This window comes from Polyergus mexicanus, unplaced genomic scaffold (genome assembly GCF_030449975.1).
Source record: "Polyergus mexicanus isolate NDT 795.1 unplaced genomic scaffold, iyPolMexi1.0 SCAF_17, whole genome shotgun sequence".
NCBI lineage: Eukaryota > Metazoa > Arthropoda > Insecta > Hymenoptera > Formicidae > Polyergus > Polyergus mexicanus.
Window position 1 is genome coordinate 2,529,712 of NW_027223337.1, and position 250,709 is coordinate 2,780,420.

At 35.8% G+C, this 250,709-nt stretch overlaps 2 protein-coding genes, 1 long non-coding RNA gene and 2 pseudogenes across 9 annotated transcripts in view; 3 read left to right on the plus strand and 2 right to left on the minus strand.

The window, feature by feature from the left end:
- LOC138940601 (uncharacterized) overlaps positions 1-290 on the plus strand; it is a 1,441-nt gene extending 1,151 nt beyond the window's left edge. Inside the window, exon 1 of the mRNA XM_070309633.1 lies at positions 1-290. This exon is cut by the window's left edge and continues 1,151 nt beyond it. Coding sequence (XP_070165734.1) covers positions 1-147 — 147 coding nt within the window. The 3' untranslated portion in view covers positions 148-290.
- Positions 291-18,748: 18,458 nt separating this feature from the next.
- LOC138940761 (2-oxoadipate dehydrogenase complex component E1) lies at positions 18,749-235,375 on the plus strand. 7 transcript variants are annotated; one of them, XM_070309952.1, is made up of 13 exons: positions 18,751-19,557; positions 20,069-20,358; positions 39,917-40,136; positions 57,349-57,698; positions 92,940-93,161; positions 93,242-93,399; positions 111,339-111,615; positions 156,579-156,786; positions 156,845-157,257; positions 157,360-157,480; positions 213,111-213,302; positions 216,424-216,509; positions 235,097-235,375. In XM_070309952.1, the coding sequence occupies exons 1-13, from the start codon at positions 19,413-19,415 to the stop codon at positions 235,112-235,114; spliced, it is 2,700 nt and encodes an 899-aa protein (XP_070166053.1). In that variant the 5' UTR covers positions 18,751-19,412; the 3' UTR covers positions 235,115-235,375. The 7 variants fall into 7 exon arrangements, 6 of the variants coding, with proteins under 6 accessions (XP_070166053.1, XP_070166052.1, XP_070166050.1 ...); XM_070309951.1 differs by lacking the exon at positions 235,097-235,375 and adding an exon at positions 226,159-229,105; XM_070309949.1 differs by lacking the exon at positions 235,097-235,375 and adding an exon at positions 229,217-229,777 and having other exon boundaries at positions 18,754-19,557.
- On the minus strand, positions 71,332-72,107 carry LOC138940763 (uncharacterized). The gene is made up of 3 exons (XR_011448048.1): positions 71,894-72,107; positions 71,652-71,761; positions 71,332-71,546 (listed from the first exon to the last, which is right to left on the minus strand). It is a non-coding gene; the product is annotated as an uncharacterized lncRNA (long non-coding RNA).
- On the plus strand, positions 72,224-73,253 carry LOC138940790 (uncharacterized; annotated as a pseudogene).
- LOC138940791 (uncharacterized) lies at positions 129,272-130,572 on the minus strand (annotated as a pseudogene).
- Positions 235,376-250,709: the final 15,334 nt, after the last annotated feature.

Sequence of the window (250,709 nt, forward strand, 5' to 3'; positions counted from 1 at the left end):
GACTACGTGCACTGGGACGATCCCAACGAGCTGGTGGATCGTCTACGATTGCTGGATGCTTCGCACCAAGCGGGTCACAACGGTCACGACAACGAGATTTTGTCGATCATCGAGGAACTTCGCGAAGCCGGCATTATTATAAATTAAACGGTGTCTCGACAAAACTAATCAATCGATCGACCGACATCGCTCGCATCGATGATGCATATCAACAAATTTGGGATATCCGAGCAGAGTAACGACGTGACGAACGTCATTTCGTACCGTCGATGGAGTGGATTCATGAAAAGTTTCGTGCGCGATAACGCTCTGTGTCGCACCGTTACGGACTTTGACGCGAGGTCGCGCAAGATTCGTCGTGTAGCGCAACCTGTGGCTGATACCGACGTCGTCAACAAACTGTACGTGGATCATTGCGTTAAAACGTTGAGAAATCAACTGAAAGAGTCAGACGAGAAGCTTGCTGCGTTCGAGAAAAACGTGCGTGCGTTACAGACTCTGATAAACGAGCTTCGGCATGCGAATATCGCTAGATTAGAAACGCCAACGAACGACGACGAAACGTCAACGAACGCTAACGAAACGTCAACGAAACGACGACGAAACGTCAACGAACGCTAACGAAACGTCAACGAAACGACGACGAAACATCAACGAACGACGACGAAACGTCAACGAACGCTAACGAAACGTCAACGAAACGACGACGAAACGTCAACGAACGCTAACGAAACGACGACGAAACATCAACAAACATCAACGAAACGACGACGAAACGCCAACGAAACGCTAACAAACGACAACGAAACGTCAACGAACAACAATGGACAGCAACAAACGGATCAAGAACGACTACGAACGGCTGACGAATGACAGCGGACGACAACGAACGGTTATTGGACGGTTATCTAACAGTTCAGGAACGGGTCAGGAACGGCTACGAACGAATCAGGAACGACTACCAGACGGGTCAGGAACGGCTACGAACGGCTATCGAACGGCAACGAATGGTAGCGGATGATAAAGAACGACTATTGAATGACAATAAACGGAAATAAACGACTATTATATGGTTAAAAAAAAAAAGGTTAAAGATATAAATCATAATGTAATTTCTTTGCACATATTATTACGCGCCGACTAGCCGTACCACTAAAAACATGACATCGTTAAAATCCAACGGACGTAAAAATATCGAGAAGCTACGACTCGTCGAGGAACTGCATGCTTCGGCGAGAAGAAATTTTCCCCGAAGACGCGTCATAGTGCGGGGTTACGATGACCTGTGGCAAGCTGACATCGTCGAGATGCGTCCGTACTCTCGTTTCAACAAAGGTTACCACTACATACTCACCGTCATCGATGTGCTGAGCAAGTGGGCTGTACCGCTCAAGAGTAAAGGTGGAAGTGAGACGGCTGATGCTATCGCTGAGATAATTCGAGATAGTAAGAGATGCCCGAAAAACATGCAAACCGATATGGGAAAAGAATTTTATAACATCGACGTACAACGTCTCATAAGAAAACACGACATCAATCATTATTCCACGTATTCGGTGTTGAAGGCATCGGTTGTCGAACGATTTAATCGCACGTTAAAGAATGACATGTGGAAAATGTTTACGCTGAACGGAACTTACAAGTGGGTTGACGCGTTGCCGCGACTCGTGTCGGATTACAACGCGCGCAAGCATCGCACTATCGGTATGAGACCTATCGATGTTACCCCCGCGATAGCCGATAAACTTTTAAATACAGTATACAGCAATGTAAAGATTGCGGCACCAGCAAGATTTAAAGTAGGTAACCCGGTACGCGTTAGCAAGTATAAGACGATCTTCGAGAAGGGTTACACACCAAATTGGACCACCGAGGTGTTTAAGATTATTAAAGTGCAGCGTACTAATCCCGTAACCTATCTACTCGAGGACTATCGCGGAAAATCTATTGCTGGAGCATTCTACGAATACGAGTTGCATCGCGCGACTTATCCGGACGTGTATCTCGTGGAGAAAGTACTGCGCAGAAAAGGTGACGAGGTTTACGTGAAATGGTTGGGATTCGAGTGTAAGGAGAACGTGCCGCCGAATACCACAGCGTACTGCCTCATCATACACGATCGCGTGATTCAGTACAACCCGTTGACCAATGTTGTGCGCAAAATCACCTAAGTGTGGGGGGAGGGGAGAATGAGACGATATAAAATCTATAATACATCAGGATCAATCGCAGTCTTCTTCTTTTCGACGTGCTGATATAAAAAAAACGTCATGTCCGTACCAACGTTCGTGGACCTACAAGGATTCTTCATCGGGATGAAATTTGTCGTAAAGGAGGTGGCGGTGCTGAGAAAGGGGACCGTTCTGGCGCATTACATTTTTACATACCCCCTACCATGGAATCTCCTCACAAAATCCGACAAATCGTGTGCTTCCTGGCTGATCGCGAATCACCATGGATTACGATGGGAAGACGGAAACGTACCGTACAGCATGGCTAAACGCTTGATTACATCAGCCGTGCTTGGAACAGAAGAGAATGGCGATACGTCGACTCTCGTGTACGTCAAGGGATGCCAGAAACGAGAATGGCTGGTGGATTTACTTGAGAATTATGCGAGAGAAAACCTAATCATCGAGACTTTGGATGCTGATTACGAAGATATTGAATCTTTAAATAATCTAGATGTTACTAATACTATACGATGTGGAAAACATGTTAAGAATTGTGCATTACAGAATGTATTAAAAATATTTAACTGGTGGTTGCAACGTTAAAAAAAAATATTTTTATAAATAAAATGTGTAAACGTATTTAATGTTTTTTATTTCTTATTCTCCCCACTCCTTTCCTCAGAAGTTGTTTCTAAGAATTCTTTTAACATTGATCGTTGCCCCTTCTCCTAAATTTTCTGAGCATTAATCTCCCACCACATCATATTTTTGAAAATAAGCGTATTATCGGTTAGTTTTTACACGATCAGTGTCGCGTCAACCGTTCTACTTCTCATAACTTAGAGAAATGTACTCCGCCGAAGGAAACAGCAACGGTGGCAGACGCATGAATTATTACGTTCCTCGAGATGAAATTAGGCCGTACAAGAAACCGCTTGATTTGTAAGTATCACAAATTTTCATATATATATATATATATATTTTTTTTTTTTTTCCATGCTATTTCATATTTAATCGTATTTTTCAGACACGGTAAACCTCGTTGTATACCACGTATTTTGGTACGCAGATTCGCTTTGACGCGCACTGCGTATAAATACTTGGATATTGGAATCAGCGTTGAATCACAGCGTGGAATCACATCTTACGTGGAATTACATCTGCGATAACCGAGGCAATCAAATCGTATTATCTATTGACACATAGGAATCGCTAATGCTGAAACGAGCGGACGTTGAACGACTTGTGCAAACGCCCGATCATACACCAATATGGATTAACGATTTAACAATCGAGATTGTTAAAATACACGATACGAGTGTTGTAAAACTTACGTTACGCGATTCTTGCTTGTACATGAAACCGTCAACTATATTTTTCTTATTCGAACTCGAACACTGTGTTAATCATGAATATTTGAAGCTGTGTGAGAATTTAGAAGCTGTAAATGAGAGTTTCGATCGATTTGTCGTTAATTTGCAAGGTAATATGTTTGGCGCCGAGAAAGATAACGCTGTTAAAATCTTGCGCGATGTTTTGATAAAACATCTATCATAGATTGCGAACTATTAGCTTATGCTGTGGATGAAATTTTGTCTGAAACCTTGAGACGAGGTGATGTATTTTAACATAAATAAATGTGCTAAAAAAAAATGAAAAGAAAAATATGTTTATTTCTTTCGCTTCCCTTCCCTTCCCCACTTATAAGATAGATATGTAATTGTGGCGCGACCGGATGGGAGAAGGATAGCGCGAGGCGTTCGCGAGTAGGAAAAGGAAAGCATTCTATGGGTGTGGGAGAAGGATAGCGCGAGACATGCACGAGTAGGAAAAGGAAAGAAGGAAGCACAGAAATAATCGACATTTTTAAAATCTAGTAATAATAATAATAATAATAATAATAATAATAATAATAATAATATGGGTATTTCGTTAGAAGAATTTTATTATCTAGTCGGTATCTTTTAGTTTTCTACCAAAAAATTCCACTTTCTCTTCCAAAGGGACTCGGGCGCTTTGGCGTTCGTATCACGCGATAGTTTTAATATCTATTGATATGTACATATGTTGATCGATTGAGAATCGGAAAGAAATATAGAAGAGAGTATAGAAAGTGTTAAAAAAGTAATGAATTTCATGTATATATCAAATATATTTTTATGTTTAACATATTCAAATCTTATTTGATTTTTATTATTGTGCTATACATGAAAGCAACATTATATCTTGCGAGACGCTATTTGTTCATAATATAATATAATATAAATATAATAACCCGCTTTTGTAATACACCGCGCCGATTCGGCCGCACGTGCAATCTTGCGAGACACTATTTGTTTGTAATATAATATAAATATAATATAATAATATATGTATACTGTCATATTTTTTAAATAATCAAACATTAATACTGATAAATAATATTTATCAAATAGCATAGAAAAATGTGATAAATATAGATACAAGCATTTATCACAAATCAATAGAAATGCTATATTTATTAAGTAAAGGAAAAGGAGGACTTTGGACGAATGATTGTTCCTTATCGGCTTTCACCCGCGTGATATCATTCCCCCGCGGCACCAAAATCCCCCTCCGCCCGCGTGACGTCATGCCCCCTCGCCCGCAAGGTTTCCCCTCGACCCGCATTCCCCTCGGAGGACCTGCGTTAGAACTCTCCTAGTTCTACTACTAATACATTTATTGCAATTTTACATTTATTAAGCGCATTTTATTGTCTAAATGCGTTTAATAGTTTATTATTCTTTTAATTAAAATATATTTACGTATTTAATTTAAATACTTAAATATTTGAACTAGAAAAATGATCGTATATTATAATAAAAATCGCGCACGTATTACGATAAGAGAATATAAGTGTTTGAATAAGTCAATAGAATTAAAAATTAAGTATTTAAAAAAGCTCAAATAATGGATGAGAATCAATAATAAATAAAAATCTAGATCAATTGAAGCCCGGACGCTGTACTTAGAGCATGAACAATAATTATTATCTATCTTTCTTTAGGAATACATTAACTATGTGTTACAAATAGTTCAAACATTTTGACTCACTTCGAGTCCTTTTAAACGAAACTCGGATAAAAGGATTAAGAATTAAGAAGATGCAAGCGGTAAATCTATTTAAAGCATAGCGACGTAATGATAAATATAATTTGATAATACAGCACAATAAAATTATACATTATAGCTTAACGCGCTTACATTATGTGTACACATCATTCGATGGAACAATAAGAAATAATATCGAACCTATTAATAATTAGACTTATCACGCGAATAATAGGTTCGATATTATTTCTTATTGTTCCATCGAATGATGTGTACACATAATGTAAGCGCGTTAAGCTATAATGTATAATTTTATTGTGCTGTATTATCAAATTATATTTATCATTACGTCGCTATGCTTTAAATAGATTTACCGCTTGCATCTTCTTAATTCTTAATCCTTTTATCCGAGTTTCGTTTAAAAGGACTCGAAGTGAGTCAAAATGTTTGAACTATTTGTAACACATAGTTAATGTATTCCTAAAGAAAGATAGATAATAATTATTGTTCATGCTCTAAGTACAGCGTCCGGGCTTCAATTGATCTAGATTTTTATTTATTATTGATTCTCATCCATTATTTGAGCTTTTTTAAATACTTAATTTTTTAATTCTATTGACTTATTCAAACACTTATATTCTCTTATCGTAATACGTGCGCGATTTTTATTATAATATACGATCATTTTTCTAGTTCAAATATTTAAGTATTTAAATTAAATACGTAAATATATTTTAATTAAAAGAATAATAAACTATTAAACGCATTTAGACAACAAAATGCGCTTAATAAATGTAAAATTGCAATAAATGTATTGTATATTATCTAATACGTGTGCTCACATCACTAATGGAACAATAATTTAACAGTAATTACCGAATGTAAAAAATTTTCTGTCAAGAATAAAGCAAGAATCAAATATTTATAAAATATTATCGTAACCGATTTGGCAAGTAACAATCATGATCAGCTGAATACGCAAGAAGATTGCAAATTATAAACATAATGTCATTATGTGGCGGTGTTATTCAAGGTCATACTAATATTATTATATAATACGCCACTTAGAGCTCTACAACTTTTGTATGAAACATTTTTCGCGAAAATGCGTTGTTTCCTCAAAAAACGGCTGATACGGCGCTCTGTTACACCCTGTATATTATTACTTATTGTTAGATATACTATGTATATGCAAACAATTATTGTTTTTATCTCGTTTACATCTCGTACCTCATTGTTATCAAAGGGTAGTTCACACAATCGTATAGAAATATTTCAAATGTTTGCGAGGAGAAATCATATAAAATAAGTGATACGGTTCCGTTGTGTGTATTGCATTGCATATTATATATTGCTGGTTCGAGTCGCGCAAAATGAGAATTAAAAATAAAAATAAGATAGGATAAAATAATAAAGATTAAGACTTGAATAATAAAGATTAAGTTGCAACATTTCGTGATCGAATCTTATGTCGAGAAGAAGTAAAAACAATTATATAATATTCTGCTTAAAAAAAAGTTATTCTAAAACATCTTTTTTAAAGCATCTATTCTTCTCCTCTCTCTTTTTCTCGGTTATTTTATTATATTTAGTTATACTATATTTATATATAAAGCACGATAAATTATGATTTATAATTAGTAGTAAAGCGCAGCGATATTTGCTAAAAGTGACAAATATTTTGGCAAAGCATTATTGTTTGCTCCAACGTAACAAACAGTAAGTACCGAAATCTTGCATTTTTTCAGTATCATTTAGATAAAATTCGTGGTTTTGCTTTTTATTTTTTTCAAGACACAAAGTAATTCGTGCAAAGTTAAAATGTAATAATTTAATAATGAAACTCATGAAACAAAATACGGGCGGATACTTAATTTTGCAAATTATAATTCTTTGAAACTCGGTTATATACTGTACATATATTTCAATTAAACAGTAATGATGGAGCGCTTATGCTCAAATGTACGTTTAATCAAAAATTTGAAATTCAATATTGCTTTAATATTTTGTGAACACGTATATATATCATATCTTAAAATTATTGTTAAACAAACTGAAAATCATGCAAATTAGAAACTTACGCATTACTTCCTCATTATTTTATTTTATCTCACAAAACTTAAGTTCCTTAAAGTAAGCGGGTTTTTTTTTCAATTTTTACTTCCCTATAGAGGAAACTTTGTGAGCGAAATAAAAAGATATAGAAGATAAAGAAGCAATATGCTATTTTCTAATTTACATACTTTTTAATTTTATATAATTATAAATTATACATTTACATTGTAGATTATAGATTTTCAGAAATATAAAAACTCATTTAAGAAAAACTTAATTAATTTTATTATAAGAAAAGATAACACACAAGAAACATTGATAAACAGTTTAAAAGACAGAGCTGTCAGTAATGCATTTTAATGCCTTGATAGCTGTTTCAATACTAATATTTCGTTGTTGACCAAAACATTTTTGCACGTGCTGGAAATTATCTTCACTTTCAGCGTTTTTGATGATACTCTATTTATGTAAAAAATTTAACCCGATATCTCAGAATTTGCGAAAATTATTTCCGAGTATAATTCGTATACATACATTTTTCAAAAAATTCAAAATTTTATAGAAAATGGACTCTTTCACTGATGCTGACTCTATCACCAAATTCATAACCAACCATCCTTTTATAATAATCTATTCATATAAAAAAATTTGATCAGATATCTCAAAAATTGCGGAAGTTAGAGTTGTACAAACATTCCGTACATACATACATACATACACAGATACATACATTTTCTAGGAATATAATTTTTTGACGTTTTGGAACATTTTGAACACATTGGCATAAAAAATTCGAAAAAATATTTTGTCACAAAAACAAAGCTTCCTCTATGAGGAAGCAAAAAAGAATAATTATACGTTTTAAACCGCAAAACTTTTTCAAGAACTCAATGAAATACGGTAGAAAAATAAAATATAAATAATTTATTGCATGAATATAAATAATTTATCTCGTGAATCTTTCGATTAATGAACACAGATTCCAAATTTGGACGAGTTACATAGAAATAATCGAGAAATGTTTTACCGACGAAATATTCTCAACCATTAATTTTATACTCAATTTTCATCGATGATATATATTTATATACATATTATATTCCATCTTCTTTAATAAAGTATCTTTATATAATTTTCTGAATTAATAAAGATAATAATGATATAAACATCGCGTCAATAAAATATTTGTCAATGTGTGAGTGTAAAATTCAATCTTACAAAGTATTTATAATAATTTATGCATTACATATTTGGTAACTTGGGCTGTTTAATATATTTACAGGCTACAAAAATGGACTTAATCTTTTTGATATTGTGCGCCTTGTTCGTAGTTTTAATAATTCCCGCAATTATATCGATAGTACATCATCAATACGTTCTTCGACAAAAGCTCAAAAATATTTCTCAGATCGGTAGATTTCCTTTTAGCATGGCATTTAAATTAATGAAGCAAACGGACTATGGTAAAAATCTTATACATAAGATATTGTTATTATATGCTTTTACAAATATTGTTTATATATTTTTAGTAAAAAGTTTAAAGGAATTAATAAATGAAAAAAAAAATTGTCATTTACTGTAAATCAGTATAATAATTAGTAAATTTTGTCACAAAAACAAAGTAATACTAAATATCTAATTATGTACTTATCGTAGAACGCAAACAATGGCTTGAGCAATATATGTTTCATTCTAAAGAAGGTATTTTTATAATTAGGGTTGGCATGAAACCGTTCATTCATATCTATAAACCCGAATTTTTAGAGGTAAGAATGAAAAGAATCTTACTAATAGTATAACAAAATCTTATAGTAAAGTATCGGTTATATTTTTTGCGATGTAAATGTGTGTGTATAAATAGTAATTTAATATCGTAAGAAAACAAAACTTTTTTTCAATAGTTAAATAGAGTAAACTTTCATAAACATATCATTATCAATTATTAAAATGTTTTTGATCTAATAGAGAAAAAGAATTTTAATCAGTAATACAATTGTTGTTATTGCATATATGAAAAATATGTCCATATTTTGCTATTATAATGAATTATTTAATATTATAACAAAATAAAGAAACAAATTTAATATTAAAAATTAAATATGACAAATTTAACAAATAAAAATTTTATTAAATTAAAAATTTGTTAAATTTAGCGAATTTAACAAGTTTAATGTTACAACAAAACTTCTTTTTTCGGTGAAATAGAACAATTTTTGCTGATTCAATTTAATTATTTAAAAATACAAATTTATTGTTAAAGTAAAATAATTTATAATTATTAATAAGTGCTTTTAGCTGTTCATTGTTTTGGTGATTGTAAAATAAACAATAATTTATTATTTTAGAAAACAATATTATTTGTGTGTGTGTTGTATCGTATCGAATTTGTACGTGCGCAGATAGTGTCGGTACATCTTACTGTTTATTTGAAAAGACTCTCTTGTTTGATGATTATTTGAATATGTTTATTTGAAAAGATAATTCGCTTGATGATCTTTGCATCTTATATAGGAAGAAAAATATGCAGACTTAGCGGATGATATTTCACATCTCGGAAGTAAATTTAGATCTATAATATTGACAATGAAAAAAAGATTTGGTTGAACAATTAATTTTTTGTTAAAAATAATTTTGATAAATTATGACGCGATAATCACGAAATGCGCGAATATCTCGAAAATCATCCGATGGTGAAAACATCTCCGCTCGATCCTCGCGATGCATTTTTCGGCAGCCGCACGGGAAATATCGTGACTCGTTATGAGGTTACGGGTACGGAGAAAATACGATACGTGGACGTGTGCTCTTTGTACCCTCTTTGTTCCCAATCGACCATCCGGATATTTACGTCGGCGAGGAATGTTCCGCAATAATCGGAAGGGCACCGAATTATAATTTCGATACGATTGAAGGGCTCATACGTTGCAGAGTACTCCCACCACGCGACCTATTTCATCCGGTACTCCCATATCGTGTGCAGGGAAAATTGCTTTTTGCTTTATGCCGCAGTTGTTGCGAAACATTTTCGCAGGTGCCCTGTACACATGACGATGCTCGTGAACACGAATTCGAGGGTACGTGGGTGACCTGTGAATTACGCAAGGCTAACGGAAAGGGTTATCTCGTGACAGCTGTAAGCGAGATTTGGCAATATAAAGTTAGCCAATTCGATCATACGACACGTCAAGGCGGATTGTTCACCGAATATATAAATACATTCTTGCAGCTTAAACAAGAAGCCAGTGGATGGCCGTGTGAATGCGGGGAAAACGACGACGATGCTAAAGAACGATATCTGAGGGAGTACGAGAAAACCGAAGATATCGTTCTTGATAAACGTAACGTTACTCGGAATCCCGGTTTACGTTCTGTCGCGAAGCTGTGCTTAAATTCTTTTTGGGGAAAATTCGGTCAGCGATCCAATTTACCAAATACCGAAGTCGTGAGAACGCCTCAGCGTTTTGCGACATTGATGATGAGTGCTGAGCACGAGATAACCGGCATATTACCCGTAAACGACGAAGTACTCTGCGTTGATACCACTGCTTGACAAGACGCTGTCATTCCCTCACCGATAACGAATGTTGTAATAGTTGCATATACGACGGCGCAGACGCGTTTAAAATTATATTCTTATTTAGAGCGATTAGATCGTCGCGTTTTGTATTATGATACGGATTCATGTATTTACGTGAGTAGCGGTGACCCGAACGTATGAACCACGTACGGGAAATTTTCTAGGCGATATGACGGACGAACTTGAAAGTTACGGCCGCGGTAGCTATATCGAGACGTTCGTATCTGGTGCCCTAAATTTTATACGTACATTGTTCGTGCACCGGACGGACGAACACACGAATGCTGCAAAGTGAAGGGCATAACCTTAAATTTTGAAAACTCTCAACTAATCAATTTTCTTAGTATTAGAAATTTGATGTTAGCTAAAGAAAGGGTAGGGGAAAATGAAGAAAATGAGGAAGAATCGGCTGGAACTTCGATAAACTTACGGTTTAGAGCAATTTGGCGTACTGTGTTTCATGAGCTGGTAACACGCTATGAAACTGAAGTATGTGCTCCTGTATTGATGAAACGTAAATTTATCAATAGTCATTGTTCGTTACCATACGGCTATGTAGCAGAACGGTAATTTTTCTTCTGTGTTTTCTCAACTCTCGTTTTTAAAGTTGCAATATAACGAATTCGCGTATTTTCCCTCGTGCTAAGAGATAATCTTTTTTGCTACGCAATATAGTTATATTTAATTGTAAATAAGAATTTTTATTGTACAAATATTTTTATGTAAAATAATTTTTTATTGTACAAAGCATAATATTCTTATGTAAGAAATATAAATAAATATAAATAAAACTGTTTTTAAAATAATGCTACGTAAAAACATTTTCTCTTTTCCTATCCTTTCTTCCCCCGACGTCTCCGTGACGTCATAGTCTCCGTCCTAAGTCTCAGCGTCAAACAGCCTCAGGTACCCGTATATATTCCAAGACCCTTTCTAACGTCTCCAGCGATGTTGTTACCGTATGTCTATCTGTGCAGCGGGGCGCACCCCCCTCGGACAATTGTACCCGTACATGCACGCACGTGTTCGTTACCACGTCATAGCATCTAGTTTATTCTAGCGGTACCTTATCCAACTTTCTCTTTTCAACAGGAAGGGTGGAAGAGGGTGGGCGACATATAGCGTACATCTCCCCTGGCTTTCCTCTAAGGGGGGCGATAGGACGATGTTGTATACCGCACGATATCTTTCGGTTTTCCGTAAGGGGAGGGGAAGCTGGATGCCTTATGCTTATGTCTAGACGCGTCTCCAGTCTCGACAGTCGCCGTTTTGTCGGTTGTTGTCACGTCTGCTTTCCGGCAGACATCTTGCCCGCTTTCTCCCTCGCACTATTTTTTGGCTCGTTTTTCCAACCCACTTTTTTAAATCGACGGAACCGTCGGAACCTATCGGAGGACTGGGCACTATGGGGAGAACCAATCGGACCGCCAGGACCCCTATCTTAGCGCTGGACTACTCTCCATAAATACTACGTTTAACTTCTATTCTAATAAGTTTTCAGCTAGCTTAGCATACTAGGACCCTGTTTGGAGAGGCGGAGGACCCAGGTTCGAGCCCGAGCATGTTCACGCGACCGATAAAATAAAAAATAAAAAAAATAAAAAAATAAAAAATAAAAAAAATAAAGAACTACTCTCCATAAATACTACGTTTAACTTCTATTCTAATAAGTTTTCGGATAGCTCAGCATACTAGGACCCTGTTTGGAGAGGTGGAGGACCCAGGTTCGAACCCGAGCATGTTCACGCGACCGAAAAAAAAAAAATAAAAAATAAAAAAATAAAAAAAATAAAAAATTTAAATGGAAATTTGACACGTAGACGTCCACGAGGCCCCTCCACTTTTTTCCCACAGACACCCTTAGGGGGGAGGACCCCAGACAGGCACAGCAGGGGTCAGCGCCAGTGGCCGAGGAGTGGGGGTTTGTTTTGACGCCCCATAGTGCCCACTAACTACTGGTATGAAATATTTACAACCAGTTCACGAAAAGATCGCTTCTGCGATCAAATATTTCGGCAATATTTAGAGCGCACATGCAAACCGCATCTGGTATGAAATATTTACAACCAGTTCACGAAAAGATCGCTTCTGCGATCAAATATTTCGGCAATATTTAGAGCGCACATGCAAACCGCATCTGGTATGAAATATTTACAACCAGTTCACGAAAAGATCGCTTCTGGGATCAAATATTTCGGCAATATTTAGAGCGCACATGCAAACCGCATCTGGTATGAAATATTTACAACCAGTTCACGAAAAGATCGCTTCTGGGATCAAATATTTCGACAATATTTAGAGCGCACATGCAAACCGCATCTGGTATGAAATATTTACAACCAGTTCACGAAAAGATCGCTTCTGCGATCAAATATTTCGGCAATATTTAGAGCGCACATGCAAACCGCATCTGGTATGAAATATTTACAACCAGTTCACGAAAAGATCGCTTCTGGGATCAAATATTTCGGCAATATTTAGAGCGCACATGCAAACCGCATCTGGTATGAAATATTTACAACCAGTTCACGAAAAGATCGCTTCTGCGATCAAATATTTCGGCAATATTTAGAGCGCACATGCAAACCGCTTCTGGTATGAAATATTTACAACCAGTTCACGAAAAGATCGCTTCTGGGATCAAATATTTCGGCAATATTTAGAGCGCACATGCAAACCGCATCTGGTATGAAATATTTACAACCAGTTCACGAAAAGATCGCTTCTGGGATCAAATATTTCGACAATATTTAGAGCGCACATGCAAACCGCATCTGGTATGAAATATTTACAACCAGTTCACGAAAAGATCGCTTCTGCGATCAAATATTTCGGCAATATTTAGAGCGCACATGCAAACCGCATCTGGTATGAAATATTTACAACCAGTTCACGAAAAGATCGCTTCTGGGATCAAATATTTCGGCAATATTTAGAGCGCACATGCAAACCGCATCTGGTATGAAATATTTACAACCAGTTCACGAAAAGATCGCTTCTGGGATCAAATATTTCGACAATATTTAGAGCGCACATGCAAACCGCATCTGGTATGAAATATTTACAACCAGTTCACGAAAAGATCGCTTCTGCGATCAAATATTTCGGCAATATTTAGAGCGCACATGCAAACCGCATCTGGTATGAAATATTTACAACCAGTTCACGAAAAGATCGCTTCTGGGATCAAATATTTCGGCAATATTTAGAGCGTACATGCAAACCGCATCTGGTATGAAATATTTACAACCAGTTCACGAAAAGATCGCTTCTGGGATCAAATATTTCGGCAATTTTTAGAGCGCACATGCAAACCGCATCTGGTATGAAATATTTACAACCAGTTCACGAAAAGATCGCTTCTGGGATCAAATATTTCGGCAATATTTAGAGCGCACATGCAAACCGCATCTGGTATGAAATATTTACAACCAGTTCACGAAAAGATCGCATATAGATAATATATAACACACATAGTATGCTCGGATCAGAAAGAGACGGACAGAAAAGAATGGGCAAAGAGAAAGAGGATATAGTGTAAGTGAGCAAGTGTCCATACAAGTGCCAAAAGTAAGAAAAAAAAGGAAATAGTTGAATCTTTCTCCGTAGCAATACTTTATGCTCACTAATATTTAGCGACTGATGTGAATTATTAATCGATATATCGTTATACAGCCATTCTCTCGCTTACTCATTCCTATTCTCTCTCTCTCTCTCTCTCTCTCTCTTTCTTTTTTTTGCCCATGTCTGTCTATTTCTTTATAACAAAAATACTATATGAGTACTAAATACTATGTGCATCATATACATATAATGTGTATGTTCATGTATTGTAGTAATTCTAAATTCTATTTAAAGATTAATTTTATGTTTCAATTTTTTTATACAAAGGTCTTTATGTTGTTTTCTATTTAGGAATTGCTTTAAAGATATAATCAAAAAATAAAAAAAAAACTTGAAATATTACATTTTTATATAATATTACATTATCATACTTATATTTTTGTGTAAACTGCACGGAAAAAAAATTCAATTATATCTAGCGACATATTAGTATATACTATACATTAAAACAATTCCTTCTAGAATTATGGTATATAAATATACTAACCTTTTGACCCTTATTCTTTTTAAAGAAAGTCTGCGGGCAAAGCGAGGCAAGCGTTTCTCATTACATTTTCGCCCTATTATATGAACACACTATGACTACACAAACACAACACTCGTTTTTTAAATTCGACGCGTTATAACGCGTTATAACGGTTGAGCACACTTTTGCGGTTATCTCTCGTTACGCGTATGTACACAACACGCGCGACTGAGACTGAGACTGAGTACTGCCGCGCACTGATATTATCGCATGTGCCTAGCTGTGTTCGTGTGAATAGTACAGTCGCCTTATTCCCCGATACGTACATACATACTTAGATACATGCATGCTACAAATATCGCGTAATAATAAAAACAAATGCGCATCTTTATAAACGAATATTCTGTAACCGAATAAAAAGTTATTTTCATATTGATTAAAATTAATTCGATACATAAAAACATTATTTATTAATATTTTACGACGTGTCATTTTAATCACAATAATGTAATTAATGCATTTAAATTATTTTCGGATATATAAAATGCGAAATACAGACATTTGATTTTCTATAGTAACATGACATATATATACAGGGTGTCCGGCGTCAACCGCATCACCGGTCATGTGCAGGTAGAGCAGGTGAAACCGAGAAGAAAAGTCCTGTACCAATTTTTTATATAATACTTAATAAAAGAGTTATTATTGAGTAAAGTCTGGCCAATCAGCGCCGATCTTTAGCCGGGCGCATGTCGGTGAACCGCGCGCTTGATAGTGTACGCCGCTGCACACTTCACAGCGTGCGGCTCACTGACGTGCGCCCGGCTAAAGGTCGGCGCTGATTGGCCAGACTTTACTCAATAATAACTCTTTTATTAAGTGTTATAGAAAAAAAAGGTAAAGGACTTTTCTTCTCGATTTCATCTGCTCTACCTGCACACGACCGGTGATGCGATTGACGCCGGACACCCTGTATATATATATAAATTTTATAATAATTTATATATATTAATCTAACGTGAAAGATTATAGATAAAGGGAGCCTCACGAGCGAGACTTCGGAACTCTTCGATATTTGTCGTCTCGCTTGCTCCTTCATTCTTTCTCGCTATTGCTTTTGTCGACTCTCCAGCATCGCGCGGGGATCTTTCCTTATATAAACATCTTATAAAATAAAAACTGAAACTTTCATATTGTATTTTATTAGTATAAAAATAATTATAATGGATTAATGAGATTTTTGCGATTAAAATAACACCAAATATGACATAAATCGGATAATTTTAAATGAAATAAGTAATCATAATTTTAATAACATAATTGATTAAAAATAATCCGATTTATGTCATGTTTCGTGTCATTTTAATCGCAAGAATCTCATTAATCCATTATAATTATTTTTATACAGATGAAATGGAAAATACAAGTTTCACTTTTTATATAGAAGATGTTTATATTTTGTAGATAAGGAAAGATCCCCAGCGCTGAAGAGTCGACAAAAGCAAGAGCGAGAAAGAATGAAGGAGTAAGTGAGATGATAAACATGAAAGAGTTCCGAAGTCTCGCTCGCGTAACTCTTTTTATCTGTAATCTTTCACGTATATATGTCATCTTACTATAGAAAATAAAACTTTCGTATTTCGCATGTTATATATCTGAAAATAATTGTAATGGATTAATTACATTTTTGCGATTAAAATGACACCAAATACGATATAAATCCGATTATTTTAAATCAAATAAGTAATCATAATTTTAATAACATAACTGATTAAAAATTATCCGATTTATGTCATGTTTAGTATTATTTTAATCGCAAGAATCTCATTAATCTATTAAAATTATTTTGATATCGATAAAATACGAAAAACAGAAATTTTACGAACGATAGTAACCCGAGATATTATAGATAAACAGAGCCTCGCGAACGAGACTTCGGAACTGTTTGATGTTTGTCATCTCGCTTGCTCCTCGTTCTTTATTGTATTCTTTCATTCCCATTATTATAGTCTTTTATTTCTTCGACTTTTATTCTTTCTATATTCTCGTCTTCCTACATAATAATACATTAATTTATTCGTCTTTATTTTATACAACATAAATGAGATATTGTGTATGTCATAAATAGAAAAAGTATTTAATTATGTGCATTTTTGTATGTACATGTGTTGTATTTAACTATAATTAAATAGAAAAAGAAAATAACTTGTGTATCTCATTTATGATGTATCAAGTAAACATAAATAAATAAATTTATTTATTTTCATGTAGGGACACGAGAATAGAAAGAATAAAAATTAAGCAAATAAAAGAATATAATAATGGCAATAAAAGAATACAATATACAATAATGAACGAGCAGAAAGAAAGAGAGAGAGAGAGAGAGAGAGAGAGAGAGAGAGAGAGGCGCGAGAGAATGCGTAAGTGAATATGCGAGGAGCATGAAGCTAAGCGATACGTAGTACATAGCGAGCGAGCGATTAGAAAAAGACAGAGCGTATGATCGAGAGAAAACAGATACTGCAATAAAGTTAGTGCGTACATGTATATTACTCTCACACGCATGAAAGAGACAAAGGTAGTACGATTATGTCTGTCCTTGTCATATAAGATTGCAGCTCCGTCTATCGCGACATCACGCAACTAATCTACTGCTATGTTTTACTCTTGAGCCTCCATCTCGCACACACACATATGCACGAAAATTTTATTTTGCAAAATCTTTTTTATAAAGCTTCTAAACTCACTTCTCTAAGTTCACTTATACTCTTTGATGAAATGCCGAGTGCGGAGTTTACTGATTAGGCATGTGTAGATTACAAATTTGTTATATTAAGTAAATGTTGACGCAGAAGCCGATAACAAAACTGTAATTTTCTCATTTTTTTTAACTTTTCATATGAAATGTTAAACTCCGCACTCCGTTATTATGTGTACCTTAATTGTGGAAAAGGATTTGTTGATATCTATAATCAACAAAAAGATTTTGCAAAATAAAGAATATTCGCGTTCTGTCGGTAATCCGGCATCCTCTTAAGTCCTACTGCTTATGTTTTTCTATATACAGGGTGGCCCCGAACGTTCCAGCCAGACTTTGAAATCTTATAGGAAATTTAATTCTGAATAAAAAATTTCCTATAAACATGGGTCGAAAAATACTTCTTTAAGAAGTTATCGCGCAAAAACCTCTGATGCAAAGGAAGAGCAAAAAGTAAAAAGAAAATGAAACTTAATAAATTTCTTGAAAAAACAATAAAAACAAAAAATAAAAATCTTTTTCTTTTATGAAAATAAAATTAATTTTTTTGAAGTAAAATAGCATGTAATAGTAGAAAATGAATAAAGACGTGAAAAAACTAACTGTTTCAAAATGTCCCCTTCCCCTAGCTCCAATACACTTTCCGCATCAAGTATAATGACCGATCTAGTCGTTTCACGGATTTCCTCCTGATTCTCAACTTTAATCGATCTAACAATAAGTAACAAAAGCACCTTTTGTACGTTTGAAACTGGTTATATCAAAATCTATGGAACAACAATCATTTTGATCTCATTTGAAAAATAATTTAATTTTCTTCAACTTTTATTTCGGTACTTTTTGTTAAAAGACACATATTTTTTATGATATTTAGAAAAATGTGTAAAATAATCACGATTTCAGAGGTTTTTGAACTTCTTAAGAAAGCATTTATCGAACCAATTTTATAGGAAATTTTTTGTTCAGAATTAAATTTCCTATAAGATCTCAAAGTCTGGCTAGAACGTTCGAGGTCACCCTGTATGTGCCATGGTCTTTAGTGTCTGTCACAAATTTTGGTTAGTAAAAAGGACACAAATTTAGTACAGAGTCTGATTTCAATTATATCGATAAACTGTCAGCAGAACTATTATAAAACTTGCTGATAATTTGACAGTAGATTGGCGGTAAAAATCAAGCAGGATTTATAGCTCTTGCTCGGTTTCTATTGCCAATTTGTCATCAGATTGCGCGCACGTATAAATCTTGTTCGGTTTTTGACGTCAATTTGCTATCAAGTTCTGTAAGTTCCGGTGGAAAATCACAAGCTCCTCCCCCCCCCCCCTCCTAATACAGGCATAGTTGATGCTAATTTGCTAACAATTTTTGAGTAAATTTGTTGTCAATCTGCTAGCATATTGCGTATTTTGTTTATTGAGATGTTAATATTTACTTGCAACAAAACGAAGAAATAAAAAAGCTAAAAGATATAGGCAGCAATAAGTTCTACATATCTTCAAAAAAAAAAAAAAAAATCAGTAACTGAATAGATATAAAGCGTAAACAGATAAGAAACTAAGATAGTATGACACAGTAACAACAGTAAGAAGAAGGGGAATTCTAATCTTATGCGAGTCATTAAATCGGGCGTAAACCTTTCATGTTTGCAGTCTAACCAACGATTATTGTAGTGAAACTGTGTTAAAAATGTACGCGATCGAAAGATTTATGCTGAAAAAACAAAACTTGTGTTTTCAATTAAAAAGGCCAAGCTATTACATCAGTATTAAGTTATATCATAACGAAAACGATGTTTATGGATATAAACCGAGTCAACATAGGCATTTTAAAGGTATTCATCCTCTTATTAGAATATCAAGAATAACATGGGATCTGTCTTATTATTAAATATTTATGCTATATATATATATCTATTATCTGCCCAACTCAATCATAATAGAAAATAAACTAAAAATTAAACAAGAATATAAAAATAAGAAAGTCAAATTAAACTAATATTCATACATCCAACGGGTCATAAAATGGAATGTATACAAATTTTCGTGCATAGCTATTATGACATTCGCATTTTTAATTTTTCTTATTTTAGAAATGCATTCGTGGTGAATAAAACATAATGTTTTGTCGTTATATATTTATTTAGCGATATATTCATAAAATACATTTATACTGCGGTGTAATTAAAGATGTATTATTATATAAATACAGATTCGAAAAATCAATAGTAATACAAAAAGATTAATAGTGAGTAATATTTACATATGATAGAAATTTACAACTTTTTATTTGGCTATTTGTTTATATAAAATTCATAATATGATTGCCATTTGAATTTTTTTCAGTATCAAAGGCATATCTAGATAAACGAGCAAAACAGAGCAACTTTTATAGACTAGTCAACGCATATAGGATTCATGGACATAAACAAGCCGATATAAATCCAATTTCAATGAGCAAGTCATTATTATTGCCTGAATTGCAAACAGAAAATTTCAAATTGGATTTAATGGATAAGGTCTGTTTCCGAGGGATCTTATTTACACAACAAAACGAAGGATCAATAGAGGAAGCCATTCGATTTTTAAACGCCACTTATTGTGGTAGTGTTGGAACTGAATTTAGCTATCTTGAGGTAATTTTCAAATTCTAAAATTTTGCTGTCATGTGCAAAAATTTTGAAATATTGTTTTTTAAAAATTATGATGAAGTAAAATGTACTTAAAATCGATTAAAAAAATAATTGTTATCTGCTGTAATATATAGGATGTCCGGTAATAGATTGATCATCTTTCATATGCAACTGAATATCTCTTAAAATAAAAGAGATTGAGAAGAAAAAATGTTTCAGACAAAAGTTGCACGATTTCGAGGGGGCCACATGATAAAAATATGGACTTGACCTTGAGTGACCTTTCCGGAGTGAGGTCAATGTTTTCTTAAATGATCGATGTTTTCTTAAATGGAATCCCCCCCATTTTTTAATTACATATTCTTGTGGCTTATCTCGAGAGCTTTTCAAAACACATAACAAAGTATTTTTTCATTAAGTACTTTTTGAGTTATTTTATATCTTAATCTGAGATATTTTGATATAAAAAATAAAATAACTCATAAAATATTTAGTTTTCAATAATCTTACCGTAATATTTTTATGTACAGAATAATGAGACAAATCAATTAGTATAAAAAAATCATTGTTTTTAAGAAAAAGTATATAATTATTTATAATATATTTTTTACTTTAAGAGATATTCAGCTGCATCATTTAAAATGATACACCCTGTATATACAGGGTGTAACAGAGCGCCCGTATAAGCAATTTTTTGAGGAAACAACACATTTTCGCGAAAAATATTTCATGTAAAAGTTGTAGAGCTCTAAGTGCCGCATTATATAATAATATTAATATGACCTTGAATAGTACCGTCAAGGTCATATAAAAATTATTTTGAATTTTTTAAATGAAACCTCTTATTTTTCATTACATATTCTTGTAGCTTACCTTGAGAGCTTTCCAAAACGCTATAATAAAGTAATTTTTCATTAAGTACTTTTTGAGTTATTTTATATTTTAATCTGGCATATTTTGATATAAAAAATATAATATTCGTAAAATATTCAATTTTCGATAATCTTACCGTAATACTTTTATGTACAGAATAATGAGACAAATCAATTAGTGCCAAAAAAACAAATAATTATTTTAAAAAATACATTGTAAATAATTTTCTCAAAAACAATTTTTTTTTATACTAATTGGTTTGTCTCGTTATTCTGTACATAAAAGTATTACGGTAAGATTATCGAAAACTGAATATTTTACGAAATATTTTATTTTTTATATCAAAATATGTCAGATTAAAATATAAAATAACTCAAAAAGTACTTAAAGAAAAAATACTTTATTATAGTGTTTTGGAAAGCTCTCGAGATAAGCTACAAGAATATGTAATGAAAAATAGGGGATTCCATTTAAAAAATTTAAAGTGATTGTTATGACCTTGACAGTGCTATTCAAGATCATACTAATATTATTATATAATGCGCCACTTACTACTCTACAACTTTTGCATGAAGCATTTTTCACGAAAATGGGTTATTTCTTTAAAAAACTGCTTAAAAACGGGCGCTCTGTTACACCCTGTATATTAGAGATGCAACAAATAGTAAATTCGACCAAATACCGAATACCGAATATTAGGTAAGGTCATGTGTCAAATAACTGAATAATCGGCAAATATTAGGCACGGTTTAAACTCCAACGACTCAACAATCCTAACACTTATTTAAGTTTCTGAGAATGTTATGATGAAGTGGCAGCAAAATAAGAAAGTTTTGATTATACTGGTACTACAAGCTTAATTTCAACAGAATTCGATGCGTATTTGAAAATTGGATGTATATTATGACAATTCCTACACATGATAGGCAACAAATACAAATATATTTTCTCATTATTTAGCAAAGTTTGCTACGATTTATCTCTCTGTCCCCGGGAGCAGTGTTTATTAAAAACGATTTTTCTCAAAAGCAGGTAATATGTATGAAGAAAAAAAAATAGACTGCTTCCTTCCAATGCAGAAAAACTTTCTTTTTTCATCACGATTTGCCGCTCCTTAATTTTAATTACAATGATTTAATTTTAAAACTATTAGTGTATACTAAATAAATACATTATATAACAATAATGTACACCTCACTTTGAATCATAATGTTACTTAATATCTTTTTTATTATAACAAAAATTATTATGCATTACATATAAATACTCAAATTAATAATAAATAAAAATCAATAAAAATCTGCGATGTCCCTATGACTGTCATTAAAAAAAATGTCCATATGACTGACATTCGATAAGTGCCAGTCTGTTTGACTGTGACTAGATTACTGCCAGTCTCGCTGCGCCCGAAAAGAGATTAAAGTAGTCTGTAGATGAATGCTAGTTATGCGTATTTGTGACGTTGCTCATTGTTAATTGCCCCAAATACTGACGGCAATCCGACGGACAAACCAGAAAATATGTCTCTGTTGCTGTCAGTGTTAATTATAATAATTTAACATAAAATATCACTTATTTCATACATTATTTCATTTAAATGATTCTTGTATAGCTCAATAATTCATTTTACATAATTAATGTAGGTTATATAATAAAATTATTGCTCTTTCTTTAGTACGACTTTTGCATCACCTTTTATTTACATAGTCGTAATTTTGATACTCAAACTTAATGTTCAGTTTTTCATTTTAATTTTTAAATACTAAGTAAAAACAAATACGTGTCATTTTTTTGTTTTTATATAAATTAAAGTATTCATTTAATAATCCAATTTTTTTTTAACATGTTTGTTTATAAATTTATTTTTTATCAAATAAAATATATAAAACGGCAGTTATAAGGACATTGGCAGTAATTGGGACATCTATCCTATTTCTTTTTTCTTTATACATATTACCTGCTTCTGAGAAAAGTCAAGAAAAGTCGTTCTGAATAACAATAATAAGTAACATAAGAAAGGCCTGTAGCGAGCGTGGTATAATTATATAATTTTTATTAATAATGATATTTATTAATGATTTTTATTAATAATGATAATAAAAACAAACAATACGAGACGTTTCGGCACTTACTGAATAGTCTGTTATATTCAATTGCCAACTTTTACATAACATATTGATTAACAGCTTACCACGTGCTCGCAGCCATATAAAAAACAGTTTTCAACTGTCCATTATCATTTCAAATAAAAAATTAAATGATTCGTTTGTACTGACGGTTGTCCTTGGACGTAATATTATTATTCACAAATATTCCCATAGATTTGGCACTCCATGACATTCACAACAGATGGTCTTATATTAAAGAATCGACGAACTTACCGAAACATGCGTTTTTAAATCTTATTAGATTTGTCCTGATCAACTTATTTTATTTTTGATGACACTATTTACAGGCAAATTTGGTACCTCCATGGGTTCATCGTTATCCCCAATTATAGCCGACATTGTACTTCAAGATATAGAAAACAAAGCTTTATACTTTATATAAACTAGGTATAACACTCCCTTCTTATCGCAGATATGTAGACAATATTATATTAGTAGCGCCGATGAATTTGGTTCACAACATTATTACGATTTTTAATTCATACCATGAAAGAATACAGGGTAATTATTTACATTAACGGACACCTCGCCGATGACCTTGACCTTGACATATGTTGTCAAGGACATAATCCTGAGTAACTTTTCGTTATAACTTAATCGGCGGTCATTGTTTATTAAAAAGTTATTAACAAATAAAGTTTGAGAAATAAAACGTAATTACTACATGAGTTTGTAATTTCCACGCAAGAAGCGAGATTCATCCGCATCAAGACGTTGTATAACTCAAATCAAATTTCCAGAAACAGGTTTGGGTTAGGTTATATTTTCCGGAAGTGGAGCCCTCCCGTAGGGGAGGAGGGGCAAAGCCCACTGCGTTCACGCATACACTGTCCCATTCACACAACAATCGTGAGGTAACCTAACCCAAACCTATTTCTGATATAAAACTAAAATTTGATTCAAGTTACGTTATATAACACAAACCAAATTTTTGTTTCGAATCTAACTTCAATTTTAAATATCTCAAAAAGAGAGCGCCGATTAAGTTATAAAAAAAAGTTACTCAGGATCATGTCCTTGACAACATATGTCAAAGTCAAGGTCATCGGCGAAGTGTCCATTAATGTAAATAATTACTTCACAGACTTCTATATATTACTAGATTGCTAACTTCTTATGTATAAGGCGTCTCCATTTCTTATGTACGAAATAGGACAAGGTAACCTTTTTGAGCATGCTTTTTGATAATGCATGCGCTATATACACATATTCGTACATACATACACACATACACAACACATACACACATTTAATATACATACATATATGATCAAGCGGTATCCTGGTATCTCATCCGAAAAACAAAAATCAATTAAAGAAAAATAAATAAATATAAATTTGATATATTCATAGAAAATCTGAATTATTCAACAATAATTAATTTAATACTAAATATATTATAGAATGTTTTACCACAAAAAAATCTTAAAGATAAAAAAAAATACGCTAAGTATTGGGTGATTGCATAAGTTCGTGTCCGATTTAAATATAAACTTCAATAGATTATATTTTAGAGATAACACTTTTATTAATCAATTATATAGTCTCCATTCTTTTCTACAATGATTTTCCAACGATCTATAAGCTTGTCGATCCCATTTTTGAAGAAAGAACTTGGTTTTTCTTGAAAAAAGTTTGTAAGGTGGTTTTCGACAGCTTCCTCGGAATTGAGATTCTTGCCATTTAAACTATTCTGCAAAGACCGGAACAGATAAAAATCTGAAGGCGCAATATCTAGAGAATATGGCGGGTGCTGCAGAATTTCCCATTGCAACTCCTGCAGTTTTCGCAGCGTCTGTTGAGCGACGTGTGGCCTAGCATTGTCGTGGTGGAAGTTGACGCCTTTTCGATTGGCCAAAATCGGACGTTTTTCTCGAATAGCTGCAGCGAGTCTAGTTAGTTGCTTACAGTACTTGTCCGCTGTAATTGTTTCGCCGCGTCGGAGCAGCTCAAAGTAAATAATTCCCTTGCGATCCTACCAAACACACAGCAACACCTTCATCGGATGCAAGCCAGCCTTTGCTACGGGTTCTGCTCCTTCAGCTGCTGTTTTCCATGTCCTCTTTCGCTGTACGTTTTTGTAGAGAATCCACTTTTCATCGCATGTTACCATTCGATCTAAAAAAGGCTCTTTTTTGTTACGCTCGAGAAGAGAAAGAGCCACAGTCATGCGGTTTAGCTTATTCCTTTCAGTCAGGAGATGCAGCACCCACGTATCAAGCTTGGAAATGTATCCAAGCTTTTTTAAATGACGAAAAGCGGTTGAATTATCGATGTTCAGCCTCTCAGCAATATCCTTAGTTGTAATCCTTGAGTTTCTTTCCACTAAGGCATGCACAATGTCATCATCAAAGCCAGAAGGCCGTCCAGAGCGGGATTGATCCTCCATGTTGAAATCACCATTTCGAAATCTGCCACTTTTTGACTGTTCGGAGAGCAGGAGCGCGGTCCAAATAAACGCTTTGAATATTTTTTTGTGCAATCCCAACACTCACGCCTTTCCGAAATTCATATAGCATTACATGCCGCAAATGCACCTTTTCGTTCTCCATTTTTAATGATATCTTTTATGCACAAATGGACTTATCTGAACAATATCTGACGCTAAATTGACATAAGACAACGTCATCTATTCGGTGTAAGCAACAATTACCACACGAAAACAATAGAACTCCGCCATGCAGTAACTTAATGCCATCTATGAAAATCGGGCACGAACTTATGCAATCATCCAATATATAAAAAAATCACAAATTGTATGTAAAAGTTTAATATTTACTCTTAAAAAATAACTTTAAAAAAAATTCTTCTTTTATAAAAAATAAAAAACTAAAAAATGATTTTTCTCTAAAAAATAACTTTAAAAGATAAAAACCTTTAAAAAATCAAAAATCAAAACTAAATATGAAATCAAGTTAACTAGCCAAGTACATAGAAGTAGTTCAATTTGTAATTTAAAATAATATTTGTTTGATAAAATCAGTCTTGCATTTATAGAAATATTATAGATTTTTTCAAGAAAATTAAAATGTACTTTATTTTTATAGAATTATCCCAGATAGCCAAGAATGTTAAAATCACGTTTTGCCAAAGCTTTGCGACAAGATATGCTTTAATTTTGACAACAATTGTCTAGCAAACATTTGTCTTGTTTTGGTTTGTCAAAAAGTTTGAAGCAAATTGACGGCAAAATGTTTTGTCTCACGATGCTGTAAATAATAGAAAAAGGGTTGCTCGTAAATTTTACGCAAAGAAGAACACGTATGATGCTATTCACGGTGTAACACAAACATTACATCAATTAGTAGCAAATTTTGTTATACACGCTATAATAGCAAATTTAGGACAAGAATAGAGCAACTATTCTTGTCCTAAATTTGCTATTATAGCGTTTATAACAAAATTTGCTACTAATTGATGTAAAGATTTGCTATCTTATTGTACACAATATGATAACATATTTACAAAAAGAACAGAACAAAGTATACTCTGGCACAACGAGATGCAAAATTCACGCAAAATAACAGAGCCTTGCCATGCATGGCACGACAGCAAATTTACAACTTTACTTTATTACAAACTTTACAAAAATATAGTATTCAGCCGATAGTTCGCTTGTTCATCGTTATGCGACGCGCTATATGCATCTATCTCGTATTTGATTTTTAGTCATGAAAAATATATAAAGCTTGCAAAAAGCAACTGACAGAAGATTAAAAATATAATTATTTCTATCAATTCAATTACTGATACAATCCCAAACATAGGGAATTAAGATATTGGACTGATTGTCTCTTTTAGATCGGGCAGATAAATGTCTAAAAAAGTGTAAATCATCCGTTTATTGTTTACTTAAAATGTAAATATATATATATAAATATATATATATATATATATATATAAAATTCATATATTTATTTTCAATTATTCATATATTATCATTATCTCATAATTATAATAAATGCCACCTAAGACTCTTGTCTGCTCGGTCGCATATTCTTAAACAACGCATCAGAAAACATGATGGGTTGCTTCACAAAAAATATTCTTCTCTGCGAGATTTATCGTTCCTCAGAGTTTGTCGCAGAGTTTCTGAATCATCCTATACAGAGAATGATCACAAATTTGCTATCATGCCGTACACGGCAAGGTTTACCATATTCTTGTCACAAATTTGCTGTCATCCCGTGCACGGCAAGGTTTGCTCTATTCTTGCCATAAATATGTTATCATGCCGTACACGGCAAAGTTTGTCCCGTTCTTACCACAAATTTGCTGTCATCCCGTGCATAGCAAGGTTTGTCCTGTTCTTGCCACAAATTTGCTGTCATGCCGTGCATGGCAAGGTTTGCTCTATTGTTTGCGTAAAATGTGCATCACACTATTGCAACAAGTCTTGCCAGCAAAAGTTAAGCTTTTTCCGGACACACCTTGTTACAATTCTGCTGTAAAGGCATGCTCGAGTTTACTGCAAACTTTGCGCAAAGTTTGCATCATTTTGTTTGCTGGGACGTTGTTATGTCTCCCTCCCCCTCCCTCCCAAATAAATATTATATAATATATAAAATAGCACAATTATATTGCGGATTTTATTACAAATGGTACATCATAAAACTACTTAACTCTTAATGCAATAACATCGATCACATCAATCACCAATTTCGAATTTAAAAGTGCCCCGTGCCAAACTGATCGAGTTGTTTTGAAATTAATCATAAGCTTTACCAAATAGGCCTGTAAAGAAAAAGTTTAAAATTAAAGGGACATAAAAAAACTTGACGTCCCCGAGTCGCATTATAAGTCATTTATTTTTATTAATACATTGATAATGATTTCTGATAATTAACATATTGATAATGATTTCTGATAATCTTTAGGAAATTTTTATTTCAGATCAGGCACGCCAAGCATTTGTATGTCACTTTGATTAGGATTAAATATAACTAGTAAAAAAATGCTATATAAACATATATATATACAAATTATATATATATATATATATATATATATATATATATATATATATATATATATATATCAATCTATATGTATCAGTATATACATCAATATATATATCAATATTTTGAACAAATATTGTATGGTTTTGAGGGGAATATAAGATGGTATCATTGGTTTGACCTTGAATGGCATCGTTAAGGTCAAGTCAAGGACACCTTTAATTTCTTAAATGGAACTCCTTGTTTTTCATTACATATTCTTGTAGCTTATCTCAAAAGCTTTCCAAAACATTATAATAAAGTATTTTTTGATTAAGTACTTTTTGAGTTATTTTATATTTTATTCTGGCATATTTTGATATAAAAAATAAAATATTTCGTAAAATATTCAGTTTTCAATAATCTTACCGTAATACTTTTATGTACAGAATAATGAGACAAATCAATTAGTGCCAAAAAAAACAAATAATTATTTAAAAAAATACATTGTAAATAATTTTCTCAAAAACAATTTTTTTTTATATTAATTGGTTTGTCTCGTTATTCTGTACATAAAAGTATTACGGTAAGATTATCGAAAACTGAATATTTTACGAAATATTTTATTTTTTACATCAAAATATGTCAGATTAAAATATAAAATAACTCAAAAAGTACTTTATGAAAAAAATACTTTATTATAGTGTTTTGGAAAGCTCTCGAGGTAAGCTATAAGAACAATAGGGGGTTCCATTTAAGAAATTAAAGGTGTCCTTGACTTAACCTTAACGATGCCATCCAAGGTCAAACCAATAACACCATCTTATGTTTCCCTCAAAACCATACAATTTTTGTTCAAAATGTTTTTCTCTAAAATGCTTAGTTTTTGAAAGAAAAGGGGTGTACGGGTGATCTAGGACACCCTGTATATCAATACATAGAAGCCATCTCTGAAACAAAATACATACATTAATTAAGAAGAAATTAATGATATGTAACATGTGTAATACATATACAGGATGGGGCATTCATATGAGACACCTAAATATGTAAAAAATAAAGCAAGGTAGAAAGAAATGTTTCAGACAAAAGTTGTTCAGTTCTAAGAGGGTCATAAGATGATGCCATTAGTTTGACCTTGGGTGGAGGCGCTTCGGAGATTTCAATCTTATTTTTTTTAATGGAAACACCCCAATTTTATTATATAAATTAGTTTCCTTGCAATATTCTGCATAAAAAGTTATAGAGATATGATGACCAAAAATTTAATAGTTTACGAGATATTTTATACTTTATTTTATTATTTTACTTCGACATAATTGTACATAAACTATGAAATATCTCATAAAATTATTTATTTTGCAACAATGTTACCTTAATATTTTAGACAAAATAAATAATAATATGGCGACTGGCAATTAAGAGTGAGCGCGGGAGATAGTGCGCGTACAATATTTGTGATTTATTACAATAAAACACTAATCGATTTACAAATGTTTCGACCCTTTTTTGGATCTTCATCAGTATAATATTTAAGAAAAAACCAAGATCTAACCTATATCATATTGTTCGCAATTAAGCAGACTTAGCGCAATGGAAACCATGTATCATTGGGAAAAAACGCAATTGTTAAGTTAATCAGAAACTAATTACTACATGTTAATGATAATGATAATGATATTCAAATATCTGATATTTAAAACATGGATGACATATCTACGTGACCCTGGTATCGTTCCGCAGCGAGTCTATTATCGTTAACATGTAATAATAAAAAAAATACGCCAAGTATATAAAAAAATCTCAACTTGTACGTAAAAAAAGTTTAATATTTACCCTTAAAAAATAACTTTAAAAAAAATTTTTCCTTGAAAAATAATTTTCATAAAAAATAAAAAAATAAAAAATGATTTTCCTCTAAAAAATAATTCTAAAAGATAAAAACCTTTAAAAAAATCAAAAATCAAAACTAAATATGAAATCAAGTTAACTAGCCAAGTACATAGAAGTAGTTCAGTTGGTAATTTAAAATAATATTTGTTTGATAAAATCAGTTTTGCATTTATAGAAGTATTATAGATTTTCTCAAGAAAATTAAAATATACTTTATTTTTATAGAATTATGTTGTTATGTCTCCCTCCCCCTCCCACCCAAATAAATATTATATATAATATATAAAATAGCACAAGGGGGGAAGGAGAGGAGAGGGGGAACAGAGAGACGTGGGGGGGGGGCGGTAAGGAGGAAGAGATATGGAAGATGGCTTTCTGGAATGTAGCAGATTTAAAAAACAAAGATAGGGGTTTTTGGGATAGGATTGGAGTGGGATGTCATAGTACTCATGGAGACATGGGTGGACGAGAAAGGATGGAGGGGAGTAAAAAACAAGTTACAGAAGGGTTTTAAATGGGGGTACAATACGCGAGTAGAAAGAATAAAAAAGGAAGAGCAATGGGAGGAATGATAATGGCGATAAGAAGGAAAAGGGAAATGGAGATAGGAGAAATTGAAATGACGGAGGAAGGGATGATGACGGGGACATTGAAAAGAGGAGGGGAGGAGTGGAGAATAGTGGGAGTATATGTGAACGAGGACTTAGAGAGGAAGATAGAGGGTTTAAAGAAGTGGATGGAAGAGAGAGAGGAGGAAGGAAGGAGAATAATAATAAGAGGTGACTTTAATGCCAGAACTGGAGAAATGGGAGGAAGGATAAATTTGGGGGAGGAGGAGGAAATTGGAAAGAATAGGAACTCCAAAGATAAGAAGAGTAATAGGGAAGGGAGGAGATTGGTAGAGGTGCTAGAGGAAACTGGATGGAGTATAATAAATGGGAATATAAAAGGAGATGAAAAAGGAGAATACACGTATACCGGGGGGAGGGGAAACACGGTAATAGATTATGTATTAGGAAATGAAGGGATATGGGAAAAAATAGAAAGATTAGAGATAGGAGAGGACATAGACTCGGATCATCACCCGGTGATTCGCTGGATAAAAGGGGAAGACAGTTGGAAGAAGAAAAGGAAAGGGAGACAGAAAGGCAGGAGATGGGTTTGGAATGAGGAGGGGAGAGAGAAATTTAGGATGGAAATAGGAGAAATAAACAGGGTTGGGAAGTAACGCGTTACTTGTAACGCCGTTACCGTTACAATTACTTTTTTTCGGTAACTGTAACGGTAATGGCGTTACAAATTTTATTTGTAACGGAAAAAGTAACTTCGTTACATTTTTCGGTAACGAGTAACGAATTTACTTTTATCGTTACTTTTTTCAAATTTTTTGATTTATTTAAGATATTATTCTTGCTATTGTGCGTGATAAAATTTTTATCTTAACCGTAAAGCCGTAAGCAAATCGACCAATTAGCATTTTTATTATGTTGTAAAAATGCTTGAATGTGATTGATCAACTTATGGCTCTTGCAGACCAGTGCGATGACCCGACGCGCGATATCCAATGAGAGCTTTATCTTTTCGGAAAAGCAGAGCTCTCATTTACTACCAGTTCTAAGTACCTTGCAACGAAAATTAGAAAATCTCAATAAATCTGACCTTATAGATTGCTATTCATTAGTTGAAGCTATTCATCAAGGTTTAAATAAAAGGTAACTTATTAATTTGATTAATACATATGTTATTTAATTTTAAATAAGGATTTAATTGAAAAATATTATTTTATTTTAAACTATTGATTCAAAAGTATTAATTTCAATAAAACAAACAATGTCGCTTAATTTACTATATTTGATTTTAAATTTCTTACAATATTTGAAACAAAAGAATTAATAATAGCAGCATGTTTACATCCAAAATTTAAGTTAAACTGGTTAACCGGAGAAAAAAGAAAACGTGCTGAAAAGTACTTGGAGGATTTATTGGGAATCCGATCAACTGAAAATTCTTCAAAAGCTGGAAAATCTGATGAAAATCACGATAATTTTTTCATTTTTGAGCAAAAAACGGTGCAAAATGAATCTGAACAAGAAGAATTGCAACGGTTTTTAAAATCAAATAATTGTAATATAGAAATGTTAAACGACTATCCAAAACTTAAAAAACTTTTTATTAAATATAATACAGCTCTACCAAGCAGTGCATCTGTAGAAAGAATGTTTAGCATCAGTGGCTCTGTATTAACACCACAAAGAGGGCATTTAAATGATGATACTATGGAGCAACAAATTTTATTAAAAATTAATAAAGAATTTCGATAAAATTTAATCATTTATTTTGTAATAAACCTTGAATGAAATCTTGCTTACAATTTTTTAAAAGTTTTTCTTATGCAAAATAATTTATTAGTTTGTATTGTAAAAAAGTAACGGAAATTGTAACGACTCGTTACTTTTTAGTAACTGTAACGGTAACGAGTTACTTTTTAAAATTAGTAACGAGTAATGGTAACGAGTTACTTTTTAGAAAAAATAACGGTAACGGTAACGAGTTACTTTTATAAAGTAACTTTCCCAACCCTGGAAATAAATATAGGAGGGGAAGCAGGAGGGACGGAAGAGGAGATAGAGAAAATGAATGAAAGGATAAAGAAGGCCTTGGAAGAGAGCGAGAAGGGGGAAGGAAAGGAAGAGAAAAGAAAGGGGGGGTGGTGGGATAAGGAGTGTATAGAGAAAAAGAAGGAAGTAAGGCTGAAGTTGAGGAAATGGAGGAGAGGAGAAGAAAAGAGAGGAAAAGAGAGAATACAAGGAGATGTGTGAAAGGAAAAAGAAAGAGGAGGGAGAAAGATTAATAAGGGAAGCAGGAGAGGCGAGAACGGAAAGTAAAGTATGGGAGATAGTTAATAGGGAGAGGAGGAAAAAGAAAGGAATAGAGGAAGGGATACAGATGAAGGAATGGAAGGAGTATTTTATGGGGTTATTAGGAGGAGTAGAAGAAAGAGTTCGGAGAGGAAGAGGGGGAAGGAATAGAAGAGAGATGGAAAGGGAAATAGAGTGGGAAGAAATAAATAAGATTATGAGTAATTTAAGGTTAAACAAAGCTATGGGGTTGGATAATATACCAAATGAAGTATGGAGATACGGGGGAGAAGATATAAGAAAATGGGTATGGGAAACGTGTAACAAGGTATGGAGAGGAGAGGGATGGCCAGAGGGATGGAAGGAAGGGATAATAGCACCGATTATGAAAAAAGGAGAAGGAGATAAAGTCACGGATTATAGAGGAGTGACGCTTATGTCAACGCTGTATAAAATATACACATCGATCCTGGCAGAAAGGTTAAGAGAGGAAGTAGAAGAGAAAGGTATAATACCAGAGAATCAGACAGGATTTAGAAAGGGAAGAGGGGTGATGGACAATATATATGTATTGAATTATCTGGCGCAAAGACAGATTAGTAGGGAGAAAAAGAAATTAATAAGTGTGTTTATAGACTTGAAAGCGGCTTTTGACTCAGTAGACAGGGGAGTGCTGGTAAGAGCCTTAAGGGAAAGAGGGGTTAGAGAGGGACTGATAGAAAGGATAGAAGAGGTGATAGGGGAGACAAAGAGTAGAGTGAGGATAGGAGAGGAAATAAGTGAAGAATTCTGGATGGGTAGAGGAGTGAGACAGGGTTGCCCATTAAGTCCGATGTTATTTAACATAGTAATAGCAGATATGGAGGAGGAAATTGCCAGGGGAATTTGGGGTGGAGTTAAGTTGGGAGAGGGGAAGATATTCTCCATGGCATATGCAGACGATATAGTGCTGTTAGCGGAAGAGGAAGATGAGATGAGGGCAATGTTAGCAAGGACGGAAAGATATATGGACAATAAGAGACTGGAGGTGAACGTATCGAAAACAAAGGTCATGGTATTTAGAAAGGGAGGGGGTAGGAGAAAAAGAGTAAAGTGGATGTGGAAAGGGAAGAAGATAGAGGAGGTTAAAGAAATAAAGTATTTAGGATACGTGTTTCAGGCAAATGGTAGACAGGAAGGGCATGTAAAAGACAGGGTAAGGAAGGCGGTGGGAATTATGGGGCAAGTATGGAGTATAGGAAAGAGAAAATTTGGAAAAGATATAGGGAAGAGGATCTGACTTTTTGATGTATTAGTTTGGACGGTGTTAAGTTATGGAGCGGAGATATGGGGCTGGAAGGAGAGGGATAGAGTAGAGAAGGTAGAAGAAAGATTCTTAAAGTGGTTACTAGGAGTAGACAGGAGAACACCAGGATACATGGTAAGGGAGGAATTAAAAAGAGATAAACTTAGAAGTAGGGCGGCAAGAAGAGCATGGAATTTCGAAAAAAGACTAGAAGAAGAGAAAGGAGGGGGTTTAGCGAAGGAGTGTTTGGAAGAAATCAAGAAAAAATCAGAAAAGGAGAGAGGAGTGTCGGAATGGGAGAAGGAAAGAAAGAGATATTTCAGTGAAAAAGGGCTAGAGGAATTGGCATGGAATAGAGAGGGAGAGGGAGGGATGATAGAGTATGAGGAAGTGGAAAGAAAAGACAAGGAGTTACAGAGGGAGGAGAGAAAAGAAAGAATAGAGGAGTCGAGGTTTAATAGATGGTACAAGAGAATAAAGAGTGAGGGAATACCAATGTATTTGAAAAAGGGTTGGTCGGAGAGGAGGTAGGGAAGGGTGACAAGATTTAGGCTAGGTAATGAAATGAGGGAAAGTAGGTATTGGGAAAGTGAAGAGAAAAAAGTATGTAGGGTGTGTAATAGAGAGAGAGAGACATGGGAACATGTATGGGAGGGATGCGGGAGAGGAGAAGGAGAGCGGGAGGAAAGCTGGCAAGAGGCGGTGGAAAGAATATTAGGAGAGGAAGGGGAGGGGGAAGAATGGATGAAGTATTGAGGAGAAGGGAGGATAAGGCAGAGGGGAGGGAAGGGGAGGAAGAGAGGGAGTGAAAGAATGAGAGAGTGATTGAGAAAGGAAGGAAAGAGGAGAGAAGGTGAAGTAAAGGACTAAAAACCGGAAGCGGAGGTCCAAAATAGATTAAGAAGGGTTAGAAATTTAGCGTGTGTGTGTGTATAGGCAGGAAGGAAAGATAGAATAAGGATAGCATAAGTTAGTTTAAGTAGTTTAAGTAGTATAAGTTAGATTAAGGAAATGTATGTGATACGCTAAGGGATGTAAATATTTGTAACCCCTTTGGAGAACAATAAAGATATTCTAAATTCTATATAAAATAGCACAATTATATTGCGGATTTTATTAGAAATGGTACATCATAAAACTACTTAACTCTTAATGCAATAACGTCGATCACATCGATCACCAATTTCGAGTTTAAAAGTGTCCCGTGCCAAACTGATCGAGTTGTTTTGCAATTAATCATAAGCTTTACCAAATAGGCCTGTAACAAAAAAGTTTAAAATTAAAGTGACATACTTGGCATGCCCGATCTGAAATAAAAATTTCCTAAAGATTATCAGAAATCATTATCAATATGTTAATTATCAGAAATCGTTATCAATATATTAATAAAAATAAATGACTTATAATGCGACTCGGGCACGCCAAGTTTTTTTGTCACTTTAATTTTAAACTTTTTCGTTACAGGCCTGGAAAAGCTTATGATTAATTTCAAAATAACTCGATCAGTTTGGCACGGGGCACTTTTAAACTCGAAACTGGTGTTCGATGTGATCGACGTTATTGCATTAAGAGTTAAGTAGTTTTATGATATAGCATTTGTAATAAAATCCGCAATATAATTGTGCTATTTTATATATTATATATAATATTTATTTGGGAAAGGGGGGGAGAGACATAACAACGTAATTCTATAAAAATAAAGTCCATTTTAATTTTCTCGAGAAAATCTATAATATTTCTATAAATGCAAGACTGATTTTATCAAATAAATATTATTTTAAATTACAAACTGAACTACTTCTATGTACTTGGCTAGTTAACTTGATTTCATATTTAGTTTTGATTTTTGATTTTTTAAAGGTTTTTATCTTTTAAAGTTATTTTTTAGAGAAAAATCATTTTTTAGTTTTTTATATTTTATAAAAATTATTTTTCAAAGAAGAATTTTTTTTAAAGTTATTTTTTAAGAGTAAATATTAAACTTTTACGTACAATTTGTGATTTTTTTATATACTTGGCGTATTTTTTTTTACCTTTGTGATGTTTTTTGTGGGATCTCATTGCTTTTTGTAAACATTTAAAATTTGACATTTTTTCTGCAAAATATAAAATACTACATTGTGCAGTATTTATATGGATGCGATTTTTTTTACTTTATTTAATAGAAAGAAAATTTTTTTAAAAGGAATTATATAAACAGTATATATTTATAAAGCTTGTACCATATTGAATTGGTAAGTATTGAATACAAGATTATTTATAATCTTAAGTATCAAGCACTTATCTATCTTATTTTTATAGATAATTTTAATACAGAAATTAAACTGTATACAGACCGTATAATCCATAATAATAATATGATTAAATAAATATCAAAATATAGAAAGCAATAAGAAGGAAATTGTTTTTATTACGAAGATGGACTTGGTTCTTATTCATACATTTAATATGAATATGACAAAAGTCCATTCTATTGAATAAACGCATACATTTTAACAATATATAATTCCTCCTAAAATGTATTTTAATAAATGATATAACCAAAAAAGATCAAATATTTTTTGCATTTATTGTTTATTAAATATGTTTATATATTTATATATCGCGGAATAGTGCAACACAAGAAGAAAAGTAATAAAGTGGTTAATAAAGTCATTAAGAAAATCGCGGAATAGTGCAAGGAAGGGAAGTGATTTCTTCTAATCAATGTCATATTAAGCAAAGTTGATTATATTAGCAAAACTGAACGAATGTTTACATTTGAGTAAATCTGTGCATTGTCAATTAACATATTTGTCATAAATACATTGTTGAAAAATGATTATGGAAGATTTTCGCTGACCATGTTTTCAAAAACGATAAGTTAACAATTATACTTGCGAACGCGCATTCGTATATAATGTTTATTTAATTTTACATAAATGTAATTAATGCATAATTAATATTTTTAAGTTAACGTAAATATGGCTAAGCAACGAGTTTATGTTAATAGCAAAATAAATCTTGTGAGAATTCTACCAAAAATATCATAAAAACAACAGCATTAAATACACATTTTTAATTGGCATAAAGAATAATGAAATGATAAAATCATATCGAAGCACTTCTATAATCTACAAACATTTTGTGGATCTGGAATTATTCGTAACGTTTAGTTTTGGAAATGTATGAATCTTTATTTAGATTTTTTATATATAAATGTAATCAATGCGTAATTAATATTTTTAGGTCATTTACAAATAGCTAAGCAATGAGTTGCATGTTATATTAAATAAAAAAACAAATCTTGGAATTCTATCAAAAATATTACATAGACAGTTGAATTGAAAGCGTCAGAATTAGAGCCCGAAATAGAAATGTTGAGCATAGTCAAGGAAAAGAAATAAAGTAATAATTTTGTTTATGAATTATATAATAAAGATTATTTTCTTAGACTAAATTCTCTAAGGACAAGATTTATTGTTAATCTATTTAATTTTTTTTAACATAATGGTTGAATTTATTTTTTAAAACAATAAGAAACATGGAAATTGATGATTTATTTGGATAGAGCTGCCTTTTGCAATATGATGTTATCGGAGAGCATTAGAATATCTGTCATCAACAAAGTAGTTCAAATCTGAATCAAAATGAGGAGGAAGAATTGATTAATGACACTAAATTGCAAATTTTATTAGAGGATCGTATAAAAGTTTATAATAATTTGGCTGCGTTAGTTAAAAGCCTATGATGCAGCTTTAGAAAATTTGATACATGTTTCGAGGTGTCAATAACAAGATGTTAAAACACTACTTAGTACTAGGAAAAATATTGCAAAAATTCTAATATTTTTATTCACAATATTTAATCTTTTTTAAAATAAGTTTGATAAATTCTTGATTTATATTTTACATATAGAAAATTCAAATATGTATATATATACAGGATGTCCCATTTTAAAGGACCCATTCAAATATCTCAAAAACACTGCGTTAAATCGAAAAGTATTTCAAACAAAAGTTGTGTGGCTTCAAGGGGGCCATAAGATGGTGACAATGATTTGACCTTGGAAAATCATTTGAAGATCATGTGAAGGTCAACTTTAAAATCTTATATGGAAACCCCCATTTTTATTTAGTATTCTTGTAGCTGACATCGAGAGCTTTTCAAAACACTATAATAAAGTATTTTTTCATTAAGTACTTTTTGAATTATTTTATATTTTAATCTGACATATTTTGATATAAAAAATAAAATATTTCGTAAAATATTCAGTTTTCGGTAATTTTACCGTAATACTTCTATGTACAGAATAATAAGACAAATTAATTAGTGCTAAAAAAAACAAATAATTGTTTAAAAAAATACCTTGTAAATAATTTTCTTAAAAACAATTTTTTTTTTTAATACTAATTGATTTGTCTCATTATTCTGTACATAGAAGTATTACGGTAAGATTATCAAAAACTAAATATATACCGCTTGATTATAAAACTTTTTAAATGATCAGAAGATACATGACAGCCTCACAATATATATAATTTTATATTTTTACTTTATAATATTTACTTAAAGAGATTTCATTATTATTATTTTATTTCGTTAGTTATATGCTGCGGCGCTTTTGCACTTTACAACAGCATATTTAAAAGGGATTTTTATATTTCTTCTATTATTATTATTTGATAATTTTTCTATCCAATTCAGGTTAAAATAATTGTTAACTGTATTATGATTACAGAGACTATGGCTGCGGTCGGGAAAACGCTAGAAATGCTTCGAAGCGTTTGATTGACCAATCAGGACAAAAAGAGTGAAGATTTCTTTATTCTGATTGGTTAATGCAATGCTTCGAAGCATCTCTAGCGTCTTCTCGATCGCAGCCTATATCTATCAAATTGTTTCTGCGCGTGTGCAAAATGAGATACCTTAATACATACTTTTTTTAGCGAAATTTAGGATGTTAGTAATCTATTTATATATAGAAGTCTGTGTAACATTCCCAGAAACTTGAATGAGTGTCAGAATTGTTGAGCCATTAGGCGCTAAAACCGTGCCTAATATTCGTCAAATATTCGGTTATTCGGCACATGACCCAATATTCGGTATTCGGTATTCGATCGAATATACTATTTGTTGTATCTCTAATATATATATGTACAAGTTTTTTTTCTCTTGTAAAATTCTTGTCTGTACCTTGTTTGTCCTATGTACAGAAAAAATAATTGAAAGAATAATATTTATATCTTTTTTTTTAGAAAAAGTGAAATTTGAAGAAGAAAAAAATATTTGCCCGTACATAAATATATAAATTTAATAATATGATTATGTATAGATAATTTTTCTCATTTCTTCAAATTTTAGTTTTTCTAACAAAAAATAATACAATTATTTTTCACAATTATTCTTCTTATTATTTTTCCTGTACGTACAGACAGAGATTATACAAAAGAAAGAAAAAGAAATATATATATATGTATATATATTTTATATATAATTATTTATATTTAATTATATATGGACTTTTTCCCGGAGAATTAATAATAAAATCTTGTCTTGATTGAGTAGACGGAAGAAGAAAGAGAATGGTTTGCTGAAACTGTGGAAACAACTTTGAACGAGCCATTAGATGATGAAACATGTAAAACAATAGCCATAGAAATGCTTAAAAGTCAAGCATTTGATAACTTTTTGGCCAAAAAGTTTGTTAGTCTAAAGAGATATGGAGGAGAAGGAGCCGAAAGTATGATGGCCTTCTTTCATGAATTGTTCAAATTATGTGCTTATGGTAATTAAAAACGAAAGAATATTTAGATAAATCAAATATAATCGCATTCAATAATACAGTTAAAAAAAAAAAAAACACCGGAACGGGACTAGTCGTTTCTTATAAGTTTCTGGACGCTAAACACAAATCCGATTTCGAAATTGCTCCATCATGTCAGAATTTTGAGAAATTTCAATTAAAGTTGCAAGAAAGGACTATTTTCATGAACTTTGTTACATTATAGCTACAATTCGTGCTGGAGAAGTTTTATTGCAATCAACATAAAGTATGTTGTTAGGACTTTCAACTCTAAATTTTTGGTGTCGATTATGGTTAATAAGATATCCATGGTTAAATGTGGGGTTATTGCAGAAGAGAATTAGCTGTGACTTAGGTCATTGACGATTAATCAAATAGCTTTCAATTATATTTATTTAAACTTAAGAGTTTTTTAGATCGCTGAATACGAATGTAAAAATTGTAAAATTCAAAATTTGGTGAACTTAATATGGTGGATGTCAAAACTTAAAAAATGTTTAGATTGCAACATAAATATAGTATATCTAGACCGAGTGTTGAGGAGTGGGAGCCGAGATGCATGTAAAAAAGGACATACTCTGTTTCGTGCTCCTTGTGTTCTCTCTCGCTCGTAGCATGACGAAAGAGAGCGCTATGCTCTATGCGAGCGAGAGAGAACGCAAGGGGCACGAAACAGAATATGTCCTTTTCTACATGCATCTTTACCCTCACTCCTTAAATAAAGGCAAACGCTTGGTCTAGATATACTATGTTTATGGATTGCAATCTAAACATTTGAGTCCATCATTTTAAATTTGACAATTTTTAGTGTTGCTTATTCATTATGACTGCCTTACTATTCGACGTGATTGGTCAATTCGCTTATATCTTAAGGAGATCCAAAACCGACAAGCGAACTCCGACGGGTTAGTGCCCTCATTTAAACGTAACTAAAAGGATCGATAATACCGACATTTTTAGTTCCACCATTACCAATATAATTATTTCAAACATGCATAATAGAAAACGCAATCTTTTGCATTGTGTTCCATATATTTAAATGAGACAATATCACAATATATTTTTACTTCTTTATATACAATAATTAATTGATAAAGTACCAAACTTTAATTCATGCGTGAGAGAGTAATATACATGTACGCGCTAACATTATTGCAATTTCTAATATCTTCTTTCTTTCGATCATACGCTTACTCTGTTTCTCTCTGTATCTCTCTTTCTAATCGCTCGCTTACTACGTACTGCATATCGCTTAGCTTTATTCTTCTAGCATATTCGCTTAAGCGTTTACTTGAGCTTCTCTCTCTCTCTCTCTCTCTCCCCTTTTGTTCATTCATTATTTTTTCATTCTCATTATTATATTTTTGTATTTGTTCAACATTTATTCTTCTATTTTATTCTTATCTCTCTACACGTAAATAAATAAATTTATTTATTTTTATTTTATATAGCATAAATGAGATATACAATACAAGTTATTTTCTTTTTTTTATTTCACTATATATAGTTAATACAATACATAATTACGTTTCACTATAGTTAAATACAACACATGCACATACAAAAATACATACGCACACGCACACATACATATAATACTTTTTTTATTTATAAAATAAACAATATCTTATTTATGCTTTATAAAATTATCATGTAGGAAAACAAGAACAAAGAATAAAAGTCGAACAAATAAAAGATTATAATAATGGGAATGAAAGAATACAATAAAGAACAAGCAGAGAAAGTGAGGGAGAGAGAGAGAGAGAGAGAACGAATGAGAAGCAAGCGAGATAGCTAACATGAAAGACTTCCGAAGTCTTGCTCGCGAGTCTCGCTTTATCTACCAGGTATATAAATATGAAACCGGAATTTTTGTATAGAAAATACACGTTTATTGTATGAAAATGATAAAAAATATTTTATTCGAAGTATTGCCCATTGCTAGCTATACATTTTCCCATCTCTCTGACAATTTGTCGCTGCCACGTCAAAAAAACTGTTGCTCCTTTGAGGCAAACCAGTCATCGAGCCATTTTCGTACATTTTCGTAAGAAGTGAAGTGCTGCTCAGCAAGTGCGTGTTCCATCGATGCAAATAAGTAGTAATCGGATGGAGCCAAGTCTGGTGAGTAAGCCGCATGCGAAAGTATTTCCCAACTAAACACCTCAATCGTTTCCTTAACCGGTTTTGCTGTGTGTGATGGTGCATTATCATGAAGCAAAATCACTTTGTGTTGCCTTTTTTGATATTCTGGTCGTTTTTCACCCAAAGCTTGATTCAAATCGATCATTTGTTGTCGGTAGCGTTCAGTATTAACGGTTTCGCCAGGTTTTAACTGTCTTCAAACTTTTTCGGTGGTCTTCCACGTTCTTCGTTTCTCACGTCAAAATCGCCACTTTTGAATTTTTTAAACCACTCAAAGCACTGTGATTTACCAAGAGCATGCTCACCGTAAGCTTCGACAAGCATTCGATGCGATTCTGCAGCAGTTTTCTTCAAATGGTAACAGAAAATCAATGCTGTCCGCAAATCGTAGTTTCCAGGCACAAAATTCGACATGTTCAACGCTATTTAAAACTATGCTGTTGTATGAAACTTGTATTGTTGTGAGTTGAAAATCTTTATCAGATGTCAAAACAAGAAAATGGCACCAATGACGCGGTTTGACGGTAACTACATTGACAGCTAGGGCAATCTATGGGCAAATTCCGGTTTCATATTTATATATCTGGTATAATCTCTCGCGTTATATATCTTATCATTACTATAAAATTTTTGTTTTTCGCGCTTATTGATCCGAAAATAATTACAATCAATTAATGATATTTTACCGATTAAAATGATACCAAACACGATATAAATCGGATAATTTTTAATCAATTATGTAATTAAAATTATGATTACTTATTTCATTAAAAATAATCCGGTTTATGTCATATTTAGTGACATTTTAATCGCAAAAATGTAATTAATCCATTACAATTATTTTCAAGTATATAAAATGTGAAATACAGAGATTTTATTTTCTATAATAAGATAACATATATGGTATACGTCAAAGATTACAGATAAAGGGAGCCTGGCGAGCGAGATTTCGGAACTCTTTGATGTTCGTTGTCATCTCGCTTGCTTCTTCATTCTTTCTTGCTCTCGTTTTTGTCGATTCTTCATCATCGGGAATCTTTTCTTATGTACAAAATATAAACATTTTATAAAATAAAAACTGAAACTTACATTTTGGATTTTATTAGTATTATTAGTATGAATATAAATATAATGGATTAATGAGATTCTTGCCATTAAAGTGATACCAAACATGATATAAATTGGATTATTTTTAATCAATTATGTATTATATAATTCTGATTACTTATTTCATTAAAAATTAAACGATTTATGTCGTGTTTAGTATCATTTTTATCGCAAAAATCTTATTAATTTGTAACGATGCACCCCCCATCGTTACCCGGCACGTAGCCAGCCGGAAGTCTGCTGCCCGGCGAACACCAGCCGGGCAGTGGCAGAGGCGCCGAGCGCCCTTTTTAATACCTAAATTACCGCGATTGCGATAAACAACCGTACGGCCGTTATGCGGCCGCCGTTACGCCGAAGACCGAGCATAGCCGAACGCTGCCGGAAGATCCCGAGCGTCGCCCGCCGAAACGCCGCGTCGTTTCGCCCAGGGGAAGCGACGCGTTTACCGTAATTACCCGCCGAAAACAACGCGTCGTTATCCCCACCCGGGGGCGAACGACGCAATTACCGATAGACGCTCGGGTATAAAAAGACAGCGTTTCGGCATCTCGGGACCAAAACAATTCCTGAATCCGCTCGAGCAGTACGCTCCGAGATACAGTACCAGAACCGATCCTGAAATTCGCAGCAACGACGGAACGTGAGGTTGATGTGTTCGCAGCCTCCGCCGAGCATTCTCGGTTTCCGTGCAGTCTCCGAAATCCGGACACAAATCCGACTAGCTCGACGAGAGCGGAGTGTTCGCCGCTCTCCTAGATTACGGTCTATCATCCGACCGCTCCAGCCAGCCGGACCGTGGGTTTGCGAGTTTGCTGCCCCGTCGAGTTTTCTCGACTCCGCCGCGCTATCCTCAACTCCGCGAACGGAAGCAGAGACGGAGAGTTCTCCGCCCGGTCGAGGGTACTCGATCTCCAATCGCAATCCCCTATCACTGGGAATACGCGCTTAATCCCGCGACAACGATCAAAACCGTTGTGATACTTGCAAATTATAATCGCCGCGCCGAAATACCTGTCGCGTAATATTCCATTATATTCCGCGCGCCGTCAAAATAAACACGGCCTTGCCGTACACGCGCCGAACGACCGCGCCCGATTTCTTGCGCGTTTCGCGTGCCGTCAAAATAAACACGGTTTTACGAATATTATAAGCGGTTCGATATATCGAACATCGCGCACCGAATAACGAACGCGCATTGCATCTAGCGCGTTGCATCATCCGCCGCGCGCTCACTATTGTAAATCGACCATCGTCGAAAGAGGCAAATAAAGACAATACCTGTTAACTAAATCTTTCGTGTGTCTCACCTTTTCACGAGCTCTGATCCCGACCGAGCTCATCCACGCACTCGCGAAAAGTAACCCCGTTACAAATTCATTATAATTATATTCATACTCATAACATCCAAAATGTAAGTTTCAGTTTTTATTTTATAAAATGTTTATATTTTGTACATAAGGAAAGATCCCCGATGCTGAAGAATCGACAAAAGCGAGAGCAAGAAAGAATGAAGGAGCAACCGAGAGGACAAACATCAAAGAGTTCCGAAGTCTCGCTCGCCAGGCTCCCTTTATCTGTAATCTTTGGCATGTATATGTCACCTTACTATAGAGAATAAAAGTTATATATTTCGCATTTTATATATCTGAAAATAATTGCAATGGATTAATTACATTTTTGCGGTTAATTTAACACTGATGACATAAATTGCATTATTTTTAATGAAATAAGTAATAAGTAATCGTAATTTTAATTACATAATTGATTAAAAATTATCCGATTTCGTGTTTGGTATTATTTTAATCGGTAAAATATCATTAATTCATTGTAATTATTTTTGAATCAATAAGCGTAAAAAACAAAAATTTTACAGTAACGATATATAACGCGAGAGATTTATAGATAAAGCGAATCTCGCAAGCGAGACTTCGGAAGTCTTTCATGTTAGCTATCTCGCTTGCTCCTCATTCGTTCTCTCTCTGTCTGTCTGTCTGTCTCTCTCTGTCTCTGTCTCTCTCTCTCTCTCTCTCTCTCTCTCTCTCTCTCTCTCTCTTTCTCTGCTTGTTCTTTATTGTATTCTTTCATTCCCATTATTATAATCTTTTATTTGTTCGACTTTTATTCTTTCTGTTCTTGTTTTCCTATATGATAATAAATTAATTTATTCATTTTTATTTTATAAAGCATAAATAAGACATTGTATCCCATACAGCACCGAAAGATTACAAAAACGTTGCATAGATCTTACATTGAAACATTGTAATATTGCATAGAAGTTGCGAAATGTTTCTGCAATGTTACTGCAAGCCTGCTGCAACGTTGAAATGTCCGCCCTCAGAAATATTTCAATGTAAGACTACAGTAATGTTACAGTGCAATGTATTTGTAATATTTAAATACATTGCTATAAATATGCAGAACGCTTCAAATTTAATACATAAACTTTGAGAAGGTATAAAAACATTCAAGAGACATAAGAAAATAGATTGTGAATTTACGCAATTACAACGAGTTTTTTTTCTCGTCTCTCTTGGATGTCTTTATATATTCTCCAAATTTATCTATTAAATTTGAAACATTTTGCATATTAAAAAATTATCATCAAACTTTTGCTTTTATATAAAAATGGGAACTATTAAACAATTTTCTGTCATCTAATTAACATCGCTATTTTATAAATTATTTACAAGTTTAAGAAATTGATAATAATTAAATAATTTAATTCATAACAATTAAAATTTTATTTATATAAATATTAAACTCCATATCTTAAGTAGACAATAAACGGATAATTTTTCAATTTTTTTCGGATAATTATTTGTCCGATTTCTGAACATTCAATTCAATATCTGAATTTCCTGTGTTGGGATTGTATCAGAAAAATTAATCTGATAAAAATAGTTATTATACCTTTAATATTACTAATCGCTTTTTACAAGCTTTATATAACCATCGTGATTAAAACTTAAATACGGGATAGATAACGCAACGCGCGCCGCATAGTGGTAAACGAACGAAGTAGCGATTATCAAAAACTGTCTTTTGTAATGTTTTTGAAATGTTGCTGTAACATTCTCATAAAATATTACAATTCCATATTCCAATAATGTCTCAACAATATTTCATTGTAACTTGCAAGATTGTAACATTGCTGCAATGTAATTGCAATGTTCTGTGTATGGGATATTTTATAAATAAAAAAAGTATTTTTATATGTATGTGTGCGTGTGCGCGTGTATTTTTGTATATGCATGTGTTGTATTTAATTATAGTGAAACGTAATTATGTATTGTATTAACTATAATGAAATAAAAAAAGGAAATAACTTGTATTGTACATCTCATTTATGCTGTATAAAATAAAAATAAATAAATAAATTTATTTATTTTTATGTGTAGAGAGACGAGAATAGAAAATAAAAGTTGAGGAAATGAAAGAATATAATAATGGGAATAAAAGAATACAATAATGAACGAGCAAAGAGAGAGAGAGAGAGAGAGAGAGAGAGAGAGAGAGAGAGAGAGACGGGAGTAAACGCGTAAAAGAATATGCGAGGAGCATGAAGCTGAGCGGTACGTAGTACATAGCTAGTGAATAATTAAAAAGAGACAGAGCGTATAATCGAGAGAGAAAAGATACTGCAATAATGTTAGTGCGTACGTGTATATTACTCTCACACACATGAAAGAGACAAAAATAGTACGATTATGTCTGTCTTTGTCATGTAAGATTGCAGCTCTGCCTATCGCGACATCATGCAACTAATCTACTGCTCTGTTTTACTCTTGAGCCTCGATCTCGCACACACGCACATATGCACGAAACTTTGCAGACAGTAATCTTTTTTGCTAGGCTTCTAGACACGTTTCTAAACGTTCATCTATATTCTTTCATGCATTTCTAAGCGGAGACATCTTATTTTGCACATACACATTGCAAAACTTTTATATTACATAAGTATTGTTCCGACCTGATGCCAGAAGCCGATAAAAAAACTGTAATTTTTTAGTTTTTTTCTGTTTTTAACATAAACTCGTGAAGTCTCATCTTTGTTTCAATGTGTACTTAAATCGTGGAAGAGGATTTATTATTCTATTCAACTAAAAAAAAGATTTCGGTGTGCAAAATAATAATCGTTTTGGTCGGTAAAACGGACGAGCTTGTGCATCCTCTTAAGTCTTACCGTAGCGGGATTCGGTAACCTGCTATCGACAGTTTTCGGTATCATTAACTAGCGACAGCCAATGGCAAGGACAATCCTGGTGAAAAGTGCAACTCTCATAGGCTATTGCTCGCTAACGACAACGATAATCGTCGCTAAGACGTTAGAGAATACCGCTACTGCTTAAGTTCTTTATGTGCCCAGGCCCTTAAGTTTAAATAATAATGAAAGCTATTTGGTAAATCATCAATGACCTAAGTCACAACTAACTTCTGCAATACACCCCATATTTAACTATGAATATTTTATTAATCATAATCGACACCAAAAATTCCTTTTGAGAGTTGAAACTCTTAACAACATACTTTATTTTAATTGTAATAAAACTTCTCCAGCACGTCATGTATTGTAGCTATAATATGACAAAGATCATAAAAATAGTCCTTTTTTGCAACATTAATTGCAAAGAACCCCGCACATTTTTATGGAAAAGTGATTCCGGTCAAATTGCTCCATTCTGAAATATATTGTAGTTCATTTTATTTTTGTAAGTCAAATATCTCGATATGATGTAGTTTTAGAAGAAAATGTTCCAGACAGAAGCTGTATGGTTTCAAGGGTGACATAAGATGGTGGCAATGATTTGACCTTAGATAGTCATTTGAAGCTTACGTGTAGGTCACTATTAATTTCTTAAATGGAACCCCCCATTTTTATTACATATTCTTGTAGCTTCTCAAGAGCTTTTTAAAACATTATAATAAAGTATTTTTTCATTAAGCACTTTTTGAGTTATTTTATACTTTAATCTGACATATTTTGATATAAAAAATAAAATATCTCGTAAAATATTTAGTTTTCCATAATCTTATTGTAATACTTTTAGTACAAAATAATGAGTAAGTGAATCAATTAGTGTAAAAAAACAAATAATTGTTTAAAAAAATATATTATAAATAATTACATACTTTTTCTTGAAAATAATTATTTTTTTACATTAATGAAATTCTGAAACATTTTCTTCTAGAACTACGCGATATCGAGATATTTGACTGACAAAAATAAAATGGGATACCCTGTAAACTACCGTATTTTCTCTTAATGGCAGATTCCTTAGAACATTTCAAGACGCAAATCCTAATACAAAAATGTCGAGACTATAATAGTTTTTAAACGGGAAGCGATCATATTTAACGAATGACAGAGCTGATATTTCGCGCGCTCAGGCACGGCGAAATAACAAGTGAAAAAAGTGCTTTATGAATGGGGCGCTCGTTTTATGATATGATTATCGTATAAATTTACAATAGCATTGTTATTATGTGTTTTCCCGCTTCTCTATGCATTGCATTAGTACATTCTTTTTACGAATAATGAATGTAAGAACTAAAAGCATCTCAAGAATGATTCAAGTAAGAATGTACGATATGTTTCAACTTCAGCTATCAAAGTGGTCGATGTTACCATAAAAATGTTTATTATGCTATACTATGCGAGACAAATAAATTGCAATAAAATTAGGTTGTGACGGGTCACTTTCGCGAGATCGGATAAATCTGTCGTGATCAGGGCTCGAGAAAGTGGTGAGACACTACGATTTGATTAAGGTTGTTAATAAATCTCTTTTTTCGCCTCTTTCGGCAATAGTCAAGTACAATTAGTGAAAATCCCGTGAAGCGGGCGTACGCCGGTGTGCGGGCGCGAAACATTCGGGGCGCGGTCGTAATCAGACGCGCGGTTTAAAAAAATATGCGGAAGCTAATATAATTTAGCGCAAGTCGTATAATATTGGCTGCATTCGGGAAGCACGCTATTGGCGCAATTATCGTCGGAGACCATTCGAGGAAACGCTTTTTGGCGCTATGAAATCGATGATGACGCCATTCTAAAAGCAGCGTGACGTTATTATTCGAGCTATTTTTCGCTATTATTTTCGAGGTGAGGCACGAGATGCTATTAGCACTGATTGGCGCTTATTCTCTCCTTGAACATGCTCGAACACTTGATTGCGCAGGCATAACCTCCCAAAAAAACGAAAACAAGAACAAAAACATTTATTGCTTTATCGTTTATATTTGCAATGTCGGCCATGTTGCGAATTTTATTCGGTTGCGTTTGAGGAGCTTACTATCGCTATCCCGCCATTGGCTCCGCGAACAAAGATTGTAGCGTTTGTGCTTATAGCGTTAATAGCGTCTTCCCGAATGCAGCCATTGTATCGCGACAGGTGTTTGGCGCGTGGTCGTGTTTGTTATGACGGGCGCCATGTATATAAAAACGCGGTGTTGATAGTCTCGGCGCGACGGTTTCTTCCGCGTCTACGATAAACGCGACGGTGTTTACGGCGTGTATTCCCAGCTGTTCGGGATGCGATTGGATATCGAGAAATCTCGATCGGGTAGCAAACTCACTGTCCCTTATTCCGCAGAGTAAGGATGACTGTTCGGAGTCGAGAAAGCTCAACGGGATAGCGAACTCACTAGCCCACGGTCCGTCTGGTCGGAGCGGTTGGATGGTAGACCGTTTGCTCGAGAATCCTCGAGGAGAACGGCGAATACTCCGCTCTCTTTCTATTCGGTCAGAAGGGTCGAGAGGAGACGCAAACGAAGCGGATTCCGAGAATGCTCGGCGGAGGCTGCAAACTCGTCAACCCCACGTTCCGTTGTATTTGCGTGCGTCAGGATTGGTCTTGGAATATCTCGTGCGTACGGCTCGAGCTGGATCAGATACCGGTCTAGTGCCGAGATGTAATCCGGCGGCCTTTTTATACCGAGCGCATATCGGTAACTGCATCGCTTATTCTGATGGGGATAATGACGCGTTGTTTTCGGGATCGGTAATTAACGGTGCGCGCCTCTATTCCGCAGCGGGAAAACGATGCGGCATTTCGGTATCGGAGCACTCGGAGCAGCCGTATAACGGCTATACGGCATCTCCGATATCGTTCGGGTAATGTGGAAGTATTAAAAAAGGGCGCTAAGTGCCTCTGCCACTGCCCGGCCGATATTCGTCGGGTGGCAGACTTCTGGCGGATCAACTACCAGATAACAATGGAGGGTGCATTGTTAGATCGTTTGACATTTATTTATTTTGTATTTTGCAATATTTTGAAGTGTTTGCAATGAAATACAAATAAATGTCAAACACACACCTAATTCTATTAAGACGAAATATGGTAGTTTCAGGACATCCTATATATACATGGTGTTAGAAACACCCTGGAAACAGTCAAATATCTCGAAAACGAAACTTTTCTGAGAAAAATGTTTCCAACCAAAGTTGTAGGGTTTTAAAAGTTCTATTCAATGATCATATCCGTTTGACCTTGAGTGAGGGCGTCAAAGCGAGGTGAAGGCCAACATAATTTTTTTAAATGGAATACCCTATTTTTTATGACACAGTATTAAGGATGCCAGCGAGACGTTTCCAAAACACTACTTAATGACCTATTTTTGTTGAGAAATGTCTGAGTTATGAGCTTTAGAATTTACGGTACCGCCAGCATTAGTATTATCCAGGATGTACCGCGTGGAGGTTGCATGATCGGACCCCTGTGTGTGTGAGTGTGCGTGTGCGTGCGTGCGTGCGTGCGTGCGTGCGTGCGTGCGTGCGTGTGTGCGTGTGTGTGCGTGTGTGTGCGTGCGTGCGTGTGTGTGTGTGTGTGTGTGTGTGTGTGTGTGTGTGTGTGTGTGTGTGTGTGTGTGTGTGTGTGTGTGTCAGCAGAGATAAGGACCCCGCGATTCGTCACTCCCGCAGTATTTAATAACTTCAAACCCTCTCTGCTGCGTGTGTGTGTGTGTATGTGTAAACGAGTTTTTACTCAATTAAGTGTTCAAATTGTCTTCCGTCTGCTGCTTGACAATGATCTAATCGTAGGTAAAATTCATTTAAAACGTTTCGTCTCATTTCTGGTGAGATAAGGTTTACTTGGTGCAGTATGCGTTTCCTAAGGACTGCCAAGGTATCAGGTTTCATTGTGTACACATTGTTTTTAACATACTCCCATAAAAAGTAGTCCAATGGAGAAAGATTTGGTGATCTAGAGGGCTACTCTATTTCTCCACGTCTTTTTATCCATCGGTTTGGGAAAATATCAGTTAAAAATTGACGCACTACTACTACATAGTGTGGCGGTGCATCATCTTGTTGAAATCAAATATTTTGTATATTTCCGTCAAACAAATTGTCAATAGCAGGAATTATTTGATTTTGCAATAATTGTAGATGAGTGTTCGCATTTAAATTTCCTTCGATAAAGGGCCCGATAATACCACGTTCACAAAAACCTGCCCACACGTTCAGTTTTTAGGGATACCGTGTGTGGAGATCACGCATCCAATGAGGGTTCTCGTCACTCCAATTGCGGCAATTCTGACAATTTACCGTTCCATTTAATTCGAAAGAAGTTTCATCGAAAAAAATGATATTATCAAGAAAAGTGTTATCATTATCGCATCGACGCATCATTTCATCGCAAAATTCATTTCTTCTATCAAAATCACATTCCGCTAGCTCCTGAGTAAATTTTATTTTAAAAGGATACCATTTTTCTTTTATTATAATTTTATGAATAGGAAATGTACTAACTTCAGTCGCCTGTGCTACCTTTCTTATCGAAGAATGAGGATTTTCTACAAATGATTGCATCACATCCAAATTTTTACCGAAATGTGTCGCTGATTTTGATCTACCACTCCGCGGGCGGTCCTTGACAGATCCCGTTTCTTCGAACCGTCTGACATTTTTTTGAACTGTAGATTTTGAAATTGGTTCATGATCTAGCATAAGTATTGTTAAACAAAGTCGCTACTTGTTTGAAGGACCTAACACGGTCACCACATCCTCGCATCATCAATAATGTAATTCTTTCCCTTTCAATACCATGTTGGCGACTACCAAAGGTAATTTCTTACTTTGCAAAAGAAATTATTTTGACTTGATATACTACGAACAAGTAATTTGTTACTTGTATGACGAATACGATCTAGTATCAAGCATCTAATAAATTTTCTTCGATAAAGAAGGGTCCGATAACCAAAAACCCGTCGACATATTTTTTTGGGGACACTACATATGGAGATCATATGTGGTTATCGGACCTTTTTTTGCTACACATACACGCACACGCACGCGCACACAAACACACACGCGCGCGCACACACACACACACGCGCGCACACACACATACGGGGGTGTAAGGTTTGACCATGCAACCTCCACGTGGTACATTCTGGATAATACTAATGTTGGTGGCACCGTAAATTCTAAAGCTCATAACTCAAACAATTCTCAACAAAAATAGGTCATTAAGTAGTGTTTTGGAAACGTCTCGCTGTTATCTTTAATACTGTGTCATAAAAAATGGGGTGTTCCATTTAAAAAAATCATGTTGGCCTTCATCTTGCCTTGACGCCTCCACTCAAGGTCAAACGGATATGATCATTGAATAGAACTTTTAAAACCCTACAACTTTGATTCAAAACATTTTTCTCAGAAAAATTTCGCTTTTGAGATATTTGACCGTTTCCAGACTTTTCTAACATTCTGTATATACAGGGTGATCCGTAACAAACGTTTGTCCTTTAAACATTTGTCGTATTCCTAAATCAATTCTAAGACAATTTTTTCTTTACGAAAATTTTGTCTGAAGCTTAGTTTTTAAATTATAAAAAAGAAATAGTTAGTGAATTACGGGACGAGTACAGAAGGTAGGCAAGGACGGCGCAACTCATCGTCCGATACAAGCGCTTACGTAAGGCGCTCGCTACAGTTGATCGAGCGCTGTTTGCTACACGCGATGAGCGTGTGTGTGAGAACATGTACGCGTAATACACACACATACACGCTCACATACACAATTTCTCACTTTCATTCTCTCTTTCTCTCTCATTCACTGACTCACTCGCTCACTTATTCTTACTTTATAGAGATTCGATTTTTCATACTGTTCACAAATAATTGCTGCACGGCCGTGTATAGCAAGAAAAATGTTCCAATGTGACACACATAATAAGAAACACAAACAATAAGCGAAGTTTTTTTTATTCATGAATTGTATAGACAATTTTACACTTTTACTCACGCACTTAATCGATGAAATAAAAAATTTATTAACGATTATTACGGATAATCACAATTAATCACTACCGATTAATTATTCGCTTAATCACTTGAAGAAATGCACAGCGTACTCGACGCGGAGACCGCGCGATGACAACAATACAGGTAGCAAGATGTCGTCATTATAACATCGTTTTTTAGTCACTGATTATGTCAAATTCACCTTTGAAACGATATAAAAGTGACGTTAAAATGACGATCCTAAGTCACAGACCATTGACGTCATATTTATGACGATAAAATGATGACATTTCTTTAATAATATATGGTAAGATGACGTATAAAATTGTTGAATCTTTGGCTACTTTTCAAAATTTACCGTTCTTTCAATAGTACAAATCCATCGGATTTTTAACTCTTTATCAAATAAAATAATAAACATAGAATTATTATAAAATATATTAATGGAAATACAAATGTAATAAATATGATTTATATATATACATACATAGATTGTATATATACGAAGTGTGTTCAAAAAGTATCGAACCTTAACTTTTTCCGCGCCAACAAATAAGGCACGAGAGCCCTCTTTCGGGGCTGATTCGGAGAACGCGTGAATTTTTTCCCGCCCGCACAAAACGTTAGTCGCTGGCAGTCGGTGTATGAGTGAGGACCTGTCGGTGTGCAGTGAGCGCCTGTCGGATTGTGAATTGTTGCAAAATGATGGAACGAGTTGACCATTTTTCGCATCTGATTCAGACTTAGTTGGCCAAACACATTCCTGTGCTTTCTCAAGCTCCCTATTCGCCCGATATGTCTCCGTATGATTTTTGGCTATTCTCCAAGTTGAAAATTTTGCTGAAAGAGACCCGATTTGAACCAAGAGAGAATATTACGCAGAATACGACAGCCCAGCTGAATATCATTCTGACAGATACGTCCCAGAAGTGCTCTCAATAATGGTGGGACCGCTAGGAGAAATGTGTGCATTACCAAGGAAACTACTTTGAAGGAAATTTGAGTAAATGTCTTGTATATAAATAAATATATTTTTGCAAACCAAAAGTTCGATATTTTTTGAACACATCTCGTGTATATATATGTATATATATATATATATATATATATATATATATATATATATATATATATAAACAGATGATTTTAACTTTTTCGGATATTTATCTGCCCGATTTTTAAATTATCTATCTGATATCTGAATTCCCTATATTGGAATTGCATCAGAAATTAAACTGATAGAAATAATTATATTTTTAATCTGCTGCCACAGTTGCTCTTTGCAAACTTTATATATTTCTCATGACTGAAACTCAAATACGAGATGGGACGCATTGCGCGTCGCATAGTGGTAAATAAACGAACTAGCGGCTGAAGTGTAAATTATCCTTTTGTAAAGTTTTGAAAAAACTTCCACGCAGCAACATTTTTCATTAAATATTAAATAAATAATAATTTCGGATATAAATAAACATGTACATCAAATTCAATTAGTAATATTAAACAATATTTCATAGTTTTGTAATATAATAATACCGTATTTTCAAGGATTTTGAACAGAAAGTCATGTATGGTAAACATTATAAATATTATAAAATATTTATTATTTTCCTTATACAAATACGCTAATTTTAATATTGACGTATTTACAACATTATTTAATTGATCAGTAAATAACCTTAAAAAGACGATTAGATGACGTTATTTCTGTGACTGATAATATGTCGTCAAAAATATCACATTTGTGTTATGTCATTATTTAGTTGACTGACGTCATATGATGAGAAACGACCTTAAAATGACGTTATAATGGCGATACCCCGCTACCTGGGAAGCAAGTTATGTCGGTACTAGCGCTGCCGAGCGCAAACGTGAATCACGTGATTGAGAGAGAGGGAGAGGGAGTGGGGGAGAAAAGGAGAGAGGGAGAGAGGGAAGAGATGAGAAAGAGGGGGGAGGGAGTAGAGGGGAAAGAGGGAGAGATAGGAAGGGAGAGAGGGATTGGTGAGAGGGAGAGAGGGGAGGGGAAGAAGAGAGGAGAGAAAAGGGAGAGGGATTGATTGATTGATTGATTGATCTTTATTAGCTTTCTCAGATATTTGTAATACAAATCTAGTTTACATTAATTATAATATACTTCTTTAACATATGCTTAAACGGCACAATTCTTTTATTTTGCTTTATTTCAGTTGGCAAGGCGTTATATATTTCAACTCCTTCAAACATGTTTTACTCCGTAAAACATACTCTTTTGCACACTCCTTGTTCTGCAATATTTTATTGCAATATCCCCAGCTTGTCGTGTTTGTCTTTCACTCTCATTTCCCATAATTTCTAATCTATTTCTTAATTGCTCCGGTAACATGTTCCTTAAAATTTTAAAAATAAATATACACACATTATAATATAGCCTCTCTTTTATGGACATAAACTGCAGCGCTTGCTGCATACGCTCTACTTTGGTATGTCTATCACATTGCAATATGATCCTCATAGCTCGGTTTTGTACTTTTTGCAATTTACTCGGCTGTGTTTCTCCTATATCAATTAACAGCGTCGCACAATACTCAAAGTGAGGTGCTACGATTGTCTTATATACAATACATCTAGTGTATGCTGATATATAATTACCTATTCTATTTAAAAGACTCGTTTTTTCCCCTATTTTCTTTAGCATATAATCTTTAATTCGTAGTCTATCATCAATAATTATGCCTAGGTATTTCATTATATCCACATGTTCAATCTCAGTTCCATCCAAACATTTCAATGTAATATTACCTTGCAGTTCTTTTCTTATACTTCTGACGAGCATATATTTCGTTTTTCCAGCATTCATTTTTAACTTATTTATATTCATCCACTCTTCTATTATAGTAAATGCCATATTTATTTTGCCCTCTAATTCCGTGCTGCTTTCGGCAATTACATATATTAACGTATCATCTGCAAACATATTTATACTACATCCTTCTGGACAGATTTTTATTATATCATTTATATATACTATTAATAATAAAGCTCCTAATACAGGTTCTTATGGTATTCCATATTCTGTGATCATCAATTTAAACCATTTATTATTAAATTGAATCTGCTGCGTTCTATCCTTTAAATATGATCTTAACCATTCTATACCCATTTCGCAAATTCCATATTGATATAATTTCTCTAATAATATTTCTCTATTTATAGTTTCAAAGGCTTGCTTAAGATCCATGAAAATTACCGCTACCATTTTTGCCTCATTAACTATCAATTTCCATTCATCAATGACTGTTTGAATCGCTGTTTCACACGAATACTGTTTTCTAAAGCCCGACTGATGTTCCGTTATAATACAATTATCTTTCAAATATGTTTCAATTTGCTTTTTAACTACTAATTGTAACACTTTTTCAAATAATGGTAACATATTTATAGGCTTAAATTCACTTGCTTTTCTAGTTTCCTCTATTTTTGAGAGAGGGGGGAGGGGGTGGAAAGGAGAGAGAAAGGGGCGGGGAGGGGAAGAGAGAGGCGTGGGAGTGAGGAGGAGAGAAGAGGAAAGAGGGATGGAGGGAGAAAAAGGAAAGGGGGAGAGAGAGGGAGAGAGAGAGAGAGAGGTTCAAACTTATTCTTTTTAATAAATTGTTCTTTGATATCATTAGGATATGTTATACAAAGGTTTTCTTGATTGATGTATTATCATTTTAGATAATTTGGAACACGTCGTTCTTTGTGCGGCACATCGCGGGCGTCTTAATGTATTAACCGGGCTATTAAATTTTCCACCAAAGAAATTATTTCGTAAAATATGGGGATTCTCTGAATTTCCGGATGCAACCAAGTGTACAGGAGATGTGATTAGCCATCTCATAAGTTCCACCAAACTCAACATAGAGCAAAAAAGCCTTCACGTGACTATGCTTCGAAACCCCTCGCATTTGGAAATAGTAAATCCGGTGTCAATGGGTAAAACGCGAGGAATTATGCAAGCAATTCAAGAAGCTGGATATGGTGGAAATAAAACTGGACAATGGAGCGATAAAGTAATAAATATTCAGGTAAGATAATTTATACATACATATACAGGGCGAGTATGACAAAAAGTTCGTTTTTCTCAAAAACGATTAGAAATAGGGGGAGACATCCATTACCATATTTGTAGGACAAGTAGGGGCACATATTTTGTTGACCTTGAACTTGACGTTGAACTTGACCTTGAGGGTCAATTGAAGATCAACTTTGTTTTCTTAAATGGAAACCCCCCATTTTTTATTGTATATTCTTATATCTTATCTCGAAAGCTTTTCATAACACTATAAAAAAGTATTTTTTCATTAAGTACTTTTCGAGTTATTTTATATATCAATCTAACATATTTTGATATAAAAATTAAAATATCTTGTAAAATATTTAGTTTTCGATAATCTTACAGTAATACTTTTATGTACAAAATAATGAGACAAATCAATCAGTATAAAAAAATAATTGTTTTTAAGAAAAAGTATGTAATATTTACAATGTATTTTGTTAAACAATTATTTGTCTTTTTTATACTAATTGATTTGTCTTATTTTGTACATAAAAGTATTACGGTAAGATTATCGAAAACTGAATATTTTACAAGATATTTTAATTTTTATATCAAAATATGTCAGATTAAACTATAAAATAACTCGGAAAGTGCTTAATGAAAAAATACTTTATTATAGTGTTTTGAAAAGCTCTCGAGATAAGCCAGAAGAATATGCAATAAAAAAATGGGTGTTTTCATCTAAGAAAACAAAGTTGATATTCAATGGCCTTCAAGGTCAAGTTCAAGGTCAAGTTTAAGATTACCAAAATATGTGCCCCTACTTGTCCTACAAATTTAATAATGGATGTCTTCCCCTATCTCTAATCATTTTCGAAAAAAACATGGTAGACTTTTTATCAGACTCACTCTGTATATACACCCAGTCAGCCATGTCTGTTCTAACAGATATTGCCAAGTGCTTGCTACAAATTATTGTTAGCAAAAAGGCTACAAATTTGGTACAAGAGTTGTTATTACCGATTAAGCTGGCAGATTGCCGGCAAGAATCAAGCAAAGCTTGCTAACATAACTACACAGCAAATTGGCGGCAGAAACCGAGCAAAGCTTGCTGACATGACTGACATCAGATTGTCGGCAAAAACTGAGCAGGATCTAGAGTGCGCAATCTGATGGCAAATTGGCAGCAAAAACCAAACAAAATCTGCAGCTTATTACAAAGTATTATAAAATAGTTCAGTCGCTTATCGCTATGCGGCGCGTTATTCATTATCTATACCCGTATTCAAATTCTTGTCATGAGTGTATATAAAGCCTGCAAAATGTTAATAATATTATAATATATATATTTCTATCAGTTCAATTTTTGACACAATTCTTATACAGGAAATTCAGATATTGAACTGATTTTTAGCAAATCGAACAGATAATTGTTCGATTTTCACTTATTCGAACAATTTCTGTCCAAAAAGATCTTTAATTTTATAAATTAATTTTAATTTTTATAAATTATTTTATTACTTAGGGTTGAGACTTTAAATCCATTTAAATATACTATTTTATATGAATGGCGAAAAGCTGCAGAATTTGTTCGGTTTTTGCTGACAATCTGCTGTCAGATTGTCTTGCGCAGATCTTGCTCGATTTTTGCCATCAATTTGACGTCATATCAAGTTTTGCTCGGTTTTTGCCGTCAATTTGCTATCAGGTTATGTTAGCAAGCTTTGTTACCAAAACACAAGCTTAATGCGGACACAGATGGCACTGGATTTGTTACCAAATTTTGAACAAATTTGATGCCAATTTGGCAACAATTTGTTATCAAATTGCTTACTGGGCATATATACCCAGATAGCAATTTGATAACAAATTGTTGCCAAATTGGCATCAAATTCGCTCAAAACTTGGTAACAAATCCAGTGCCATCTGTGTCTGCATTAAGCTTGTGTTTTGATGACAAAGCTTGTTGACATAACCTGACAGCAAATTGACGGCAAAAACCGAGCAAAGCTTGACATGATTTGACGCCAAATTGATGGCAAAAATCGACCAAGATCTGCGCAAGACAATCTGATAGCAGATTGTCAGCAAAAACCGAACAAATTCTGCAGCTTTTGGCCATTCATATAAAAGTATATATTTAAATAGATTTAAAGCCTTAACTCTAAGTAACAAAATGATGATAAGTTTTGGTCATAAAATGACCATTAGATAATTAGACATTATATAAAATCATATATTAATATGTTAAAACATATAAGTAAATTCAAATAACTTAATTTATAAAATTAAGGATCTTTTTGGACAGAAATTGTTTTGAATAAGTGAAAATCGAACAATTATCTGTCCGATTTGCCAAAAATCAATTCAATATCTGAATTTCCTGTATAAGAATTATGTCAAAAATTGAACTGATAGAAATATATATATTATAATATTATTAGCATTTTGTAGGCTTTATATACACTCATGACAAGAATTTGAATACGGGTATAGATAATGAATAACGCGCCGCATAGCGATAAGCGACTGAACTATTTTATAATACTTTGTAATAAGCTGCAGATTTTGTTCGGTTTTTGCTGCCAATTTGCCATCAAATTGCGCACTCTAGATCCTGCTCAGTTTTTGCCGACAATCTGATGTCAGTCATGTCAGCAAGCTTTGCTCGGTTTCTGCTGCCAATTTGCTGTGTAGTTATGTTAGCAAGTTTTGCTTGATTTTTGCCGGCAATCTGCCAGCTTAATCGGTAATAACAACTCTTGTACCAAATTTGTAGCCTTTTTACTGACAATAATTTGTAGCAAGCACTTGGCAATATCTGTTAGAACAGACCTGGCTGACTGGGTATATATATATATATATATTTATTTATATATACAGGGTGTCCCATTTCAAACAATTGAACTGAATATCTTGAAAACTGAGTCCGATGGACAAAAATGTTTCAGACAAAAGTTGCATAGTATCGACGGGGCCATATGATGAAAATATGGACTTGAACTTGAGTGACCTTTTCAAGGCCAAGTCAATGTGATCGATTTTTTTAAATAGAACCCCCCCCCCACATTTTTTATTGCATATTATTGTAGCTTATCTCGAGAGCTTTTCAAAACACGATAATAAAGTATCTTTTTATTAGGTATTTTTTGGATTATTTTATATCTTGATCTGATACTTTGATATAGAAAATAAAATATCTCGTAAAATATTTAGTTTTTGATAATCTTACTATTTTTATATACAAAGTAATGAGACAAATCAATTAGTGTGAAAAAATTAATTGTTAAAAAAATACATTGTAAATAATTACATACCTTTTCTTAAAAACAATTTTTTTTTTATACTAATTAATTTGTTTCAATATTCTGTATATAAAAGTACTACGATAAGATTCTCGAAAACTAAATATTTTAGGAGATATTTTATTTTTTATATTAAACTAGAACAATACAAAGCGCGCGCTTCGCACGCGCCATTTCTTCTTTTTCATTTCAACATTTTTAATGATATATACACAAAATCATATACGTCATAAAATAAACTAATATAATTGCTTATATCATAAATATTCTTCTTTTTTTCCCTTCGGTCTCTCTCTCTCTCTCTCTCCCCCCCCCTCTTGCTCTCCCCAGCTTATTCTTTCTCTTCTTTAATTTTAAATAAACTATCCTGTTTTGCTCTTTCTTTCTCTCCTTTCCTTTCTCTCTTAATATTAAATAAAATAAATAATATTAATAATTTTGAATAAAATTTCTTAATAATATTTAACAATATATTTAATAACACTAAATAATATTATTACCTGATATTATATTTATTTTTCTTCTCTCTCTCTCTCTTTCTCTCCCCCCTCTCTTTCTCGCTCTCTCTGTCCCGTTCTCTTTCCCGCTCTCTCTCACGCTTTCTCTTCCACTCTCTCTCTCCCGCTGTAACTCCCGCTCCCTCTCCAGCTCTCTCTCCAGCTCTCTCTCCGGGCTCTCTCCCGCCTCTCTCTCGCGCCCACTCTCCGGCCCTCTTTCCTGCTTCTCTTAATCGTTCTCTCACCCACTCTCTCTCTCCCGCCTCTCTCTCCCGCTCTCTCTTCCGCTCTCTCTCCCGCCTCTCTCTCCCGCTCTCTTTCCCGCTCTCTCTCCCGCTCTCTCACCCACTCCTCCCTCACTCTCTCCCCCGCTCTCTGCCCCGCATTTCTCCCCTCTCTTTCTCTCTCTCCGTGGAGAAGACGTGTCAAACATCGCTCCGCAAAAGTAATAACTTTTAAACAGTTAAATAGTCACAGGAAATGATAGAAAGTTATTCAAGTTATAGCGGCATAGATCGGCATGTAAAAAGGCAATAAAAAATCAGGTGGTGACATGCAAGTCTTGTTATCAAGTAAATCGTATTAAGCTGTTTTACCATCCAGGATGTGTAAGCAAGCATAAGATTTATGATAGAATTAGTACCGGGTTCTGGCCCATTTGACAAATTTACAGTTGAAAGTGAACCAGATATGAAGAAAGCATCAACAGCAGCCGGGGGCAGCAGGAACAAACTAGGATCTACAGGATCTATAGGTTCGTTTACGACGCCAAGTAGTGGAAATAGAATATCAGAAGCGAGTGGATCATTAACTATTGACAAAAAATAGATTTACTGGTAAAAATTGTAAAAGAAATAAAAGATGAAACAGCATGTAAGGAAGAAATTAAAATCATGGTCAAGGAAATAGTTCAAAAAGAATTGGGAAATGTTAAGCAGAAACTGTTAGAAGAATTGAGAAGAATGATACAGGGAGAAGAATATGTGGATCAACAGGAGGAATACAAAAGAGCTATTATATAATGAGGCGGTTAAAGAAAAAAAGAAAGAAAATGTTATAATTATTAAATCTAAGTTTCTCAACAAGAGAGTGAAGTTACAAAAAAATTGATAAAAGAAAAGGTAGATATCGAAAACATGGCGACGGAAATAACGAAGCTAAAAAAAGGAAGCAAGGGAACAGTGATCATGGGTTGTGAAACTGGACAGGAAATGAAAAAGTTGAAAGCCACAGTACAGGACAAACTAGGAGAAAATTTTAAAGTTATGGAATGACCGCAGATGAAGCCCAAAATAAAAATTATCAATGTCAGCGAAAAAGAAATGAGGTTGGATAATGATGACTTAATAACTACAATCAAAAAGCAGAATAGAATTGATGCAATAAATGATGGATTCCAAATGCAAATAGTGAAAAAAATAGTTAAAGAAAAAAGAAATGATAATAATCAACTTAGAAAAAGAGAAAAAGAAGAAGGTTCGATAATAAATGAAGTATGGTAGATGAAGAAACGCATGAATTGATGTTAAAAAAAGAGAAACTAAATGTAGGATGGAATGTAGGATAAAATGTCTTATATTCAATCACATTAATGTTAAGAGATGTTTTAAATGTTGGGGATACTATCATACTGCAAAAAATTGTACGCGAGATGAAATATGGCACAAATGTGCGGGAAATCATAAAGCGATTGAATGTACGGCGACAAAAAAAAATGTGTAAATTGTATGTTTAAAATTCGAACGTACAACCTAAAGATAAGCGATGAACACGACGCCCTTAGCCCAGAATGTCCAACATTTAAAAGGGCGATACAAGAGGAGAAGAGGAAAGCCGGCTGGGAGGATGCGAAATAGCAACTACAGAAAGCAGCGGAAATAATATTGTATACAAATGCGCAAAGTTTGATGGCGCATAAAGATGAGATACAGCATCAGATTATGAAGAAATTAAATCCGGCATTCATAGCGCTATCAGAGACAAGATTGACTACTGAAATTGAAGACAGTGAAATGAACGTACCAGTTATAGTATAATTAGATGTGATGCTGAAAATAGAAATACAGGAGGAGTTGTTTTATATATAAGGAATGATGTTAAATATGAAATAGTATTACTAAAAAAATTAGAATCGAATTGTTGCCGTGCTGCGATTAAGGTGAAAGAAAAATTGTATAGAGGAATAATAATGGTAATATATCATTCACTGAGTACATCGCATGGTGATTTCGTGAGATTTCTGAGGGATATAATAAATGAGTTAATAATACGGGGAGAATGTATGGTAATAGGAGACTTCAATATAGATATGATGTTAGATTCGTTTTATTCGAGGAAGTTATAAACGATAATGTTGAGCTTAGACATGAAACAATATGTAAATAAACCGATGAGAATTACGAAAGATAGTAAGACAATTATAGATTTAATTTTCGCTAATAATAAACTAGAAGTGCAGATAATGCAAGAACCTAAAATAACGGACCATGCGTGGCTAAAAGTTGAACTGAATGCAAATAAAATTGATAATAAATATAGAGAACTTAGCGTTAGGAATTATAGAGAGTTTAATATAGATGAATTTATTAAATTAGTAGAAAATAAATTAGAGAAAAATCAAGATATGGATGTCAGTGTGAGAGCGAAGAAATTTGTTGATAGTATAGTAAATGCGTTGGGGTGATTTCGATAACTGTGGCCCTCTATTTGAAAGGTCGTTTCTGAAGACATTTTTGACGAGGAACACGGGAAAAATAGTAAAAAAAATTTCCGACTAGTAGTTTTCGAGATATATCACTTTAAAGTATTAGACATAAAAAATAAATCAAAAATTACATTTATGGATAGAAGCTACATATGGAAGATACTCGCGACAGTGATCTTCACAACATATGTTAAGATCAAGGTCATTGGGTCCGTTTTGTAACGTTTTATTATCATGTCCAATACTTTAAAGTGATATATCTCGGAAACTATTGGTCGGAAATTTTTATTACTATTTTTCTCGTGTTCCTCGTGAAAAATGTATTCAGAAACAATCTTTCAAATAGGGGGCCACAGTTATCGTAATCGTGCCAATGCGTTGGACGCTACAGCACCTAAAAAAAATTTTAGAATCCCGAGAATATGGGAAGGGAAAAAGTGGTTTTCATATAAAATAAGACAAGCAGCGACAAAAAAGGATGAGGCATATAGGAAGGCATTGTATGCTAACACGGAACAAAACTGGTTGCAATTTAAAATTGAAAGACATACAGTAGTTAAATTAATTAGGGCAAAGAAGAAAAAATATTATGAAAATATGATAAATCTTAATAAAGATAATCCTACATCTATGTAGAAAACACTAAAAGAAATAATTAGAGGCGAACCAGGAGGTAAGAGAGAAGTAGAGGATATAGATTTTGAAATATTAGACAGTAGTGAAGGATGCAATATAGCAGATAAATTTAATTTATATTATATACAAAGTATTAATAGTATAGTAAAATCTATAAATGGGAGTAAACCTGGGAGTGCGTGTAAAAGAATTACTTATGTTATTGAAAACGAGGGAACTATGGAAAATTTTGAAATAATTAATATAGAGCATTTACAGGAAATTGTTATGAGTCTACCGAAAAAGGAAGGTACAGAGGAGGGAATAAATAGCGATATATTAAAGGCAGTATTTTGCATAATAAAAGAGGAATTTGTTGATATAATAAATAATTCTTTAAAGGAAGGTTGCTGTCCAAAAGGTTGGAAAACGTCTACAATAATATCGATTCCAAAAATAGAGAAAGCTAGAAAAGCAAGTGAATTTAGGCCTATAAATATGTTACCAATATTTGAAAAATTGTTAGAATTAGTATTAAAAAGCAAGTTGAAACATATTTGAAAGATAATTGTATTATAACGGAACATCAGTCGGGCTTTAGAAAACAGTATTCGTGTGAAACAGCGATTCAAACAGTCATTGATGAAAGGAAATTAATAGTTAGTGAGGCAAAAATGGTAGGAGTAATTTTCATGGATCTTAAGCAAGCCTTTGAAACTATAGATAAAGAGAGATTATTAGAAAAATTATATCAATATGGAATTAGCGAAATGGTTATAGAATGGTTAAGATCATATTTAAAGGATAGAACATAGCAAGTTCAATTTAATAATAAATGGTTTAAATTGATGACCACAGAATATGGAATACCATAAGAATCTGTATTAGGAGATTTATTATTAATAGTATATATAAATGATATAGTAAAAATCTGTCCAGAAGGATATAATATAAAAACGTTTGCAGATGATACGTTAACATATGTAATTAAAGAAATCAGCGCAAAATTAGAGGGCAAAATAAATATGGCATTTACCATAATAGAAGAGTGGATGAATATAAATAAGTTAAAAATGAATGCTGGAAAAACGAAATATATAATTGTCAGAAATATAAGGAAAGAACTGCGAGATAATATTACACTGAAATGTTTGGATGGAACTGAGATTGAACATGTGGAAATAATGAAATATCTAGGCATAATTATTTATGATAGGCTATGATTTAAAGACCACTGTGATTATATGCTAAAAAAAATAGGGGAAAGAACGAGTCTTTTAAATAGAATAGATAATTATATATCAGCATACACTAGATGTATTGTATATAAGACAATCATAGCGCCTCACTTTGAGTATTGTGCGACGCTGTTAATTGATATGGGAGAAACACAGCTGAGTAAATTGCAGGAAGTACAAAACCGGGCTATGAGGATCATATTGCAATGTGATAGATATACCAAAGTGGAGCGTATGCTGCAAGCGCTGCAGTTTATGTTCATAAAACAGAGGCTATATTATAATGTATGTATATTTATTTTTAAGATTTTAAGGAACGTATTACGAGCAATTAAGAAATAGATTAGAAATTGTGGGAAATGAGAGTGAAAGACAAACACGACAAGCTGGGGATATTGCAATAAAATATCGCAGCACAAGTGCGCAAAAGAGTATGTTTTACGAAAGATTGAAAATGTATAACGCCGTGCCAGCTGAAATAAAGCAAAATGAAAGAAATATGCCGTTTAAGCGAATGTTAAATGAGTATATTGTAATTAATGTTAATTAGATTTGTATTACAAATAGCTGAGAAAGCTAATAAAGATCAATCAATCAAAAATCAATCTCTCTCTCTCCCTTTTCGTCATTTCTTATTCCTTTTTCTCTCTACATTAACTTTAGTTTCTTTAATTGTCAAACTGTCAAACGACACGAGTGAAGCAAGTCACATGAACGTGTGAAGCAAGCGCACGAACGACAATAAATCAAGATCACGGAAAAGTGACAACAATGTCAATAATTTGCCTTTTTTAAATAGGGAAAATATGTCGGATTAAGATATAAAATAATTCGAAAAATACTTAATGAAAAAATACTTCATTATAGTGTTTTGAAAAACTCTCGAGATAAGCTACAAGAATATATATTAAAAAATGGGGGTTCCCAATGAAGAAATTGAAGATGATCTTCATGTGATTTTCAAACAAATATCCAAGGTCAAATTAATATTGTAACAGGTCCGCTTTCGCGGGGTCAAATAGTTTGGTTGTGATCAGGGCTCGTGAAAGGGGAGAGACACGCGGTGGACGTTTGTTGTAATTAAGTCTATTTATTTTGCCTCTTCCGGCTGTGGTCAAAGTATAATCGTGTTATATCCCACGAAGCGGGTTCGCGACGGATGACAGAGCGCGAGTAATAATGTGAGCACGAAAGGTATTCGGTGCGTTATAATAATTGTGTGATAAATCGGTGCTGTATATCAGGAGCGCGTGACAATGGATTTGCGCTAGTTATTCCGCTAGTTAATTTCGATGTATCGAAATCGGGCGTCGTCGGCATACGCCAAGGCCGTGTTTCTTTTGACGGTACGCGGAGTACAATAGCGTGACAGGTATTTCGGCGCGGGAATGTCGAGGCTATCATGGCAGTTTAATGAAGCGTGTTTTAATCGCGTATTCTCACATGATCGGGGAGAAGTGGTCGGAGATCGAGGCGGAGAACTCTCCATCTCTGCTTCCGTATACGGATTGGAGGATAGCTCGTCGGAGTCGAGAATTTTCAACGGGGCAGCGAACTAGCAAACCTACAGTCCGTATAGCTGGAGCGGTCGGATAGTAGACCGTAATCGAGGAGAACGGCGAACACTCCGCTCTCGCTGAGTTGCTCGGAATTGCGTGAGGATTTCGGAGACGGCACGGAAACCGAGAATGCTCGGCGGAGACTGCAAACTCGTCAACCTCACGTTCCGTCGTTGCTACAAATTTAGGATCGGATCTAGCGGAGTATCTCGGAGCGTACAGCTCGAGAGGCTTCAAGTACCCGTCTGGTCCTGAGATATAATCTGGCAGCCTTTTTGTACCGAGCACTTAACGGTAACCGTCGCTTATTCAGATGAGGATAACGATGCATTGTTTTCGGAATCGGTAATTAGCGGTGCACGCCTCTACCTCGCGGCGGGAAAACGACGCGGCGTTTCGGGATCGGAGCGCTCGGTACCTTTCGGATGCGTTCGGCGGTACTCGTAATTCGGGCCGTAACGGCAGCCGTATAACAGCTGTACGGCATCTCCGATATCGTTCGGTTATTGTGAAAGTATTAAAAAAGGGCGCTAAGCGCCTCTGCCACTGCTCGGCCGATAATCGTCGGGCGGCAAACGTCTGGCGGGTCAACTGCCAGGTAACAATGGGGAGTGCATTGTTACAATGTGACATCATCTTATGTTCTCTTCAAAGTCACAAAATTTATATATGAAATATTTTTTTCTAAAATGTTTTATCACCTAAAAAAAACCTCACAAAGGTAAAAAAAAATACGCCAAGTGTATAAAAAAATCCCAACATGTACGCAAAAAAAGTTTAATATCTATCCCTACAAAATAACTTTTAAAAAAGTTTTCCCTTGAAAAATAATTTTTATACAAAATAAAAAATTAAAAAAAAATTTCCTCTAAAAAATAACTCTAAAAAATAAAAACCTTTAAAAAATCAAAAATCAAAACTAAATGAAATCAATAGCTAACTAGCCAAGTATTTAGAAGCAATTTAGTTTATAAAGATTTGTAATTTGAAATAGTATTTGTCATAAAATCAATCTTGTATTTATAGAAATGTTATAGACAGATTCACAGATTCACGAGCCTCTATGAAATTAAAACACATTTTATTTTTATTAACAGAAATCTGATTTTTAAAATAAGTTCAACAATTTTGAATATTGTATATCACAAATTACACTATTATAGAGTTTATTAAGGATATTATATGCTATAATATCAAATCATATTGTTGATGTTAAGTGCGATTAAAATTCCTTTGAATTGCAAAGTATATCTTAGAGGATGTATAATTCGAAAGAAAATTTTTCGTAAACTCAAAGTCGCATAAAATAAACTTACACCAAAGCAAAGTATAAAAACTTGACGTTCCCCGGGTCGCATTAAGACGTGTATATATTATAAATATATAAAATTATTTTAATTTCTAAAAATATATTATATGCAATAATTTTCATATAACATGAAATATTGTATGATACAAATCTGGGACCATATATTTTAATACGACCCGGGCACGCCAAGTTTTTATACTTTGCTTTGGTGTAAGTTTATTTTATGCGACTTTGAGTTTACGAAAAATTTTCTTTCGAATTATACATCCTATAAGATATACTTTGCAAATCAAAGGAATTTTAATCGCACTTAACATCAACAATATGATTTGATATTATAGCATATTATATCCTTAATAAACTCTATAATAGTGTAATTTGTGATATACAATATTCAAAATTGTTGAACTTATTTTGAAAATCAGATTTCTGTTAATAAAAATAAAATGTGTTTTAATTTCATAGAAGCTCGTGAATCTGTGAATCTGTCTATAACATTTCTATAAATACAAGATTGATTTTGTGACAAATACTATTTCAAATTACAAATCTTTATAAACTAAATTGCTTTTAAATACTTGGCTAGTTAGCTATTGATTTCATTTAGTTTTGATTTTTGATTTTTTAAAGGTTTTTATTTTTTAGTTATTTTTTAGAGGAAAATCTTTTTTTAATTTTTTATTTTGTATAAAAATTATTTTTCAAGGAAAAACTTTTTTAAAAGTTATTTTGTAGGGATAGATATTAAACTTTTTTTTGCGTACATGTTGGGATTTTTTTATATACTTGGCGTATTTTTTTTACCTTTGTAAGGTTTTTTTTAGGTGATCTCATTGCTTTTTGTAAAAATAATATTTTTTCTGCAAAAAATGTACAAGGAATAACTTTTTTAAAAGTTATTTTGTAGGGATAGATATTAAACTTTTTTTGCGTACATGTTGGGATTATTTTATATACTTGGCGTATTTTTTTTTATCTTTGTGAGGTTCTTTTAAGTGATACTATATACTGACGAACGGATTAATAAATTAAAGCGATTAAAATTTTGTTCCAATAAGATCCACTTTGAGAATAATAAATACTACGTATGTATATTTTGGCGTAGTATATATATTTTGGCTTTCTTTGCATACGTATAATACTATAATAACATGTTGTGATATTGCAAGATATAGATCCATAAGTTTTTTTTTTTATAAAATAACGTATCAGTTATATGTATGCGAAGAAAATCAAAGTATATATACTATGTATACTGACAAACGGATTAATAAATTAAAGCGATTAAAATTTTGTTCCAATAAGATCCACTTTGAGAATAATAAATACTACGTATGTATACTTTGGCTTTCTTTGCATACATATAACTATTATTATAATAACATGTTTTGATATTGCGATATATATTCATAAGTTTTCTGTTTTATAAAATAACGTATCAGTTATATGCAAAGTTAAAATATATATACTATGTATACTGACAAACGGATTAATAAATTAAAGCGATTAAAATTTTGTTCCAATAAGACCCACTTTGAGAATAATAAATACTATGTATATATTGTATATACTTTGGCTTTCTTTGCATACATATAACTAATATTATAATAGCATGTTGTACAATTGCGAGATATATGTGTAATGTGAAATATATGTATATTCATTATAATTAAATATAGTTCTTTTCAAGTCACACTTAATTCGTCCTTCTGTCTTTCAATATGTATGCAAAGAAAGCCAAAATATACATATACTACATATATATGCTGACAAACGGATTAATAAATTAAAGCGATTAAAATTTTGTTGCAATAAGATTCACTTTGAAAATAATAAATAAATGTATACTTTGACTTTCTTCGCATATGTATAACTGATATTGTAATAGCATGTTGTGCAATGTAATATATAATTATCATAGGTTTTTTTTTCTTAAATAATGTAATATAGTTATACGTATAAAGAAAGCCAAAGTATACATACTATGTATATATACATACTATGTATGTATACTGATGAACAGATTAATAAATTAAAACGATAAAAATTTTGTTGCAGTAAGATCCACTTTGAGAATAATAAATAAATACTACGTATGAATACTTTGGCTTCCTGTGCATATGTGTAATATTATAATAGCATGTTGCAATGCGAGATGTATATTCATAAGTTTTATGAACATTATCAGAGAGAAATCACTGACATTATTATATTTTTGATTATATAGTTGTGAAGTAAAACTTGTAAATTCCTACAATTTTATCAAAAATGTAATAATGTCAGTGATTTCTCTCTGATAATGTTCATAAAACTTATGAATATATATCTCGCATTGCAACATGCTATTATAATATTACACGTGATTCAATGTGTTGAATAGCTTGAAATTTGTGAAACACGAATACCGAAAATAAATTTAAGCTATAATTATATAGTTATAATTATAGCTTAAATTTATTTTCGGTATTCGTGTTTCACAAATTTCAAGCTATTCAACACATTGAATTCAACTTCAGTTCAATCACTTAACATAAGAGCAAGGATTCCCCTTACCACATTATAAATAGTAAATATTTCTTTTACTTCGACAGTTATTAATCGCTTTTATGTCCATTCGAAGTTAAGTGCTTTATGGTCACTTCCCTCTATCTGTGTGCAATGAAAAGAACAGAATTTTAATATTTAATTTAATTTACATATCTGGTTTTATATGTGCTACTAAATGTTGTATATGTGCTACTATATTGTACTTACTGTCTGTTACTGCCAGATCTCTATAACCCAATATGTTACGCTGTTTAGCAAAGTTCTTCAGCTAAAAGTATACCGGCCTTCTTGAAAGGATTGATTGATTTTGCTCTATCCTGCAAATAAGCGCTATAATTTAGACAATATTCAGATATAATCAAAAAATAATATACTTATAAAACAATAAATAAACATATATAAGCAGACATATATAAGAAGATATATATACAAAATTTCAATCTACTTACTCGATAGGACCAAATATATTTTCTGCAGCAGATTCAAATATAATATTAACCTTATAATGTTATTATATCTTGACGTCGCGAACATTAACCTTATTTATAACGTTATTATATCTTGATGTCGCGATGCTACCGCGTACTGCTTGAAACGTATCATATTGTATATACGTTACTATACGTATGCACGCACATACACATTGTCTCTCAAGGCGTATTTGCACACTCAAGCGTACATGAGCGCTGCAAACGCGCCTTAAGGGACAAAATCGCTTTGCGTGTGTGCGTGCGAGCATACGTACGTGAGAGTTTGAAATTTATCTTATTATTATGATAATGAAGAAGAACGAAAAATGTCACATTTCTGGTATACGATTATCATTCCTCAGGATTGACTGCACTAATCTTATTCAAACTGGTCGCAATCGAAAGCTTGCATCCACATTGTATAAGAAAAGTGCAGTTAGATTTTTGATTAACGGCTTGGTTCCTGAGGAATTTTAATCGAAAGTTTATTAGACGTAAAACTCCGGATAAACTATTAGGGGGACCGGAAAGTAACGTCGTTTCTGCGCATGTAGATATTCGTTTGTCATTTATCAGCTCATTCGTCTTCGGCACGACTTCAAAGTCGTGCCAAAGACATTTTAAGGTTAGAGTGACTTGTTTACTCGTAAATAATTAAATTTTAAATTTTTTTTGCAATTTATGGTGAAATGGCCAGCCAAATACCAGAAGAGGTACATATCCGGCATTGTATGCTTTTTGAGTTTCACAAGGGTAGTAACGCAACAGTTGCTACCAAAAACATTTGCGATGTTTATCCAAGTGCATTAGACGTTCGTAAATGCCAAAGGTGGTTTTCTAAGTTCAAATCCGGTAATTTTGATCTTTTCGACTCGTATCGATCAGGAAGATCAACAACTTTAGACAATGACATGTTAAGGGCGGAAGTGGAAGCAAATCCGTGTCAGACAATCGAGGAACTGTCAAACACTCTTAACCAACCTTGGTCGACCATCCAAGAACATTTGCAGCAGATTGGTAAAGTAAGCAGAGCAGGTGTTTGGGTCCCGCATAATCTGTCCGAAGAAAACAAAGCTAACCGGTCCACCACATGCAACTTATTGCTTCAACGGCACAATACAGAAGCGTTTTTTGATTGCTTGATCACTGGAGATGAAAAATAGGTCCTCTATGATAATCCAAAACGCAAAAGGCAGTGGCTCTCTTCGAATGAATCGCCACGAAGTACAGCTAAGCCAGGTTTACACCCCAAATAGGCGCTTTTGTGTGTTTGGTGGAGTATTCGCGGGGTCGTTCATTTTGAAGTGCTGAAACCTGGACAAACTGTGAATGCAGACCTTTACTGTGAACAATTGGATCGAGTAAATCAATCTTTAATTGAAAAGTGCCCAGCGATTGTCAACAGAAAAGGCGTTATTCTGCAACACGATAATGCAAGACCGCACTGCGCAAGACGAACCCTGGAAAAAATTAATGAATTGGGGTGGGAGGTATTGCCTCACCTACTCGCCTGATATTGCGCCATCGGATTTCCATTTATTCCGATCGCTACAACATTTTTTAAGTAGCAAAAAATTTGAAAATTTAGATGATGTCCAAAATGCCATCTCCAGATATTTTGCTCAAAAACCAATTGATTTTTATCGATCCGGCATTGAAAATTTGCACACTAGATGGCAAAAGGTTGTTGATAACAAGGGTGATTACATCGTTGATTAAAAATAAAAACTTGTTAAAAATTTATCTGTTTGAATTTAATGTAAAAAACATTACTTTCCGGTCCCTCTAATACTTGGTAGCGTCGCGGCCCCTGTACATAGGCAACATAGGCAAACCGTTGACCGAAACGTTTTTTTTATATGCTTTGCATCGCGACGCTACCGTGTCGCTTGATGAAACCAATACATGCTATTTTTCAAATAGCAGTGATTGATAATCAGATTTCATCACATTATAATCGTCTGATATTTATCGAAATGTGCTATATATATATATATATATATATATATATATATATATATATATACATATATATATATTGGGTGGCCCATTTTAATACATCCAGTCGAATATTTCAAAAACCAAACCTGGAAGAGAAAAATGTTTCAAACAAAAGTTGTGTGGCTTCAAGGGGGCCATAAGATGGTGACAATGATTTGACCTTGGAAAATCATTTGAAGGTCACGTGAAGGTCAACTTTAAAATATTAAATATAAACTCCCATTTTTTATTTAGTATTCTTGTAGCTGACATCGAGAGCTTTCCAAAACATTATAATAAAGTATTTTTTTATTAAGTACTTTTTGAGTAATTTTATATTTTAATCTGACATATTTTTATATAAAAAATTAAATATCTCGTAAAATATTTAGTGTTTGATAATCTTACCGTAATACTTCTATGTACAGAATAATGAGACAAATCAATTAGTATAAAAAAAAATTGTTTTTAAGGAAATTATTTACAATGTATTTTTTTGAACAATTATTTGTTTTTTTTAGCACTAATTAATTTGTCTTATTATTCTGTACATAGAAGTATTACGGTAAAATTATCGAAAACTGAATATTTTACGAAATATTTTATTTTTTATATCAAAATATGTCAGATTAAAATATAAAATAACTCAAAAAGTACTTAATGAAAAAATACTTTATTATAGTGTTTTGGAAAGCTCTCGATGTCAGCTACAAGGATACTAAATAAAAAATGGGAGTTTCTATTTAAGATTTTAAAGTTGACCTTTACATGACCTTCAAATGATTTTCCAAGGTCAAATAATTGCCACTATCTTATGGCCCCCTTGAAGCCACACAACTTTTGTTTGAAACATTTTTCGATTTAACGCAATGTTTCTGAGATATTTGAGTGGGTCCTTTAAAATGGGACACCCTGTATATCCCTCGGTGCGAAGTTATCGGTACTGGCACTGTTTTAATCGATAGACTCGTGAACGGGAAATGGTGCGAAGCGAGAATTGAAAACGTTTTCTACGCGCCAAAACTTCGGAAAAATTTATTCTTAGTCGGTGTGTGCACATCAAAGGAATATGATGTGTTATTTCAAGTCGTTGACATTTCACGAGATGGTGGGGTATTCGCGACCGGTGTAAGACAAAATAATGACATTTACCGAATGTTCTTTAAACCAATTCCAAGAAAAAAAATGAAGTTAACGTAGCAACGACGAACATGCGTGTGTGGCATGAGAGACTGGGACACGTAAACAAAAAAGTGATATGTGAAATGTCACAAAAGGGGTTAATTAAGGGCGTGAAGCTGACCGAAATCGACGATTTCTTCTGTGAGTCGTGTCCGTTGGGAAAGTCTCATCGTTTGTCTTTCAAGAAGAATGGAAGGAAGAGAAACGCAGGAGAAATCATACATACAGACGTATGTGGCCCCATGTCAGTTGAATCACCGGGTGGTTCAAAATTCTTTGTGACTTTCAAGGACGACGCGTCTGGTTATCGGTACGTTTATTTCTTGAAGCACAAATCTGACGTTTTTGCTTGTTTCAAGGAGTTTGAGAAATTGATCAACAACAAGTTTGGTTGAACAATGAAAATGCTACGTTCCGACAACGGACGGGAATATTGCAATCGAGAAATGAAGCAGTATCTCGCCACTCGAGGGATCGAGTTAGTCAACACAGCACCGTACACACCCCAACAGAATGAGAAGGCAGAATGCGACAATCGAACAATAGTCGAAAGCGCTCGGACGATGATTCAGGCAAGGAATCTTCCTACCTCTCTATGGGCAGAGGCAGTCAACACAGCAGTCTACGTGCTGAATCGTGTAATATCAAGCGGTACAGATAAATCACCGTTTGAAATGTGGACGGGTAAGATACCAGATATATCACATATTCGTGTATTTGGTTCTGATGCTTTTGTGCACATAGATAAACAATTTCGAAGAAAATTCGACTCAAAAGCAGTCAAGATGGTCTTGGTTGGCTATCAAGGCGGTTCCACGAACTACCGAGTGTACAATCCTTGTACAAAGAAAGTCTCGGTGTCAAGAGACGTCATCTTCAACGAGAGGACTTTTGAGGAACTTCCCAAGGAAGAGGAGGCAACATCAGATGGATACCCGTCACAGGTCATGAATGAAGCCCCCGAAGAGGATGAAGAAAACGTACAAGCAGTACGCAACGAAGAAGCCGTACCAGATGTACGTAATGAAGCAGTACAGGAAGTATACAACGCTGAACCAGCTGTTCAGGACAGAGCTGAACATGTGCGACCTACTCAAGGACGACAACTCCGTGATCGGAGTCTCATTCGAGCACCGATAAAGTATGAGGTTGATTTTACGGAGTATAATCCACCAGATTCGTTTAGACAAGCGATGAACAGTCCTAAAGCTAAGAAATGGGTCGAGGCAGTCAATGAAGAATTACATGCCCACGAAAAGAACGAGACATGGACGATTGTACCGAGGAGAGCAGATTGAAAGCCCATAAATTCGAAGTGGGTGTTCAAAGTCCTACGTGACACGTCGGGCGACGTTTATCGGTACAAGGCAAGACTCTGCGCTCGAAGGTTTCTACAAAAGGAAGGACTCGATTATACAGATACCTTCTCGTCAGTCGTGAGATACGACTCGTTACTTGTTTTCTTAGCTATGGTAGCTGAGAGAGATTTGGAAATTGTGCAATTCGACATACGAACGGCGTTCCTTCACGGAGAGCTAAAAGAAGACATCTTCATGGAATTACCGGAGGGTTTCAAGAGAGAAGACAGTCAAGACGTTGTTTGGAAACTGAACAAATTGTTGTATGGTTTGAAACAAGCGCCCCGGTGTTGGAGTAAAAAGTGCAATTGAAAGATTCTATCGTTAACATTTAGGTTCTGACTGGTTAATACGATATAAAAATATATTTGATTAAAGGATAAAAATAAAATCAAAATCAATATGTGTAAGTCAATAAGTTAATATATATATGTTAAGAATGGTCAGAAGTATAAAATTGGTCGCTCGCAAATGTGTTAGATTAAGATCAGGATTTAAAATTTTCTAAGACTTATTATCGAAACGGGTTGATGATTTAAAAGAATGAAACATTCTTTGGAGAGTTTTAATTTAAATAAGAAATAAGACAAAAAGAAGGAAAAGAAAAATTATTCAATTAAACTTATTTTTTTAAATAGTAATTCAGAGGTGAAGGGGTGACAAATTTGTATAGTGTTTCGCTTTGCGTTTCATGTCGACAGCTTGATGTTCGATTCATAATTACTCTGGTGATGATGCCAAGTGAAGACATTGGTGGCACAAATGCCTTACTCGCGAATTACAGTGCAAAAGCACAGAGTAAGACTGCGTGAAGCTGAAGACCGGAGAAATAGTGTGTCTCAATGTCTTTTTGAGTCCCCTTTTTATAATTCTCTTTTTGGGGTGTATCTAATTCTAAGAGTGGGAATCTTCCAAAAACTTCAACGAATTGGAATTGCATAGAATTGGGGATTCTTCATCTTAACGAATTAAAAATTGTGCTAGTGTCCTCATTATGCGGGGTGTTTCTCCTACTTTTCGAATTTTTACCCGTTACGATCGTCAATTGGTGATCTCGATATCAGTTCAAGTCTCTTGAGCATTAGATTTCCTTTGCGCGTGATCTGATTAGAAAAGTCTTATGATTCCTTATGATTATTTTTATCAATATTAGTGCAGCTGTACTTACTGAATATGTCGTTACAGAAGTTTTGTCATTATTGATTTAGTTGTATTTGTCAGATATTTTATTAGAAGGAATTTTATTATCTTTTTGGTATCAATTTATTTATCCGCTGGAAAATTCTATTGCGAGGGTATCTACTGATTTTTATTTATTTTTAGGCGACCGGCGCGGTTTCGTCACCAGTCTCTTGCGTCTTTCCCACGATTACTCATAGATATAGATATTGACAAGTGACTAAATGTTTAAGGAATGTGTGATGTAAGATGCTTTATTTACCGAACGACTCTTTTTTATCACCAATCGATTATCATTGCCGCAACTTTGCGAAAGGAAGGAATTGTGGAGTCGCCAGGACGTAACAGTTCCGTGTGGGACATTTTTATCAATTGGCTTTATAAAGAATAATGAAGTGATAAAATTATATCAAAGCACTTTTATAATATCCACAAACATTTTGTGGATATGGAATTACTCGTAACTTTTGGTTTTGAAAATGTGTGAATGTTTATTCATATTTTACATACATAAATGTAATTAATGTATAATTAATATTTTTAGATCATTTAGAAATGGCTAAACAATGAGTTGCATGTTTACTTTAATATGGTAAAACAAATCTTATGGAAATTGTATCAAAAATATTACATATATATAGTTGGATTGAAACCATCAGAGTTAGAGCCTAAAATAGAAATGTTAAGTATTAGTCAAAGAGAAAAAATAAGCTAATAATAATAATTTTGTTTATAAATTATATAATAAAGATTATTTTGAAACAGATTTAATTCAAAATGTGTGAAAGGAAGATTAAGGGGATCCTAAAGCGACAGGCGAACTCCGACGGGTTAGCGCCCTAAACATAATTAAAATTATCGGTATTATCGACTAAATTATCGATAATACCGGCAATTTTACTTCTGCTGTTACCGATACTAATATTTATGCATGATTCATACATGTCATAAAGAGCAATTCCGCATTGTGTTCAACATGTTGAAATTAGACATCGTGTATTTCTACTGCTCTATCGCCTCGTACGCATATCTAATAAGCGTATCTAAGCGCATAGGTAACAGTAATATAGCCGTATCTGCCTTCTTCACATGTTTGAATTTCATATTGTTTGAATTTCATATTGTTTATACGGGCTACGTGCCTTTGCACATATTTTCCAAGAACAATATTTGACTGTGTGTGTGTGTGCGCGCGCATGCACACACACACACACACACACACACACACACAAACACACACCCAAACAAACACATATATATGTAAATTGTAAATTTTTATTACATATATATAAATATTTATCTATATTTATATAATAACAAAAGAAAATATATATAATATAATATATTTATATAAGTAATATATTGTTCTTATATAACCATCGATTATATTGTTTGGAAAAAAAACGAGCTGTACAGATTGTAACTTATAGAAATTTACAAGATAATATCCAGAATATATATATTGTAACCGTATATTTCTTTTAAAATTATTTAATGAATAATTATGGATTCGGCGGTCGGTTCTCCGATGCCCACGGTACACCTTCGGCGCGTATTTCGAATATCGATCTCGCGATCCACAAAAATTCCCGTAATCGCAAATAAACCAAGTTGGGCGCCAGGTACGGCAGGCCGCACCATTCACGATAAACGCAACACCAAAAGATAATCGCGCGACCGGTAATTAACGCGACGGCAAAATTTCGCGGCTATTCAGTATACCCGAAATGGTAGAGGAGGGGGGGAGGGGTTCGGGGAAGACGGAAGAAATCTTGAGAGTCGAGAACACGGGAGCCAAAATGAGCATTCGATGTATTATAATAGAGATAACAATGATATATTAAAACGAAAGAAACAAGAGTATAGAGTAGTTCGTATAAATAATAGCCTTGGATGACAGTAATTATTTTACAGGCGAATAAGATATATTATTTCCGCGGAGATCGGCACGACCGTGCGCAACAATATCAAATTACCGGGCATCTTACGCGCTTTATCTCGACTTTTCGGCCGCGAGGATTTCCGCCGTACGAGACTTAATGAGGCCGCGACAGCTAAAGAAATCTCTCGAATACGCCGGTAACTACTTTACGCACGCTCGTGAATCCGCTTCGGTATAATAGAAAATACTAGATTGCACGACTCAAATCGGTCCGTTGGTCCAGCTCGCGGTAAGCCGATATACGTCTCAATAACAATGACGGCGACCTTTGCGTGGAAATGCCTAATCTCTAGCTCGAATGACTCGCGGAAACTAATAGCGGGCTCAAAGACACCCGATAGATTTATTGTACAAAGTTTTAGGATTTCGCTTTCTCCTGACTCTAATTTCTTACAATACTCACAAAACACGCGCTAACAATACACAGAAACAATACGGAAACTATCGATAACGACTGTGGTGTACGAGTCGCGCGGCGCAATACTTTGCGCGAGTCGGAATATCGATCGCGTGAACGCAAAAATCCCGATAATTTACAACATATTATACAGATAAACGCGAAAATAACACTAATGACTGTCGGCGGCGGCGAAGTGAATAGAGAGAGCCTATTTTGAGACATGTGCCCGTCGGCTGTGCGACTTAATCTACCAAAAATATTCACCAAGTTAATCCACCAAAACGCGTGGCTCGACAACTATTAAGGGCGCGACTCATCCAAATTAATTACCTACAATTATTCAGCAACAAAATCGGTCGACGACGCTCGTCCCACCGGCAGGAATATCTCGGCCTTTCCTTTGCGATCTCGTGCTCGCTCGTACGCTCTGGGCGACCTGTGTCCTTCCTAAAGGCTCGCCGAACAGTGCCGAGCGAGAGTCCTGCAGGAGACACGCCGGCGCGATAAATCGCTATCGCGCCACTTGTGGCGCTTTCGCGTTACGCAGGGCCGTCCTGCGGTCCTCGCGATCCTTGTTGTCATCACGGCCGTGTTGGTGGGTTCATCGCCCCGGAGTTTCCCAGATTTTCTTGTTCGGCTTAAAGGTGCGGGCTTACGGCTGAGCCCGATCGGCTCTCTTCCCTATTTGATGGAATAGGTTCCGGATTGAGAGTCCGCTCGTCGCCCCGTCCTTGGGACTCCCTCGCTCGTGCGGGTGGAGTGGCCTCCCCTTTGGCTGGATTATTCCGGCCCTCCGCTCTCTTTTCCTGCCGTAAAAAATATATATTACCGGCAGCGATGTTTACTAGCCACAAAAGTGTCTTTTAATAGTTAACAATTACGACCTGACGTCTCCTGTGTCCTTGGTGTCCTGGGCTCCCGCTCTTCTCTCTTCCTCTCCTTCCGCCGGATGGGATCCCGCCGCTCGACCTCGTGCCGACAACCAATTCGCGGGCTCATCTCGAGCTTACATTTTCGATTTTTTTCTAACCGAAAGTCAGATCCCGCTGATCTGACCATCGGGCCGCTCTCTCCCTAAATTAGGAAGACGCAGGCCCCCGAAAAACCGCTCCCGATCGGGCCATTCGGCCCTTATGACGGACGTCCCAAAAACGTCACGTCACAATATATATATACAGGGTTGGGAAGTAACGCGTTACTTGTAACGCCGTTACTGTTACAGTTACTTTTTTTCGGTAACTGTAACGGTAATGGCGTTACAAATTTTATTTGTAACGGAAAAAGTAATTTCGTTACATTTTTCGGTAACGAGTAACGAATTTAACAGTTACTTTTATCGTTACTTTTTTCAAATTTTTTGATTTATTTAAGATATTATTCTTGCTATTGTGCGTGATAAAATTTTTATCTTAACCGTAAAGCCGTAAGCAAATCGACCAATTAGCATTCTTATTATGTTGTAAAAATGCTTGAATGTGATTGATCAACTTATGGCTCTTGCAGACCAGTGCGATGACGCGACGCGCGATATCCAATGACAGCTTTATCTTTTCGGAAAAACAGAGCTCTCATTTACTACCAGTTCTAAGTACCTTGCAACGAAAATTAGAAAATCTCAATAAATCTGACCTTATAGATTGCCATTCATTAGTTGAAGCTATTCAGCAAGGTTTAAATAAAAGGTAACTTATTAATTTGATTAATACATATGTTATTTAATTTTAAATAAGGATTTAATTGAAAAATATTATTTTATTTTAAACTATTGATTCAAAAGTATTAATTTCAATAAAACAAACAATGTCGCTTAATTTACTATATTTGATTTTAGATTTCTTACAATATTTGAAACAAAAGAATTAATAATAGCAGCATGTTTACATCCAAAATTTAAGTTAAACTGGTTAACCGGAGAAAAAAGAAAACGTGCTGAAAATTACTTGGAGGATTTATTGGGAATCCGATCAACTGAAAATTCTTCAAAAGCTGGAAGATCTGACGATCACGATGATTTTTTCATTTTTGAGCAAAAAACGGTGCAAAATGAATCTGAACAAGAAGAATTGCAACGGTTTTTAAAATCAAATAATTGTAATATAGAAATGTTAAACGACTATCCAAAACTTAAAAAACTTTTTATTAAATATAATACAGCTCTACCAAGCAGTGCATCTGTAGAAAGAATGTTTAGCATCGGTGGCTCTGTATTAACACCACAAAGAGGGCATTTAAATGATGATACTATGGAGCAACAAATTTTACTAAAAATTAATAAAGAATTTCGATAAAATTTAATCATTTATTTTGTAATAAACCTTGAATGAAATCTTGCTTACAATTTTTTAAAAGTTTTTCTTATGCCAAATAATTTATTAGTTTGTATTGTAAAAAAGTAACGGAAATTGTAACGACTCGTTACTTTTTAGTAACTGTAACGGTAACGAGTTACTTTTTAAAATTAGTAACGAGTAACGGTAACGAGTTACTTTTTAGAAAAAATAACGGTAACGGTAACGAGTTACTTTTATAAAGTAACTTTCCCAACCCTGTATATATATATTGTTGCGTCCGCGGATCGAAATCGATATAACTCGAAACCGCGTGACACAACCGACACTCGCGTACCGCAAGTAAATAATTAACACTCCTTTGAAAGAACGAAAGGAACTTTAATATAATAACACAGAACACTATTATACAAGGAACACAAAACTATAACGGTTATCGTAATCTCGAATACGTCCGCCCGGAATGGCATCCGTCGCGAGACTCTAAAATGGCCGATCTCTCTTCAGATGAACGCCGTTGTTTAACAACAACCCTTAGCAACGTTCTCCCGGAGACGGGTACAGCAGATTCAGGAATAACGGTCACAGACGACCCGCAGGGACGCAACACTACTCCCCCTCTTCAAGATTGTCGTCCCGACAATCAATGGTAGAAGGGCTCTTCTAAATTAAATGGGTTGATCGTTGTCCTCTTCTTCCAAGGCGTTGACTCCAGGGTGCCTTAATGACTTCCTGCTCTACCCTGAGCTGCTGCTACAGGTTACCGAGCGCCATTATTTATCGGCCCCAATCACACACCCTCCAGGAATATACAGGATACTGCCATCGAACCCGCTTGACAAGAATATCCAATGTCGACTCCAGGGTACAAAAACGGTTTCCTGCCCTACCCTGAGCTGCTGCTGCAGGTTACCGAGCACCGTCAAAATCCAGAACCCAATCGACTTCGATAAATCTTGAAATTGCAGTAGCTGTCCCCCGTTCTTCGCCTGATTTCCGGAAATGTCCAATGCTGCCGCATCTCCGCATCTCAACATAAGGGAGCGAATCTTCGGACAAGAGGGGGGTAACACCCGTGGACCCACCATCCTTCTAAGAGGACACCTCAAGTCCCTGTCTCGGCATTCGCCCTTCGTCCCACGGGAAAACCACGGTCAAAAACCGGGGAGAGACAGAGTCTTCAATGATGGTCTTTGAAGAACAAATTTCGAAAGAAGATTCTATAAAACATCTTCTTCAATTCCTTAAGAAAAAGAAATAGAAAGAAAATTAACAAATATCAAGTAACATAAACCATAAATCGGGTTTCGGATGTGATTTAAATCTGCCTTTCATGATACGAAGCTAATCGATCTAAATGAACTATTTTATTTCTATGCCTTCTAGACTTCCGGATACAATAAACAACATCATTAAGCTTCTTAATTATTTCATAAGGACCTTCCCAATTGCTTTGTAACTTGGGAGACCTACCAACAATCCTACGAGGATTAAACAACCAGACTTTCTGTCCACACTCAAAATGAATTTGACGAGCCTTTCGATCATAGTAAGCTTTTGCTCTTGAAGACTTCATATTTAAGCGTTGCCTAACCCTATCATGAATTCTATTCAATTTTTCTTTTAGTTCCGTCACATAACTTTCTTCCGAAAAACTTTCTTCTACTCCAACTTCTGGAGGACTACCACGAAGAAGATCTAAAGGTAGTTTCAAATCTCGACCAAAACATGATTCGGCTGGAGAAATTCCTGTAGTCTCGTGTTTGGCTGACCTATAAGCTAATAAACACATTCCTATCCAACGATCCCAATCTCGTTGATTTTCCGCAACAAACTTAGCCAAATAATTTATAATTGTTTGATGCTGTCGTTCGACCAAACCATTGGACTGAGGATGAAATGGAGTAGTTCTGGTCTTTTTAATTCCCAATAAACTTGATAATTCGTGGAAAACACGAGAATCAAAATTCCTCCCTTGATCGGTGTGTAATTCTGAAGGTACACCGTATCTTGAAATTACTTGATTTACGAAGATTTCCGCAACAGTATTCGCCCTGAAATTCTTCAACGGAAAAGCTTCGACCCATTTGGTGAAACAATCAGAAACAACTAATAAGTATTTATTCCCTGTAGAAGATGTCGGAAATGGACCCAAAATATCCATTTGCATTCTCTCAAATGGAACTCCAGCGTTATAAATTCGTAATTCAGATTTTCCTTTATCAAAAGGTCCTTTTTTAGCAATACAGACGTGACAAGACCTGCACCAATTTTCAACGTCCTGCTTACAGGTGCCCCAATAAAATCGTTTTCGGATCTTTCCCAAGGTCTTGTTCACTCCGAAATGTCCACCAGAAGAAGAATCATGAGCTTCTTCCAAGATCTGCCGAATTCTCCTTTGTGGAACTACAATTTGAAAAACAGAAGTCTGTAAATTAGGAGATTCCCACTTCCTAAATAAAACACCATTTTTTAAAACGAGAGAATCCCACTGCGACCAATAAATTTTGGCAAACAAATTTTCTGAAACAATTTCCTGCCAAGAAGGACGCTGATCTTTTTCTTTTCCAAGTAAGATCTTCGCTATCGCCGGATCTTCTAATTGATCCTTCCTCCAATTTCCTAAATTTTCCAACCCAAAGACAATTCTTCCAACGAATTCCTCCTTTTTCAAATCAATTTTGTTGCAATAGTTGCAATTGATTTCTGCACAAGGGCGTCTCGATAATCCATCAGCGTTCCCATGAAGTTTCCCTTTTCGGTGAAAAATTTCAAAATCATATTGCTGGATTCGCTCTAATCATCGCGCCATTTGTCCTTCTAGATTTTTGAATGACATCAACCACCGTAAAGAAATGTGATCAGTTCTAATCACAAATTTACGTCCGTATAAATAGTGATGAAATGACTTCAATGAATCTATAATAGCAAGTAACTCTCGTCGAGTTACACAATAATTCCTTTCTGATTTCCCCAACACACGACTATAATAAGCAATAACTTTTTCTGAGCCGTCTTGAATTTGAGATAACACTGCGCCAATACCATGGTTTGAGGCGTCAGTATCAAGAAAAAATTGACCTTCATTCCTGGGAAAAGATAAAATAGGAGAGGACATTAAATGTTTCTTTAATTCCTGAAAAGCTGATTCGCACTGTTTCGTCCACACAAACTTTGTCAAATTCTCGGTCAAAGAAAATAATGGCTTAGCTATTAAAGAAAATCCCTTCACAAATTTTCTATAATAAGAACAAAAACCCAAGAAACTACGTACCTGCTTCTTGGTGCGAGGAACTGGCCAATCCCTAACAGCAGAAATTTTCTCAGGATCCGTTGTCACTCCTCCTTCAGAGACAACATGACCGAGATATTTAATTTCTCTTTTGAAGAAAGAACACTTCTTCGGATTCAATTTTAAATTGGCAGAGCGCAAACGCAAGAAGACTTGCCTCAAATGGTCCAACATCTCCTCGAAATTTTTACCGAAGATAATTACATCATCTAAATACACCAGACAAATCTTGGATAATTTTCGTAAAACTTTTTCCATTAATCGCTCAAAAGTGGCAGGGGCATTGCAGAGTCCAAATGGCATACATGTAAACTGCCACAAGCCATTTCCAATTGAAAATGCTGTCTTCTCTTTATCTTCTGAACGAATTTTCACTTGCCAATATCCGCTCTTCAAATCTAACGAAGAAAACCAAGAGTTTCCGGATAATTGGTCAAGTATATCATCAATCCGAGGCATTGGATAGGAATCTTTTTTAGTCACGGCGTTTAATTTCCTGTAGTCGACACAGAATCTAATCGTCCCATCTTTCTTTTTCACCAAAACCGCAGGAGACGCCCATGGACTTTGTGATTCCTCAATTACTCCTTGACGTCTCATATCTTCAATAATCGTATCTACCTTTTCCCGCATTTGTAACGGAATTCGTCGGGGAGCCTGTTTAATTGGATTAGAATTGTTCACATTAATTTCATGCGCCTCCCCATTACAATTTCCAGCCACTATTTCCTCCGAAAATATATCCTGAAAATCTACTAAAAATCGAGCAAAAATATCCTTCTGTTTACTTGAAAAATCTTGAGATTCCTTTTGAAAGAGTTCTTTCAAAAATGGAGGAACTTCATTTGTACAATCTTCAATGCGTGAACATAAAAACTTTTCTTTTTTTTTTACACTAGGATTGTCAAAGATTGGCTCAAAAATGTTTTCCAAATTAACCATGGACAGAAAATCATTTCCCAATAAACAATCTTCAACTATATTAGCAACAAAAACCGGAAGTTCTACAGAACATTTTCCCAAGCTAATCATCACGATTACCTTGAATTTTACGGGGACTTCTTCCCCCGTGGGATATTTTAAATGAAAAGAATTATCAAGAGGGATTCGCCGCTTAGGCATTCTAACAAAATTACTCCTGATAAGAGACACATCCGAACCCGTATCAATTTTAAAATTACACAATTGTTCATCAATAAACCCTTTAAAATTAAACAATTTCTTATTATTAGTGCCAATATTATTGCTAACATTTTTACAATTACATAAATAACTCTGTAATTCTATTGGGGCTCCTTGTTCTCGCGTCGAACCTGCCCCGAACAGCTCGACAAAATTCAGTTTCCCCCTTTCTTTAAGAATGGACACTCCGAAAATGGCCTGAGCCTCCACATTGCCAACATTCTTTTACAAATGTTTTATTATTATTTGTGCCAGAACTTTTGTAAAAATTTTTATATTGTTCCTGTTTTTTTTCTTTAGCTTTATCGCCAAAATTTCCAGAACTTCTTTTATTGTCAAATTTGTTAAAATTATTTCTATTCCCGAAATCAAAATTCCTTCTTCTAGCGAAATTATTTTTATTATTACTATTGTTATTGCCAAAATTGAAATTATTATTCCGCCTTTCAAAATCACTTTCCTGTATAACTTTCACCGCCATGGCCCTTTGTATGGCCATTTTCAAGGAGGTGATTCCCTCCAACTGCAGAGTCCTTCTCACAAATCTATTAGACAACGCGGTAACAAACTGCGCGCAAGCAATTTTATCTCGAACTTCGTGCGTACATTCGGGATATGCTAACTGTGAAAGCCGTTCAATTTCAGAGCCCAAGGTAGCCTCATCTTCCCCCAACTTTTGCTTTCTGTTTGTAAATTGGGAATAATATGACTGTGACAAAAATCCTTCCCCAAACCGCAATTCTAATTTGGATTTCAATTCCGCGTAATCGAGATTCTCAATATTGATGACACACTCTAATACCGCACGCGCCTTTCCTCTAAGACATGATACGAGAGCGACGCTTTTCGCAGCGTCACTCCACCTATTTGCTCGCGCAATTAACTCGAACTGTGAGAAGAACTCCCTTAGCGGAACAGTCCCGTCAAAAATATCCGGCTTTAATTTAAAACCTAATTCCGTATTAATATGAATTGAATTACGCGCGTCTCTCTCAAAATTAGGCATAACATTAGGCATAAAATTTCTGTTCATAGAGCGACTTAGCTGGTTGTTATCATCCAGCAGACGAATTCTCTGCTCCATTCCACGTAATGCTTCGTCGCGTTGGCGCAGTTGTGCCTCAAATATAGCTCGCTGCTCATCGTGTTGGCGCAATTGTGTCTCAAAATCGGTTCGCTGCTGTAATCGCTCCTCGCGTAGCTCACGGATCTCACGCATCGCTGACTGAAGCGTAACCGTTTCCAATGATGGTCCCGATGTTGTAGCCGCCGTTGAAGTCAGACGACTCCTCTTTCTCGTCGTGACTCCTGCCGTCGGCGAATTTTCCTGTTCCATCTCCATTTTTATAGACGAAAAAACACACAATTCTCCAGAAAATCGTCCGCTCCGTTGTATCCCGGCTGAGCCCCCAAAATGTTGCGTCCGCGGATCGAAATCGATATAACTCGAATCCGCGTGACACAACCGACACTCGCGTACCGCAAGTAAATAATTAACACTCCTTTGAAAGAACGAAAGGAACTTTAATATAATAACACAGAACACTATTATACAAGGAACACAGAACAATAACGGTTATCGTAATCTCGAATACGTCCGCCCGGAATGGCATCCGTCGCGAGACTCTAAGATGGCCGATCTCTCTTCAGATGAACGCCGTTGTTTAACAACAACCCTTAGCAACGTTCTCCCGGAGACGGGTACAGCAGATTCAGGAATAACGGTCACAGACGACCCGCAGGGACGCAACAATATATATATATATGTTTATGTATCATACATACATCGATATGCGTTTATATATACATTTTTTATATATTGTATATATATATATATATATATATATATATATATGTATACATATACGTATATATTTATATGTATGTACCTATATATAATAAATGTATATATGAACGCATATAAATGTACGTATGATACATATATATATTCTGGATATTATCATGTAACTTTTTCTATAAGTTACAATCTATGCAGTGCAGCTCGTTTTTTTTCAATCGATGGTTATATAAAAACAATTTATTTATATAAGTATATATAATATATATATATATATATATATATATACATATATATATATATATATATATATATATATATATATATATATATACCTATATATCTTTTTGATTGTATACGTAAATGTTTATATATTTGTAATAGATTTACAATACATTGTTTATATCAATCGCAATAGAATAATATAGTTTTACAATATTCTGAATATTGAAAATATAAAATGGGCCTCTCCATCGCCCATTTTCGTGAGAACGCTATCAAAATATTTTATTTTTTATTTTCATATCTATGATTATAATTTGCAAACGAGATTGAGGCATCTTTTTTCTGACCAATATTATTACGAGTATCAGGATAGATTTTTTTAAATCATAATTTCTTATCATTTTAAAAAAGGCAGTAGTTTATTGCTTGCAATAATAATACAAAACCGTTTCTTCATACTCTTTACATCCTTGGAGTATTTTTCCTCATAAGGATTGCCTCCTAATAACGAAGATGTATATATTTTTTCTTTAGCTAGCAACTTGTATATACGCAGCCTGATAAACTATTATATACGCGAAATTTGTTCATCAAAAAATGAAAAAATACATCGCCAGTAATCACAATAATAATTCCTTCCAATAATTTATAAGCTTGTATTATTATTTATGTAACAGATCAGCAGTTTTTTTGAAATAACGCATTTTCGTGAAAAATGTTCCATGCAAAAGTTGTAAAACTCTAAGTGACGCATCACATAATAATATTAGTATGACCTTGAATAGCAAGGTCATATAAAAATTACTTCGAATTTTATAAATAGAACCCCCTATTTTTCATTACATATTCTTGTAGCTTACCTCAAGAGCTTTTCAAAACACTATAATAAAGTATTTTTTCATTAAGTTCTTTTTGAGTTATTTTATATTTTAATCTGACATATTTTGATATAAAAAATAAAATATTTCGTAAAATATTCAGTTTTCGATAATCTTACCGTAATACTTTTATGTACAGAATAATGAGACAAATCAAGTAGTGCAAAAAAAAACAAATAATTGTTTAAAAAAATACGTTGTAAATAATTTTCTTAAAATCAACTACTTAACGTACCATACAGAGAGGCCATGGGTTCCTTAATGTTTTTAGCCGTAATTTCAAGATCAGATATAGCATTCGCGGTGAACGCAGTAAGCAAGTATATAAATAATTATAATAGTGTTCATTGGCGAGCGGTAAAAAGAATTTTTGCATACTTGAATGGTACAATACGGGATAGAGTATCGAGGCGGCGGTAGCAATTCGAATCTAACAGGTTTCTTTGATGCAGATTTCGCGAGCGATGTTGAAACGAGACGTTCTACGAAAGGATATGTTTTCTTCTTGTCAAACGGTCCAATAACGTGGGCTTCTCAAAGACAAAAACATGTTACTCTAAACGCAACAGATATTTTTACGAAAACTAATAAACTAATAAACTTTGCCTAAAGAGCGATTTAGAATACTGCGAGAAAGTCTGAGTATGGGTGATACGGAACAAATGTTTGTCCTTAAAAGGTCGTATTCCTGAATGAATTCTATTGCAAGACGATTTTTCCTTTACAGTAAATAATTATTTTTGTTTGGCGCTCACATTAGTTGTTAGTTGTAATCTTAATCACTTGACAATTAGTAGCAGTAATAGAATATTAGGATTTTGGGTAATTGTAATCATTAGTCTTTGCTTTGCTTAATTTGCATGTTTATCGATTATCGCACGAGAAATCGGTGAATCGGGATCGGGCGGCAGATCTCTTATCGACTCACTAATTGGTGGTGCCCTCATCGATCCATCGATGAATACTCATGCCGAAAATTCGAGCTTTTACTCGGCTTGCGAAACGTTTGCAGGACCCACGGCACTCGCTCGCCAGTGGTCTTCACGAAGAGACGCAGTCATCTAGTCTGCACAGACCAGTTTTGATGACGGACGTTCCCAGCCACGGGGGACGAAGCTTTTGGTGCATCTTTCGACGTGCATGCTTAACTTTTGCTTGTTTGGCCTATTATCGTCTTGCTTGCTCGCCTGCTTTCCCTCCGACTCATTCAAGACGAAGGAATTCGGAGGTTACAAGAGTGACGAGGAACGAGCTACGAGATTATAAGGTACGCACCGTGTGGTGAGTCAATTTCGCCTTCGTTATTTGAATATTCGCTTTAGTAACAGTCCACTCTCTTTTTGTAATTAATCGCAATATCGCACCCAGGGAGAATTGAAAATACCCTCCCCATTCAATTATATATATATCACAAAGATAAAAAAAGTACGGCAAGTAGATAAAAAATATCCCTTGTACGCAACAAAAAGTTTAAAAAAATATTTACCTCTAAAAGATATATTGCATATATATATGATATAATATGATATAATATTATATCATATACTGGGTGGCCCATTTTAATCCATCCAGTCGAATATCTCAAAAACCAAGCCCGGAAGAGAAAAATATTTCAGACAAAAGTTGTTTGGTTTCGAGGGGGCCATAAGATGGTACCATTGGTTTGACCTTGAAGAGTCATTTGAAGGTCACGTGAAGGTCAACTTTAAAATCTTAAATAGAAACCCCCATTTTTTATTTAGTATTCTTGTAGCTGACATCGAGAGCTTTCCAAAACACTATAATAAAGTATTTTTTCATTAAGTACTTTTTGAGTTATTTTATATTTTAATCTGACATATTTTGATATAAAAAATAAAATATTTCGTAAAATATTCAGTTTTCGATAATTTTACCGTAATACTTCTATGTACAAAATAATAAGACAAATTAATTAGTGCTAAAAAAAAAACAAATAATTGTTTAAAAAAATACATTGTAACTAATTTTCTTAAAAACAATTTTTTTTTATATTAATTGATTTGTCTCATTATTCTGTACATAGAAGTATTACGGTAAGATTATCAAAAACTAAATATTTTACGAGATATTTAATTTTTTATATCAAAATATGTCAGTTTAAAATATAAAATAACTCAAAAAGTACTTAATAAAAAAATACTTTATTATAATGTTTTGGAAAGCTCTTAAGATCAGCTACAAGAATATGTAATAAAAAATAGGGAGTGCCATTTAAAAAAATTGAGGTGACTTTCACGTGACCTTCAAATGACTCTTCAAGGTCAAACCAATGATACCATCTTATGGCCTCCTCGAAACCAAACAACTTTTGTCTGAAACATTTTTCTCTTCCGGGCTTGGTTTTTGAGATATTCGACTGGATGGATTAAAATGGGCCATCCAGTATATATGATATAATATAATATATCATATATATATATATATATATATATATATATATATATATATATATATATGCAATATATCTTGTAACCATATTATAATGACATACGTCATGAGCACAAGGTAACATGCTCGTGAGAGAAAAAATATGAACTCAAATACTTTGACGTTATTTTTCCAACTTATGATAAACACATGCTAGCTGGAGTAATTCAATATCATGTGTTATAACTTATAAGTTATGTTCGTTTACAGCATTTTCGTCATTATTGTATATTAGAAAGCTATATTTTTCATTTTTTATTGTACATATGTTTTTTTTTATTCTGTTACCGAGAATGGCCCGAAATGGGACCAAAACATTTAATTAATAAATTTCACTCACACAGTAATCATTAGAGCATTTTTTTTATCTCGCGCTTGGCAGTATCATTATTTATGTTTATATTATGTCATTCTTTTGTTTACTTTTATAGATATCGTAACATATATCTGTACATATTTTGAGCAGTATATTAGCTCGTATCCATAACTATTTTTTATTATATTTATGAAAAATGTATAATATTTAGAAAAATGAATACAATATGAACTTAGAATATATTAGAACATATATTTTGCTATTTTGACTGGGTTGATTTTTATTTCAATTCTAACATTGCGCAGAAATGTGTCGAAATATGTATCATTAAGATTGATTTTAACACGTTTTTGACACGTTTTTAATAAACATAAACAATAAAAATATCTCCGCTTGACTTTAGCTCATATCTGATTGCTAAATGTCCTCTATTAAAAGATATTTAACTTTCCCTATGAGTGTTTAAAAATGACAATTTAAAAATGATTAGTTGCAACAACTTCCCGTGGGACACTCTGCATTTATGTTATTATTTAATATTTAAAATGCTTCATTAGATACATGGGGACGCTGCCTATCCAGGACAAGGAGTTAATCAAGAATGCTTAACATTAAGTAAAGCACCACATTTTGAAATCGGCGGTACAATTCATTTGGTAATTAATAATCAGTTAGGTTTCACGACTCCAGCTTCAAGAAGTCGATCATCGAGATATTGCACGGATTTAGCAAAAAGTATATCTGCACCTGTAATACACGTGAATGGCGATAATCCTGAGGTATGCTTCTGTGATAAAATTTTACCATAATGTTGATATTACCCCTTGATTGATATAATCATAATATTAAAACTTTGTAGATGGTTGTACGGGCTGCAAGAATAGCCTTTAAATATCAAAGACGATTCAGGAGGGATGTTTTCATTGATCTAAATTGTTTTAGAAGATGGGGTCACAATGAATTAGACGATCCCGTGATCACAAATCCTCTTATTTATAAAATCATACAGAATCAACCGTAAGAATATAATAAGCAATATGTTATTAGAATTATTCATTTATGTGAAAAACCAGAACTAATATTAGACTTATTTTCAGAGTAGATATCTTCTAAGTTACGTTTTTCTTCACTTGTCCCTTTCTGTGAATTGAAAATTAAAAGCAAATTTTTAAATTTATATACTTATACTGCAAAGAGTATTGTAAAGTAACATGATTCTTATATCTTATCTTTGTTGAAGAAAATATTTGTCATCAATATTTTTTACTTAATTAATAATAAATAATCTTTGAATATTTTCTGCAGATAATAAAAAACGAACAATTTACCGGAAAATTTTTGACTATAATAATGAATAAGTTATTTTAACTCTAATTAGAGTTTCGTGATTCTTTATTGATGCCAAACTGAATTAAAACATCATTAGCTCTTTTCTTGATAAATACATCAAAATAAATAAACTTTTAGAAATACATCAAAATAAATAAACTTTTTTTAATGCGATTACTTGCGTTCGATAATGTCAATTAGTAGAATACACCAAAGACTCTATTTTTGACTTGTGATTTAAAAAAATAGCTGTAAATCTTGGTCAATCATCATAAGATCTATTTTTGCTGAAAATTTAAGATAAATAGAGATGAGTTTTACAATTATTTATTAATGCAAAATAACAAAAAAGAAAATTTTCAGCATATTTTACTGATTCATATTATCGAACACGGGTCACATTCAAAAAACTTATTTATTTTGATGTATTTTGTAACAAAAAACTCATATAATTTCACGCTTCTGACGTCATAATTAAATATGGTTGCGCGCGCGCGCACACACACACACACACACACACACACACACACACACACACACACAGAGAACACAGGATCCTTAGGCTGTTTCTTTATTCACTGCGAGTACTGATGGTATGACTAAAGTGTATTACGAGACGTTAACACCATTTTAATTTCGTACATTTTTTTACTGTAGCGAGATTGTAAAACGGAAAGTAGTTATAGCTCCATATCCAGATAGGCAAGTCGGCCAATATCACATATGCACTACAAATTATGCACATATTACATCGGTAGAACTTCGGAAGTAATCGCACATGATCAGTCGTATTAATTAATGGCCTACAGAAATATCAGAAAACAAGCACCCTTTGTGTCATGCCGCAAAAAATGTTGCAAAATTTAAGCTGAAGTTTTTAATATAAAAATAAATATTAATCATTTCGTGTTGGCACGATATGTCAACAGAAATTAAATGAAAACTAATCATAACATGACATCACGCTATATTGCCAGAGTATCATCAAAAATCAAACTCATCTACAAGCACATTGTGATGATAGAAATGCGGTAAAAATTGAGCATCCGCTGTCGTTTCAAAAGATAATAGCAAAAACACAGTATGGATTGTAACATTTATCCTATCTATAATATCCTATATCTATAATGTTCAGATTGTTATTGCATCTATATTAATATAATTATGTTTGACAAATGTGTTTTATTTTTACTATATTTTTGCCATCATGTGTCGTGACAGCAATCTAAGCTCGATATTTTGTCGCCGCATTATGCTTAATGAGAATGCAGCACACCGACCATGATTGAATTTGCTGATATACTGCTAACACACTACTGATATTTTGCTATTTGTGTAGTTATTTGTGCTTCATCCATTGTTTACGATTGGTTTGAATGCCGCAATAACGAGTAGAATATTTAATACTGATAAAAACATAATTGCATTAACTGTAAATATTTTTACAATAATATTTTATAAAAATATATGATTCTATATAGTAATACAAGTAATTCAGATAGTGACATTTTAACAGAACTGAATCGGTGAACATATATACCTATAAAACGGTGCAAGAATTACGTAGAAAATATTATGTCATTATATTCAAAAATAGAATTTAAAAATGATTATGCAAAATTATTTATTATTAGTATATTAGAATAATCTCTCTCTCTCTCCCCCTCTCCCCTATTTCCCCTCCCCTCTCGCCCCTTCCAACCCTCCGTCTCCGTCTCCCGCCCTGCCCCTCTCTCCTCTCCTCTTCCCTCTCCCTCTCCCTCTCCCTCTCCCTTCTCTCTCACTCTCTCTTTCTTTCTTTTACGCACACCCTCCGTCATACAAACATCGCGTGTAGCAACAGCTGATTGCAACGTCCAACAGCTGATGATCCGGAACAACTTTTGCTAAAATGACGTTATTTTAAGAAACACGTATTCCTGACGTAATTTTAAGACATTTTCTTCTTCATTAAAATTTTATTTAAAGCATAATTTTATGTTATAAGATAAAATAGTTAGCGATTCATGCGGTGGTAATTGAACGGTCAGCTGCGGCGCGCCGCCCCGCTCCTGCCAGCCTTCTGTACTCGACGCGTGATCTGCTAACTATTTTTGCTTATAACTCAAAAATTACCGCTCAATTCAAATTTTGGTAAAGGAAAAATCGTCTTAGAATTGTATCAGGAATACATCATTTTACGGACGGAAAGTTGTTCTGAAACACCCTGTATACATACTATATTGTGTACACATACATGTGATTAATGTAATCTTATTTTTTATTGGGCCAAACCGATAAGCCGTGCATGCGCATTTTTGAGCAGTTACTCACAAAAGAGAGGCAACTATGATTTTCTTTCTCACATGTTTTTCTATCGGGAAACAAAGACATTCCCCTTCCATTTATATATTGTATGTTCTAAACTTATGATTTAGTCGAGGTGACGAAAACGGTGCGACCGCCTACAGGCGGCTACGGTGAGAATTAATTAACAGGATGAGGTGTTGATAACTGAAGTGATATGGAAGCAAATCTGCAAATGCCGATTGAGTGTAGGCAATGCAGGAAAGAAATCAATACGGAGGCATACAGGTGTGTACCGTGCGAGAAATACTTCCATCCCAGTTGCCATAAGCAACATAAAGTACACAATTTGTCGAATGAATTAGTATCTTTCAAAGATAGAATGGAACGATACATAGTTAAAAGAGGATTTGCCACCAAAGACGGCAGTGCAGAAAGGGAGAAAATGGTACAGAGAGGAAGTTATTCGAAGCTGAAGGAGATCATACATCAGGAAGTTCGACTGTTAGCATATTAGATAGTAAATTAGATAATCTGTATAAATTGATAAAGGAAGTAAAGAATGAAATGGTAGGTAAAGAATTAATCAGAAGAGCTATATCTGAAGCTATTGGAGAGGAAATGGACCGAGTAAGACAAGAATTACAGCGATAAAAGACGTCCAAATTGGAATCGATAGTAGGTGAAGTAATTAAGAAAGAAATGCAGAAGATAAAAAGATGTGGTGCCAATACTGAGCTCGGAATCGGGAAGAAGGGAGAAGTTATAGTGGAGCTGTAAAAAAGAAGCAGGAGTCTGTAATAATTGTCGAATCTAGGGAAGAAGACTTTTGGAAAAAAATATAAAAATAAAATGGTTTTAGAGAAGACGTTATAAATGGGAAGATAGTACATAAGTCAAGATCAAACGGTACGGTGATCATACCTGAAGTGAAGACCCAAGAGAAGCTACTCGAAATAAGAAAAGTGAAAATTAAATGGAAAATATGTAAAGTGCAAGAATATATAGGGATACTAAGGTGCTTCAACTGCTGCGGATACTATCATTTTGCAGAAGATTGTATACAAAACAACTTGCGGAAATCGTGCGGATCAGCATCTGATCAAAGAATGTAGAAATCAGGAAAAAAGTGCGTGGATTGTGAGGATAAAATTAAAAACTTCAAAATTAAAAATTTGATTTCGAATCACTCGGCATATGATAGCAATTGTTCGTACTATAAAAAAGAATTAGGAAAGCAGAAAAGTAAAATTCACAGTGTTATAGCCCGAACAGGCTATACACGAATTATTAAATATATTATTCTAAATACATATTATTTTATATGATTGCTCAACGTGTAACGCGAATACAGATCACGTTACGAGCGTTGACCGAACAAAGCGCTGACAACGCGAGCCATGCGCTAAGCCCGAGCGACCGTGCAATCATTTCATTGCGAAAACGCGGAAATCAGGGCAAGCGGAAGAAGGACATTGCGAAAATGCAACGTAGAAGTCCTACTTAAAAGCGAAATAAAAAGGAATAAAGAAATTGCGAAAGTGCAAGCAAAGAAGTCCTACTTAGAACTTCTTAGCTTGCATCCGGATATTGCCAAAATCAAGCGACACGACACACAGCCTTGTCGCTAAACAACCCCCTCCCGGGTAGCCAAAGGGAGTTAATAAAAAGGACCACCGCTAACGAACGGCGGGCAGTCTTTACCATTAATATTACGCGAACAATCTTGATCATTAATTAATAGTAGTCACAATAACTACCAAACGGGCAATCTTTATTCCTTTACGCGAGCAATATCTCTAACAGCCGCGAGTGTCAAAACGAGTATCAATAATTATTATAATATTAAATAGCCACGCAGTCGGCAGAAATATGCACGAAGAAGCGAGAGGCGAGTCTCGAGACCGAAACTCGACTCTAGACACGCGCACTTTAAGATATCCGTTATCGCGATACGCGACGCGAGCGAAAGTGCGGGAACATTGTAATCAAGCCAAGTCACGAATAAAATAGATATTAATATATTTATTTAAATGCAAAGGTGTCATTTCTAAGCAAATAAAGACAGTGAAGTTCTCGGGCGGAGCCCGAATTCCTAAATTCTTTCCGGCAAACGATCCCAACTACCGTGCCTCTCCGGAGGCACAACAACAGTAGTTCATAGAAACTAAAAGATATAAATAAAACCAAAAATAATATAATTTGTTTAAATGCCCAAAGATTTCTAAAGCATAAAGATGATATAGAAAATGTATTGATAAAAAAGATAAGACTTAGTATAGCAGAATTTACTGAGACACATGTAACACGACAGATTGAAAACCACGAATAGCAAATGAATGGATATGAATGTGTAAGAGGAAATTCAGAACTTAGTAGAACAGGCGGAGTTTTATTATACATAGATAGAAAAATTAAATTTGAAATAATAACAGCAGAATCATGTGAAAAAAGCTGGTGGACAATAACGGTAAAAATTATGGATAGTAATTACAAGGACCTAATTATGTTGGTCTCTCATTCGCCGAATAGTAATGATGCTATATTTGTAGATTTTCTTGAGGAAGCCAGTACTAGTGATACGCAAAACGATAACGTTATCGTAATGGGAAATTTTAATATAGATATGAAAGTAAATAACCATATTCAAGACAAATTAACTACAGTATTGAATTCTGTAGGATTAAAACAAGTGGTTAAAGAGGCTACAAGGATTATAAGTACCTCTGAAACGATAATTGACCTGGTCTTTAGAAATGACAATATATATGATATATAGAAATGAAAATGGAAGTATGTCATGAACTTAAGATAACATCATTCGACAGTTGTGTTATGCTGGAATGTAAAATGAGTAGAGAATAAAAATAAGACGATTGTCTGCAGAGAATATAAGCGAATGGATGTAAACGAATTTGAGAGGTTAATTCATATATATTATGTATCTTAATACCATTGATGAAAATATTAATGAGTTGGCGAATTTAATTGTAAATGCGATAATTAAATATCTTGATTTGGTTGCACTACTATTCAGAATATATTTATCAAATCATAAAGCTAAGGGACGCGGCATACAAAGCGACTCGAATAAATGAAAACAAGAATAATTGGGAATTGTTTCGGCAACTAAGAAATAAAACAGTCGATATATGTAGGAAAGCTAAGAGAAGTTATTTAGAATAAAAACTAGACAAAAATAAGAAAGATTCGAAGCAAATGTGGGGATTATTCAAAGAAATGTTGAAAGATAGGTCGTCCAATACTGAATACAAAGAAGTAAAATGTAGAAATAAAATAATTTATAATGTAGAGAAAATGGTTAGTAAATTGGTATATATTGATTAGTAATTGGTATTTTGTTGATAAGCCAACTTAGGAAAGATAATAGGAGAAATTACTTAGACTGTTTAGTGAATATAAAATATACTAATAGTGTATTTGAAGTTTTAAAAAAAATTGAGATAGAATGTTTACACAATATAGTTAGGAAATTATTTAATAAGGCAGGTACAGAAGAAGGGATAAACGGTAAAAATTATGAAACTTGTGGTACAAGTAGCAGGTGATAAAATATGTTATATATTAAACAGATCGTTAAAGGAAGGGATATTCCTTAATGAATGGAAAGAAGCGATAGTGGTCCCGGTACCGAAAATCAGAGGAACAATTAAAATGGAAAAATTCAGGCCAATAAATAACTTGCTAATATATGAGAAGATATTAGAGATCATGGTCCACAGACTACTAGTAGAATACATGGAGAATAACGAATTATTCAGGGAATGTCAATCGGATTTTACAACCGAGCATTCATGTGAAATCGCATTACAATGGATAATAACTATTTAGAAAAAAACTATAGAAGAAGGAAAAATGGTAGAAGTGGTTTTTCTTGATTTAAGAAGGGCATTCGAAATAGACAGAGGAAGTAGACAGAGGAATTCTAATAAAAAAATTTTAATGGTACGGAATTGAAGGAGCAGTATTAAGTTGCTTTAAAAGTTATCTAACAGATAGAATTCAAAGGATAAAGTTCAATGTAGTACTGTCTGCTCCCTTAAATGTGGATTCAGGTGTTCCTCAAAGATTCGTATTGAGGCCATTGTTATTCTTGATATATATAAATGATATCATAGGGATCAATGATAAATGTGCAATTAGATTGTTTGCGGATGACGCATTAATTCATACAACAGGGTACTCGAGTAAGGAAATTAGTGACCAACTAAATGAACAAATGGTGAATGTAGAAAAGTGGCTGCAAACAAATAGATTATAATTAAATGTTGAGAAAACCAATGTCATATTAATAAAAGGAATTAGGAAAAAACAGTAGAGGAGAATGTAAAAATAAGTTTGCAAAATAGAATACTGGAGATTGTAAGTAAAATAAAATATCTAGGAATAATAATAGATAAAAATTTAAGGTTTTCGGCGCACGTAGATTATATGAATAAGAAAGTAGGAGCAAAATTGAGGATTCCGCGAAGAATTAGTGTGGATTTGACACCAAACATGAGATGTATTGTATATAAAGCGATAGTCGCTCCGTTATTTGAATACTGCGCGTCAATATTAGTGGGAATAGGTAAGATTGATTTACAAGATTTGCAGAAGTTACAAAACCAAGGAATGAGAATTATTCTTAGATGCAATAGAAGGTTGCGTATAATAGATATGCTTAAAGTACTACACTTCATGTCGATCAAGGAGAGAATAAAGTATAATGTGTGTGTGTTAGTGTATAAGATAGTATATGATATGTGTCCAAATTATTTGCTCAAACAAATAAAATTAGTGCAATATGATAATGTGATAAATACAAGACAAAAACGTAATATACAGGGTGTCCTAGACCACCCGTACACCTCTTTTCTTTAAAAAACTAAGCATTTTAGAGAAAAACGTTTTGAACATTGTATGATTTTGAGGGGAACATAAGATGGTGTCATTGGTTTGACCTTGGATGGCATCGTTAAGGTCAAGTCAAGGACACCTTTAATTTCTTAAATGGAATCCCCTATTTTTTATTGCATGTTCTTATAGCTTATGTCGAGAGCTTTCCAAAACACTATAATAAAATATTTTCTCATTAAGTACTTTTTGAGTTATTTTGTATTTTAATCTGACATATTTTGAGATAAAAAATAAAATATCTTGTAAAATATTTTATTTTTTATCTCAAAATATGTCAGATTAAAATACAAAATAACTACAGAATAATGTACAGAATAATGAGACAAATCAATTAGTATAAAAAATAATTGTTTTTAAGAAAATTATTAACAATGTATTTTTTAAAACAATTATTTGTTTTTTTTTTTTGCACTAATTGATTTGTCTTATTATTCTGTACATAAAAGTATTAAGATAAGATTATCGAAAACTAAATATTTTACAAGATATTTTATTTTTTATCTCAAAATATGTCAGATTAAAATACAAAATAATTCAAAAAGTACTTAATGAGAAAATACTTTATTATAGTGTTTTGGAAAGCTCTCGATATAAGCTATAAGAATATGCAATAAAAAATAGGGGGTTCCATTTAAGAAATTAAAGGTATCCTTGACTTGACTTTAACGATGCCATCCAAGGTCAAACCAATGACACCATCTTATGTTCCCCTCAAAACTATACAATTTTTGTTGAAAATGTTTTTCTCTAAAATGCTTAGTTTTTGAAAGAAAAGAGGTGTATGTGTGGTCTAGGACATCCTATATATGTAGAGAGATGTAAAACTAACAAAGAACAGAAAATGTTATTGCATGACGGATTTAAGCTGTATAATAGCCTACCGATAGAGATAAAGAACGAACTAAGGCTACAGAGCTTTAGAAGAAAGCTGGTACAACACGGTATGAGAAGAGAGCGTGAAGAAGGAATGTAGAATAGTTAATTAAGGCTAAAATTAGTTGTTAAATAGACTAAGATTATAGAGTGGGACTATTGTAAAGTAGCTACAGTAGCTACCTATAAGGAGATTAAGAATTATATTATCGGAGGCAGAAATCAAGAAAAGGACAACAAGTGCTCTTGCACAAAGTTAGAGAGGATTTCTCTTTCTGAATTGAGAGTTTGGAAGTTTTTAATTTCTTTCGTCAGCTTTTTAGCTAGTTTTCTTTCAAGCGTATTAGAATGAGTTTTTCAATTAACTTTAGAACAGCTAAATATGAGAGAAATAGGACGGAACCTGCTCGGCATACATTTCAGGATCATGTAAACTAAAAATCTTTGCTAAGATTTCAGAAAGAGACTCCGGGCGAAAAGGTTGGTTTCTTTTAGAATTTTAAACATAGAAGAATAGAAAATGTGAATGATAGTATACAGGGCGAGATATGTAAAACAGACCACCTGAATAAATCGGCTGCTTTTGGTGATAGAAAAAAATGCGTCAAACCAATTTTGTACCTACAAAAAAACTATTGACATCAGATTATATCTCCCTTTAAACCAAACAAAATTGGTCTGAAGCATTTTTTGTTCTATCGCCAAAAGTAGCTGAGTTATTCAGGTGGCCTGTTTTAGATGCCTCATAGAAATGCCTGTATAGAAATCAATTAGATAAAGTCTCGGAATGAATTTTAAATGAAAAATATAGAAAAATTCTTCTTTAGAAGAAGTTAAATACATTTTACAAGGATAGGAACAATTACGGAAAATATACGAATTTTTATGGTGGCATGAAAGAAAACAAAGAGGATCGATTTGTCGAATTATCTTTAAAAAAAATACATAATTGGAAGAACCAATAGTAGGAGTAACTCCGATATTTATGTTATATATCTATTTCTAAACGTTTTAACTACTTTCCATATATATAAAATGGAAGTAGAGGGAATGAAAAATCCACAGAAAGACTTTCAATTCTTACGTTTAGACTTTTTAAAGATTTGTTTAGTTGGAATCTCCATTATTTTTAAAATAAGATAGCTAAGAGATAGGAACGATAATCAGCTAAGACTTTCTGTTAATAATTATTTTTGAACATTTATCATTACTATCATTTAACATTAACTTACACCTCACGGATCGTTTTCATTTTTACATATATTATAGAGGGCACATTCTAAGTAACACGTACTTTGAATTTTGTGGTGCTCTCTTCTCGTTTCAGAGATATACGATTTTAAAGTATCATAATTTTCGCATTTATTTCTATGATTTTTTCACTAGATCTTACTTGCGTGTTTATATTTTTTTGTTTACATTTGCGTCACTGTCAGTATATTTTCGTTAAGAATTTCTTTTGTTTACGAGTTTTTATTTAAATGTCAATTTAATTATGATAAACGTATTGATGAATTTTTTACATTATAGGAGTTGTATTACCTTTTACAAATGATTTATAAAATAAATATTATTTAATAAGATATAAAAAATTGTATATTATACTTTTTCACAATTGCTACTTCACGCAAAGCGAGGTTCAACGCAAACCTATGTGTCTAGTTTTTTGATAGTGAAGCCCACCCGCAGGGGGGGCGCAACATACTATTTCAAAGTGCGTGTTATTTAAGAATATGCCCTTTATAATATATGTAAAAATAAAAATGATCCGTGAGATGTAAGTTAATGTAAACATTAACCAAAATAAGTTTACGTTTCCTATTGGAAAATAAAGGATCGAAAAGGGTAATATAATCAATTAATAAATAATAAAGATCAATTAAAGCCCAGAAAATAATTGTAGCGTACGCAAAAATATTATGTTGAAACAAAAAATATTACATCAAATCAAACATTTCAGCACATTTCGGGCTCTTTTCAGAGATGGATTTATAAATAAATGGTAAACATCTTAAATAAATGGCGCTTCGTGAAGCAGAATAATACAGCGAGTAAATTAGCAAGCGCAAATATATCAATCAGTGTCTCAAAACGCATCCGATGTAAATATGAATGAAGTCGATAATATAAAAGATTATAATATAACGATGGTCGCATTCGTCTGATTCATTATCGCAAGATATGAACTCACTTTCGCAGTGGTATGACTCCTTGTTATAAAACGAAAATTGTTGGTGAGAAACGCGGTGAATTCAACCGAGAACGGAGGACGCGAATCCGGAGTGGGAAAAATTTTACGAATTATGAATGGATGTAGTGCCAATGAAACATATGTCTATGAACCGTATTATAAAAATGACGTTAGTGTCTATAAGATTAAAAATTAAAGTGTATATTAATACTTACAGAATGTGAAAGTATTGGCAATTCATATTGAGTTGGATTAATTAATAAAGTAAATGTCAAGATAGTAAAAAAAGACTATCCAATCTCTGAGAAGTCTCAGTAACGAATGAGCAAAAACATCCCAGAAGAAAGGACAGGATCGACGAAAACTGAAACAATGGAAAACAATAGATAACAAATCCATATCAATAGAAGAATTTAAAAACATAGAAAAAGTGAGGTTTAAAAACATGAGAAAATTAAAAGATACGTTAAACACAATTGTTAATAATAGGGAAATAGGAATGGTCAAGAAACTGCGTATCTTCCTGTAAGTTAATGCCATTATTTTGTTGCTTAATGTGCAACATTTCTAAAATGTATCTCTTGACATAGGAAGATTCCTTATTTAAAATTTGGACGTTGTTCCAATCAAACTCGTTGTCTTACAAGACATGAAGAGAATTTAATCTCTTTTACGCGGGATGGGATCAAGTGCGATCTTCGGACTGGGAACGAAAGAGGGTTAATAATGGCTTGATTTAATTAATTAATAAAATATAATTTTATTCATATTAAAATAAATGAAGTTTAATATAATACATGATTTCTATATAGAAATAAAAAATAACATTGAGGGTTATCAATATGTGTGAGTGTTTGTGTGTGTTTATTTTTTCGCTGGTGTTATATTAGTATGAAGGGCATCAATCAGAGCAATAAAAGAAAGATTCTATCCTTAAAATTAAATCTCTGGCTGGTTATTAGAATATAAAAATATGTAAAAAAATAAAAAACATGTGAGTAAGAGTATAAACGAAATTAAAAGATTATTGAGTGAGAGAATAGTGGGAGATCTTCTAGGTCGTGATATTAATTCTAATAGGGTGATTCTGCTTTTAGGTCAGGTAATTTATTTACAAAATCTTGAATTGTCTTTTCAAAATTGTCGGATTCAAAAGGCTAAGGAGAAGAAGGGGATAATTCGTCAAGGACGATGTTGGATTGGGAAGAAAATGACCTAGGAGAAAATTGATATAATTTAGAGGGAGGAGAAGAGCATTACACAGGAGAATAACTGAAAGGAAAATGGAAGGGTGAATAAGGAATAGTGGATTTGGGGTCGTACGTGTGTGTTTGTGTTGATTGCGACTTATGATCATTATTATTAAATCTATTAATATATCTAATGATTTTATTGATTTCATTTATTCTATTATCATATACATAATTCTATTAATATTTATTAATTATGTTATTAATTCGCAATTTGCGATCCGCGGGAACTCGAGCTAACGCTCTCCGAGTTCTGCGATAGACCCGATTTATACGCCTGGTTCGAGAATTTAATCGTTTGGCTGAAATGGTTTCCGCTATACAACCAGTACAAAAATAATAATGTAATAGAATTTCTAGTTCGACAGAAAACATTATGCGTATAATAAAAATTGGTTTATAATGATTTACTTTTTTGCTAGTAATTTAAAAAGTGAGAGGAGTTGACAATTTTTTTGTGATAATCCTCGATTGAATGACGTGTTGTGGTTGGTTTCGCAGCTGCGGGTTGATTCAAAGGTAATGCTAAGCAAGAACACTGATTTAAACTTCCTCACGAACTAAGATGTCTAAATACAAGTAGAACGATTTAATTTTAATTCGTTAAATTGTAGGAGGATCGCCACTTCTAAAATTAGAGTACACTCTCGATTGTGCGGAACTGATTACAACTAAATAATAAGTATTAGAGTCTTACGAGTTCCTTATTTTATAATTCCTTTTCGAGAGTGTATTCTAATTTTAGAAGTGATCCTCTTAAAATTTAATAAATTAAAATTGTGTCAGTGTCTTCATTCGGCGAGTGTTTCTCTTACTTTTCGTGTCTTTACCCGTGGTGATCGTTGATTGTGAGCTCGATATAATTTTAAAGGTCCCTTGAACATTACCTTTCTCGGCGGATTCTCGCGCATGATCTGATTAGAAAAGATCACATCTTATTTCCTTATGATTACTTTTCGGTATTGATGCAGCTGTATTTATTGAATATTTTGTTCACAGAATTTTATCATTATTGATGTAGTTGTATTTGTTAGATATTTCATTAGAAGAATTTTATTATCTTCTCGGTATCTCTTTATTCTTTCACTGAAAAATTCTATAGTAAGGGATATATTGATTTTTATTTATTTCGAAGAAATTAGCGTGGTTTCGTCACCGATCTTCTTGCATCTTTCTCACGGTTACTTGTAGATATAGTTATTGCCAAATGATTAAGTGTTTAAGGAAGTGTGTGGCGCAAGATGCTCTGTTTATTGAACGATTCATTTTTATCATCAATTGACATTGATCATTGTCTTAATTTCGCGGAAGGAAAGAATCGTGAAATCGGCTGTGACAAAAGAGACGTTTACATTGTCAAAAGGACAGCTTGATTGAGATATGAATCCTCGATTACAATTGCATTTGAAAATTCAACAAGAGATTCAAAGAATTTTTCGCATAGCAAGGGATTTAAATAAATTGGATGACTGATAGTTGGAATGGACTGGATACATGGAAATGAAGAAAAAAAATCAGGAGAAGGGATGAAGAGAGTTACAAATTTAACTAAATCTATTTGTGAGTATATGAAGAACAATAAAGGAATCCACTCTTTAATCGCAATAATTAATTTTTTTGATTTATTATGTTGTGCATCTGGAGAGGCACGGTAGTTGGGATCGTTTGCCGGAAGGAATTTAGGAATTCGGGCTCCGCCCGAGAACCACTGTCTTTATTTGATTAGAAATGACACCTTTGCATTTAAATAAATATATTAATATCTATATTAATATATAAATATATTAATCTCTATTTTATTCGTGACTTGGCTTGATTACAATGTTCCCACACTTTCGCTCGCGTCGCGTATCGCGATAACGGATATCTTAACGTGCGCGTGTCTAGAGTCGAGTTTCGGTCTCAAGACTCGCCTCTCGCTTCTTCGTATATATTTCTGCCGACTGCGTGGCTATTCAATATTATAATAATTATTGACACTCGCTTTGACACTCGCGGTTGTTAGAGATATTGCTCGCGTAAAGGAATAAAGATTGCCCGTTTGGTAGTTATTGTGACTACTATTAATTAATGATCAAGATTGTCCGCGTAATATTAATGGTAAAGACTGCCCGCCGTTCTTTAGCGGTGGGCCTTTTTATTAACTCCCCTTGGCTTCCCGGGAGGGGGTCGTTTAGCGACAAGGCTGTGTGTCGTGTCGCTTGATTTTGGCAATATCTGGATGCAAGCTAAGAAGTTCTAAGTAGGACTTCTTTGCTTGCACTTTCGCAATTTCTTTATTCCTTTTTATTTCGCTTTTAAGTAGGACTTCTACGTTGCATTTTTGCAATGTCCTTCTTCCGCTTACTCTGATTTCCGCGTTTTCGCAATGAAATGATTGCACGGTCGCTCGGGCTTCGCGCGTGGCTCGCGTTGTCAGCGCTTTGTTCGGTCAATGCTCGTAACGTGATCTGTATTCGCGTTACACGTTGAGCAATCATATAAAATAATATGTATTTAGAATAATATATTTAATAATTCGTGTATAGCCTGTTCGGGCTATAACAATTATATGATCACCTGAGTGTAAAATATGAAAGTTTTTTTTAAAGAAAAAATGTATTGAGGACCGAACTAGGTTTCCGAGCGTGCAATCACATTATAATCATTAGCTAATCTTAGTGTATCCTTTTATTGAACAAACTACAATAGTTTTATTGAAGAATTTTTAATCCGTTATTTTATGAGTCAAAATTTATGATAGAATTCATGTAAGAAAGGCAGCGGAATTGTAGTGAACCCAAAAATGAATCAGAAAATGAAAGGAGTAAACATTGAATTTCGTTTGACAGATAGATAGAGTGAGCGACGGGGGCAAAGCATTCAATGAAGAAGGACATGAAGCTATGAGATTAGTATAGTGCATTCAAGGAAACATAACGAGACGATTCTTTTCTGGTAGGAGAAAATGATACGTGTTTAGAAGGAGGAGAGATGTTGTCAGAAAAAGAGCCTCCTGCAACGGTATCTGCATAAGAGCGAGATGATTGTCTATGAGAATAAGTACTGATCGTGAGAGAAAACCTTTGATGGTCTGATAAAAGGAAACAATGAGAAAGAAAAAGAAACTCTTCAGATGAGGAAATGCTAAGAAAAAAAACGAATTCTCTTAATAATATATCCCTCACTTCAATGACAAAAATGTTTCTATGAGTGGCATTCGATCTGGATTGCAAAATTCAAGCAAAAAGAAAAAATAGCAGGATAGACTCCTTTATAATTGGTATATTTAAGAGACTTACTATTTAAGAGGGTAGAAATAAGAATGTTGACTACTTTTCTTATTATGAGAAAGACGAAGACTTTGGCATGATCAGCTTTGCAAACTTCTACATCATCTTTGATGATGACATTCATCAGTTTTCCAACAGTACCGATGCAGCAAAGATCCTGGATTGTCAATATACTATACATGGACATTTAAAGGACCTTCTTGATTAAAATTAGAATAACAATTATTGATAATACTATCCGATAAGATAATTATTTGTCCCGTGATTGAAAAGGGATTTACCCCACCGTTTGAAATGTTCTAAATCTTGTTAGCCATCAACTCGAGGACAGAGATATGTCCCACTCTGCAATCGTTTAGAATTGCGATAGATTTTTTGTACAAAGATAAATTAATAGCATTTAATAAACGACATGAAATCGATGTAATTTTTTTATAAAGTTTACTTTGTTTTTTTTTTTTTTATTAGGATTGAAAGATGATGGTGATAGAGAGGAAGAAGAGAGGAAGCCTCTCCAGTATCAAAATCATTGTCAACTTTTATGTAGAAAGCATTTTTCTGGAAAAGATCTGACTTGTCAAGAAGCGAATTCCCAATACCTTGACATAGATAGACTAGTTTCTCTATAGATTTATTATCTGACACCTTCCAAAGTTTATAGTATTTCCGCATTACTAGAATTTTCAGGGCAGGTGGACATAATAAAATATACATACGGCTAATGAATAAAAGTGTGCAAGTGCGTAAAAAATTTTACAATAGATAACAAAGAATGATGAAACACAATGGGCTCTGTTTCAATGTGGCCAATACATCAATAATATACAATAAGTACGCGAATAATTAAGAGAGTTTGCAATAATTTTTAGAAATTGTTGTCTACGAAGCAGCAAATTAAAAGAGCACTCTGATACTTTGATTCAAAGCAGTAGTCCAGGAATAGACTGATATAACCAGCAAAACTTTAGCAATCATTTGCGTACATCCCAATACAATGGTGGACATAGCACGAATACAACCATCTTTATTATTGCGTGTTTATCTCGTCAATCGTAGGAGCTGTAACAGGAAGCACGTCAATGTTTTAAATTTCTAGCAGTACTTTCAATGCATTGCTATCTCTTCTGGAACGCTATTCGCAGTACTGATAATACCTGCAGTAAACAACTAAAAACAGTCTAAATAACTATATCGTATTGTACTGCAGTTTTAAATGCAGAATTTTTTTTATGAAATAATAAATCTGAATAAACTGTAGCATAAATGTTCAGAGTTTTGTTATAAGAGCTTAGAAAATATAATACAATCGTGGTGATTTCTTGTAAAAATAAGTCAAAAATATAAAATAAAATTGTTTCATATAATGCTAATTTTTTGAAAAAATTGATTTTGAAATTTGGGAAAATAATAACTATCTACGCATATATACGTATAATATATTACGCATATATAATATGTACGCTTTTTTATAATTTGAAGTAATTCTAATAATCTTGCATCATATATATTATCGAATTCGTCTCAATAGCGACTACTAATACATAAATACAATACTAATATATAAATAAAAATACAAAATTTTAGTTTGTATATTGAATAAAAATGGGAGTGTGTGTATGTGTATGTGCGTGCGTGCGTGCGTGCGTGCGTGCGTGCGTGCGTGCGTGCGTGTGTGTGTGTGTGTGTGTGTGTGTGAGAGAGAGAGAGAGAGAGATTGATGGATCGATTGATTGATAATTTTTATTAGTTTTTTCAGCTATTTGTAATACAGATCTAGTTCATATTAATTACATTATACTCCTTTAACAATTGCTTAAACAGATCATTTTTTACATTGTTTTATCTCAGCTGATAGGGCAATATACACCTTTACTCTTTCGTACAATATACTCTTTTTGTGCATTAGTTCATAGTTCTACAATACAAAATTGTATTGCATTGTCCTCAACTAACAGCATTGCACAATCAAAGATAGAGAGAGATGGACCGATTTGTCTGATTTTTACTAGCTTTTTTTAGCTATTTGCAGTACAAATTCTCAACCTGCAGTCAATCCAATCTCCGACAATGTTATGCATGATTCTTTATCTTGATATCTGATGCTATATCCTTTTTCTTCTGTAGTTGTTATTTAGTATCCTTCCAGCCGCCTCTCCACTTTTCCTACTGTATCGCCCTTTTAAATGTCAGACATTCCGGAAAAAGAATCATGCTCATCACTTATTTTCAAATTGTATGTTTGAATCTTAAACATACAATTTACACATCTTTTGTTTGTCGCCGTGCATACAATCGCTTTATGATTTCCTGTACATTTGTGGCATGTTTCACTTCATATATTGTACAATTCTTTACAATATGATAATAACCTCAGCATTTAAAATATCTTTTAATATTAATGTGATTAAATATCAGACACTTTCCCAATCCTACATTCAGTTTTGCTTCACTCAACATTATTTCTTCTTTACCTCTTCTTCCAGATTGACTTTTAACTATTTTCTTCACTATTCGCAATGAATTTCTTCATTCTTCGCGTCAATCTTGTTCTGCTTTTCTATTGTAATTATTAAATCATCATTATTCAACTTCATTTCTTTTCCGCCACTATTAACAATTTTTATCTTAGGTTTCATCCACGGTGATTCAATAACTTTGAAATTTTCACCCAGCTCGGCTTGTACTGTAGCCTTTAATTTTTCCATTTCTTCTCCAGTCTCACAACCCAGAATCACTGTTCCCTTGCTTCCTTTTTTAGCTTCTTTACTTCTACAGGCATATTCTTGATGTCTACCTTTTTTCTTATCAATTTTCAAAATATTTTTCTTATTTCAGATCTATACCAGATCGATATGTGGAGAAGCTAATAAGCGCCAATGTTTTTTCTCAAGAAATTGTTAAAAATACTATCGAAAGCCATACCGCATTATTGAATAAGGCTTTAAAAGAATCTACGGTAGATATGTCACGACACCTAGCCACGTCATATCTTACTGGAAGATGGACGGGAATGAAACAAGCTGAACCCAATATAACACGATGGGATACTGGAGTTGACTTACGTTTGTTACAATTCCTGGGGAAAAAAAGTGTTCAAGTATCACCAAATTTAGTAAGTAAACTTATTGTTAGTATAAGAATGCATAAATACGAAGCATTCGGAAATTAATCTCCAGTAGGCTTGCAAAATAAAATAAGAAACAGGAAAAACATTTTATTATATATAAAAGTTACTTATATACATTATTATATGTATATATATATATATATATATATATATATATATATATATATATATATATATGTGTGTGTGTATATTCACTATTTATTGATATAATCACCATTCAAATTGAGATATTTGTCATAAATGCGGCACATTTTTTTGTATGCCTTCATCAAAGTATGTAAGACTGGAAATGCCATGAAACTGGGATCTCAGCCAACTCCTAGCACTGCTTATCAGTTTTTCCTTGCCTTCACTACGTTTCTTGCCACACTTTCATGCATATGAAAGTCACTCAATGCAAGATCGAATTCTCATTATACTCCATAAGTTTCGAGGATTTTTTGACCATCTCATAGCCCGGACCTTTCGAGTGACTTTTATCTGTTCACACATATGAAAGTGTGGCTGTGTAGGAGCGCAATAATTCGAGAGCAACAAGAAGTTGATGAACAGTGCTACGAATTGGCTGCAATTCCAGTTTACCGGCACCGTACTTTAATGAGGACATACAAAAAATTGTGCCGCGCTACGACGATTGCGTCAATTCGACGGGCAACTACGTCGTCAAATAGTATATATATATATATATATAGTATTGCGTCCCTGCGGGTCGTCTGTGGCCGTTATTCCTGAATCTGCTGTACTTGCCTCCGGGAGAACGTTGCTAAGGGTTGTTAAACAACGGCGGACATCTGGAGAGTGATACACACTTAATATATATTTAAAATGAAACGCCCTGTATATATATATATATATATATATATATATATATATATAATGAAACACCCTGTATATATATATATACAATATATATACACACAGGGTGTTTCATTTTAAATGCTCCAGGCAAATATTTCGAAAAATATAAAAATTATGGAAAAACGTTTTGAACAAAAGTTGTTTGGTTCGAAGAGGGATAAAAGATACTGTCATTGGTTTGACTTTGAGTGAACGCGCCATGGTCATATGAAGTTCAACTTTATATTTTTAAATAGAATTTTCTATATTTTTTATTGCATATTCTTGTAACTTACCTCGAGAGCTTTTCAAAACACTATAATAAAGTATTTTTTAGTAAGTACTTTTTGAGTTATTTTATATTTTAATCTGACATATTTTGATATCAAAAATAAAATATCTCGTAAAATATTTAGTTTTCGATAATCTTACCGCAATACTTTTATGTACAGAATAATGAAACAAACCAATTAATATAAAAAAATAACCGTTTTTAAGAAAAAGTATGTAATAATTTACAATGTGTTTTTTTAAAACAATTATTTGGTTTTTTTATACTAATTAATTTGTCTCATTATTCTGTACATAAAAGTATTACAGTAAGATTATCGAAAACTAAATATTTTATGAGATATTTTATTTTTTATGGCACGTTCTCTCAAGGTTAAACCAATGAAACTATCTTATGTCCCCCTTCGAACCAAACAACTTTTGCCTAAAAAGTTTTTCCATATCCTTCATATTTTTCAGGATATTTGCCTGGAGCGATTAAACTGAAACACCCTGTATATGTATATGTAAGTAACTTGTATATAATAAAATGTTATTTCTGTTTCTTGTTTCATTTTGCAAGCCTACCTGCCGATTTGCGAATAGCTTTCGTACATATTATTTTGTATCATTATTATTAACTATTCACGCTATTTATGTCCAGCACGTATGGAAAAGATTTTACGCACTATTTCAAAATTAGCTATTACGAAGTTCAAATGTATATATCCAGATAGCCAAATTTGCCAAGAGCGTGTATCACAAATGTATGTTGCATATTATGCCAAAACTTTGGCAACAGATAAGCATAATCTGCCGTTCATTGCATACCGGAGACGTATCTGTGAATCGCCGCTTGGTTGTTGTAGTGTTAAGGACCAGGGACGTCGATTGATGTCTTTTCGATTTTTACGCTAAGTTTGTTGTATGCATCATCCCTAAACTTCACTCATAATGCAGCGCAAAAAAAAAGCACGAGAACTATATACGGGATAAAAGATGAATTTAATGAAATAATTAGAAAAATCAATAAAGTCGACATAAAATAGCAAAACGAGCCAAGCGCGGTATCAAAGGTGCAAATATTTATTATAAAAGACAATTTCACTAAAATATAAACTCGCGAGAAACGGATGTTTCGGCCATTTTTTGGCCATTTTCAGCGTACGGAATTAATAAAATTAAAATTAAGTATTAGGCGTACAACTTTGCTTCCGCCGTTTTTTTCCGAAATTCGAGGCTTTATTGTAAAAAACTGGTTATACATTTATGATTCGTTTTGAAATTGCTTGTTGAGTCACTCCCAATGATCGTGCCAATTCTTTTTGACTTTGACTCGAGTCTTCATTAAGTAATGCCTCCAATTCTGCATCTTCGAAAACCTTCTCTCTTCCACCGCTATGTCGGTCTTCGATGTGAAAATCACCGTTCTTGAAGCGTTGAAACCACTCACGACACGTTCTTTCACTAATAACGGCTTCACCATAAGTATTTGAGAGCATTCGATGAGCCTCAGCCGCAGATTTCTTCATATTGAAGCAGAAAATTAAAACCTCCCGCAAATGACGAGAATTTGGCTCGTAAACTGACATTTTCAATCGAGAATAACTTTATGATGCAGACAAAAATCGACTAATGTTTCTATGGGGTTATGTTGACAAATGCCCAAGTTTATTGCATGACGTCTATGATCTATTTATTTCGACCACTACTTACCGCTAAAGCCATCTATAGGAAAACGGCGGAAGCAAAGTTGTACACCTAATATAAGCGTGTAATTGAGTCTTAGACGGTTAGCAGGCGCATAGTTATATACAAACGATAAAACTGGTAGTAGATAGCACAGATTTTTTCACAGTAAAGGCAAAAAAGTATTCTCTGTAAGGCATCCCTGTCATTACGGGGATTAACAAATCCTCGATTCTTTGGAAATTAAATTTAACATGGCGATACGTTAATTTTAATTATGTCTATAAAATAAGCGGAGCGGTTTATATCTGAAAATTACGCGAGAGAAGGGCGTCGAAAATTACAGTAGTAAAACTTACATGTAAAAAAAGTAATGCTCTGATCGACAATAAATAATGGAGATGTAAAACCGGAAAGAACTCGACTCACTGACTCACATCGCCGCAACAATGACCCTAAATTATCGTTAAACGAAAAAGGTGAGATAATAAAAACAAACGTTGCTGATACAGATAAGCAACGGCGCAAACAATTAAATTTAAGAAAGTTGTCGAATACGGTGAAATTTAAAAATACCATAATAATATAAATGCCAAAGTAACATGAGATAAATGCATCATAACTAATAAATTTGAAACTATTATCAGGTCCGGTAATATAACATATAAATATAGAGAAACAATATAAAAATAAATAATATACAATATACAATATACAATATACAAAGTCGGTTGTCGGTAAAGATAAAAAAAGTACGGTAAAATTTAAAAAAGAGCTAATAATGTGAGTACAGATGAAATATTTTATAAATGATGAGTTTATGGATATTGTCAAGTCAGTTAGCATAACTATATATATGGAGAAATAATAAATAAAATAAAACAAAGCATACAATATACAAATGTTGTCGATAAAGGTAAACAACGGTGCAAACAGTTACATTTAAAAATTGTCAAGTACGGTAAAATTAAAATAAGAAATAACCTTATAAACACGTTACGATGAAACATGAAATAAATAGGGGAAAATATGGTAAAATCGAGTACTTTTTAGATTTGTCTTCCTACAAAAAATCTGAGAGTAAAAAAAATTTTGCCGATCGTTAATAATTTTTAGTGAACTTTAAACTATAAGAACACAAGGCTAATTACGAGAAAAAAAATTTTTGGTTAGAATAACAAGATTTTGTGATGTCAAAATACCCGGTTTTGTCCTACCGGTAAAATCAAACCGGGTAACCATTTGAAAATGTGTTACGTCCGCCGACTCCACAATACCACTGACAATAAAAATAAGTCTTTCGGTAAATAGAACATCTTGCACCACATAACGTTTTAAACTTTAAACATTTTATCATTTATCAGTAAATATATCTATGAGTAACCGCGAGAAAAACAAGAAGAAATTAGGCCGATCAATAGATATTCCATATGTATACTTTCCAGCGAAAGAACAAATAAACAACGAAGAGACGATGAAATCACCTTATGAAATATCTAACAAAATAACCGCATCATCATCGATAGAAATCATAGACCTTTGCTATTCATCTCAAAATCACGTGTGCAAAGGTCCATCGGAAAATGTTCACCTTCGACCAATTGACGAACTATAAAAAGGGAGCCCGCGAGACTCCATCCTCTCAGTTTTTTCATCAGAGTCACCCGGTTAACAAATCAGTCCGGCAGTAAGTCATTCAACAAGTCAATTAGTTAGTCTGTTCTCAGTGCAGTTATTAAAAATCGTTTACATCGCGAACTGTGACGTCTTGTTCAACGGCACCTCTCTCGACCACGAACGACAATCTCCGAGTTAAGCTGCCCGTCCGTCTTCTACTTAAAAAGAATAAGTCGCTACCAACCAATTTTTCTTTACGCGAATTCCAACTAGGAATCATCACTTATAATTTTCTATAGTGAAAAAGATCACCTTGCGTATTTCGATCAAGCGACTTCATTCGCGAGCCAAGTACATACATCGAGTTTATTGCAGGACTCGGAGGGCGTTGGCGCAAGCTGAATAAAAAACGATTAGGATAGTTAACCAATATTTTGCTAAAATCAAACATAATTTAATCAAAGCGAATAGAATTGTTAGAATAATTAATAGAATTAACAATCACGATTACGATTTTGCACACACCTACAAACATTCTAGCGACCTCATTACTCCAAGTTCTCCTTCCTATTTTTCCCCCTCCTACTCCCCTGAATATTCTTTCTTGCCTTCTCCAAACCTACCCCTCTCCCCGCAATCATTCTCTTCACTTTCAACAGTGATCCTCGATAATTCTATCCCTCCCTCTCCTCAGTCTCCCGAATTGGATTACATAGACAAGGCAATCCAAGAATTTATCGATGAGCTTCCTGACTTGGAAGCAGCATCGTTCTACCAAGATTAACACAATTTAAATATGCAAAACATCGTATAATTACAAAATCTAGATTTATTTTAATCAAAATGCAATATAAAGATGTATTCTATTGACAAAAATCACAAATAAAGATATCCTCTTTTCGACATTGCAGGACTTCCTTATTTAACTTTTTAACTTTAGGTCTCAAAAAGCTTTTTTTTAGTGGTTTTTTTTTCTGGGCGTTAGTTTTCGTTTCCAACTGCTTTTTGTAGAAACACAAAGTCAAGATAACAGTTCTTTCTCTTTTCATTATATGAGATGTGTAAATACCCGGTTTTGTCCCAACACAAGGAAAGTAACAAATACGGCGGTTGTATATTCCGGCATACAAAGTGCCTATCAAAACTAATATGATAACTCTCTAATATGTACAGAATCCAATGCTGCACTTACTGAAACAGATGCTCTATATAGAAAAAATGCACGACAACTCGATTTTTGCCTGGGTATCAATCTTTTTTGGGCTAAAAACTTTAAACTTCTATTAAAAAAGAAATATCGTGTGCACAGGGCACAGTTTGTTTTAAAATAATGATGACGCCAATCTACAACTAATAACACAAGTTAGCCATAGATAGCAGCATTTATTACGAAAAAACAGGGGTACTTTGACCCGCCTACCCAGTTTTATTCAACTTTCCCCTATATAATAAGTAATAAATATAAAAGATGTCAAGAGTGATAAAATAAAAAAATTAATTTGTAGAAATAATATAAATAAAATAAAATGAACAACATACGAATATGCGAACAAAATATAATACAAATTACAATATGCGAACAAAATATAATACGATGAAAAATTAAATTTTGGAAAGTTTGTCAAGTACCGTCAAATATGTCTCCAGAAGACATTCGATGTCTGTTTGTAGATTGAAACTATCTTTTTGTCTCTTTATGTGTAAAACTTTGGAAATCAATCGCTTATGTAAATGTGGTTCGTTATCTAATATTTCTATTTTGTCCCACTTGAAATCATGATTAAAAGTGTTTTTGTGATTGGTTATAACAGAACGATTGGTAATTCTACGGATATGATTTCTATGTTCCGCTATTCTAGTATGTAGTTGTCTTTTTGTCTACTCAATGTAAGACGCATCACAATTATCACAGTTAATTTTATAGACAACATTGTTACAAGCCGATTGTGGGCAGGAGTTTTTATGCACTTTAATAAATTTATTCATTTTATTAAGACGGCGGTATGAGAGTTTTACATTTAAGTCTTTGGTTATGTTTTGGGATTGTTGAGAAATTAAAGGAACAAAAGGTATTGTAAAATAAGAAACTTTCTCAGATTCTTCTCTATGTTTATTGTTATCAAAAGTGGAGTTAACATTGTAAAAAAGAGTTTTAAGGCGTTCACGTAATACATCGAAAACAAACTCACATAAGAGAGTAACCATTATCCATCAAGATCCCAATGACCAATTCAAAATTTTTTAGGTGGAATATGGGATATGACAACTATGGGAATCACTCTGTCAATTGAACCGATGACAATAAGGTAATATACTCTCTTTTGATAAAGAGGGTGATATGAAATGTAAATATCTCCCTGAAAAGGTAGGTTTGTAGTACCAATCAAAAGTTAAATAATTATTGTTTAGAATCATGGTTACATTAAAAAAATTAAATCTATTTTCCTCTCCAATCTCAATTGTAAATTGTAAACATGGATGGAATGTGTGAAAAATGTCTAGAATGTGATTGAGAAGGATAGATGGAGCAGCCAATGCAATGTCATCCATATATCTAACAAAAAATGAGGGAGTAAATTTCAAGGACTCGAGCTAGTTTCTAGGTCTTGAAAGACTATGTCCGCGATAATAAGAAACAATAAAAATCCCATAGGAGTATCGAATGTTTGTTGGTAAATTACTCCATTAAAAGTGAAAAAATTTGAATCTAATATCAGTCTGACAACCGTAATATCTCCTGAACCAATATCGACCGCCACTTGATTCTTGCGGGGAATTACTCAGAACACTCCCTACTACAACATATCTAAGTAACAATTAAATCAGTGAGACTTGACCTTTTATGCATATCTACCGTAATTTATTTTATTCGTATGTTGTTCATTTTATTTTATTTTTATTTCCCCAAATTTATTTTTTTATTTTACCATACCTGACATCTTTTATATTCATTATTTATTATATATTTATTTCATGTTTCATCGTAATTTATAAGGTTATTTCTTATTTTAATTTTACCGTACGTGACAATTTTTAAATGTAACTGTTTGCACCGTTGTTTACCTTTATCGACAACGTTTGTACATCGTGTTTTGTTTTATTTTATTTATTATTTCTCCATATATATATTTATGCTAACCGACTTGACAATTTCCATAAATTCATCATTTATAAAATATTTCATCTGTACTCACATTATTAGCTCTTTTTTAAATTTTACCGTACTTGACGACTTTTTTTATCTTTACCGACAACCGACTTTGTATATTGTATATTATATATTGTATATTATATTATTTTTATATTGTTTTTCTATATTTATATGTTATATTATCGGATCTGACAATAGCTTCAAAATTAGTTATGATGCATTTATCTCATGCTACTTTGGCATTTATATTATTATGGTATTTTTAAATTTCACCTGGACAACCTTCTTAAATTTAATTGTTTGCGCCGTTGTTTATCTGTATCAGCAACGTTTGTTTTTATTATTTCACCTTTTTCGTTTAACAATAATTTATACTTATTGTTCCGGCGATAGTTAGTAAGTCAAGTTCTTTCCGATTTTACATCTCCATTATTTATTGTCGACCAGAGCGTTATTTTTTTATATGTAAGTTTTACAACTGTAATTTTCGACGCCCTTCTCTCGCGTCATTTTCGGATATAAACCGCTCCGCTTATTTTATATACATAATTAAAATTAACGTATCGTCATGTTGAATTTAATTTCCAAAGAATCGAGGATTTGTTAATCCTCGTAACGATAGGGATGCCTTACGGAGAATACTTTTTTGCCTTTACTGTGAAAAGATCTGCGCTATCTACTACCAGTTTTATCGTTTGTATACGCCTGCTAACCGTCTAAGACTCAATTACACGCTTATACTTAATTTTAATTTTATTAATTTCGTGCGCTGAGGATGGCCAAAAAAAGACCCGAAACGTCCGCCTCTCGCGAGTTTAAATTTTAGTGGTATTGTTCTTTATAATAAATATTTGCGCTCTTGATACCGCGCATGGCTCGTTTTGCCATTTTATATCGACTTTATTGATTTTATTCTTAAGAGCCTTACATTCATATTTGTGTTTTATAATTGGTAAATATGCATATTAGGGGATCCACCTCTAATAATCTTAACCTTGACTATATTGTCTAGGTCCTGACCCTGAATAACATCCAAGAGATTTTAGCTGTCGCTCATTGTTTAAAAACGTTATTTATAATTAAATTGTACAATAAGAACAAGTATTTAATGTAATAATCTAAACTTTTCTTCGATTAAAAAAAAAGTTATGAACTTTATATTAGTTGTATATTTAAGTATTTATGTAAATGGAAGAAAGGAGAAAGGGCGGAGTACCTTCCCCCACACTTCTATTCCCTCCCCCCCTCAAAACTAACCTAATCCAAGCCTAATTTTTATTTAAAAAATAGAAATTGGTTTGAGTTAGGTTAGTTTTTTAGGAGTATGAATGCAGGGAATGGGGCGGAGATCCTCTCCTGCCCATGCATTTACTTTGCAATAACTATAGACAACAAATTAATACGAATAAAGAAATACGGTAATATCTTGCGCCAAGTCAGAGCGAGGCATCGAGTATCTGTATGTAAGTTTGACAATTGAAAGTATCTTAGATCTGAATAACAGCTGAATTGATCGAATTCTCTCTAAGCTTAATCGATAGCTTGGATCTCAATTATATAATGAAAACATCGTTATTATTTCTCTACGTGTACTATGAATGCAGATATTATGATGCAATGTCTCAATGTAGAAATTTCTATGTAAATATCATCATTGTCAACCATTTAGTATAATACATTTTGTACATATATATATATATATATATATATATATATATATATATATATATATATATATATCTTGTACATTTCTACTATCCTAGAGTACACTAACAGCACTTTACATTAGCAGCTTGTTCTTTCTTCATCGCTTTTTCTTGCTTTCTCCTTTTTCTTGCTATATCTATTTCTCTCTCCTTCTTTTTCCTCCTTTCACCTCTTTGTCGCGTTTTCGAGCAACTCGATATTGAGTGAGTATATATTGTATATATATATATTTTGCTATATACACGGCATCCAGTATGAATCGTTAATAAAAAGCAAAGCCCGGCCATACGAACAAAGTTGCATGAAAAACGCGGAAGATTATTACACCGAAAAATATATCGTTGAAATAAAATTTATATATACACATATGTATTATATATATACATATATATATATATTTACGTGTGTGTGTGTGTGTGTGTGTCAGCGTAAATGCTGGTAATCTGCCACTAGATCCATCATATGGTGATGGTGGAAGATCGTATTATTAATTGAGAGCAGAAGAGGGAGCTGCTTAGGCATAGTAATTTAGGATGGACTACTCGAGGAGGGTCATCCATTAGAGGTTTCACATTTCCTCGTGAGCGATCTGTACAGCTGGACCATATGACTTTCGCTCTGAAAACGTGTCGGGCACGTTTTCTCTTCGTGGCGGTCGGCACTACATCCATTGAGCGAAATTCCAATATCGCTCTGGAGTTGTATAACTGTGCTAAAAGTGATATAAGGTGTGAGATCTGAATAGCTCAGTGATAAGAGCAGTTGCCTGGAAAGCGAAAGACTCGGGTTCGATTCCCGATTCAGCCACTTGTATCTCGTATATTTTTTCAGGTCCGCAAATATTGTTTTCTAACAATTATTTTTCGGGAAAAGTATATAAATGCCCTACACAGATACAACAGCGCCGCTGCTACGGAAGAGATGGAGCTTGGTTCGTTGTCTCCTACCGTCTTAAATCCCCCCAGTCCACATTAACCTATTTATTTATAGGAGATAACAGAAATTGAAAGAAATAGATATTTTAAACAAAAATGTAATAACGGAAGATAAAAATATCAGTGATGAAATATTACAGAATAATACAAATGCTGATATACATAAAAGCATAATGCAGGTAGATAAAAATGAGCGAGCTTTTCAGAAAGTCATTACCCAGATAGCCAAGAATGTTAAAATCACGTTTTGCCAAAGCTTTGCGACAAGGTGTGCTTTAATTTTGACAACAATTGTCTAGCAAACATTTGTCTTGTTTCGGTTTGTCAAAAAGTTTGAAGCAAATTGACGGCAAAATTTTTTGTCTCGCGATGCTGTAAATAATAGAAAAAGGCTTGCTCGTAAATTTTACGCAAAGAACACGTATGATGCTATTCACGGTGTAACACGAACTTTACATCAATTAATAGCAAATTTTGTTATACACGCTATAATAGTAAATTTACGACAAGAACAGAGCAAACCTTATTGTACACAATATGATAACATATTTACGAAAAGAATAGAACAAAGTATACTCTAGCACAACGAGATGCAAAATTCACGCAAATAATAGAGCAAACCTTGCCATGCATGGCATGACAGCAAATTTACAACTTTACTTTATTACAAACTTTACAAAAATATAGTATTCAGCCGATAGTTCGTTTATTCATCGTTATGCGACGCGCTATATGCATCCATCTCGTATTTGATTTTTAGTCATGAGAAGTATATAAAGGTTGCAAAAAGCAACTGACAGAAGAGTAAAAATATAATTATTTCTATCAGTTCAATTACTGATACAATCCCAAATATAGGGAATTAAGATATTAGACTGATTGTCTCTCTTAAATCGGACAGATAAATGTCTAAAAAAGTTTAAATCATTCGTTTATTGTTTACTTAAAATGTAAATATATATATATATATATATATATATATATATATATATATATATATATATAAAATTCATATATTCATTATATTTTTTTTATGAATTCATTTTCAATTATTCATATATTATCATCATCTCATAATTATAATAAATGCCACCTAAAACTCTTGTCTGCTCGGTCGCATATTCTTAAACGACGCGTCAGAAAACATGATGGGTTGCTTCACAAAAAATATTCCTCTCTGCGAGATTTATCGTTCCTCAGAGTTTGTCGCAGAGTTTCTGAATCATCCTATACAGAGAATTATCACAAATTTGCTATCATGCCGTACACGGCAAGGTTTGCCCTATCCTTGTCACAAATTTGCTGTCATCCCGTGCACGGCAAGGTTTGCTCTATTCTTGCCACAAATTTGCTATCATCCCGTGCACAGCAAGGTTTGTCCTTTTCTTGCCACAAATTTGCTGTCATACCGTGCACGGCAAGGTTTGCTCTATTATTTGCGTAAAATGTGCATCACACTATTGCGACAAGCCTTGCCAGCAAAAGCTAAGCTTTATCCGGACACACCTTGTTACAATTTTGCTGTAAAGACATGCTCGGGTTTGTTGCAAACTTTGTGCAAAGTTTGCATCATTTTGCTTGCTGGGTATGTATGACGAATTAACTGCAATGGGTATTGAAATAAGTACTGACGAGGAAAAAAATCACACACATATTAAATGATAATAAATTAGAAAAAATATTGGAAAATGACAGTGAGACTGAAGGACTCTATAATAATAAATAGAAATGTAGATGCATGCCGTGTAAACAGTGGTAGTATCCCAGAAAAATGTATTGCAGATTTAGTGTACTTTTTTGAACAATTGCATGAAAAATTTGACAACCACGCAGAATATAATGCAGTTTTTGCGACTTGATATTTATTGGTCCACGTGCGCACGGACTGAAATATCAAATCTTTTTCAAATGCCGAAAGTGCTGTCTGAAATAAGAAAATAACATAAGTTGGCATTACAACGCAATGAAGTAATAAATAGAATAGCGCATATAGCAATAATAGGTGACGGAAGATGGATGAAAAGATCATACAAAATAGGACTTATGATTCTTTATCAGGTGTAGGTACAATATGTGGTACGCAAACAAGCAAAGTGCTCTACATGCCTGTAAAAAATAAATATTGTGCGGTTTGTGTAAAAGTAGAGAAACTTAAAAAAATCTGCAAGTTATAAATGGGAGCAGAGATTGCCATTCAACAAGCATGGAAGTAGACGCGATCGTGGAAGGATTTAAAGTATAGAAAAGCGCAAACTAATTTATTCCACATATATAGCGGACGGATATAGCAGTATATATAAGAAAATAATACAGACAAAACTATTTATAAACAAGGCTATAAACATTAAAAGAGAAAGAAAGAAACTAATATCAAAAACAAGATCTAATAGATGGACATCTCCCGAAAATCTGGAACTATACCAAAATAAAATCGAAGAAAACTTAACACGAGTCTTAAAAAAGAAAGATGTAGACATAGAAGAACTAAACACAACAATAATAGATGCAATAAAGAAGGCAGAAGAAAAACATTGTCTAAAAAACAGTAAAAAAGAGGAGAAGCTAAGTGCAAACATCAAAAAACTTATGGAAGAGAGAAGATAAGTATGGAAAAAATATCACAGCTTTGAGGAAACTAAACAAAAAAATCTTCAAGTCTGTAAAAATCGATGTACGAAAATTTAACACAGAAATGTAATAGAAAGCAACAAGAGTCTGAAAGTGCTTAGGCGGAAAATATCTGAAGAAAATAAGGATATACAGGGTGTTTCAGAACAACCTTCCATCCTTAAAATGACGTATTCCTCATACGATTCTAAGACGATTTTTCCTTTACCAAAATTTGAATTGAAGCGCAATTTTTGAGTTATAAGCAAAAATAGCAAATCACGCATCGAGTATAGAAGGCAGGCAGGAGCGGCGCAACGCGCCGCAGCTGACCGTCCGATGCGTGATTACCACCGCATGAGTCGCTAACTATTTTACCTTATAACATAAAATTATGCCTTAAATAAAATTTTGGTAAAGAAGAAAATGTTTTAGAATTACGTCAGGAATACGTATTTAAAATAACGTCACTTTAGCGAAAGTTGTTCCGGATCGCCGCTCGTCGAACGCTGCAATCAGCTGATTGCTATACGCGATGTGTGTATGACGGAGTGTGTGCGTAAAAGGAAGAAAGAGACAAATAGAGAGAAAGAGAGAGGAGAGAGATAAAGAGAGAGAGAGAGAGAGAGAGGGGAAGGGAAGGAGAGAGGGGAAGGGAAGGAGAGAATAAGAGAGAGACGTTTTTATACACACACGCGCACGTACGCATACACTTTTTTTCTTGCTCTCTTTCTCTTTTTTGCACAACACTCATACACTCTCTCATTCGCTCACTTATTCACGCACTCACTCACTCACCTGCTCACTCACAGCGTAGCGAATCTTCATGTTACGTATTGTCGTTAACTGTTGCACGATTATTATTTAGCGACGTACCGCGGAAACTGCACGATCACATTGTTACGTTGCCTAGCGATGCGAGAAACGCGACATGTATCGTGCAAGTTGCGACGTGCGTGTGGCACTTGGCGCGTGATTGACGCGAGATAAGACGAACGATTTTCTAAAACCTTCGCATTACGAATGCGGTAGAAAACATGAAACGTGTAATGACGTACTTAAAAAAATTAATTGTTTATCATAATTAATAACTATTTCTAATTATAATAAATAATTATTATTTTAAAAAGCATGTATTATACGTTATTACGTTTTCGAAATTATTGCATTCACAATGCGAAAGTTTCAGTCAATCGCAAGATCGCAAGAATAATGTAATTAATAAATTACACTTGGGAAAATATTTTTTTATTCTGCTCAAATCAGATGTTGCAACGTTAAAATGTATTGGTCGCTCTGAAAAGAGCGGATCAATTAAAATTAAATTTTAGAGCAGATGTTCGAAATGCCCGCCATCCATCCTAATGCAAGCTCTCATGCGTTTTAATAAATTTCTTTGGACGTTCTCCATTACTTCTTCGTCGATATCCCAAATAGCATGTTGTAATCTTGTTTCAAGTTCTTCGGTATTTTCGGGAAGCGTTTTATAAATTACTTCCTTACAATATCCCCATAAGAAGAAATCCAGAAGTTTGAGATCCGGAGATCTTGCGGGCCAACATATCGGGCCGTACCGATCCATCCAGCGTCCGGGAAAATGCTCGTTTAAATAATTTGTAACGGTCCTGGCGTTGTGTGGCCCAGCACCGTCTTGTTGAAAGACAATCTCGTTTCTTTCAAATAATGGCACATCTTCTAGAAAATCTGGAAGATTTTCTGTTAAAAAGTCGACGTAAGTTCTTCCAGTTAAAGTATCTGAAAGAATAACTGGACCAAGTATTTCAGTGCCCATTATTCCAGCCCACACGTTAATCTTCCTACAAGTTTGAAAATTTCGAAATCGCGTAACTCTGGGATTTTCCTCGCTCCAAAAGTGCATATTATGCGCATTAAAAATTCCTTCCTGTGTAAATAGCGATTCATCGCTGAACATCACACGAGAGGAATATCTTGGATCTCGATCGATGTTTCGCAAAAATTTTCAATCCGCGCTGCCGCGCGAGCAGCGGGATCAATCGCGCGATCGAAATCGTCGCGGGGACGGTCATACATGGATACGATGGATACTGCAATCAATACTCTACTTTCTTCAATAGTCTACTTTCCCATATTTACAAACTGTTCACGAAGATCATTACAAATAGAATAAGCTCCAAATTAGATCTGTACCAACCATGCGAACAGGCTGGCTTTTGATCAAATTACGCCACAAACGACCATCTTCAGATTCTGAAAAGCCAAATAGGAAAAATAATGGAGTACAACAAATCTTTAGTCTTGGTGTTTGTGGATTACGAAAAAGTCTTTGATATTATAAGCCAACAGAAAATGTTAGAAGCGCTAATAGATTGTAGAATAGATCACCGTTAGATCATGCTAATCAAACACATATATCAAAACGTTGCAACACGCGTCAGGCTGCGCGAAAACACTAACAATTTCCGAATAGGAAGAGGCGTTCGTTAAGGCGATACCATTTCCCCGAAACTATTTACCACTATACTTCAATACATGTGCAAATAGATCGAGTGGGAGGATATGAGCCTAAATGTAAACAGTGAAAACTTATGCCATTTAAGATTCGCGGATGACATAGTTAGTCCTAATGGGATCGTCCCGATTGCGCACATTACCGATCGGATACAACAATATTTGTCGATCGGACACAGATCCGATGGGACACAACTCAATTGGACACTGACGCTATCGGATAATCCTAATGGGATCGACCCGATTGCGCACATTATGGATCGGACACATGTCCCGATCGAACATAAATTTTGTTGGAAATATTTAGTTTTAGAGTAATTTTCTAAATTTTGACAAATATGATCGGATCTCTCGATCAGCATATACTTTACAAAATAAAGCGAGGTCTACCCCACAATTGTTGTGTGGATGGGAAAGCGTATGCGTAGACGTTGTGAGTTTCGGCCCCCCCCCCTAAGGGGGAGCTCTACTTCCGGGAAATATAACCTAACCCAAACCAAATTTTAGTTTTAAATCAGAAATAGGTTTGGGTTGTATCTTCCGGAAATGGAGGCCCCCGTAAGAGAAGCGGAACCCACTGCTTCCACACATACACTTTCCCATCCACATAACGATGGTAGGATGGACCTTGCTTTGCTTTGGTAATTCTTGGGGAGTGGAGATGATGGGGGACGGGCTCCCCCGACTGATTCTCACTGTTGGAGTCACAACAAAGAGTTTTACCGAGAGAACTGATCATATTTGTAAAAATTCAGAAAAAGCCTTATTCCAAATAATTACCCCGTCTTTAATTAAATTACTGAAACCGATTTTTTTGCTAAAACCGAGCACAATTACCCAAAGTTTAACCCAATATGTATTTCACTGAAACTTAATATTTCCAACAAGGTTTATGTTCGTTCAACTGTCTCCGATAAAGTCTGTGTCCAATCAAGTTTGTGTCCGATCGGGCCTGTGTCCGATTGGATCTGTGTCTGATCAAGCTTGTGTCCGATTGGGACTGTGTCCGATTGCAACAATATGTGTCCGATCGGAACTGTGTTCAATTGAGACTGTGTCCAATCGGACATGTTTCCGATCGGGTCTGTGTCCGATCGGTAAATATTGTGGTATCCGATCGGTAATGTGCGCAATCAGGATTCACTCCTAATAACCGACTGCATAAATAAAGCCACTAAAATGCTGGGAAGATTTAACATAGCCTTGCAGAATATAGGACTAAAGATGAATACTACGAAAACACAAATAATGACAAACCTAGTTATTGGTGGAGGGTGTATACCAGGTATATAAATATGAAACCGGAATTTGCCCATAGATGCCCCCCCCCTTTTTTTTTAGCTTCGTCGCAGGGAGGGGAAATGCGTTTACGCATATCCCGTCCACATTTCAGTGGACGGGGTTATGTGGGACTCGCCCCAGCTGAAAGCCGGGGAATACCCGCTAAACCCCCCCCCCCGGGGTCGAGGCTTCTGCCTCGAAGTGTCCGAATTTTTGGCGGGGAGATGTGCTTACGCTCTACTATCCCCGCCAAAATTCCAACAACACACGCATGCTAGCGTATCATCCTCCGTATCCTACCTTCTCCTTAGCCCTATCCTAAACCCCTTATCCCTTCCCCCCTCCCCTTAACCCCCCTCCCTACCCCCCTTCCCCAACACCAATCCCATCCCAACCACCCTCCATCCATAGATGGCCCTAGCTGTCAATGTAGTTACCGTCAAACCGCGTCATTGGCGCCATTTTCTCGTTTTGACATCTGATAAAGATTTTCAACTCACAACAATACAAGTTTCATACAACAACATAGTTTTTAATAGCGTTGAACATGTCGAATTTTGTGTCTGGAAACTACGATTTGCGGACAGCATTGATTTTCTGTTACCATTTGAAGAAAACTGCTGCAGAATCGCATCGAATGCTTGTCGAAGCTTACGGTGAGCATGCTCTTGGTAAATCACAGTGCTTTGAGTGGTTTAAAAAATTCAAAAGTGGCGATTTTGACGTGAGAAACGAAGAACGTGGAAGACCACCGAAAAAGTTTGAAGACAGCGAATTGCTGCTAAAACCTGGCGAAACCGTTAATACTGAACGCTACCGACAACAAATGATCGATTTGAATCAAGCTTTGCGTGAAAAACGACCAGAATATCAAAAAAGGCAACACAAAGTGATTTTGCTTCATGATAATGCACCATCACACACAGCAAAACCGGTCAAGGAACGATTGAGGCGTTTAGTTGGGAAATACTTTCGCATGCGGCTTACTCACCAGACTTGGCTTCATCCGATTACTACTTATTTGCATCGATGGGACACGCACTTGCTGAGCAGCATTTCACTTCTTACGAAAATGTAATAGCTGTTCTCTAATAGTTCGATGTGCTCCTGCTTTCCTATAGGTCTTATATGGTTATCTTGTAACTGTTGTCTCCACTCTCCTTCTATTAAATCTCTTTCTATTTCTCTGTCTGCAAATTGAGGAGGACAACATCTTTGCTGCAGCGGGGCTTTCTCATCATTTTTAGTTTTTAAAAAATTATGCAAGCACATTGTTGCCAGCCCCAATCGGTTAGCAACATCTGGGTTAGCATATATTGTTCTTCGAAATATCCTCCATCTGACTGCAAAGATTCTAAATGTATTTTCAATGGTCCTTCTGGCCCGGGATAGTCGATAATTAAAAATCTTCTTTTGCTCATTTAAAGATCTCCCTGGATAAGGTCGCATCATGTGTGCAGACATTTGAAATGCTTCATCTCCAAAAAAATAATAGGATACTTCCTTGTCACTTCCTGATAGACAAGCAGTGCGTCCAGGTATATTGAGCGTACCTCCGTAGAGATTGTCCGAAGTTTGATCTGGAGAGGATTCCACCATCACTTTCACTGCCATACACACCAACAGCATAAACTTATATTGAGCATCACAAGCAGCCATTAGCACAAGACTGAAAGTCTTCTTATAATTAAAATACATTGAGCCAGAGTTTGGAGGTGCCTGGATCTTTATGTGCTTGCCATTGATTGCTCCAACACAATTTGGCAAATTCCATAATTCTAAAAAATTACTGCTGATTCTTGTCCATTCTTCTTCTGTGGGATGTTTCATATAAATTGGCATCAGAACATCTGCTATAACAGAGCATGTTTCCTTAACAATCATAAGAGCGATGGACTCTCCTACTCTGTATGCTAAAGCCATAGATAACATCTGATCTTCTGTTGCTAAATATCTGCAACAAAGTTAATTGATTAATTTTCAAAAACTCCGTTCATGAAATATATATGTATTATTTTAAAACATATATATCTTTACCTCAGAGTTATTGCGAGACATTGTTCTGGACATATTAGAGTTCTGATACTTGTTTTCTGCAAGAACGGACCTACTAATCGCAGTAATTTGTAAAATGTCGGCACATCCATACTTGTATATCGAAAAAACATCATCTTCATCTTCTTTCAACTCTGCAAACAAAGTTGCGAAGTCACCATACTGTGCATGTCGAGTATTGATGGGACGGACCCATCATTGCCTATTCCTCCAGCGCTTGGATTTTTCCGCCTTCCATGCAGTATACAATGCTAAACTAGCTACTTGCATTGCGCAGAGAAATAACATGCTTTCGTCATCCATAGCAAAAAACCTAAAAAGAGTGTTAATGAAAATATTATATACTAATAAAACCATATACAATACAGAATTATATTTATATATACATACTAATATTTAATTCGCAGCATGAATTCAAAATACAGAAAAATTTGGAAATATTTCACTTTTGGGTTATGTTTACGTGGATCAGCTATGAACATGAATACAAGCAGCCGACAAAATTTGAAACTTCTGATTGGTTGTTTCTTGTTGCTATCGCGTCATTGTGCACCGGAGACGATAATTTCTTATTCTTTATTTCTGTTCCCTGTTTCTATTGCCTGTTGCCTAGCATTGTGCAAGGCCCTTAACTCCACCGCGAACATTTATGTTGCGCTTAAATAGTGCGAAGTTACGGGGTATCGTCCATACATTGCGTCGGTGTTACGCGACGGCCTTGCAGTTACGATGTTTTGTTGCAAGTGTGTACGAGCCTTAACGAGTTGATAAGTTTGATAGAAAGTCCACACCGGTGTACGTTTCGAGAATGTGTACGTATACTCGAAATCGCTTCAAGAACCAAAATATCGACACTTGGAAAATTACCAATCAATGAAATTGGTTAATTTACATTCCCTAATTATAGTGACGTTATCCCACCGCGAGCGAGGCGCTTCCGAATTCCATTTTTATCTTTGGCGACATTGCGTGCGATAAGCAAGATACGATAAGAAAGTAACTTTGCAATGGGTCGACACTCGAACGTCGACTGTTTCTATCTTTGTCAAACGTATGCCAAGATACCCAAGTATCTCATATGGGACAATGCAAATTTATTGATTTTATTTAAACAAGATGGTACAAACTTAAAACATGTATACAACGATCAGGTAAATACTGATACATGTCTTACGACGATTTTTGCGCATTCTGTCAGAAATGTTGGCAACACAAGTATGGATTTGTAGTGATTGATACAGACAGTTTACAGACTAATAGACAATATCGAAAACAATTTTGCAATATCGTAAAGTGGTTAGTCGCTATTGATACATCGATCGAGCAACGTCTAAAATTTTTCGACCGAGCACAATATGACGATGACAATTGACAGTGACGATCGTGAGAAGATTGCGAGAGAGATTGTAAAAACGAGTGAATCAATCCGCAAAAAATATCGTTCTTTAAAAACTGGCATACACTTTAACCAATTATCGAACCTCTAAAACAACTTCTTGAAAATATAATCAATGTGGAATCTAATAAGGCAAAAATCGAACCATCGAGTATGCTCGAAGACAAGCATCTGAAAACAGAGTCAAAGTATGGAACAAAGCGAACACGGTCAAATATATTATTAAACAATTCGCTAATAACTCCAAATCAATCAAAACGTAAGCGAATGAAACAATTATCGAATGTGGTTATTTCTACTCCAATAAAAGATGTACAACCAAGTCAAATATTGCACAAAAAACCGTCTCCATCTGTGAAAGAAATTTTTGAAACCACGCTTGAAACGCTTGTGACGTAGGTTCAACATCTAATATAAACGTCCAAGGCTCAAAATACATTGCACACACGGTTGGGCCCACTAGGGCAAAAATATGTGAGAGCTATTCTGAGTCAAGATAAAAATAACCAGGGTTGGGAAAGTTACTTTATAAAAGTAACTCGTTACCGTTACTCGTTACCAATTTTAAAAAGTAACTCGTTACCGTTACAGTTACTAAAAAGTAACGAGTCGTTACAATTTCCGTTACTTTTTTACAATACAAACTAATAAATTATTTGGCATAAGAAAAACTTTTAAAAAATTGTAAGCAAAATTTCATTCAAGGTTTATTACAAAATAAATGATTAAATTTTATCGAAATTCTTTATTAATTTTTAATAAAATTTGTTGCTCCATAGTATCATCATTTAAATGCCCTCTTTGTGGTGTTAATACAGAGCCACCGATGCTAAACATTCTTTCTACAGATGCACTGCTTGGTAGAGCTGTATTATATTTAATAAAAAGTTTTTTAAGTTTTGGATAGTCGTTTAACATTTCTATATTACAATTATTTGATTTTAAAAACCGTTGCAATTCTTCTTGTTCAGATTCATTTTGCACCGTTTTTTGCTCAAAAATGAAAAAATCATCGTGATCGTCAGATTTTCCAGCTTTTGAAGAATTTTCAGTTGATCAGATTCCCAATAAATCCTCCAAGTAATTTTCAGCACGTTTTCTTTTTTCTCCGGTTAACCAGTTTAACTTAAATTTTGGATGTAAACATGCTGCTATTATTAATTCTTTTGTTTCAAATATTGTAAGAAATCTAAAATCAAATATAGTAAATTAAGCGACATTGTTTGTTTTATTGAAATTAATACTTTTGAATCAATAGTTTAAAATAAAATAATATTTTTCAATTAAATCCTTATTTAAAATTAAATAACATATGTATTAATCAAATTAATAAGTTACCTTTTATTTAAACCTTGCTGAATAGCTTCAACTAATGAATGGCAATCTATAAGGTCAGATTTATTGAGATTTTCTAATTTTCGTTGCAAGGTACTTAGAACTGGTAGTAAATGAGAGCTCTGCTTTTCCGAAAAGATAAAGCTCTCATTGGATATCGCGCGTCGCGTCATCGCACTGGTCTGCAAGAGCCATAAGTTGATCAATCACATTCAAGCATTTTTACAACATAATAAGAATGCTAATTGGTCGATTTGCTTACGGCTTTACGGTTAAGATAAAAATTTTATCACGCACAATAGCAAGAATAATATCTTAAATAAATCAAAAAATTTGAAAAAAGTAACGATAAAAGTAACTGTTAAATTCGTTACTCGTTACCGAAAAATGTAACGAAGTTACTTTTTCCGTTACAAATAAAATTTGTAACGCCATTACCGTTACAGTTACCGAAAAAAAGTAACTGTAACGGTAACGGCGTTACAAGTAACGCGTTACTTCCCAACCCTGAAAATAACAATATGGATTACGTATACGATGTTAAAGAACCCCGCACTAATCATATGGAAAATCTGTCCCGCACAAATCAATTGGTTTTTACATATGTTATAGCTTATGACCTACTGAACAAAAGATGTAATGGGCACAAAGCTCAATAATGGACAGTTATCGAGTTATAACCAGTCAAACATGAAAAATTCGGGCTGCCGAATAGTCAAATCTCGGAAGGTATTGATTTTTTTGAAAAATGTTTGAAACAAACATAGTAGGGTTTTACAAAATCTGTTAGTTGGTGACATTATTTGTGAATTTTGAATAACCTTGAAAAGCTCCGTGAACAAAAATCTTCCACAAAAATGTCTATTTTTTATTATATTCGTGTAGCTAAATTCGAGACGTTTTCAAAATATTTTTGATGAACCTTTTTTCTACTAAAACTTCTTGAGAACTAATATAATTGACTAGAAATGGACATATCAAGTCTATGTTCAAGTTTTTTGATCATACAATTATAATGCCTCATCTTCATCACTTGGGCGAGTTTTATAACATTGCAGGTGCTATAATTAATAGATATCATCCTTTAGTTTTAATGGAAGAAGCTAATGCAGGATTAGCAAGAGAACTTCTTGATAAATCTAGAGAGGTTAATATTGTTCAAGCGCGAGTTGAAGTAGAAAGGATGTGATATAGAAATGCTTACATTTGGATGCCTACACAATGGATACATTTACATGAAGGACATGAGAAGGAATGAGAAATTATCTCATTATTGTGAGTTATGCCTCGATCAAATATGCTGCGAAAGACCTCTGAAAAACAGCTGCTTGTGGAGGAATTGCACGCTCCAGCAAGAAAAAATTTCCCACGTAAACGTGTCATAGTACGCGGATTCGATAATCTGTGGCAGGCGGATGTAGTCAAGATGCATCCATATGCACGATTCAACAAAGGCTACAATTACATACTCACAATTATCGATGTATTGAGCAAATATGCGTGGGCTGTACCGCTCAAGAGTAAGAGTGGAAATGAGACGGCTGACGCTATCGCAAAGATAATTTGAGACGATGAAAGATGCCCAAAAAATTTTCAAACTGACAGAGGAAAAGAATTTTACAACGCAAATATACAGAAACTCATAAAGAAATACAATATTAATCCCATATTAAAGCCTCGGTCGTGGAATAATTCAACCGAACGTTAAAAAGCAATATGTGGAAAATGTTTACGCTTAATGGAAATTACAAGTGGATCATTATCCTGGCTCGTTGGAGAGTACAATGCGCGAAAACATCGCATTATCGGTATGAGACCGATGTTACCCCCGAGATCGCCGACAAATTTTTAAACACGGTATATAGCAACGTAAAGATGCGGCACCGGCAAGATTGCAAGTAGGCCATCCAGTACGCGTAGTAAATTCAAGACCATGTTTGGCAAAGGTTACACGCCAAATTGGTCGACCAAAGTGTTTAAAACCGTTAAAGTGCAGAAAACTAATCCCGTGACCTATATACTCGAAGATTCGCGTGGAAATCCCGTCGCCGGCGGATTTTACGAATTACGAGTTACATCATGTTGCTAAATCCGACGTACATCTCGTGGAAAAGGTGATACGCAAGAAGGGTGACAAGGTTTACGTGAAATGGCTGGGATTTGATGCTACACACAATTCTTGAATAGATAAAAATAATATATTATAATTATGTTAACTATAATACATAATATTAAAGATATTTTACAAATATAAACAAAATTGTACATCTTATAAAATATACATATAATTTATAGTAAATATACATATAATTTTAATTTACAATAAATATACGTAATTTTTATTTACAATAAATATACATGATTTTTATTTACAACGGTATTTTGTAATGTCCCCACGGTAGCATGCCGGTGGTTTCGGGTACGATATACCGCTTATCATCGTACGGACTTAGAGCAATTTTTGTCTCGCGAATAGTGTATACTTCGTGTAATTTAGATCTTATACAAGACAGCTGACGCATTATTTCAATTTTTTCGTGTAATCGTCAAACGTTATTTTTCTCGCGACGACGTTACTCTTGATGCATTTTATCTTTTTCGTATTCTTCTTACCATCTACTCGCAACGCGTACATTTTTGCCCTAAGCCCGACGAATTCCGTCATGATGGCGCCATTATTTTCATCCTTAAACTCGGTATCTTTTTATTCGCGACCAGTATACCGTATACATTGTCCACTGCATGATCGCTGGTATCAAACCTATCGACTTTGCACTTTAAATTCTCATATACATCTTCACACTCGATGTGATATATGAGACTGTCGGTATCGGTATACATGACTTTACATTTCTCTCGACACATAGGTACCATATAATCATGGTGAAACTCGTACAAACATGTCTTGGATATGTCGAGTATACATATACCCACGTAGATTGGTTTATTAAATTTAACTTCGAGATTGCGCAATACAACGGCGATCAGAATCTCCGAAAACACGCTTTTACTGTGAAAATTTGGTTTTGCGATCATCGCCTCTGCGCCATATCTTCCATCTCAATGTGTCACGAGCTTATTATTAACGTGAGTGCGCACATTTTCCATCGTTTTGCCAAATAACGCATTATTCATTAATTTATATAAACTTTTTTCAAAGATATTTTTCGCGAGTGTTTGAAATTGTGTATTGAGTTCGATATAACTGCGAAGCCATGGAGATTGCGAAAACTGTAATATTCGATGTATTTTTGTAACGCGAAGTCCGTATTGTGTGCATTGCTGCAAATTACGGTAAAGTATTACATAACGCTTCTTATCATATAAGGTTGCGAGCAGTTTATCCTGCCGTTTTCCAGATGTTATCGCGTGTCGGGCAAAACAGTAGGTCGGTGTGCATATCGTGAACACGCGGATACTCGAGATCGATTTCAAGATATAGCGAATCGAGTGCGATCGATGATGTATCAAAATCGGATACGTCGTCGATCCATCGAAAATCTGCATAGAGCAAAGGTTGACACATTGCCCATTCGTACAAATTATTTACATCAAAGTACGTGGGATACGATGAAGATTTAGATAGATCGTACGACTGCATGTACTTGTATTCTGTGTTAAGCGCAGTGATTACTGTCAAAGTCCATCCTGCGTTGCAAAATGCTTTCTGCGTTGAACGCAGTTTGTAATATATAAATGAAATGTACGTTCAATTCATCTATCTAACGTATATGTAGGCAACTAGTTATGTTAGGAAAATAGCTTTTGACTAGGCAAATGCTAGTATTTTAATTAACATTTAAAAAAGTAGACAATTATTTTCTTGTCGTAAAATAATGGTAATGTTAGAAATTATAAAAATATTTTGCCGCGGCCTCGGCGTCGGAGTCGTCTATCGGCGTGCAAGATAGCACCTGTTGTACTGGCTTGAAACAAAATTTGGAAAGATTTTATCTTTTTTAATAAGATTACACTATGGATGAATCACATTATACAAAAAAGTGCAAAATTAAGAGAATCACAGGACTTTGAAAAAAAGTTGAGATTTTGACGAAAAATTTTTGTTTTAATTATGCAAAATATAATTGAATTTAACAATATCACTAAAAGTACTGTGTCATCCAGAGGGGAATGTATTTATCTACATGCTTGCACAAGGACAAGTCGATTGATCGAATAATTTTTAAGATATGCTGCACGCCAATTTGAAAAAAGTCATTTCGAGAAAAATGCGTTTAAAGTTTTGGATATTGAAAAATAACAATTTTTGGAAACTTACAGCTGTTTTGCGCTAGTCTGCTATTCCAAGCCCATACAACAAATCTTCTGCTTCCCCATAAAAATTTTGCATTTATTTGTTGCTCTCTTCGAGCCATTCGAGCCTTCTTCGCGCTGCTTAGGCTGCGGCGCTCCTGCCTCTTCAATCACTCCGCATCGCGGTCAGCGGGTATCAACGAAAAATTTATATTGCTGTCTAATAGTGATTTTTAGCGTTTCCATAATTTTTAATATGGCATAATAGCCATTGAAAACACGAGCAACTATAAAAGCGGCGATTTTAATCATCTTTATGCCGAAATTTAAGTGTTTTGGAGCTGAGTACCTATTTTCTTTTCCACATAACCAATACACTCACTTTTCACTACTTGAAAATATACTTACACAAACCTACACAAACGCAGACACGCAAATATGTTGACTCATAAATACCGGCTCATGTTCGGAGCCTATTCATACAACGGATTAAGCGAAGGGACGTGCCGCGCGCTCTTCGATACACCTGCGTGACGCATAGCTGTAAAATCGGTAATCTCGTTAATACTTCGAATTTTGATTTGTAACTTCAGAGACATATTTTTCAGTTGTACTATTATTGATTTATACATTAAAAAATCGTTTGTTTATTTTTCCAGGAAAACATTTTTTTATAAGTTATTTTTTAGATATGTATTTGGCGTATTTTTTTTACCTTTGTGAAGTATTTTTACGGGACGTATATATATATATATGCACACTACCGCTCAAAAGTATTTGCCCACCATCGGTTTCGTGGATAATTTTTATATAAAAACCTTAGCTGGCACTTTACCTATATTTTCTTTATGTACACATGTATTGTCGTTATATAAGACAGTCTTTTGAAATTGTTAGAGATGTTCATAAATTTTTGATTATAAGCGCTCAACTTTACCGACAGTCTAACACGATTCCCATTATCAACCGGGACCTAATCTTTTCTTTTATAGATCGCATTTCCCCTTACACACTTCCAGATAACTCACATCAAGAGACTACGTTCTACTACTACGTGCAAATCTCACGAGTAAATTCCTAATCCGCCTAAATGTTTCACATCTCCTTGTGTGTAATAGAGATAAGTGAATAAAAGAGTATAATAAACATATTCTTCGCCGTTTACATTATTTCCAACAGGTTATGGGCCCAGTTTATGCTCATTAATAACGTCGATAAAACTCGGTGAGCGTTGAGAGATTAAGCTCACGAAGTTATTTCGTTCCTGAAATAAGAAGCTGGAGACTAAAAACCTCTTGAATCGTTAGTTGCAAATTTTTGAGATAGCAACAATGACTACGAATGTAGAATCAGTGCGAATTGAAGTTTTGGCGAAGAAAAACTACGACACGTGGAAAATGCAAGTCGAAGCATTGCTCATCAAAAATGTTCTATAGTAGTATTTCAGTGAAATCAGTTCTTATACTATCAGCTCCTGTGATCCCACTACGATCGGCGCTTAAGTAACTGCCCAGAACGCATGCAAGAAGAACGATAAGAAAGTAAAATCTGATCTAATTTTGTCTATTCATTTTTCTGAACTCCAATAGGTACGTGCAAAACCTCTCGAAAAATATGGCTCAAACTCAAGTCCATATACGCATTTGAGGGAGCTACGAGGAAGGCAATGCCCCTAAAACAATTGGCACTACAACATTTGCAAAAGGAAAGCAACGTGAGGGAGCACATGACGCGATTCTTCGACGCAGTGGATAAGCTTACAACGCTGGGCGTGGAAGTAAATGGAGATTTATTATCAATTATGTTGTTGTACAGTCTACCGGCTAGTTATAATAATTTCAGAGTCGCAATCGAGTCACGTGATGACCTTCCCACTCCAGAAACTATAAAAATCAAAATCTTCAAAGAAAGCCAGATTCGGCGTTAAACAGATGTGATGGAGTAAACTTAGTTTTCTATGAAACTGACGCATTACCATCCACGTATGGCTCTTACTAGCCTGCGATTATTTAAATTTGTGATATCATTTAAGAGCCTTAATTTCTTAAATTGTTAGAGTTCACATCGGCTGAAAGATGGCGTTATTAGTAATAGATATTTACATATAAGGCGAATGAGAAGTATCGGTGGTGTGGGGTCTGAATAGCTTAGAGTTTAGAGGTAAGAGCAGTTGCCCGGTAAGCGAAAGACTCAGGTTCGATTCCCGATTCAGCGACGTCGCCCCGATATTTTTCTCGCCTTCATCTCTCCAGGGTAAAGAGGGGTTATTATAAATCTCGAATTGAGATTAATTTTAAAAATCTTGGTGTAAGACCAAGTAAATTTCGTGCTCTATGCACATAATCGGTTTCATAGAAAACTTATTTTTCTATGAAACTAACGCACTACCATTTGCGTGTGGCTCTTACTAGCCCGCGATTATTTAAATTTGTGATATCACTCAAGAGTCTTAATTTCTTAAATTGTTATTTTATTTTGTTTATTTATTTTATTTCATTTATCTATTTTATTTATATATTTTATTTTTCTTTATTTATTTACTTTATTTTATTTATTTACTTTATTTTATTTTATTTATTTATTATATATTTTTAAATTATGAATAATAAATATAAAATTTTCGTTATACGAATATCTATTAATTTAAAAATGAGCGATCGTGAATCCGCTGCTAAAAGACTCAAGATAAACAGAAACGATTCCAACATCAATGATTTGATGATAATCCTTCCTGGAGAATCTAAGTAAAGAAAATTCCTGATAATCCTCACAAATTTTTCTGTCTAGCCTGTCAAACGACATTAGTTTGTGGTCTTCCAGAAATAAAAAAAACATTCGAAGAGCACATATCTTCTGATAAATATGAAAAAATTAAATCCATATTCTTGAACTAACTATTCGGAATTGGAAAGTTCCTTTGTCGAAGAAATCAATCCAAAACAATCAAAAATTCAACATGAATTCCAGAAGAGGATTTTGATTTTAACGAATGAGTTAAGATAGAAATAAGATTAACGACCTTTTTCGTTGAAAAGAATTTGTCATTCTCAATTTCATCCTAATTACTTTTTCTCATGAAGGATATTGCCAAAGAACCTGATATTCTAAAGGCAATATCTTTGGGAAGAACAAAATTAACACACATTGTTAATAATGTTGTACGCCGTCAAGAAACACGTAGAATTAGCGAAGTATTGAGAGAAAACAAATTCTCAATTTACGAAGATGAGGCATCTGACATAATATATGATAAATGTTGAATCATTTATAATGTTGCTGTTGGAGACTTCTTTAATTTAACACATAATTTAATATTATCGTGTTGTCGAGCATTCCTTCCATTACACCGATTTTTAAACGAAAATTTTGTAACACAACTTTGCGTGACTGTATCTCATTATCTATTGAACCAAATAATTTAAAACTTACACTACGTGTAGAGTATTAAGATGTGAATAACTTCCTAAAATGGCAGCACAAACGCATCAAATATTCAAATCACACATCAAATGCTGTTCTGCATTGTTTGAATGTGATCGAGAGTCAATGGTTCTTAAAGTATTGCTGGTTAATTGCAGATTAGGAAAATTAGTCGATGAAGATAAAGTGCGAAATGAATGGAAATCTTTATATGAATTCAATCTACCTACAAAAATCAACTGATCTAAATTATCTTCGATGATATGTGGAGATAAATAGGTTTGTATTTTACGGACGAAGAAAATATTCGTTTTCCAAATTTACGATCGCTTTTAAGCATTATAAGAGCTCTTCCTCACTCAAACACTGAAGCTGAATGCGTTTTTTCTATTATTCCAGAAGCAAAAACAAGAAAAAGACATAATATGTCCATTGAGACATTAAATTCAATTTACGTTATAAAATACGCTTTAAGAGCTAATGATAAAACTGCTCGCAATATGGCAGTGACACATAAATATCTAACTCTCATGGCGACAGAAAATTTATATAAAACGTCAATACCGGAATGAAAAAGCACCTTAACATTGCATTCACACGACGAGATGCAACAATAATATTATCATATAATATTACCACATCATCATGAATCATCATCAAACAGCCAATCTCGTCCATTCCTGGACATAGGCCTCCCGCAAATATTTCCATTTGACGCGATCTTGTGTAACCACACAATGAAAGGATCCAGTTACTTTCAATATGTTTAATATCATCAATCCATCTTGTTGGAGGTCACCTTCGGTTTCTTTAGGCGTCAGCTCTGAGTCTCCACTCCAAGATTTTCTTTGTCCATCTTCCATTTCCATCCAATTCCATTTTAAAAACGCAATCCTCTCAATGACGTCTATCATCTTTGTTCTTGGACGAATGACTTCATTTGGTATTTGATCTCTGAGTGACAACCTTAACATTGACCACTCCATGATTCTTTGAGTAGTACGTAGCTTGTTAGCTAATTTTTTTGTCAATGTTAGCGTTTCAGTACCATAGGTTAACACGGGCAGTACACACTGGTCATAAATCTTCTATTTCAGATAATTGTTATATTTTCTTTAAAAACATGTCTTAGTTTTCCAAAAGCTGTCCATGCCAAGCCTACTCATTGTGACATTTCACAAGTTTGGTTGTCTCTATCGATTCGGATTTCATGGCCTAAATATTTGTATGATGCCATTTGTTCGATTTTCATTCCATCAACACAGATATTTCCAGCCGGGACAGGTTTGTCATCATTTGGGTTTTTGCGAAGTCAATTCTCAGTCTTATTTGCCGTGATGAGTGATAGAGCATCTCTAATATTTTGATGGTTTCGTACATACGGTCACCAACCAACACAATATCATCAACAAATTATAAATGATTCAGCATTTTTTTATTTATGTTTGTTCCCATCTTCTCCCATTCAATTTTTTGCAGAGGTATTCATGCAATTGTAAAAAATTTTGAAGAAATGGTGTCACCTTGGCGTACTCCTCGTTCTATGGGAAAATTATTAGTGTATCTGTGAAGTTTTACACATGCTATGGCATTCTTGTAGATGTTTTATATGAATGTATTATAGCGATGGTCAATTCTGCAATCTATAAGAGCTTTTAGCCTTTTTTCTCTTGATTTATTGTATCAAATTCTTTTCAGGCCTTTTCAAAATCTACAACAATAAGGACAAGGGGCTTGTTATACTCAATTGTCTTTTCTATCAACGTTTTGATGACTTGAAAATGATCATTTGTCCCATACCCAACTCTAAAGTCTGTCTGGTCTTGATTGATAGAAGTCTAGTTTTGAAATTAACGTTTTGCAATGATCTTCGTGAAAAGTTTATACAAATGAGGCTAAGAGAAAGGAGGCTAATAGGGCGATAATTTCCAAGAGATATAATGTCATCTTTTTATGCATGATTATGATGACAGCATTCCAGTCAAAAAGAGTGATCTAACTCTCGAGGCATGCATTGACAAGTTTACAGATAGCTTTTACTATCAGGTCACCTCCTGCTCTAATTGCTTATACTATAATCTCGTCTTCTCCGGGTGATTTACTATTTTTCATTTCTGACATCGCTTTTCTCATCTCGTTTATTGATATTTCTGGAATCTCTTTTGATTCTTGATTTATAACTTTTGATATGCTAGGCTTGTTGTTTTCATTTTCTCTCTTATATAGATTGCTGTAAAATTCTTCTAATATTTGTAAAATCTCGTCTCGGTTAGTTTTTATTTGTCCTTCATTGTTCACAAGTTTAAATATATTTTTGCTGCCAAATCTGAGCTTTCTTCTCAAAACCTTTAAGCTCCTGTTTTTTTCAATGATTTTGGAGACTTCTTCGATATTATAGTTTCTCCCATGTTTCCTTATAGCTTTGCAGATATCCTTGTCCAATTTCCTGAATTCAGCAGAGTTTTTAATATACTTTTCTCGTAATTCTCTTCTTTGTACCATGAGATGTTTTGTGTTTTAATAACTTTTCCTTTTTTTCTTAGAGGTTGGGTGCAATAGAATTTTTAGGCATTTTTTATAGCGGCTACTATCCATTGATTAAGCTCATCGATTGTTAGGTTGTTGTGCTCTATATCTTTAAAATTATTTTGTATGCAGTCTTTGTATGCTTTCGATGCTTTGATGGAGTCCATTTTTTTCTATTTCTTTTAGTTATTATCTTTTCCGTTTCTCTTCTTACATTTATTTCAACTCTAGTTCGGACCATTCTATGATTACTTCCTACTAAGGGCAGTTTAATACAGATACGTCTTGAACTATCTCTTGTTTATCTGAGATTATAAAATATATCTCGTTTTTTCTTGTTCCATCTGGGCTTGTCCAGGTCCATTGCTTCTATTACATCAATCGATGATTAATATAAAGCTTTTTATTTTTTATTTTGATTTACACTGGCTGTTAAAATATGTTTCAACAATAGTCTTAACAAGAACCTTTTTTGTTCTTCTAATTTGTTTTTACTGAAGAGAGTCCAGTCGAAGATCGAAATGTTTAATATTAAAAATTTCTCGAAATTTTATTTTTTATTCTGTTCTTAAGAACTTTCGAAATTTTTAATTTAAATATATGCACATACATTCGCAATTTGTTCTTAAGCCTTCTTGTATTTTTATATTTATTATATTTTATATTTTTTATTACTAAAACGCAAAAAAATTATATTTTATATTTTTTATTACATATTTTTATTTTATTATTATATTTTACATTATATTATATTTTATTTATCATATTTTTTGTATTTTGTATTATTTAATCATTTTTTATTCAGGTATAAACATAAACTGTGACTACTTAAATTTATTGTTCTATTAATCAAGAGACGCGGTAGCGTCTCGCTAAGTATATCTTTTGTCGTCTTTTTGTTTACTGTAAACAGACGCTACCGTATATCATTTACCGGAGTGAGGACGATTTTTTAAAATTTTAGAAAATGAATTCGAAATATCTCGTACGTCGGACCATTCTTTCGAGAGACATATCAATCGAGAACATGGATTTTTCCGAATATAATAATATGAAAATGACGCTGGTAGATGCACTTGCTGTACAGATCTCGATATTTCATATGAATTTTTCGACCAAAAATGTGTCACTTTTCGAGACATCATGTTTGTCCATGTTCACTGATACGCTGTTAGGCTATGCTACAGGCCGTTTTCTAAGTTCACTGCTAGACGTATATCGCTTTGTTCGCAAGACGCCATATTGTTCCAGATTCATTGATATGTATATGCACGCAACATACATACACATACACGCACACACAATTCGCGCATACACGTACATAAATACTTATGCACGTATGTATATCCTAAATATTAAAATAAAATTAATAATATATTAAATAATAATTTTTCATAATTTATGTAATGTACTGCATTGTTTTTGTGCTGTATAGAATAATTCGTGAAGGGGAATTATGAAACACCCTGTATAACTAAATTAAGAAACGCGATAGCGTTAATATATAATAAATATATGTAAATAAATGTAATATGAGTATATTTTTCGTCTTTCTCGTTACAAGAGATATATAATTTGTTGACATTATATTTACAATAATTTTGAAAGTTTTAGTAATTGTTATACAATCGAGAATAGAGGAATGCCTTGACACAAATTTATCGGGGCATATTTGACACGCGTACTTTGTTTCTAAATAATCACATATCGTGATTGTTGTTTAATTAAATATAATTTTATTCATCATGATAATAAAACTAACATTATTGATAAAATTACTATTAATAATAATAAAGTAATAATTTTTTAATTTTTAGTGAGAATAATTTATTTTTTATATTTTGAAAGAGCAATTATAATTCACATAAACACAAAAATAATTATTAAAGCATATTTCTGTTGTTATTTTATATATAAAAATATATTTTAAAATATAAATGTTTTGAGTTATGAAAAAAATGCATTTTATTTCTATAAAAATGTATTATATCTTACTTATATAAAACATCTAACTTCATATAAAAAATTTTACAGAAAAGTATATATTATATATAAAAATAAAATGCGAAATGTTTCGTAAAATATATTTAAAATTGTAAAAAAAATTTATATTTTTAATTTTTTCATTTTTCATTTGAGAAGGAATCAAGTTGGCAGCAGGCAATTTATAGAGATAAAATCAAGTATGTGATTTATTTACATATTATTATTTTTAAAAAAATTAAAAAAATTAATTATATAAATAATCAAATAAATCAAATTATAGTGAAAAAGAATAAAAAATAATAAAAGTAAAAATGGCAATGAAAAATATAATAACATTATCAAATTACGACATAAATATACAGCAAAATGCATGATTGGAAGATATCCGTATGGACGCATTTCAAATGTTACTAAAAAATAGCTCTTCTTTTTGTTTTCGTGATACATGGAGAATTCAATGTCCCGAAAAAATAGAGCTTATTTCAGCTATGCAAAATCATATACAAATCTTGCATAGCAATATGTCGAAATATGATGATCACTGGGTATGTGCTATTATGATATCAAAGTAATATATATTATTTATATATGTTATTAATATTAAATTAAAATAAATGTATTTATAACAATGCACCCTCCATTGTTACCTGGCAGTTGACCCACCAGAAGTCTACTACCAGGCGAACATCGGCCGGGCAATGGCAGAGGCGCTTAGCGCCCTTTTTTAATACTTTCGCAATAACCGAACAATATTGGAGATACCGTACAGCCATTATACGACTGTCGTTACGGCCCGAACTCCGAATACCGCCAAGCGCCTCCGAAAAGTACCGAGCGCTGCGATACCGAAACGCCGCGTCGTTTTCCCGCCGCGGGGTAGCGGTGCGCACCGTTAATTACCGATCCCGAAAACAACGTGTCGTTACCCCCACCAGAATAAGCGACGCGGTTACCGTTATGCGCTCGGTATAAAAAGGCCGCCAGATTACATCTCGGAACCAGACCGGTACCTGAATCCGCTTGAGCAGTACACTCCGAGATACGATACCAGATCCGATCCTAAATTCGTAGGAATAACGGAACGTGGGGTTGACGTGTTCGCAGCCTCCGCATTCTCGGTTTCCGTGCCGTCTCCGAAATCCTCACACAATTCCGACCAACTCGACGAGAGCGGAGTGTTCGCCGCTCTCCTAGATTACGGTCTAATATCCAACCGCTCCAGCCAGACGGACCGTAGGTTTGCGAGTTCGCTGCCCCGTCGAGCTTTCTTGACTCCACCGAGCTATCCTCGACTCCGCGTACGGAAGCAGGGACGGAGAGTTCTCCGCCCGATCGAGGGTACTCGAGCTCCGATCGCCTCCCCCGTACAACTGGGAATACCACGAAGAACCACGCGGCAACGATCAGCCATGCTTTTACAATACTCGCGAAACTAATCACCGCGCCGAAATACCTGTCATATACCACTCCATTGTATTCCGCGCGCCATCAAAATAAATATGGGCTTGCCGTACACATGCCAGACTGACCGCGCCCTGTTTCTTATACGTCTCGTGCGCCGTCAAAATAAACACGGTTTCGCCGTACGCCGACGATTTCGATACATCGAAAATAACGCCGGTATTACTAGCGCCCTTTCATTATCATGCGCTCCCGATATTTCCGCACCAATTTATTACGCGATAATTATAGCGCCCAAATATCTCTCGTGCTCTTTTACCGTGCCGTCATAAGCTCGCTTTGCATTGTACTGTGACCACCGTCGAAAGAGACAAAATAAGCCTTTCTTGAGCCTTGATTTCGATTGAGCTAATCCATGCGCTCGCGAAAGCGGACCTGTTACATATTTTATTATTACTATTATTACTATTATTATTATTACTATTAGAAAATGTAAAAGAAGAACGATAATGTGCGATTGAGAGATGTAAATTTAATAAATATTAACAATTTAAGAAATTAAGGCTCTCAAGTGATATCACAAATTTAAATAATCACGGGCTAGTAAGAGCCATACGCGGATGATAGTGCGTCAGTTTCATAAAAAAATTCTATGAAACTGATTATGTGCACAGGGCACGAAATTTACTTGATCCTATACTAAGATTTCTAAAATTAATCTCAATTCGAGATTTATAATAATCCCTCTTTACTCCTCTGGAGAGACAAAGGTGAGAAAAATATCGGGGCGAAGTCGCTGAATCGGGAATCGAACCCGAGTTTTTCGCTTGCCGAACGACTACTCTTATCTCTAAGCTATTCAGACCCCACCGATATTTCTCATTCGCCTTATATGTAAATATCATTACTAATAACGCCATCTTTCAGCCGACGTGAACTAACAATTTAAGAAATTAAGTGATATCACAAATTTAAATAATCGCGGGCTAGTAAAAGTCATACGCGGATGGTACACCCACAGAAAAGATTTCCGGATCTAATGCTATTACTCTTCAATCTATCATAAAATAGGATCGATATAGCGATAATCATATTTATTATTGAAAAAGGAATATTTTAATCTTAAATGGAAAATTCTTAAATCTAGAATAAAATGCCTAGTAACGCCACCGCATATCGGTTTCGCGCCGACTATTGTGGCGCTAACATCAAGTTATTCTAAATGCAAGAATATATAAGCTTAGATTTGTATATGTTACTCTTGTCTCAAGATAGTAAGACAATCTTATTTAATTCGAGAGAGAAGAAAAGGAATTATTGATTTAATTTTAAAATTGTTTTATTTTTATACTGCATAAGGTTGTGATACGATTAAATATGTCAAGAATAATTTTTGTCTCGTTATCAGAAATCCTTTCTGAGAGTGTAGTGCGTCAGTTTCATAGAAAAATAAGTTTTCTATGAAACTGATTATGTGCACCCTGGAGAGACGAAGGCGAGAAAAATATCGGGGAGAAGTCGCTGAATCGTGAATCGAAAATTAGTTTTGCCCGTGAAATTTCAAAGTTAGTAAATTTTACTATCATTAGATTTAAAATTTGACTTTCTTTAAAATAAATTTTTTGAGGTCATCGATTTTGTATCGTTTTATAAATTCATCATGTTGTATAAGAATATTTTTATCTAGCATTTATTAATACAACAAAGCAGGGTTGAGAAGTAACGCGTTACTTGTAACGTCGTTACCGTTACAGTTATTTTTTTCGGTAACTGTGACGGTAACGGCATTACAAATTTTGTTTGTAGCAGAAAAAGTAACTTTGTTACATTTTTCGGTAACGAGTAACAAATTTAACAGTTACTTTTATCATGATTTTTTTCGAATTTATTCGGTATAATTTTCATACAAAGGAATATATTGATAAGAGTGTTGAAATGCAGCATTACATGAAAACTACTAGTAGCTTATTTTGGTATCTTGTTCCTTTCTACTTTATACGATATGTTTAAAAATTTTTAGTGTTTAAATTGATCTTGTATTAAAAAAAGAATTCTATGTAAAGTTTGTATTATATATAAAAAAACTAACAGAAATTGTAAGGACTCGTTATTTTTTGAGTAATAGTAACGGTAACGAGTTACTTTTTAAAATTGGTAATGAGTAACGGTAACGAGTTATTTTTTAGAAAAAAAAAGGTAACGGTAACAAATTCCTTTTATAAAGTAACTTTCACAATTCTGCAACAAAGTATCCTGCATTTATTTATTATTACAATATAAGGTATAAATACTAACAAATATGTAACGATGCATCCCTCCACCGTTATCCGGCCGTCGATCCGCCGGAAATCCGCCGCCCGACAAACACCAGTCGGGAATAATGCGGAGGCGCCGAGCGCTCATTTTTAAGAGAATAAGAAACGTTCCGATTTGTAACCGCCGTTTAGTCGCGTGTTTATCCGGAACCGTCGCTGCGCTCGGGTAACCATATTGACCGTTCCCGAAACCACCCGAGTCGCGCGCGGCGGTTCACCGTTAAACAGTATGCCTTAAACATTAAGGCATATTACGCACGCGCATCCGCCAAAAAGCGGTATAAATAGGGCACGTTTTACATCTCGAGACCAGATCTTCCACAACCGCCAGAGTCTGTAAGACGCCTGGAAATCCCGAACGATCCTGACACGCTTAAAGAGAGAGAAAACGGGGTTGGGAGTACCTAGCCTCCGCCGATAGTTTGCGGCATCTCTGAGAGCCATCCAGCCAACCTTACGCAAAGAGAGGAAACGGGGTTGGGCGTACTCAACCTCCGTCGAGAGTTCTCGACACCTCAAACAAATCCGTTCACCTAAGTGCAACGGCGATCATCCAGTGATAGGGAGTTCCCTGCCATTGACGGGTGTTCCCGTCGACCGTTGCACTCCTGCATTCCACGGGAAGACCATCCCGGACGAAACTCTAATACGTGTTCCGCGTACCGACCGTAATTCCGCGACCACCATTTACGCAACCAGACTCGCCATTAATACGGCGCGCTAAGTCCCGCTCAAGGGGAGGATCTAATCCTGCCGCGACACCGATCGACGCACCCGAATCGATACAGGCGCGTCTAAGGACCGCCCACCGGCCCGATCGAAATTATCGCTCGATAGTTAGCGGCCTCTGCCGAAATCACGACCCGCGAGCGTAATCGATATTATATCGAACCGCCGAAATCACGCTCCGCGCCACGCATACGTGCATTTAATTCGGATGCACCGCGACCGACACGACCGCACCGCTATCCGATTCCGCATCTCATACACGAGCACTTTTGTCACACACATATCGCCATTCGCATCACATACATACTTTCGATACACTGTTACCTTATACACCTATATTATACATTCGCACACGCACTCGCTCGCCTATCGTCTCACTCACACACAACTACACACGCCACACGCATACATCGTTATACACATACACTCACTCTGTATACACACATACTTACACGCAATAAATTATATTTTACTTTACATTACTTTCGTTCGTCTCTCGATACCCCTTTCACGAGCCCCGGATCCCGATCGCCTCGCGAAACCGGTTTATTACAAATATGAAAAACATACGAAAAAACAAAGAGAAAAGTGAGAACAAAAGTATTATTGCAATTATAAATGACATGATGATAGTTGCACGCACGCATGCATATATATTTTTTAATATATTGATGTTATTAATATTTTAAAATAAACTTTTCCAAAATATATGAAATCCGTCTAAAAAAGATTTCACAGATGTAAAAAAAGCGCTAAGTATATCTTTTTCCAGCTAAAATAGTCCTTGACAAAAATTAATCGACATCAAAAATATTATCGGTAATTGTTTCGAATAAGGCCTTTTCTGAATTTTAAGAAATATGATCGGATCTCTCGGTAAAACTTTGTTATGACCCCAACAGTGATAATCAGTCGGGGGAGTCCGACCTCCATCACCCCCATCACCTCCATCACCTAACCTAACACTTCAAAATTACCGAAAATTAGGTAATTATGTACTATGAAGTCCACTCCATAACCAAATCAAATTTTAATTTTAAATCAGAAATAGATTTGGGTTAGGTTATATTTTTCGGAAGTAGAGCCCCCCGTAGAGGGAAGGGGCCGGAACCCACGGCATCCATGCATACACTTTCTCATTCACACAACAATCGTAGGATGGGCCTCGCTTTGCTTTGTAAAATATATGCGTGGACACAGGTGGTTTCCCCCCTCCTCCCTACGGGGGGACTGCACTTGCGAAAGATATAACTTAAACCAAACCAAATTTTAGTTTTAAATCAGGAACAAGTTTGGGTTAGGTTATATCTTCCGGAAGTGGAGCACCCCCGTAGAGGGGTCGGAATCCATTGTATCCATGCATATATTATACTTTGTAAAGCAAAGCGAGGTCCATCCCAAAATTGTTGTGCGGATGGAAAAGTGTATGCGCGGACGCAGTGGGTTCCGTCCTCCCATAGGGGAGGCTTCACTTCCAGAAGATATTGGATGATTGCATAAGTTCGTGCCCGATTTTCATAGATGGCATTAAGTTACTTCATGGCGGAGTTCTATTGTTTTCGTGTGGTAATTGTTGCTTACACCGAATAGATGACGTTGTCTTATGTCAATTTAGCGTTAGATATTGTTCAGATAAGTCCATTTGTGCATAAGAGAAATCATTAAAAATGGAGAACGAAAAGGTGCATTTGCGGCATGTAATGCTATATGAATTTCGGAAAGGCGTGAGTGTTGGGATTGCACAAAAAAATTTTCAAAGCGTTTATTTGGACCGCGCTCCTGCTCTCCGAACAGTCAAAAAGTGGTTTGGCAGATTTCGAAATGGTGATTTCAACATGGAGGATCAACCCCGCTCTGGACGGCTTTCTGGCATTAATGATGACATTGTGCATGCCTTAGTGGAAAGAAACCCAAGGATTACAACTGAGGATATTGCTGAGAGGCTGAACATCGATAATTCAACCGCTTTTCGTCATTTAAAAAAGCTTGGATACATTTCCAAGCTTGATACGTGGGTGCCGCATCTCCTGACTGAAAGGAATAAGCTGCAGGAAAACTGCAGGAGTTGCAATGGGAAATTCTGCAGCACCCGCCATATTCTCCAGATATTGCGCCTTCAGATTTTTATCTGTTCCGGTCTTTGCAGAATAGTTTAAATGGCAAGAATCTCAATTCCGAGGAAGCTGTCGAAAACCATCTTACAAACTTTTTTTCAAGAAAAACCAAGTTCTTTCTTCAAAAATGGAATCGACAAGCTTATAGATCGTTGAAAAACCATTGTAGAAAAAAATGGAGACTATATAATTGATTAATAAAAGTGTTATCTCTAAAATATAATCTATTGAAGTTTATATTTAAATCGGGCACGAACTTATACAATCACCCAACCCCATATAACCTAACCCTCGCCGATGACCTTGATCATGATATACAGAGTGTTTCAGAACAACCTTCCATCTTTAAAATGACGTATTCCTGATACGATTCTAAGACGATTTTTTCTTTACCAAAATTTGAATTGAAGCGTGATTTTTGAGTTATAAGCAAAAATAGTTAGCAAATCACGCGTCGAAGACAGGCAGGCAGGCAGGAGCGGCGCAACGCGCCGCAGCTGTCCGTCCGATGCGTGATTACCACCGCATGAGTCGCTAACTATTTTACTTTATAACATAAAATTATGCCTTAAATAAAATTTTGGTAAAGAAGAAAATGTCTTAGAATTACGTCAGAAATACGTATTTAAAATAACGTCACTTTAGCGAAAATTGTTCCGGATCGCCACTCGTCGAACGCTGCAATCAGCTGATTGTTATACGCGATGTGTGTATGGCGGAGTGTGTGCGTAAAAGGAAGGAAGAGACAGATAGATAGAGAGAGAGAGAGAGAGAGAGGAGAGAGAGAAGAAAAGAGAGAGAGAGAGAGAGAGAAAGGGAAGGAGGGAATAAGAGAGAGACGTTTATACACACACGCTCACGTATGCATACAATTTTTTTCTCGCTCTCTTTCTCTCTTTTACACAACACTCATACACTCTCTCAATCGCTCAATTATTCACGAACGATCTTCTAAAACCTTCGCATTACGAATGCGGTAGAAAACATGAAACGTATAATGACGTACTTAAAAAAATTAATTATTTATCATAATTAATAACTATTTCTAATTATAATAAATAATTATTATTTTAAAAAGCATGTATTATACGTTATTACGTTTTCGAAATTATTGCATTCACAATGCGAAAGTTTCAGTCAATCACAAGATCGCAAGAATAATGTAATTAATAAATTATACTTGGGAAAATTTATTTTTATTCTGCTCAAATCAGATGTTCCAACGTTAATATGTATTGGTCTCTCTGAAAAGAGCGGATCAATGAAAATAAAATTTTAGAGCAGATGCTCGAAATGCCCGCCATCCATCCTAATGCAAGCTCTCATGCGTTTTAATAAATTTCTTTGGACGTTCTCCATTACTTCTTCGTCGATATCCCAAATAGCATGGCGTAATCTTGTTTCAAGTTCTTCGGTATTTTCGGGAAGCGTTTTATAAATTACTTCCTTACAATATCCCCATAAGAAGAAATCCAGAGAATTAAGATCCGGAGATCTTGCGGGCCAACGTATCGGGCCGTACCAACCCATCCATCGTCCGAGAAAATGCTCGTTTAAATAATTTGTAACGATCCTGGCGTTGTGTGGCTCAGCATCGTCTTGTTGAAAGACAATCTCGTTTCTTTCAAATAATAGCACATCTTCTAGAAAATCTGGAAGATTTTCTGTTAAAAAGTCGACGTAAGTTCTTCCAGTTAAAGCAGTGCTGGGATTTATTTGCACATTTCGGCCCGATTCCGTGGCTCACGCCTATTGCCCCCCACTCACCGCTCGTGCGTTAGCAACGAGTCGCCAGATATGCGTAACTAAGGAACGCGACGCTTTGTCTCAGGAGCGTCCGTATATAAGAATGCCCAAATATAATAATAAGACAATACTTTTCTATAATTAAAAGTTTTTCTTCAATATTTTATATCAATGAATTATAAAATATTGAAGAAAAACATTTAATTCTACGAATTTTCGCGCTGTATTTAGAAAAGTATTGTCTTATTATTATATTTGGGCATTCTTACATATAAACGCTCCTGAGACGAAGCGTCGCGGTCCTTAGTTACACGTAACTGGCGACTCGTTGCTAACGCACGAGCGGTGAGTGGGGGGCAATAAGCGTGAGCCACGGAATCAGGCCGAAATGTGCAAGTAAATCCCAGCACTGAGTTAAAGTATCTGGAAGAATAACTGGACCAAGTATTTCAGTGCTCATTATTCCAGCCCACACGTTAATCTTCCAACGAGTTTGAAAATTTCGAAGTCGCGTGACTCTGGGATTTTCCTCGCTCCAAAAGTGCATATTATGCGCATTAAAAATTCCTTCCTGTGTAAATAGTGATTCATCGCTGAACATCACACGAGAGGAATATCTTGGATCTCGATCGATGTTACGCAAAAAATTTTCAATACTAATCTCAGACAATGCCCTATTTTCAATGTCCTGTAAAATGATGTCCGCTATGATAGGGAATAACGGGAAACCCATGAAGGTACCAAATGTTTGTTTATAAATGTTTTTGTCAAACGTAAAATATGTGGATGTAAAAAGCTGCCTTTTTGTTACTCCATTGATTTTTCTTTTATTTCTTAAGAAGTTCAATGAAGAAGATGCGGTATAAAACATGCAGAGTTCGATTAAAAAATTGCGGTGTGAAACATACGGGGTTTGGATTGGAACATGATCATATTTTCGAAGACTGCCTCACCCGCGGTTTTCCCGTCGGGTTTTAGGGCGAATGCTGAAACAGGGGCTTGGGGAGTCCTCTTATGAGGATGTCGGGTCCATGGTAGATATCCCCCTCTTGTCCAAAGATTTCCTGCCTTCCTAAGAAACGGCATCATGAGATATTTCTACAAGTCGGGCGAGGAGCAGGGAACAAGTTTTACAGTGAGAAGATTTATTGGAGTCAACTGGGACCTAAATATTGGTGCTCGGTAACTTGTGGCAGCAGCTCAAGGTAGAGCAAGAAACTGATTTCGTGCCTTGAAGTTGAAAATAAAGAGGGTTCGATGACGGTATCCTGTGTATTCCTGAAAAGCATGTGCTTGGCGCCAAATAATGACGCTCGGTAATCTGCAACTGTAGCTTAGGGTAGAGCAAGAAGTCATCGTGGCACCCTGGAATCTTCGTTTTGGAAGAAGAGGACTATAGTCAACTCGTTCAACATAGACTCGTCGATCACTGATTGTCGAAACGACAATCTTGATGAAGAGGGGGGGGGGGGCAGTGTTATGTCCGTCCCTGTGTACTTCATCTCTGCGAGTCGTCTGTGGTAGTTAATCTTGAAGTTGCTGTTCTCATTTCTAAAAGATGATCTCCAAACATACTAAGAGTTGTTGTTAAACAACGGCGGACATCTTAAGAGTGATCGGTCATCTTGAGTCGCGCGTCGGTTGTGATTCCCACCGCACAGATTGACGGATCACGAGACTATTGTTCTGTGCTTTGTGTTCTGTGTTCTTGTTGTTATTAAAGTTCCTTTCGTTCTTTTAAAAGAGTGTTATTTATTTACGTCGCGGTACGTGAGTGCCGATCGTGTCGCGCGTGTTTGAGTATCGAAGTCGACGCGCGCACGTAACAATATTATAATAATTTGTTTATAACCTTTTTGGACTATAACAACCTTAATCATGTAAAAGTATTTGTAATTCTATATAGCCATTACTAAAAAATGATATGATTAAAATAATTGTGTTTGGTCGGTAAAATAGATTGCCTGGAGCTCTTTAACATTTTTCAATTCTTTTCGAAATATTTCTTTAATCATCATTTTGACTTCTTTCTTACATACTATCTCGTTTTTCATTTCTTTCACTGTTTTTCTAAGTCAATTTATTTTTATATCAATATATAGAGTGAGGAAAAAGTATAGGAACCCTGAAAAACTTTGAAAAATATCAATTTTACAGAAAGATGTTTTGGATAAAAGTTATGGGCTTTAAAAAAATCTATTTACTGATCTTATCAGTAAATAGAATAGTTTGGGTTTGGATAGAGTCGCCAAAGTCAGGACAAAGTCACCTTGAATTTTTTAGATAGAAACTATTCTTGTAGCAACCTTCTTGTCGAGACCTTTTCGAAACACTATAATAAAGTATTTTTTCATTAAGTATTTTTCGAGTTATTTATATCTTAATCTAACAATTTTATAAAAAATAAAATATCTCGTAAAATATTTAGTTCTCGATAATCTTACCATAATACGTTTACATAATAATGAGATAAATCAATTGGTATAAAAAAATAAGTGTTTTTAAGAAAATTATTTACATATGTTTTTTTAATAATTATTTGTTTTTTACACTAATTAATATGTTTCATTATTCTATACGTAAACATATTATTTCATTATTCTGTACGTAAACGAATTATACTAGCAGCTTATGCTGGTAGAAATTAAACAGATGCAGTATATAGGAATCTGCTCATAGACATATAGAATGGACTGAGCGTTGCGAAAAACGAGCAGTGCTCGTTGTAGAGAGAGAAGTATTATAAGGGAGGCCTATTTTATCTCTTTTCCTAGCATCTCATTGATGATTTTGTCTCCTTCCATATAGAAAATCACCAATGTGATGCTAGGAAAAGAGACAAACATAGGCCTCCCATATAGTACCTCTTTTTCTACAGCAAGCGCACGTTTGTCTATTTCACAATGCTCAATCCAGTCTATATATCTATGAATCTGCTGCATGCTGCAATCATGGTTGGATTTGGCGTCATACTGTCAATATGCTGCTGACATTTTGCTATCTGGGTACATATAAGTGTAACTATATAGGATATATAGGTTTTTTTCTGATCAATAAAAAATAATTATTTATTTTGTAATATTAAAGGATATTCACCCACAATTATTGAAAAATCATATTCAAAATCGACTAAAAAAGATTGAAAATGGGAAAGCTTTGGATTGGTCGACCGCTGAGGCATTAGCCATCGGTTCTCTACTATATCAAGGATATAATGTAAGAATAAGCGGACAAGATGTGGGTCGAGGAACTTTTTCACAAAGACACGCGATGTTTGTTGATCAATCTACAGAAGGTATACCAAAAATTTTATATAATCTAACAAATATCTATAATATTTTTAATTTTTCTAGCTATTTTTATCCCGTTGAACTCTATAGTTAATGATCAAACTGGCAAATTAGAAATAGCTAATAGCATTTTGTCCGAGGAAGCTGTACTAGGTTTCGAATATGGTATAAGTATATCATCACCATCTATATTGCCTATTTGGGAAGCTCAATTTGGGGATTTCTTTAATGGAGCACAGATCATTATTGATACATATATAACGAATGGAGAAGCAAAATGGATGTTGAGCAGTGGCTTAACAATGCTATTACCTCATGGATATGATGGTGCTGGTCCAGAACATAGTTCATGCAGGCTCGAAAGATTTTTACAATTAACTGATAGTAAAGATAATGAAATCGACAGCGATGCTATTAATATACAGATTGCGAATCCCACTGAACCAGCGCAATATTTCCATTTATTGAGAAGGCAGGTAAGAGAATAAAATGCATTATAAACTATAAAAACAAATTCTAAACATTTGTATTGTAATAAATTGCAAACACTTAAATTTAAAGATTTCATGGATTTATAGATGATAAGAAATTATCGGAAACCTTTGGTCGTGGTAGCACCTAAAATTTTATTGCGTCATCCAGCAGCGGTATCATCATTCTCCGATTTTATACCTAGGACGAGTTTTAAAACTATTATTGGTATGTTATAAACTTTCCTAATCCTGTTTTAAAAAAATATAAATAACAAAATTTTAATTTTTATATTTAATTCATAAAAAATAGCAAAAATGCAAAAATTCCATTAGTAAAAATATTGATAAAAGTATAAGCAACCAAAATACATATACATGCATTAGAATCATATTTGGAACACATTGCTCACATCATAAAAATAAAAAAATATTTTGGAGGTTAGAAAAATGTTTATTTCTTAAATTTATTATAATTTTTTTTTTTTTTTTTTTTTAAGAGTATGTCTAAAGTAGACAAAAGTGTTGAACACACCGTTTGATAAATTTTGGCAGAATGATTCGTTTTGGCTTTAGAATCGTGTTAAAAAAAGAATTTTCATTGGCACTCGTTCTCATTATTCGGATCAAATGCATCATCGAGGAAGATATCAACTTTATATACAATCAACTTTTCCAATTGTTTTGCCAGTTCTTCTTCGGTGAACTCTTGATCAGATAGTTATGCTGCTTTCTTGAATAGGGTAGAAAATGAGACAGCTGGAAGTGATGTGACCAAGATAACAAGTATAAGTAAAGGCCGAACTAAACAGGTGATATGGGCATATCCAATAGTTCGCCTTTTTGTTTTGCATGTACAGAAGTGCTCGTTAATTATCTCCAATTCTTCTTTCTCTATGTTTAACAGAACAAACAGATCATATTTGACATGAGCAGAGCGGCGCGATCTCATCTGAGCTTTAAACAACTTCAACAAGTCTTTGGATGTTAAGACACTGCCTACTCTTTCGTAATCAAGATCCAAGTTGTAACGGGCCGCTTTCGCGAGTTCGGATATGCTCGATCGGAATCAGGGCTCGTGAAAGGGTTGAGACACAACGATAGATGCGTGATGTAATGTGATCTGTTTATTTGCCTCTTTCGGCAATGGTCAGTGTACAAGTGTTAACGGTCGCTTAAATCCCGCGTAGCGGGCGTGCGGCGGATGACAAGGCGCGAGTTATAATTAATGCGCGATAATTATTCGGCACGTTATGTATCAATGTATGCGGGCGCGGATAATTCCGCAAGTGTTGTATATAAATCGTATCGTGATACGGTACGATGGTTGCGTCGACGTACGGCGAGGCCATGTTGTGACGGCGCGCGAGACGTGCAAGAAACAAGGCGGCGGCTAGTCGGCGTGTGTGCGGTAAGGCCATGTTTATTTTGACGGGCGCTAAATATAATATATGATACACGTCGACAGGTAATCGGCGCGGCGATTAATTCAGGCGGACGACAAAGCCGTTTTTTACTGATGCGCCGATGTTAGATGCGTTTAATCGCGTATTCCCAGATGTTCGGAGAGGCGGTCGGAAATCGGGTAATCCCGATCGGACGGAGAACTCTCCGTTCCTATTCCGCACGCGGACTTAAGAATAACCGGTCGGAGTCGAGAAAGCTCGACGAGGCCGTGAATTCGCAAATCCACGGTCCGTCTGGCTGGAGCGGTCGGATGTTAGACCAGAGATCTCAGAAAGCGGTGAACATTCCGGTCTCGTCGAATCGGTCGAAAGGTTGGCGAGGATTCGTAGGCGGCGCGAAAACTAAAAACGCTTGACGGAGGCTGCGAACTCGTCAACCCCACATTCGTTTCTGCGAAGTGTAAAGGATCGGATATGTCGAAATATCTCGAGCGTACTGCTAGTACCGGTCTGATCTTAAGATGTATTTCGATGGCCTTTTTATATTGAGCGTATAACGGGAACCACGTCGTTTGCCTATGGTGGGAATAACGATACGTTATTTTCGGCGGTGGTAATTAACAGTTAATGCACCGTTAGCCTCCGGTAAGAAAACAACGCGGCGTTTCGACGATTGAGCGCTCGGTATTTTGCGGAAAAATACGGTTTGGTATCGACGGTTCTCGGTATCGGTACGGGTTGTAACGGCAACCGTATAACGGCTGTACGGTAATCTTAGATATCTCGTAATAAGTAGTAAAAATGGCGCTAAACGTCTCTGCTCCTGCTCGGCTGGTGTTCGCCGAGCAGCAGACTTCCGGCTGGTCAACTGCCAGGTAACGATGGGGGAGTGCATCGTTACAAAGTTCTCTTTTTGTCATATTTCATAAAAATATATTAGTTTTCAAATCTCCAAGGAAACTGCTATTCCAAGTCCATTTGGAATCGTTCTAAACGAGTGCCAATGAAAATACTTTTTTCAACACAGTTCTAAAGCCAAAATAAATCATTCTGTCAAGTTTCGTCAACCAATGTTGTGTTTAACACTTCTGTCTACTTTACGCATACTCCAAAAGAGTTATAAAAAAGTTTTTCGTATTTTTTATGGAAGAATATGCATTTCATATTTGATTGGATCTTTCAGTAATAATATATTTAATAAGTAGTGTATCTAGGCCGGTTCTAAGCCATGGTCCTCTGAGGGGGGGTGAGGGGCGAGGGGAAACCGGCGGGGGAGGGGGGTGACGTCACGGGGGAGGGGGAGGGGGTGACGTCACCGTGGGGAGGGGGTGACGTCACGGGGGAGGGGGGTGACGTCACGGGGGAGGGAGATGACGTCACGGGGAGGGGGTGACGTCACGGGGGAGGGGGTTGACGTCACGGGGGGATGACGTCGGGGGGGGGGGTGACGTCACGGGGGTGAGTATGACGTCACGGGGGGTGGGAATGACGTCATGGGGTGGGAATGACGTCACGGGGGTGACCGCGGCGGAACGGTAGGCGCGGGGTCCGCGGAGAGGGGGAGGGGACCGCGGCGGAACGGTAGGCGCGGGGTCCGCGGAGAGGGGGAGGGGACCGCGGCGGAACGGTAGGCGCGGGGTCCGCGGAGAGGGGGAGGGGGACCGCGGCGGAACGGTAGGCGCGGGGTCCGCGGAGAGGGGGAGGGGGACCGCGGCGGAACGGTAGGCGCGGGATCCGCGGAGAGGGGGAGGGGACCGCGGCGGAACGGTAGGCGCGGGGCCGCGGGGAAGAGGGAACGCGGAGGTACGATGTCGCTTGTAGGTGTGGCAATGGTGTTGGAAAAGGATGACGTTCGCGGGAGAAAGAGATAAAGAGAGATAGCGCGAGGCATGCATGTACCGATGAGATAGCGCGAGGCGATGCGAGAGAGAGCATACGCGAGGCGGTGCGAGAGAGAGCATATGCGTGGCGGCGCGAGGCGATCACAGGCACGAGGGAGAGGATGACGTTCGCGGGAGAAAGAGATAAAGAGAGATAGCGCGAGGCATGCATATACCGATGAGATAGCGCGAGGCATGCATGTAGGAAAAGGAAAGAAGAAGGTGTAGAAATAATTGATGCTTTAATTACAATAATAATAATAATAATAATTTATTTCATAATTGTGTGTATATTACAATGTGTGTGTGTGTGTGTGTGTGTGTGTGTGTGTGTGTTAAAATAAAAATAAAAATAATAAAAATAAAAATAATAATAATAAAAATAATAATAATAAAAATATATATATATAGGCGGCGCTCCTTCTGAAACAGAAAAATATTAAATATTAAAAATTAAATTTATATTAATATAATAATTTTTTAAATAGATACTTACATTTTTATATATCAAAATCCCAATCCTTGGACATCACTATATAATGATCTCGCAGACAATGATCCAAATCTATTGTACGAGATTTCTTCAAACCGATTGCTTGACCTTGCACCATTTGCACAATTGAAGTGACAGGAGTGTTTGTCGATAGCGCTGGGACACGGACATCTAAAGGTTTGTATTTTGTGCGTAACGAATGTCTTAAACTTTCAAGTCGCGCGATTCGGCTAGCCAGCGATTGAATTCCATGCCCCTGTTGTAACATCTCGTGTTGGTACTGTTCTTCCAACCACTCGAGACATTTAAGGCATGTTCTTTCCCATAACTCACATGCACACACCGAGTTCACCTGTATGAAATCCTCCCATAGAAATTGTTCTAATTCCGCAAAATGTTCGGAGGCCCCCATATTTCTTATTTAAGTCTTTTCACAACACAAGTTTTGTCCAGCTTATACTGTGCAAATTGGGCACATATTGCAGGGCATTATCTGGTACAGCGGTTTTCCACACTCTCTGCAAAACGATCCCAAGATTAGTTCATAAATTGCACTTTCATGCTCTCGCACAACACGAATATTCGAAAATAAATCTGAAATACGCATAAAACAGCATGTGCAAAATTTTTTGTTGTCTTCACTTTTATAATAAAAGTATATACCGCACATTTTTATCGCACCTAAACTATTTATTTCGACTCGGTTTAAAGTACGTTGATTTATGTCCGTAATAACACTACTGCAATCACTATTGTAATCGGAATCCTCAGAAAGTATGCGGTCTTCGTCTGATGAATCGTCCGACAAAATCTCAATTTCCATCAAGTTGTCATCTTCGAGAATGACATCCTCATCTTCAATAATAATAACTTCTTGATCAGCCATAACACATATTGTTAAGATCGTCGTAAGGATGAAGACGGTTGCGTATTATAACGTTACACACTCCTCTCAATTATATATTGTAGTTTTATATCTTTTGTCTCCTTCTAACTGGAGTATCACGTCTCATCTACCTCATCATTTTTTCTACATCTTTAGCAGAGTGTGTCGAGAAAAAGATTTAAGTTTTGCAGACTGTGCATATCTATTACACAGTTTTATTCATACATAAAGGATGGGATAAATAATTAAATTCACAGATAATTAGTAAAATCACTTATTTATTACAAGCCTCGTGAAGAATATCATTTACAGCACATGTCAATAACTCACAATCTATGAGCGATTCGCTGTTAAACATATCACTTTCATGTATAGTTTTTGTAGCATCGCATACATTAACAATATTATTCTGTTGTAAAACAGTTACAAATTGTTTGAATTTTTCATTTACAATATGCGTATTTTCGCATAACCAGTAATACATATGATCTATACATTTTTCAAAATCGAATAAATAGAATAGAGTTGGCGGCTTCATATATAAAGAATTATTTGATAATCCAATTTTTATAATATTCGAATCAGATATTTTAACCACTTCGAATGTTAAATCTCGAATCCGCAATGGGATTTCAGCCGATTGTAGAAGTCGTTCAATGTCCGCACGTTTCTGCATTAGCGATTTCCACGTTTCAAAGGGCAATATTATTTGATTGCCCCGATTATCGCCGAGAACCAATTCCACGCAAGATACTGCTCCAACGTTTATTCCAATGTCCAAATATTTGTACGACGTCGGAGTTAGGGCGTATCGTCTTCCGAGTATACGAACCGCGCGACGAGACTCGGATGAAATGCTAGGGAGTAAAAACAATATTATTTATATAAATATTTAAAAAGTATAAAAAATATTTAAAAAGTATAAAAAATATTCAAGTTAATTAAAACTTACTTGTTACATTTCTTCTTACACGGTGAAGTTTCATCAGCATCTTGAATCGGAACGTAATAATTCATGCGGCTTCCTTCAGTGGGATACATTTTTATATGAACCTTTCACACAAGTGGTTGATGCAATACTGAACGTATTGAACATATTTAAAATATGTATTAGCGTTTCAAAATTGCAATGTGGTGGGGGATTATTGATGACGCGATATTTTTTTCAATTTTTCCATTTAAGCGCCGATATACGGCTGCTTCGCGATGACATCATCACCAGGTGTGAGATTTAGCCGAATGCACAAAAATGCAACGTAATATAAAATTTGCAAGCGCCGATGTGCGGCTGCTTCGCGATGACATCGCCTATAGATATCAGATTTCAAACTCTGCGTTGATACCACTGCTTAATTCTAAAATATAAGGATAATCCTCACGATTAAATTGCACTAACATTGGGCAGCTGCATGTAATTTGAAACTTTTGCGATACATCTGGGATTTGACATCATCTCTAGACGACAAAATGCAATAATCGACATTAGCTAAAATGTACGTGACAAATCGCGAAATAAAGATTTAGATACACATGATGGAAAGAGACATCAAGATAGAATATAAAATCATGGTAAAGAGGCACACCCTGTCAGTATTTTCGCCAACCGAGACAAGAGCTGTTAAAAAGCACATCATTCTCAAAATTTTTTGTATAAATTTGGAAATATGGCGGAAAACAATGCCGAACGAAATCTACGCGAGCAATCTGCAAGGGTGAATTCGATAGAGGAGTACGTTGCATGGGAGCAACGATGCGACGAATATATCGAATCATTAGAAGGGCAAAGTCGAATCAAACGCCCACGATTATCGATTGGGATTCGACAATCGCTGATTGCCCGAATTGCACGACTCGAGGGATTGAAGAACTCGTTACGCACATGTTTTGTACACGCGGGTGCAGGATGCAGCACGCGGCAACACGGATTGATTTGGCGAGAGATCGATACGGCGTTCGAGAGCCGCATATTGACTGGTGCGGTTATAAATCATAATCACATCGAGCCTCGTCAATTTTTCGAGGATGCTAAAGACATTGTGCTCGAACACGTGCAAACCATGCTGAAAAAACACTTTAATGTGAAAATTAATACAGTGTTCAATGGTGAATTTGTGACGGGTGATAAACGCGCAAATAAAAGTATCAATACGAGAAACTATGAACTCTTTCGCACATCCGATTTACGCGAATGGTACGAGCGGCGCGTTGTCGAGCCCACTCTAGCATCGCTTGAAGAATTTCAAGAACGCGATAGCGGGTGGGCATTATCGCGAATACTCGATTTAAATGTAAATATAAATAAATATAATCCATTGCGCGCGGGATGTCACATAAAATTACCGCGAGAAATAACGATGAAAAGAGCAGTAATCAACGTGCAATCTAATGACAATGCGTGTTTCGCGTGGTCTGTGGTTGCCGCTCTATACCCAGCTGAAGATCATGTTTATCGGGAATCTTCGTACCCGCATTACACGACAGTGCTGAATCTCCAGGACATTGAGTTTCCAGTGAATGTGAATCAAATTAAAAAATTCGAACATGCCAACAATATCTCAATCAATGTATATAGTATCGAGGAAAAGAACATTGTCCCGATACGTCTGAGTGAGCTGAAAAAAGACAAACACGTCAACCTGTTGTACGTGGAAGACAACAACGTTGGACATTTCGCGTGGATCAAGAATCTATCCCGCCTCGTGAGCTCGCAATTGAGCAAAAAAGAACACAAGAAATATATCTGCGATCGGTACGTATATATTTAATAAATTATATTAAAGAAATCTTTGAACAAAAATTAAAAATTATTTCTTTTACAGATGTTTGCACTACTTTGGCTCGAACAACAAGTTACAATCACATACGGTGGACTGTCGCGAGATGAACGAGTGCGCTATCCGATTACCGAGCGATAAGGACAAGTGGCTCACATTCACCAACTATAATCGGAAGGAGCGGCTTCCTTTCGTCGTGTACGCCGATCTGGAGTGTGTTTTAGAGAAGACGGAGGAAGAGAGAAACTACCAACATCACAAAGTATTTAGCTTAGCATATTATGTACATTGTTTGTACGATGATTCGTTATCCGCGTATCATTCTCGTCGCGATATCGATTGCATATCATGGTTCGTCGAAGAACTTAAAAATTTAGCACTGCGTGTAAAAAGTATTTTATCAGCTAATGTCCCCATGGTAAATTTAACATCTGATGAATGGGAAAATTTTCATAGCGCGACACAATGCCACATTTGCGAGAAACCATTTGTACAAGACGATACACGCGTACGCGATCATTGCCATCTGACCGGGCGATACAGAGGTCCCGCGCATTCAAATTGTAATCTAAATTATAAAGATTCTTTTTGCATTCCAATAGTTTTTCATAATTTATCCGGTTACGACGCGCACTTCATTATCAAGGAAATAGCTACAGCGTTCGAAGGGGGAATCGAGTTACTTCCAATAACAAAGGAAAAATATATATCATTTACGAAAAATGTTAATCTTACCGAAGAGAAATCAAAACATCATATTAAATTGCGTTTTATCGATTCGTATAAATTTCTCACAGCTAGTCTCGATAAATTGGCATCATTCTTGAATAAAGACAAACTCAAAATTTTAAAATCTGAATTTCAAAATTTATCGAATGACAATTTCAATTTATTAACACGGAAGGGCGTCTTTCCATACGAATATATTGACTGCGTCGACAGGTTGCAAGATACGTGTTTACCGCCGCGCGAATCATTTTACAGTTCCTTGACCGGTGACACGATATCCGAGAGCGATTACGCGCACGCCGAGAACGTGTGGGAGCGGTTCTCCATTCGAACGCTGGGCGAATATAGCGACTTGTATCTCAAAATTGATGTCTTGTTATTAGCAGACATTTTTGAAAATTTCCGCGAGAGTTGTATTAAAAGTTATGGGCTCGACCCTGCGTATTACTACACTCTTCCCGGATATACGTGGGATGCCATGTTGAAGCATACAAATATTACATTCGAATTGCTTACGGATATCGACATGGTTTTATTTATCGAACGCGGAATACGCGGTGGTTTGAGTCAATGTTCCAACAGATACGCACATGCTAATAACAAGTATATGCAGTCGTACGACCCATCGAAACCTTCAACGTATCTTACGTACTTTGATGTAAATAATTTGTACGGATGGGCAATGTGCCAACCCTTGCCCTATGCAGATTTTCGATGGGTCGACGACGTATCCGATTTTGATACATCATCGATCGCGCTCGATTCGCCTATAGGCTACATCCTTGAAGTCGATCTCGAGTATCCGCAACGTGTTCACGATGCGCACACTGATCTACCGTTTTGCCCGACACGCGACAAACCACCTGGTAAGCGGCAGGATAAGCTGCTCGCAACCTTATACGATAAGAAACGTTACGTAATACATTACCGCAACCTGCAGCAATGCACGCGACACGGACTTCGCGTTACAAAAATACATCGAATATTACAGTTTTCGCAATCTCCATGGCTTCACAGTTATATCGAACTGAATACACAATTCCGAACACTCGCGAAAAATGATTTTGAAAAAAATTTATATAAATTAATGAATAATGCGGTATTTGGCAAAACGATGGAAAATGTGCGCAATCACGTTAATATTAAGCTCGTGACACATTGGGATGGAAGATATGGCGCAGAGGCAATGATCGCAAAACCAAATTTTCATAGTAGAAGCGTGTTTTCGGAGAATCTGATCGCCGTTGAATTGCGCAATCTCGAGGTGAAATTTAATAAACCAATCTACGTGGGTATGTGTATACTCGACATATCCAAGATATGTTTGTACGAGTTTCACCACGATTATATGATACCTATGTATCGAGAGAAATGTAAAGTCATGTACACCGACACCGACAGTCTCATATATCACATCGAGTGTGAAGATGTATATGAGAATATAAAGTGCAACGTTGACAGATTCGATACCAGCGATTATGCGGTGGACAATGTGTACGGTATACCGCTCGCGAATAAAAAGATACCGGGTTTAATGAAGGATGAAAATAATGGCGCCATCATGACCGAATTCGTCGGGCTTAGGGCAAAAATGTACGCGTTGCGAGTAGATGGTAAGAAAGACACAAAAAAGGTAAAAGGTGTCAAGAGTAACGTCGTCGCGAGAACGATAACGTTCAACGATTACACGCAGTGTTTGAACGAAGAGATTGAAATGACGCGTCAGCAGTCTTGTATAAGATCTAAATTACACGAAGTATACACTATTCGCGAGACAAAAATTGCTCTAAGTCCGTACGATGACAAGCGGTATATCGTACCCGAAACCACCGACACGCTACCGTGGGGACATTACAAAATACCGTTGTAAATAAAAATCATGTATATTTATTGTAAATAAAAATTGTATATTTATTGTAAATTAAAATTATATGTATATTTATTGTAAATTATATGTATATTTTATAAAGTGTACAATTTTGTTTATATATTTGTAAAATATCTTTAATATTATGTATTATTGTTAACATATTTATAATATATTATTTTTATGTATCCAAGAATTGTGCGTTGCATCAAATCCCAGCCATTTCACATAAACCTCGTCGCCCTTTTTGCGTATTACCTTTTCCACGAGATGTATGTCGGGATTGGCAACGCGTTGTAACTCGTATTCGTAAAATCCGCCGGCGACGGCATTTCCGCGCGAATCTTTGAGTACATAGGTCACGGGATTAGTTTTCTGCACTTTAACGATCTTAAACACTTCGGTCGACCAATTTGGCGTATAACCTTTGTCAAAAATGGTCTTGAATTTACTCACGCGTACCGGATCGCTTACTTTGAATCTTGCCGGTGCCGCAATCTTTACGTTGTTGTATACCGTATTTAAAAGTTTATCGGCGATCGCGGGGGTAACATCGATAGGTCTCATGCCGATAGTGTGATGTTTTCGCGCATTGTACTCTCTAACGAGCCGGGACAACGCGTCGATCCACTTGTAATTTCCATTAAACGTAAACATTTTCCACATATTGCTCTTTAACGTTCGGTTGAATCGTTCCACGACCGAGGCTTTCATGATAGAGTACGTTGAATAATGATTAATGCTGTGTTTCTTCACGAGTTTCTGTACATTTGTGTTGTAAAATTCTTTTCCTCTGTCGGTTTGAAAATTTTTCGGACATCTTCCATCGTCTCGAATTATCTTTGCGATAGCATCAGCCGTCTCGTTTCCACTCTTACTCTTGAGCGGTACAGCCCACGCATACTTGCTCAACACATCGATAACTGTGAGTATATAGTTGTAGCCTTTGTTGAATCGTGCATATAGACGCATCTCGACCACGTCCGCCTGCCACAGATCGTCGTATCCGCGTACTATGACACGTCTACGTGGAAAATTTTTTCTCGCTGGAGCATGCAATTCTTCCACGAGCAGCTGTTTTTCAGAGGTCTTTTGCGACATATTTGATCGAGGCATAATTTGTAATAATGAGATAATTCCTCCACATATATTCTTTATATATCTTTCTTCTCCTGCGCTGAATTAGATGTAGTCTGCGCGTGAGTTGCATACCGAAGCATTTTCTTCATCTCATCCATCATTATTTGCAGCGTTTGCACATTCGTCTCGAGCGTGACTATTTTTTTCTCAAGTTCTTCCTGTCTGTCTTCCAAAAGCTTGACACGTGTTTCCACGTACTGTTTGTTTGCTGCATCAGTATCATCTTCTGGTTGCGCTACGCGTCGTATCTTGCGCGACCTTGCGTCAAAGCCGGAGGCTGTCTGACACAGAGCGTTATCGCGCACGTAATTTCTTAGTAATCCATTCCATTGATAGTATGAGTTGCTGGGTGTTCCCAACGATAATCCAAATTTATTAATCGACATTTCAATACAAACAATAATAACAGACTGACTCGTTTCGCCGACGCATAGATTAATTTATAATAAGGCCAGCTTCGTAAAGTTCCTCGATAATTGATAATATTTCATTGTCGTGGGCATTGTTGCCGGCTTGACGCGAAGCTTCCAGCAATCGCAAGCGATCTACCAACTCGTTGGGATCATTCCAATGCACGTAATCGATCTTATTATCGTTTAACGTCATAGCGCGCGGTATGTTTATACCTCTTCCAGCTTTTTTTCCAGGCGCTATTATATTTTTAATAGAGATTAATGGTGCTATTATATTTTTATACTTGTATCCCTTGTTACTTAACACTGGATTACGCATATCATTGCCACGTCTATGTGCATTTGTCGCCAGTAATATATTTTTGTATTTAATTTTATCATCATCATTGTATACGTCACCGTCGGGTATTCTCTTGAAAATCAACTCATAGAGACCTGGTGTTCCCATGTATCTTATTCCACCGATAATTATATTGTCATCTTTATCCACATCAAAAATTTGATCACCAAGCATCATTCCTTCGTTGCAAAATTTAACACCGTAAACATAATCCATACTGTTATTTTTATCTTGACTCAAAATAGCTCCAACATATTTTTGCCCTAGTGGACCCAGATGTGTGCGCAATGTATTTTGACCCTCGGACGTTTGTAGCAGATGTTGAACCGATGTCACAAGCGTTTCAGGCGTGGTTTCGAAAACTTCTTCCACATACGGAGACGATCTTTCGTGCAATATTTGACTCGATTGTACATCTTTTATCGGAGTAGAAGTAATCACATTCGATAATTGTTTCATTCGCTTACGTTTCGATTGATTTGGAGTAGAAGTTATTAGCGAACCGTTCAATGATATATTTGACCTTGTTCGCTTTGTTCCAGACTCTTTTTTCAGATGCTTGTCTTCGAGCATACTCGATGGTTCGATTTTCGCTTCATTAGATTCCACATTGATTGTATTTTCGACAAGTTGTTTTAGAGGTTTGATAATTGGTTTAAAGCGCCTCTCCAATGCGACGTCTTCCTCCATTTGACCGGTTTTTAAAGAACGATATTTTTTGCGGATTGATTCACTCGTTTTTACAATCTCTCTCGCAATCTTCTCACGATCGTCACTGTCAATCGTCGTCGTCATGTTGCTCGATCGATGTATCGATAGCGACTAACCACTTTAGGGTATTGCAAAATCGTTAAATCCTTTTCGATATCTTCCATTAGTCTGTAAACTGTCTTTATCAATCACTACAAATCCATACTTGTGTTGCCAACATTTCTGACAGAATGCGCGAAAATCGCTGTAAGACATGTCAGTATTTACATGATCGTTGTATACATGTTTCAAGTTTGTACCATCTTGTTTAAATAAAATCAGTAAATTTGCATTGTCCCGTATAAGATGCTTGGGTATCTTGGCATACGTTTGACAAAGATAGAAACAGTCGACGCTCGAGTGTCGACCCATTGCAAAGTACTCTCTTATCGTATCTTGCTTATCGCACGCCACGTCGTCAAAGATAAAAATGGAATTCGGAAGCGCCTCGCTCGGTGGAATAACGTCACTATTATTAGAGAATGTAAAATAGCCAATTTCATCGATCGATAATAGCAAATTTTCCAAGTATCGATATTTCGGTTGTTGAAGCGATTTCGAATATACGTACACATTCTCGAAATGTACACCGTGTGGACTTTCTATCAAACTTATCAACACGTTAGTTTTACCGCAATTCGAAGGACCGCAAATGATACCGCGTATAGTAGTCGGCAGCATGTTTCCATGCTTGCGTATTTCTTTCTCGGACATTACTCGTGTTTTATCGTCAAAATTTATCACTTTGATTATCGTCGCTTGTCGCGCGAACCGCATGTCTGCTCTCGCAAATCTCAAATCAGATTTTGGAAAATGAGTCATCGGGGCCCTATTTATAGAGGCGCACCGAATCGAAACCGCTCAGTCTCAAAAATGTTTCTTCTTCTATCGGTTGACAGCGATATTCTCGAGCTTACCACCGAGCAGTTACAGATTATCTCCAAGATTGTTTTACTGCGAGACTTTGGTAGCTACGTGGAACAATTGTGGGACAGGCTTCCCAAACATATAAAAGCTGACTCAGAGGTTCAACAGTATCGTCGATGCACGCGACATTATAATTTGTCGTGGCAACAAACACATTTCGACGGTCCAACACCGTTAATAAAAAATTGTGACAAATGTCAGCAAAAATTATAAGAGGTAGCGGTTTGTTAAATCGTGCGATAAACGCACTTCCTATCGAATTACATATTCCAGGCTATCAGTTTTGCGGACCAGGAACTCATTTAGAAACACGATTGGCTAGAGGCGATCGAGGTATCAATCCATTGGATGCCGCGTGTCGCGAGCACGACATAGCTTATTCCCGAAGCAACGATCTTGGTCGACGACACGTTGCGGATAATATACTCGCTACGAAAGCGCGAACGCGTATTACCGCGAGAGATTCGACTCTTGGCGAAAGAGCAGCCGCTACAGCTGTTTGGGCGGCTATGAAGGCAAAGACAAAATTCGGTATGGGGCTGAAAACAAAAAAATCATCGATGAAGAAAAAGACTGCGAAAAAACGAATACTTCCTATAGCGAAGCGCGGTGGTATCTTACCAATTTTACCATTATTGGGAGTTCTCGGTTCGTTGGCTGGCGGAGCAGCGGGAATCGCGAAGGCGGTGAACGATAGCAAGGCGACGCAACGTCAGCTCGAAGAAATGCAGCGTCATAATCGCGCCATGGAAGGTCACGGACTTTATCTCGCTCCATACAAGCGTGGACGAGGGTTCTCAACAGCAGCCAAGAAAAAAAAAATGTCAAAATAAAAATGCCTGTCGGTGTAACAACCAATGTACAATTGGAACAGCTTGCAAGACGTATGCGTATACAATTTTTTAGAGGTGTTTTCATGCGCAATAATTTACCGATAAACGGTGTACGACGAAATGAGAGCGGTATTGTCAATTTGGATGAGGTCGATGGTTCCGGTACTCATTGGGTTGCGTATGCAAAGAGGGGAGATCGTGTAGTATATTTCGATAGTTTTGGAAATCTGCGACCACCCAAGGAATTAGTGCGATATTTTGGACAGAATGTTGCAAATATAGAATACAATCACACGGCCTATCAAAATTATAATCAAAGTATTTGTGGACAATTGTGTCTTGGATTTCTTCAAACGGTCGATGATCGATATAAATTTAAAGCCTGACAATTCACCATCGCGACTCAGTATTCGTTTGACAGTTTTCCAGCATGTCACTTACACTTACGTTGACCGGCAAGAGTAGCGCGCTTGCTGTAAGTTACTTTCCGGCTATAGATTTAGACGATGGCGATTACGAGCTTGGTTTAACGGACTTTGAAACGTATCATACGATATCGAACGTGAATTCTTGGAATAATAAATTTTATTTTGATAACGACGATAAGGAAATTACGATTCCCGAGGGATCGTACGAATTACACGCTATAAACGAATATCTCCGACATGCAATTTTACGACATCGACGCGTAGTTGATTCCAACGATATTGTTGATGACGAAGAACACGATGAATATCCAATAATGCTTCGCGCTAATCATAATACGCTAAAAAGTGAAATCAAATGTGTCTATAGAATAAATTTTAGTAAACCGGGCAACGTTGGATCGTTGTTGGGATTCTCGTCGAATCGTATATTACAGCCTCGGAAATGGCACGAATCGGATGTACCAATAAATATTATTAGCGTAAATATTATTCGTATAGAATGCAGCGTAACCACTGGCGCGTACAGCAATGACAAGCGCGTACACACGATACATGAATTTTCACCGAGCGTGCCGCCAGGATATAAAATATCGGAAACGCCAGCACAGATCATTTATCTACCGATCGTCGCACGGAGCATTACTGATTTAACGATACGCATTGTTGATCAAGAAGGACATTTGCTCGATTTTCGAGGAGAGGAAATTACCGTAAGATTGCATATACGGCGGCGGCAAAAATAAAGCCTTTGACAAATGAAATGCTTGTGTTGAACGGAAGCACGGAGCACGCGAGAGACAATATCTTTGCGAGGGACAATATTTTTGCTAGAAGGCGAGTGACTACTGTATCGGGTGACAATAATCAGATATCTGGTTACGCTAAAAAGAAGCTCAGCGCGTTGAATCGCGAGTTTTTAAAATCATTGGGATTCGTCGTACGAAATACATAACAATATGATTGACATCTTGAATATCGGAGATGAGCCGATCTTTGACGACCGTATCATCAAGATTGAGACTCATACGTACAATCCATACGCCAACACAACGCTTGGATATAGCGACGAGATACGGATACCGATACAACATCAAGATTTGTACACGTTACCATGTGAAAGTTTTCTATACGTTGAAGGAAAGTTGATGGTGCGTAAAGTAGCTGAAGAGGGAAGAGTGGTATTGGGAAACAATTGTGTCGCGTTTATGTTTGATGAACTTCGATATGAACTCGACGGTGTGGAGATTGACCGCAACAGAAACGTTGGAATAACTTCTACGATTAAAAACTATATCTCTCTAACAACCGAGAAAGGTAAAATCTTGGGGAATGCTGCGTGGAATATGTCACATAATGCTGTTGAATCTTACTTCAATTTTTGCGTGCCGCTAAACATACTATTGGGTTTTTGCGAAGATTATAAGCGAATTGTGATCAACGCTCGTCACGAATTAATTCTGATACGTTCGCGCAACGATAACAATTGCATATTTGGACATGCTTCGGCTGAAGCTGATATCGAATTATTCAAGATACAATGGCGTATGCCACATGTAATATTGAGCGAGGTCAATAAACTATCCTTGCTGCGCGCGTTGGAAAGCGGGCGATACTTGAATATCAGTTTTCGCTCTTGGGATCTATACGAATTTCCTCTATTGCATAATACGACCAAGCATTCGTGGACCGTGAAAGCCGCCTCTCAGCTGGAGAAGCCGCGATACGTGATCTTTGCGCTGCAGACTGGTAGAAAAAATGCTGTGTCAAAAGATATTACTACATTCGACGACTGCAAATTGACCAACGTTAAACTCTATCTGAACTCGGAATTTTATCCCTACGATGATTTGAATTTAGATTTCGATAAAAATAGATTCGCCCTCTTGTTCGATATGTATTCTCGTTTTCGCAAATCTTATTACGGATGTGATAATGATGATGTGTTATTAAACATTTCAAAATTTCTACATTGCGGTCCTCTCGCGGTTATCGATTGCTCGCGACAAAACGAGTCTGTCAAAAATTCCACCGTGGACGTGAGATTAGAGTTTGAGTGCAAGGAGGATATACCGACAAATACTACCGCCTATTGTCTCATCTTGCACGATCGTGTTGTCGAATATTGCCCATTGACCAACGTAGTTCGTAAAATTACCTAAATCAGCAAATATCCCCTCCAATGTCAAAATATATAAAGATTGAGATTTTGACGATCGGCAACAGTCGTACATCGTTCTTGTAATCGTACGGTAATATTATCAGCATGATCGCGCCAACGTTTGTGGATCTGCAGGGATTCATTATCGGGAGAAACTTTGTCGTGAAGGAAGTAGCGATATTGAGAAATGGATCTGTTCTCTCTCATTACTTTTTTGCAAGTCCCGTACCATGGCGTGCGCTTACAAAATCTGAGAGATGCCAAGCTTCATGGTTAATCGGACATCACCATGGACTTCAATGGGAGGATGGAAACGTTCCATACAGCTTCGCTAGGCGTTTAATTACGAGAGCTGTGATGGGTGCGACGGAAGAGGAAGATGGAGCATCTCCTATCGTGTACGTTAAAGGATGCGAAAAACGAGAATGGCTGGTCGATATACTTGACGATGATGCGAGAAACAACGTTATTATTGAGACCTTGGATGCGGATTATGAAGATATCACTTCGTTAAATAAGCTAGATGTTACTAATACTATGCGCTGTGAAAAACATTTGAAAAATTGCGCTTTACAAAATGTATTTAAAATATTCAATTGGTGGACGAATCATCATAAAGATTCAACCAAACATTATTTAGAATAAACTACTGTTAAAATATATTTTATTCTCTCTTATTCTTCCCTTTTCCTCTTTCATAGCCCAGTATTAAATTTCAGTACGTGACGTTAGATAGCGGCGTCAGCCACCTTATCAGGCTACGGATGTTACATTTCAGTACATGCACATAGACTTTAAATATTTGAATGGTGTATAAATAATTGTTTTGTCGTTCATTAGCCGTTCAATAGTCGTTCAAAGCCGTTCAAATCCGTTCGATAGCCGTTCAAAGCCGTTCGATAGCCGTTCAATGACCGTTCGATAGTCGTTCAAAGCCGTTCAAAAGCCGTTCAAAGCCGTTCAATGGTCGTTCAAAGCCGTTCGATAGCCGTTCAATGGCCGTTCGATAGTCGTTCGATAGTGGTTTACATATTATAATATTATCTCATCGGTATATGCATGCCTCGCGCTATCTCTCTTTATCTCTTTCTCCCGCGAACGTCATCCTCTCCCTCGTGCCTGTGATCGCCTCGCGCCGCCACGCATATGCTCTCTCTCGCACCGCCTCGCGTATGCTCTCTCTCGCATCGCCTCGCGCTATCTCATCGGTACATGCATGCCTCGCGCTATCTCTCTTTATCTCTTTCTCCCGCGAACGTCATCCTTTTCCAACACCATTGCCACACCTACAAGCGACATCGTACCTCCGCGTTCCCTCTTCCCCGCGGCCCCGCGCCTACCGTTCCGCCGCGGTCCCCTCCCCCTCTCCGCGGATCCCGCGCCTACCGTTCCGCCGCGGTCCCCCTCCCCCTCTCCGCGGACCCCGCGCCTACCGTTCCGCCGCGGTCCCCCTCCCCCTCTCCGCGGACCCCGCGCCTACCGTTCCGCCGCGGTCCCCTCCCCCTCTCCGCGGACCCCGCGCCTACCGTTCCGCCGCGGTCCCCTCCCCCTCTCCGCGGACCCCGCGCCTACCGTTCCGCCGCGGTCACCCCCGTGACGTCATTCCCACCCCATGACGTCATTCCCACCCCCCGTGACGTCATACTCACCCCCGTGACGTCACCCCCCCCCCCCGACGTCATCCCCCCGTGACGTCAACCCCCTCCCCCGTGACGTCACCCCCTCCCCGTGACGTCATCTCCCTCCCCCGTGACGTCACCCCCTCCCCCGTGACGTCACCCCCTCCCCACGGTGACGTCACCCCCTCCCCCTCCCCCGTGACGTCACCCCCCTCCCCCGCCGGTTTCCCCTCGCCCCTCACCCCCCCTCAGAGGACCATGGCTTAGAACCGGCCTAGATACACTACTTTAATATATATTATACTTACAATTATACGCGCACATACGTGCATGCACATGGATTGAGTCTCGGTTGTGCACATTACCGATCGGACACGACAATATTTCCCAATCGGACACAGACCCAATCGGACACAGGCTCAGTCGGACACAGTCCCGATCGGACACAGGCTTGATCGGACACAGACCCAATCGGACACAATTCCGATCGGACACATATGGTTGCAATCGGACACAGGCCCGATCGGACACAGGCCCGATCGGACATAGGCCCGATCGGACACAGACTCGATCGGACACAGTCCTCATCGCGAAGCTAGGTCCATTCTACAATTATTGTGTGGATGGGAAAATGTATGCGTGGACACAGTGGGTTCCACCCCCTCTACGGGGGGGGGGGCTCCACTATAAAAAAACTAGACACATAGGTTTGCGTTGAACCTCGCTTCGCGTGGAAAGTTGTAAATCTATGTGGAACCTTACTACGCATTAAAAAGTATATGCGTGCAGGCAGTATGTTCCGCCCCCCCCCCCTCTACGGGGGGGCTCCACTTCTGGAAGATATAACCTAACCCAAACCTATATATTTCTGATATACTGTGTCCGATCGGGGCTGTGTCCGATCGGAATGGTGTCCGATTGGGTCTGTGTCCGATCGAGCCTGTGTCCGATCGGACCTGTGTCCGATTGCAACCATATGTGTCCGATCGGAATTGTGTCCGATTGGGTCTGTATTCGATCGAGCCTGTGTCCGATCGGAAAATATTGTGTATTTATCATGTCCGCAATCGGGACGATCCCTGCACATGTAAGCGCAGGAAAACGTACACAAGGCATACACAAAATACTTGCATGTATATACACACATAAATATATTCAAGGTGTTCTAAACGGAACAAAATTGATATCACCATATTTTTCATTGAAAAATAAATATCCAGATAGTTAAGTCTGTCGAGGATGGATCTTGCTAAACGTTTGCTACAACGTTTGTCAGCAAAAAGATTAGAAATTTGATACAGAAGATATTATTACCGATTAAGTTGGCAAAAACCGAGTAGAAACTCTGTAACTCTTAGCCATTTAAATAGAATATAGTAACGTATGACGACATGTTATGTTAGCAAATCCTGCTCGGTTTCTGCCGCTATCAGATTCTGTAAGCAGGTTCTGCCGACAGAGCACAAGCTTAATGCGGATGCTTGTTAATGCTAATTTACTAACAACTTCTGAGTAAATCAGTCATACTATCAATTTGATAGTAAATTGCGCACATTTTGCTTATCGAGCATATTTTTTTTTTAGTAAAATTTCCGAAAATGTATCGTTTCCGAGATGTTGGATTTATAATTAATAAAATTGGATCAATACATATATTGTGTCCTTACTAAGGAAAAGGATTTTCAGGATCTGTGCGTCCAAAGGATTAGGATCCACAATCTAAGTAAAATACTCCCAGACTTTTGATAGAAAATGAATATATTTGTCGTCACTTTGCACACTTGTCACGATTCACGGTTAGAGATCGGATCTAATACGTGTAATAATTTAATAATGCGTGATAATATTAGACAACAGCGAGCTTCAGTGCATTTCGCTCGGCTTATATAATAATTAATTAGATTGGGAGAAGTGCGATGACTCTGACCGGAACACGTATCGTGCTCTACTTTTTTAGTCTATCTCTTCTGCTTATTCAGTTTTCAAGAATTTGACCGTGACTTCTTTTTCTTTTATCACATTTTGCTTTATATTATTAATATTCTTTTGTTAATTTATTCTTTCTCAATCTAATTTATCATGTGCTATATTTCTTATTTTGATATTTAATATTTTACTTTTATAACTTTCTTCATTTTTTCTGTTTTTCTTTCTATTATTTTAATATTAAGAAAAATTGGTCGAATTATGACGCATATAATAATAAAAATTTTTTATTTAAAAATTTTTATGGCTCTAAAAAGAACAGATTTACAATTAATTTAATTCATAAATGTTTGAAATTATGCCCGTCAACCACAATTTCAAGTAGGCTTCGCAGAAAAATTTTTTTCATACTTGATTAAAATAAATTGGCGGAATTCTTGTTATTGCTGTGTAATCTTGTAACTATCTTGTATACGGAGAATACCAACTCTAAAAAAACTGATAGTGTGCAAATAACTCCATCACAGAAATCAAGAAACATAATAATGTCTCGATATTAATGTAAGTGTAAAAGTAATGATAAATCGGGTGTGATTAACCCAGATAGCCAAGTCTGTTCGAACAATTTTGCCGAACGTCTGCTATAAATTTTTGTCAGCAGAAAGATTCCAGATTGTATATAAAGTCTGTTATATCGGATAATGATAGCAAAATGACAGCAGAAATGTTATAAAACTTGCTGACATAATTTGACAACAGATCAGTAGCACAAACCAAGCAGGATTTGCATAGAATTATTATAGCATATTGTCAGCAGAAACCGACCTGAATCTGCACAACGCAGTTTGATGCAAATTAGTAGCAGAAATCGAGCAGGATCTGCACGCACAATCTGATAGCAAATTGGTAGCAGAAATCGAGCAGGATCTGCTAACATGACTTGACGTCAGATTATCGGCAGAATCCGAGCATGATCTGCGCGTGCGCAATCTGATGGCAAATTAGCAGTAGAAACCAGACAGAATCTACAGCTTTAGCATTCATATAATTTATTGAAATAGTATAATTTATTCGCTTATAGCTATGCGGCGCACTATTCACTTTCTATATCCGTATTCAAATTCTTGTCACGAGCGTGTATAATGCCTGCAAAATACGGTTAATAACATCGTAATTATTTCTATTAGTTTAATTTCTGATACGACTCCTGTACCGGGGAACTCAGATATTGAACTGATTTTTGGAAAATTAGATAAATGTCCGATTTTACCTTTTCGGAAAAAAATTGTCCGAATAAGTGAAAATCGTTCGTAATTATATCTACTTAAGATAATTTAATTTTATAAATTAAATTATTCAAATTTTCCTATATATTTTACATTAATATATATTATTAAAAGGATACCGGATACCGGCATAATATGAATATTAGTTAAAAATGCAAAATATTTTTGTTGATTATAGATATCAACAAATCTTTTTCCATAATTAAAGTATACATAATAACGGAGTGCGGGGTTTATGATTTCATATGAAAAGTGAAAAAAAATAAAAAATTAGTTTTGTTATCGGATTCTGCCGTTAATATTTACTTAATATAAAAAATTTGTAATCTGCACGTGACTAACAAGTGGACTCCGCACTCGACATTTTATCAAAGAGTATCAGCAGAGGCGTATCTAGGGTATGGCAAGTATGGCACATGCCCTGGGGGCCACTTGAAGGCGGGCGCAATTTTTATTAACCTGATACAACGTCGTTTTTCACCCACGGTAGACATCAATGCATATAAAAGCTAAAACAGCAGTCTAACAAGTTACTACCTAAATTTTTGCGAAAGGTTTACTTCATTGAAACAATACAGAGTGTAACAGAGCGCTCATATCAGGCGTTTTCTTTGAACGGCTTGTCGTAGCAAAAAATTTTTATAGTAAAAGCTATAGTGAAGAATCAAATAGTGACACTCGCGTTTCTCGGAAAAGCGAGGAAATTGGAAAAACGGATATGAAATTCATTTTTTTTTTAATGGGAAGAGGGGTCGAGTGAGATATCATTGGTTAGAATCTTTAAAAAGAAACAACTTTTGTAGGAAAATTTTTTTAATTCATTCAATCAATTACAAGAAAAATGCAAATAATTAATTTTCTTTCATAAATGCTCGAATTGCCTTCCATTGACTCCCAAATATTGATGAATTCGCTTTGGAAATGACAACAAGGCATCCAGCAATTTTCTTTGCATTTTTTTGCATGCTTCTTTTATTCTTTCTTTCATATCATCTCGACTTGTTGATTTTGAAGCATAAATCAGTTCTTTGATTCGATCTCAAAAGTAAAAATCCATGACTGTAAGATCTGGGGACCTTGGTGGCCAGCTTACTGGCCCATTTCTTCCAATCCATCGATCACGGAATCTTTGGTTGAGAACTATTCTAATATTTCTGGCGTAATGGGCTGGACAGCCATCTTGTTGGAACCACATGCTCATTCTAACATTTAAAGGCACATCCTCCAGGAGCTGCGGAAGAATATTCAAGAGAAAGTCTTCATAAACTTCTCCATTTAGCGTCCTTTCGAAGAAATGAGCACCAATGATTTAGGGATTCAGAATACCGCATCATATGTTTAAATTCCACACATGTTGATTATCAACTTCTCTCATCCAATGGGGATTATTTTCGATCCAGTAATGCATGTTATGTAGGTTTACATTTCCATTACTTTTAAAGATTGCTTCATCAGACTACAGAACTTTGTAATGAAAGAAACGATCAATTCGGAGCTAATTCTCTGTCCAAAAGTAGAAATTCATGCGGTTGTCATGATCATTCTTATAAAGAGCCTGATGCAAAGATAAATGATAAGGATGCATTTTCGCTTCGTTTAAATAGCACCAAACAGTCATGTGATTCGAACCAGCATCAATAGCTAATCTTCTTGTTGAATCTTGAGGATTTAAATTAATTACTGCTAAAACAGGAACAATTATTTCATTTCTTACTGGACGTCTAATCTGTTCATTACGATGGCTTGTATTTGATTGTAGAAAACCTGTTGATCTTACACGATTTGCCAAACGTTTAAATACGTTGTAAAAATGATGCAGCCTATCTGGATATTTTTCAACGTATAAACATGCTGCTCTTCTAAAATACCTTTGACTTGCTTCTAACATCATCAACATGTTATAGCCCGAACAGGCTATACACGAATTATTAAATATATTATTCTAAATACATATTATTTTATATGATTGCTCAACGTGTAACGCGAATACAGATCACGTTACGAGCATTGACCGAACAAAGCGCTGACAACGCGAGCCACGCGCGAAGCCCGTGCAATCATTTCATTGCGAAAACGCGGAAATCAGGGTAAGCGGAAGAAGGACATTGCGAAAATGCAACGTAGAAGTCCTACTTAAAAGCGAAATAAAAAGGAATAAAGAAATTGCGAAAGTGCAAGCAAAGAAGTCCTACTTAGAACTTCTTAGCTTGCATCCGGATATTGCCAAAATCAAGCGACACGACACACAGCCTTGTCGCTAAACGACCCCCTCCCGGGAAGCCAAGGGGAGTTAATAAAAAGGCCCACCGCTAAAGAACGGCGGGCAGTCTTTACCATTAATATTACGCGGACAATCTTTATTCCTTTACGCGAGCAATATCTCTAACAACCGCGAGTGTCAAAACGAGTAGCAATAATTATTAAAATATTGAATAGCCACGCAGTCGGCAGAAATATATACGAAGAAGCGAGAGGCGAGTCTCGAGACCGAAACTCGACTCTAGACACGCGCACGTTAAGATATCCGTTATCGTGATACGCGACGCGAGCGAAAGTGCGGATACATTGTAATCAAGTCACAAATAAAATAGATATTAATATATTTATTTAACTGAAAAGGTGTCATTTTAAACAAATAACAACAGTGAAGTTCTCAGGCGGAGCCCGAATTCCCAAATTCCTTCCGGCAAACGATCCCAACTACCGTGCCTCTCCGGAGGCACAACAAACATATCGAAAGCTTCTTCATTGCTGAACACCATAATGAAAATTAATGAAAATAAATGTAAAACAAATCAACACGGAAAGATTTCACTTTTCACCTAAGGAAAGATTTCAAATTTTATTCCACACGATACAAAATCTCACTTTGAAATGAAAAAAATGTAATGTAATGTTACAATAACATAAACCTAATAAGAATAAATTGTCCTTGAACAAGAAAAAGTAACACAAGTTACAATGTTTATGTTGTGACGACAATGGAAGGCAATTCGAATATTTATGAAAGAAAATTAATTATTTGCATTTTTCTTGCAATTGATTGGACGAATTAAAAAATTTTTCCTACAAAAGTTGTTTTTTTTTAAGATTCTATCCAATAATACCTCACTCGACCCCTCTTCCTATTTAAAAAAATGAATTTTATATCAGTTTTTCCAATTTCCCCGCTTTTCCGGGAAACGCGAGTGTCACTATTTGATTCTTCACTATAGCTTTTAAAAATTTTTTCCCCAACTTGCTACGATAAGCCGTTTTCAAAAAAAGGAACTGATATATCCTATGCGCTGTAAAGTATATGCGTGGATTCAGTCCGCCCCCCTCACCCCCCCCCCCTATAGAGAGGCTCCACTTCCAGAAGATATAACCTAACCCAAACCTATTTCTAATTTAAAATTAATATTTGGTTTGGGTTAGGTTATATCTTCCGGAAGTGAAGCCTCCCATAGGGGCGGGGGGGGGGTGGAATCCACTGCATCCATGCATTCCAATCCACACAAGAATTGTGGCATAGATCTCGCTTTGCATAGAAAGTTGAAAACCCATATAAAATTATTTTATGTTAAGAATAATAAATTATGCGTTAAATATAAAAATTCGTATACATACATGATAATTCGACAAGAATAACACAAAAACTGGCAATAATAGAGAAGTAAAAGCTTCTAGCAATAATAATAACAATAATAAACATTGAGAAGTCTTACAGTAGGTCAACATACAAACTCACTATTCTTATATACACATCTTATATACATTGTTTAAAAATTACGTACATTTCATTTAAATTCTTTTATTAATAACTTTTTAATAAACAACGAGCGACACCTAAAACTTCTTGGATGTTACTCAGGACAGTAACTTTGACAACATATGTCAAAGTCAAAGTCATTGGAGGTGGGTACGTTAATCTAAATATTTATCCTTAAAATTAAATTTAAATTTAATAGAAAACATGTGAAATTAATGAAATGTACAATATTATAATACATGTATCACTAAGGTCAATCACTTTGCGGCCTAAACGCTCACCATGCAAATGAATCCAACAAAATATCTGTTAAGAAAAACGTTAGCATTAGTCATGAACCAGTCATAATTTTCTCGCTCAAAAGTGGTAGCAAATTAATAATATCAAGATGATACTTATTTATAGAAGATGTTCGAAGTGCCCATCGCTATATTCGATACACAATCGTGCACATCGTAACAAACTCGTTATTGTCAAAATCATTTGTGGCGTTATAGCTGCGAATGCTTCAATAATTTTGTCTTCCAATTCCATCCTATTTTCGATTTCTTCTTTATAGAATTAGAATTTTTTTTTTTAGAATTAGAATATCTTTATTGTTCCCCAAAGGGGTTACAAATATTTACATCCCTTAGCGTATCACATACCTTTCCTTAATCTAACTTATACTACTTAAACTACTTAAACTAACTTATGCTATCCTTATTCTATCTTTCCTTCCTGCCTATACACACACACACGCTAAATTCCTAACCCTTCTTAATCTATTTTGGACCTCCGCTTCCGGTTTTTAGTCCTTTACTTCACCTTCTCTCCTCTTTCCTTCCTTTCTCAATCACTTTCTTTCATTCTTTCATTCCCTCTCTTCCTCCCCTTCCCTCCCCTCTGCCTTATCCTCCCTTCTCCTCAATACTTCCTTCATCCATTCTTCCCCCTCCCCTTCCTCTCCTAATATTCTTTCCACCGCCTCTTGCCAGCTTTCCTTCCCCTCTCCTTCTCCTCTCCCGCATCCCTCCCATACATGTTCCCATGTCTCTCTCTCTCTATTACACACCCTACATACTTTTTTCTCTTCACTTTCCCAATACCTACTTTCCCTCATTTCATTACCTAGCCTAAATCTTGTCACCCTTCCCCACCTCCTCTCCGACCAACCCTTTTTTAAATACTTTGGCATTCCCTCACTCTTTATTCTCTTGTACCATCTATTAAACCTCGACTCCTCTATTCTTTCTTTTCTCTCCTCCCTCTGTAACTCCTTGTCTTTCCTTTCCACTTCCTCATACTCTATCATCCCTCCCTCTGCCTCTCTATTCCATGCTAATTCCTCTAACCCTTTTTCACTGAAATATCTCTCTCTTTCCTTCTCCCATTCCGACACTCCTCTCTCCTTTTCTGATCTTTTCTTGATTTCTTCCAAACACTCCTTCGCTAAACCCCCTCCTTTCCCTTCTTCTAGTCTTTTTTCGAAATTCCATGCTCTTCTTGCCGCCCTACTTCTAAGTTTATCTCTTTTTAATTCCTCCCTTACCATGTATCCTGGTGTTCTCCTGTCTACTCCTAGTAACCACTTTAAGAATCTTTCTTCTACCTTCTTTACTCTATCCCTCTCCTTCCAGCCCCATACCTCCGCTCCATAACTTAACACCGCCCAAACTAATACATCAAAAAGCCAGATCCTCTTCCCTATATCTTTTCCAAATTTTCTCTTTCCTATACTCCATACTTGCCCCATAATTCCCTCCGCCTTCCTTACCCTGTCTTTTACATGCCCTTCCTGTGTACCATTTGCCTGAAACACATATCCTAAATACTTTATTTCTTTAACCTCCTCTATCTTCTTCCTTTTCCACATCCACTTTACTCTTTTTCTCCTACCCCCTCCCTTTCTAAATACCATGACCTTTATTTTCAATACGTTCACCTCCAGTCTCTTATTGTCCATATATCTTTCCGTCCTTGCTAACATTGCCCTCATCTCATCTTCCTCTTCCGCTAACAGCACTATATCGTCTGCATATGCCATGGAAAATATCTTCCCCTCTCCCAACTTAACTCCACCCCAAATTCTCCTGGCAATTTCCTCCTCCATATCTGCTATTACTATGTTAAATAACACCGGACTTAATGGGCAACCCTGTCTCACACCTCTACCCGTCCAGAATTCTTCACTTATTTCCTCTCCTATCCTCACTCTACTCTTTGTCTCCCCTATCACCTCTTCTATCCTTTCTATCAGTCTCTCTCTAACCCCTCTTTCCCTTAAGACTCTTACCAGCACTCCCCTGTCTACTGAGTCAAAAGCCGCTTTCAAGTCTATAAACACACTTACTAATTTCTTTTTCTCCCTACTAATCTGTCTTTGCGCCAGATAATTCAATACATATATATTGTCCATCACCCCTCTTCCCTTTTATACATATATATTGTCCCTCACCCCTACTTCCTCTCTTAACCTTTCTGCCAGAATCGATGTGTATATTTTATACAGCGTTGACATAAGCGTCACTCCTCTATAATCCGTGACTTTATCTCCTTCTCCTTTTTTCACAATCGGTGCTATTATTCCTTCCTTCCATCCCTCTGGCCATCCCTCTCCTCTCCATACCTTGTTACACGTTTCCCATACCCATTTTCTTATATCTTCTCCCCCGTATCTCCATACTTCATTTGGTATATTATCCAACCCCATAGCTTTGTTTAACCTTAAATTACTTATAATCCTATTTATTTCTTCCCACTCTATTTCCCTTTCCATCTCTCTTCTATTCCTTCCCCCTCTTCCTCTCCGAACTCTTTCTTCTACTCCTCCTAATAACCCCATAAAATACTCCTTCCATTCCTTCATCTGTATCCCTTCCTCTACTCCTTTCCTTTTCCTCCTCTCCCTATTAACTATCTCCCATACTTTACTTTCCGTTCTCGCCTCTCCTGCTTCCCTTATTAATCTTTCTCCCTCCTCTTTCTTTTTCCTTTCACACATTTCCTTGTATTCTCTCTTTTCCTCTCTATACCTTACTTTCTCTTCTTCTCCTCTCCTCCATTTCCTCAACTTCTGCCTTACTTCCTTCTTTTTCTCTATACACTCCTTATCCCACCACCCCCCCTTTCTTTTCTCTTCCTTTCCTTCCCCCTTCTCGCTCTCTTCCAAGGCCTTCTTTATCCTTTCATTCATTTTCTCTATCTCCTCTTCCTTCTTCCTATCTCCCTCCTTCTTCCCCTCCTATATTTATTTCTCCTATTTCCCTCCTAAATTTCTCTCTCCCCTCCTCATTCCAAACCCCTCTCCTGCCTTTCTGCCTCCCTTTCCTTTTCTTCTTCCAACTGTCTTCCCCTTTTATCCAGCAAATCACCGGATGATGATCCGAGTCTATGTCCGCTCCTATCTCTAATCTTTCTATTTTTTCCCATATCCCTTCATTTCCTAATACATAATCTATTACCGTGTTTCCCCTCCCCCCGGTATACGTGTATTCTCCTTTTTCATCTCCTTTTATATTCCCATTTATTATACTCCATCCAGTTTCCTCTAGCACCTCTACCAATCTCCTCCCTTCCCTATTACTCTTCTTATCTTTGGAGTTCCTATTCTTTCCAATTTCCTCCTCCTCCCCAAAATTTACCCTTCCTCCCATTTCTCCAGTTCTGGCATTAAAGTCACCTCCTATTATTATTCTCTTTCCTTCCTCCTCTCTCTCTTCCATCCACTTCTTTAAACCCTCTATCTTCCTCTCTAAGTCCTCGTTCACATATACTCCCACTATTCTCCATTCCTCTCCTCCTCTTTTCAATGTCCCCGTTATCATCCCTTCCTCCGTCATTTCAATTTCTCCTATCTCCATTTCCCTTTCCCTTCTTATCCCCATTATCATTCCTCCCATTGCTCTTCCTTTTTTATTCTTTCTACTCGCGTATTGTACCCCCCATTTAAAACCCTTCTGTAAGTTGTTTTTTACTCCCCTCCATCCTTTCTCGTCTACCCATGTCTCCATGAGTACTATGACATCCCACTCTCCAATCCTATCCCAAAAACCCTTATCTTTGTTTTTTAAACCTGCTACATTCCAGAAGACCATCTTCCATATCTCTTCCTCCTTACCGCCCCCCCCCCACGTCTCTCTGTTCCCCCTCTCCTCTCCTTCCCTCCCCTTATTACTCTCCCACTTGTCCTCCCCTCCCTCTCCCCTGTCTCTATTACTAGTCCCCTCCCAACTACCTTCCCCCTTATTCCCCCTGTCTCTCTCTCCTATAACCTACTCTCTCCCCCTGCACTTCCCCTCTTTCACTTTTCAATACTTCCTCTTCCTCATTCCATTTCCACCATTTGCCATCTATTTGCAATCCCCCATTACCTATCCGTACCCTCCTTCCTTCTCCTTCCTCTTTCCTGGCTATCTCCCTGAGCCTCCATCTAACCTTTCTTTCCTCCCATGTTAAATCATCTTCTATCCTTTCCTCTCTTCCCCTCAACTTTTTTTTATTCTCCATAACTTGTCTTTTCTGTCCCATGCTCCCTAACGTCACCACTGCCATTCCTCTCTCTCCTTCCGTCATTATTCCAACTCTTTTCACACTCTCTATTTTTATATTTACTCCTAGTATTTCCAAGATCTTTTCTACTCCTCCTCTTACGTCTCCTTTTTCCACTTCTACTCTCCTAATTACTATATTTCTCTTTCTATCCTCTCGTTCCTTCCGCTCTAATTTTCTTTCTATTACCTTTATTTTTGTTTCTAATTCACCTTCTCCTACTACCCCTGCTCCCTCCTTGCCCTCCTCTCCTACTCTTCCTTTCCCTTCCTTTATCCATTTTTCTAATTTCCTTTCCAGATTTTCTATCCTTCCTCTCATTTCCCTTCTCTCTTCCACCCATTCCCTCTCCCTCTCTCTAAATTCCTCCCTTATCTTTTCCAATTCCTTTTTTATCCCTTCTCCTTGCCCCACTAAACCATCTTTGATCTCTCTTAAATCCTCTCTTATCTCTTCTCCTAGCAATTTTACCCCTGTTCTTATGTCCTTTCTTAATTCCTCCCTCAATTGCCTCTCCCATCCCTCTCTATCTTCCTCCTTTCTCTCCCCCATTGCTTTTGGTGATCTTACTATGATTTTACTTGATCTAAAAATAGACTCCTCTCCGTTCTTATCCTCTCTCTCTCTCTTCTTCTTCAAAAACTCTGATATATCTCCTACACTTCCTTTTCTTTCTTTCGATTGTTTTATCCCACCTTTCTCCATTCTCCCCTGCTTATCTATCCTTGTTTCCCTTTTTCAGCTTCTTGTTTTGTTTCCTTTTCTCTACCTATACTCTCCTTCTCTTCTCTATTTGACTGTCTTTGTTTCCCCTCTATCTACTCTCTTTGCTTCGTGCTCTGCCGCTCACTAGCGCTACCCCCACTTTTCCCTATCGCGCGCTGTTTCCCTAGCGCTCCGTCGCGTCTACCGCTCTACCTATTCTATACTCCGTGCCCACTCGCCCCTAACCGCCGGCTCGTAAATGCCCTTTTATTCCCTTCCCTTCTCACTCCCAGTTCTCCCTTCACTCCCTCACTCGCTCTTTCACCTCCACTCGCTCTCACTCAACCCTTCTCTCTCGTCGCCCCTCTAATTCTCCTCTCAACCACCGTCAAACAGCACCTTCCACATACACACGTGTCACATTCTACGTACCGGAAACGGAAGTCCGATTTCTTCTTTATATTCTTTTACATGTCCCCACAAAAAGAAATCTAAGGTACCATATTAGATCAAATGATCGAGCCGACCAATTTATGGGACCATTGCGTCCAATCCATCTTTCAGGAAACTTCAAGTGTCTTGGCCATCGGCCGTCATTTAATGTTTGCCGCACAAGTACAGAATAATGAGATAGGACTCCATCTTGTTGATAAAACATTCGTCATCGTATATTTAAAGGTACATTTTCTAGCAGTTGTCGTAAATGCTTAATTATAAAATCATTGTACGTAGCAATGCTTGGTTTGTGCCTCCTGCCGCCTTAAATCCCCCCCCCCCTCATTTCACTATGCAGTGTACATCTGTGCCCCAGCGTAAATGCTGATAATCTGTCCACTAGATCCACCATATGGTGACGGTGGAAGATAGTATTATTAACTGGAGCAGAAGAGGGGGCTGTTTAGGCGTAGTAGTTTAGGATGGACTACTCAAGGAGGCTTCCATGCAAACTGGTGACGAGTCAAGACTCATCACTGAGCGGTTACGGAGACCAATTTTCAATCGTTTAATACGATTGAACCGCTCTGGAGACGTGTTGGAGATGTCGTCTTTTCGTGGCAATCGGCACTGCATCCATTGAGCGAGATTCCAACATCGCTCTGGAGTCATATGAACTGTGTTAAAGTGGCGTAAGGTGTGAAATCTGAATAGCTCAGTGGTAAAAACAATTGCCCGGAAAGCGAAAGACTGGGGTTCGATTCCCGATTCAGCCACTCGTATCTCGTATATTTTTTTAGTCCGCAAATATTGTTTTCTAACAATTATTTGTCGAGCTGGAAGAGTATGTAAATGACCTACACAACTACGACAGTGCCGCTGCTACGAAAGAGATGTATACTTGGTTCGTTGCCTCCTGCCGCCTTAAATCCCCCCCTCACTTCGAATATTAAGTACTGCCGGCTTTTGAAAACGTCCAATCTAAATTAATATTAAAGTTATTATTTCTATTAATAACAATTTCAAAATAGCACAATGCATATAATAATTAAATTTACTATTAAATTATGAAGTAATCCAGCCCATAAATTTATATTAAATCGGTGTTAGTAACTTTCAATGATATATCTGTTAGGATTAGCATTACTCCAAATATGTGTGTTATGTACATTGAACGAACCCTCCCGAATAAAGTTAGATTCACCTGTAAATAATTTTTTTTTGCAAAAATCCGGGTTATTCGTCTTCTTGTGACAATAACCACGTAGAAAATTTGGCTTTATGTACATTATATTCGGGTAATAAATTTTGAACTTTTATGAAATGATAGGCATGTAATCTGTTTTCCTTTAGGATGCGTTATACTGTCGTCTTAGATATCTCTAATTTTCGACTTATAGTCCGTATACTCGTCGAGGACCTTCATCTATCGCCGGTAGAACTGCATCTTTGATTTTATTAGTACGAACGTATCGTTCGCCTATATTTTTTCTTATGGGCATCACATTTTTTGTATTTTGCAATATCGCTTAGGGGAACGTATAGCATATTCTTGCGCGGCAAGAATTAAGTTTTGATTACGTTCACCGTAAATGATAAGCAATATTCGTTTAATGTAAAATTCAATTTTTTTGCCACTACTTTTTAGATTGTGCAACAATTTATTGTCTTACATTTTTTGCCGGTTATAGTTTAAGATACATACATACATACATATGTATATCATAATTCTAAGAATTGAAATATAATTAAAGCTCAATAAACTTAGTAATACTAAAAATCTTGTATATCGTAAAATAATTTTAAAAGAATTTATAAAAGACAGGTAAATATGCATATTAGGTTACACCTCACCGATGACTTTGACTTTGACATATGTTGTTAAGGACATGACTCTGAGTAACTTTTCCTTATAACTTAACCGGCAGTCTCTTATAGTTTCCGAGATATTTTAAATTAATATTTGGGTAATAATATAGAGACAAGAGTAAATAAATAATTGATACATGTATGCTATATTATCGACAAATTCAAGGAACAAAAAATATTTTTCATCGACCAATCTTATTGTGGAGACAGCTAAATATGACAATTAAGAGGATGCCGAACTATCCTGTTTTACCGGCCATACTAATTATATTTTTATACACCGAAATTTTTTTATTGGCTACCTGAAATGAGAAATCCTTTTCCATGATTAAAGTATATACATCAACAAAGTGGGAACCTTACGCTTTTATGTTAAAAACGAAGAAAAACTAAAAAATTACAGTTTTTTTATCGGATTCTTGCGTCAGGTCGTAACAATATTTGCTTAATATAAAACTGCAGTTTGTACGTACAAAATAAGATAGGTTTCCACTCGGAAATCCATGAAAGAATATAAGTGAACGTTTAAAAATGTATTTAGAAGCTTAGTAAAGAAGATCTTGGTTTATAAAACTTTCGTGCATATGTGTGTGTGAGAGATCGAGGCTCAAGAGTAAAACAGAACAGTAGATTAGTTATGTGATGTCGCGATAGACGGAGTTGCAATTTTACATGACAAGGACAGACATAATAGTATTATCTTTGTCTCTTTCATGCATGTGGGAGTAATATACACCCAGATAGCAATTTGTTAACAAATTGTCGCCAAATTGGCATCAAATTCGGTCAAAACTTGGTAACAAATCCAGTGCCATCTGTGTCCGCATTAAGCTTGTGTTTTGGTGACAAAGCTTGCTGACATAACCTGACAGCAAATTGACGGCAAAAACCGAGCAAAGCTTGACATGATTTGACGTCAAATTGATGGCAAAAATCGAGCAAGATCTGCGCAAGACAATCTGATAGCAGATTGTCAGCAAAAACCGAACAAATTCTGCAGCTTTTGGCCATTCATATAAAAGTATATATTTAAATAGATTTAAAGCCTTAACCCTAAGTAACAAAATGATGATAAGTTATGGTCATAAAATGACCATTAGATAATTAGACATTATATAAAATCATATATTAATATGTTAAAACATATAGGTAAATTCAAATAACTTAATTTATAAAATTAAAGATCTTTTTGGACAGAAATTGTTTGAATAAGTGAAAATCAAACAATTATCTGTCCGATTTGCAAAAAATCAATTCAATATCTGAATTTCCTGTATAAGAATTGTGTCAAAAATTGAACTGATAGAAATATATATATTATAATATTATTAGCATTTTGTAGGCTTTATATACACTCATGACAAGAATTTGAATACGGGTATAGATAATGAATAACGCGCCGCATAGCGATAAACGACTGAACTATTTTATAATACTTTGTAATAAGCTGCAGATTTTGTTCGGTTTTTGCTGCCAATTTGCCATCAGATTGCGCACTCTAGATCCTGCTCAGTTTTTGCCGACAATCTGATGTCAGTCATGTCAGCAAGCTTTGCTCGGTTTCTGCCGCCAATTTGCTGTGTAGTTATGTTAGCAAGCATTGCTTGATTCTTGCCGGCAATCTGCCAGCTTAATCGGTAATAACAACTCTTGTACCAAATTTGTAGCCTTTTTGCTGACAATAATTTGTAGCAAGCACTTGGCAATATCTGTTAGAACAGACCTGGCTGACTGGGCATGTACGCACTAACATTATTGCAGCATCTTTTCTCTCTCGATCATACGCTCTATCTCTTTCTAATCGCTCGCTCGCTATGTGCTATGTATCGCTTAGCTTCATGCTCCTCGCATATTCACTTACGCGTTCATTCGCGCTTCTCTCTCTCTCTCTCTCTCTCTCTCTCTCTCTCTCTCTCTCTCTCTCTCTCACTCACTCACTCTCTCTCTCTCTCTCTCTCTCTCTCCGTGGAGAAAACGTGTCAAACATCGCTCCGCAAAAGTAATAACTTTTAAACGGTTAAATAGTTACAGGAAGTGATAGAAAGTTATTCAAGTCATAGCGGCATAGACCGGCATTAGCCATGAGTGTTATCTAGCCGGGATATGCTGATTTGTGGGTGTGAGAAGTGCATTTCCTGTCTGGGACACCAAAGTCTCACACGACAGGTAGACATTAAAGCTGGACACAAAAGTGCTGACATGTGACAATGAAACAGAGGTGACTGATCGCTTACGCTGATATTAGCGGTTTCGGCCGATAATTATCGGCATGGACGATGAATATGCTGAATATCGATGCTTGGCATGTAAAAAGACAATAAAAAATCAGGTGGTGACATGCAAGTCTTGCTATCAGGTGAATCGTATTAAGCTGTTTTACCATCCAGGATGTGTAAGCAAGCATAGGATTTATGATAAAAATCAAGAATTAGTACCGTGTTCTGGCCCATTTGACAGATTCACAATTGAAAGTGAAGCAGACATGAAGAAGGCATCGGCAGTGGCAGGGGGCAGCAGGGACAGGTTAGGATCTACAGGATCTACAGGTTCGTTTACGACGCCAAGTAGTGGAAATAGAATATCAGGAGCGAGTGGATCATCGACTATTGACGTAAAAATAGATTGGCTGGTAAAAGTTGTAAAAGAAATAAAGGATGAAACAGCATGTAAGAAGGAAATTAAAATGATGGTCAAGGAAATAGTTCGAGAAGAATTGGGAAATGTTAAGCAGGAACTGCTAGAAGAGTTGAAAAGAATGATACAGGGAGAAGTAGGTGAATCAACAGGAGGAATACAAAGGAGCTATAGTGAAGCGGTTAAAGAGAAAAAGAAAGAGAATGTTATAATTATCAAAGCCAAGATTCAACAAGAGAGTGAAGTTACAAAAAAATTGATAAAAGAAAAGGTAGATATCAAAAACATGGCGATGGGAATAACGAAGCTAAAAAAAGGAAGCAAGGGGACAGTGATCATGGGTTGTGAAACTGGAGAAGAAATGAAAACGATGAAAGCCACAGTGCAGGACAAACTAGGAGAAAATTTCAAAGTTACGGAATCACCGCAGATGAAGCCCAAAATAAAAATTATCAATGTCAGCGAAGAAGAAATGAGATTGGATGATGATGACTTAATAACTACAATCAGGAAGCAGAATAGAATTGATGCAATAAATGATGGATTCCAAATGCGAATAGTGAAGAAAATAATTAAAGAAAAAAGAAATGATAATAATCAACTTAGAAGAAAAGAAAAAGAAGAAGGTTCGATAATAATTGAAGTAGATGAAGAAACACATGAATTGATGTTGGAAAAAGAGGAACTAAATGTAGGATGGAGAAAATGTCCTATATTCAATCACATTAATGTTAAAAGATGCTTTAAATGCTGGGGATACTATCATATTGCAAAAAATTGTACGCGAGATGAAACATGCCACAAATGTGCGGGAAATCATAAAGCGATTGAATGTACGGCAACAAAGAAAAAATGTGTAAATTGTATGTTTAAAATTCGAACATACAACCTGAAGATAAGTGATGAACACGACGCCCTTAGCCCAGAATGTCCAACATTTAAAAGGGCGATGCAGGAGGAGAAGAGGAGAGCCGGCTGGGAAGATGCGAAATAGCAACTACAGAAGAAAGCGGAAATAATATTGTATACAAACGCGCAAAGTTTGATGGCGCATAAAGATGAGATACAACATCAGATTATGAAGAAAGTAAATCCGGCATTCATCGCGTTATCAGAGACAAGATTGACTGTTGAAATTGAAGACAGTGAAGTGAACGTACCAGGTTATAATATAATTAGATGCGATGCTGAAAATAGAAATACAGGAGGGGTTTTTTTATATACAAGCGATGATGTTAAATATGAAATAGTATTAGTAAAAAAATTAGAATCGAATTGTTGGTGTGCTGCGATTGAGGTGAAAGAAAAATTGTATAGAAGAATAATAATGGTAATATATCATTCACCGAGTGCATCGCATGGTGATTTCGTGAGATTTCTGGAATATATAATAGAAGAGTTAATAATACGGGGAAAATATATGGTAATAGGAGACTTTAATATAGATATTATGTTAGATTCGTTTATACAAGGAAGTTACAAACGACAATGTTGAGCTTAGGCATGAAACAATATGTAAATAAACCGACGAGAACTACGAAAGATAGTAAAACAATTATAGATTTAATTTTTGCTAATAATAAAATAGAAATGCAGGTAATGCATGAACCTAAAATAACGGACCATGCGTGGCTAAAAGTTGAACTGAATGCGAATAAATTTGATAATAAATACAGAGAACCTAGTGTTAGGAATTATAGAAAGTTTAATATAGATGAATTTATTAAATTAGTGGAAAATAAATTAGAGAAAAACCAAGATATGAATATCAGTGTGAGAGCGAAGAAATTTGTTGAAAGTATAGTAAATGCGTTGGACGCTACAGCACCTAGAAAAAATTTTAGAATTCCGAGAATATGGGAATGGAAAAAGTGGTTTTCGGATGAAATAAGAGAAGCAGCGGCTAAAAGGGATGAGGCATATAGGAAGGCATTGTATGCTGACACGGAACAAAATTGGTTGCAATTTAAAATTGAAAGAAATACAGTAGTTAAATTAATTAAGACAAAGAAGAAAGAATATTATGAAAATATGATAGATCTTAATAAAAAAAATCCTACATCTATGTGGAAAACACTAAAAGAAATAATTAGAGGCGAACCAAGAGGTAAGAGGGAAGTAGAGAATATAGATTTTGAAATATTAGACAGCACTGAAAGATGCAATATAGCAGATACATTTAATTTATATTATATACAAAGTATTAATAGTATAGTAAAACCTATAAATGGGAGTAAAACTGGGAATGCATGTAAAAGAATTATTTATATTATTGAAAACGAGGGAATTATGGAAAATTTTGAAATGATTAGTATAGAGCATTTACAGGAAATTGTTATGGGACTACCGAAAAAGAAAGGTACAGAGGAGGGAATAACTAGCGATATATTAAAGGCAGTATTCTGCGTAATAAAAGAGGAATTTGTTGATATAATAAATAATTCTTTGAAGGAAGGTTGCTGTCCAAAAGGTTAGAAAACGTCTACAATAATACCGATTCCAAAAATAGAGAAAGCTAGAAAAGCAAGTGAATTTAGACCTATAAATATGTTACCAATATTTGAAAAAGTGTTAGAATTAGTAGTTAAAAAGCAAATTGAAACATATTTGGAAGATAACTATATTATAACAGAACATCAGCCGGGCTTTAGAAAACAGTATTCGTGTGAAACAGCGATTCAAACAGTCATTGATGAATGGAAATTGATAGTTAGTGAGGCAAAAATGGTAGGGGTAATTTTCATGGATCTTAAGCGAGCCTTTGAAACAATAGATAGAGAAAGATTATTAGAGAAATTATATCAATATGGAATTAGGCGAATGGTTATAGAATGGTTAAGATCATATTTAAAGAATAGAACACAGCAGGTTCAATTTAATAATAAATGGTCTAAATTAATGACCACAGAATATGGAATACCGCAATCTGTATTAGGACCTTTATTATTTATAGTATATATAAATGACATAATAAAAATCTGTCCAGAAGGATGTAGTATAAAAATGTTTGCAGATGATACGTTAATATACCCAGATAGCCAAGAATGTTAAAATCACGTTTTGCCAAAGCTTTGCGATAAGGTTTGCTTTAATTTTGACAACAATTGTCTAGCAAACGTTTGTCTTGTTTTGGTTTGTCAAAAAGTTTGAAGTAAATTGACGGCAACATTTTTTGTCTCACGATGCTGTAAATAATAGAAAAAGGTTTGCTCGTAAATTTTACGCAAAGAAGAACATGTATGATGCTATTCACGGTGTAACACAAACTTTACATCAATTAGTAGCAAATTTTATTATACACGCTATAATAGCAAATTTACGACAAGAACAGAACAAACCTTATTGTACACAATATGATAACATATTTACGAAAAGAACAGAACAAAGTATACTCTGGCACAACGAGATGCAAAATTCACGCAAATAACAGAGCAAGCCTTGCCATGCATGGCATGACAGCAAATTTACAACTTTACTTTGTTACAAATTTTACAAAAATATAGTATTCAGCCGATAGTTCGTTTGTTCATCGTTATGCGACGCGCTATATGCATCCATCTCGTATTTGATTTTTAGTCATGAGAAGTATATAAAGCTTGCAAAAAGCAACTGACAGAAGATTAAAAATATAATTATTTCTATCAGTTCAATTACTGATACAATCCCAAACATAGGGAATTAAGATATTGGACTGATTGTCTCTCTTAGATCGGACAGATAAATGTCTAAAAAGTTTAAATCATCCGTTTATTGTTTACTTAAAATGTAAATATATATATATATATATATATATATATATATATATATTTATATATATATATGTATATATATATAAAATTCATATATTCATTATGTTATGAATTCATTTTCAATTATTTATATATTATCATCATCTCATAATTATGATAAATGCCATCTAAGACTCTTGTCTGCTCGGTCGCATATTCTTAAACGATGCGTCAGAAAACATGATGGATTGCTTCATAAAAAATATTCCTCTCTGCGAGATTTATCGTTCCTCAGAGTTTGTTGCAGAGTTTCTGAATCATCCTATACAGAGAATTATCACAAATTTGCTATTATGCCGTACACGGCAAGGTTTGCCCTATTCTTGTCACAAATTTGCTGTCATCCCGTGCACGGCAAGGTTTGCTCTATGCTTGCCACAAATTTGCTATCATCCCGTGCATAGCAAGGTTTGTCCTGTTCTTGCCACAGCTGTCATGCCGTGCACGGCAAGGTTTGCTCTATTATTTGCGTAAAATATGCATCACACTATTGCGACAAGCCTTGCCAGCAAAAGCTAAGCTTTATCCGGACACACCTTGTTACAATTTTGCTGTAAAGACATGCTCGGGTTTGCTGCAAACTTTGTGCAAAGTTTGCATCATTTTGCTTGCTGGGTATGTAACTGGAGAAAGCAGCGCAGAATTAGAGGGCAAAATGAATATGGCATTTACTATAGTAGAAAAGTGGATGAATATAAATAAGTTAAAAATGAATGCAGGAAAAACGAAATATATGATTGTTAGAAGTATAAGAAAAGAACTGCGAGGTAATATAACATTGAAATGTTTGGATGGAACTGAGATTGAACGTGTGGAAATAATGAAATACCTAGGCATAATTATTGACGATAGACTACGATTTAAGGACCACTGTGATTATATGCTAAAGAAAATAGGGAAAAAACGATTTTTTTAAATAGAATAGGTAATTATATGTCGGCATATACTAGATGTATTGTATAAGACAATTATAGCACCTCACTTTGAGTATTGTGCGACGCTGTTAATTGATATGGGAGAAACACAGCTGAGTAAATTGCAAAAAGCACAAAACCGGGCCATGAGGATCATATTGCAATGTGATAGACATACCAAAGTGGAGCGTATGCTGCAAGCGCTGCAGTTTATGTCCATAAAACAGAGGCTATATTATAATGTGTGTATATTTATTTTTAAGATTTTAAGGAACATGTTACTGAAGCAATTAAGAAATAGATTAGGAATTGTGGGAAATGAGAGTGAAAGGCAAACACGACATGCTGGGGATATTGCAATAAAATATCGCAGAACAAGGAGTGCGCAAAAGAGTATGTTTTACGAAGGAGTGAAAATGTATAACGCCTTGCCAGCTGAAATAAAGCGGAATGAAAGAATTGTGCCGTTTAAGCGAATATTAAAGGAGTATATTGTAATTAATGTAAACTAGATTTGTATTACAAATAGCTGAGAAAGCTAATAAAGATCAATCAATCAATCTCTCTCTTTCTGCTCGTTCATTATTGTATTCTTTTATTCCCATTATTATATTCTTTTATTTGCTTAACTTTTATTCTTTCTATTCTCGTCTCCCTACATGAAAATAAATAAATTTATTTATTTATTTCTATTTTATAAAGCATAAATAAGATACACAACAATAAGTTATTTTCTTTTTCTATTTAACTATAATTAAATGCAACACATGTACATACAAAAATACACATAATTAAATACTTTTTCTATTTATAAGATACACAATATCTCATTTATACTCTATAAAATAAAAATGAATAAATTAAAGATTAAATTAATAATTATTATTATGTAGAAAGACGAGAATAAAAGTCGAATAAATAAGAGAATATAATAATGGAAAAGAAAGAATACAATAAAGAACGAGCAGAGAAAGAGAGAGAGAGAGAGAGAGAGAGACAGCAGCGAGAATGAACGTGTAAACGAATGTGCGAGGAACATGATATATACTTATATATTGTATATATATATATATAATCTTTATGACAATTTATTATTTTTTATAGTTATATTTAGTAATTTATATAAATGAGAAAAGAAAATGTGATATATTTTATCCTCTTATATTACCAAAGATTTGCATATTTATATAAGCTTGCTTATATTTATAGAAAATAACTTTTTCTAATGCAAAAATATAGAAAATTAATTTTTGTCGTAAAATATTTATGAATAATGATTTTATGTATCGAATTAATTTTAATCAATATGAAAATAATTTTTTTATTCGGTTAGAGAATATTCGTTTATAAAGATGCGCATTTGTTTTTATTAGTACGCAATATTTGTAGCATGCATGTATGTAAATATATATGTATGTATCGGGGAATTCCTTTTAGAAGGAATTGTTTTAATGTATACTATATATACTAATATGTTGTAGATGTTATTTAATTTTATTTCCGTGCAGTCTACATAAAAATATAAATATAATAATATAATATTATATAAAAATATAATATTCCAAACTTCTTTTTTTAAAGTTATATCTTTAAAGCAATTCCTAAATAGGAAACAACATAAAGACTTTTGTATAAAAAATTGTAATATAAAATTGATCTTCAAATGGAATTTAGAATGACTGTATACACATAAACATACACATTATATATGATGCACATAGTATTTAATACTCATACAATATTTTTGTTATAAATAAATGGATAGATATGGGCAAAAAAAGAAAGAGGAAGAGAAAGAGAGAGAGAGAGAGAGAGAGAGAGAGAGAGAGAGAGAGAGAGAGAGAGAGAGAGAGAGAGAGAGAGAGAGAGAGAGAGAGAGAGAATAGGAATGAGTAAGCGAAGGAATGGCTGTAAAACGATATATCGATTGATAATTCACATCAGTCACTAAACATTAGTGAGCATAAAGTATTGCTACGGAGAAAGATATAACTATTTCCTTTTTTTCTTACTTTTGGCACGTGTACAGACACTTGCTTAGTTACACTCATATCTTCTTTCTCTCTTTGCCCATTCTTCTCTGTCCACCTCTTTCTTATCCGAGCATACTATTGTATATGTGTTATATATTATCTATATGTGTGTGTGTGTGTGTATATGTTTGTGTATATGTAATAGTAACTTAAAATTTATTAAAATATCATTAATCTTTTGCTTATTTGTATATTTCACTGAAAATTGATTATATTTATTTTGCAATAGTAGTTGTGTCACAGTAATTAGTTAGCCAAAGGCGATCAATTCGTGAGCTGGTTCTTGAAAGAAATATTTCCCACCAAATGCGTTTTGCATGTGCGCTTTGGTTGAAGAATATATCCCAGAAGCGATCAATTCATCAACTGGTTGTCAAAAGAAATATTTCCCACCAAAACCGTTTTGCATATGCGCTCTGCTTATTAAAAAAATAACATTTTATTCCAGAGGCGATTTTTAATCATGAACTGGTTGTTTTAAGAAATATTTCACACTAGATGTGATTTTAATGTGTGCTCTGGTTATTAAAAAAATATTTTATCCCAAAGGCAATTTTTATTCGTGTGGTGGTTAGTTCAAAAAATATTTTATTCCGGAAGCGGTTTGCATGTGCGCTCTGGTTATTAAAAAAATATTTTATGACAGAGGCGGTTTTTATTCGTGTGCTGGTTGATTTAAAAAATATTTCGTATCATATGCAGTTTGTGCGTGAATATTCTGGTTATTAAAAAACAGTTATTCCAGAAGAAATTTAAAGAAACTTCCGTTTTTAAAAGACTAAGTATGCAATATCTGATATTTCTTTATATGATTGCAACCAATCATATATAGTAATAAAAGCTTACAAATTATTGGAAGGAATTATTATTGTAATTTCTGGCAATGTGTATTTTTTCTTTTTTTAATGGCATCAAATTTCGCGTATATAATAGTCTATTAGGCTGTGTATATACAAGTTGCTAGCTAAAGAGAGTAAATATATACATCTTCGTTATTAGGAGGCAATCTTTATGAGAAAAAATACTCCAAGGATGTAAAGATCTTTACATACTCGAATATGAGGAAACGGTTTCGTAATATTATAGGAAGCAATAAACTGCTGCTTTTTTTAAAGTGATAAGAAATTATGATTAAAAAAATCTATCCTAATATTCGTAACAATATTGGCCAGAAAAAAGATGCCTCAATTTTGTTTGCAAATTATAATTGCAGATATAAAAATAATAAATAAAATATTTTGGTTGCGTTCTCACGAAAATGGCCGATAAAGGAGCCCTTTCTATATTATAAATATCCAAAATATTGTAAAAATATATTATTCTGTTGCGATCGAGACAAACAATGTATTATAAATCATTATTACAAATATATAAACAATTTATGTATACGAACAAAAGAAGACATAATATAATATATATTTGTATAAATAATACATTGTTGTTATATATCCATGATTATATTGATTGGAAAAAATGAGCTGCATTGCATAGATCGCAACTTATAAAAAGTTACATGATAATATCCAGAATATATGTATATATATCATACACATACATCTGTATACATATGTACATATTATACATATATGGTACATGTATATATATATATATATATATATATATATATATATACATACATATATTTACGTATACTGGGTGGCCCATTTTAATCCATCCAGTCGAATATCTCAAAAACCAAGCCCGGAAGAGAAAAATGTTTCAAGCAAAAGTTGTGTGGTTTCAAGGGGGCCATAAGATGGTGACAATGATTTGACCTTGGAAAATCATCTAAAGGTCATGCGAAGGTCAACTTTAAAATCTTAAATAGAAACCCTCAATTTTTATTTAGTATTCTTGTAGCTGACATCGAGAGCTTTCCAAAACACTATAATAAAGTATTTTTTTATTAAGTACTTTTTGAGTTATTTTATATATTAGTCTGACATATTTTGATATAAAAAATTAAATATCTCGTAAAATATTTAGTTTTTGATAATCTTACCGTAATACTTCTATGTACAGAATAATGAGACAAATCAATTAGTATAAAAAAAAATTGTTTATAAGAAAATTATTTACAATGTATTTTTTTAAACAATTATTTGTTTTTTTTAGCACTGATTAATTTGTCTTATTATTCTGTACATAGAAGTATTACGGTAAAATGATCGAAAACTGAATATTTTACGAGATATTTTATTTTTTATATCAAAATATATCAGATTAAAATATAAAATAACTCAAAAAGTACTTAAGGCTCCTGAGTAGTCGCCGCGGCCATATTGGAATGATGACGTCAGAAGCGAGAAATGACACGCTGAGAATTCTTGCGTGCCATTTTTAAATAAAAAGATATTTTAAAGAAACAAGACTACAGATCGCTTTAGTATACTCGTAAAATTGTCCGAAAACTAAGCTTTTCCTTTGACAATTAATAAATAACTGTAAAATGAGTGTCAAAGTAAGCCTAGTCATACGGGAAAACATGTATTAGTTTGACAGCTGTCGAAAGAAGTGGAAAATGTTCTTTTCACATAATACTTAACTTGCTAAGCTTAGTGTTACGTCCAGACTCGAGGAAGGATGAGTCGACGGAAGGGCGCAACAACTATCTTTTATTTTCCCGAAGTTAAACGTCTCGTGGCGTTCGGAATCGGGTCGAACGAACTGATAGGTCCGCAAAGCAGGTAAACGACCGTTCGGATCGCTATTACGCTGCTTATTCAGACGTTCGTTCGGTGGTCCCTTTTCGGTCAGGGAATTTAATCCCTTTTACGCGGGATGGGACCTAGTGCGATCTTCGTACTGGGATCGAGAGAGGGGTTAAGAAATGTTTAATTAATGAAAAAAAATATAATTTTATTCATTATAAAAACAAAAGTTAGAATACATGATATATAATATATATGTAGGAAGTGCTTACATTATCGTGTGAGTGTGAGTGATTGTGTGTGGTTGAGCTTATCGCTCCGCGGGTGTTACAATGGTACGGAGGGCATCAGTCAGAATGACGAGAGAAAGTCTCTACCGTTAAATTTTAGGTTCTGACTGGTTAATACAATGTAGGTTTAATAATAAAAAAAAATTTAAACATGTATGTGTATGTGTGAGAGTGAGAAAGAGGATGCGGTATGAAGGAGGGAGAAAGAGAGAAGGGGGAATTTTTAGGTTTGGTTAATCTTGGTAAGATGAGTCGGCTTCCAGGTCGGGCAATTCGTTGCAAAACTCTTCTATCGCTTGGTCGAATTCCGACTCTGAAAGGTGCGGGAAAGTTGGGGGTGAATTGTTAAGGAGGACAGTAGATAGAGAGGAGAATGAACGAGGGGAAAGCGGAAGTTCGGTGACTTCGGGGAAGTAGATTGGGGAGTAGCTGGGGGAGGGGTAGTTAGGCGAGAGGGGAAGAGTGGGTCTAACAGATATTGTTGTTGAACTGTTATTGCGAGTAGCGCAGAATCGGCATTTTACCGACGTTCGAGTCCTCCGACTCCTGCGAATGACTGTTTGGCTTGGACTGCCGGATCTGGTTTTCACTATGAAAACCAGCGTTAATATAATATACGTAATGCGTTATATCTCACGAGGGTTAATAGCGTAAATTAAATTGGACGAATGTGACTTACTTTTTGGTTCGTAGGTGAAGGTGTGGAGTCTCTTAATGTGCCGGATTGCCGGATTCCAGATTAGCCAGGCGATGAGTGCACTGGTATAATTTTTTTTTGTAGTTTTCGCGGTGCCACGGCACTTAATGAGACTTATGTTAACTGAAGACGCACGCACAGAATAAAACAAGTGTTAAGTAAATGAAGTGGTAAGCAGGTGCTAAGTAAGACTGTGAGTGGCCCTTTGGGTCCTCTTTTTATATCTCTTTTTTTTAGGGGTGTATTCTAATTTCTAAGAGTGGGAATCTTCCAAGTCTCTAACGAATTAAAAATTATGCCAGTGCCCTCGTTAGGCGGGGTGTTTCTCCTACTTTTCGAATTTTTACTCGTGGTGATCGTCGATTGGTGATCTCGATATCAGTTGAGCATTAGATTTCCCTTGCGCACGTGATCTGATTAGAAAGGGTCTTAATATCGTTACTGGATATGTCGTCACATGAGTTTCATCATTATTGATTTAGTTACGTTTGTCGGATATTTTCTTAGAGGGAATTTTATTATCTTTTTGATATCAATTTATTCTTCCGTTGGAAAATTCTATTTCGAGGATATCTACTGATTTTTATTTATTTTTAGGCGACTGGCGCGGTTTCGTCACCGGTCTCTCGCGTCTTTCCCACGGTTCCTCATAGATATTGATATTGATAAGTGACTAAATGTTTAAAGAAATACGTGGCGCAAGATGCTCTATTTACTGAACGACTTATTTTTATCACCGATCGATTATCGTTGCCGCAACATTGCGGTAGGAAGGAATCGTGGAGTCGCCAGGACGTAACATTAGTTTTCGGACAATTTTATAAGTTTCACAAATACGTTACACTTCACGGCATTAGCATAAAGTGAATAATTACGAAATGGCACGCAAGAATAATTTGGACTGCCAAAACGTCACTTTTCACGCCTCATAGTTCATCGATTTGCAACGTGAGGCGCTGCATAAAAATTCTGACGTATGGGTAACACGCTGGTAATTTGTAGCTAACACGTAACATATATATAGTATATATCTTTTATATATCTATTATATAGTGTAGTACTCTATTAGAAAAATACTTGAGCAAAGGAAGGGCGCAATGCTCAGCCATTTCCCAAAAAATTTGATTTTAATAATATTTAAATAATATATTTTCTTATATACAGCTCCGTTAGGTCGATTATTGAGAAGGCGACGTAGCTCGGGCATTAAAGCGGGTGACTACCACGCATAAGACCTGGATTCAATTCTTGTTCCTGGCACTTTTTTTCTCATTCTTTTTTATACAATCTAGCAACGAATATTTATTCATGTAAAATAAAGTTAATTAAATTAAATTTTTTTTAATTGCACTTTCGGAAGGCAATTTTCTTTTAATTTATTCAATTTAATTTATTCATTTTTTTCTCGCCTTTGTTTATCCAGGGGGGTAAAAAGGGATTATTATAAATCTCGAATTGAGATTAATTTTAAAAATCTTGGTATAGCACCAAGTAAATTTCGTGCCCTGTGCACATATTCAGTTTCATAGAAAACTTATTTTTCTATGAAACTAACGCACTACTATCCGCGTTTGGCTCTTATTAGCCCGCGATTATTTGAAATTTGTAATGTCACATGAGAGCCTAATTTCTTAAATTTGTTAATTTATTCAATTTTAATTTATCATTTTATACATTCTATCCGATACAAAACGAAGTATATAAAATGCCACTTTTTGAACATAATTATAATTTAATACAAAATTACAACAAGTAATTACGATAAGTATATCATCCGAATAATTGTAACCGATCTGTAGAGAATGTTGATGTTAGTGATAATAAGGATAAATAAGTTTTGACACATTTGTTTGTAATTTTGTATTAAATTATAACTATGTTCAAATAGTGGCGTTTTATTTGCTTCATTTTATATCGAGTAGAATGTATAAAATAATAAGATTGTAAGTTTAACAAAAATTATGCCCACAGTTTCATGAATAAATTAAAAGAAAATTGCCTTCCGAAAGTGCAAATTAAAAAAAATTTAATTTAATTAACTTTATTTTACATGAATAAATATTCGTTGTTAGATTGTATGAAAAAAGAATGAGAAAAAGAGTGGCAGGGACAAGAATTGAACCCGGGTTGGATGCGTGATAGTCACGCGCTTAATGCCCGAGCTACACCGCCTTTTCGCTAATTGATATAACGGTGCCAGATATATGAAAGCCATATTATTTAAATCATTTTCTTGGAAATGGCTGAGCATTGCGCTCTATCCCTTTGCTCAATTATTTTTCTAATAGAGTACTACACTATAAAAGCCTTTTTCAATTCGGTAATCCTAAAGTCGCGTCCTCCCCTGCTAGTCACAGGAACGTGCGCATCATAAATATAATAGCACAATAATCTAGTTGTCTAGTAGTAGAGGTTCTCATTAAAATTTTCTATTCAATATTTTATTTTGTATTAATAATAAAAATAATTATTATTCTATTATTAATTACGTATATGTACGTTCTATAACAATTCAAAATATTTATGTTTTATGGTTATCAAAGTATTGTGCTATCACATTTGTGATACGCACGTTCTTGAAACTAAGTGATGCGCTCCTTATTTACGATTTACGATGCAGTGATGCGTTGCTAAGGAGCGAGGGATAAGAGGGGAGCAGCGAGCAGTAGGCGTGAGCTAAAAAATCCAGCCAAAAGTTACATATAAATCCCAGTTCACTTATATCAGTGCTGCTGGGATTTACTTGCACATTTCGGCCCGATTCTATTGCCCCCCACTCACCGCTCGTGCGTTAGCAACGAGTCGCCAGATATGCGTGACTAAGGACCGCGACGCTTTGTCTCAGGAGAGTTTATATGTAAGAATGCCCAAATATAATAATAAGACAATATCTAAGATTTTAAAGTTGACCTTCACATGATCTTCAAATGATTTTCCAAGGTCAAATCATTGTCATCGAGCCATTTTCGTACATTTTCGTAAGAAGTGAAGTGCTGCTCAGCAAGTGCGTGTCCCATCGTTGCAAATAAGTAGTAATCGGATGGAGCCAAGTCTGGTGAGTAAGCCGCATGCGAAAGTATTTCCCAACTAAACGCCTCAATCGTTTCCTTGACCGGTTTTGCTGTGTGTGACGGTGGATTATCATGAAGCAAAATCACTTTGTGTTCCCTTTTTTGATATTCTGGTCGTTTTTCACGCAAAGCTTGATTCAAATCGATCATTTGTTGTCGGTAGCGTTCAATATTAACGGTTTCGCCAGGTTTTAGCAGCTCATAATAGATCACACCCTTCTGATCCCAAACACAGAGCATTGTCTTCCGTCCATAGCGATTTGGCCTTGCAGTCGAAGTTGATGGTTCGCCTGGAGTTACCCATGATCTTTTACGCTTAGGATTCTCGAAATATATCCACTTTTCATCGCCAGTCACAATTCGATGGAGAAATGACTTTCTTTTGTACCTGGCGAGCAGCATTTCGCAAGTGGTTTTTCGGTTTTCCTGCTGTCTTTCGTTCAGTTCATGTGGAACCCAGTTTCCCATCTTCTGGATCTTTCTCATGGCTTTCAAACGTATGGAGACGGCTTCTTGTGTCACGTTTAATTGATTCGCGAATTGTTGTTGCGTTTGAGCGTCATCCTCATCCAACAATGTTTGCAATTCGCTGTCTTCAAACTTTTTCGGTGGTCTTCCACGTTCTTCGTTTCTCACGTCAAAATCGCCACTTTTGAATTTTTTAAATCACTCAAAGCACTGTGATTTACCAAGAGCATGCTCACCGTAAGCTTCGACAAGCATTCGATGCGATTCTGCAGCAGTTTTCTTCAAATGGTAACAGAAAATCAATGCTGTCCGCAAATCGTAGTTTCCAGGCACAAAATTCGACATGTTCAACGCTATTTAAAACTATGCTGTTGTATGAAACTTGTATTGTGAGTTGAAAATCTTTATCAGATGTCAAAACAAGAAAATGGCGCAGTTTGACGGTAACTACATTGACAGCTAGAGCCATCTATGGGCAAATTCCGGTTTCATATTTATATACCTGGTACATACATATATACATATATACATATACATACATATATACATATACATACATATATACATATATATATATATATATATATATATATATATATATATATACACAGTCAAATGTTATTCCTCTTGGAAGATATATGGGAAGACACATAGCCCGTATGAACAATGTGAAATTGTGTTCAAATATGTGATAAAGGCAGACACGTCTATATTATACTGATATTTATACGCTTACAATTAGATACGCTTAGATACGCGTGCACGCGCGAAGCGATAGAGCAGTAGAAATACACGATGTTGTCTAATTTCAACATATTGAATACAATGCGAAGTTGCTTGTAATAACACGCATAAATCATGCATAAATATTAGTATCGGTAACAGCAGAACCAAAATTGTCGGTATTATCGATAATTGTGTCAATAATACCGACAATTTTAGTTTTGTTTAGATGAGAGCGCTAACCCATCGGAGTTCGCTCGTCGCTTTTAGATCCCCTTAACACATATTAATATCGGTATATTAAACTATTGAATAAAAACATTCTAAACTGTTCTTATTATTCATTACAGATAAACAGACATAAATTCTTAATGAAAATCTTAAATATTTTTACAATAATTTTACTATTGTCAAAGGCATTCGGTTCATGGAAACACCTTTACCACTGACCATTTTGCCATCCCTGAACGCGCAAAATTCTAGCCCTGTCATTCGTGATCTTTTTAAACTTTTTCCATTTGTAAACTACTGTAGCCTCAATATTTTCGTATTAGAATTTTCATTTTAAAATGTTACAAAGAATTTGTGATTAAAATATTTATCGCCAGTTTAGGAACATCCTGTATAGTGGAATTTTGAGACAGAGAGAGACTGTCCGACCAAATATACTACATTAAAAAATCAACTAGCAATATAAATATATCGAACTTAAGTGAGTCACCCATGTTGTACAGGAGGCAAATGTTACATATGGGTGTGCGAGACAGAATGTCAAATCTCTTCATATCGCACAATACATAAAATAAATATGAATACAGAGGGGTGTTTACAAATAAGACGACGTGACTTGCAAAGTTTTGGTAACTTATCAATCACATAAAGCTATTTTCTTGCCTTTTAATGTACACTCAAGGGCAGGAATGATGTCCTCAGGCGGCTAGATGTATACGTGTATGATAGTCGAAAGCAGTGTCCAGCCAGTACGGTGTCCTATAACTATCTCACGCACTCCCTATATTCAATTGGAGTGAGTGAAACAGATATAGGACATTATTAATTAGCATCACGTCTTGCATTGCTTTCTCTCTCGATCATATAACTTGCGATAAGGATGCAACATCGATAAGAATGCCTCCCACGTTTTCCTTTTTCCCTGCTTGATCTTCGCGCTTCGGGTGATACATATACGCGATCCGTGTGTATGCGTGACGCTTTCGGTTGTCATATTCACCGCCTAACCGCCAAAGGGTACCATTCCTGCCCTTGAATGTACACCATTTCAGAAAGCAAGTATTTTTTAAGCAAAGATTTACTAGAGAATTTCGATTCTATCCTAATCAAAATTGTGAGTAAATTTTAATCTATCAATTAAAATAGAATGATTCGTCAAAGAAAAGACTCGACATTCTGTCTCAAACATCCGTGTATAACATTTGCCTCCTGTACAATATGGGTGATTCACTCAAGTTCGGTATATTTGTATTGCCAATTGTTTTTTAAATGTAAATAGTATATTTTATCAGATAATCTCTATCTGTCTCGAAATTCCATTATATAACATTTACCTTTTGACAATGTGGGTGACTCATTCTTGTTCTGCGTATTATTACCATTACATGTTTGATATAATATATTCCATATACTTTGTAATTGTGCTGAAGATGGCCCAAAAAAAGGACCGAAACGTACGCTCTTTGTGATTATGTATATCACTTAGTTAAAATACAATATAATGTAATTTGATTGTATAAAACATATGCGCACAAATTACCGCGCTGGCCCTTGATTGCCTCTTGTCTCCTTTGTATGATGTATTTATAAGATATACTTTATTAGTTTGTTTTGATTTATAAAAAATATTAGACTTATTATCAATTTGCTTTCATCCCCTTCGAAGTAATGTTCTTGTGACTTTATACAGAGAATGTAACACTTTCGCCATGCTTCAAATTTTCCTTGGAAATCTTCTTGCTGAAGCGTGTAAAGCACTCTCTACGATTCGGTCTCAATCTTTTGTAACGTTATTAAACGTCGCCTTTGAGCTTCAGTTTCATTTTTGGGAACAAAAAGAAGTGATAAGAGATTAAATCTACCGACAGTCCTCACGAACGGTCTTTGCATTTTTTTCAACATTTTCGATGGTTGTGCTAATGTGCAGCCCTGTGTGCTTGTCGTCTTTGACCAACGTTCGGCGTTTTTTGAAGCGTGCATTCAAAGCATTGTGTACGGTCTAGAGCGTCAATACCAAAATCCTGACGAATCACTTCGAGAGTCTTAGTAGACTTTCCGAGTTTAACATAAAACATTGATCAAAACGTTGGTCGAAAGCAAGCACACAGGACGGCTTCCGAAAATGTTGAAAAAATTGCAAAAATCATTCGTGAGGATTATTGTCAGATTTAGCCCTGTTACGTGCGGACTCGTGGAGAATTGAGTTGGGATGGAACGTAACTTATACTTACCTCGAAACACATTTTTTCTTTTTCTTGCGAGATAAGTGTTTCCGAGTCAAACAAACAATACAGGGCCTTAGACAGGTCAACGACCGGAAGAGTTGCCCTTACTCTGTCAGTAGGCCGTTTCACTCGGTGGTCCCTTTTCGATAAAGAAACAAAATCTCTGTTACGCAGGACGGGATTGTGTGATTTCGGGGATACAAGAAGGAAAATGGGTTAATAAGCTACTCTGATTTAAAGTTAAATCTTACAATTTATTCAAAAAAACAAAGAAATTTTAAAAGATGAGATACATTATTTAAATGCTTGATATTAAATATTACATGAATAAAAATAAAAAAAAAAAAAATAGTTTTCTTAAAGTCTAACGTGCGTGCGTGCGCGCGCGCGCGTATTTCTCACGTATTTCTCGCCGATTGATGGTCTAAAGAAGGTGAATATTCAAAGGGAGAGGGGGAGTAGAAATTCTCAACAGTTGATGGTCGAGAGAAAGTGAATATTCAAAAAGAGGAGGGGGAGAAGGAACTTTTAAAAGTTAATGTTCAAGAGGAGCAGATGAATGAGGATGCTCGGGGGAAGAAACCGGTGAATAAAAAGGAGGAGATTAATGAGAAGAAGAAATAGAGAGACAAAGTTGTGTATTGCGTGGTTGTTGAGTGTTGTATAAATGTTGGACTCTTAAATTGAACGAATGCTTATCTAAGTTTAATTTTTTATAATCTATAATAAAGCTAGAATCTGTGAACGCCCGAGCCAGAAGCTTCCTTATCGTGCGATTTTTTCTATTTCTCGCGGTCTTTGCCCAGAGTTTCAATTTTGCAGAAATAAATTTGGAATCTTGTTTCGTGGTTTCCACTAGTAAACGTACGTCAAGATTAGTAAAAAGTGGTTTATTATTGAAAAGAAACAGTTCGATAGTTAATTTCTCTTTAATAATAAAAAAAAGAAAATAATATATGAAATAATATATGAAGTTTTATATGAATAAATAAATAAAAATTATAATAATGAGAATTATTCTAAAGATGATGGAAGAAGTTAACTCGAGTTTAAAGCTAAACACCGACTTTTAACATTACGTCAGAGTCTTTAAGTTGAACATACTTGCCGATCCGTAGGGACAAGAAGGTTTTTTAAGGTCTGAAGCTAAATGTGAACACCGACTCTTGACATTACGTCAATCTTTAAGTTAATCACGCTTGCCGATCCGTAGAGGGAAGAAGGTTCTTTAAGGTCTAAAGCTAAGTGTGAACACCGACCCTTGACATTATGTCAGAGTCTATAAGTTGATCACACCTGCCGACCTGTAGAGGAAAGAAGGTGAAGAAGTAGATAAAATATTTAATATATAACCGAAATAAATAATAATATGATAGATAAATGTTTATATCAAAATTTAATGGATTATCAGATAACTGTTTCCTTTGAGGAGAGAAAGAGGAGATGAAATAAGAATAATAAAAAAAACTTCTAATAGACTCATTATTTGCTGCATGGGTAAGTGACTAATTTGGAATTCTTGCTGGATAGATAACCCAAGGTCTATCTCGTGGAGGCCTCAGCTGTTCGGAGGGGATGGCTCGGACATCCACGGAGATTGTTGTAGCGTTGATCGATGCACTCAAGTGCATACCACACGTTACTTGCCCGCATGAATATTATAATTATTTGCACTGGGACAATGCGCAGAGAACTGTGAGAATAGACTATCAAAACTTCAAAGTATCGATAAGACAGAGCGAGCTGCAGATAGGCTCGGTACAAGGCTTCAGATCGAGAGGCAAAGATAGACTGACTTTATTGAGGGAGGATTTCGCGTATATCAAATCTTGGCGTCTCCTCGCGTACTCTTTCCATTAGGCAGACAGAACTTTTTTTTAACAAATCAAATTTTTACTTATTACCCCTCTCATAAGTTGGAGATGTTACCATTCCAAAAGAAAGTCCAGAAAATTACGTCCTTTGGTGTAGGCTTTTGTTTTTAAAAGCTAAGTCCTGCTCATTGGAGAGTCCGCTAAAATCGGCTATGTTGACATATTTATTATTCCCTTTAAAATTTATCTCAAACAGATAACACAAGAGCGTGGTCTGGCAGGTGAGCACATGGTGTCAAGTATCGCGAGTTCTTGTTACGGATCATAGTTTCATCTGGAAACCGTTGTCCCCGTCCCTTTCCTTATCTTTTGTTTTAAACTTTTAAGTCTGTTGCGCGGACCATAGAGTTGAATATTTGATTTATCTGTTTGTTTTTCATATGCACATGGTCTAGATTTCTAACGTTCAAGGATTTCTTATTTTCTGTTTAGAATTTTTAAGTCTTTGACGTAGGTCTTAGTCTCGGAATTTATTGATCCATCTCACGGTTAAAAAACTGTTTTATCGTTCCGAAAGATTAGTCTCGCCTGCTAGATATGTCTTGGTTTATTGTTTGCGTTGAGTGCAGAAAGGTTCTAGAGCGTAATTTTTTATATCAGTGAAAAAGTTTCTATAAAAGAAAAGAATCGTGGAGTCCACCGGACAGCTTCTTGTGACTTCTTTTTATTCACGAAAATGAAACTAAAGCTCAAGGAGCGACGTTTCGAGACGATACAAAAGATAGAAACTCAATCGCAGAGGATGCTTTACATGCTACAGAAAAATATTTCCAGAATTTGAAGCATGATAGAAGCGCTAAAGTGGCTGTATAAAGTCATAAGGAGACTACTTCGAAGCGGATGGAGACAAATTGTAAATAAAGTGAGGCTAATTTTTATGAAGTAGATCTGGAAAATTTTCGATAGCACCTCGTATATCCACCTCGTATAAACGAATAAAATAAATCTCTATATCATTAAAATTATATGATTAGAATTATAAAAAAATATTAAGAAATATTAATTATATATATATTATATATACGCACATATTATATATACGCACACGCGCGCACGCACGCACACATATGTATATTTTACAGTGATAATATTATTGTTTTATATGAATTTTACAGGAGACAATAACATAGAAGAAAATTACAATGTGAATAAAATTATTCTAGTTAGTGGAAAACATTATTATGCACTTAATAATTATCGAGAAACTACTGGAAACAAGAACGTAGCTATCATCAGGATAGAAAGTTTATGCCCATTTCCTGCTTACGAATTATTGGAAGAAATTGAAAAATACAAACATGCGAGAAGTACAAAAAATTTAATTATTTTATACAGATATTAGATTATACAGGGTGTCTGATAATACTCGCCCTACCTGTAATGTGCAGGTACAGTGGATTAAACTGAGTAGAAATGTGAAAGAACCTCTACTGTTTTGCCCACGCGACATCGCGGTTGGATCGCACTACAAAGAAGGGGCGAGAGGAGCGGACAGCAATGTTTACGTACGAGCATCGCGGAACAGTGAATTTTTGTATAAAAAATAAGAAATATTATTCGTGGCGCGATCCAATCGCGATGCAGCGTGGGCCGTCCTTTCTTGCAGCGCACTAATACTCGTACGCATTGGCCGATCTTTTTTAATTAATTTCTTAATAATATTACGAAAATCACAAAATGGAACAGGACTTTTCTATTCGGTTTAACCTGCTCTACCTCCACATTACGGATAGAGCGATTATTATCAGACACTCTGTATATACTAGATCAGGTCTGCGGCCGGTTTGCACTTTTCAGCCAATCTTGGCTGGAGCCATCACCACTCCTTTTGTTTAATAGTATCTAGGCTGCTCATGAAGACGTAAGACGCTCGAACTCAGGGACGGTATTAGTTGTAAATCATATGGGGCTTTAGCATGTATAGTTCCGTGCTCTGTTTACTGTTTACAGAGTTATTACGTTTATTATTATTATTATGTTATGAAGTTAAAAAACACTAAAATGAAAAATACATATGTTAATTTTATATATATATATATATATCAAATTTATATTCTTTGTGGCGGAACCACCACAAAAGTATGGGCACGCGGAATCAACATGCGCTCCTTGCGAAATGGCGACAAGCGCGCGCGCCCAGACTCACGCGCTGAACACGTGCAAGCTTGACAAACTACGAGAGCTTGCCACAATGCGGCGGCAGCCGAGAGTCGGCACCAGTGAGTGAGATCCAACGAGTAGGAATATATAAGATGGTGAGCCGATCGATATCACCAGTCGCGGCTCTCGCTGCTAGAGAGGACTTCTCTCGTTTAGTAGACGAAAGCTAGCGACGGCGGACGGAATTCGGGTCCGTCCGTATATAACCTCCGCAACTTACGTAGCCGTAAGAAAGCGCATCTAGAGGAACGTCCACGTCCACTTACACCACCCACTTCACCCGGGCCTATATTGCGGACCGGACCTCCTGCGAGCCACCGACCAGCGCTTCCACTCGCCGGCATATCAGCTGGTCTTTCCGGGAGTGGAAACTGCAGCCTCTGGAACTGTTGCCGGTGCGCTTCACTCGTCCGGGCAGGGATTTCCTGTCGACGTGGGACGTCAGGGTTAGGCGCTACACGTCGCCTATCTGCGGCTGGAGCTACCCTCCACGCCTGTCACCGTTGCCATCATCGCCAGCGGCCAACGAGCGTATCAACCAGGAAACGCAGACTGCCCCGGCCTGCAGGATACACCGGGGAACGCAGTCTCTCGCCTCTACTTCTGAGAAGGCGACGCAGGTGACCAACACCACCACCTGCGAACGGTCCACGCAGCCGGATCTCTCAGAATGGGAGGAAGCCATACGCTCTTCCACGACGCAGACAGATACACCGCCGCTGCCCGAGAGGAGTTACACTCTACCCGGGATTCCTCCGGCGCTCCGTACGAGGTGGGGCCCACTACGATACACCTCGACGGATCCGCCGCTCCAGTGGCGTGAACGCCTGCAATAGGGCGCCAACACCAGCGCACAACCGGCCCTTTTCAGGGCTAACCAAAAATCAAACCAAAATTAAAGCTTGTATTTACCTCTCAACTGTATATAAAATAGAAATATATTTTTATACATAGTAAATACGAGTAGTCATTGATGACATCCCGTCCAGCGACATCTTCCCTTTGCGTATAGTGGATCGAAGGAAGCGAGCGCGCTTTCGCATACGAACAACCCACATCTTATTTAGTATAACTATATTGTAATATAAAGCAAATCAGTCGTATATTTTTAAATTTAACGCCAATAGGTTTCCGCATCACCCTTGAGGTACATAATAGAGTTATTACGTTTATTATTATTGTACGGTATTATTTTATTATAAGTATTATTTTATTATTATTATTATAATAGACGGACTCGCCATTAATACGGCGCGCTAAGTCCCGCTCAAGGGGGAGGATCTAATCCTGCCGCGACATCGATCGACGCAACCGAATCAATACCGGCGCGTCTAAGGACCGCCCACCGGCCCGACCGAAATTACCGCCCGGTAGTTAGCGGCCTCTGCCGAAATCAAGATCTGCTCGCGTAATCGATATTATATCGAATCGCCGAAATCGCGCTCCGCGCCGCGCATCCGTGCATGTAATTCGGATGCACCGCGACCGACACGACCACACCGCTAACCGATTCCGACACTCACACCTACACGAGTGCATCTTGTCGCACACACATCGTCATTCGCCTCACACATATACTGTCGATACATTGTACATATTACTTAGATATTATACGTTCACGCCCACATACTTTCGATACATTATACATCATACTTAGATATTACCCGTTCGCACACGCACTCGCTCGCTTATCATCTCGCTCACACACAAGCGCACACGCTCACACCCATACAGCGTTTATACACACACACTCACTCTGTATACACACATACTTACACGCAATAAATTATATTCTACCTCACGTGGCTTTCGTTCGTCTCTCGATACCCTTTCATGAGCCCCGGATCCCGACCGAGCTATCCACGACCGCCTCGCGAAAGCGGTTTATTACAATATATATATATATATATATATATATATATATATATATATATATATATAATTAACATATGTATTTTTCATTTTAGTGTTCTTTAACTTCATAACATAATAATAATAATAAACGTAATAACTCTGTAAACAGTAAACAGCGCACAGAACTATACATGCTAAAGCCCCATATGATTTACAACTAATACCGTCCCTGAGTTCGAGCGTCTTACGTCTCCGCGAGCAGCCTAGATACTATTAAACAAAAGGAGTGGGGATGGCTCCAGCCAAGATCGGCTGAAAAGTGCAAACCGGCCGCAGGCCTGTACTAGATAATATTGATTTGTCAAAAAATAATTATTTTTGAAAGTAATTTACAATATTCACGCTTGTTTTCAGTTTTTATTTGGAGCCAAGAAGAACCGCGAAACATGGGCGCATGGAATTTTGTTAAACCACGTTTTGAAACTTTGTGTGGACGACAAGTAAGTTATGCATAAAATTTCTATTTGCATAGAAATTAGTTTAGAATTATATATAATGTTAATGTTACAAAATTATCTTATAAAATTTTCATATAAAAGAATATACTAATAATAATAACATTAAATCAAAGAAAATTCATGGCTAATGTGTTAATTTAATTATTACTTAATAATTAAACTGAAATTTAACGAATTTTAGCGAAACGAAAGTGAACTTTGTTCATCGAAAAGTATCAAGAGACTGATTAGTATCCCAATATCAAATATAAAAAAGTATACTAAAGCAATAATTAGATTACATGTTATTATTTTTTGTTGAGCGAAACTGCTTCTTTCTATCCAAAATTTTTTTATCATTCATACTTTTGATTAAAATATAAAAATATAAGATAATATAAAAAATATACCAAGATATAAAAATATACCAAAAATATAACAAGATAAAATATATTTGAATAAGATATAAATATACAGGGTCTTTCATTTTAATCGTCCTAGGCAAATATCTCGAAAAATATAAAAAAATGTTTCAGACAAAAGTTGTTTGATTTGAAGGGGGACATAAGATGGTATCATTGGTTTGACCTTGAGTGAACGTACCAAAGTCATATGGAGTTCAACTTCATTTTTTTTAATGGAATTCCCTATTTTATATTGCATATTCTTGTAGCTTACCTCGAGAGCTTTCCAAAACACTATAATTAAATATTTTTATAAAGTACTTTTCAAGTTACAATGCTTGAAAGTTACAATTCCTCCGGCATTAGCATGACTCAAGATCATTCCAGCCAGTGAAAGCAAGACCCAAGATTGATCCGGCCAGTAAAGGCAAGACCCAAGATTGATCCGGTCAGTGAAGGCAAGACCGATTCACTCTGTAGGATCACATCGAAGTTATTTTTGGTTTACAGCAAATGCTCATATATACCACCATTCTGTTGGATACATAATTGCAACTGTTTTTCAAATGTATCGACTGTTTTTCTGAGAACGTTGACTGGTATACTTCTACATGCCATCTGTAGGTCTTCAGGTGTGATAAGAGCGGTCTAGTAAACAGTATTTTTTAAATAGTTTGATAAGAACAAATCTGGTGATGCTAGATCTGGTGATCTAGATGGTCATGCTATATGATCACCTCGTTCAATCCAACGGTGCGGATAAATTAAATTTAGAAAGTCCCTTACAGGGCGTGCGTAGTGTAATCGTGCACCGTCCTGTTGCAACCACATACGTTGAATTGTATTTTCATCGACAAACTCTAATATCCTTGGCAACATATCTCGTAGCATACGTAAATATGATTCCCTTGTAACATTGCCATAAAAAAATGGGATCCAACAATATGACTGTCTAAAATACCACACTAAACTATCACTTTTCACCGTTGATTGTCTACATGATGAACCCAGTGCGGATTGATATCAGAATAATAATGGCTATTATGTCGATTCAATACGCCATTGCTCTCAAATGCAGCCTCGTCACTAAACATAACACGAGAAAAAAATGTGAAATCGAGCTGAATTTGAGCTATAGCCCACCTACAGAATGTGGGAAGAACTTTATCATTATCAGAAAACTTCTGATTAAGTGAAATGTGATAAGGATGAATGTGATTGCCATGTAAAATTCTATTTTACAGTCGAAGGACATTTAAATCACGATTAATTTGATGTTGACTAATGTGCGGATTCATTATTATCATTCCTAATATAGTTACGATAATAGCATCGTCATTATTTAATGGTTTTTTAGAACGTTTGCGTTTCATCTGTCCCGTACGCGCTTTAGCTATTAAACGCAAAATTGTTTTATGATCGGGATGTCGTCTATCCGGATACTTATCTCGATATTGACGAACTGCTTCTCTAGTATTATTATCTCGATATTGACGAACTGCTTCTCTAGTATTATTATCAGCGGCATAATAAATACCAATCATATCAACAATTTCTGAGGGCGGGAATCTGCCATGTTGATAATGACACAATTAACGAAAGGGAATAAAATAAATTTACTCTAATAACCAAACGTATCGAACAAATCGTCGTAATAAGAGCCAACTCGAGTCGATTTTAACTAAAAACAATCAGCTGAATAGGACTCTAATGAAAGTGTTTTGTTGTAGTAGTCTATACTGAAAAAGGGCGCTGTGGTTGCTTCCTTATTCCGTAAAAGCTTTGGCAATCCTCCGAATACTTCAAACGTGTTTTAAGCACTCCTCCGAAATGAAAGGGCAGCGCGCTTTAATGCTCGTAAAAATCGCAATTTTTAGTCCAAATTCCTCGGAAACTACTGATTTTGTAAAATATTGTTAAGATACCAAAAGCATTTATTTTGATTAGATAAATCCGAAAGTACAATAAAAACAGTTTTCACTTTTTTTAAATAAAGTTGTATTTGATCTGACCTAAAATTACGATTCTTTATTCTTTAAATCCAATCTCAAAAATTATTAATTTTACAAAAAAATATCAAGATACAAAAAATGTTTAATTGAATTATATCCAAAAAATGCAACGAAAATTAAGTGCTGCTATTTAAAAAAAAAATTAATCTTGAAAACTTACGGGAAGATCAATATCATTATCTCATGTCTCTGTCGGAACCCTAAAACATTTGTATGCAACATTTTTCGCTATCTTACTTACCTTACAACGACATAAAGTTAGGTGATAACGGCCTGGGCGATTAAAATGAAGTATGCAATATTAAAATACATTTAAAATACATTTTAAAATTATTTTACGAGAACACTCTCGGGTTAACATTTCTGGTGTTACTTCGAACATCTTGAATAAATATTTTTTTATTTAATCTTTTGCTCACACACACACACACACACACACACACACACACATATATATATATATATATGTATGTATATATATATATATATATGTACACACATGCACACACGGACAGCACAAAAGAGATGTAAATCCGACCGGGCAACCTTCACGCACCTTAGGTAATGCTAATACCGGCGGAATTGAACTTTCAAGCCTTGTAACTCGAAAAGTACTTTATAAAAAAATATTTAATTATAGTGTTTTGAAAAGCTGTCAAGATAAGCTATAAGGATATGCAATAAAAAATAGGTGTTTCATTTAAGGAAACATTGATCACATTGACTTGGCCTTGGAAAGATCGTCAAGGTCAAGTCCATATTTTCATCGTGTGTCCCCCTCTGAACCCTACAACTTTTGTATAAAACATTTTTTCCATTTTTTTTACTTTACGAGATATTTGCGTGTATTGATTAAAATGACTCAACCTGTATATATATATATATAAGATATAAAATATGTAAGATAAAATAATATATAAAATAAATATATATCTCTCTCATTGTCAGAATTATATAAAATACTTTTTAAGAAAGAATCTTTTTACAGGAAGATAGAAAACATATGCCAAGTACATTAAAAATGCCCAAATCTATCTAATAGAAAGAAGTTTATGAAATAAAAACTTGTTAAGCATTGTTAAAGAATTAATTGTCCAAAAACAGATATGATATCAACTTAATTAGCCGAGTAACTAATAATGTTCTATCAATTTATAATTAATTTTGTTTGGGGGATTTCGCCGATGGGAACCTCCTCGGTTAGAGTTTCCCCCTTATCGTGAAATGGATCGGAACTGGATCGATTTCTCGTGTATTAGTTATTGCACTGACACAATCTATTTGTTCTTAATGTTCACTCACTGAGTCGCTTTCAGCGCAGCCGAAGGCCCCGCAAGGTCACAAGGAGCATAAGTTCACTCCCCACTCGGAGGCGCACAGCTATAATGGCGAGAAAGGCGCTCTGATCCCTATCCGGAAGTCGTACCGGTCACACACAGCCTTTAGCGTTGAAACTACTTGTCCTAAGTGTATCGTACTATGGTCCGCACTGTTCGAGTTCTCACCTCGAAGTCACAAGCACCAAAAGCCCGCGGAACATTCCGGCCGCGGAACCCTTCGTTCCCGCTACCCGCGGACCTAGCATCTCGGTCCACCTCGCCGCGGGGCGCGGGTACCGAGGGAGACCGTATCTACGTGGCAAACACCTCGGAATTCCATGTCCCGAGCAAAACATGCAAAAACGAGGAATTCGGCCGAATACCTCAACGGCTATACTCGACGATCAGCCGAGTTCGCTAACCGAAACGCGAACAGATTTTAAAATAAGTTATACTTTCATTAATTTGTAAAACATAAATATTTTATATAGTTAAATATGATATATAGTTTAAAAAAATATTTTATGCGAATTTTCGGTCGAAATAATGTGATAAAAACTTGACGTATATAATATAACTTTAAAATAAATGCATTAATGCGCCAAGGCACGTCAAGTTTTTATCACTTTATTTCGACCGAAAATTCGCATAAAATATTTTTTAAAACTATATATCATATTTAACTATATAAAATATTTATGTTTTACAAATTAATGAAAGTATAACTCATTTTAAAATCAATTATAAATTGATAGAACATTATATATATATATATATATATATATATATATATATATATATATATATATACATAGTATATAACTCTAAAACAAATGCATTAATGCGCCAAGGCACGTCAAGTTTTTATCACTTTATTTCGACCGAAAATTCGCATAAAATATTTTATATATATATATATATATTTCTCGAGTGCAGATAGAATCTATTAAACGAGTAGGGAAGTTTCTTTTGCGAGTTTCGCAATAATTAATTTTAAAAAGTCGGTCAATTCATCCGAGTATAAGCGCCCTGCAATATACTGCGACGATTTTTTCCTTTTATCGCGGCCGAATGATAAGCGCGCTCGCCGTTTCGATCTCTCTGTCGCGCAGATGGATATTGCGCCGACGAACGGGAGCTAGTTTGCCGAACAAAAGATACAAAAACTTTGTTGTCAAGAAAAAATAATCCAGAGGATAACGCGCCGGATAGGAACGAGATGTTAAGAATTCCGCGCGTGCCGTGACAGAAATCTGGATATAACACGGAAATCGAAAGTTGGGCGTCAGATACGGTCTCTCATATATCAATTCGCAAATCGCAACAAGATTATTCCGAACACGAGATATATCGAAATCCACGGGCTGGCTAGCTCGTTTAACGGTAGAGAGACAGAGCGAATGTTGGATTAACGCATTTATTTAGCAAGAGACGACAGACACTGGAGCGTCAAACACAAACTGAAAGTAAAGATGTTAAATGGAACAAAGAAAATAATAAATTTATTATAATAACGGAGCCGAGGCTCCCCAAGAGTAATAATGATAATGATGATTGCGCAGTTATGCGGCTGCGGTAAAGATGCAAGCGCGAGACAGGATGTTAGCCACGGGCCGCGAAATCCTGAAAGATTTACGCCGATATCGGCCCGTTATATCGGCCGCACTACTCTCTCGACATTAAATACGACTCGCACCGCGGAGATGACAATTAATACGTCACAACTTCAATTCGGGCGATAGCCCGTTCTGAATCTCGATATCAGCCACTTAAAGACGACTGTATCGCCTACTATTATTACTTAACTATTATTACACAACTTATTACTAACATGCAGTTTGCGAAATACACACATTCTTTATTTCCGGGCAAACGTGAAACGCATACACGACGTTCAACGCACACTCATGCAATCCGTGCGATAATCGCGAGAAAAACTCTTACAGAATGCGCACACAATTTCTAGACGCGGCGATTAACAAACAAAGAAAAAAGGAAGCACTTTACGCGACCGACACTCACATGCGGACGATAGATATACCATATCGAATAGATATACCCAATCGAAACTTATGCTATCGACATGCGAGAATCGACGCATACACAATATACGGAATCCGAATCTTCAGAGAGACGCTATATGGTTAATCAAACACGGTGTCAATATCTCGATCCGCAGAAACCGTTACCACATGAGCATGATGCGACAATTACACCAAAGAACGGGACATAGCCCGCGAAAATACGGATTCACGACGATGACAACAGAACGATACAACCCCGGACGCGATCGCGCGTGGCTACGATGACAAAGAATAATCTCACCGGCACGCTACATCTTAAGCGGAGTTGCAAAGGATATCAACAACGTCCTCTTGTCTCTGGCCTCTCTTCCTACGATCGCCGAGGTCCTTTCCGCTCGCTCACGCCGTCACAATCACTCTCGTAATCATTCGGTCTCACTCTCTAATCCTGTCTCGCACGCAGGTCCGCACCAGTCTGACTCCGGGATTCTTGCGATCTAAAATCGAAATCGTGTGGCCAGCTGGGACTGCGCACACGGGGTGCGTATTATCGCGATCAATTATGCGCTACACACACTGTGATCGGCGAGCAGCGCGTTCATGATCGTATCGGAGATGCGTGCGCTCCGGTATCGCTAATTTGATGGAGTCCAAGTAGAACATCATGACCGGAAGTATTATTGTGACCCTCGCTGCTGTCTTTTCCTGTGAGCTGCGCGGTAGCGTAATGCACTACTTCCAAGAGGAACGACTCTGCACGGTCCTTGCGCGAGGATTCATTCGCTGTCCCGTGCGCCGCGCACTACGCGCGGGGAGTGATGCACTTGGACACAGTATAATTGGACACAGTGCAAATGGACACGTTACAAATGGACACGAGATTTTGCACACGGTTCAATTGGACACAGTGCATTTGGACACAGTAATTTTGGATACAGTAGCTTTTGGACACATAAGAAAATACGCATCGTTTACTTGGACACCGCTCAATTGGACACTGTTCATTTGGACACCGTTCGTTCGGACACAGAAAGATGCGCACCGTTCATTTGGACACCGTTCGTTTGGACACCGTTCGTTTGGACACCAAAATTTGATTTAAATTATATGACGTAATCCACACCAAATTTTTGTTTTAAATAAGAAATAGGTTTGGGTTAGGTTATATCTTCCGGAAGTGGAGCCCCCCCGCAGGGGGGGGCGGAACCCACTGTATCCATGCATGACATCCAAATATGCGAAAGGCTAAACAAAGTGCTAAAAGCAATGTAAAATTAATGACATCAGTATCAGAGATATATAAGTATGAATATATTTTATTTTGACAGATATTATAACCTTCAAATGTATCTCCTTTTCACGATTTCATATTTTACATAGATTTACCAGTATAAAGTGTTATAAGAATACTGATTATATTTTCCCAAAATGATTTTTATTTCTCTCCATCTGTTACATATTCAAACAAACAGTGCGCATGTTTCTGTGTACAAATGAACGGTGTCCAAACGAACGGTGGGCAAATGAACGGTGTCCAAACGAACGGTGTCCAAATGAACAGTGTCCAATTGAGCGGTGTCCAAGTAAACGATGCGTATTTTCTTATGTGTCCAAAAGCTACTGTATCCAAAATTACTGTGTCCAATTGAACCGTGTGCACAATCTCGTGTCCATTTGTAACGTGTCCATTTGCACCGTGTCCAATTGTACTGTGTCCAAGTGAAGGCCACTCCTACGCGCGCAGGTTCTGATCATGTCTTGCCATTGATTGTTTTGACTGCCGAAATGCTGGCTCATTTCTCCTCGAAGGTCGCTTAAGATTGTTGATAGCTGTTTTTTGTTGTCGCAAATCGATCTCCCTCTGTGTCCTCCGATGAAACTCTCAAAATAAATATTTATACGGAAAGAAATAACAATGGAAATTAATATAATGACTAAAGTCTCAATTAATAACGCTCCTCTGGAGATTGCGGTATGGTTTTCGCTGTTTTTTTTTTACTGGCGCGGTTCTTCAGCCCGTACTTTGCAATCGGAGAGATCCGCCGAACGCGCGCGAGACGACAACGTCACATCCCCAAAAGAAATCGTACCGGCATCGATCACCCTCAGTAGACTATTTCAATTTTCCGGATCTCAATTCGGGCGTCGAGAGCGATCAAAGCCTCCAGAGCAAACGCCAAAACATAGAATGGAAATAACACTTGAGACGACAAATGACTAATGCGGCTAATGCGGCAATTCAAAGATTCAATTGGATGGAGATCTTCGTCTCTCTGTAATCGAGACACCGAAATATGACGTCGCAACCCCCGTTAGCTAGCATTCGCAGACGCCTTACGGGGAAAAACGAGACGCAAAGAGAATCTTTTGCCAACATACAAAAACATAATTTTTATTGTTTCACTCTAACTATACAAGAAGAAAAGTAGTATCGGTCCCGATTCTTCTATTTTTTAAACAATTTTAGACAATTTTTAAAACTTAAAAAAAACTATCTAATGAAACAGCGATTGTAATTCGACTTCAAGGAGAAAAAAGGAAAAAAAACAACATATGATTATTATACGGAACGAAAAAAAGGAATGAAACGAAATCACAAAAAAACTTTCGCCCTAGACCTTTAAAAAAAAGAAAATTGTTGTATTGCATTAAAAAAAATGACGAGAGAAAAGAAAAAAAAGACGCAAATAGTCCTTTCGGAAGTCGATCGGTGATATGATGACCTAGAGGCAAGATCGGGCGCGTCCGCGCGGGACCTTAGGCGGCGTGGTAGACCGAGATCCTGGTGGTCAGATCCTGGGTGGTATGAGCTCTGAGTTCACCATTCGTCTCGGCAGTCCGGATACTCTTTCACCGTCTTGCCGCACCGGTAGCAAAACTGACAGCGCGGTTCAGAGCACTCGCTGTACCGGTGCCCGTGGCTCCCACAGTTCCAGCACCCCGTTGGGGGAAGGAACCAAGACAGGGAGGCCGGGGATCTGTCGGGTGCGTTGGTCGTCCTCGTCATCCCCGAAGTGCGGCAGGGATATTCTTCCTCTAAGCCCGTCTGAATAGCCTGCTCATCCGTCATTGGCGCCACTTGCACGCATTCCTCATAACGATCGAGATTTGGACGGCCCGGTGTTCTCGGGCGTCACGGGCCAGACGGATTCGGCCCGGATTAACAACAAAACGGAATAGAGAGAAGGCAATATAGGGTTTCAAATCCTTAACGTGCATTTTACCGATTGCTCTATTCTCCTGGTCCGCAATCTCATATACGAGTGACAGTAATCGTAAACGGTCCGTGGTATTTAGCGGCTAATTTCGCATGGCATGCGCTGCAGACAATAAAATATGCAGTCACTTTAGTACTTGATCGCCGATAACAAACCGTCTATTGCATCTACGCAAATTATAGTATTTCGATTGTCTCTGATAAGCTGCCTGAAGATTTTCTACACTCAATCTCGCAAAGCTTGAATTCGCTCCATTCGCTCCTCTCATTTCGCAGTGACAGCTTCCTCAATCTCGATCTCAGACTCCGGTCCCTCTCGCCTAGAGTTTACCAACGGCGGTTCCCTATCAAAATTTAAAAAGGCTGGAGTAACCTGCAATGACGTGTGATACGCAGTATTATACGCGAATCAAAATTCCGACAATTGTGGATCCCAATCTTGGTGATCTTGTTCGAGAAACGCCGTAATCATCATTTTTAGCATGTGGTTTATTTACTCTACGGGATTCGCTTGGGGATGGTATGACGTTACTGTTACATGCGCCGTGTTCTTCCGCGCAAGCCTTTAGTTCGCGGCTAATAAATTCAGTCACGTCATCTATCAATAATACGCGCGATGTTCCCCATAGATCAAAAATAAAGTCGCCAATAGCCTCTCTGATCTTTTCATCATTAGCCTTTCAGAGCGGGCAACATTCGACCCAGTTGGTAAATAGATTTTGCATAACAAGAAGATACGCGAATCCACTCCGAGTGGCGGGAAAAGGACTCATAATATCTGCGGCGATCGTCCATGGCATGTCGACTGCCCCCATCAGACCAGCGGGAACATCCTGCTCGACTTTAGTTTGTTGGCAAGTATCGCAGGCGGATATAATTTACGATTTATCTCAACATACGCGGTCAATAATATTGCCTAGCGACACATTGATATGTTTTCTCAGTATCCAGGTGACCTGTCTGCAGTGTATCGTGGCTTGCTCTAATGACTTCGAAATGCACATCTTTCGGAAGCATGAGCTTCCGTTATTCATATCGTCATATCGTCCACCACTTGCGAAATGACTGCACAAATATAACTGGTCGTTCTCAATTTTCCATCCCGAATATTTGCGCGGCTCGGTTTCGACATTTCGCACGCGTGTGTCGTACCATTCATTCCCGTAATCGCTGCAGCGCATAACTCCTCGGCAGGCTCATGAAGATGATGGCAAATTCTCGATAACGCGTCGGAAAGATAATATAGCGCTCCTTTACGGTGTTCGACCTCGTAATCATATTCTAACAATTCTAGAGCCCATCTCGATAACCGACCTGTAGGGTTTTTCAAATTATGCAACCAACGTAGGCTGTTATGGTCGGTGATTACTTTAAAACGATAGCCCTCTAAATATAGCCTGAATTCAAGATACTCCTGTTCCATTGTCGAGTATTTCTTTTCCGCCTCCGATAAAGCACGAAATGCGATAACGTGCTCGACGCCTTCCGATTCCTGAGTTAATACGACGCCTAATCTGACCGAACTCACATTCGTTTGGAATACGAATAATATTTCAAACTTCGGGCACGATAACATAAGTGAGGCGATGCACGATTTTCATATCAGAGTCCGTATCACGATAACGATATCATCCAAATAACCGAAGGCATGCGGCTCCATTTTTGATCCAATTAGACAGTCAAGTAAGCGTTGAAATGTCGAGGATGCTCCGGTGAGACCATATGGCATTCTCATGAAATAAAATAAGCCCTTTTCTAGTACCATAAACGCTGTTAATTCGCAACTATTTCGTTCCAGCGGAATTTGGAAGTAGGCTTGACTAAGATCGATAGTCTAAATGTATTGCGCAGCATGTAATTTATCGAGGATCGCGTCTCGATACGCTTTTTCGATATGCTATTCAACTTGCGAAAAGGATACGAACCATTTGGCTTTTTAATCATCACGATCGGGATTGACTACTTGCTTTTCAAAGGCTCAATAATTCTTTCTTCTGATATTTTATCTACTTTCGCATAAATTGCTCCCTGAATTTTTTGCGATACCGGGTAGTAACGCTGTTTAATACATGTGTGTCCTCCTACATCTATCCGATGTTCCGTTAAATTTGTCACTCCGGGCTTACTCGGATCTCTAACGATTTCTGACTCGAGAAAGCTATTTAGTCGGCGCTCTTTCGTGAACAATATTTCTGCTAAACAAATAGGCGAATTTATTCGCGAAATCGTAATTCGCGTTCGTATATGGATGTTTACGACCTTTGGCGAAGGTGGCCTTGAAACGGCGGTACGCGATCGGTTCGTTAATAGTGGGGTTTTTTCTGGTTTCGCGGCTGTCACTTTCTTTCCCTTGCTCCTACTTCCGATGCATTTACGCGAAACGACAGGTTTGCGGATCACGTATCGAACTCGTATTCGATAGTCGGATTTTCCGAAAAATACCATTTCTTTATCGCGAAATTTACGTCAATTCCAAATAGCGACAGATCATCCATTCCGATTATACATGGTAACATCAACGTTGATAATGCATACACTCTTAATTATTTAATTCGATGACGGAGCGTAAATGGGATTTCGATCTCATTCTTTATTCGTGTAATTTGACTCGTAGCGTTTCTGCCGTCAGAACTTTTAAATCGTAACCGCAATTCCTTCACCAATTCGCAGACGGTCCGAAAAACGTACGACTAAATCCTGAGTTCAACAACGCGAGTATTTCTTTTTCTGATGTTCCGACACGTAAAAACAATAATGAGTTATCACGACAAACCGTTACTCTAAAAGCTCCGAGTCAAGACTCGAATCATTTGACGACGTAGCTGTGACGCCAAAAATTATACCAAAAAATTAGGCATAAGCCGTACGCAAAAATACGACTTCAGGGCGACGTCGACAGAATGATACAATCCCGCGCGCAATCACGCATGGTTAATCTCACAGAGGATAAGCTCATCGGCACAATACTCCTCGGGGCAGCCAAGCAGGTCGACAGCGTTCTTCCGCCAAGGTTCTCCCTCTCTGCGGTCGCCTTCCTGTTTGGTACGGCTGCAACGATCGCTCTCGCTTTTAGTTTTGGTGGCTTTCAAAACGCTCTATATCGCATGAACGCCCGCACCAGTCTGACCCAGGATCTTCACGATCCGAATCGATACCGTGGGACCAGCTCCGCATCTTTTTTTGCGTATCTGCGGCTGCAGCATTCCTACAGTGCCTCCAATGGGGACGGCTCCGCATGGTCCTGAATTCTTGCGCGAGGATCTATTCGTCGTACCGCATCACACGCGCAGGTCCTAATCGCGTCGTACCAAAGGATTTGCTGTTAGTTGTTTTGATGACTGGCTCCTTTCCTCTTGAAGGTCGTCCGAGATCTCCGATAATTGTTTCTTGATGTTACTTTTTGGTTTCCCGATTTCTCCGCCGATGAGACTCTCAAAATGCGTATTCATACGAAAAGAAATAATACACAAAGTAAATTAAAGGAAAGAATCGCAATTAATAACGCCTCTCTGGAGGATTACGGTACGATTCTCGCAATTTTTTGTCTGGCGCGACCGTTCAGCTCGCGCTTTACGATCGGAGAGGGATCCGGCAGACGCGCGCGAGACGGCAACGTCACAGTACTTAGCATTTGTTATTTATCTATTTTAAAAAGATTGAATTATAGAATGTTTTAGAGTTCTTATTATAGATATTTTATTTATCTTTTATAACATAATAGATTACATTTTCAGTTAAAATACTGTGGTCGAAAATCCATGGCAGCGCCAGCTGTAGGAGATGGACAAATACATCAACAAGAAGCAAATGAAGTTATTATTAAACCATTTACAATAAAATAATAATAAAATATATATAATATTACAACCTCTGTACACTGCCCAATTTTTCTTTCCATTTTCCTAATGAGGTAAATGTAGGAGTGGAGATACTCATACGGTGAATGTCCCCACTTTTACATTCCTCTCGCTAGAGGACGGAACAAATCATTGTCAGGCAGTGTACAATACTTTAATAACACATTCTATAGATAAAATTGAGCCAAATTCTAATGCGAAAATATTGAGACCACAATAGTTTTGAGTTATAAGTGATTAAAGTTTGCCAATCATATTGCGTAGAATTCATGCACTCAGGCCTATAATTATACTTACATCTTTACCGATCTATCATTTATTATTAATTTCCACAAAATAATATTGATTTTTATTTTACAGCTGATTTTATTTTATCGTTTTCTATATATATATAAACACTATATACATATGTATCTGTAGGCATTACAGCGGTCAGCTAATATTAACAAGCTATGACTCTCTGTTATACGTAAAATATATAATTTATTAAATAATAATTTAAATGAGAAACTTATTACATGTAAATAATTATTGAACTTAATATTTAAAGGATAAGTAATATTTAAAATATAAAACGAAATGGGGAAAAGGCTAAGGAAGCAGCACAGAAAATCAAGTGCAAATTTAGTTTATTAAGATATAAAATCGAGCGAACGTTTCGATCCATTTTTGGATCCTCTTCAGCGCAAAAAAATATATAAAAAGATATACACCCGTTACAATTGTTTACAAATCAATTAATGCAATTAACGCTATAAAGTTGTGCGGTACAAATGCAGAGCATGTCGAAGTCACGTTTAAAATTAAACTATACATGTCATCTGTAGGCTGTGTTCTTCAATGTTCGTAGTAAAGAAGTAAATACGGCAGCATAAAGCCTCCGTCAGTAAAGACAACCATTTCTTTAACGTGGCAGAGAACATGCATATCTGAATAATTACAAAATTATTAGAGACCGAACCTACAAAGAACAATTAAAGAACTCACAAAGAGATGGATTCTTATTCCTCATTGTCACCAGATATTAAAACAAATTAAAACGTAAATCACATGCTCAATATATACGAGTGCGAACGGTAATGATAGATTTAAAGAGCAAAACGAAAACACATGAATATAATGTCTGTGATGTGTCTAGAGTATTGTATATAAATATAGGAACCGAAGGTCATAATTTCGGGAGCATGTCTATCGTATTGACATACGCCTCATGCAGGCAATCCGTATCAGTTTGTAGATTTAAACTATTATTTTGTCTTTTTATAAAAACCATTTCAGATATCAAACGTTTATTATAATACGGTTCACTATCCAATATTTTAACATCGTTCCACTTAAACTCATGATCAAATTGTAATCTATGTGTTTGATAAAGTACCAGAGGAATCTCTGGTTTCGGGGGGTGTCGGGTAGAACGCTTAGAGTCCACGCACACGTACGTTGGTCCGAGCCGCACCTCGCGAATATTCACACTTACACTCAATTCGATGATTGACTGCCGGTTGATAATGTCCTTACATTCACTGAGATTCTTGAGAACACCGTGAGATTGATTTCTAGATCCGATCCGAATAGCAAACCAAATTCCGAGAGCTTTGTCGATTTTTCCAAAGACAGCGTGCGCTATGAAAGACCGTTACTCGAGGAATGATCGAGGATCACCGGAAGGGTCGATATCGACGCAGGAGCGCGGAAAAGGTCCTGAGAGCTTGATTATGATTGGCTGATAGCATGGCGCGATGCTGATTGGATTGATAAGACCGGCATCGGGATTGGGTTGAGGTCGCGTACAAGAGAGAAAAGGAAGAGAGAAAGAACCCTAAAGAGAAGGACTAGAGTGAGTGAGATGATGTTGAGGAGATTGCGCAAAAGTCGCGATATTTTCTGAACACTGTGGTCAGTAATAACAGAACTTTCTTTCACAACATCCTTTGTACCAAAAAAGAGGTACTATTATAGGCATGGTCGACAGGGCTTTTTTGCTCTCCCATCCTAGTTGTCATCAAAGAAATTTAAATTTTATCATTAACATTTTATTGGACAATAACTACCCATTAGATTTTATATTTATGACCCTTCGAGATAGACTCAAGTATTTATTTAGTAATTACAATAAACATAGTCATAATTTCTCTGATAGGAAGGATGACACTAGTGAGAGAAAAAAATTTTTTACAATTCCATATGTCCCATCAATCTCTGAGCGATTCAGGAGTATAGAATAGAATAGAATAGAATATGCTTTATTGGTCCCCGAAGAGTTTCAAGGCGCTTTTAAGGAGCGTACCCGAACCTTTACAAAACTCCAACTTCTTTCTACTTCCTCTCTCTTATACCTCTCACTTCATCCTCTATCTCTCCTTCCTCTCGTCCCGTGTCCATTCCTTCCCGTCTATCCAAATCCTTCTGTTGCTTACCATTACGCTTCTTCCGCATCCTCTTTCCATCTTCGCTTTTTCTACCATCCTCCATCTCATTCTTCTCTCCTCCATCGTTAAGTCCTCGTCCACGCCTATCTTCCACAATCTCCTTATCTCACTCCTTTTCTTCAATATCTCGTCCTTGTCCTCTTCTTTATCCATCTCCACTAATAATACCTTCCCCCCCCCCTCCTCTATTCTTTCCACTACCCCTCTCATTTTTACCGTTCTCCCCAATACCTCTTCCATTACTTCTACCAAAACCTCCCTTTTCTCCTCCGGCTCTTTTCCTTCTACGCCTCTCTACACTACAATTTTTTTCCTTCTTTCTTCTAGTCCTCCTCTTGTCCCTTCTTCCTCTTTTCTTCTCTCTTCTATGTCCTTTCTTCTCCTCCTTGTCCTCTCCCTCTCCTCGTCCTCCTTTCTACTTCTTGTCTCCTTCTTCCCACTTCCAATTCTTTCTCTTTTCTCTTCTCCTGAGCTCTCTTCCGTGCTCTCCTTTATCCCTTTCTTCCTCTCTCTCCCTTCTCCTCCTCTCTCTTCTTTTTTCCTCCCTTCTCCTGACCTGCTTGACCTCTTCTCCCATTTTCCTCTCTCCTCTTCTTCTCTTCCTACCCTACTCCCTCCTTCCTCTTCTCTCTCTCCCGCTTCCTCTTCGCTTTCCTCTTCCCACCAGTATTTCTTTTCCCATCTCTACTCCTGCACCTGCACCTTTCTTCTTCCTTTCTTTCCCTACCTCCCTTTCTTTTTCATTGTCTGATTCTCCTGATTCTTCTCTCCTTTCATCCCTTTTCACCACAATTTCCTCCTTCACTGCTATCTTTGCTCCCTCTAACCTCCTCTTCTCTCCTCTTCCCTGATCTCTCGCCTCCTCTCTCCCTTCTTCTACTTCCTCTTCACTCTCCTCTTCCTGTTCCTTCGATGCCGCTGTTTCCTCCTCCTTTTCCCTCCTTCCTCTCGCTCTTTCTTCTCTTGCACCCTCTATCCCCCTCTTCTCTCCTCTTCCCTGCTCCCTCGCCTCCTCTCTCCCTTCTTCATCTTCCTCTTCACTCTCCTCTTCCCGCTCCTGCCATACCGCTGTTTCCTCCTCCCTTTCTCTCCTTCCTCTCGCTCTCTCTTCTCTCCATAATTTCAGCTCCTTCCTTATTCCCCCTACCTCCACCACCAGCTCCTTCAACCACTTTTCCATGTCCTCTATCTGTTTTTCTTTCCTCCCAATTCCTTTTCCCAACCTTCTTACTTCTCTCCCTTTCTTTCTTTCCTCTCACTCCTCTTTCTTTACTCTCCCTTCCTCCTTTATCTTCTTCCTTCTCTTTCCCTCCTGTCCTCTTCCGTTCTTCTCACACGCTTTCTAATCTTCTATTCCGCCTTTCTCTCCTTTCACTTCCTTCATTTCTTTTCTCACAACGCACTTTATCCTTTCCAACTTTTCCATCCACTACCTTTCTCCTAACCTAGCTTCCACTGCATTGTTTCCATATCAATCTACGACCTGCACGATCCATCTCGGTCCTCTGACGCCCTCTTTTGAGCCTTCTACGCCAACTACTACTCTTCCTTACCCGCTCCATCCTCTTCCTTACCGACTTTCCTTCTACTTTCTGTTACCTTTCCACACTTCCCGCGTGCTTTCCTTTTTCTCGCTCTTCTTCCCTTCTCTCTCTCTCTCCCCCCACAACCTAACCTCCAGACTACTCCACTTTACCTCTTCTCTTTCATCGTTCCTTTACTCTCCAACTCTCCCTTTATTCGTACGTGTGCGCCTCATTCTCCCCTTCTTACTCATCCCCTTTCTAACTCTCTCCTTCTTCTTTGAATCCTCTCTTCCTCACTTTCTTGACGAGTAACGATTACACGTGTTATTCCTTTCCGAGCGATTCAGGAGTATAACTAGGGATTTGGACGTCAGACTTTCGTACGTTAGCCTAATCAAACTACATCGTTTTATCAAAGTATACAGAGATCATGTTCCCAAACCATTATGTAATAATGTGGTTTATAAAATCGAATGTGATAATTGTGATGCATCGTATGTCGGTCAAACGAGCAGGCAATTAAAAACGAGAATCAACGAACATCGTAATCACATTCGACGTAATACTTCTGTTCATTCTGTTATTACTGACCACAGATTACAATTTGATCATGAGTTTAAGTGGAACGATGTTAAAATATTGGATAGTGAACCGTATTATAATAAACGTTTGATATCTGAAATGGTTTTTATAAAAAGACAAAATAATAGTTTAAATCTACAAACTGATACGGATTGCCTGCATGAGGCGTATGTCAATACGATAGACATGCTCCCGAAATTATGACCTTCGGTTCCTATATTTATATACAATACTCTAGACACATCACAGACATTATATTCATGTGTTTTCGTTTTGCTCTTTAAATCTATCATTACCGTTCGCACTCGTATATATTGAGCATGTGATTTACGTTTTAATTTGTGACACGTAACAAGCGATATCTGGTGACAATGAGGAATAAGAATCCATCTCTTTGTGAGTTCTTTAATTGTTCTTTGTAGGTTCGGTCTCTAATAATTTTGTAATTATTCAGATATGCATGTTCTCTGCCATGGCATACGTTAAAGAAATAGTTGTCTTTACTGACGGAGGCTTTATGCTGCCGTATTTACTTCTTTACTACGAACATTGAAGAACACAGCCTACAGATGACATGTATAGTTTAATTTTAAACGTGACTTCGACATGCTCTGCATTTGTACCGCACAACTTTATAGCGTTAATTGCATTAATTGATTTGTAAACAATTGTAACAGGTGTATATCTTTTTATATATTTTTTTGCGCTGAAGAGGATCCAAAAATGGATCGAAACGTTCGCTAGATTTTATATCTTAATAAACTAAATTCGCACTTGATTTTCTGTGCTGGTTCCTTAGCCTTTTCCCCATTTCGTTTTAACATTACCTTTACACATATAATTCTTTTTTAAAATATAAAAGCTGGTCCTAGTCTAAGGGCTGTGGCACACAAATAAACTTAAGCAGTAAAACTTAAGATGTAAGCGAATTGACTAACCATGGTCGAACAGTAAGGCAGCCATATTAAAACGTAAGCAACGCTGAAAATTCCGTATGGATGAAATTCTTAAGTCTTAAGTCTCACTACTTAAGTTTTCTTGTGTGCCACGGCCCTAATTCCTCTGAAGGAAAAGCACGTCAAGGATGAGTTTTTTGGGAGGACGTGACATGGTGAAGAAAGGAGAGAGAAGTTTGCGGTTAATCGCATTCAGTGATGATACATCTGGTACTAAAGCACAAGAAGATATCGTATCTAATAGCATGTTCTAACGTGTTCAAGGTATTCGACGTGATTTAAGCCGCATTTGGTGGCATCATGTCCGAGTGTGTTCAAAATCGCAGACGTGACTTAAGAGGATGCCGGAACGATTGGCGAATTCCGATGGGTGAACGCCCTCATCTAAATGTAACTAAAAGTGTCGGTATATTACCAACGCTTTATACAATAGTTACATTACCGATATCATTATATAGAGTAATGGAGTCAAGCATATGTACATATTTTGGAAACAGCAATAAAATATAAGCTTTTCGCATTGTGGCAAATATGTAGAGACAGAAAATATGTTGAATTTCTACTCTATTTCTGTTCTATTGTCTCGTAAAAGCAAAGATTTTACATAGATATCTGTTTGTGTCGCATATATATTTTGAATACAAATCTATAATATTGCTCTATATTATCTCTTTTTATTTTATCATAATGTGTGTATATATATATATATATATATATATATATATATATATGTGGCGGTTCGAGAAACCACCACAATAACGCGCGAACTACCTGGTAGACGCGCAAACGAATTCTCACGCGCGGAGCACGTGAAACCCGCGCGCGAGCACCGCGCGAGCCACGAAGACTTGCCGTGAGGCGGCCACGAGCGGGAGTCGGCGCCAGCAAGTGAAATCCAGTGAATGGGGTTTATAAGACGGCGTACGGCGAGAAGATTTTGATTCGCGGCTCGCTCTGACTGCGGAAAGGACCTCCTGCCCGATAGTCAGTCCGAGCTTACGAATTCTTTTGGGTATAGCGACAGCCTACGTTGCCTCCTGTATTACCGCAGGACCTGAGCCTTCCTCGACCGCAGCTGCCTCCCACTTCACCCGGGACTAGACGGCAGCCAACCTGTGAGGAAGAAAGGACTCTAGGATCTACAGGCGACCGAGTGTACACGGACTACCGAGAGTGGAGACTACATCGGATAGAGCTGGCGCCGGTGCAATACACCCGACCTCCACGTTTTTTCCTAAGCCAGTGGGACGTCCGGGTACGACGCTACACGTCACCCTCAACGCCGTGGGGCCTGCCGCCACTGCTCTTATCACCGCTGGCAGCCTCGCCGATCCTACATCGAGATTGCGGAACTCAATCGCAGCCGGCCACACGAGTGCACAGGGGTACGCAGTACCAGCCCCTGACGCAGGCTGACAACTCCTCACAATCGGACAGCGATTGAGAAGCCAGCACATGTGACACGGCCACGCAGACGGAGGCAGCTTGCGAGGAACGCAGCTACACGCCACCCGGGATTCCACCAGCGCTTCGGCACGCTCCCGTGCCCGCGCTCTCATACATCTGTTCCCTCCAAATAACCCGAACTGAGCCACGTATCACTTGGCAGGAACGCCCTCAGCGTTAGCCTGTAAACGGCCCTTTTCAGGGCCACCCAAACTTAGTAACTTAAGAACTGTAAATATACTGTAAATATATTTTTATCGTTGACACTTAGAAAAGAAGTCCCGTGATTGACTGCACCTCTGTACGCTCGACCTATCCCTCGCGCCATCTTCCAAAGACGAACACGCCTCTATATACCCACATATATATATATATATATATATATATATATATATATATATATATATGTTACGTCCTGGCGATTCCACGATTCTTTCCTTCCGCGAAGTGTCGGCAATGATCGTCGATTGGCGAGACAAACGAAACGCTCAATAAACAGACCAACGTAAAGGATCGGCGAGAAAACCATGTCTCCTTGAAATAAATAAAAATCAATAGAATCCCTTAGTAGAAATTGCTAATAAAAAAAAATAAAGAAACACCGTCAAGGTAACATAAAATTTTCTAACGAAATACCCAACAAACACAGCTGCATCAATAACAACATAAAAAATTTTCAACAAATATTTAATAAACACAACTGCACCGATAGCAATAAAAATTATCACAGGAAAACTGGACCTTTTTCTAATCTGAATACGTGCAAGAAATCTTCGAATTAATATCGAACTCACCAATGGACGATCACCTCGGGTAAAACGTGAAAAGTAGGAGAAATACCCCGCCTAACGAAGATACTGGCACATTTTTAATTTGCTAAGATCGAAAATTCCCCACTTCTGCGCAAATTCAATTCGTCAAAGTTTTGGAAGATTCCCATTCTTAGAATTAGAATACGCCCCAAAAAGAAGATTATAAAAAGAGAACACGCAAACACATCACGCACTTTTTCCTCCGGTCTTCAACTTCACGCAGTCTTACTCTGTCCTTTTGCATCGTAATTCGCGAGTTAGGCACCAGTGTCCTTACTTAGCATCATCTCCAGGCTAACCACGAATCGAACATCAGGCTGCCGACATGAGACACAGAGCGAAACACCGTACAAATTTGCCACCCCTCCACCTCTGAATTACTATTTAAAAAAGTAAGTTTAATTGAATAATTTTTCTTTTCCTTCTTTTTGTCTTGTTTCTTATTTAAATCAAAACTTTCCGAAGAATGTCTCATTCTTTTAAATCATCAATCCGTTCCGGCGATAAGTCTTAGAAAGTTTTAACTCCTGATCTTAATCTAACACATATGAGAGCGACCAATTTTATACTTCTGACCGTTATTAACATATACACTTATTTACTTATACATATTGATTTTGATTTTATTTCTTTTTATCCTTTAATCAAATACATTTTTATATTGTATTAACCAGCAAGAGCGAATTTCCGTTTAACAATTTTGACGAAAGCCTACTCCCGCGTAATACGACTGACCCCATTGACAACACTCAACGCGAGACTAGACGTACGCGACCGTATATTAGCAGAACTCCAAGTAGAGTATCCCTACGGCGCGAATTTTCGTTACCTTCCTACGAGAGCGATCTATTCGATCCGGAAGAGATTTATAGCCAACAAGAAAATAATATGGCCGAATCGCGAAATCTGCGAGAACACACTCCCGCGAATCCGCCACAAAGCGCGGTAGACGAGGAAATAGAAAAATTGCGACGATCCATTCATCAAATGGGCCAAAATATAGTGGAGGCTGATCACACACCGCCCCACGAGAGAAACCGCGAAGAAAGAGGAGATTATACACAGATCATCCACATTTTAAATGAAATACGCGCGGACATTAATTCATTAAACCGACGAATGACGCGACTAGAACACGCAGACGCACAACATAATTTGGACGCACAACTACCCCGTCATACGGATACTCGCAGGGAAAACGATAACAATGCGTGTAATGCCATAATGTATGGGCGAAACGACTGCGATATCAGAAACCGACGAAGCGTCGCTCCAAATTCCTGCCGTTAGCGGAAGCAAGAAAAATGATCCCCGAGTTCGACGGAACCACGCGACATAAGCTATTAAAATTTCTAAATTCATGCACGTATGCCGTTCAAGACATACATCCCGCGGATGAAGAATCTTTAATCCGAGCAATTTTATATACAAAACTAAAAGGAAAAGCCATGCAGGATTTTGAGACACGAAATATTCGGACGTTCGCCGAATTAAAACAACAACTCGAAACTTGTTACCAGTCTAAACAAAGTACTACGCACTTACAAATCGAGTTCAATTCTTTGAAACAAAAGCCGAATGAAACTGCGCACGCTTTCGGACAACGTGTTGACTTACTAGCGATGAAATTATACGATTCTATGATTGAAGGAGAAGAAGACCCTTCACTATCAAAACGCACGATTCAACACATGATTAAGAAACAAGCGTTAATAAACTTTCAAATCGAATTACGCGACGAATTACAAATACTCGTACGCGCGCAACGATACACAACACTCCAAGAAGCGATAACGGGCGCGAGCGCAGAAGAAAAACTCAGACCGGGAACGACAAGAACAAGTAGTTTTGTTAATAAAAATAAAACTGAACCAAGTTACTCGCGAAATAATCGAGATTCGAGCCCACAATGCTCTAAATGCGGAAAAAACGGACATTACGGACGCGATTGTCGAAGTAGCCGATACGCGCTCCCAAAACTGGAAAAATCCTCGCGGATAAACGCGATAAATAAATACTGCGCACATTGCAAAAAGACAGGACACAGTCGCGATGAATGCTGGAGCCTGAACGGAAAACCGAAAAATAGTACAAATAAACTAAAAGTCGGAAATCAGCAAAAAACGAGCGACAAAAATTTACGCGACCGAAGGAAATCGCGACAACTAAGAAAGAACGCCGATAGCGCAAGTAGCAACAGCGAAGACGAGCAGGAAGAAGCGAGAAAGAGACAACCGCGACCTGCATCTGAGTATCGCGTTACGCATATTAAAGATATGCCACGCGCACAAAAAAAAACCGGACTTATTGCGAATAACATTACCAATGCGACAAGCAAAAAACGGAAAAATACAGATGTTGTACGACTCAGGATCGACTATCTCATTGATAAAATTAAAACATTTAAAAGACGACACATTAATACACGAAGATAAAATCGCGCTCACAGGCATAACCGGACATAAAATACACACCATTGGAAAAATGTACGCCACGATTAAAATAAAAAACCATAAGGTAAAACATACATTTTACGTTATACGAGACGACATTCCGATCGAATATGAAGGAATACTAGGCATTGATTTTCTTCGAGAACATTCGGTATCTTGCGATTATAAGAAAAATCAATTAAAAATAGGAGACCCCGTAATAAAATTCCATTCGCTTAATAAAACGATTCTAAAACCGCGCAGCGAGACCATCGTAAAAGCGACAACAAATCAAAATCGAATAGGAAGAGTACGAGCCGAGGAAACAGCTCCAGGAATCTACCTTGGAAGCTGCTTAGTAGAACCTAAAGATTATACGTGTCCCGTTAGCATCATAAATACAACCAATACGGAAGTCGAGATACAGACGCCGAACGTCACCCTCGAAGACATAGAACGCGAAATCGAATCTAAAATACATACGGTAGAAACCAGAAAATATTTTAAGTAAACTAACTCGAGACACGGACAAATCTGAGAACTACTACGCACGCAACATTTAAATACGGAAGAAAAACAGGCACTCCTACGGATATGCGAAGAATATTACGATACATTTCAGTTGGACGGAGAACCACTGACGTGCACCGCGGCGATAAAGCACGAGATAAACACGCGCGACGACACCTCGCCGGCGAACACGAGACCGTATCGTCTTCCCGAGAAGCACAAGACGGAAGTAAATAAACAAGTGCAAGAAATGCTAAAAAACGGCATAATCCGAACAAGCGCGAGTCAATGGAACGCACCCTAACTGGTGGTACCAAAAAAGGACGACTCATCCGGAAAACCTAAGCTCCGAGTAGTAGTAGATTTTCGGAAGCTAAACGATTTAACAATAGGCGATTCATTTCCACTGCCCAATATCACCGATATACTAGACCAGCTAGGAAACGCTAAATATTTTACCACACTAGACTTAGCATCAGGATATCACCAGATACCGATGGCTGAGCAAGATAAACAAAAGACAGCTTTTTCGACGCCCTACGGATACTATGAATTTAATAGAATGCCGTTTGAATTGAAAAATGCGCCAGCAACATTCCAGAGACTAATGAATTCAATTCTAACCGGAATGCAAGGACTTAAATGTCTAGTTTATTTAGACGACATCGTCATATACGGATCGAGCCTAGAGGACCACAATAGAAGACTCAAGGAAGTACTACAGAGACTCCAAAAAAATAATCTAAAATTGCAATCAGATAAATGCGAGTTTTTGCGCAAAGTAATTTATCTAGGTCACATTATTTCGGAGAATGGAATATCTCCGGACCCGTCAAAGTTAACGGCAATAAAAGAATTTCCGACGCCGAAGAAAGTAAAAAATATACAATCTTTCATAGGACTAGCCGGATACTACAGAAAATTCATAGAAAATTTTTCAAAAATAGCCAAGCCACTGACGAAATTAACAAAGAAAACGGAAAAATTCGAGTGGACAATGGAACAGCAAAATGCTTTCGAAATATTAAAAGAAAGATTAATGACTGCGCCAGTGCTAACGTACCCAGATTTCAATCAAGAATTTATAATGACCACTGATGCTTCCGACTATGCAATCGGAGCAGTCTTGTCACAAGGCAAAGTAGGTAATGGCCGACCAATTGCTTACGCTAGCAGAGTTTTATCGCGAGCGGAGCAGAATTACAATATAACCGAGAAAGAATTACTAGCAATTGTATGGGCTGAAAACATTTTAGGCCATACATATACGGTACGAAATTTAAAATCGTAACCGACCACAAACCATTAATCTGGTTATTTAATGTGAATGATCCCGGATCAAGATTAATCCGATGGAGATTAAAACTCGAAGAATATGATTATGAAATCATTCATAACGCCGGACGAGCGAACGCGAACGCCGATGCACTGAGCCGCAATGTAACAAAAGAAGCGCATAAAACAGAAGAGGAAAAACGAGAAACCACGCAATAGAAGAAGAAACAAACTCCGACGAAGAAAAAATATACACGGAGGAAGACAAGAAACAGATATTATATGAATATCATGATGCACCCACAGGAGGACATCAAGGAGTTGAACGCACCATAAAAAGAATCCGCCTAAATTATAATTGGCCAGGAATAACGAAAGATGTAGAAAAACACATCGCAAAATGCGAATTATGCCAGAAAAATAAATTATCGCGAAAAAATAAAGTACTGTTAATAATCACGGATACGCCTACTAAACCTTTCGACAAATGCGCGTTAGATATTGTAGGACCGTTAACAATTACAACAAACGGAAATAAATATTAATATTCTTATCTTAATATTCCAAGACAATTTAACGAAATTCAGCAAAACGATACCGATTCCAGACCAAGAAGCGAACACGGTCAGCAAAGAATTTGTTACAAAAATTGTACTTGAACACGGAATACCGGAGAAAACTTTAACGGATCAAGGCACAAATTTCCTTAGTGAAATATTTAAAAATACATGTAAATTATTAAAAATAAATAAAATACAGACAACTGCCTATCATCCGGAAAGCAATGGCGCGTTAGAACGATCGCATCGAACATTAGCGGAATATTTAAGACATTACATAAACGAAGACCAGACAGACTGGGACGAATGGATACCATTCGCAATGTTTACATATAATACGACGCCACACACAGCTACGGGATATACACCCTTCGAATTAGTGTACGGGCACCAAGCGGCTCTACCTACGTCACTGACGAGACCGCCTAAACCGACATATAATTACGACGATTACGCGCAAGAATTGAAAGAAGGATTAAGGGCAACGAGTCAGCTCGCAAAAGAGCATATTAAAGAAGAAAAAATTAAAGCCAAAAAACAGTACGACAAAAATACTAGAGAAATAAAATTCGGCGATAAGATATTAGTATACGACGAGACACTCCGACGCGGGCGATCTAAGAAACTTGAATCCCTATAGACCGGACCGTACGTAATAATCGAAAAAAATTCGGACGTGAATTATACAATTAGGAAAGGAAGAAAAGCGGTGCGCATGCATACAAATAAATTTATAGAAACAATTTATAGAAAATTAAAATAAGAACTTACTTATTCGTTGCTGGAACGACCGATTAACCCCATCCGATCCAAAGTGCGACGCATCCGCTTGACCGTAGCCCGACCTCGCCCTCCGGAGTTACGGAAATAAGCGCGGATATAATCCAAAAAAGCATTCCCTCGAGTGCGTACAGGCACACCCAGCCATTAGCCTCTGCAATAACGGGATGAAGCCATCAGGAGGACTATAACGAGGCACCCAAAAGGCATCGTCGAACCCATCGTCCATCATATTCATATTAGTCTGAGGCACAATAACTAACACCGCACCATCACCAGTATCATCATCCTCGCCCTCCAAAGAAGGGAAATAACAAGAACGATCGACTAAATTTGCACAAACCATAGTCGGACACTCAATAAAACGCGACTGAGTAAAAAGCCACGCGACACTAAAAGCTAGCAAAAAGAAAGCTTAACCTCTTAAAATAAGAGCCGATAAGACAGTTATATGAAACATTTTAATATAAAATTACAGGATACTCGTCAGCTGGAACAGCCGACAGGCCGAGAGTCGCACGGGGCAACATGAATCGGATTCACCTTACAGAATCCAAGAATTCCTACACAACCCTGGCATATATTTCGAGAAAATCGAACAATTGCAACAAACCACAAAAACGTGGAAATTAATTATTAAATTAGATATAACGACGCTAAACGACAAAGCATGGCAAATAAACCAATACATCCAACAAACCAACGAGATGAGCGAACAAATAAAATCGGAATTCCACCATAAACGTACTTGCGATAATCTAAAAGAAATCGTAAAAAACGAGTCGAAACAGTTAACAAAATTGATGACTCTAATAAATACGCTATATAAGACACGGACGAACGGACGTAGAGGTCTCATCGACGGAATAGGCGAAATAGCGAAAACATTGTTCGGTACAATGGACGCGAAAAATAGAGAGTTAATAAACGAACAATTAAATCTCCTACAAAATAATCAGCAAACCATTCAACATGTCGCGAAAAATCAAATAAAAATTTTAAATAATACAATAGTATATCTAGATAAACTAGAAAATATATTAGACCATAACGGTAAATTATTAAATCATTATGTTCGAGAATACAGTACTCGCCAAGAAATAACCGAACATTTTACGGTAATCATCGCGATGATAACAGATTTAATTCGAGACGCGGAAGATGTAATAGAATATCTTACGTATGTACGCAAGGGCACAATGCATCCCGTACTAACACCTATTAGCGACATTATAACACATTTAAAAAAAGCAGCTATCCAATTACCTCACAGTTTATATTTTCCTTTCGAAATGCGAAACGACGAATGGTTAGCACTAGAAGAATATATTAAAATAACTGCATACCGTGAAGGATCAATCATATTTACAGTATTGCGATTCCCGCTAATCTCACAACGATATAATAAAGGTAACCCCATTACCTACTTATGACCATAAATATATATTTACGCACGCGGAAATAAACCACGAAATAATCGTAGTTAATAAAGAAGGATTAACGCAACCAATACACCGTATTAATCCAAACGCGCCGTGCGAAATACAAATGTATTTGCAACTACAAAACGAGGCTTGCAAAAGTAAACATGTAATTGCGACAGAAACGATATGGATACATGTAATTGTGACAACCACTTACTTGGTTATACTCAACTGTACGCAAACAATCAATAACAATTCAATGCGAAAATTATAACGAGATTAGAAAAATAATTAAAGGAACAGGGCAAATCACCCTTCAAAATAAATGTAAATTAATAACAACGAAAATGACGATCATTCAGAATTAACAGAATTAAAAAATAAATTAAAAAAGATAAACAACGATTTGCAAGACAATAACAACAAATTCTTCACACAAAAGCAATTCGTATATCCTATGGCGACAAGCGGTATAACCACAGTTATTATAATAATATTAATAATTTATATAATTACAAAAAATAAAAAGAAATATACGAAACGACCGTCAGTCAGGATATACGAAGAAGACGAACCACGTAGGTCATACGGATTCTCAAGACCCATACTAAAACGTAGTTTAAGCACACGATTTTAGAATAAGAAACGATTATAAATCAAATTATATACGGGGAAAATATTGTACATTAGAATAAGAAGAAATAATTGTGTTTTGCGAAAAACGTCACGTTTACACCTCCGTTTTTCTTTTTTTCACGGGGGAGGAATGTAATAGCCCGAACGGGCTATATATATATATACTAGATATATACTATTCTAGATATATATTATTTTATATATGATGGCATTGCTCAACGTGTAACGCGAATACAGATCATGTTACGAGCGTTGACCGAACAAAGCGCTGACAACGCGAGCCACGCGCGAAGCCCGAGCGACCGCGCAATCATTTCGTTGCGAAATAAAAAAAGAATAAAAATTGCGAAAGTGCAAGCAAAGAAGTCCTACTTAGAACTTCTTAGCTTGCACCCGGATATTGCCAAAATCAAGCGACACGACACACAGTCTTGTCGCTAAACGACCCCCTCCCGGGAAGCCAAGGGGAGATAATAAAAAGACCCATCGCTAACGAGCGGCGGGCAGTTTTTACCATTAATATTACGCGGGCAGTCTTCATCATTAATTAATATTACGCGGTTATTAGTCACAATAACTATTAATAGTCACAATAACTACCAAACGGGCAGTCTTGATTACTAAATAATTACCATAACACGCGCAACCTTTATTCTTAAACGCAGGTAAAATCGCGAGCAGTCGCGAGTGTCAAAGCGAGTGTCGATAATTATCGTAATATCGAATAGCCACGCAGTCGGCAGAAGAATATACGTAGAAGCGAGAAGCGAGTCTCGAGACCGACACTCGACTCTAGACACGCGCACGTTGAGATATCCGCTATCGCGACACGCGACGCGAGTTAATGTGCGGGAACATTGTAAATAAGCCAAGTCACAAATAAAGCTGATATTTATCTATTTATTTAACGTGGAAAGTGTCTGAATTATTTAACTAAAGTACGTGTAGTTCTCGGGCGAAGCCCGAATTCCTAAATTTCTTCCGGCAAACGATCCCAACTACCGTGCCTCTCCCGGAGGCACAACATAACATTTAATACAATTTTTATGAAAAACATATTTTAATACAAAACAGAATATTGCGCAAAATAAAAAATACTAGAAACAAGAACAAAGATTAAATATTACTTATAAAATATTTACTATAAAAAAAATTAAATAATGAAAAATGTATCACTTAATAAATATTTAAAAAAATTTGTCTACAAAAAAATCAATAATGATTAATTTATAACATCGGAACAATAACATAATAAATGAAAAACAAAATCAGCTGAGCAATGAAAATCAATATCACATGTAGTAAAAAAATCAATAATGGATAACAGATTTACCGCGCAAAATAACAGAATAATGAGACAAATCAATTGGGGTATCAAAAATACATAGTTGGCTTTAAAAAAAATGTAATTTGCAGCATGCAGGTGCATACTTCTTTTTAAAGGCAACCATGTGTTTTCTTTACATCTTTACATATATATATACATATATACAAGTATATAATTGATATGAACAAGAAATTTTACATAATAAATAAGAAAAATTTGAAAATGTAATTTTACAGTAATTAAGTTATGTACAAACAATTCAAATTAATTAATGATATGCATTTTATGCGGTAAATCTGTTATCCATTATTGATTTTTTCAATATATTGACTTTTATTGCTTAATTATTGCTTAATTATTTGTCGTTTGTTTATTATGATATTATAATATATTAAATTTATAATTTAATAAACTATAAGCATTATTGATTTTTCTGTAGACAAAATATCAAAAATTATTTAACGTCATCGTAATCATAAGATGTTGACTATGTGTCGACTATGTGTCGACTATGTGTCGACTATGTGTCGACTATATCGTTGGTCGATGAAAAAAGAGACAGAAACAATATATCTGTTCTCTTTAAATTCTCCGATTCCTCGAAACCGGAGCCGGAGCACGGAACTCTCATGTACGGGGAGTGGTGCACTTGGACACAGTATAATTGGACACGGTGCAAATGGACACGTTACAAATGGACACGAGATTTTGCACACGGTTCAATTGGACACAGTGCATTTGGACACAGTAATTTTGGATACAGTAGCTTTTGGACACATAAGAAAATACGCATCGTTTACTTGGACACCGCTCAATTGGACACTGTTCATTTGGACACCGTTCGTTTGGACACAGAAAGATGCGCACCGTTCATTTGGACACCGTTATTTGCCCACCGTTCGTTTGGACACCGTTCATTTGCCCACCGTTCGTTTGGACACCGTTCATTTGCCCACTGTTCGTTTGGACACCGTTCATTTGACCACCGTTCGTTTGGACACCGTTCATTTGCCCACCGTTCGTTTGGACACCGTTCGTTTGGACACCAAAATTTGATTTAAATTATATGACGTAATCCACACCAAATTTTTGTTTTAAATAAGAAATAGGTTTGGGTTAGGTTATATCTTCCGGAAGTGGAGACCCCCCGCAGGGGGGGGGGGCGGAACCCACTGTATCCATGCATGACATCCAAATATGCGAAAGGCTAAACAAAGTGCTAAAAGCAATGTAAAATTAATGACATCAGTATCAGAGATATATAAGTATGAATATATTTTATTTTGACAGATATTATAACCTTCAAATGTATCTCCTTTTCACGATTTCATATTTTACATAGATTTACCAGTATAAAGTGTTATAAGAATACTGATTATATTTTCCCAAAATGATTTTTATTTCTCTCCATCTGTTACATATTCAAACAAACAGTGCGCATGTTTCTGTGTACAAATGAACGGTGTCCAAACGAACGGTGGGCAAATGAACGGTGTCCAAACGAACGGTGGGCAAATAACGGTGTCCAAACGAACGGTGTCCAAATGAACGGTGCGCATCTTTCTGTGTCCAAACGAACGGTGTCCAAATGAACAGTGTCCAATTGAGCGGTGTCCAAGTAAACGATGCGTATTTTCTTATGTGTCCAAAAGCTACTGTATCCAAAATTACTGTGTCCAAATGCACTGTGTCCAATTGAACCGTGTGCACAATCTCGTGTCCATTTGTAACGTGTCCATTTGCACCGTGTCCAATTGTACTGTGTCCAAGTGAAGGCCACTCTCATGTACGTGGCTTGTGCCTGTGGCTAAGAAGCGGTGAGATGCAGAAAAGTGCGAGAATCCAAAGAGCAACATACAAAAATGTCTCATTTTAATCTATCACCCTGATTTATGATTATTTATCAATTTACGAAAAAAACAAAAGTTGATTGACCTTAAGAGGAATGTAAGAAGGTGTCATTAGTTTGACCTTGGATAATTGTTTGAAGATTATGTAGAAATCATTTTTAATTTTTTAATTAGAATTCTCTATTTTTCATTGCATATTCTTGTAGTTTATTCAAGAACTTTTTTAAACATTATAATTTAATATTTTATTGTTAAGTATTTTTTGAGTTATAAGGCTTGAATATTGCAATATTTTGACATAAAATACAAAATATTTTGTGAAACATTCACTTTTTGGTAATCACTTTTATGCGCAGAATAATGGGACAAATCAATTGGTGTAAAAAAAAACACAATTGTTTTTAAGAAAAATATACAATATAATTTGTAACATGCAGCTGCATACTTTTTCTTAAAAGCAACTATTTGTTTTCTTCACATTAATTGATTCATACCATTATTCTGTGCATAAAAGTATTAAAATAAGATAATCAAAAACTGAATATTTTACAAGATTTATTTTGTATTTTATGTAAAAAAGAATTTAATTAAGTGTTTTGAAAAGCTCTCCAGATAGATTACAAGAAGATTAAATAAAAAATAGTTTTATTTAAAAAATTAAAGGTAATCTTTACGTGATTTTCAAATTACCATTTGTGTTTTCAGCAAGTAAAAGAGATCTTCTGTAAAAATTGCGACAATATGCTGGTTTTATCAGAGATATAACGCAATTAATCCGACATTATTGAAGCATAGAAATGCATATATTTTATGTGTACACTTTGTATGCAATTAAAACAGCATAAAATTATAAGAAACTATTTGTTATTTTATGCTATTCTAATTACATCACAAAGTATACCTAAAATATTTGCATGCTATGTTCAGCATATCTATCTATCTGGGTATATATATTTACATATATATATAAAGTTTAAAAATCTGAAATTATATTTAACACCATTGTAAGAATAAGCGAGCGATGTGTCGTCTACGTTGTCGGATCGGTGAAAAGAGAGACAGAGACAATATATCTGTTATCTTTCAATTTTTCGATTCCTCGAAACAGGAGCCGCGGAGCGTCTGTGTCCAGTGCGGTATTCCCTCCAATCATTTGTTAACGGCTCGCTTCGTCGTTTGTTATTAAAAGCTCAATCTGGCTACTGCTCTGCGAGCCTTTGGCGTTGTCGAGCATTATTTCATTGTGCTGCTAAGCTATTTTTCTTGTGATTTTTTTACGACTTTTTATCGTAGTTATTTAAACTACGATATTTATACGTGTTATTGCGAATTGTGGAGTGAATTGTGCCGTGAATTGTGACGTAAAACGTGCAGTGATCCGAATCCGGATCCGGAACTGTGGATTTTAATTAAATCCACAGTTTAAACAACATTTTAATTTGGAGAAAATCACGTGATTTCTTCAAAACTAAACGCGGAGATAGCTTTTTTATGTTTTCCATTCGCGGCCGAGAGATTTTATTGCAGGATTTTATTTATTATTTTTTTTTTTTTATTAAACGCGGAGATTCGCGGAGATTACGTTTTTTTTGTGGCGTTTTCCATTCACGGCCGACAGATTTTCTTACAAGACTTTTTTTAATTTAAACGCGGAGATAGCGTTCTTTTTTGTGTTTTCCATTCGCGGCCGAGAGATTTTATTGCAGGATTTTATTTATTTTTTTTTTTTTATTAAACGCGGAGATTCGCGGAGATTACGTTTTTTCTGTGGCGTTTTCCATTCAGATTTTTTGCAGAATTTTTCTTTAATTAAGCGCGGAGATTCGCGGTGATTGTGTTTTTTCTGTCGTTTTCCGTTCGCGGCCGAGAAGTTTTTTGTTGCAGGATTTGTTCGTGGATCAAAATGGATAAGGATAAGGGTATGAAGAAAATCTCAGTATTCGACAGATGCCTTTATAAAAACTGTAACAGTGTTAAATCAGAAAACTGTAAATTGTTTCGTTTTCCACAAAAGACTGATAGAAGATTTGATATTTAAATAAGAAACTGTGGTAAGTAAAAATAGAAAAATCTTGAAAATATTTGACGGTGATAAATATAAGATCTGTCGTAACCCGACCAATTTCTTAATATATTAAAGGATAAAACAATAAAGTGAAAAAGAAAAGTGTAAGAAAGAGCTGAGTAAAGCAAAGCAGTAAAATTAGAAAAGAGATCAAGGAAAGATAATTAAGAAAGAGTAAAGTAATAAAAGAATATTAATAAAATAAAAGTAAGATACGTGACTAAAAGAGAAGGAAGTCACGGTCAAGTTCTCGGAAACTGAGTAAGCAGCTGACGAGACAGACTGACAAACGGAGCACGAGACATGCTCCGGTCAGGGACACCACACTCCTCCCTAATCAACGACCTAATTAATTAAGATATACAGGGTGTCCGACATGTAAGTAGCCAAACGAAAAGTGGAGATAGATCGGGTCAACCTGAAGCGAAAAGTCCTATACCATTTTGCTAAATTCGCAATAATTATTATGTTATTAATTAAAATGTCTGAGCCAATGAGCGCGTGGGAAGCGGTAGGCCGGAATCGATAGAAATGTAAAATGGCTTACTTGTTTATGTCTCTTAGCATCGGAAGTATCAGCTGAGCGAGAGAGGCGGAGTCACGCAGCGAGCGGCGAGCGACACCGCGCCGAAAAATAATTATCACGCATCGAGTGACGAGCGATGTCACCGCGCCTGAAAATAATTATCCTCTCGAATTATTTTTTCGATGGCAAGAAAATGATGCGCTTTCATTTCCACACCATCTTGCGGTAGATAGC

Excerpts from the sequence above, each read along its gene's own strand:
- LOC138940761 (XM_070309949.1), top strand. The coding sequence starts at position 19,413 with ATGTACGCGATCGAAAGATTTATGCTGAAAAAACAAAACTTGTGTTTT. Across the intron at positions 157,258-157,359 it reads TCCATTTATTGAGAAGGCAG|ATGATAAGAAATTATCGGAA; the intron begins GTAAGAGAATAA and ends ATGGATTTATAG. Across the intron at positions 213,303-216,423 it reads AAAATACAAACATGCGAGAA|TTTTTATTTGGAGCCAAGAA; the intron begins GTACAAAAAATT and ends GCTTGTTTTCAG.